The 288,358-nt window shown below is 41.3% G+C and overlaps 1 protein-coding gene across 1 annotated transcript; it reads left to right on the forward strand.

The window, feature by feature from the left end:
* The first annotated feature begins 38,622 nt into the window (after positions 1-38,622).
* Positions 38,623-157,519, forward strand: NYAP2 (neuronal tyrosine-phosphorylated phosphoinositide-3-kinase adaptor 2). The gene is made up of 6 exons (XM_054386240.1): positions 38,623-38,837; positions 86,758-87,056; positions 107,275-108,372; positions 125,073-125,282; positions 134,466-134,569; positions 157,292-157,519. The coding sequence occupies exons 1-6, from the start codon at positions 38,632-38,634 to the stop codon at positions 157,517-157,519; spliced, it is 2,145 nt and encodes a 714-aa protein (XP_054242215.1). The 5' UTR covers positions 38,623-38,631.
* The last annotated feature ends 130,839 nt before the right edge of the window (positions 157,520-288,358 follow it).

Here is a 288,358-nt window from a genome sequence, read left to right on the forward strand (position 1 = left end):
GAGATGTAGAAGCCCTGTCTTTGGAAACATTCCAGGAAACATCCTGGGAAACATTCCATTATTTGGGGCTCTGAGAAACCTGTTCTAGACTTGCTGAATTCAGGGGAGTCTAAGTACTTGACCTTTAAAGGTCCCTTCCAACCCCAACCAGTCTATAAATCTATGATCAAAAGACTCACTTAGACATGAGCAATTTCTTTATGTTGGAGGAGACTCTACCGTCTTTCATGACAAAACATTCTGTGCTTGTTGAGCTTTCAGAATTTAATGTATTGTCTTTAATCTGTCAACTTTATCAACTTTTTTGTGTGTGTGCTGCCTTTTCATTTTTCCCTGCAGCATGTTGTTATTCCCTCTCTTCCAGTATATTGTGTGAGTAGCAAGCAGCAGACCTAGGGTGTGGGCAGGAGGTGAGGACTGAGGCATGCTGCTAGGAGCTGGAGCTTGCTCTGAGCAAAGGTCTTTTCTCCATGACTGGCTGTGGCTTACAGCACAGCATCCTGGAATAAGGTGTTAGCAGCTTTTGTGAAAGAGCATCTTTGCCTTTACCTGTGGGTTTTGCAATTCGTTAGTTTTCCTTGTAAGACTGCAGAGTACCTGAGACATCTGGACAACTTACTGCTCTCCCTTCAATCTCAAGCAGCAGCAGGAAGTCTGTGATATTATTGTCCTTTCAATGTGTTCTTCACGTGTCTTTGATGCATGCGTCTCTGTTTTTGCCAGGAAAGACATGATACTTAAGAAGTTTTTGTTTTTCTTTTTTTTTTAATTAAGAAAAAAATTCTATTGTAAGGAGCAGTGGATTATCTGTATGTTTTTGTTTTTTTTTTTCCCTCCTCTGATTCTGATGGATAGGAAAATGGCTATCTATTGACTACAAAGGGAGTGTGCTTCATCTCGTGAATAAAGCTGGATAATCAAACTTTAAGGTGAGTTTGAATTAGAATTATAGCTTCATTTGGCCTTCTTTGAGAAAACATCAAGGAAGATCATAACACCTACATTTCCTGTATTGGAAGGAGTTCCCTTTATGTGAAGGTCTCTGTAAGGGAACAAGTCTCCCAAGCCTCTTACAAGTCCAGACTTCTGCATTGTGTCCACATCCCTGGCAGTGACCTGCCTGTGGAGGATCCTGGATGTCTATTCCTGTGCTCTGATTCAGCTAAGCACTTAAACTGTCTCTAATCCTGTGTTTATCATACTGACCTGAGGCCTTCATGGGGATGTTTAGTGAAAACACTGCCAGTTTTCTATACTCTGCTTCTTTTTCAATATTTCTGAGCACCATGCTGTGTGTCTCTTCCTTCAGATCTGCATTGTAAATGTCATTTTTCTGTCAAATTTTTCTCCCTTTGGTGCCCTGCCCTCCTGCTTTCCAGTCTTTTCTCAATGACTCTGCTGCTGTGTGTTACTGCAGTTTACAGAACCCAGCAGTAGCTGCTGCTGGCTGAAATGCCAGGTAAACCTTAGTGAAGAGGGACTAGAAATCCATACTGCAGTAAGACTCCAAATTTGCTGTTGGTCACAGAGGTTTTGATGAGTAAATTCTCCCTCCAATATGAAAAGAGCCTAGAAATGTACCATCTGGAGAGTGGCATGCTGGTGAGCAAGCATTTGCTCATGACATTTAAATTGGAACAACAGGGGCCAGTTCTCTTCCATCTCTTGATGCAGAGCTCCCTTGGGAAGCTGTTGAGGAAACATCTTGGAGAGCAAATTTTGACTGAGTTTCTTTCTCCTGTTTTCTCTGTGTCTTTGCTATTTGGAAATTTGTTATTGCTTTTCATGCTGTCTCTCATAGACTTAGTGGCTGATGTCTAGGCCAAACTCTGAGTCTTGGGAGGCAAGAGATGTGCAAAGAGGGTGAAAGGCTGGGTGGAGGTGAAGAAATCAGAGGTGCTTTCTGTGGTCAGCTGTGTTCTCTTTGTGTTTATGAATACACCCATACTGTCTCTTCAGATCTGTAGCAGGAGGTGGGCAGGTTTGATGTAGGACCAAGTGAGACTGACATTTTACAGTGAAAAAGAGGGAATCTGACTTTCCAGAGGAAGATCTTTCCAAACTTCTGCTATGTAAGCTTGATGTGTGCTTGATGTGTACAATATACTTTTTAGAGCTGAACACCAGGAGCCTTCTCAATTCTTGTGCTTTTGACAGTTGTAATTGTGTCTCAAAAAAAGAAATATAAAAAAAAAAAAAGAATAAGCTGGACACTTTTCATTACTGGAAAAAATCTCAGAGGAAAAAGAGCATAAGAGCCTGTTTTGCAGTGTTTTTCTGTGTCTTTCCGCAACTTTAAATTTCATTGAAGAGGATCTATGGATTAGTGCACTTGGGGTACAGCCCATCCCACTGGAGGAAAATTAAAATTCTCTAGAATAGTTTAGAGTGGTTTTCTTAAAATAACTTTTGGTTGGTTGGTTGGTTTGGTTTTTTTGTGGCTCAGGAGGAATGAGAATAAGAAACAGGGAAGGACAGGGTTAGCTGTGTGAGGTCTGAAAAGCTAAGCATGACCTGGCTGTATGATTCATAAACTGAAGAACTGTGTGTATTTAAAATGGACATTTAAAGATGGGGATGATGAGTGTGAGATAGGAAAAGAACTCAAAAATCAAGTCAGAGTTCTAAGGTAATTTTTGGTAGCTAAATTATTCAACTTTAATTTTTTTTTTTTTTTAGGAGCTGCAATAAAATGATAGAAAGCAAAGGCAAGGGGTTTTGGAACAAAGTTCTGGCTGTTGGGCTGCAGTCTGTTTCTGATATTTTCTGTGTGGTGCTGTTGCTGCTGGTGTAATTCCCTTGTTCAGCAGCCCAGGTCAAGATGCATTTTGGATAAACAAAGATGAAAAACTGCAGTTAATTGAAAAGACCTTTGTTTCCTAAGAGACCACCCTTTAGGGGTTGATGAGGTTGAAGGCAACGGCAGGACATAGACAGAAGCTGTGAAGGCCATACAGCTGTTGGTTGGTTAAGTAGCAGTAGGAGAATTAATTTTACCAGGTGAAACTGGCAGTTGCTCTCCACAGTGAATTTCAAGTCATTGAAATATTTTGGCAGTGCAACTAAATTTCTTTTTGGCGTATGTTGCATGTTTATTCTGCAGTTTGTATTTTCTTTTCATGTTTGTACTGAGTTTCAGATGTGAAAAACAGTATTCGCTCTGAAGAAATAAAATTATTCAATATATCTGCTAATTAATAAATCACTAGCAGTACTGTATGAACCTTAAATGATACATCATGTGGATGACATGTTAATGCAGCATGCTCTAATTGGTAATACATGGACTGATCAGGCTGCACTGACCCTTACCAGCTATCCAGCCATTTCTATCAGTAGAGAAGGCCAAGTAAATCATGCAAGAGGAACCTTTTTTTTTTTTTTCTTTTTGGAGTTCAAGTGTAGTATATACTGTAGCAATCCATATTTTTTTAATTAAAAAGCCTAGCATTGATTAATTGTTTTTTCTTTGTTTATATTAATACTTCCTCTTAAACAAGTTTTGGGAATATGATGTGACTAACTCATGCGAGGTAAATGTTTCCTGTTGGACTCTTGTTCCTCTCTGAGTATCTGAAATGTTTGACTTTTGAAGAGTGACATACTTATGCTTTTCTAACTGGCAGATAAATAGTGAAGTGAAACTCAAGAAACCCTTGGTCACTGGAGTTTCTTCCTGGCTTTTTAAAGCCTGGAGGAGTGGAATGAACCTCTACTCTGTGATGCTTTCAGCCTTTTACTCTGCTTGTGAGTTGGCACCCTTGGAGCTTCATCTCTTCATTTGAAGAGCCTGATGGTCTGGTGTTTTTCCTGCATATGCTGTGACCTAGCCTTCCTAAAGCAGGTTAGGAAATGCTTGCAGACACCAAGTAGCTCGCAGCAAGAAGACAGATATGAACCAAGATACTTACTTTCAGAACAGCCAAATACTCTTATTTCCCATTTCATTCCCTTTGAACCTTTACTGGATCAAGTTTCAAGTTTATTCAGTCTTCCCTGGACGTGTGCTATCCAATGAGCTTCTGTCACCAGCTGTAGTTCTAGGACTCTGCTTTGGGACTTCTGAGGAGACTTACAAGGTGTTTCCTCCAATGTGTATGAATTACCATAATCAGGGTGTGGTGTCAGAAGCTCTACAAGTATGATTTTTCCCTCCAGGGATGTTAGTGACCCCTGTGAAATAGGTGACCTCTATCAACACAGGAAATAACATCAAGTAAGGTCTTTTTGTGTTTCCAAGAGATAGTATTGAGAGTTGGAGGAGAGTTTTGCTTAGCAGGTGGAGTTTTCTTAAATCTGGCATTGGAAACATACAGTTGTTTCCCAATGGGACAAACAGAGCAAGAGGAGCATGAGGGTACATTTCTGTGTATCTGTTACTTTAAATTACATCTTGTTCTAAAACCCAGTTTAAAGAAATATCAAAGTGTAGTTTCCTTTTCTTTGTTAGATGTGCACTGTTGTGCATTACACAGCTGGTTATTTTAGGGGAGAACCATTCTTCTTGTCATCAGAGATTCCAGATAGGTGTGGGAAGACAGGAGTAATTTTGTGCAGATATATATCACTTTTGGGGTCACATATGCAGTCATCCTGCTTGCAATGTGAAGGAGATATACTCATCTCTAATTAACATGGCTCAAAGGCTGCAATTAAAACTGACTTGAGTTCATGTCTGTTAACTGCTTCAGCTGTGCTGCTGTTGTTGCTAATAAGCAATAATACTTAAAAGGACATTAAGAGATCTGAAGCATGCTGCATTTGTTTGCTTTAGAGTAAATTTTGCTTCATTTTAAATGTCCACTATGATTATTTGGGAGTCACTGTCGATAAGGGAATTTTTAGAGCTGCTATGAAATAGGAGGTAATCAGCTTTAAGGAAGAGATTCACGGTTAGATAGTTGAGTGTTTTCCTGTTCTGGCCAGCTAAAGAAGTTTCATTTAGTGATAAGGATCAAAAGAAGCCTTTTGAAAAGACTTTTAAATCAAATGAACTTGAGAAAAAGCAGCTGAGAAGAAGTTCCTATAAATTCTTTCATCTGTGAGGTTCAGAGCAACCTCTAGGTCAAACACTTTGCAGTAATTTGCAGAAATATAAATGCCTTAATTAAGCAAGTTTTAAATAAAAAGAGGAGCTAGAAATTGTTGACTTTAAAGTATTCATGCATCTCTGCTTTTCAGCAGTTGGAAAGGGGGGAGGGTAGTGTGTTAAGAGTCAATATGAGTTTGCCATTATATCCTCATATTCCTGCAGAGTCTTACAAATTCATCTGCTTTGCAACTGCTGCCACATGGTGTGAGAGTGACCAGCTAACCTGATGGAAATGGATAATCTTATCTGATGCAATTTAATCAATCCTTATGATTGTTATCAATTGTAATGTTTTCAGAGGGCCCTGTGTTAGTCCAGATAGTACACTGAAGGGGGAAGAGATCACCTAATGGAATACCTTGCATACATTTAGTCAGAGAAAGCATTGATCCCAGCTAAGACCAAGGTGTAAGTCTTTGGTGTTTCAGGTGAGTGCTTTAAATGGAGCTCCTAAGGAATAGCATCACAAAGTATACAGCTAGTTACTGTTAACAACTACTTTATACTTTAAAAGATAAACACTTAAGTTCTGCTCTGATGTTTTTTGATTGGTGGACTACTGAAATACCTTCCTCAGTTCTCATACCCCTCACACTTGCAAAGGTCCAGCAATAATTGTGGAGTATGTGTCTAAAGCATGAGTATAGAGCTAGATATAATAGTTCACAGGTACCAAGATAACCAGACTGCTGTTCTCATGGTGAAGTGAGTGAATGTGTTCTTATAAACGAAACAATCCTCCTCCCCACGCCCCTGCTGTTCAGAAGAAGCCTTTACTGCTGATACAGGGCTCTGTAACCAGCATTGGCTATTGGACACAAATGTTGTCTGCCAACTGTGCTACATACCTTCAGCTGATCATTGAAATGCCTTATTACAGGCAGCAAAGCAAATATTTGGACTGCTGCTGTGTCATCTCTGCAATGAGGAGCCAGATCATCCTGGTTTATGGTTCTATTTGACTTCATGTAAGCTAACAGCAACATCAGAAATGTAACAGACTAGGTAAACTCAACCTCTGTAAGGATGCTATGGGGATGTATAACCCAGCAGCTATGGCGAAGTGTAAAATAAATTCTCTCCTCTCCTGTTCATAGAGGTCAAAATCATATTCTCTCATTTGAATATGCTTAAGATCCCTCCTAGTACCTTTTTATTTTAAAGGACTTCACCAAACTTTCAGATTTCAACACCTGTGTCAACAGTCAGCATAGATTTAATTGAGATTTGGATGTAACTCCACAACAGTGATTTATTTGTCAGTAGTTGGGGGTGAAGGAAGGATGAGGAAACTGCTTTATGGCCTCAGTCAGAAGAGGCCAAGGCTGTTCCCTAGGTAGGTGCCTTTTCTTAGTCAGAGCTGGCCGAGGTCTCTAGTTGGCAGAAGCCACAGAAGTGCTGTAAGTAACATCATTTCCAGTCACCTCATTTTCTATTTTTAAAGGCCTCTTGTAACCAGGTTAGAAGGGGGAGGCTTGCAGGGCAAGGCTTGAGCTCACATCTCCTGCTGTGATACTTTCACTGCCTTGGGGTTCATGGTCTCCACTGCAGCACTGAGTGACTGAGCCAAGTTTGCTCTCTTGTAAATCTTGTACAACATTTCTGGTTCTTGCCCTGTGGAAAAATCAAAGCCTTTTACTTTTGAGGCTTCTTGCTGTCAGTTTGTTGGCTTAACTAGTCTGGTTATATGCACAAATATAGTTAATTTATTCCAGTGGATTCTTGTCTCAATTTGAACAGAGTAGGCCCAGAGTTAATCCCCTTTGAAGAAGAGAAGTCATAGACAAGAAATGCAGTGTTTCCTTTTTGTGATTATCTTACAATATGGTTTTTTATCTCTTAGAACATCAAGCTCTGGGCTTACCACTTGACGTGTCCTCACCTCAGGATTATGCTGGGGAAGAGATGAGGCTTACTGGTGCTCAATAACATTGCTAAAATTGTTTAGGCTGGAAAAGATCTTTAAGATCATTGAGCCCAACTGTCAGCCCAACACTGCCAGATTGACTGTTAAACCATGTCCCTCAGCAGCATATTTGTGTGTCTTTTAAGTACCTTCAGAGATGGTGACTCCAGCACTTCCATGGGTAATCTCTTCCAGGGTTTGACAACTCTTTTGGGGAAGAAATTATTCCTAATGCCCAACCTAAACCTCTTCTGCCAAAAACTGAGGCCATTTTCTCTCATCCTGTCACTTCTATCTTGGGAGACGAGGCTGACCTCTACCTCATTACAATCTCCTTTCACATAGTTGTAGAAAGCAAGATGCTGTCCTCTGAGCCTCCTTTTCTCCAGACTAAACAACCCAAGTTCCCTCAGCTACTCATCACAGGACTTGTGTTAAATCGAACAGTAATAATTAAGTCATTACTAAGACTGATGGGAATTAGTAGCAAAGTTATTGTGGTAACAGCATTATTGCTACTTACTTCTCTGCCTGGACCATTGTTTTCTGATGCAAAGTGTGTCCTGGCTTATTTACAAGAGTGGTAATCTCCCACACAACTGCAAATGGGAGCCAGTGAGCAATGGTGATACACCTGCTAGGTTAACCCAAGCTTGTCCATGTTACGCTGCATATAAAAAGAAAAAAGAGGTTAATGATCAAATATAGAACCATAGAATTATTTTGATCTGAAGGGACCTTAGAAATCATCTAGTTCCAAATCCTTACCATAGGCAGGAAAACCTCCTACTAAACAAGGTTGCTCAAGGCTGCATCCAATCTAACTTCAAATGCTTCCAGGGTTGGACCCTCCAACTTCTCTGGGCAACCTGTTCCAGTGCCCAGCCACCTTAATGGAAAATAATTTCTTCCTAATGCCTACTGTAAATCTAGCTCCTCCCAGTTTGAAGCCTTTGCACCTTGTTCTGTTACTACATGAACAGAACAAAAACTGGGTAGGCCATGGCACTGTCAAAAATACTCAATAGCAGACCATGAACTGAACATAAAACTCCAGTACAGTGCTGCTGCTTGAAGACAAACAAATTTCTCTTGGGTGAATAAGTAGGACTGTCATATGAAAGACACAATTACAGTCCTTGAAATTTTCTTTTGGAAGCTGTGTTTTGATAAAGATGGAAACACAGTTTCTTGTTCTCTGTGTTACCATTGTTTTCGCTTATATAACAACAGCTATGAAAAGCTGAGGTGATTAATTTACAGCATATGAAGGTTTGTTGTTACATAGAAAGATGACCTGTGATTCTCTGTCTCCTGCTGGGAGCAGAGTAAGGAGTTAGCTGAGTTTCCAGGCTGGAGCAGGTTACATAAGGAGATGGTCCTTTCTCCATATTGGGAAGCCTTCAATGATAAGTTAAAAAAAACCTCTGTGGGTTGGATCAGGCATCCCTCTCAACTTGGAGCAGGGCAGTGGAGGACAAGCTTTTTTAGACTTGTTTTCTATGAAACCTTTAGCGTGTGGAATCTCTTAAAGTGATGATCTTAATGTCTAGCTGAATTGTTTGAAGAGGTTTTCAAGTCTAAGCTATAACTTTATGAAAGTAAGCTTGAAGATTAAGAACCACCCTGGGTTTTATCTGAAGGACTAGATCTCTGATAAAAGCAGAAAGAATCAGGCCAAATTCTGTATTACCTCAACTTTGATTTCTGGCTTCATTGACTGAGCAGATGGGATCAGTTCCATCTCAGTATGCTGCAAGGAGAAAAATGATGATTGCAACTCTCTGTTGAGGTGCTTGGAATATTTCTCATTCAGAGCTTAAATTAGTTTCAAATTGTTTGTAAAATTAGTGTATGTCATGCTTCTGTGCAGCTGAAGGCATGTTGTTTGAATGATTGAGGAGATACTTATCATTATGGAGGGTTTTTTTCCTCAACTCAGCAAATACGAGCAGAATAAACCCTGTTCTGTTCAAGTCTGGAAAGTACGTATGCTGACTTCAGATGTACCAGAATTTTGGTACCTTCCTCCCCTAAAATCTTGAGAGCTAAATTTAGCCCAAGGCATGTTTTAAAGCTGAGACCTATAAACTCCTAAAATAGCAGCTCCTTTTGGTACTGAATGCCATGTCAGTTGCGCTAATTCTGTTGCCGTGAAGTCTAATATATTTTTAAGGGAGAAAGTTACAGAAAGTAAAAATATGACAATTCTACTATGTGTTCTAACAGAAAAAAAGAGTTTGTGGATTTTAGCACAACTGTCACCTTCCTAAACAGAACCCTGCCATAATATCCAGAAATACTTCCCATTAATCATCATTAAGGCTTTGCCAGCATGTAAATCTTGCCAAGTCTGGAAAAAATCAGCACCCTAAAAGTGGAAATAAGAAGCACTACAACATAATATGTGATGTGTTGAGCATTCAGAATGCTGAGCTGTTGTCTGAAAAACAGGTTGGCCAGTGAATGAGCTGGTGTGGCAGGCTGCTGCTATGAGCACTGACAACGGTAACTTGCCTGCTTGATCGAATTGTTACATCACAAAACAGGGTGGAAAAGAGAAAAAGCTGGTTTTGTGCCTGCCTGTGGAGCCCAGATACTTCCTTCCTTTGAACTAGGTGCTGATGGAGCTGGGGAAGACACCACAGTGAGAGGACAGGAAGTGACAGAGGAGTGTTGCAGCCCCTGCCGCTCTATGGAGTTGACAGTGTAATGGACCAAGCCCCTACAAAAATATGGCCTGAGTTGGGTGGTCGGTTTGTTTGTTTTGGGTTTGGTTGGTTGGTTCGTTGTTCATTTGGTTTTTTTTCTTGTGTGTTTTTCTGTTGGTTTCCACCTCCCCCCCCGCCCCCCCCTTCCCCCATACTGAGCACTGCACAACCCCCAGAACCACTTTTGGGATCAATGATGGGGTCTTTAGGGATCAGGGATCCAGCTGAACAAAACACTGGAGATTTTGTCTTGCCAACTCATCCCCATTAGAGACTTAAAATGTTTGCGGAGACTTGTAAAGCTGGACAAAAATACACCATTTTAAGTGCTCATCTCATTTTTTTCATGGAGTGAGCTTTGCTTTGCTGTTCTGTAGTTGATTTCAGCTCTTCCTAAATGGTGAGTGTAAGCTGTGACTGTTTCTTTGCTTTGGAGTTCTGCAGCACCAAGTGCAGTGCAGTACTGTACAATATCACAGCTTGGACAACACTACAAGGTAAATACTATTTGTGAGCAATGGTTTTCATTTCTTCTCACTATTTATGGAAATTCATACATGCTTTGATATTTTAGTCATAGAATCACTTTGCTCGAAAAGACCCTTAAGGCCATCAAGTCCAACCATTATTTAATTCTAGCAAGGCTGGTGCTAAACTATGTCCCTCAGCATCACATCTCTGCCTCTTTTAAACACCTCCAAGGATGGGATTCAACCATCTTCATGGGGAGCTTATTCCAATGTTTGACAACCCTTTCAGTGAAGGCTTTTTTTTCTACTATGTGATCTAAACCTCCCCTGGTGCAACTTGAGACCATTTCTTCTCATCCTGTCACTTATTACCTGAGAGAAAAGAATGACATCTACCTCACTCCTACCTCCTTTCAGGGAGTTGTAAAGTGAGAAGGTCTCCCCTCAGCTTCTTTTCTCTGCACTGAACCACCCCAATTCCCTCAGAAGAGCTCTTCTCCAGACCCCTTACTGATTTTGTTGACCTTCTCTGGACCCAGTTCAGCAACTCAATGTCTGTTCTATAGTGAGGGCCCCAAAGCTGAATCCTGTGCTCAAGGTGTGGCCTTACCAGTGTTGAGTATGGGGGACAATCACTTTCCAGGTCCTGCTGGACGCTATTGCTGATACTGGCCAGGCTGTTGTTGGCCTTCTTGGCCACCTGGATATACATGGTCTCACATTCAGCCAGCTGTCAACCAGCATCCCCAGGTCTTTCTTTTCTGGGCAGTTTTAAGCTGCTCTTCCCCAGTCCTGAAGTTTTGCAAGGGGTGGTTATGTACAAGACCCATAGTAATGTCTTTGCAAAGTTCTGTATGGAAATACTTTCTGAAAGAATATTTTTCTTTGTCCATTCAAGCACAAAAGTGTTTTCTTAAGCATTTAAAAAAAAAAAACCCAACCAACAAAGCCAACTCCTGTCTGTTTCCCTAGTATATGCAAAAACTGGCCAGAACTTCTGTTGCCCTTCACCAGGGCCAAAATTGGAAGTAACAGCTTGGTGATGAAAGCATTTATATCTCGTTCCTTAAGTTCTACAGTTCTTCTGCTGTCAGGGTTTCACAGAAGCAAGGCTTCCAAATAAATAAATAAAATCCAAGCTGGCAAGCTAATATAAATGGTATGAACCAGAAGGGTAAATGGGGACACACACAAAAAAAAATGACATAAACAAATTAGAGCTGTTGACAGTGTGGGTGATTTTTAAGAAGTGCAGTTCCATTAAATTCACAGATATGAATCCTGACAAATAACAAGCCATGGTAATTTATATAAACAAGGAAGGGAAATAAGGAGTGGATGTGGAAATCTAACAAGAATGTGGTTGTTAGTGCAGGACAAACTACAGAGGGCAATATGGATAGGGAAATCTGAGAGCCCCTGGAGCAATGAGGCGGTGCTAATGTGCAGTGCCCCCCCGGAAAGGGTCACAGCACTGTGAGAGTGTGGGAGGGCTGCAGAAAGGTCTGGGTTCTCTGCCTTTCACACCAAGCACAGATGCAGGCTGGGTGGAGAATAGATAGACCATATGGTCCTGAGTAGAAGGATTTTGGGCCTCTGATGAGAAGCTCAACTTCAGCCAGCAACATGCACTTACATCCCAGAAGCCAGGTGTATCCTGGGCTGCATCAACAGCGATGTGGCAAGCAAGTTGAGGGAGGTGATTCTCCTGCTCAGCTCTGCTGAAAGCCTGCCACAGGGCTGTGCCCAGCTCTGGAAAAGAAAAGTGTGAAACTTAGTGTGGGCCTAAAGGAGGGCCATGAAAGTGATCTGAGGGCTGAAGCACCTCTCCCACAAAGACAGATTGAGGGAGTTGAGGCTGATCAGCTTGGAGAAGAGTAGGGTGCAGGGAAACCTAAGAGCAGCCTTCCAGTATTTGAAGGGGACGAAGAGGATAGCTGGAGAGCAACTTGCTATGAAGGAATGCAGTGACAGGATAAGGGGTAATGGCTTCAAATTGGGAGAAGCTCCATTTAGGTTAGGCATCAGGAAGAAGTCCTTCAGTGTGAGGGTAGTGAGGCACTGGAACATGTTGCTCAGAAAAGCTTTGGAGGCTCCAAGCCTGGAAATGTTCAAAGCCACCTTGGAAGGGGCCTTCAGAAAGCTGGACTAACAGGAGGTGTCCATGGCCAAGTGTGTCAGTGTGAGCTGAAATTTCCCCCCCACACACTGACAATAACCAGGCTAGCTCAGTCTGGAAGCAAATGAAGGCTGTATTTACAAGCAAAATCTACAATCTATGATGAAATGCAATGAATATGTACAAATATACAAAATTCACAACATTTACAAATATATACAATCAGCAGAAAAACACAACCAAGCTCCCTTTGCTTCCCCCCAAAGGGGACCTTTCCCAAGGGGCCTCTCTCCCAGGGGCCTCCCCCCAGACCCCCCTGGCAGAAAGCAGAGTTAGCTAAAGCAGAGAAGTTGTTAACTTAGCTCACCAATGTCAGTGTGTTATCTTCTGCCAGAAGAGAAGAAACAGCAACCAGACACCCCAGCAAGCTGCCCCCACTGCAGATTGCAGAGTGCCCCACTTTGTTTTGGGTAATAGCTCTTAAATATTTCTATCTATCCAATAGAAGTGTTTAGAACAATCATTGTTTTGCTTTCTTACACCCAATAGTGACTTGTTTACACTCTTTCACTTTCTCTGCTTGAACTTTGCAAGGAAAAATTAAAAAGACAGTTTCAAACCATCACACCAAGGCAGGAAAGTTAGAACTTTAAGGTACCTTTCAATCCAAAATATTATATGATTGTCTTGAAATCAGGGAGAATGGTTGATTAGCATTGCTAGATTGTATAGTCACTTAAAACCTGAGGTCTTGGTGCTGTGTTTTTGGGTCCAGATGTCTATGATGCTGATTGAAGCTAGTAGATTTCCTACACTGCACAAGCAGTAGATCTGTGGTTTGCTCATCCACTGGACCTCCTGTTCATCCATTGAGTCATTTTATCTGCTTCACACTGAAGTCTCCATGCAGGCATGAAGTGCTTGTTCATTCTGAATGGTCAATATCGCATACAGCCTGCCTGCAGGCACCTCATGAAGTTCATGTCCCTGTGCTCTTCAGAAAGACCTCTTTTTTAACCTTTCATTGAGGGCTCTTAATAGACAAACCTATTAAAAATTCAAAGCTCTGTATTTATTTAGATAAAAGCTGTTAATTATAAATGTCCAGCCATATGGCCATTGAGAACAACATTTAGTAGGATGAAGAGGGAATAAATCTTTTAGACAGTAATGAAGTGTTTTAGAGAATAGAAACTGTTTTGATGTTATATTTCTGTAGGTTTAACAATGGAGTGGTGGTTGGTAGCCCACAGTGGTTCACACGAAGAACTGTCTTTTGTGTTTTTTAATGCCTTGCTACTGAAGAGTGTCTATTAAGAAAAAAACAAGCCACAAAAGAAATGCCTCAAGGAAAGCCAGATGGCTGAATATTGGCATCTGAAATGAAAATAAAATATTCAGCCATACATATGTGCTTTAAACTCTCTTAGCTGCAGTCCTTTGTTTATGAGCCAGAGTCTCTTTCTTTGCTTTTGCAATGGTATCTTTGAACTTGTTTTGCATATGTCTTAGCAGATCAAAGCTGAGTAAAAATGTGGCTAAGAAGATTTTTGTTTTGCTTATTGATTCTACTGCAAATCAAAGATACAGGGTCAGGTTTGGGCCAGTTATCATGCCATGAAGTAAAGGAGGTTGTTTTGGACAGAAGTGAGTTTATTCCTGTGCTGGTAACTCATCCTGGCAAGTCTTTTAAAGCTCTGAATGTGGACAAGGGATACCGTTAGCAACTTTCTGAATGTGTCATGGCACTTCCTGATAACACTGCTGCTGCATGTAGTTCTACTCACACTGAAAATCTTTCAGCTTCATCTGTAGTGATGATGTCCTTGTTGTCTGGAACCAGCTTGTGCAAAATGAGCAGCAGTTCAGGAAAGCATGTGTAACTAAGGAGACACCACTGACAACAGAAAGCATGGTGGAGACATTGAAAAATTCAGTTCTACAGAAGCCCAGCCAACTCCTGGAGCAACCTACAAAATTCCTCGCAGGTACACAACATTTTTAATCTGGTACAGTTCCTGTGTTACCAGCCTTCTGCTTTGGTTGAAAAATCTCCTTTTAGTATTTGCAATACTTTCCTGATTTCATAGTCCCAGCAAACATTTGAAGGCAATGATTGAAGTCTGGGGTGGCATCAATTATTGCCACCAAAATATGCATTTCTGGGAAGTATCCATCAGATATACAGTGCTGTGAACAGTATCTGAACAGAACCTGCCATTTACTTTGTATTGTCTTATCCAAAGGCCATTGATGGAAATGTGCATATTGTGTATTTCTCTTCACTGAGAAAGCTGAGGAGATGACAGTCCATTTCTATTCAGACCTGCTTACTTTTTTCCTCTCTCTGTTTGGAGGTAAAGCTGTGAGCTGGACTTGCTTGCAAAGTCACTTTGCTACTGTCAGAAACTCATCCTTCCTTCCTCTCTTGAGACTAATGAGTTTGAGGTACCCAACTGTTGGTGCTTGAGATTCAAAATGTGGGAAGAAAATTTTATGGTCTAAACTAAAACCAGCACAGATTTCTGTTGTATGTCTCTGTTCAGTCTCTTCCAGGCTTTCTTACCACTCTCATATTTTGGCCCATCTGCTCAGGAGTGCTATGAACTTTTGTAGCATGTGAGACAGTGTTAAGTACTACTTTGGCAAGTCACTGGGTATCAAAGGAAGGCTGTGAGTGGGTGCAGCTCTATATACCTTGCTCCTGTTGCTGTGGAGTGAAGAAATGTGATGTGGTGGGGGCTGGACTGGTGGCTTTCAATCAGGTCTTCACTGTCAGAGCTGCTGCCTACAGCAATATATTTTTAGAACAGTTATATATTATAGCAGTGCTAGATGCTGATTTGGGTCTGAAGGAAGATCGGGAGAGCGAGAAAAGGATTAAGGCTTGTTGTAAAATTACTAAATCTGTGTGAGAACATGCAAGATCTAATTCCTGTTCTTCAGCACAGGGATGATTCACAGCTCTGAGGAGGTATTAAGAAAGGAAGAGGCCCATCTAAGAGCTATTGCTTTATGTTTCAAATAGATAAAGGGTTATTAAAAATAGTTCAGTTTTGAAACTACTTTTAAATGAGTACAGTTTTCTCTAGCTCTTAGTTCTTCACCTGCTGCCAGTTGTCTCACCCAGCAGCAGTAGCCAGCAGAGATTTCCAAGAGAGTTCTGTAATTAAAAGTACCACTTGTCCATCAGATGAATGGGAAGTTCAGAGTCTAAGTTTGTATCTGATATTTGATCCAGGTCTTGGTCAGTTTTTTTGTGACAGGGTAGGAAGAACAGAAACCCTCAAAACAGAATCAGATATCTGACCTATAGAAAAATTGCATTGTTTGAAATACTAACTAACAGCAGAATCAGAGATGGATAGATGCAAAATATTTTAAGCTTTCAAATATTGGTAGTGTTTAATTTCTGACTTAATTTGGCTAGCAAACATTTTGATCTATTCTGGTTACTCAAAACCTCCAGCTGCAGAAGCCAGGTACAGCTCTCTCCTGTGAGGGTGCAGGAGCACTGAACCAGGCTGCCTGAGGATGTTGTGGATGCTCCTTCTCTGGAGAGATTCCAAACCCACCTGGACATTGTAAGCCTGGGCAACCTGCCCTGAATGACCATGCGTTAGCAGGGGGTTTGACTAGATGATTTCCAAAGGTCCCTTTCAACCTCCACCATGCTGGGATTCTGTGAATATGTAAAAATAAAATGAACAAGACTGGAGTCTGCTGCTAGAACAACAGAAATCGTTAGAGATGTTATCACAAGTTACAGACGTAGTGCTACACATCCTTAGAGATCCACAGATATTTAGATTGGGATCCCTCTGAGCAAAATGGCTTTATATAATAACAAGTCCTCTTTGTCCAAGGACTCTGAACCCCCTTGGATGAACGCAATGATTTTGTCCCCAGCTAAGGTCTTGTTTCTTGGATGGAAAGTTACACTTCTGAAGGGCCTTTCCTGAATCCAGCAAAGGCAACTGTCTGCTATGAGAATGCTAGAATCAGAGAATTGATTCAGTTGGAAAAGACCTTTAAGATCATTGAGTACAATCATTTTCTATCTCAACCAAGTCTAAACCATGTCCCTTAGCACCACATCTATGTGTCTATATGTATTTCAATCATACATTGTTGTTCAGGGGGAGCAAGCTGAGATAGAAATCCACAGCAGGAAGCAGATTTCCGTGCTCTTCGGGCGAGTCAATACCGTCATAATCCAAGGTGGTTTAGGTCAGTTACATGAGACTGCTTACTGCACTCGTGAGGCACAACCCCACATCAAACACTGCTGTCCATGTATCATCCCATGCATTGCTTGGGTAGTAATACTTGAGTACATCATACTAACCAGTGGCAGAATAAAAGAGGCTGTTAGTATCTATGTGAATCCCTTGTATAAGATGAAGTGAATTCCCATTGCTCAGTTTCAATCCAGATACAGAGTTGTTTTTTTTTTCCTGTGCTACTCCATTCGTTGAGTCCATTTTTGGGAAAAATCTCTTATATTACCATTTGTAGTTGTAAAGCCTTTTCACTGGAGTAGATGGAAATGAATTCAGTGACTACATCTTACTTGATGTGAAAGTCAGTCTGTTTCAAAGTCCCTTATTGTTTGCAATGTCATTTGTGTAACCATAAAACCTGGGAACTGAACATACAGTCTGCACTGGTTATATTAACCTTTGTCACGCTGATCTTCATCAGCTAGAGATCAGGAAACATCAAGTCTGTTTTCAATCCTTTGTGCCACTCTCCCAGCTAATTTGTTTCACATTTTACAGCAACAACATTTACCCTTTAAATAAAAATCCCTTAGCCATATATGTCTGCTGCCTTGTTTTTTTTTTTTTTTCTCCTCCCTTGAAGCTATTTGCAATTAAACCTCTGTAAAATATGAAGCATCAAAATGTTAAACTATCTTGGCAATGACGAGGCATGAAACAGATGAATAATGAGAAGCAGTAATGCCACTTTCATTCTGAAGTGCCTATTCTGGCAGAGCATTCACATGACCTTGTGCTATTTCATATCCTACTTTTGAGTTATAGTAATGATTAAGGAAAAAATTCCCACCAAAGTACAGTCCTGAGATTTGTTTAAATTATGGAAATGGGACTCTTCAAGCCCTCTTCTGCTAAAGATGAGATTACCAGGACACTTTAACTTGGAGAAGTGTGGGGATAAAGGAAGGAGGGAGAGGACTCTTATGTGTTTGAGGTGTTTTTGCATTTTTAGCAGTGCATGAGGATAACTCATAGGACATCATAATCTACTTCCTTTCTGTTTTTCCCCTGGATGCTGGACTATGACAATTCTGTGTTCCTGGATAACGTACACTTGTGATAAACCTAAAAGCAAAGCTCATTGAATAATGAGCTTGAGATCACAAGGATCTGGATACTTCCCATGCAGATTTCTTACCCTTGTAGAATTTACGTGAGGAAAAACATGTTGTAGCTATAAAACTCGGTGGGCCTGCTTCTGTTTTTTTTCCTTTTCCTTTTTTTTTCTTTTTCTTTTTTTTTTTTTTTTAACTGAAATTTTATAGAGATGTTTTCTGACGATTCTCACTACTGTCAGAAATGAGTCCTGTGGTGTTTGGTGACTTGAAAAGGCTCTTAAGATTACCTCTGTTTTGTCTGGATGATGAAGATCCTGGACAGTGTTTTGGGAGTGCTTCTCAACATGAATATGTGGAGCTATTAATTTTATGCTATTTACTAAGCCTTATTATTAACAGCCTGGAAAGCAGGAACTAAAACCCTATTTAATATTTCTGCACAATGTGCTGATGGGGCAAGTTTGTGGAAGTCACAATGGACAAAAAAGCAGTAAGAGACAAATGTAGAGGCATTAAATCTGGCTTCTCAACACTACAGATTATTAGGGTAGTGCAGAGAGATGCAGCAAAACATTCTGTGTGATAAATGGTCATAACAGTGTAAAGCAAAGCATCAAAAGAGACTTCTCAAGTGATTCTGTTCTTTATTTTATGCAGAGAAGATAAGAATTACTTATAGTTCCTCCAAGTGCTTGCACAATGCTGATCTGTCATTCAGGCTGCTATCATCCACTTGCCACTAGTTAAGTGTTAATGGCACCTGAGAATAAAAATCTTGGAAATACTGTACTATCTGCCTGCTGTACCATGACTACCATCATTAAGTGAAAGAGATGCCTTGGATGTGGTTTTATCCAGCTCAAGAGATTTTCCTGGCTTGTCATGCCTCACTTATGTTAGATCTGATCATGTTTTTTAATTAAATGCTTGGTCAGTTGGAAAATGTTGATTCATGAAAGCCAAAATGTTTTGGGGAAAGGTACTGATTTGTAGTTTCTTTGATTTCTTATTTCTTTCATCAGGGTGACTGTCTGGCTTTCAAAAAACAGGTTTTATTTTGGATCTCAGAAGCCAGAAATAAGTTCACAAGTCTACTTCACATTCTTTCTTTTGATCCTCTTTCCCAGGGATTACAGAAAGGATTAATTATTTAAGGTTAATATTTAGTCTTTGGAATGCCTCATTGCAGTCTTCAGGTGACAGGATCTGTTTGATCCTGCTGATCAGTTTAAGTGACAAGATTTATTTCATCTTATTGAAAGACTGAGGGACCTGGGGATCTTTAGCCTGGAGAAGAATGAGAGGAGATTTTGTCAAAGATTATCAATATCTAAAAGACAGGGGTAAAGAGGATGGGTCCCAGAAACAGGACAATAGGCAACAAGCAAAAACTCAAACCCTGAAGTTTCGCCTGAATAAGAGGGTGCCAGAACCTAGGACCAGGCTGCCCAGAGAGGTTGTGGAGTCTCCATCTCTGAAGAGATTCCAGACCAACCTGGACATTGTGATGCTGGATAACTTGTTGTGGAAGACCCTGCATTAGCATTAGGGTTGGATTAGATGATCTCCAGAGGTGATTTCCAAGCCTCACCATGCTGGTATTTGGTGATTTTGCAATGGAGTAATGTGTTCTGTTGCGTGTCACCCAATATTTCAAATTCTGCTTTCCCAGCTCTCTACTCTCCCTTTCCAGGACAGAAGTAAAATCTCTTCTTTCATTTTACAATTCACATATCAAGAAAGGCAGGAAATGGAGTCACTTGTGCAATAATATAAACTCTGCATTTCGCTCCCTGCATGTTAGCACACTCATGGAAGTGCTGGCAGCTCCTCTCTTACACATTGTCAAACTTAGGAGCAAGGCAAGGGCATTTCCCTCCTAACCAGGTTCCCATATGGAATCTCATTGATCAGACTGTCTTGTGCCCTCTGAACATTCTTTTATGGAAGGAGCAAATTGTCTTGGGGGCAATCAATGCACACCTGACGGATGGCCAAGGAATCAGGCCCAGCCAACATGGATTTAGGAAGGGCAGGTCCTGCTGGACTTCAGCAAGGCCTTTGACACTGTCCCCCACAGCAAACTCCTGGCCAAGCTGTCAGCCCGTGGCTTGGACAGCAGCACTCTGTGTTGGGTTAGGAACTGGCTGGAGGGCCGAGCCCAGAGAGTGGTGGTGAATGGTGCCACATCCAGCTGGCAGCCTGTCACTAGTGGTGTCCCCCAGGGATCAGTGCTGGGCCCCATCCTGTTCAATATCTTTATTGATGATCTGGATGAGGGGATTGAGTCCATCATCAGTAAATTTGCAGATGACACCAAGCTGGGAGCAGGTGTTGATCTGTTAGAAGGTAGAAGGGCTCTGCAGAGGGACCTTGACAGGCTGGATGGCTGCGCAGAGTCCAACAGGATGGCATTCAACAAATCCAAGTGCCAGGTGCTGCACTTTGGCCACAACAACCCCATGCAGAGCTACAGGCTGGGATCAGAGTGGCTGGATGTGTCGGTGTGAGCTGAAATTTCCCCCCCCCCCCCCCCCCCCCCCGCGCAACAATAACCAGGCTAGCCCAGTCTGGAAGCAAATGAAAAGTCTACAATGAAATGCAATGAATATGTACAAATATACAAAATTCACAACATTTACAAATATATACAATCAACAGAAAAGCACAATCGATCTCCATTTGCTTCCCCCCAAAGGGGACCCTCCCAAAGGGGACTCCCTCTCCCAGGTGCTTCCCCCCAGACCCCCCTGGACAGAGAAGCAGAGTTAGTTAAGCAGAAAGTTGTTAACTTAGCTGCCAAGGTCAGTGTGTTATCTTCAGCCAGAAGAGAAGAAGAAACAGCAGCCAGACAGCCCAGCAACTGCCCCCACTGCCAAACGCAGAATGTGCAGAGTGCCTACTTTGTTTTGGGTAATAGTTCTTAAACATTTCTATCTATCCAATGGAAGTGTTTAGAACAATCGTTATTTTGCTTTCTTACACCCAATAGTGACTTATTTACATTCTTTCACTTTCTCTGTTCTGAACTTTGCAAGGAAAAATTAAAAAGACAGTTTCAAACCACCACACTGGAGAGCAGCCAGACAGAAAGGGACCTGGGGGTACTGGTTGACAGCCGCCTGAACATGAGCCAGCACTGTGCCCAGGTGGCCAAGAGAGCCAATGGCATCCTGGCCTGCATCAGGAATAGTGTGGCCAGCAGGAGCAGGGAGGTCATTGTACCCCTGTACACAGCACTGGTTAGGCCACACCTTGAGTCCTGTGTCCAGTTCTGGGCCCCTCAGTTTAGGAAAGATGTTGAATTGCTGGAGCATGTCCAGAGAAGGGCAACGAGGCTGGGGAGAGGCCTTGAGCACAAGCCCTATGAGGAGAGGCTGAGGGAGCTGGGACTGTTTAGCCTGGAGAAAAGAAGGCTCAGGGCAGACCTCATTGCTGTCTACAACTACCTGAAGGGAGGTTGTAGCCAGGAGGGAGTTGGTCTCTTCTCCCAGGCAACCAGCACCAGAACAAGAGGACACAGTCTCAAGCTGCGCCAGGGGAGGTTTAGGCTGGAGGTGAGGAGAAAGTTCTTCACAGAGAGAGTGGTTGGCCATTGGAATGGGCTGCCCAGGGAGGTGGTGGAGTCACCATCCCTGGAGGTGTTCTAGAGGGGATTGGACGTGGCACTTGGTGCCATGGTTTAGATAGTCATGAGGTGTAGGGTGACAGGTTGGACTCGATGATCCTTGAGGTCTCTTCCAATCTTCTTGATTCTTAATTCTTTTGTTATTTGACTTGTTCTCACAGGTAAAGTTGTATTGCAGTTTCTTCATACCTGGATGGGTAACTGCAGTTGCTGGAAGTTTTTATTCTTAGAGCCCTCTGTGGATTGTTCATCCCACACTCACAACAATAAGACCAACACTGATAGCAGGAAAAAAAATCTGAGGCCCCTTCAGGGTACCTTGTTAACTCTCTGCATGATGGAACCAATATAAACATCACAGAATCATAGAATGATTTGGATTGGAAGGGACATCAAAGGCCATCTAGTTACAAATCTCTGCCAAAAGCAAGGAGACCTCCTACTAGATCTGGTTGCTCAAGGTCATATCCAATCTGTCCTTGAGCACTTCCAGTGCTGGAAGCCTCCACAATTTGTCTGGCCACCCTACTCTCATGGGGAAGAATTTCTTCCCAATGTCAAATATAAATTGAGTTTCTTCCATTTTCTTAGTTGTTTAGTAAATTTTTTGCTCTGAAATATTTTTAGAAAATAAGAGCTATTGTCTTTTAATATGTAAACTTTACACAGTCAAGGTTGTTTTTGTTTATTTCTCATGTTTATTCTGAAACACCATTATTGATATTATGTGTAATGTGGGTATTCATGAAAACCAAGAATTTTCCTTTCCTTATTTGCATTGCTGCACAAAAAGCTAGTAGGTGTTTTAAGCGTGTCCTAGAGACAGATGATTGTTTTACTGTGTCCTGGGTTAACACAGTCTGCTCTAACAAGCAAACCCTGCCCCTGATTCAGATTGGGAGGGGAAGTGTCCTGGTTTCACAGTTCACCCTCCCAGTGAAGTACATGCACCCCACCCTCCTCCCCTGTTCAAATGTGGGAGGGAAAGTAACACAAAAAACTCTGGGTTGAGATAAGGAGTTTGAGGAAATGTATAATTACCTTAGCCTCTTTCAAAGAATAGCACAGCTTAAAAAAGCAGAAGCAGCTGGCAGAAGCCAGCAATAAAAATGGTTCCCTCCAACCCAGTCACATAACAGCTAGCCCAGTGGAAAAGACCAGCACCCCAAACCTGGAAACCAGAAGAAGCAACCAAAAAGAGGAAGCCTCTCATGTTACGATCTGAATTTGAAGCCCCATAATACTGTGCTCCAGCCAACACTTTCATTTTGAAGCTGGCGTGACATCAGCATGGTGTTTAACACCACCAGCAGATTCAACTTAGCCCATGGCATACATAAAGATTTGTTTCTGAAGCTGGCTTTCAGTGGGGCCAGGCCCATTTTCCAGGAAAATGTTGGATTTTGCAGGAGCTTTGCATTGGAATATGTGAGCTGGAACTTCCATTGCTCTGCTGCTTATTATTTTCTGACTATGATGAGTTTAGTAAGTCCCTGGTGTAGTTTAGATAAAAAACAATTTAATGTTGAAGGTGTAAAGGACTTGGGGGCTGTTGGTTGACAACCTGGTAAAGATCAGCCAGCGTATGCCCAGGTCGCCAAGAAGGCCAACAGCATTCTGGTCTGTATCAACAATAGTGTCCATCAGGATGAAGGCAGAGATTGTGTCCTCTCATTTAAAAGCCATGTAGATGTGGTACTGAGGAACATGGTTTAGTAGTGACCTGGCAGAACTGGGTTAATGTTTGCACTCCAGCTTAGAATTGTTTAGACTGGAACAGACATTTATGATTCTGTATGCCACAAATAATGGAATACTTCAGTGTATATTGGGCAGAGTTGGTATTACAAATATACCAAAGGCCTAATCTTACAAGCTGTTCTGTCTGTTCCTAACTTTATGTTCTGGAGCAGCTGCTCCAGAGAACTGCAAATTGGATAAGTCCCTAAAACTAAGGACATCTTTACAGGGCTGCCAGAAAACAGCATTTCTAGGAGCTAGGTACATGATGTCGTTGGCTTGTATGCCTACAGAGTATGAAAACGTTAGTTTTCCAACCAGTGTTTTATCAGCTACAATATATAAAATGTGACTCACTTTCAGCTGGTCTAATTAGAGTTTGCAAATATCAATTCCAAACAAAGGCTAGTCATGCTGTATTAAACACTTAATGCTGGTGAGCAGAGTGCAGGTTTTGTTTCTGAAGGGTAGTCTGTATACAAGATGTTTAATTTATTTTTATCTCTCTATTTGAGGATTATAAACAAGCCAGGAGAACCTGGCATAGCTGAATTGCTATGTGCAAGCCCAGTGCTTCAAATGATGCCAAAGTGCATGTAGACACCAAATAATATCATTGTAAACATACTGAGAGATCTTGTGGGCAAAATAAAGGTTAAACTGTAGGATTCACATTGTGTAGTGTTCCCTTATTGCACCTAGGTGTCAGAGTTCTTACTCTTCTGAGTATGCCAGCACTTGAGGATGTTGATGATGAGCATATCATGAAATGCTGAAAAGTATTTAGAGAGTTGTGAGTACTAATGAATGCAATATACATGAATGCTGATACATTTGTAATGAATTTGACACAGACAAAAAATACATCACAGTAGTGTAGAGAATGTAGTTTGACTGTAAGGATGCCAAGGAATCTGAAGTTATTAAGGCTGAAACTTTGTCTCTAATTCACCCTATTATTTTTAGGTCTGAATGTAGTACAGAATGTAACCTACTGTTTCACATCTAGCATTAAAAAAAGGATGGTATAAGGTGAAGTGTGTTGGGCAAAAAGAATCTGCAAAAGGAATCTACTGCAACCTGAACTTCATTCCACAGTTTTCACAGTAAATATTTAGGAAAGGTCTTTGTGAGAGGTCAGTTTTAGACCTCTCACTAACCAAATGCTGAGATGCTGGAGTGGGTCCAGACAAGGGCAGTGAAGCTGGAGAAAGGAGTAAAGAATAAGTCCTGTGAGGAGTGGCTGAGGGAACTGGGGTTGTTTAGTCTAGAGAAAAGGAAGCTCTCTACAGCAACCTGAAAGGAGGTTACAGCAAGGTGGAAGTCAATATCTTCAAAGAAGCACTCCAAAAAAGACTCACTGAATAATTTTGTAGGATATTTGGAGTACAGAATATTTAGAATTACACATTAGAAAACAAGTACTTAGGAGGATGTAATGACTCAAGATAACCAAGAAATCTATATTTTGCCTGTGTGCATGTATTGTGTGAATCTATGGAGGTATATTCAAGGTGATTAACTAGAATTTAGTTCTGTGTGGGAGCAGGGGGAAAAGGTCTAATGGAAATGTTGACAGACCATTAACTAGAGTATCACTAATGGGTGCTATAAGAGATAGAGATATTTTTAATTGTAAAGGGGTTAATTGGTATTCCTCATTTGCATTCCTTTCTTCCTGAGTGGTGGCAATTTGAGCTCATCTATTGATAGTAATGGCTATTATACCAAGAGAATATAAAGGATCACAATATTTTCCTCCAAGAAAATAAGCAGGAGGAACCAGAACTAAGTTAGCTGACATGATGATTAGCCAGTTATAGCTGTAGAGAAAACTGATTTTCCTAAGAGTTTTAGGGAGAGCTTGCAGGAAATGGTTGTTTCCAAAGTAGTTAGAAGAATTTGATTATTTTTAATTGCTTTATATCTGAGCATGGGCAGAAAAGCTCATAATTGTCAAAGTGTTTGTCATGACTTACATGTTGCATACTTCAACCCTTTTCTCTGTAGAGATAAGGATTTTCTAAATGAAAGAGAGAAGCTACTGCTCTCTCCCTTTGCTCAGTCTGAGGTGGTGAGGGGAGTGCTTACACAGCCTGTATGCAGTCACACAGACACCTGAAAGGTCTTATCTCCCTAAAGTGATGGGAGCACCTTGAACTTCGGTTCCCTGTTGCCCTCACAGAAGCTTAACTGATCCATGGTGAGAGGAACTGGCCAGGTGATGCCAACTGAGGAGGCCATCAGCCTGTCTTCGTAGTAAACTCTTTCCCTTATGCATTTTAAACTTGGATCACTGCGCAGAGACCAGCTAATGAGGGCTGGGTGAACCTGGACACATGCTGCCAGGACAAGCTGCTGGCAATGACTTCTGACTGTGTGACAGACAGTCTCCATCATCTACCCGTAGTTCTCCATGCTTGAACCAGACTCCAGGGTCTGATGATCTCCCATTTCTGGCTGCCTATGAGCCAGAAGGAAGCTTAGAGCCTACTCATGGCCTGACATAGTTCCTGCCTTTCTGAGCGTGACTTGCTGTTGTGGATGTGAACAATACAAGACATCATGAAAATCATAGAATCAACCAGGTTGGAAGAGATCTCCAAGATCATCCAGTCCAACCTATCACCCAGCCCTAACCAATCAACTAGACCATGGCACTAAGTGCCTTGTCCAGTCTTCTCTTGAACATTTCCAGGGTCAGCAACTCCACCACCTCCCTGGACAGCCCATTCCAATGGGCAATCACCCTCTCTGTGAAGAATTTCCTCCTAATATCCAGCCTACACTTCCCCTGGCGCAGCTTGAGACTGTGTCCCCTCGTTCTGCTGCTGGTTGCTTGGGAGAAAAGACCAACCCCCACCTGGCTACAACCTCCCCTCAGGTAGTTGTAGACAGCAATGAGGTCACCCCTGAGCCTCCTCCAGGCTAAACAACTCCAGCTCCCTCAGCCTCTCCTCACAGGGTTTGTGTTCCCCTCACCAGCTTCATTGCCCTTCTCTGGACATGTTCCAGTACCTCAACATCTCTCTTGAATTGAGAAGCCCAGAACTGGACCTGATGTCTTCCTCATCACTTAAAATACCCCATTAGAAGCCTTCCTCTCCCACCAAAGAACATTGTTTCTTCAATTCTTAGCAAGACATTTCCTCATTAAGAAAAGCAAACAAACACACAGCCATCCAGTTTGTTGTCTATCGTGGCCTTCTCTTTGTCTTAATGTTGCCTTCTCCTCTCCCTCCTTCATTTTCCCCTCACCTTCACTGAGCTGTGCATGTTTTCTCTAGGGGTCTAACAGCTTTTTCAACCAAACTATGCTTGCCCTCCTGTCCTGCCTGAAGTTTGCAGAAACAAATATTTCATATGGATTTTTATTTAGTGATGAAAAGAAGCATATCTGGAAAATGCATGATGTAGTTGGATTGTTTGTAAAGGTTTGGTATGTTTTAGTGAACAAATAGCATCTTTGAGTTTCTTTATACATTTCATGCCTTAAAGAGCTTACCCTTAAATACCATCTTCATGTACATCACACAATGACATTATTTAATAGAGGAATCTGCCTATTTGTCAATCCTTAAGTATAAACTGCAGTTTCTTTGAGTCTTTCCAGTCTCATAATATTGACCATGTCTCTATTTAGTGATCCAGATTCTTTCTTTTTAGGTGAAATGAGCAGCTTGGATTTACCCCACCTTTGCCCGTTTCCTGATTAGATGGGTTGGACTTACCTGTAGTACTGGAAAACAATTGCAGATTATATTAGTGAGTACAGGTAGGAGACTCAAAGTTTCAGAAAACTTTCTCAGGTTCCCAGACCTCTTGCTCTAGACTCCATCGTGGCTCACTTAAAGATTTTTATGCTCTGTCAGCTTCCAGTCCCATTTTTTTTGCAGTGTTCAGAAATGCCATGGGTCTCACTGGAGCTCTTTGTTCACAACTAAGTCTCTGAGTAGCTGGAACGAAAGCAAGAAGCTGGCTGCTCCTGAATGAGGCCCAGCTGCCCTGCCTTCTATCTGTGGGGCTGCGCCAGGGCTCTGCTGTCTGCTGGCTACATAGGCAGGGTGGTCCTCTCAGAAATAACAATATCCATGCTGTGCCAAAATCCCAGGCTAGTTCTCAGCTTGATCTGATTCCCAATCTGCTTTGCCACACAGCCAAGGAGCCTTAGTGCCAGCACAAGGCCAGAGGAATAGCTGGCAGGGTGGGAAGGAACTCAAAGCTGCATCCTTCATTCTGTTTGGATTGTTGTGGGGTTTGTGTGTGTGTGTGTGTGTGTGTGTGTTGTGCTGTTGTTGAGTTTTTTGTTGTTTGTTTGTTTGTTTTTTTCCTATAGTGCTGGCTTACATGAATATGAAATGCCTACAGACGAGGTGCTCTGCTAACGCACTGTGCAACTTTTATATGATCACATTCATATACTATGTGTATACTCTTGTTTGCCTGCCTTCAAGTGGCTGAAGTGTTTGGCAGAGCTGCTGTGTAGAATCTCTATGGCAGGGTGAGCTGCCTGTCAGCTCCCCATCTGCCTGCAGGATTTTCCTTGCTCCTATAGGCTTCAGCAGGCCAAGGCTTAGCACAACAGCTTTGGCATGTGAGCTGCACCAGTCATTCATCTGGAAGCTTGAGCACACTGTTAGTGTCTGTAGCATGAGGACTTTTCACTTTAAAAGTCACCCAGCACTTTGGCAAGGGTACCATTCTCACGCTGTGAAGTGCCCTCTGCATTGTGCAGTGCAAAGGAAGTGATTTGGTTGAAAAACATAGCTTCCTCTGGGTTGTTTCTGGGTTTGTTTTTTTGATTCCTCTTCATTCCCATCCCAAAATTAGTTCTGTTCTGGATCACTTCCACAACCCAATTCCCTACAAGGGCACACAAATGTGAAGGAGCAGTAGGGTGGCAAACGGGTTCAAACCATTGAGCCTTTATACTTAGTAGGATAAAGTGTGTTTCCTGGGGGCCAGAACAGGCTACATCAGCAGAAACACAGTGCAGTGTGAGCACAGCCATACTGACGCTACTTGGTTTATGCTGGAATAAAAAATTTCCCCCCCTACATACTACACCCCTATCAGCTGAACAGTAAATGCACAGTTTTGCTAATACAACTGCATTTATGTTGGAGGATTTTGCCACCATCCACTGTGCTATAAAAACTGCTTGTCTGTGTTTGGGACCTGACCATAGAAACGTATCTTTACCAGCTTTAATTGATTTTAGCTAGGAGCTAACTGGCTCCAGAACTACTTATAGCTTAACATTTCTGTTGAAAATGTACCATTTAGTAATTAATGGGTTTGGAAAGCAGCCAGAATCTTTCCATCTAATCCAGTTTAAGAAAAAAGAATCAATTGATTTTTTTTCTTTTTTTTTTTTATTCTTGAATGGTAAATATCATGAAATATTTTACAACAAATCTTGGTTAAAAATAGCCCAGTTGCACCAGCTGTCATGTAGGATAAATCACTCTCATCAGGACATGATCCTTGTGATTTGTGGCCTATGCAAATAAGCACAGGGCTTTGCTCCACATTTTGTATTCAGGCAAAGTTCCCCGTGGACTTCAATGGGAATTTTGCCTGAGCAATAACAGCAAAATTGATCCCATGTGAGAAAAGGGATCACTGGGGAAAATTAAGAGATTTTTCTTAAAGGCACAGATGGCAGTTAAGCATTTAACATTAATTGGCTTTTTACATGAGTGGGGACCCCTTTACTGTTGTACCTTTAGAAGAGTCCTTCTCAGTTCACTGGGAAAAAAAAAAAAACCAAAAAAACCAACCTGTGACAGTTGTGGATAGTCAGTTCCTGGGAGGGATAGAGCCAGTGTGCTCCAGGGAAGTGAAAGGATGCTCCAAGGGGATGTGAAATCACTGGAACAAGATGAAGATGGAGCAATGTGAGCTTTCTTTGTGTAACTTAGTTTTGCTCTTTGTAACAGTACTGTGTACATGAGGAAAGAGAGGGGCAAAAGGAGCCAAACACAGCCAGGAGAAAGAGGAACTGTAGAACTTCCATGGTTTTAACAATGCTCAAGGGGAAAAGATACAAATGTTAGAGCTTATCTGGGGCATGGAATGAAATAATTTGGAAAGAGTGGTCTTGAAGCCTTAATTTAGTATTTCAGCATATCATGTTGAAAATCAGCTGCAAGTAGATCCTTAGGCTTTCACTGTGCTTGGATACTAAGAGCATGAACAAACCACATCTGAGAGAGGTGATTAAAGTCAAGCTTAGGATGAGCTCTGTGCTTGGCTTTGGATGGAGTTTGTTTTCTATGCATCTTCCTCAAATTGATCCATTGCCATGTTAAAATATTTATTAACTCAGGCTTCACTCCAGATTAAAATCCAGACAGCTCTTTTCATGCATGCATAATTCTGCCATGTACTGAAGCCTTGCACAAGCTTTTAAGGAATTCAAAGTGAGTGCAAATAATCAGTCTCTGCCAGAGTTACATGTGGGTATAACCTTCAGGAAAGGTGTGAAGCAAAGGAGATGGGGATTGGCAGCTGTTGTGAGGAAATAATGGTTCTCCAGTTCTAGTTGTCTGGAGACCAGGAAGTCATTCACAGCTTCATTAAGCTTGCCATAAAACTTGTTTAAAGATGATCATAATATTGCTCTATGAGAAACCTGGGGGGGGGGGGGAGGGGGAAACAACAACACACAACACAAAGTAGATTGCCTGAGTTTTGAACTGGCTCTTCTGCCATTGGCAGAGAGTCCCATGATTGATTCTGTAGCTGCTTTTTCTCAGGTTGATGCTATCTGACTGTGTAGGCAAATTACAGACTTTGCTGTGCTTTAAGAAGGAATAGAATGGCCACTCTTGCAGAGTTCAAGATATCCCCCAGCGCCCTTTCCACAGTGCTTCTGCAAGGGAAAATGGATATTTCGTTCCACAACTGATGGAGATTCCCTGCTCACTGTATAGGGAGGCTGGAGTAGGTAATCTTTCCAACCCAAACCACTCTATGCTTCTATGAGATATGGTCCCCAGGAACCTTGGTACAAGAGCACTAAGATGTTGAAACTGCCCAAAGTTGCAATAACATATGTATCCAAGTGAGTTCACTTGCTGGGATGAACCATGTGGTGAAGACATAGCCAAGAGTTTCAAGCTTGTGGATTAAAATCTGTAGTTTGTCAAATTGTTTACAAAGCTTTAACGACTTTCCAGCAAGATCTTTGTTAACGTGGAGAAAAATTATGACTGAGTAAGTTTCTCTGGCTTTCGTGCATAACTTGGAGCAGAGATAGGAAAGATCTTAAATTCTGGAGTATTGGAAACAAGAAGCTTTCATGTGACAGGAATTTCCAGCTGATGAAAATAAAAGAATCTTCTAATTACCACACAGCCATGGTTTTTCTTAAGGTATCCTTCAAGGAAGTTAAAAATCAGAAACAAAGCTGTGGGCTAGCCTCTGGGCTAGAGAAAGAGCTCTCCTTCCAGGGCTGCCTCCTGATCTACCCTGCAGATACTTCCCTTCCAAATCTTTTTCTCTGACAGAAAATCCCTCCACATCTTCAAATCGGGTTCTGTGTTTGTAACCTTTCTTAAAGCATCCTTTTGAAATGGTCTCTTGGAGGTGTTCTGCAGAAGCTCCACTGTCCTGCTTGACAGGGTTGCAAGAGGTGTGCTGGGAGGTGTGTTGTGACAGTGAGCCGCTGCTAGAGTTACTAGCCGAGTTACTAGCGAGTGTGAAGGAGGTTTTAGAACAGGCTTTTTTCAGGCTATAGTCCATTGTAATTTTATTAGCTGTATAAAGGAGGCCACCACCTTTTGCAGGGTGGCTAGGTGGCTATCTTGGGTGCTCTGGAACATGAGGTGATACTGATACTCTGGTTGGTGTTTGGGGATCACAGGGAGTTCTCATGTACTCTGTAGAGGAGGTCTTATTTTGTGTGCTAGACTTGCTGAATGTGCACTGCTTTGAAAGGACTCTGTTATTAATTTTAGAAATCAATTCAGCTGTTAACTTCAGAGTGATGATTTATTCAAGAGGAAAATATGCCTGTAACTTAAAGGAGAAAGAATGAAATTACATTTAATGATTGAGTAACATTCTGTGCCCACTCAGCCATCTCCGCTTTCTCTGGCTCCTGAGCAGAAAGGAATACCCTTGCTTTGTGTCCAGCCTGAACATAAGGAGGGAGAGGAAACAAAACTGTAAATATTCTGCAAGGAGGTGCTATACCACATATAGATCCAGTTCATGAGAAAGGAAATGTTTTCTTCCTTGTCATTACCTTTACAAATTCTGGATGACCATAGAACGGTGTAGTTCCACCCCAAACGGTTTTCAGACAGAAGCTGTAGGTAAAGCAGTATAAATGTCAGGCTGGTGCTATCCGAGCAGCAGAGTTTTGTTCTCGTGTGATGGGAGCAGGTGGTGGGAGGTTGTTTGGCTGAGGTTGAGAAGCTCCTCCCCTCGCTCCCCTCGCAGCAGTCTAATCTGCGTCAGCAGGAATTGTGTCCCTCGCACTGCTTTCCGTGAGGGTGGGTGCACAGGATTCGGCAACGTGAGGTATCAGGCTGAGGCTTAGGGGTTCCTTCTAAGTGGCTGCTCGTTTCCTTGAGCCATAAAATGGGCTAAAGGTTAACTGACACGTCCTCCGTGGAAGAACGATTTCTTCTTTTTTTTTTTTCTTTTTTCTTTTTTTTCTTTCTGGGGGGGGGGGCAGGGGGGGGGTGGGAAGGAAGAAGGAGGGGGGAAGGGCGTTGCTCACACTCCTTCCTACCTATAGACCAAATGTGATGTACAGTGCTGCTCATGCAGATATTTCCGCCCCCCCCCCCCCCCGTCGGATTATTTGCTAATCAGACTTCAGTGCAGTGGCGATAAGAGCAAGGCCGTTGCCTAGCTGGGAGGCTGTGCCAAGCTCCGGGCTCCCGGAGCAGAGGACCGAAGCGGCGGCGCTGCCCCCAGCCGCTGCCCGCTGCCCCAGACCAGTGCCGCCGGAGCTGTCCGCGGTCGGCGGGAGCTGTCCGCGGTGCTGGGATGCGGGCTGTGCGGGGCTCAGGGCAGCCCCACCGCAGCCCCAGAGGAGTCCCGCCGTCCTGCCGGCAGCCCAAGGTAGGCTCGCTCTTTGTTTGAGGATCCCGACTTCGGCGACAGACGGAGGCAGCTGGAGAGAGCAAGGCTGCCTGTAGGCACGAGAAGAGAGGCAATGCCACAGCTAGACTGCCTCAGACATTCTCGGTGGCAATGAGAGAGCCGGTATCTTTCCTGCTGCAAGAAGCCATTTGGATAGCATGTTTCCTACCCCTGGCATTCCACCCTTTTTGTCTCCATAGAACATATTCAAATGAGGCACCTTAGAAATCTCTGTGTTAATGCATATGATGGTGCTGTGATCTTCTGTGTTGTAAAGTGGGTAAAAATCATCCAGATTATTCTCTGCTGGACCTCAAAGCAGGGTGTTGTTTATACCCTCCCATTATCTGCACCCTCTCTTCTCTGAATGTGGATTTAAAGAAGCAAGCACCTGTCTTTCTGACCATTTCATTTTTCAAGAGCCAAACTTTCCATGCCGTTTTCATCGTGCGGTAAGAAGATCTGTAACCTAGCACACTGACTTAGAGTGATGTCGCATTCTACAATCTGGGCAGTTTTGCCAACGAGATTTAATGCACTTTAACTGAAGAAAAAACCTGAACCTAACTGCAAATCTGTTCGTGGTGCTGAAATTTCCCTTCCGACTGCACTGAGATAACCACAGGAAAGGGCTTTTACAGGCAGAAGTCACCTTTGATTATTGCACTTAGCAGTCCCCGTGGACTTAAATCTTGGTACGTACATATTTGATACATTATCTGAGCATGCTAAGAAAATCTGGTGCCCATTACAATGAAAAAATAATACTGCACAATTAAATAATGAATATCCAGAATGTGTAGTGATGAGGCCGCATGTATTTTTAGGAGGTGTTTAATAATCAAGCCACTGATGAACTAAAAGCCAGAGTCTACTTGACTGGTTTTGTGTACTTCACATGTTGATTGTGCCTGTAATAGAGGCATTTTGCAGCTGGATTGGTTTTGCTTGTAAAAAGCATTGATAAATAATTAAAATCAATCTTTACTCTTTCCTGATGAATTAATTGAAATAATTTCTAACATCTGTGTTAGTTACTTATCAGATCTGCTGCACCATTAATATTTTACAACGTCTTAACATGGTGCTGCTGCTAGTGAAATCTCCATTTCATTTTCTTAAGGAGAAGGGAAAACGAACACCTCCATCAGCAAGGAGCTCATTCTTCTGAGTCCAAACACACTCCTGTTTGCACACAGAACATGTGTGTTTATGTCTCTGTGTTTGTGGGTTTATTTCTTGTCATTCATAAGTTCTCTGCACAATATTGGGATGGGAAAAGGGCGTAATTGCACTTAAACCTGGAGTCAGAGTGACCTGCACTTGTAATTGTCTGATGTCCCTAGGGTTGGGAGGAAGAATTCCTTTCCTCAGGACATAAAAATGTTTCTGCATTGCAAAGTAAACATCAGTTCTGTATGTCCTGGATTCTTAGACAAGTCATTTTTATCAAAGACCTTTTATTTTGTTAAAGACGAGCCAAAACTCAAGACTCAGGGTATTTTTGTCAGTTCCTAAAAAATCAGGGAACCCAACTTGCCCTCTGAAAGATGGGATTTCTGTGGAAATGGTTGACTACTTTAAAGTCATACACTAGTATTTTCATTCTACTGAAGGAGCCACTTTTAACCTCTTTAAGTGAAGGGCTTACTACTCCTTAGCTTCAGTGATTTCACCAGGTGCTAGAGCTCATGCTGTGAGATGCAGTGAGGCTGAGGTATATAATCTGCAATTCCAATCAAAATACAAAGTGTATTTTGTACTTCCAATTGAGCATAGTGGTCCTGTATCTTCAAATATTTGACAACTTTTAATGCAGATGAGATATAGTAGGAAAGTTGCAGCCCATTTCAGACTATCTTTCCTCCTTGATAGTAGAATTTGATGTATCACTATGTGAGAACAGTAGTGCCAGCTTCTTAAAGATGAGCAGGGAATGCAACTCCAAAAAGTGTGACTTAGCCATTTTTCTCAACACAGCCAACTGTCTGGACATTTCAAAGCTCACTTGGTGTAAGGCTCGGGTCTAGTGAGAGACGGTCATCCGCAAAGTTGTCTCTAGTGTGCTTTATTCATCACTGATTTTTTTTTTTTCTTGGTTGCAGTGGTAGTGTCCTTTGAACACCCAATACCATTACTTCCTTATTAGTGCTGCTGTGGTCAGCAGTATGTGACAATTGGATATGGCTGATCTGTCTGCTTGACTGCTTAGCCTTGCAAGCAGCTAGAATGCAACAGCTCAAATTCAGGGGTTGGGTGGCTCGTTTGCATTTTTGATTTGTGCAGAATTGTTTTGATACACTGAATTTAGTGGAGGGAATTGACATGTAATGTGAAAGCAGAGGTGTTCTCAGAGAGACGAGGCAGTATTTGAAGGGGACAGAGGCAGGACTGGACAGGGGTGTAGACCTTTATGGAATTAGAAGTTGGACATGGGATTTTGGGCAACCCCACTCTTATTTCCAAGTTCTGCTATCCTGTGTTAAAATTAAAACCAAATCCCTCTGGTTTGGAAGAAAGAAATCAGTGCCTTTGTCAATACTTCAAAAAGGTCCTTCACTTTAATGTCAATGTTGCCAATTTTCAGTGCAGCACAGCTGCATGTTTTGGGCATCCTCATTTGAATAAAAGAGAATAGCACATCTCAGTATTAACATATGACCTTGCTTTAGTACTGTGACACTGGGTAGATTACCCTCATTCTGACTTCACTCTTCCATGTTAAGAGGAGGTGATTTAGGTTTGACCAAGAGCGCTGTGTGCTTGGCATCAAGGCCCAAAATTACATTAGCAGTAAGGTATGCAACAGCCTTGTGAAGCACAATGCATTATCTTTCCCTAGGAAAGTAAATCAAAACAAACATTTTAAACCCAGTTATGTGAATATTTCTAGGCAAACTAGTAAAGGGAGTGATTGCTTTTGTCACATGCTGTAGTAAGGAACAAAAACAAAACCCAGTCTTTCTTGCTTTTCTTCTCCTATGCTAGCAGCTGATGGCATGGGCCAGTGCAGCATGAGCTGCTCTGTGATTCTCTGCCAGTGTCACTCTGACCTACGCTGGTTGTTTTCAGGAAACAAAATGCAGTGAAAACCATTTGATTGTAAACAGAGAGGTGAGTCTCTATGGTCTTTGTCACCAGCTAGCACAATACCTGATCACAGTGTGCATGTCAGGGGTGCCAAAATGGTGGTGCCTCACCTACAGTTTGTTACTTATTTAAGAACTTGCATTTGCATATTTGTAATCAAATATAAATGTTCTCGGATGGAAGACTTGCTTGTATTCATATATACCCTGCCAGATGGCTAGGAATTGCTCACTGCCTGAATTCATCAGTCAGCAGAACCTTTGATCAGAAGATGATCAGTGCTGTCCATGCACCTTCCAAGGAGGGTGACAAGCAATGTATGGCACTCGATGGGCCATATGTGTTGGTTGCAGCCCACTGCAGCCATAAAACACATTTATTAAGATAATTTATATTTCTGAAGTGGCATTGATTCCTGTAAATAAAACTGGTCCTGGTGTGCTCTGCAAGGAATTTTAATGTTTACCGGAATTAGTTAAGCATTTTGCCTCTGCTACTTGTCATTTTACTCTCTGTTTCAGCATGGCATGCACAACTGTCCACTCATAGTAACTGAAGCTGTAAATGCACTGCACACAGGTGATACACAACGTTTAATCCACAGAATGCTTCTGCCTTTCAAAGTTAGTGCCTTAAGTGCTGATTTAAAGTTTTTAAATATTTGGAAACCCTTCAACCCTGTCCAGGAGTACCCCAAGCTGAATTTGGCATTATAACAGCCAAATCATCATCAGCCATCACAGGAAGAGTTCAGGAAAGGAGCTTCAGTTGCTCAGTACTGAACCCCTATTAGGACAAAGATTAGGTCTTGATTTGTTTGCTGAATATTGTGTAAATTTTTGTCATTTGGCAGGAGTTTACTAACAGAGAACATCAATAATAAACCATCAGAGAACGTATCTGGTCAGTGCATACAGCAGAATAAATGCTTTTTTAATTTCAGTCTTTTAGGAATTGGAATTATTTTATCCTCTTATGTGAAAAATAAATAATAAAAGAAGATTCAACAGATTCAAGTGTTTGCCTTCAGAAAAAAAAAAGGGAAACAATGAAGAATAAATGACAGTATTGTCGTAAAAGAGAGAACGAAGCAAATCATGTTCTTCATGTCTTTGGGGAAAAATGGATCAGAATTGCAATTTTTGAAAGCCTGCTGAAGTCATCTTCAGTATAAAATTGCATGTTATTTCAGGAGTAAAATGTGGTCACTAGACTCAATGGCAAAGATGCCATTAATGTTCTTAGGGTGGGGCTTCTGTTCTACATGTTCATCTAAATTTAATTCAACATGGGCAGAAACCAGGGTTTTCTAGAACTCAAAGTGGAGAATATAGTGAATTAGCTATCTGTCGGGGAAATGGCCCAAACTTTAACCACCAGAAAGCAGATCCAATTTGAGAAGTTGGGAGCCAGTGGAGGTAGAGCAGTCTATGCTGTTAGCCCAGGTAGGCCTCTTGCTATAGACAGATTCCAGGAAGTGGCTGTGGTATCTGGGCTTAATAGAAAAACTAGGAATTGGTCTAAACTGTTGTCTGGTGAAGCATCAGCAGCATTGATAACAGCCTGTCCAAATCACTCCTTTTGTGATACCGTGTCACTCTATGGAATAGCTCAGTGCATATCCCAGCCCAGAGGAGTTTCAGCCACGTCCAGTGTGAAAGGTGTGCAAGATTGCATGCATGCATGTTGGGCTGTACTAAGGCATCTTTCACTGCCTCTGTCCTGGAAGGGATTAGTAGGAGATACCTGTACTCATGCCTAACAATACTTAAATTAATTTAGTGACCCTGAGCATCAGACTTAAGTTCATGCTAGCCTTAGTTGATAGACATGGCTGACTTGGGAGGTGGAAAAGGTGATAGGAGCAGACCCTCTGCATCCTCTGAATCATCATGATTTTATCAGTCAGCTTACCATTGTACAGGAATAATTTTTATATAAATACATGGAGAAAAAGGGAAAAAATATTCATGTGCTTTTGAAGTGTCTGAAACCAGATGCTTCTTGCCATTGCAACAGTAAATAAAAGTGGAAAAAATGAAGAGTGGAAAAGTATTTCTTTCTGCTTTTAATTCCTTGTGGATTGCTTACCCTGTGGCTGTAAAAGCATATTTTTCTCATGTTCAGGGCAGTGCCTTGAAAGGCCAGTGTGGATTGCTAGAATCTACAAGAGCTTTAGATTTTTTTAATTTATTTTTTAATCAGTACTTATTCTGATAAGAATTTTGCTTGTCCAGCAGTGTAGGAAAGATCAGAAATACAGCACTATGTTAGGAAATAGAGGAAGGATCTTTGTCTCTGATTTCACAGGATCTCTGCCCTTGAAATCTGTGTGCAGACAGGATGCTCCTTGCTTGTTCACTAAGATCACTCCTAGTTGCAGTGTTGGCATGATTCTCAGGCTGATTCCCAGCAGTCACACCATCTTCCTTCGGGGAAGGGAGGGATGCTCTAGCAGTGGAGAAACAAACATGCCTTAGAGAGCTGAGTTCAGCTGCTAGCTCTGCAGCAGGTCACTCTGTCACTCTGCATTGACTCCTTGCTTGTATGATGAGAAACCCACTCACAAGGTGTGTGAGGATAATGCTACTCCAGATCCTAATGTCCCAGGATCTGAAAATAATTACTATTTAAAATAAGAAGGTGAGACAATTCAGTTTTATTAAAGTTGTGTTTTACTTGTTTAGTGCATCTGTTGTATAAAACTTATATAGCTAGGATGGTTTCTGAAATCACATCATGCTTTTAGTAGTAATCACTGATGGGTTCATACATCAGAGTTCTGGTGACTCTCTGATGCTGAGTGGAAAACCTTTAGAACCTTTCTGAGAGCACTTAGGTTGTGTGCTGTGGAGCTAGCCTGGGGATCTAAGGGTGCCTGTGCTCTAGGATGCTTAGCTCAAAGGGACTGTAAATACATGAAGTCTTGGAGAATTCAGGGGCTTTGGAGTTCTGAAGGTCCCAGCTCATCTGGAATTTCTTATCTGTTCTTGGAGCTTCAAGCTAACAAGATGTTGGGCAGCATGACCAGGACATGTGCACTCATAACTCTATTACTAAGAAATGTAAACAAGTATTTCTGAGTAGTTCTTTCTTCTGAGAAGTTATTTCTGGATTTTGGAGCTCAAGAAAATGTTGAACTTTTTAGTTCCAAAAAATGGAATGGTATTTCTCACCTGAATATGTTAACTAGATGGATCTGCATTGCTTGAAAGTGACTCTGGGTTTGCATCTTCTCTTTTCTTGAGTAATGTGTTCTTTGTATTGAACTTCTTTGTTTATTATTCTTTCAACAAGCAAACGTTGTTGTTAATTACAACTGACCCAATCTCCCTGTCATAAACCTTAAGCTGTTTTCCTACTGATTAAGGTGTTATGTGTTTTTTAACCTGCAGGAAACGTTGCTTTCCTTTGTTCATTATCTCCTGCAAGATGATGAGTTCTAATCAGGAGGAGGTCACTTTGGGCGCTTTTCTCCAGTATATTGAAGATATGGGGATGAAGGCCTATGATGGCTTGGTTATACAGAATGCATCAGACATTGCTCGAGAGAATGATCGCATGAGGAATGAAACAAACCTGGCTTACTTGAAAGAAAAGAGCGAAAAACGCCGAAAACAGGAAGAAGCAATAAAACGGTAAATATTTTGATGAAAAGATGAGTGGTCTGGCAGAGTGAATGAAGAGCGAGGGGCTTGGTCATGGATACAGTAAATGTGTTGAGCAGTTCATTTCTAAGCAGCTTACTGGTAAAAGGAGCATAGACCATTATCCCAGGCAGCTAACTGTACGTTTTGTTTTGTGTAGAAGTGATGCTGAATAGTCCTATCTTCCACAGTGGAAGAGTGTTGCACCCAAATGTACACAGTTTCAGCATATATGGCATCTTCAGTGGGTGTAATTCAAAACAAAAATTCTGTCTGTTTGGGACAGGAGATGGAGTAGAAAACAGGTCCTCATCCACTCGGTACTTTTTAGATGTATTTAGGTGGGCAGTGTACCATTTCTGTGTGACCCCTTGTGAGACAAAGACAGGTCAAAATGGATTCTTCTTGAGTTGCTGTTTTACATCTGGTCAGTTTTCAAAGCTTTCTAATTGCTGTCTGAGGTTTGACAGAAAAACGTCTGCTATTTACAATTTCCTCCAAATTCTGCTGCTCTGCACTCAGTAAAAAGGAAAATGAACCAGACCCCTGATGGGCAGAACTCATCGTGGCTTTTCTTGAGCAACCACACTAATTTTAATTGACTGTTAATGAGAGGAGCACTCTCATGACCTGGCCTCTTGTATTAGTGGAGAGCAATGAAACATCTGCAGTCTCATGGAGAGGAAAGGAAGGCTGAAAGGGATAGAAATATTTATCGTATATACATTTGAATATAAAAACCTGCCTTTTCTTGAAGACAAGGATAAATTGTGTATTACAGGGAAATCATCCATCCAAATGCTGAACTTCTATGTGCAGGTAGATAACTTGAGCATAAACCGATAGAAGCTCCTTTGATATTTCTCATTCCTCCCCCCCTCCCCCTCCCCCCCCAGCATGAATCTTCTGTATTTCAGTTTGTGATTAAATTTTATGGTCTGTCTTGGGTACTGTACATCCAGGTCTAACAGACATGCTGTGCTATGAATGTTCCAGCAACGCCTCGCTAGTCTGGTAGTGATAGAATGTTGAAAGGAAAAGAGCAGCACATACAGTTGTGCAGAGGAGGGAGAAGCAGTAACATAAAGCAAAATTATGGCTGCTTTATGTTCCACGCAGTAGAATGTTTTGGATTGTCACTAGTTTGGTTGAGGGAGTAAGAATAATGTGAATTAAGGTGATTAACAAGAGCCCATAAACTGTGTAATTTGGTACTGTTTAGATTGTTCTCAGTTCAGTTCTGGGTGATCTTTAGGGAGATTCAAGATTTTGGGTAGTCAAAGTCATAGGCAGCTTGTAGCAGAAGTTATGCTATGCACAGCTTAGGAGAGAAAATGTTTTTACTTGCAGCAGATTAATATGGGAAGGTTTTGTTTGATTTATGATGGATACATGTTTGGTTTATATTTTTTAGTGTTCATCTCTCTTTTGATTATGGAATAGCTATACAAACTGCACAGTTTCCAAGAAGAAAGGGTAGGGAGACCCATCTCAAAATATGTCTGACTCTGGCTGTCCTGTTTAGATGTGTGCCCATGAAGGTTACCAAGTGCCAGAAAAAGGTTTTGTTATGAATAGGTTTCTTGAGGCCTGACTATGTTGTGTACCTACCTGGTTCTTTCTGGTCCTCTAGCCAAGCTTCTCTAAATCATTTGAATGGCGGAAACAGTATTTCCGACCTTGTGGTTGGTTTGTGTGGGCTGTTTTATTGATCTTGGCAAAGTGATTTGACAAAGAGCTCTGGATAAGTGCAGATAATTTAAGGCTGAGCCAAACCATGGAATTCTTATTGATGCTCCATTGAGAGCATCTACTGAGACCTCTACAGAGGTCTGCTCCCTGGGTAAAGTAATAGAAGACACAAGGAAGATTATCAGCAATATCACAATGGGAAGGGTCTGACTGAGAGCTTTTAGGCTACCTGCCTGGTTTATCAGAGGAACAGCATGTGCATGTATGTGGATTGGAGGTACCAACACTTCTTGAACAAAGGATTCTTCTGCAGGAATCCATGTTCTCAACGGTCCCCTCTGCTCTCTTTGCACTTGGTTCATCTCAGTAACATTGAGGGGGTAAACAATATCCATCTGAGGAAACAAAGAAGGACAAACGTCTTAGGAAATCTCAGGAAATACTTTCTTTGATCTTTTTCATCTGTCATTTTCCTGTGTAAACATGAAGAGGGAACATAAGGTATTTGTGGTTAATTCTTGATTAGAAAAACTAAATGTAATGGCAGATCAAGGGGAGGACATCTGATCTGACTAAAGGATCTGTTATGTCTGAAGTCACTTAGCCTGATTGCAATTTTGCCTGCTCCCTATAGTAACCTCCAGAGATTCATCCAAGACCCTGTTGTCTATTGAAAAACAGCAGCCAGGGAAGTTAAAGTAGAATTATTGATTTCTCCTTTGTTCTGTGCTATATTACTTAGGTCTCTACCTTATCTTGGTGAGTATTTATATTATCCCTAATTCCTGATAGTGTGGCCTAGATAGCAAGTGATGCACATGTGCAGTGATAACAGTGCTACCAAGCTGGGGACTACCAACAGCCGAAAACAACCTCCTTAGCAACAAGGAGCCATCCCTTGGGATTAAGTGCAGGTAGATTTTGAGCAGGAGAGGGGGTTCCAGCTTTCCTTTTGCTTGTAGGAATCAAAATAAAGCAGCTGTAAGTCTTTGGCACCTACTGAAAATTACCTAATAGTCTGATTATTGAATTTTTCAAGAAGCTATTCAATTTTAGTGTTCATACAGAAGAGGGCTGATCATCTATTAACATAATAATGAGTAATTTATTATCTAATAAAGTGGTGGTATTCACACACAACACTATTTGGAAGCAGCTGTTATTTACCTAAATCATCTCATAACCATGTTGAATGACTTAAAAGTTCATTGAAATGCTTTAATCTGAGTAGTTTGGAAACAAGATGTGAAAAATGACCTAAAAATAAAAGCTGTTTGATGGTACATTTTGCCTTCTTGAGGATACATTGTGGTATGCTTCTTCAGTAGCCCTGATGTGCCTTCAATGTGATTGCTATCTCCTCCTGTGTGATTCCAATAGGTTAATTGTAGTGAAAAATATATAGATCTGTTGTACATTGCAGGGAATAAAACACCTCATGTTGGACTGGGGATAAAAAGCACCTAGTCTTTGTCTGATCTTTCTGGGCTGAGTCAGCTGATCTGATCTGAATTTCTGACCTAATTTTGGTATGGTACTTAGCGATCATGCAGAGAAAATAAGATTAACGTGCTGATCAGTAGCTGAGAGTCAGCCATGACAAATATATTAGTTTATATATTTGGGACCCAATTTTTAGACCTTTTTTCCTTCTACCTTTTATTTGCCTAATCTCACTACTTGATCATTGTCTGTTCAGCGGCTGTGTCCAGACCAAGGGAACATACTGGCATATTGCCCACAGGGCTTATAAATTGCAAATAAAGTTACAAAGCAGTATCATTGTCACTGGCAATGAAGTTGTGGCACTGCAACATGGACATTTACCATGATGCAATATCTGCTGTAGGCAGTGTTCCTGGGAACAGAAGGTAGCTTTACTTCAGTTGTTATGGGTGCCAGGGAAAAGGTGAGTATTTTCACCTTACATGGGGCATCTGTTAGGGTGAGCAGTTGCTTTCTTGACTCATCTGTAATTGAAATGCATACATTTTAAATACTATTCATCTATTATTCATAGTCTTGTGTGAATATATCACCAGTGTTTTTGTTTTTAAATTGTATAAATACCAAGTCTTGGTAAAAAACAAATAATGAACCCTCCTCCTCTGAAGGCTGAGATGTAGTGCATTGATCATAGGGAGTATACACACTTTCCTAGGAGGCACAGGCATTCAAAGTTCTGCCTTCTAGTTTTCAGGTGTCATTCAAGCTGCTCTTTTTGTTGGGGAAGTCATCATTTTGATTTTTAACATGAAGACTTGATTCTGCTCTGGTGTACAGTTGCTGGTATTAGTGGGCAGAAATTTCTAACTGGACACAGTCATCAAAATATTTGTTTTTTGCTTCTGATTTTGTAGCTTGTTCCCAGAACCTAAATGGCTCTGTGGAAAGCCTTGTTACTGCGTGTCGAGGTAAGTATCCAGACAGATGCTGTCAAGAGGAGGAGCTTTTAGGAGCACTGTTCTGTGTTAAAGCAAGCAGAAATGGGCCAGCCAAGCCAGGGGCAGAGCTAAGCTCTTGTAATAAAGCAGGAATTGTAATCAACAGCTGTCATCCTAACCTCTCCTGCCTTTGGCAAAGCAAATACGTTGAAGACTAGACCATTGGTAAAAGTAAGATCACATATTTCTCTTGCTCTGTTTGTTGTGGTGTTTTTTGTTGTGGGTGTGTTTTTGTGGGGGTGGTTTTTTTTTTTTGTTGTTGTTGTTGTTGTTTGTTTTTAATCTTCTTTTTAAGTTTGTGGAAGTAGTTGAATTCAGGTACTACCTGTCCATAGTTCTCTGTGGTTCCTGTCTTTAGCTTCCTTCATGAACAAGATGTAAATTGTATTCTGCAGAGAAAAGTCAAGGCTTATTGCGGCAAACAAATATAAAACATTTCTGTGCATGGCATTATTCACTACGAAAATCCCTGTCCATCTGAGAAAATTATTGTAATCTTAGAGATAATGAATGTGCTAGGGTGTTTCTACCAAAAGGTTTCTAGCAGAATCAAAAATAAGGTAAGCGAAATATTTTTGTTGTGAATTTGCTCGTTACAATAATTTCATGAAGTCAGAAAAATACTTCAAGTAAAAGAATTTTTGCAATATTGTTCCTTCTTTTTCTGATTATTTATTTGTCTGCAGTTGAAATTTTGTGTAGTGAACTAGATATTTCTGAATTTGCCGGAATGCTTGTGCCTGCTAGATGATTCGTTCTTACAACCAGTCTCAATAAAAAGGTGAAGGAAGTGCAGAAAAAGATGAAGGAAGTGCAATAAATATATTGGACCATAGTGAGGGGTTAGGCTGGAATACCTGAAAGCAGATTATTGAGATCTTCTAAATTACAGTCTTGTGAGCCTGTTGTTATTGGTGTGGGGATTTCGAGGGCTTGTTTGTTTTTAGGGTTTGTTTTGGGTTTGTTTGTGTGTTGTGGTGTTTTGGTTGTTTTTAATTCCAATCCAGGTTCACTGGATGAATGCGATTGTTGGGTATGAGGTCAGTGGTACATGCTTCTTTAATCAGAGTATGTGTTATGAGGAAGCTTAACTGTGGCACTGGTTGTTTTACTTATCTTCCTCCTGGTCATGCTGCTTACTCATTTCATCCTAGATTAAATGATTGCTGTGATACCACCTTTGTGGTGTGGAAGTGACTGCTGAGGTATGATATAAACTAATTCTTGTATGATTTCAAAATGTTTCTCTCATGAAGATTTCATAGGGTCTTTTCTGAAGTTGGTTTGATGTAGGAAGAGTAGCACTGACAGTGTTTTTTCATCAAGAGTAAGGATACCGGTTGTGCAGCCAGTGACCTCCAAATGTATTTTTGTTGCATTTATAAGTAAACAGATGTGATGATCTAGCAAACAAATCCTCCCTTCCAAATGCTCAGATCCATATGGTCATCTGTATTATTGCCACACAAAATAAACAACAGACACAATGCAAACTATATGATAGTGCTGGTCCTGTTATTCTGAGAAGTTTTATTTTAGGACAGTTAGGCAACAAATGTCATTTAAAATTTAGCACAGAGGCTGATAGTGTGCTTGGGAATTCCAAGGAAATAATGCAGAAATCATTATAAATTTAGCATCTAAATCTTGATGTTATTTTCAGTGAATCTTCCACAAATTTTGCCTAAAACTCTTACCACTTTTTGGGACAGTTATATGATTTCTTCCGCTTCGTCATTCCAGAATTTGCTCAGACATGTCCTGGTGTACTATGTAACCGGGTACGCTTTTGCTCAGGATTCATTTACTGTATTTAAAAGTAGTGTGGGGCCAGAGACCCCAGAGGACTTCTGAAGGTGTTACAGATTCCTTTTCTTCTTCTTAAAATCCAGTCTAAGAACTCCATGCTATGGGTATTTGCAGGCTGACAGCCCACCTCTGTAAATGGGTGAACTGGCTGCGCTCCAGTTCCATTTAGGCCTGTACCCACATGCAGCCCATGAGCTGGTGCCTCCTCTGCATGCTGAGTCGTTCAGAGGAGATCTGCTCTATACCGGCAGCCATCGCTGAAATGTGCTGGGAGGTCTGTGGGTCTTTGGGGCCAGTTTTAAGTAATTTCTTCCCATCTCATATCTGTTTCAAATTGGGGTTTGGGGTTTTTGTTTGTTTGTGTTTGGTTTTGGGTTTTTTTTGCTCTTTATAACTCTTTAACTATAGGATGCACGATTGTAATTTTAATGTAGTAGATAAAATGCTCTAGCATTGCCTCCAATCAAAAAGTTACTCTTATTAAGACAGAGATGCATGTTGAGCAGTGGGGAAGCACAACCAGTCAGAGTTGCAGTTGTTTGGAAAATGGCTTCAGGTAGATCATGAAATTGCATCAAGTAAAGAAAAATAAATAAAATGTGTTGTTGTGAAGACTGGCTTAAAAAACATGTCCAGATAATATAGAGTCTTCATAACTAATATAGGGTGGACTTCATTAACAGAGAAATATATATTCAGCAAAACAGGGCAATGAATAGGCCTGTAACATTAATAAAGTCTAGCTCATGACTTGCTGGCAAGATGAAAGCATTGATCTGTTACAAGACTTCCAGTAACCAAAACACACTCCACACTGAAATTCACTGGCACTTGACCAGTATTCTAATGTTGTGACCTGAATTAATGTACAGAAGACTTGCAGAAAGGAGTCTTCTGACCCATAAGTAGTGAAATTGAAGCTAGACACACTCCTGGACATGTCTGTTTAACTACATGTCCTTTGAAAATTCCACCATAACTGGGGAGTAAACACTGGGAACACACAGCACCGGTCTGGGAACCCAGCAGATATGAAGGTCTGTACTAGCGTGAGTGAATCTTTCTTTGCCTGCAGAAAAATCTGTTGTACCTGTTCATATAGCTGAAGGAAAGTATATTCTTTGAGTAAGTCAGCTCAGTTTATTGCTCTTTCTGGGCCATAAATCACAGCTTATTTAGCTGTTGTTATTAATAAAGATTACTTTGTGCCTCACACAGCTGGCAGATGTTTGCTCCTTTTGCTTGTCCTTCTCAGCCCCCTTCTCACTGTCTATGCATGCCTTTATCTATTTGTTTCCCTCCACAGGAAAGCATGAACGTTTTCTTAGCTTAAAGAAGGAAGTGTGTTCTTAGGCATGCCCCTGGAAGAAGGGAATGTCAGTACAGACATGCTGCTGCTGGGGGTGGGCATCTTGTTGCCAAGATCAGTGGCTAAAATGTGTATGAAAAGAGGAATGTGCATATGCACTGATTAGATTTTCATGCGATTGGATTAAAATGGGAGTAAGGAGAGATTAGAGAAGAAATGGGTTGCAGAGATTGTATTAGCTGTAGGTTTTATAGTTAATTTGAGACTCCTTTTATTTTTCCTTCTGGCTTTCTACTCTAATTTACTTGTAATCCTAAGTGAAGTCAGTTTAAGAGTATTAAAAAAAATAACCAAAGCCACAAAACCAACCAAACAAAAAAAACCCACTGTGGAGCATGTCCTCAGCACAGGCTCTTAATCAACAACACAGAGCCCCCACAGCCACATCCTGTGCTGGAAGGCTGTGATTTAGCTGGTGTGGGGTGTCCCTGGGAGACTTCAGCTTAGCTGGGACCTGTCAATTCCCTGCACTGCAGCATCCAGCACTACTAGGAGCCTGTGGATGAGCAAAGTCTGCTGGTTTGGTCCCACAGAAGGCAGACATAAGTGGAATTGGTTTTTTTGGGTTGTTTTTTTTTTTTATTGTACAGTACCCAAGGACCCCTCATGGAAATTAGATTCCTCTGAAACACTAACCCAGCGCAAAGGCAGCTCACAGCATGAGCTGAAATTGTACCCAACAGGTGACTAGAGGGACATGTGAGGAGTTAGGGGACTGCTCATTTCCTTCTCTCTATTACTACAGCAAAGAACAAACTGCAGTGTATCCCCAGTGGTTGTGATGAATTGCATCCAGCAGTACTCTCTGAAAGCTACAGAGAAACAAATGCTTCCAACAGATTCAGACAGATGCTGCTGAAATGTGTCACAACTGAGAAGACTACATCCAGCTAAACCCTTCAGAAATATTCCTGCCAGCAAGTGTGTCACTTGACAAAACTGTAACATTTTAAGAGATCAAAAATGAGAATAATGGTAGGGTTTACCATAAATTAATAAGAATTACCTGAGTTTAATCCATCTCTCCTTTTGGTGGATTATAGAGGGTGTATCTTGCCAGTAGATCCTCTGCTAGCTGAGGGCACTTTGGTTATTAACTTGAGATCACATGTTAGGAGCCATTAAGTGAATTGCTCTGTACAGTCTTTCCCTGAATGCCAGGGCAAATGCAGTATTTCATACCCTTAGCTAATTTCATGCTGTAATTTAATTTCTGAAACATACTTTTAATTGAATCTTTAAAGACAAAAGGAAACTGCTGAGTCCTTTGTATTGCCAAGGAGATTGTTTAAAAATGTAGCCCATCTAGAGAATAATCTTCTATAATTAAATGTAAAGTTTGTTTTGTTTCTCTGCATGCAGCTATGGAGAAGCAAATTTTTGCTGTCTGCAGAAAGCTCAAGGCTGGGAGAGAGGTAGTGGGCAATGTGAGAAGTTATTTATCTTATGCTCAGCTTTAACTCTGACTTGAGACAATCCTGCAGCCCTCCATGATAGGCAAGTCTGAGTAAATAAACAAAGAGATGCTAATTAAAAATGAGTCTGCTAACACCAAAATTACATTAGGAGATCTGAATAGTGATCTCATTTTTCTAATTTTTGGTAATAATCTGAACTGGAGAGATGTCAGCAATTTTGTCTTAAAGCCAAGTAGCACAACCAAATCAGTTCTTTGCATCTTGAAAGTGCATCCAGTGTTGCAGTGGTTAGGTTTTGATATTCATCTTCCATAAGCATAGAGGTCCATGTCATCTGTTATGCAATTTTATTATAGGAGAAACATCTTGGCTGGATCAGCAGTGATGCAGTTCTTCAATTATATGGAGATCCAATTCAAAATAATAATAATCAAGGGTGAATTCAGACCACTCTAAAGAGGAAATCCTGAGAGTTGCTTTATGGTTTAGTAGCCTGATTCCTTTGAATCAGCAAGCTATTTGCAATGGAGATTTTCCCTTTTATTGCTACTGATACACAGAGGAAATGAGGTGTATGTGGGAACATAAACCTGAGTAAGAAACATAAGGTTAAAGAGAAGCATCTAAAATTAAGCCATAAAGCCCCAACACAGAATCTTCTAACAGAGGGAAAGAACAAAAGCAACATCTTGTCTCTGTGCTGGAAGAGCTTGACACTTCCAGCTGCCCTGAGCCTGGTAGTGATTATAAACATGAATGGTTATGTAGCTTTTGAGACCAGCCCCAAGGAAGTGATGGGAAGAGTCTGGAAGCCAGTGTAGGGGTTGGGGAGACCCATTGGGCTTTAACTTGCATAAAATTTTTATTTGGTTTTCTGCTTGTAAGGAGGAAACACTATGAGAATTAGTTGTCTTTTTAATGTAAGTTATCCTATTCAAGCACTTTTACAAAGAAGTATAGAGGCAAAGGGCTAACTTTTATTAGCTATTCCCATGGCACTGAGCCCTAACTGATTTTATGTGATGGCTCAGAGACTCAGGTGCTCACTCTTCATGGTTAGGCTCATTGTCAGTTTTTGCCTGAAGGTTCTTTGTAGTTCTGCAGTTTCTGTAGTATCAGAAATTATGTATGGACTTGGATACCTTTTCTCTTGGAACAGCAACACTGATGAAAATTCCTCATGTGTGTATTAAATGCTGAAGTTAAAGGTGTGCCAAAGGTCCAACACTTCATGTTAAATTCTGGGTCCACAGTGCTACTCCTAGATGTACAGCAGCAATGTGCCTTGTTGGAGCTGCCCTTAGTCAGGGCAAACACTCCTAGGACTGTCCTGCAGGGACAGAATCTTTGATGAAATGTGACTTTGGGATGCAGGTAGCTCCATCCATATTCCAACACTGAATTAGGAATGGTAGCTCGTTTGTTTTGACACAGTTTTTGTTGTTCCAATGAAACAGTTGTCCCTCATTCCTCCCTCTACTAGTTATGTCTGCCTTTGAGGGCTGAAGCAGAAATACAATTTCCTGTGTTTAAATGCAGAAGTGTACTGATATTCATGTACTGGGATACACCAAATATACAGCTGCTTTTAGAGACAGAGCTGATAGTGCTTGCATTACATGGCTTTGTTTTGGGATTAAAAGTCTTTTAATCGGCACATCACAAATACCATTTAAGAGATAATTTAAATTATTTCAGCTTTATAGCTGAACTGTTAGTCTAAGTGCAGCTTTTATTCCTAAGAAATCCTGTTCCCGCATTGTTAATCTGAATTCTGCTCTGTCTGTGACGAAGCTGAAGAACTGCATATGTCCTCGCCATGGCAACCCTGCTATCACATGCTACACACGGCAGTTCAGCCAGAGCTTCATGGCTTATTAAACAGGCAGCACAGACCTCAACACACGCTGTCCTGCCATGTGACTGCTCCAGCTCTGCCAGCTGCTTAAAGGGAAACTGGACTGGTGCATCGTAGTGTTTCCATCAGCATCATCTGCGTTTCTTCCTCTCCTCTGAGATGCTGTGAGCTTCTAAAAAAATGGATAATGGCTGAGAAGACTGATTATACATGGTTTCTTCTGGCTGTCTTCCATTTGGAAAATACCTAGCAACTTAGTCTGGTAGGAGGTGTCCCTGCCCATATCAGGGGGTTAGAACTAGATGATCTTTAAAGTCCCTTTCACCCCAAACCATTCTATGATTCTATGTGCAAAGATAAAACAGTGATTTTCAAATTTATTATTATTAATTGGAAATTAAAGGGCTTTTTGGTATAATTGAGTGGGCATGTTCTGCTCCTATCTCTGTGGGCTTTTCCTAGATTTAATTTCACTTTTTTTCCTACTAGAATAAGTGAGGACAGATCAGAAAAGTCCTGGTCCATTCCACTTTCAACAAAGCATTCCTAAAACATTTGCCGGAGAAGACCTTTGCTCCTTGCTGATTAACATACATCCTCTTAGGTCTGATAATGACAATGATCTTCATCTAGTCACCCAGCAAAATGTAACCTGTTACAAACTTTTCCTGACTTCTTAAGGAAAAGTTTGGCATTTGATTAGCAGATCTGAGGGGCTGCAACCTCAGTAGAATACGTGGTGATGAGCAAAGAAGTTCAAAGATGGAGCTGCAGTGGAATCAGGCCCATGCCCCTGGAGAAAAGGGACCAGCAGAAATGCAGTCTTGCCCTGATTCCACCACTGAAGGGCAGACATAGCACAGTGTCATCTCTGCTGCCTGTTGGCACTGTTCTTGAATGGCGCACACCTGCATATTCAGGACCTGCTGGAAAACAGATTCTCTACTAAAGCAGCATGTGGTGGAAAGGAAACCCTTTTCCATTCTGTTTTCCTTTCCTCTCTCAGATCCCTGATTGAAGAGGCTCGGCTTCTCTTTCTCACCTAGTTGCAACCTGAGGTTTTTGTGGCAAGCACTTCATTTGAGCCCAGGTACATCAGCAGGTGCTTCACTGAAATGGAGAACAGCAAGAAAACATTGTGAAAAGACTGCATTACTCTTAATTATTAATTGCTCCCCAAACCCCTTAAGTTACTTAGTCCCTTATGTATGCTGTGCAGGTGCAATTTACCAAGAGCTGGAAAGATCAATTGTCAGATCCATGTGTGGAAATTAAGCATTTTTGTGATTTATGGTGTTGCTTTTAAACATTAGGGAAATCTGGTTCAGATTTTCATCTTCATTCCCTAAATAATCAGTCAAGGTGCAAATGCTTGCAATTAACACTATTCAGTGAAAGACTGCTGGCTCCTCGCATTCTGCTTCTGATGAGTTTGTTGTTTGGTTACCACTTTAGAGATGATAACCTGCTTTGGGAGTTAATGTAGAGAGGTGCTTGTATGTCAACTGGCCATTAAACTGAGAAGCAGTATTATTGGTGTTATTAGGGCCACAGATAAGGAAGGTGCAGAGCATATCCTTGCATCTCTGCCAACAATCCTACAAGGATTCTGATGTGCAATCAGTATTTGAGTCAGGAGACATTACGATGGTAATAAAAACTGTTTTGGCAGGCTAAGGTATTTTAAGTTACTGTTTTAATTGCATCTTATGACAGTGCTGATTTTGCAGCATATTTACTTTGTTGAAAATAATCAACTGTGATATTATTAAGAGGGTAGGAGAACTCTGAGATCAATTCTTTCCCAGGAAGGCACTGAACAAAGGCTCTGCCTACTCCACTGCAATGAAGTGAAGATTTTTGCAATCTAAAGATTTGTGTTTTAACCACAGATTCCTATATTGTGTTTGTTTGCTGTTATAGCAGTGGAAAAGGTTATTTAAGCTCATGACAAAATATTTTGACTAGCCTCTTCCTACTTAGTTATTTGTTTGTTCTCAATATATGTCCTCAATATGTTTTTTGTGAATTGTCTTCCCAAGAGATTATAAACAAGATGGCAGCTTTCACCAGCTGATCTTTGTTTTTTTGTTGGTTGGTTTTTTTTTTCCCCCACTTACTGATGAGCTGCTCCAGGAGAGTCTGCACAAAACGGGTTTGTCAGACTGGGTCTAAAATTTGTGGGGAAAATGTCATTACCAGAATACACCAGGAGGAAAAAAAAAAAAAAAAAAAGCCCAAGAACTTCATTGCAAGACAGTTAAGGTTGCTAAGAGACAGAATATAATTATCTGCAATTTGTTTACCATTCAAGACACTCGGAAGGGCAGAGCTGGGGACTGCACTGAATTCCAAGCTACGTCAAAAGTAAGCCAAACATATCTGGTTGTCAAATGCAGGTTTAAAAAGGGCATTTGGAAATTACACTAGAGCTCTAAGTCAGACCTGTGTATTTTTCTAAATGTATCTTTTCAGTTATTTTAATTTCCCTCTTAGTCCTGAAGTCTTCATACATCGCATGTATTTTGCCTGATAACATAGAAGCTGTTGAAAAAATTAAATTTACAGAAACACACATTTTCTAGTAAACTCTTACAGCTCCACTTGAAAATGAGAATTTATTCCTTTAGTTGTAGCAGTGTTCAGTGTCCCTGTGTTATGATTCCATTGCTGATGTGCATTGATGTTAATTTAAGGTTGGCCAGCATAAGTTGTTGGCTAATTTTGTATTTCTTTCTCTAAAATGTTTTGTGTTGTACTTGCACTTTGAGAGAAGTACTGCAATTTACTTGGGGTGTAAACTAAGTTGATGCCACAGTAAAGCTTATGTTTCTCTGTGTCACTGTGGCTATTATGTAGAGTATAAGAGTTATGCCACTTGAAACTATTCATTTCCTTGGTTTTAAGGGCATACATTTGGTAAATTAAGTGCAGGCAGTAAAAAGAGAGCGGCAGAGGATTCTCCCTCTGTTTTCAGAGTGGTAATATCTTCCATTTCTTTCTCTTTAATGGAAGTAAGTCATTTTTAGCTAATGTGAAACACAAGCTGCAATATTGAGGAACTCTCCACAATACTGAAGGAATAAGCACTTCTAACCAGTCTGAGAGTAAGCTCAGATCCAAACTGATATGCAGTCAGTATCTCTGAGGAGGAAATAAATTATTTCAAATTTCCCCTTCCTTCCTAATAACGTCAGATCAGCAATTAATAACTAAGTAGAGATCCAAAAAAATAAGCACTGTCATAAACTGAGATGCTGAAGTCTGTTCATAGAGGTGTAGTACTGCTTGGGAAATATTGCCCTAGGAAGGTTGGGCCAGAGGGTTGTCCTGCAGTGTGGTCTTTGGCTTCTGTTGTGCTCAAGAGGGCTGTGAATCTTTCCCTTCACTGAAGTTCACCATGACAGAAAAAACAGATGTTTGCACCAAGCTTCAGCATAATCAAATTCCACTTTCTCCATGCCCTGGTTTTGCTCCTCAGTTAGGTCCAAGATTTTTAATAGTACTGTTATTATTTGCATACTTGGCTGAGGGTTTTTCCCTTTTTATGGTCATGTAGATCAAAGCAGGAGAGCAGATGTATACATGGATCAAGGTACTTGTTTGCTACTAGTGGTATTCATGTCCTAGACATTTTGGGTTTGAGCAATCCCAGTACTTCGAAGAGGCCTGCAGCCTGGTCTGCATAATTTAGACTCCACCTGAAAAAGTCAAAATGTGGCAAATATTCCATGTTTAGTATCCCTGGAAACTGATTGTTGTGGTGAGAGTTTTATGATCATGTGGAGAGTTGTGGTTCTGGTGAGCACAAGGTTTACGGTACACAACAGTCACCTTTTGGATTGTGAAGCTGGCACCTCTTGGCTTTGCCAATGACAGCCGAATCCATAAGCAGATGGTGCTCAAGTTCAGCCATTCCAAGGCTCAGTTTTTCATGCATCCTGATGTAAATTACTCCACCTATATGACCCAGGTGCTTCAGTTCTAACAGAAGGTGCCTAGGTGAACAGGATTGCCTGAAAACTTACTATATGGGTCTAAGTCACTTAGTGTTAGAACTGGCAAGAGGATGCAAGTCTCAGCATGGTGCAGACTTGCCAGAGCTTTTGGGTTAAAAGGTTGCAGTAGCCTTAGGTTATTTAAGGTTAGTGGAACCTGTTCAGAAGGATGAGCATGAAATCATAGTGTGAGAAAGAAATACACAGCCTGCTATTCTTCTGTCCTCTGTGAAATCAAAACATTAATATTTTTTAGTTTGAAAATATCAGATTGTTTGCGTGAAATTGGATCTTTGCCTCTTCACTACCAGAATTTTCAGTTTCTTCACTGTGGTTATGAGACCATAGGGTATAAAGATATCTAATTCTGCTGATTTACCACTGTGTGTTGTTTTTAAAGCTTAGGATATTCATTAGAACCAAATACCAGCAGAAGTAAATGGATGAATAATTTGTTTGAAAAGCAACAGTAAAGTTCCTGAGATGATTCATACCCAGATTGCTTCACCCAAAGCATCAGAGCTACTTTTCTTTTACTGCTCTGTCCTTTTCTGTCTCTTCGCAATACTTGCTGCTGGAGATGATGCAAATCAGTTTTCCCAGCCCTTTTTATCTTGATCTATGTGTGCCTGGAAAGCAGTGATACACACCCTCCTCTGAGGTTTTTTTGAGCATGTAGTGGCTGAAGCTTGTACAGCTTCATTTGATTAATTTGAACACAGAAGAGGAAGGTGACATCCAGTTATGTGGGTTTTTTCCAACAAGTCTCCTACAAAGCTGCTGAAGCATTCAGGAGTGAATTGAGCTTCATATTAAAAGTGGCCAGTTTTCCCCCACTTCAATTTTAAAACCTCATTGTGTAGATGATTAAAAATTCAGGTTTCAGTCTAAAGCAAGTAGTTTTCTGGAGCAGAGTTCTCAGGTACCAGCATTTTCCTCTCTTTGTTTTTGTATTTATGAAGTGCCTCTAAGTAAGAGAAGCAGCGAGGTCACCTCAACAAGCCCCAGTCTGTGACCATTTATCATGTGGTGGCTTTTCCACTTAGAACAGCTGTGCTAATCTTCATTCAGGTCCTTTGTACCTGCTCATGGAGGAAACAATTAAGACAGTTTAGTCTTCATCCTCTTCCTGGCAGGCTGATGCTTTTGATATGCTCTTTGTTGCTTTCTACCATGAATGTGTGTTGAGTCTGTGGTTAGGCCATTCTGTACCCATGGGAAAAAAAACAAAAACAAAACAAAAAAACACCACACCAAAAAACCAAAACCAAACAGCAAACAAAACCACCAACAACAAAATCCAACTGGGTGGTCAAAAACCCTCACAATTTTGTAATAATAATGAAGGCTTGTATGTCTATCCTCCTCAAGTGAACCATTTCCTGACCATGCTAATAATACATCCTATTGGAATACCCATGTCTCAGTCATGTTAGAATACCTATTGATTCAGGATGATTGTTGTAAAAAAAGAGTATAAAGCACCTCTCAGAATATGTTAAATTTGCTTGCACTTCGGTTTCACTGTATCTGTCCAGATAAGAAGCCAGAAATAGATTCCAACCATTTCCAAAAATCTTTAATTAATGTTTCCTCTCACTTTTTCGCAAACCACAGTTTCTCCTGAAGCACTTAGAGCTACCATCAGCTCTAATGCAGCTTCCTTTATTCACTGGAATAACACTTGGGATGAACCCATTCTTGAACTTTGCAATAAATCATTGGGGAAATGCTAGTTTTTCATCTGTGTGGGGTTTTGTTTTCTGAGTAGCCTGTTGCATTTTGGCACTTTTAGAGTAAGCAGAGGCCCTTATTCAGCTCCAATTCATTAATTTGTGCTCCAAATAAATAGTTCAGTGCTTGCTGTTTGCTATGAGCCATCATGATGCTGGAACTGTCAGAGATTGCAGCAGGCAAAACAACAGGTCAGAAGCTCTCCTGGTCTTTTAGAAAATACTGCAGCAATCCTTCCTTACAGTTGCATAAGCAAGCAGCAAACACAGTACAACCAAGGCTACAAGAAAGGCTGAGCCTTTCTCGGCTCAGCACTGCATGATCATTAGTGACTTTCTACCATGTGGAGTTTTTCCAGCCCAAGGGAGATGAAATCCCACCTGAGAAGTTGTTCTTCCTTAAGCCAGTGCACACAGCAGCTGTTTCATGTCCTCGTCCTTTGAAGGTGTGACAGGCTGTGAAGGAACAGCTGAGGTGGCTGCTGACATCGCGTGCGATGACTCGCAGCCTCCCTGCATCCTGGTGTTCACTCAGCAAATCAGAAGCATTAAATGAAGGCAGTGGTCCCACATGCCATTTGACAGTAATGGGGTGTTAAACCTGCTGCTGTCTGGGCTTTGCAAGGCTGACTTGTAAAATCACAATGCTTTTTGAAAGGATGCTCCCTGGTTCACCTGCAGCCAAGTTTTTCCTCGTTCTCGGGGAGCACAAGGGCATTCTGCCTTGTGACTGCTGTGAAAGGGCAGAGAGGAGCAGTACCTGATGCCTGGAAGATGCAGCGACAGCACTTTCCATGTCCTTCTGGGACCAAGGAGGAATTAGGCCAAGAGGCAGAGCTTGCCCTTCTGATAATTTGTGTGTGACAGATCTACCTGCTTAATGCAGTTTTTTTACAGCTTTCTGTAAACTTCAGTGATATCAACTTGAAAGGAGGTTGTAGGGAGATGGGTATCAGTCTCTTTTCCCTAGTAACAAGTGATAGGATGAGAGGAAAAGGCCTCAGGTTGTGCCAGGGGAAGTTTAGGTTGGATATTATGAGGAACTCTTCATTGAGAGGGTTATCAAACGTTGGAATAGCAGTTGAATCACCATCCCTGGAGATATTTAAAAGATGCAGAAATGTGGTGTTGAGGGACATGCTTTAGCACCAGACTTGGTAGAGTTAGATAATGTTTGGACTCGTTAATGTTAAAGGTAGTCTCCAACCAAAGCAATTCTGTGATGAAAGAGAACAGGCTAGCCAGACTGTGTGCACTTTCTGTGTACCAGTGCTACCGATGATATGGAAGCCTTTTGTATATATCAACAGATTACTTTCAGACTCCTTGCTTAAACTGGCTGTAGAGGAAAAAACTTCCAGAAATGAGATTGTGTTATAGACTGTTAAGTTTGAGTTAATTTCCTAAAAATACTTCACAATAAAATACTCAAAATTTCTGCTCATGTTCCCTTGCTCTCAGTTGTTGTTTTAGTTATTTTCTCTCTCCCAGACAACTCACTCAAAAATAATGACTCCTTTTAAGGCACTGTGATTGGCAGGACTATTTCTATTTTATAAAGTACTATGTGATAGTTAATTTCCATCCATATTCTTTTTGCAGACTTAGGATTGATAGAGTAGGTACCAAATTGTCACATTATGGCCTTTGGTAATTAAAATACAGGATGGCATTAGTATAGATTCTGGATAATTGTTTGTTTTTCAAGAAGAGACATTGACAGACAATATTAGGGAAAGTCTCCAGAAATTTGGCTTATAAAACTCTTCTCAGACTATAGAAAGCAGGGATTATATTTTGCAGGTAGGGCTGTTTGGAATCTAGTTGGTACCATTTAATGTAGGAGATGGTTGAGTGATGTGTGGAAAATAAGGATATCTGACAAATTCAGCCCATAATTCAGCCCATAAATAATTCATAAGCTGCTCGTGACTTCCACAATGTATTCATTATTCATAAGTGCTCACTGAATAATTTGTGCAAACAAATTTCAGCTTATAGAGTTCCCGTGAGTTATTTTGTGTGTATTTTAGTGTGACAATGATTTTCTTACTGTATTCAACTTATGAGTCTAAAGGCTAGTTGATAACACTGAATAGCTCCTAAATTACAAGGAATACCTTTCCTGTGTGAGACAAAGAATATTTGTTGTGCTTTGTCATTTTCACTTTTAACACAAAAATATTAGTGGACCTGTAGCTGCTTAGGTCTTCAAGCAGAAGCCCACAAAGACATGGTGCATTTGGGTCTATTCTGGCAGGTTCATACAGTTCTGCACAGGTTTTTCCTTGAACATGATTTTTGTGTGTGCTGCTTTGATGCTTTCTGCTTCCTGACAACTGGTGCACCTAGGACAATTGGGAAGTAGGGTGTTGGGGAAAGGAGAATGGAAGACTAGGAGAACACAGTAACAGGTACAAAATACTAATAATAAAGGTCCCCTAGAAATTATTTACATATGTTTCTGACTGGAGGGCTGATGTAAGGAAATCCACAGCTCCTTTTAAGTAAGACAAGAGGTTAAAGCGTGGGGAATATCTTCTGGCCAGAAGAATAAGGTTGGAGAGACCTTGTTTATTCTCCCATGACATAAATAGCTCTACAGTGGGCAAAAAGTTACAAAAGTAGGACTTTGGAGAGAAGGTTGTTCTTCTGTCTCTGACACTGTTGAAAAATGCAATCTTAAAGTAATTAAACAGGTTTTTCTTGTCTTCTCTTTGCCCATTTCCTCTTCTCAGATGATGAGGAGAGTCCCTTTTATACTTGCAGAAGGGGGCAATGTCTAGTTGTCACTGTGCTGTGCATGTGATAGGGCTGGAGACAGCCTCTATGGCACCAGTGTATCCTTGGTACTTCCTGAGCAATTCTCCTTCAGTTCTTCATCATCTTAAGCTGAAACCTGCTGACTCAGACCACTGATTATTTTGGGAGTCTCAGACCACTTTCCTTCCTTCACATATTATCATGCTTGTTTTTAACAATGGACAACCACTGAATAAAATGGAGCTGCCATTCCTTGATTAAGAATTCTGAGACAAGCTGAAATTCAGCAGTTCTTTAATTATATTAGCCTGTAGGAAAACAAGTAGAAACAAGTATTCATTTTTCACACAGTCACAGAATGTTGGGGGCTGGAAGGGACCTTTTCCCTTCATTAGAGCAGTTAGTCATGACAAGGGGTTGGTAAGGTTCTCCTTAAGCAGCTTTTGAGATGTAATCTTGAGAGTTTTTGTCAGTAGTTGGGGTTAAACAGACTGTTAAGCCTAGTCTGTTTCAAAGTGATACTGAGCTGATTTATTGTGAGAGGAAATAGAATATAGGATAGAACTGCTTGTTACCTCTGTATGTTTACTGTCCCAGGGCTTTTTTTATTGTGGCCATCAGATATCTTTTATAGCAGACATCTGGAGTGATAAGCAAACCTCAATCTCTTGTGCATAGACACATAGGTACACGTGGTAGACTCCCAGAGTTACTAATATGTATTGTGTTGATAAGTCAGTCACATGCATCCTAATTATTTCTGTTTGAAAAGCAATAAATATTAAGGCTGTTTGATATTTGTACAACTGTACCATCCAGAAGCTCTAAGGAAGATTAAAAACAGCCTCATGCTTCATGCTCAAATGGTGTTTATGGGGACCTGGGCACTGAACACATCTCATGAGAAAATGTGCAGCACAGGCTGTTTGAGATTGTGTTTGGAAACTAGAATTAAATCAGAGAGAAAGATTACAGTCAGAATTTCCCTGAGATGTGTGATGAGATGTGCTCAAGTTACATTCCTCAGAGAAAGTCTCTCTTTCAATGTAGTGTTTGTAATGTTGGGAATCTGGATACCTTGTTCAGGAGATTTGAATGCATCTGACCTACTAGGATGAAAGTTGGGAGAGTTTCAGCTATCAGGTAAAGGTGCAATTTGTGATGACAATATCCACATGGTGCCAGGCACAATGCGGTGATCTGTTGTTACTGCATCAGACAGCAATTTTTGCAGGTCTGCATGGAATTTAGACACACTGACTCTTCTTTTGAGAAGAGTGGTGATAGACATCCTCATTGGTATCATTGGATGTTAGTTCATTTTCTAAAATAAATCATATCCCCCTATGTGAGTTTAGGCACTGAATCTTTGTGTTTGGCTTTCATAATACTCTGATTCCAGACAACTTTTGAAGATTTAGGGAAATCGTTCTTTCCTGTGTGACCTACTCTAGGTGATCCTGCTCTGGCAGGAGGGTGGGACTAGATGATCTTTCAAGATCCTTTCCAACCCCTAACATTCTGTGATTCTATGAAATTTTAACTGAATACCTAATTTTGCATTCAAATTTCACTGCCTATTAGATGATAAGTTTTGAAAGGCTTTGACCCTTGGAAACAAAGCTTTATTTTCCAAATAAGATGGAAGCACTTTGTCTGCTGTGGTGGGATTGGATAGTGATTAAAAATATTTAATCCTTCCAAGGTAGGAGCAAAGCATTCTTGGAACAGTATATTTGCTGAGGAGTAATTTCTGTTGTGCCTCCAAATAATAATAATTGGGGAGGGGAAAAGAAAAAAAGTCCAACTTGAAGGAATTCTGAGCTGTGAAAGGAGAAAAGAAGAGGTAGAACTCAAGTTTTGCTACCAAAGCTAGTGCTTCCTGAAGTTGCACTGCCACTGTGAGGTGATGAATAAGGTGCCATCTTTTGTAGTACTCAGATTATTTTAAGCAAAAAGGGAAATATATACATATTGAAGAGCTCACCTTTTACAAGCCCTCAGTTCACCTTCAGTACTTTAATATGTCCCACTAATAACAATTACAGTTGAAGAGAAGCCATTATGCCATATGCCCTTTTATTGGTCTCTGGGGAGTATTTGCAAATACACAGAGATAAATGTAAGTTATTGCTGTGATAAAACGTGTGTCATATGGCACACCAAAATTATATACTATTTAATAAAAGACCTTGTTTAATTAAGCAACATTTCATTGGAAAATGTGTATTGGCATTTATCTTGTATATAAGATTAAATATATGCAATGGAAGGGCCAAAATTCTGTAAGCAATAGCTGAGATTACTGGATCAGATCTGCAGACCTCAAGAACAGGGATCACCTTTTATGTCCTCTCACACATGATCATTTTTTCCCTTCTTCCTCTGCTTTACTGGATGCTAATCAGCTGTGTGATTTAATTGGAAATGCTTCTGTTCCTGAGGTTATCAGTCGTTATTTCTTATGAAATTCAGCCATCCTTAAGTCTAAAAAAAAAAAAAAAAAAGTGTATTTGAATGGAGAAAATCACAGGTGGAGAGTTTTGATCATTCAGTAAATAACAGACAGTGGAATAGATTTCATTTCTTCTTCATGTTCTGGCTCTAGAATTAGTCTAAAGATTAATTTTAAAGTTTGTGGCTTGACTTCAGGGCTTCAGTGGAAGGAAAAAAATGTCATCAGTGTACTCTGCCTTCCCTGTTCAAACAGTCATCATCTAAAATGTATCTTTTTCTGGCTTGCAGATTTGATCAGTTCAAGACACTTGGGGAATTTTCCTTCTCCCCAAGTACTCCTAAGTATTTCTGTAGTTGAAAATATAATCTTTCTGTAGCTAGCAGCGGGTAATACCTGCCTGCCACAGACCAGAATATTCTCATTAAAACAAGAAATCCATCATGACAAATCTTTGGGTATTAGTCCTGGAGAGGGAAAGAGGAGTCACTGTGTGGCTAAAAATTAGATTCTAATTTTGCGTAAGGTGAATGAAGTAGGAATTGTTTAATTGACATCAACATAAAGGACTGCAGCAAACAACCCTAACTTCTGCTGGATCCAGTTGATGCAGGGATTCTCACAGCTCAAACAGAAATAGCATCCAGCTGCAGGAAACTCTGAGCATTTTAGCTGCTGTTTAACTGGGGTTTGTGATCTTTCTTTCGTTTCTCTACTCCTGACAACCTGGCTGTCAGGAAACTAACCTGCTATTTAATCTAATGATGTGTTTACATTTATTAATCAGTTTGAATATATATATATCCCTCAATGTGACATTCTTCCCCCTTGTCTCCTCCCCCAGATCCAAGCTGGCAGCATTCAAAGTGATGAGGATCTTTCTTCCTTTTTTTCAGTTGAGAAAGTGGAACAGAAGTTAAAGCACTTCAAAGAGATTGTTATCTCTCTGTAGCTATTGTATAATTAAATAACCACCTCCCCACACCATGTATCTTCTCCTTGATCTCTGAGTAGGAAAACAAAAAGGAGAGGGATTTCCTCTGTTTGTCTCTCTACCAGATGAGCATTAGCTTTTCTCCTCTCCACTGTAAACTGGCTTGGCTGTTGGAAAGAAGATGAACTAGGACAAAAAGATTTGCATGCTGCCGCTAAGAAGCTACTAATACAATCTCTCTACCAACTGATTAAATTGTGAGGATGTGTGATTAATGATAGCATGGACAAACGTGACCTTTCAAATACAGTACAGGATGAGTGCAGTGACTTGCAAGATTTAATGTGGAGTTTTAAGCTATGGATGGACGGGGGATGTTTCGCTTTTGCTCAGCATGTCTCAAGTAGGTTTTAGCTGTAGCAAATTAGGTATAGCTAGATGAAATAAGAGCCACCTCCGGCTGAATTATCCAACTTAAAACAGCTTTAGCCTGCTATTTTTAGCTTTAAATATTCCTGCTTCATGGTGAGAGATGCCAAAGTTAATCTGCTTATGAAGATTCAGACTTCTGAAGTTTCCACATGGGGTCTGTTTGACAAGAAAATAGATTTTCTGTTTTGGTGTTCTAAACATTTAACTTTGGATTTTTAATTTAGCTGGAGAAAGCAAATTGCTATCCAGAACCATGCTTTAGTATGGTAGATAAATCCTCACCTGGCCAAATGTTCAAGCATGCAAATTCACACTATACCACTTGATTTCTGCCATCAGCCAAGGATTTCACTTCTCTGGAATCAATGTGAGTGGTAGGAATGGGGACAGGATGACACGGCACCGGACGCTTCTTGGTTTCAGCTGTTTCAAAAAACAAGCAAAACAAAACAAATCCCCAAAGACATAATAATAAAAAAAAAAATCCACCAAGAAACTAAAGAAAACCCCAAATCCAATCAGAAGTGTTTAAAAATATCTCTCCTATTTCTGTAAATGGCAGTAGGTTGACTGTAAAGAACTGTAGAAGTCAGCTCACACGAGACAGGTGACAGCACTTTAATTGCTTTCAGACTCTCTGCAGTCTGGTTTAATAAAAGCACTTTCTAAATGCTAGTTTATATTTGAGCTTTAACTCATTGTTATGTATAAACATAATGGTACCTATTAGTGTTGCCGATCTGTATTAGAGGGGTGAATGCACAAATGGTTTTTCCTCTAGTCTGGAAATAAATGTTACTGTCCTGGCTGTAATCCCAGCTGGATGGTTAAAGAAATGTGTCAGGGGATCACAGGAATATAGACATCAGTGGTGCATTCGGAATTAAAGCTTGCTCTGAGCTCTTGATTCCTCTGCTCTTCTTAAAGATTTCCAGCACAGTGCAATGTGTATAATCTTTTTAGAACAAAGAAGCTGTCCAAGCAAGTGTCTAGAGGATGGTTTCAGATGGGTTTTCTCAAAGGAAAATATTTGTCTTTAAATCTCTTCAGCTCTAATTAAGCCCACGTTCCTATATTTCATGTCTGTGCAAGCTGTAATTGCTAACGTTTGCACAGAGCAGCAAATGGGGAGCTGCCATGGCTGCCCTGTGGAATGCAAGCAGGCAGAATTACACGGTCAGGCCAAATCAGTTTTAATGACTGACTTGAGAAAGGATGGAGTTCTGCTGTGTTTGGAGCCTGCTTCCAATAAACATGTCTCCTCAGAGCTGGGGATTGCAAACTCTCCTCCTCATGGATGAGATTGTTTTGTGGCAGCACTGCTGGGGAAAAAGTGCCTGCAGACCAGGAGGAGCATGGAGAAGAGGTGTGCTTAGGAAGTATCTGCAGCCACAGGACCATCTACGTTGCCCTGGTGAGGCCACATCTGGAGTACTATGTCCAATTCTGATCTCCCCAGTTCAAGAGAAATAAGAAAGTACTGGAGAGAGCCCAGCAGAGGCTACAAAGGTGATGAAGGGATTGTAGCATCTCCCTGAGGAGGAAAGACTGAGACCTGGGATCTGGAGAAGTCTGAGAGGAAATTTTCTCAGTGTTCAACAAGCTGCCCAGAGAGCTTGTAGAGTCTCCCTCTCCAGAGAGATTCCAAACCCACCTGGATATTGTGAATCTGGGCAGCCTGCTTTGGGTGACTCTGCTTTAGCAGGGGAGGGAAACTAGATTTACAGAAGTCCCTTCCAACTCTTTGCCATGCTGGGATTACGCGTCTTTGCTTCCCTCTCAGTCCTTGCTGTAGTTACTGAAAGCAGAAGCTTAGGCTAGCAGTTTAGGATAACAGCCACAGAAATTAGGGAGGGAGGTGAAGATGTTAGAGGAGAACAAATTAATTTCTTGACTTCAGTCCTCCTGTGCTCATCTCCTGCTGCTGCAGTAGGTACGTGTGGGTGTGATGGAGTTGTCTTATCCCCCCTATTCTTCTTCCCTTGAGGCAGTAGGAGCTGCTCACTAATATGCCCATGGCAGAAAGGACGGATCTTAGCTCGTTATGCTGTGGATCCAAGCACAAAGAATGCTTCATTTCTTCTATTTGTGGGTTTGCTTGTTCTGGATGAATGGGCTGAAATGATTCTCTCTGTGGAGGATGGGTACGTGGGAGGTACATGTGTTTCTGTCTCCAGGCAATAGCTACCTTGCTTCTGGAATTGTTCTTTTGGCCTGATTTCTCACCTTGCCTGGCTATCAGTGTAAGGCAAGGCATGGCTTTAGAGATGAATTATACTACTGAAATGTTATTGATGTGTTAAACTGGTGTGAAATCGGTCTAGCTACTCACATCAGCTTCCTGGGAGTGAGGAAGCAGCTGAATGCTTCTATCCAATAGAATCAGCCACTGTATCCGAATCCAGTGTCTTCTCAGCAAGGACTTCACTGTCCTCAAGTGAGGTACTGGTTGAAGCACAAAAATCTCTGCTAGTGAAGCTAAACCACAAGTCTATTGCATCATCTTTTATTTACCACAGTTAAAATGGAGTTTATTCTCTGTGGATGTTACTGTCACTCATTATTAAAGGTCTAATTAATACTGTTGATTCTTTATTATTGGTTTAGAATTTATTTATTTCCCACTCCATGGATGTTAGCTATGTAAAAATAAAGGCTTTAATTGATTAAATTCAGTTAACTTTTCCAACATACATCATCCCTGCTCCTTCTCACACATGCATCCAGAAGGGCAGAATAAAAGTGACATATGGTAAAAGGAAGTAGAATGCCTAGACTCAGGTCATTAAAATGGTAATAATAAAGGCTTCACCAAATGGAAAATGCCACCAGTCTACTCCAGAATGTCTTCATCAACAGTCAATTCATTTTTATTGTTTATAATTTTAATTATTTTGGGGGAAAATAAAAAATCTGTATAAATCTAATTCATGGCATGGTTGTTAAACTGTAAATAACTGCGACTGCTGAAGCCTTTCCTCTAATAAAAATGTAATTGGCCTTTTAAAGTAACTACACTAATAAATTTCCCTTCTCTCTCCTCCTCATACTTAAGGCAGAGATCTTTAGTTGCCATAAGTCAGCATCCTTTCTTTAGTTCTGTGACACTGTGTTTAGCCTCCACCTACTGAGAACCTGGCCCAAACCTTGGCTGAGACAAGAGAAGAGAAGAATCCTATGCAGGAGGATACTTTGCCACTTACAGAGGAGTAAAATAGGGCATTAAAGTTATTTGTATTCACTGAGATGTTTTTTACACAGAGTAGAAATTTAGAGTAAACGTAGTTCTGCTTTGCAGTTGCTGCTGGTTTTGTGTTTTATTCACATACCAAACAAATGCTCCCTGTAGTGAGGTGCTTCTCCTCAGTATGCCTTAAATTCCTATATGCTGCTTCTTGCTGTGGTGCCTCAGCACCTTCTGATCCACGGCCTACCCGATCTCAACAATGTGAGCTGAGTTTCATCCCATCTTATTCCCATGGTTTGAATCACCAAAGCTCCATGTTTGAGCTGCCTGGACATCTGCTGTGGGAAGAACAAGAGTCTCCAGAAAGCAAATGCTTTTATAAGTGAAGACAGGAGTCATTGAGCTAGGCACCGTGTGGGGAAGCAGAGAGATGAGTGGAGGTCTTCCAGATTTTGAATGGTCTGTGACTTCAGGAGTGTCCTCTCCTTCACAGCAGCCTTAGACTGTTCTTGCTGTTACCATTTTTGATAACATCTATGCCTAGAGATCATTTCTTGCTTAAAGTCACCTTGGACAAAGTAATCGATTTTGTGCCAAAGAGTCACAAAGTGGTTCAGGTTTCTCTGCTTACTACTGTCAAGGTATTTTTGGGTTTTGGACACACACCCTCTCTCTTGGTGGTTAGTGTATTTCCAGGTTGCTTCATCTACAGGTTCTACATTAAATATTGAGGCTTATATGTGCAACCTTTACAGTTTTGCATGTGTATGAAGATTTTATACATGGCAATACACACTGCCAAATATAGTGATCCCATTTTGGGGGAGGTTGTTCCTGCAGATGTGTGGTGCTCCTTTGTGTTCCTACAGTAGGTATGTGATATTCTGGCAGAGCATGGCAGAAGCCCCAAGTATGTGGACTGTGGTTCTGGCACCGAACTGGTTTTGGGTGCTGTGTTGTGCACACATATAATGTGCTTCTCTGCAGGATGTAGGACAAGGTTTTCCCCCTTACTGCCAGCAACCCCTTGGTCTCTATAGTCTCTCTGAGGTCTGGAGGAAGCAAGTCATCCAAGATGTCACTTAATGATGCTGTTGTAGCTGCAATCTCCCAGTTGTACACAGAGAACCATTCTTCCAGTTACAGGCATGGGAGTTTGTAGACACACCACAGATTGGCCCTTATGCATCAGATTGCAAGAAGCCTGCTCTGGTAACTAATTACTCTGAGTCTGTAGGGTGGCTTGCTGGTTAGAACTCAATCTAGTCTCAACCTGTTAAAAGTGGATGACAATGATAACTTTTTTCACCAAGTATTTAATTTTGGTAGCGTTATAAACAAAAGCACTTCTGTGCATCTTTCTTTGCTGAATTATTTATTTAAATGTAGATATGAATCTTCTTTCATTGCAGAATACACTGCAGTCAGGTCATGGTACTAAAGCATCAGTGCTAATTAGCTGGAAATAAAATTGTCAAAAATACTTGATCCTCACTAGGGTCTTTTTAATGTTTATACTCTGTGGACTTGATCTTCCTCCCAGTGACTGTGTAAATCTGGAATGCTTTCATTGACTCTGCTTATGGTATTCATGCAAATAAGATGGTGACTTTATGGCTGGTTCTTATGGTTATTATATGCTGTTAACTCAACAGGAAGCAGTTCAATCTTTACATTGTTCACGTAAAATCAGTCTACCTCTTTCCTGCTGCGTATCAAAAGCACTGGCGTTTTAGATGCTGTGCTATTCAAGAAGTATAGATCTGTCTGACCATAATCCAAAAAATATCCTTTAACTATTTTACGTACAAATATCATGGAATCATAGAATGTTTTAGGTTGGAAGGAAACTTTAAAGGTTATCTAGTCCAATCACCTGACAGTCAGTAGGAAAATCTTTGACTAGAGCCGGTTGTTCAGACGCCATATTCCCTGACCTGGAATATTTCCAGGCATGGGGCATCTACCACCTCTCTGTACCACCCAAGCCAGTGTCTCACCACCCTTTTTGTATCTAGTCTGAATCTTCTCTCTTATAGTTTAAAACTATCACTCCTTGTCCTGTCATATCAAGACCTGCTTGAAGAATGTCCACAATCTCTAGTCTCTTTCCCTCTGACATCAGTTGTGTCTTTTTCTTAAATGAAGCTCACCATATTCGGGATGTAATTCCTTAGATGTTCCACATCCATTTTCCTAAATTTTGGTAGTTGGGCCCCAAACCTAAATTTAACCCAATGTAAATTTTTTTTGGATTTAGTATTTTACTCCTTGTCTCCACAACTGAGACAAAGTTTAAATTTGTATCTGAACCTCATAGAACTTTGAGCTAGGTCACATCCAGTGAACTTGAAGGATCTTATTCAGGATAATGAGAGACTTTTGAGTCCTGAATTATGTTTTTGAATCCTGATATATGCATAGAACTGCCAGAAGCACATTAGCAGTTCCTCCTGTCTAGACTTAATATGTTGTACGTTATTTTCTCTAAGGTCCATGCCCTCTGCTTTCTAAGCACACAGACCAAAACCAAAGTATATGGTCTTTGTTGTTCTGAAAGTGAACTTCAGATGCTGCTTTTGAAGAGTTAAATTGCAATGCAGTTATGCCAAAATGACGTAGTTGCAAACTGGTTATTTTTGTAGCTACACAAGAAGAAGCTCCATTTATCTACAGCAAATAATTGACATGTTATTTTTCTGCTTTATAAATTGCTTAAGGGGATTATTATTTTATTCCTATATTTATAAATTTGTTATAACTGTTTGGATAATTCTGTAGCTAATTCTTGAGCTGTTAAATAGTTTATAAGCAGTTTATTTTAAGGATTTTTAATTCAGAATTCAGGGTAGCTGGTTTCCTGGGCTCATGGCTAGCTCTGGGTTCTCGCTTTTTTGTGGTGTGTGGAATGAGTTTTGGGTCCCTGTGTGGGACCTTTAAGATGAACTGCAGGAGAGAAAAAAAAAATAGTGACTTTATCCAGGCTGATTTAGAAGTGCAGTGTTTTAGGCTTTGGTATGACCATCCCACTTGAAATCTTGCTGTCTGAGAGCTTTTGGTGATGTTTAACCCTAGACTGAGCCAGGTCTGAACTGATCCTAGTCTGAACTGATCCCAGATCAAGGGAAGTCACCTCAGATATTTATTTGGGGACTTGCTCATGCCAGAGTCTCTTAGGTCGGGTGAGAATGGAAACTATTGCTGTTTAGCTGAGAATAAAATTAGAGAGGTCTTCTGAAGAAATGGATCATTGCTTTTTCATGTAGGTCCTGAATGAGTACCTGGATGTAACTACTTCCCAGTGCCAGCATTCCCTGTAGTCCTGAGATCTGCTTTATGGGGGCTTGAGGCTGGTCCTGTCCTGCTACAGCCCCATTAGCACAGTCTGGAGAGGCCATCTAGGGAGTAAGCAAATGTGTAGTGACAGGTACATTTGTGTCTGATGAAATATGACCCAGTAAATGGAGAGACTGCATTTATCACCTGTCTGAGGAGGGTGAGTAGGAAGCAGGGGGGATGCCTAGGAGTGGGCTATTCAATATGCTTTAGGTTGTATCTCATTTTGCTCCAGAAACTTCAGCTTGGTCAATTCTGCTGCATTTGAGATGACTGTAATGAGGGATGTAATGTCTCAGTGAATTACCAAAAATCTTTTAAAAGCCCTGTCACTATCCTTTCCCTTGAGATTAAAGACTACTCTGGGGTGTTCGCCGTCTAGGAATCTACCTAATTACCTGAGGTTATGTGCTGGTCAGTAAGAGATACTTTATGAAGGCCAGGGGAATTGTTCTGGTGTTTGGGAATGCAGTAATTGGACACATCATTTCTTTGGAGAGCAGTTTGAGGGGAAGGAAATTTTAAAGTCCTGACTTTCCTAACAGGAAGCTCCTGTTTCGTGGGAAGAGCCATATCCTGAAGTGGGTCATCTCCCCAGCTAGAAAATATTTTTGCAACATGTCTCCATCCAGGCAGCAACATGAGGAAAAATTGAAGATAGGGATTACTTGACCTTGAAAAGAGAATGAAGATCATTCTTCTAACACATTTACAAGACTCTGAGCTGAAACTGATGAACAGAAAGTTATGACCATTGTAGATTTTGATAGTATTTGCACTATATCTTAGGACCGTGAGTTCTACCACTGTGTAGATAATACCAAGTGCTTCTTTTTATGTGTTGTGTGCAAAAGTGCTTTATAAAACTGGTATGGAAAATAATAACTGGTTTCAACTGAATAATATTATTCTATATCATGTTTCTAGAAAGCAATTTTATCCTTAGAAGGTGCTAAAACACAGCTTATCAAGCCTTGATTTTAGTTTTAAGCTGTAGAAAAATATTTTTCGAGGATAGTTGTTTAAAAGATGGTTGTTATCTAAAATCTTTCTGTCTCAGCATGGTGAGTATGTATAGCAAAAAGTGATTGGTTTTCGGACCATAGAATTCCTTCATAGTAATTAAATAAATTACCTGGGAAAAAAAATTAAATGTTAATTTTAACATTTCATTTAATACTTCCCTGACCCTTCTATATTTAAGTAAACTGGAACTGGGATTTTTTTTTTTTTGGGTCCTTGGAATACTCACAATTCTTGTTTATTCTCAGTGGTAATATCACACTCCTATCCCATATTCTTTGTGTGAAATATAACATCTATGTTAATGATCAGACTTTTACTCCTACCACAGGAAATAATGATTTATTTCACTTTGGCCATCTTGTAAATATCATAGTGCATAGAAATCGACCCAAGAAATGCATAGGACATCTTTATTGATTGGTATGTGCAATGACATTTACTGTGTATGGTTGCCCAGAGTAGCAACACACAACTTGATCCAACCATGGATATAAGTTCTCAGGCTCAACCTCAAGAATAAACAAAGTGAAAAACTGGAATCTAAAGAAATTATCATAAATTTAATATTCTGGAGTAGTTTCAACTCATTTTACTTGTTGTTCAACTTAGATCTAATAATCTATTTGTATCAGAATATCAGTTTTTGTTTTGGAAAGCTGCTTACTGTGGATGAGAGTTTTGTTGAGGGAATGGAAGTCACTATAAGGAAGACAGCAATTACATGATGCAATATCTAAACACTGGTATCATTTCCCAGTGATGTTGAAGATGATGCTAAAGTATTTAATTTCTGTGCCAGTACATTTGCTTCTGGTGTAGGCCAAACGTGTGGTGTGCTCCTGTTCCATCAACGAGCTTTACAAAATACAATGCGAATTCTTGTATCTGAGTTGAACCTGAGCATTACAACATCTACCCAAGCAGTGTCATTGGATTGTCATTATACTTGTGGTCACTTTGGCGATCCTGCAAACACACAAAAAGGCAAACATGATTTTACACCTTTACTCCACAGTGGAGTTGAGAGTAGAAGACAGTTTGTTCTCTTTAACCAATGGATTTTATGTCCAGTCCAGAGAGAGAACAAATGTCCTCCTGTATGGAATACTGCCAGTTTGAATCCTGATGAAGGGATTAATGTCTTTGGATCTAGGCCCTGGATATGGCTGATTTAATACTATGTCTTTTACTGTTCATCTTGGCAGCTGATGTTTGTTTGACCCATGGCACCATGTGTTTATATACAGGGTTATTCAAAGAACAGTAAATTAAATGAGGGGATGCCTGTGGCTTGTGTAGGTCATGTTGTTGTAGTATTGTATTTCTAGTGCCAAAATGGACAGCTCCTTCCCCAATAACCTCTGTTCTGTCATCAGCTTGTATTTCAGTTTCCCTGCAGTGTATTTGGACTGCGCTTTTGGTTACATATTTTTAAGTAACTGTTGGTAATTTCAAAACCTTTTACTTCTCCTTTTCACTGGACTTTGATTCCAAGGCTGGTGTTTCTGTAAGAGCTGGGTGCCACATACAGTAACAGTTCTGTGAACAGTGTCTTCTGCAAGGAGCATGGTGATCTTTAAAAGACCACATGGTTAACTTATTAATATATCTATTTATGAAAGAGAGAGGAGAACAGAATGTGACCATCACATCTTAAGATGTGACTTTTGACAGCTCTACTCATGATTTCTGAATAGGGAATTACTGTTGTTTATTCCGTTCTCAAAGAGATTCAAGTGGACTGGCAATAGGCTGAGGATGGGAACTGCAGAGTCTCTTCATGTATGGCTTCTCTTCACCTGCCATCATGAGGTTGAAGAAGCTGGTGCTGCCAGTCAAAATGAAATCTATAGCATGTTAGGCTACTGGAAAATTAATACAAACAAAGCACAGGCCCACAAGCTACCTCTGAATTTACCAGATAAGCTATGCTAGAATTTAATGGGCAACTGAAACTCTATTCATGGCTTTCAATGGAGCATATTTTCAGTTAATGGGACCTTGTTGCAGCATGGTTGTCCAACCAAAACACACATATTGCACTGCTTTATTAGAAAGTATTGGCGTGTCCTTACTTAAACATGCCATACCAGGGATGTTATAAACTCTGAATCGACACAGTGTGTTCTGTGAGTGATCCAAACTTTAATGGCTTTATACTCTCCATCAACATGATGTATCATAATTGCTTTTTTGGACCAGTTACAAGCTGAGCGTAAATATTTAGTATTAATGAATTCAGGTTTATTATGTGTAAGTGTATCTGCAGTGCAGCAAATATGCATCCATCCATGAAGCATCATAGCATGCTCAGGGCAGGACTTCCCCTTTTCTTTCTCATTTTCCTCCTCTTCCAGTTTATCTGCAAAAATGCCTCTTTTTCTCCAGCTGTTACCGGTCCCCTCGGCCTTGGCACTTCACCACGTTCATTGGACACACTTCTGTATTTCATGTGTTTTATTATGAGCAGATTGCCCAGGATAGTCAAAGCCATTCACAGGTTGCTGGCTGAGGGCTGCATCACATTGACAACACCACAGATTTTATTTTATTCTTGCTGTATATATCTTGTATTTTACATATAATCAGACATTTGCTTCTGCTGCCAGCATGCGGAGGGACTTTGAAAAGTAATGTGGAAAAGAATAATATGATAGCTGTAGAAAGGTTAAAACCACATTTTACTCTATGTCTGAGGCCTTACTGCAACCCCCACTTGGTGCTCTCAAGGCCAAAGGCCAACCTTCTTCTCAAAGAATGCCGTATCAATTACGTCAAGAGAGTGAGTTCGGGGAACTTTGTAACACCAAAAGCTTCTTCCTGAATTAAAGTGATCAATACTGGCTTGTGATGCACCCCTCTCTGAAGGTTCTGTCCTGGCATAATGCGCTACAGTCAGACCAGGTTTTGTGTGAATTTCAGAGGTGAAATTCTAACTACACAAAGTAGAAGTGTGACAGAGGGGGAGGGTTGTTCTGGGTTGAAGATCGCAGTCTGGGAATTACGAGATGTGGATTCAGCTTTTTTCTTCGCATGTGTTCTGCATCATCTGCCAACCTTTCAAATGGGGCAATAGCACTTATCCCGCAGAGATAAGGAAATCATTAGGGAGATGCTTGAGTGCTGTGGGTTTAACTCACTTTTTTTCTTAACAATATTAACTAAGAGCATGTGTACACCCACTCTTGGAAATGGTGAAGTTGCTTTGGAGAATACCAGAGTGAGTTTCCACTGTGGAGGAGTCATCAGAACAAACTTATAGTGATAGCTGGAATAAAATCCCCTTGTATGTCTAACAAGGCAGCTCCCTAAATTGGTTTGCCTATTGGTCTGCTAGTCAGTTTAAAGCCCAGTGCAGGCAAGCTGCTTTTGGGAGTCTAGATTTACTATTGTTCAGCCTTCCAAGTATGAAGTTAAAACTATGTAAATTTCCCTTTGCCCTAATACAACAAGATTCAGAGTCTATCAAACACATCACTGCAAGCTCGCCTTAATAATAATCTGAGTTTACAGACCCACTCAGCCTGAAAATAAATGGAAAGGTACTAGAATTAGTTTCTTGAGGGAACATTTTCTGCCACACAGGTTCTAATGAGCATGTAACAGACAGACTTGGCAAGGACCAGAATAATAAAAACAGACATTAACAATAGAAGCTAGCAAAAAATAGAAAATGCAGCAGAACAAGAAGGATCAACAGTGATCATTATTTCCAAAGAATACCAATGGAATTATTAAATTATGTGTTAGAGCATTCTTATTGGGAAAGAGCATTTGCTGTGACTGAAGCTGTATGTGTAAGATGTGTAAATTTTAAGTATGGGGGGAGCACATGTGCACATAACTCTGTCTCTAAAGGAAGGTTGGGGGAGCTTGAATTTCAAGAACTTTGCTTTGTGGGTGGTTTACTCCCCATTTTGTCTCTCAGTTACCTTGCACTTTGCAGTTAAGAGGCAGGGTGCAGGAACAGCCCTGAGGTGGCCAAGTGACTCAGTGGACCTGTCAGCCTCACTCTCCTCCATACTAAGCCCCAAGACAGTGCAAGGCAGAGAGTGCTCCTCTCCAGGGATAGTCTTAGTCACTTCTCCAGCAATTCACATGCATTAGGGTCACTTTTAGGAAAAAACAAACAAACAAACCAAACAAAAAAAAAAACGCCACATTTGTTTACTTCACAGAAAGCAGAACTGTGTTGACACCCAGCTCCAACCCTATAATACAGACAAAGCATATTAAGAAGTAGTAGGAAGGATCCAAGCCTGGCTTTGACAAAGGATGCCATGTGACTGTGGTAATGGGACAGAGGGGACTGTAGAATGCTCAGGTCCTCAGTCCTCCTCAGAATTCCAAGTTTTGTCTGTTTTGTCAAACTTGAGACGTTATGTTGAATTTGACCCTCTTCTCTCAAAACTGAGATGCTATTGATTTAGTCAGCTTGGATCTTGCCTCTTTGACAGCTTCATGACTATGCCATCAGACACCTCCCAGGTGAAACCAGTAGTCAGTTCATATTCTGCCAGCTGATGTAAACCTTCCATGGAGGTGATACTGTCTTTTATATGGAATCTTTATCTGCTCTCATTGTACATCACTGTTGATACAGGAATTCACTCTTTCATTTTCTGGCTGTATTGCTCTTTTGTTTAATATTTTTTTTTAATCCATATTTTTTTTTCTTTTTGGTTCATCAGACAAGTACATTATCTGTGTCATAAGAGTGAAAAATGTAGGGAAATAGTTGATTTCTAGGTGTCATTCCCATATTCCTTGTGGCGTGTGCAACTGGAAAGATCTAATAACAGACTTAGGGATGTGTCTGGCTGTCCTTTTCCTGCTATGCACTGCTTGTTTCTGCTGAGAGCGAGGAATAAAATCAGACCTCTTCATTCTCCTATAATTTGAAGCAATGCATTGCCAGCCTGAAATTCAGGTTATTTCCCAATCCTATTGTATTCAGAACATTCGGGAAACACTCTGTTCAGTCCTAAAAACAAAAATTCAAATATGGCTTTAACATCTCTCTCTGCTGATGTGGTTTTCTCTGGTTGCCTGTCATCCTCTGTAAATCAAAGTTAAATATCTACATGCCCCATACTACTGCTGCTAAAAAGGGATCTAATTGTTTCTCTATTCAGCCTGAAGGGCAATAAACACAGATTAATAACCATATGCATAAATAACTCATGTGTATTACAAAAGATTAGAGTTTGCATTTATTTTTATCTGCACTTCAAGTCTTACAGATGCTGGCTTCTTTCAGTCATCCCAATTTTCTCACTTTCACAGCAGGGATTCTCCCAGGGGAAGATTTTCTTTCCTTGACACTATTCTTTCATGAGCCCTCTTGAAGATGATCTGGTCCTTGGATCCAAGCTACAGTAAAGATTTTACTGGATACACCTGTGAAGTCTGAACTCCTTTTTAATATCTGAGGGTTGATGGAAACTTCACCTTGGATCACTCACAAACAACTGTAAAATTCTATGTTTGATTTCCTAAGGTTTTTCTCTAGTGTCTGGTAATCCTTAGATTTGGGTTAGTTTTCCCTTCCATAATCCAACAGCAAGATTGCAAAAGAACCTTGATGCTCGCTTTAAGAGCGTGATATAACCATGCAAGAGGTAATGTCTTTAAACTGTGAGAAGGCAGATTTAGATCAGACATTAGGAAAAAATTCTTCTCCATGGTGAGGCAGTGGAACAGGTTGCCCAGGGAAGCTGTGGAGGCTCTAGCCCTTGAAATGTCCAAACTCAGGTTGGATGGGGCCTTGAGCAAGATTTAAGGTCCCTTCCAATCTGAACCATTCTATGATTTTAAATTACTCATGGATATAAGGCAAAACTTGAAAGATGACCATAGGGAACCATGTAACTCAGAAGCCCTACTGGGAAATATGCTGAGTTTACCCTTTACCTCCCTACAGATTCTAGAAGGCACTTTTTAGAGCTGAAATAATGTAATTGTGCTCCTTCTGTCTTTTCTTACCTCTAATCATCTGCTTTTGTTATAAAATGCATCCACTGGCTAAATAAGTAGGTGCTGTTAGGCCTTATTTAACCACTATCATCTTCCACCTGTTACTGTGTGAAAAATAAATGACTGATTGATTCTAGAGACCAAATAATGAGTTGGTCATCACCAGAACCATCAGCATGTCTGCATGCCATTCTAGGTGTCCTAGAAAACCCTCTCAGGAAAATTCTTGGAAAGTTATGTGAAGTCCAGTGTGGTTCATCCTCCCAGAACTCAGTAACCCTTTTACTGCATTGAGTAAGTGGGTGAAAGTGCCTTCTAAAGATATGTTGCCATGAGCTGTCTGTGGGATGTGAAAGCCTGCTTGATCCAGTACTATACATAATGGCCCAAAATGTTTGAGTTGAGGCCACTCTGGTTTAAGGTTTTCAACAATCTTGAAGGGCTGTGGGTTTTTTTGACTGCTAGCTGATTTGGGCTGCAGTGCTTGGTGCAGACATACAAGGTGTCTCCAGGCCCCTTACCAGTTTATCTTGTTTTGAAGTAGACAGCACTGTAGCACTGGGAGGTGGAAAACCAGTTCATGTTCTGTCAGTGTTATAGTTTCTACATAGAGGACTTTGCAGTGGGGCTTATGTGACCTAGAAATGTACATACACTAACACTTGCTGCCAGCAGCTTGTGCAGATTTTCAGTCATTTTTAGTGCAACACGTTATTTTTGGTTTGTTATCTCTTTGTAATATGCTGTCCAAGTGTTGGGTAACCCACTTGCTACAGCTCACCACCTCTGTGCATGGAGAGCACTATTTCTTGCAAGCACAGCTACTTGAAATGCACCACTCAACTTATGACAGCTCCAAAAGTTACCTGAGGAATAAAGGGAGGTTGCATAATTTTGGCATTAGCAGCACTGAATTGATCACTTCTCGTGCAGGGAGCTAAACCAGCAAGTTCCTTACTCAATTTACCGTTATATCATTAAACACAGATTACAAGGGTGTTTGCTATTTGTTTTAATCTTTTAAATACCAAAAAAATGCTTAACAGATTTTCATAACTTGGAAAACAAGCATACTGTTGCTTTAGCAAAATTTAATTTGACTGCACCTTCACAGGCTGTAGTAATGATACTTTGGGCAATGTAAGCATGTTGCTAAAGCAACATTTAAGTACTACCTTCCCTCAGTGTCGGAGATTGTTTTGATCAAGTATTTGGCAAAAAGCTACTTCTGTAGGAAAAAAATACAAACACAACACAAAAGTGATCAAAAAATAATTAGCTGAATATCCCCAATTTGTGATGAATTTTGGCAGTTTATTGGCATCTTTTATTATAGCTGGTTGTCTCTGGTGTTAAATTGCCATCCATGTAGAGACCTTTCAGTAGTTTGCTAAAGTGACTAGATGCAGCCCATTAGCTCTGTTCATGGATAGAACAGGATTTCTGTGCTTTGCATCACCTTAATTTCTGATGGGAATGGGACTTGAAGTGAATGTACCGGATAGACCTGAGTGTAGAAATCTCTGCATTCATGTATGTGTATAGGACAAGGTTTATTTTGCTGGCTACCATCTGTCAGTGTCCTGACTGAAATGATTGAGTTTTATCTGCCTGTATGCTCATTATGCTGGTTTTTCACATGCTATGACATGCAATTTCAAATCAACTGTGTTTCTTCAAATAAAATGTCCTTTTTTAATGTATTTCTCTGAAAAAATAAGCAGCTTCTGACAACCCTAGCTAAGAAACTGACATCCATCAAGACAGGGAAAAATATGCTTCATATTATTACTTCTATATTTAGGTGTGAAACACATTACTATTCTGTTGTGGCAATAACAGTCACTTTGCTATGGATAAAAAAGTGAAATAAGCAGAGAGGTTTTCAAAGTGACTTTGAAAACAGTTCTTCAGGCTCTGAGCTGAGAGCTGATGTCCATGTAGTTTCATGTATGTGATGTCCACATGTTGTTTTCTTTAGCAGATTGAGACTGTCCATGGAAGAGGAGAGAGAGAGACCAGTGCATGTGTTTGTGCATGGTGTTTCCCTTCTCTGCCTGCTGGGTTTGTCACACCTATGAAAAACCTTTACCTTCATTTTTGGAGTCTTTGTGACATTTTGCAAGGCACAGACAGAAATTTGCACTGTCCAGTTAAATCATGAAATGATGATTGAGTAAATGAGGCAAAACCTTCTCTCTAGGAATGAGAATGACAAAGTAATGGTATTACTTATACCAAATAGCACAAGGATAGTAATGCTGGCTGTAGAAGCCAAAGCAGTGGACTCTCTCAGGGCTGTTCCAGGGGAAAAAAAAAGATCTTTTTAGTGATGGTTTCTATGGGTTCCATCACTTCAGGCAGTTAGGTGATATATCCAGAAAGGTGTTTATCTGGTCAGAGAGGGGTAAACTGCAGGCAGTTTGTTTGTTTGTTTCTGGTGTAAATATCAGTTCAGCACACAGAAACACTGTGAGTGGAGAAAATCCCCAAGTAAGCCTTGAGCTGTTTGGTAGGAATTTGTACTGAGCATTCAGTGCTGGGCCCCATCCTGTTCAATATCTTTATTGATGATCTGGATGAGGGGATTGAGTCCATCATCAGTAAATTTGCAGATGACACCAAGCTGGGAGCAGGTGTTGATCTGTTAGAAGGTAGAAGGGCTCTGCAGAGGGACCTTGATAGGCTGGACAGATGGGCAGAGTCCAACAGGATGGCATTCAACAAATCCAAGTGCTGGGTGCTGCACTTTGGTCACAACAACCCCATGCAGAGCTACAGGCTGGGGTCAGAGTGGCTGGAGAGCAGCCAGGCAGAAAGGGACCTGGGGGTACTGGTTGACAGCCACCTGAACATGAGCCAGCAGTGTGCCCAGGTGGCCAAGAGAGCCAATGGCATCCTGGCCTGCATCAGGCATAGTGTGGCCAGCAGGAGCAGGGAGGTCATTGTACCCCTGTACACAGCACTGGTTAGGCCACACCTTGAGTCCTGTGTCCAGTTCTGGGCCCCTCAGTTTAGGAAAGATGTTGAATTGCTGGAGCATGTCCAGAGAAGGGCAACGAGGCTGGGGAGAGGCCTTGAGCACAAGCCCTGTGAGGAGAGGCTGAGGGAGCTGGGACTGTTTAGCCTGGAGAAGAGGAGGCTCAGGGGAGACCTCATTGCTGTCTACAACTACCTGAAGGGAGGTTGTAGCCAGGAGGGGGTTGGTCTCTTCTCCCAGGCAACCAGCAGCAGAACAAGAGGACACAGTCTCAAGCTGCGCCAGGGGAGGTTTAGGCTGGAGGTGAGGAGAAAGTTCTTCACAGAGAGAGTGGTTGGCCATTGGAATGGGCTGCCCAGGGAGGTGGTGGAGTCACCATCCCTGGAGGTGTTCAAGAGGGGATTGGACGTGGTACTTGGTGCCATGGTTTAGATAGTCATGAGGTTTAGGGTGACAGGTTGGACTCGATGATCTTTGAGGTCTCTTCCAACCTTCTTGATTCTATTCTATTCTATTCTATTCTATTCTATTCTATTCTATTCTATTCTATTCTATTCTATTCTATTCTATTCTATTCTATTCTATTCCCCTTAAATAAAAATTTTGAAATTACGGTTTGAAGATTAAAGCAGTTTTGGTCCCTTTTAAACTACTAACATGAAGATGCCATTTTAACTACAATCTGACCTTGAATATTTAAGAAAGCAATACCTAAAACTGTACCTGGAATATTTGGATGCTTGTTCAAGAGAATGAAAATCCTTGAGTTCTGCTATGTGCCAAGATGTCTGGAAGCACAATTGCCCTATATGAATCTAACAGATCTGTTGTTGGGAGCTGCCAAAAGACAAGCATTTGCATAAAACCATCCCTGTATCCCTGTCACATTCCTGCTGTGACACTGCTACTGAGACCTCCCAGGCTCTGAACACCAGGCAGTGCCTCTCCTTTTCCTACCTATTCACAGGGAATTTATAAAAGAAAACAGATACAAGCCAGTCCAGGGAATGTATTTTGAAGTAAGAGTTATGAATGACAGTGTTGTCAGAAGAATTGTATGAATAAGTGGAACTTGAGGTCACTGATTGGAGAGGAAAATTTATATGTTTTGCTACAGGTCATGCCGAAGTGAAATTTGTGAGGGATTTTCCTCCAAAACAAAATATTCTTCATGTTCACTGCCAGGTCAAGATTGAACTCTGTGCTCTTTAGGGGCTGGAGGCCATAGGAAGCATTTATTTAAAACCTTCATTTCCTTGTGTTTGAGCTTAGATTTTAAAAGGAAACTAGGGTTGTGTTTGCTCAAGGGACTCAGAAAAGCATCTGTACAATCACTGTTTGAAATAATGCTGAGTTTGGAAAGGCTAGACACGGTGTAATGTCTCAGCTTGGTTTACAAATTCCCATTCTTGAAGTGTTGGCACATTTCATTCCTTTGTCTGGGTTTAAACTTTTCCCAGCATCTGACACAGAAAGCCTTTTTGAGTGTTGCAGGTTTTCCTTCCGTTACAACTCTTAGACTTAAAACCAAAGAGACATTTTACTGCAAAAACCCACACAAGTGATTTTAGATGTTAATTTATTCCCATATCTCATTGAAATATTTATTTAGCCACAGTTGCTGAGGCAGATTGGAGCCTGCACTATGTGGTTTTCTGGGGAAGGTGACAAACCCACAGCCTTGCTCCAGTTCCACCTATTTCTGATAGGAACCCCACTTCATTAATGTGAACACACATTTGCACTCAGCTGAACGTTGCCTACAGCTGATGTCTAATTCTAGGTGACTCTGAATACAGAAACTTTCATTTACTGCCTTTTAGCTGTGCATCTCCCATGCAAAATTAAAAATATCCATAGTGGAGTAAAAGCAGAGAACTTGTCACTCCTGCCTGTTAAATGTCCTCTGTGTTTGCAACTTAAACCTTTCCATATGCACCAGTTAGTCCCCAGTCATGGAGAGGTGAGCACTGGAGACCCTATGCCCTGGGTTCAGTAGCCAACGTTGGTCCTCCAAAGAAAGCAACATCAGGACATTGTGGATATTCAGCCCAATGTATTCATCCTTAGTCCTGGATTTGAGAGGCAGCCTTAAACTGATTAAGGAATTAATGGAATACCAGTGAAAATCAGCACTTCTGCTTAAACTCATGAATTACAGTGCTGTTAAGCTCTCTGTGGATCAGAAGGTCCTTACTCCTTAGTTTCTCCTTTCCAAGTTGTCTAGCTATTGATTTGTTGGATAAATACATATATAGCCTTGTGTTTGTTTTGTTTTCCCTCAATACTTCTTATAAAGCATTTTGGGACAGTTATTTTGGGTTTCTTTGTTTGATTGGGTTTTTTGGTATTATTTTTTTCTCTCAAACTCCCAACAGTTGCTGGTATTTTCAGCCTTTTGCATTATAAAATAGTTGGCTGTGGACTGTGGAGCATAGCAGATCATCATTTGAAATTAGGTTATCTGGCTACCTGCTGTGGACAGTCTTGGTTAGTTTTGCTTTTATCATCCCTTGTGCACTGCACAGGAATTAGAGCTGTCTTTGGATGCTCACCAGGGACTTGGTTAATCTTACAGTGCAGCCACAACACGTAGGAGTTTAGTTTGATCTGGGGAATTTTTGACATGCAAAATCAAGTCCTGCTGTAGATGGCAGGAGCCAAACTCTCAGCAGCAGCACAGAGGAGTCTGTTAGAATTCTGTTACACATATAGGTTGGCTTCAACAGATGATGTCCTGGAGATAATCTAGTGTCAAACTCTGTGGGCATACTTCTGCACGTGATGTTGCTTGGAGCAGTTTCACAAGCCAGAAGCAATTTCTGCCAGGCTTCCTACTGATTCCAGTGCCATCATGCAGGTACACAAAGATAGCAGGTCAGTTCATTGTGCGTTTGCAGGATCAAAACCTGGGCCTGTGGGTTTCAGTGGCACAATAAAAGAATAAAGTGGGGGTTTTTTAGAGCATTAATGAATCCTTTGTCTTGAGAGGTCTGACTCTTTGAGCAGCACCTGCTTTTCTCCCTCCCAAGCAGAGGCATATGGCTGAGGTAAGACGTTTTATGTGCACAGACATCACAGTTGCTCAATTGAGATAGTTCTCCAGACAAAAGGGCTCCAAACCTGACCTTTGTCATGGCTTATTTACACTTTAGCCTGTATCTAAAAGGACCTTAGTGTTATCCTCTGGATTGTTGTGTAAGATCATCCTGAGTCACTTGGTGTCTTTCAGAAAAGTAATGCAGGGGGGAAAAAGTCATGTACATATACTCCTTGGGAATGAGCAAGACTTCTGGAGTATGCTTAAAAAAAAAAAAAAAGTGTGTAATTTCTTTCAATGTTTGATTTTTGTAATAAAAAGATTCGTGTAAACCCATCCTTACAGTGCAGTGCCTGAATCTGTGATTGTGATCCTGCCCTTCCTTCTTCAGTATTACATTTCATGGTCTGCTGAAATCATGTTTAGGGGGATAAAAATAGTGTATCTTCTGGTTTTTGGCATCCAACCTCTAATTTACAAATATAATTTATGCTAATCTTGAAAGTGCTTCTCAGATACAAAGTAAAATGTGTCATCCTTAGTATATGTGTGTATAATTTATTCTGATGGGGAATAGACATTTCAAAGCCATTTCAGCCCTTTATACTCAGAACATTTGCTGTGAGCAGAGGAGCTGGGTGTAAGGAAGTGGTTAAAATGACTGCAGCTATTCTCTTAACCCTGAAAAGGTGGATACAGTGAGGGATGAGATGCTGTTTCATCAGTCAAGCCGGCTCATATGCTATGCTTTAGTTAAGTATTTTTATCCCTTTTCTATTTTTGCTGATGGTTAGTCATTTTTATGATGGACTTATAAAACCCTTCCTACGTCATTGCAGTTACTTTTTTGTGGCTTCTCTTTTCTTCAGTCTCTGACTCACATGGCTTTCCTGATGGATTAGATGTGTTGGGGGTGGGGAGGTAGCACTGCGTGGGCTTGGAGCTTTCCCAGGGAGGGGCCTGGCCATCTCCATGTGTTTGGCCTGGACTTCGTAGTTCTCTCTGCTTTCTGCATAGAAGCCTGCAGAAATTCCCTGATCAGCTTCTGCCAGGTAAAAAATCAGTGTCTGGGACTGAGTCTTCCTCAGGCACAAGAGGAGTGAGCAGCTTCTATTGAAATGGCTTCTCCTGGTTGTCTGGAGTTTCAACACTTGGAGAAGGACAGTGACCTGCTGTGGTTCCAGACTGGGGTGGATGTATCTCCTACACAGCAATGCCTTCAAAGGTGCCATGTCAGTATATTTCCCTTCCTCCTGCTCAGGAGGTCAAGTCTCATAATCAGCTGTGGTTGTCCTTTTGAATTTGTGGATAAAAAGTGAGTAAATCTCATGTAAAGGAGCATAGAAATAAAAACAGAAACCATACAAAGATTAGGAGAACCACCAAGTGGTTCTCAGTGCCTGAGGCATGAAGCTAATCTGTTGTACCTCTGAACTGAAAAGAGAATTTCTGGATGAATACCAAGAACAAGGGTAGATAGATGGCTGGGAAGAAAATGTAGCTTTAGGGTATTCTGACTGTATGGGTCTCAGATATTTCCAAGAATTCTATACTCCTTACAGAATCACTGAGGGATTTCATCTTCCACATGGCTTATAGTTAAAGCAGTAACACCAAATAAAGCAAAAGTTTTCACACAATTATAAATTTGTTTTCCAGAAATTAGTTCCATTCCTGCCTGGACCAGGTAGTGAAACTTCACAGCAAATTAAAACTGTTATTTGCAGTGCTAAGTAGGAACAGTACAAATGAAAAGTACCACACCAATGTAAGCAGTCTCTGGACAGTTCTTTGCTGTGTATATTTCAGCAATGTGATCAGAAACCTTTTTCTTAGTTTTTTAACTCAATAAATGAAAATTTCTTCCTAGTTAATAGGAATGTTATGACTTTTGGCAAAACAAAGTGGAAATAACCTTGCCTATGTTCTGTCCATTTAGAATATTTTCTGTGTTGATTTTAAATGTTCTTCCATAACTTGCCCTCTTGTGATGTGTGATGAAATGGATAATATACAAGACTTTTTCATCTGTAGCTGTTCAAACTCATCAATGTTTTAGTTATTCTGTGCCATAGTTTGGTCAGTGTTCCAGTATCTACTTGCTAATAAGCTGAGCTGTGATGTGTCCAGAACTGTGATCATTGCAGCTTGTATCCAGTCTGTCTGATGTTGCAAGTAGGAACAGCTAGATTAGTACGGTTTTATGCTAACCCACTTCTTACCTAAAAAATCCCAGCCAAGAGATAAACCCTGGAGGTTTATCTCCAGCAAGACAAGGTTTTACCTGAAGTAAAACAAGACTTATCAGACCCATCAGCTGGAGCTTTCGTCCACAATTTGGATATGAAAGCTGAAATCCACTGTTGTTGATTTAAGGCAGATCCAGCTGCTCTGGTATTTGTTATAATGATCCAGTTCCAGAACTGTGTGGAAGAGGGAGAGGGATGGGAAACTCATTAACTTTCTAATGCGCCTAAGGAGGGAGCATGTAACCTGGCAGCGTTTCATGGTCTACACTGGACTTGTAAGGTTGGCTTTGGAGAAGCCTGTACCATGTGTTTGAAAGGGGAGCTCCTTCAGAACACTCTTCTAAAGTGTGTCTGGAGCCAATGTCCCTGCACTGGCCTTTTGTCCATTCACTGCAGCATCCATCACCAGACCTAGCAAATGCCAAAGTGCTTTTTCAGCACAGAGTCAGCTTTGCTGTGAGCATGTAACCCAAGTGATCATATGATTAATTGTGTTACTATATAATTCATGTCTGTCTTTGTAGACAAATGTCTCATGTTTTTAACGGTTACTTGAACACTGTACATAATTCTTTGTCAGAGAAGCAGTTGAACCTGGCCAAGTTCAAATTGAAACCTCCCAGAGGAATAATCCAAATCCGTATTTCCATATATATTAATAAACTGGGTAATACTTGCAGCAACTCACATAATACAGTTTGGAAATGAGATAGAATTCATTATCAGTACAATGAAGAGCACAGGCTCTTTCCTGTCAGAAATAATGGAGTGAGAGCTGCACAATTATTCTCCCCATTCTGTCTCTAGTCATTTATGCATCAAGGTGCATATAAACCTTTCCCAGCCTGTTGTGCTAGGGTGAGACAATCCCAGTCCCTGACTGGTTGCAAGCAGGAGGATATATAAATAAATCCCTTAATTCTGGCTGATTTCATGATGTAACTTGAGCAACATGAGGTATACACTGTCTGAACATCAGCTGAGGGTTGGCTTCTAAGCTCAGAGATAAAGAGGCTCTCTTTTAAATGTTGCTGAAAAGAGGGAAATAGTGTCCTGCTGGTTTTGTGTAGTAGCTGAGCAGAGAACGTAGAAAAGCAAGACCAGATTTCCATGAAGCAGCACAGCAAGGTCTGTTCCCATCTGTACTTGCAACCTCTCTCTGCCCTGGATGTGGGCTATTTCTTCTGGAGTCAATACAATGCGGGTAAGACAGGTTTCCGCATGTGACGTTGAAAGGAATTCAGAATGAAAAAATTAGGGGGAGGAAAAAGAGAGGACATAGGTGTAATAGTTCAATGAGATGGTGCATTTGGACACTAGACTTATAGTTGGAAGTTTTTGTTTCTGGAATACAAGATGTAACAGTTGGGGGAAAATAAGTATGTTTCGTATAAATAGTTTTGTGGATTCTTAAGAAAAGGTTAAAACCCATCAGCTCAGGGGAACTTGTGCAGGTCCATCCAGAGCAGATCTGTGCTATAGTGTGTGGTTTAAACACCTCCACACAGCAGTGAAGTAAATGCATTAGTTAAATAACATAACCTTGATAAGAATTTTAATGGCAGGAACATGGCAAACTGGAATTTTGTTTGCCAAAAGTGATTTATCCAATGGAATTGAGAAAAGAAGCAGACTCCTCAGCTGTTTGGATGTTCTGCTGCATATTTGGATAATAAAGAAGGTGACAGGCCCTTCACGTAGTCTGACATTGGAGGATTATATTATTTTCAGAACAATTTATGATATATTAGTAGAGGAATTGTTAATCATTTAAATTAGCTACATGTTTTTTATTAATCTTCAAATTAATGACTTCTACCTTTTGATCTTTCTGGCTGCAAATCCTTCTGGAATTGGTGCCAATTAGAAGATGGTAATAACTCAGGTATGGACATGAACCACCATGTGCATACCTAGAGCACATGTGTATACCCCTGTGATGGCAAGCGTCAATGACACATGTTCAGCTAGATCTGCCCAGTCATTACCAATTTGAAAAGTGGACCTCTCCACTAGCAGAAATTAATTCAAAATGCAAGGATAACAGTAAGCAAACAAAGGTTCTGCTTTGTCATGCACAGTGCCAAATTGATACTTTTAGGACAGCTTTTTAGATTACATGCAGCTTGTGTATTACCTGTGATGGAGGTGATGGCAGCATTAAAGAACAAAGTGACCTTACTCACCCTTCACATGAACCACTGAGAAGTGTTCATGCCTTTTAATGAACAAAATGTGTTCCAGCACCAGCCCATGGCAACACAGAATAACATACTTGGGAGCAGATTGACCCTGTATAGAACTTCATTCCATGTGAAGGGGAAAGAGGAACTGGGACTTCACAGTTCTCATATTGACATATTGATGTGCCCACAGTGATACCATTTCAAAACTGCTTGCAAACAGGCCCACATTTACCTGTGTGTGTTGCTGAGCTTCTTTGAATAGTTGCTGAATTACTTTAACTGAAATGTGCTCTAGGTTTATGGCATAAACACCAGTAAGAGCAGCTTTTCAGAACTGATAAGCATCTGTGAATGTAGCAGCAATAACATCAGGTTCTCAGTCCTGGCATCCATGGCACAATGTAGTACTTGATATGGCACCACTTGTGTCAGCTAAGCTTTCCTTCTTCTATGTTTCAGAATGGTTGAAGAATTTTTTTCTTCCTGGTGTCGCATTGCCTTTTCATCTCTTACGTTTGTATCTTACTAGTCTGGTACTGCTCATGTCGCAGTTTCAGGTGGATTTGATGAGATGTTAGAGTTCAGTTTCCTATACCCAACTTCTTTAACCTGGAGGGAAATGATTGGCTGAACCCCAAAAGCCTTATGTCCCTAGGTACATGAGTGTTTTCAGGCAAAAGTTACTGTGAATCAATACACGACACCATCTTTCTAGACCAGTGATCTTTGCCCTATTCACAGTCCCTTGTCTTCTTCAAAGTTCAGTTCTAAATTCTTGTTCTTTAGACAAAAGCTTTTCTCATTTTCTTCTGGTTAAATTTGGAGTAAGTGTGTAGTGGTATATCTGCCTTTCACTTACGTTCAACTTCAGTTGAGCAGTAGACTGTTTTAGCAGTCATCTTGCTTTAAGAAAAGAGCATTGCTTCTTCCCAAATTTAGAAGTTCAGTTTGCTCGTCACAGCCAAGACCAAGGTACAATTCATCCAAAAGTGGATTATTTACTTGCATGCATATTTTCTCTTACAGCATAGGTGGAGAAGTAGTGAGAGGAAACGAAGGAAGCTATGTGGGGAAACATTTCCGCATGGGATTTATGACGATGCCGGCTCCTCAGGACAGATTGCCACATCCTTGCTCCAGTGGCTTTACCGTGAGATCCCAGTCTCTTCATTCTGTTGGAGGAACCGATGATGAAAGCAGCAGCTCTCGAAAGCAACCACCTCCAAAACCTAAGCGAGACCCCAACACCAAACTGAGCACCTCATCTGAAACAGTCAACACTGGAACAACAAGTAAAAGTGGGAAACTACCAGACAGGACTGAAGGTAAACACTATAGATCTTTGGACAAAAAGGTTGTGGTGAACCAGTGTTAAGATTATGTGCTGATAATCTTGCATTTAAGAATTACCTGTGTGCTTCCTTACCTGTCTGGCAGCCAGCACAGGTATCCCAGATGAGCGCTCTCTGCATTTCGAACCAGTGGGTAGTTGCCAACTGACATTTCTTACAGAACCGTACCACTTACATGGAGTAGTTATATACTGGGGAATGAGTTGAATTTACTCAGAGTGAAGGGAAGAAGAGATTGTTAACAGATGTCATGTAGGACAATGCTATCTGCATGCTAGCCAAAGACTGCTAGAACTGGGCAAATCACAGGTTGAGAAAGGAACTTCCTCAGTAAAAAGGTGAAGAACACAAGACATTAAAAAGATTACTATATGAGATCTTGAAAGTCTACAGCAAAGAAATATCATCCAGTGATAAAAATTTCCCCGAGATGCTAGAATCACAGAATGATTTAGGTTAGAAGGGACCTTAAAGGTCATCTAGTTCCAGCCCCCTCCCCCCCCCCCTCCCCCCCCCGATGGGCAGGGACACCAGTTAGACCAGGTTGCTCAAGGCCCCATGCAACCCAGCTTTGAACACTTCCAGGATTGGAATCCCCATAACATCTCTGGGCAGCCTGTTCCAGTGCCTTACTACCTTCATGGGAAGCATTTCTTCCCAACATCTAGTCTAAATCCTTTTTTTTCCAGTTTGAAGTCATTACCCCTTGTCCTGTCACTACATACATACCTTTGTAACACATCCTTCTCAAGCTATCCTGTTGGTCTGTTTCAAATGCTTGAAGGCCTGCTCTAAGGTCTCCCTGAAGCCTTCTCTTCTTCAGACTGAACAATCCCAGCTCTCTCAGCTTGTCTTCACAGGAGAGGTGCTCCAGTCCCCAAGTAATCTTACAGGTTTACATTTTCTCTGCCCATTACTCCCAGTTATGTTTCAGCTAATGCAGTATTCAGAAGAAAATAAACAAATGTGTGGAATAATTATATTAATTTTTTATTCTGAACTATTACTAAAGATAAGCTATGGGGATCTTATCTGTCCTTTCTGCCATGCATTTTGTGGAGTGGTAGGACCAGCTGTACTCCCTGCTAGAAGAGATCAGGATGACTCTGCTTCACAGTGTGAGCTGCAAGAAGGAGCCCTTAGGGACAAATTGTTTTGATCAGTGCTTGTCTCTCTCACTGCTCTGTTGCTGATCAGTGTTGATATCCCATGTGGAATGTTGTGCTCTTCGTGCATGTCCTTTTTGCTTGCTCTTGTGGCCAGAAATCCTTGTTAGTTACACTCATGCTACAACCCCTCCTAAGCAAGCCTGCTTGTAAGAAGTCAACAGTGATAATAAAAATGGAAAGGAATCTGTATTTTAGCTGGTGGCATGCATGACTATGATTGTGAGGCTAAACACAAACACTGAACAAAGCCATAGATTCATTTATGGTTTTGTTAGTCATTATTTTGCATAGGACATTCACCACTGCTCTCATGGCTTGCTCTCTACAGTGCCCATTGCATCAACGCCACTGAACCAACTAAAGTGAGAGATCTGAGGATTAACTAGCTGTCCCTAATAAAACCAGTTTGCCATGGTTTTACTAGATCAAATCCTGCAAAGAAACCATTCAGATGTGTGCTAAAGACAGATTTAAAATCTCATATCAGAGAATTTTTCAAGTCTTTAATTTAGTATAAGAGCAGAATGCATGGCACAGACCTCTCTGCCTGATGTGCTCTGAAGTGGAAGGCAGAAGCTCTTAATTTACTCCCAAGTTCCTTTTAAAAAATAGTTTAAATTCTTTAATACATATCATCACTGTTTCTTCCTGAGTCTGCATGGCCAGAATTACCAAGGCTAAATGAAGTTTACTTTGCAGCCAGGGCAGTAAGATAGGCTCTGATGTTTTCTGATTTCCTCAGTGAATATTCATACAAGGGTTCATTGAGTCACACAGTATGTTGTGCTCTCCAGTGTAGCTGGCATTGTCTCTAAGATGATTAGGAATGGAGTCTGGTTTAGATCCCTTTTATGCAAAGGGATGATATGTGAGGTCTGTTTTACATACCCAGCCCTTTTCCTCATTTACTGAGAAGTGAAAGACTTTTGACATTATCATTATTGCTCTAAAGTAGCAATAATGATAATGATAGTGAGAACTGAAATACATCCAAGCCTTTAACCATTCTAGGAGCTAGGACAGACTCCTCAAGCAGTGTGTCCTCATGAACTAGATCTTCTTCAACATTATTATTCTGAAAATTTTGCTTCCCTTTCTCTGTCACCTCTTGCCATCCAACATTGACACCAAGGACATAATCCATCATCATGTCTCTTCTGACAGATTTCAGAGTTTGAAATGGATTGACATTTCTGTTTCCACTTGGCCTCCTCCTACTCTCCAAAGGCTGAGCTTCATCTGTTCCATCACATGATGGTTGTGAGTGGTATTGTAACAGTGTTCACCTTGGTTAATCTGTATGACAGTAGTACTCCTACACCTAGTACTAAGGTGCAGGGCTCTCTGGCATCATTGCTCTAATCATGAGCTGAATATTCATAACAAGATCTCTGGAAAGAACTGATGAATGAGCAATGCTCCATCACTAGCATAAAAGGTAATACTTAAGTGTTACCTTTTAGTGTGACTAAGTGCCTTCAGGGAATATTGAGGGACTCTATTATACTTAATATATGACCTGTATTAGATTCATTCTATTGGTTTATATGTAGTGCAACAACAGTAGAGGATCAGTAGGTTGTGCAGCAACTACATGTAGAGGATCATGAAGCTGTTTCTGGAGATTTCAAATTGACAGAGCCCTTTAACCACACCATTGTTTTTCTGTGTCTGGTTTTATATAGAATCATGGAATCACAGAATTGTTTAGGCTGGAAGAGACCTTTAAGATCATTAAATCCAACCATTAACCAAAACACTGCCAGATCACCACTAAACCACATCCCTCAGCACCACATCTACACATCTTTTAAACCCCTCCAGGGATGGTGACTCTACCACTTCCCAGGGCAGCATGTTCCAGGGCTTGACAACCCTTTTGTGGAAGAAATTTTCCTAATAGCCAATCAAAACCTCCCCTGGCTGTTCAACACTTGCACCAGACTTACAGGGATTTCACCAAAGACTTTGATATGTAGGAAGAAAGATCAGATTGCAGGGGTCTTTTGAAGTGAGCTGTCAGCTTTTAAAGCCTGAGATATACTTAGTGGTGGTAGAATTTGGTATTTGGCCAGACAGGCTGGATTTCTAAAATGCTTTGTTAGTACCTGTGCACTCCAAGGTAGTATATTTCTTTCAATGAAGGAATTTTCACAGTTGGCATCTGCCTATCATAGGAATGTTTATATATAAATTGTGGTCATCTAAGGATGAGCAGAACCAGATGAAAGTTAGAGTTCATTATCTATAATATCAATTTAGTACAAATATTAAACCAACTTTGTCCCAGAATACGAAATTATTACTGTTGAACTGCAGTTAATTCCCAACAAATTTAGTACCTGGAATTCTGCCTAGCCCAAAGAAACCTGTGAAGCTCTTAGCTCTTTGTGCATATGTCTCACACAACTGCATGTGTTTGTGGCATTGGCAGGCTGAAAGGCTGCAGCTTTTCTTAGGAACTCAGGGAAAAAATGATGAAAACTCCAGTTTTTCTCCAAGGATTGTGTGATCTCCACAAAGGAGTTGTCACAAAACTGTTTCTCTCTCCCTCTCTTTTTTTTTTTTTTTTTTTTTTTTTTTTTTTTTTTTTTGTGGCATTGCAGAATAATTTAGAGTGTAATGTCTATTGTCTGATGCTAAGGTCACCTGGAAAAGGAATTTGTGTCATTTTCTAAGCAACCACAGAGAACATGTTTATTTTTTGTGTTCTGATAATGATTGAGTTTATACAAACAGAAGGAGTTTCTGATGGTAACTTTTATTCTGATCATGGTACAGTCAAACTATTGAACCCATTCTCTCATAATAACTACCACAACATGACATTGTTTGGAATAAAAGTCTGACTTTGCTGAAGTAAGTGCCAGCAGAAATTTGGTTGTGAGCTTCAAAGATCTTTTCCTCCTGGAGCAGAAACAACATCAGTACCAGCGACACTGGCTCTATACACTTCTAGAGTGCTCTTGCTTTGGAGTTTGTAGGAAGGTGAGAATCTTCTCTGAAGTTGTGCTGACATGCATTAGCCCTGTCTCATCGTACAATAGTGTGATAACACTTCTGTTTGGGTGTTTCATCCCAGTCTGCCTGGGCTTTGCCTGCAAGAGCACTCCCCAGCCTCAGTCTCCTTGACCAATTTTGTTGCTGCATGTCCACACTTTTGTGTCCCTTCTTATGCTTCAGTATTCCCTTTTTTACTGTTCCAGCTCCCTCTCTATCCACCCATCAAGTATCTTCCACCCCATGCTTTTCTCCTTCATGACAGATTTCTACAAGGTTGTTTTAAAAACTGTGAGTTGTCTTTATTGCAGAGTTTTCAGACTCTGGTAGGAACAACAAAAAAAAAACATCAACAACAAAAAAACCCTGTGTCCCATTCATCACACCCTGGAAGTGAGAAGTGACCCTGGGAAATGGTAATTTTAAATAACATTTCAGTATGGAAGGCATATCTAATCAATCCTGCAAGGTTCTACATTGAGAAAATTCAGGAGTTTGTCTAATTATTGTTCATTCAGTGCCCAAACTTACAGAAAAAGAAAATAATAAATCAGGGTGTGTAAAGTGAATGTAACCAGCCTCAAGTGGTGCTTTTTAATATGGTCACTGGATGTCCACAGGAAAGGTTCAGAGATCAGCTGCAGTGCAAAATACAGGAGGAGGTGTAAGTGAATTGCATGTAGAAGTTAACTTTTCATAAAATTCTATATAGTAATATGGATGGTGACTACTTTATGTAAATATATGGATTAGAAATGCATAATACATTTATGTTTAATGATCTAGTCATTTATCTATAACGAAAATGCAAGTTGTGTGTGATGCATGAATGTACTAATGTGCGCACAAATTCAAACTAAAACTCAGAGTAGCGTGTTCAGTATGCTGTTCAGGGTTATAATCCCACTGCTGCCAGAGCCCACAAGTTTAGGTCTGATACATGAAAATACTTGCAGCGATCTCCACCTCCCAAATCCATTCTGTTTGTTTAGTGGTTTCCTTCTGAGTGTGGAAGAAGAAAACCCTTCTTGTTGCTCTCTAAGCCTATTCAGTGGGAGCCTCTCTCTGTTGTTCTGAAATCTCTAAAGGTGGGCAACTTGTGAGGAAAATTTTCCCCTGGAGAAAAGCTGTTACAGTAGCTGTAACTAGGGTTGAAGTCCAGCTGGTCCTTCTTGTAAATCTAGTTTTCTGTCAGCTGGAGTGGTGACTCTGCACTGTAAACTTGAAATTGTGCTGCTCTCATTAAACAGAATGTGGATTAGAGTGATTTAGTACTTTGCTGGTTTTGCATGGTGCTAGCTTCATTTTATTTCCTACTTTAGCAAATAATGTGTTTAACCTGAACTTTGAGTGTCTTCTGCAGTAACCCTGTCATGTCCTTCCTTATAGCCAGATCTTCCTGCATCTTTTCATCTCTGCCCACTAAAGAAGTATCACTAATGAGCCCTGTTCAGATCTAATGAGTCTAAAGGGACTGACAGATGAGTTCTGGTGGGTAGAGCTATGGGCAGTTGAAGATGCTGCTGTTTCTGGGCTGTCTTCTTGGCCTCATGCCGTATGTGACAGCCCAGTGCTGAGACAGCAGAATGCAATATTTCAGGGATATGTCTTTGGGACATGGGTGCTGTTGGGCAGGACCTGTGGCAGGGCAGTGAGTTGGGCAGGTCAGGGCAGAAGCATCTTACAGCAAGGTCTCTCAGAACCCTGCATAGTGAGCACAAGATTCATGTGGATGCTCTTGCTAACACACACCCTCTCACCAAGAGTTGCAATGCTTCGCCCATGCTGGGATGGAAGTCTGAAAAGAAGTGAAGGGCTTTTTTGTGGTGCCAGGACAGACTGTACTTCTCCTGAGGTTCAGCCACCAAGGCATTCTCCCAGGGCAAGGGCTCCTCAGGTGGGTGCTCAGCTGGGCCTACTGTGTGTCATGTTACCTGCGAGGCCTGGGCTCTTGCCTGTTGTGCAGTGTATGGGTTTTAGACCATTTTCTATTTTCCTACAGCATAACATTTGACTCACAAAAAGACAGCATGTTCACATGGCCTAGAAAGGTATAATCCAAGCCTGGGTACAGCAATGTCTGTTTTCCATCATGTAATCACAGAACGGTTTGGGTTGGAAGGCAGCTTTAAAGGTCATCTAGTCCAACCCCCCCTGCATATAGTACCCTTCTGGGAAACCTGTGCTAGTGTCTCAGCATCCTTAGTGTACAAAATTTCCTTCTATTTAGTTTAAATTTCACTTATTTTGGTTTAAAACCACCACCCTTTGCCTTATTGCAACAGGCTCTGCTAAAAAGTCTGTCCCAGTCTCTTTTATAGGCTGCTTTAAGTAGCAAAAGGCTGCAAAAAGGTTTCTGCAGAGCCTTCTCTTCTTTGGGCTAAATAACAGTGTCTCAGTCTTTCTTCACAGGAGAGGCATTCCAGCCCTCTGATCATTTTTCTGGCCTTCTCTGGCCCTATTCCAACAGGTCTATGTCATTTTTGTGCTGAGGAATCCAGAGCCAGACACAACACTGCAGGTGGGGTCTCACCAGAGCAGAGCAAAAGAACAGAATCTCTTCCTTTGACCTGTTGGCCACATTCCTCCATATACCTTAATCTGATTTTTTTATCTCAGTGCTGTGTTATCCATTATATTTTGTACACTGTAAGGTGTCACTTGCAGACTGTGAGGCTCAAGAAAGTACAGCTTGAAACTGTTCACACTGGGAGAAGGCAGCTGGAAATGATGCAGGGGAAAGTCAAAGCCAGCATCAGAATAAGCATGCCCTGTTGCCAGCAGAGTGAGTTGGAGTTGGCTAAAAGCCAACTATATGTAGTTAAACTGCCCTGTGGTTCCAGGTGGCACGGAGACAGATTTGGTGCCTTCAGCAGAGCTAGAGGAATGTATTTTTCACTTGAACCAAGTGCTTCTTTCCCATGGTTCTGCCCTGCATCTTGGAAGCCTCATCACTGCCTGGAGGCTGGAGTGTGGCAGTAGTGCCTGCCTTTGCTGGGGAGCTCTACTAATCAGTGCCTCAGCTCATTGCAGAACAGCTGTATTTGATCCCTCTGGTTGCTGAAGCAACTTTTTCCCCCAGACCTGCACTCTAGCAGGAATGATAGAATTCTAGCATGGTGTGGGTTGGAAGGGATCTTTGGAGATCACCTAGTCCAGTGGCCCTGCTAAATCAGGGTCACCTAGAGCAGGTTGTCCAGGATCAGATCAAGGCAGGGTTTGAATCTCTGCAGGAGGGATATGTGTAAGATTTTGGTCTAATCTCTAGCATTTAGTAGCTTAGAGGTTTTCAAGGGCTTCGCTTTTGGTGGTGGTGGTAATTTTTCAGTGTTTGGGGGTTTGGTTTTGCTGAGATTTCCATTTTCACCTGACAGCTCTCAGAACTGGGTTACTTTCCTGTGCATGCTATCTCCTCCAGTTCTTCATCTTTTGAGGTCTCTCAGCTAAGGAGGCATGAGGGTGAAGGAGGAAATGAAAGCAGCAGTTCTTATATCTGTTGTAATGGCTTTCTGAGCAGAACCGTGAACACAATGTAATTTTTTGAGGGATTTATAAACAAGTTTTGAAGACACAGTGGGAATATGTTCTTACCCTCCAGGCATGTATGCATACTCATTAACACTAATGGAAGTTGCAAGCATTGAGCAGAAAATAGACCATGCCATGGTGAAAAACATGAAGCTCTAGTTACCCTCTTGGGAACTGCATTGTGCCCAAGACTTAGCAGTTGGTGCTTTAGCTGTGTTGTGCTAGTCTATCCTGTGTGTTTTGGGTTGTGTTTTTTCTTCTTTTTTCATTTCACAAAGTTGCTTTTTGTATTCTTCATTTCTTTTTTTTCCACACTGGGATGTTGCTCATACACTAAGAGATGCTGCACCCCAGAAAACAGCACAACATTGAACATGCAGACCCCTGCAGCACAAACATCCCCCTGCTCTCAGGGGTGATGTGAGCTGGGATGTGCTTGATAATGGAAAAGTCTCAATAATGTGAGTTCAGGGAGTGTGGTGCTGATTTACCAGATGACTGAAGATGCATTCAGTCCAGGAGGAGGCTGCCTGCCCTGAGCTGAGCTCTGCTAAGCATGTGAGCTTTTCTGCACTGTGTACCCAGGGCACCAGGGCTCCTTGAAGTTCCTAAGCCTGGCTGCAACCCCAGACCCAAACTGCACTTGTGAATTTACACCATTCTGCCCCAGAATTGGCAAACCTTTAATGACTTCAAAATAGTGTTGGGTATACTGCAGACATGCCAAGTAGGAAACTTCCCAGGCTGCTGCCACCATGGACAGTAGTGTCACTGCAGTCCCATGACATACCAACAAGGTGAGGAAATGTAAGCTACTTATCCATGCAGTCAGTTGAGGCCTAGGGAAGAGTCTTAGCACAGATTTCACATCATAGAAAAGTCACTGGGCTGCTTTTAGAGCCAGTTCAGCCCTGGAAGTGCTTCAGCTGTGCTCTTGAGGGGTCTGAATCAATAATCTTTACCAGAAAGAGCATGATCAAGAGAGTCTCTGATCATGTGGGTCTTCTTGTCCACTCCATGATTAGTTTGCACCCTCAACAGACAGCCTCTGTAACTGTAAGGTTATAGTGTCAATAATCCATTTGTTATCATCAGGTCACTGTAAGTCAAGCCTGGAATACTCCTAGAAAGTAAGGCATCATATTCATGACTCTATTTCGATTTTTGTTTTGTTTATACCTCAGGGAACCACATTCTCAGCATTTCCACCTGTGAGCTGAAACACTATGGAACACTAGATTTTTGCATTATTTTGCATCACTGAATGTCTCAGAAATCAGGGCCAGGAGAGGAAGAGAAATCCAGGTAATTCTCTCGCCTCATTTTGACAGCCTTTCAGAATTTGTTAAGTGAAATGCCCGTGAAACTACAAACATAACAACTTTGGAATACTCACAGTACACTTTCACTTTCATGCTGTCTTTGGTATTGTCTGTAAAAGACATCATGGACAAATGAGTAAAGGGTGTGAGGGATCAGACTGAAATCTTAAAGTCCCTCTTTGCTCTTAGAGCTGGTCTGCGATAATAGGCATCTGGCAAAACTCATTTGGAATTAAAGAAAGAAGCAGAAAACAGCTGTGGTTTCATTCCACAGCAAATACATTGGATTTCCACTTCTTCATATTACCTTATTTTTAACTGCTGCCCTAATTCTGTTCTCACTTAAACAATCAAATGAGACAAATCCTTATGGAGTGGACCGTGACTGAGCTCTCAAAGCATTTCCTGCCAAGAGGCTGATACTGGGCAGGCAAGCACCCCACACTGACACTGGCTTTACTGAGAGTCCACAGTGCTTAGCAGAATCAGATTCCCAGGAGGCTGAAGTCTGGCTCCAGGTGAGATCCTGTCATGGCTATCCTGTTTCATTGCTAATTTCTTTCTAATGACTGAATATAGTAGTCTTGGTTGGTACACTGGTTTGCTGCTTTCATCTCTTCCGCTTGGCTTAATGTTGGATGACATCAAGCAACATATGGCTGACATGCCACAACTGTGCTTGGCACTTCATGCCTCTTGACTCATACGTGTGCAAACAGCGCTGCATTGGGATAATGTGCACAGCAAAAACAGTTCCATCGAGCTCAGCTTCTTTTCTGCGGTGCTGTCAGCTGCCCTGGAGGTCACAGTGTACCAGCCTGGGCTTTTCCTAGATGCACAAGGGGGAAGAAAAAAAAAGAAAGAGGAAAGGGAAAAAAAAAAAAGAGGAAAGGGAAAAAAAAAAAAAAAGGGCCAAATTTGGTGCTAATTTTAATGGCCATAACTTTGAACTAATGGCAAACAAGCACATTCCCCAAAATCCACTGTCATTTGCTGCTGGTTTGGGATAAGGAGGCTTAGATGTGTGAAGTAAAAAGCAGAAGCTTGGTGTACTTGATATCATCAAAAGGTATCACTTAATATCCATTTCCACTGTGGTGTTACAATATTTACTGTAGCTTCCATCATTTCTCTGAGATAATCATGAATAATACTCCACTTTCAAATTCACAGCCATGTTCCATGTAATGACTGAATAATTCTAGCTCCATTTGCCCTTAGCAGCAAAACCAAAACAGTATTGCAAATACAGGGCTCTCAGCAAAAACATGCCTGGAACATCTCACCTCTGTGTTGTAACTTTTGAGCCGTTTGCCCTAACGGTGCTTTCTGGGATGGAGATTCCTGGTGTTTTATTCTCCATGCATGACTGCAGAGGCTGTCTCAAATTTCCTCATGTTAGAATACCAAAGGATGCTTGGCTATAAATCTGTCCTTTGGACCTATATGATGATGTCACAGGTCTCCTCAACTGAGAAGGTTTTAACAGGTTTTCCTATGACAATGGAATTTTCTTAATACTTAGATTTTGGTGAATGAGATGGTAAGTAACCCTAAAACACACAGCCACGAAAAGCAAGCATCCAGATGTGGACCAAGCACAAACCTGAAGCTATACCACTCAACGATATTTCTAGCCTGTTTATTGTCTTAAATATGAGCTTTGGCAAACAAAAGCCCAGAAGCTGAAGGTCTTCTGTGGTTCTGAAGAGACAAGAGCAAATAACAGTTCATTGATGTAAAGAGCTTTAGGGAACAAATAGTGGTCTTGGCTCACACTCCAGTCACACTCTGGGAGTTGGTGTCTGCTTTTTCCATTAGATTTTGGCTAAGATCTTTTAGGCTGTGATGCTATTCTCACTTTAATTGCCTTTCATTTACCTCAGATTCCCATTTTTGGTAGTGAGCTCCATTTCCCCTCATTGTTCCATCTTCTGCCTTCTGCTTCTTGGTCTTTTTTCCCCTTTCTTGGTCTTTTTTCCCCTTTCTTGCAGAGTGCTAGTTTTTAATCAAGTCTCTTTCTTGTTCCCACTAGTTCTGCCTGTGAGTTGAACTCAACAGGTTCTGCAGGTATGGGGGAGGCAAGAACAGCTTCTGGCATCAATTCCTCTGTTCCTTTTTTTATGCTCTATCTTTGTCTTTTTGTCCTCTGTATCACTTCTTAGGTGGCACAATGAGGTTAAGGCTGGCATTTGAAACAGAAAAGGGCTTCCCTGAAGCTTGTCTGGAACTGCATGCAACACTGTCAAAATAGTACTGCAACCATAGCAGGTGAATTTGTGGTGATCAGGCCTGGCTCTACTAGTTTCACTAGACCAGTCTGCAAATAAAAGCAAGATGAAGCTGTAGATGCCAGGCATGCAGAAAGCTCTGAGTGGGAGGCAGCTGATAACTTGTGCTTCATCTGTAATTTTGTCACCACTTTATTTAGAGTTGAGGAGGAGACAGGAGTCACCCCTATGGGGTTGGACTTGATGATTTTAAACACCTCTTCCAATCAAAATTATTGATATTCCAGAGGCCTTCAGAATCCTATGAGCAGCAGATGACAGACGAATAAGCAGTTCAGGCCTCAAAGGCTTACTGGTATTGTAGTGATGCCAACCACATACCAAGCTCATATGACATACGTATCTGAGGCATGAGTTGTTGGGACTTAGCTCTTCAGACATACCCAGAAGCATCCCTTTCTGAGCAGGCTAGAGACCTTTTCTTCCTGCAGCTCAGCAGGAACACTGCTGCCCTTGCAGTAATGGTATGGCACAGAGTGCAGAAACTCAGACAAAATTCAGAGCCTCACCATGCTTCGGAGCATGATGTTTGGGGAGTGTGAAATAGGCAGCGACAGAGTGGAAGAGGGGGCAGCTAGCACAGAGTGACAGCTCTGTGAGAATGGGGCTCTAATGGGTGCTGGGCAGCAGGTGGCGGGGGCTGCCTCACCCGTCGTTGTCAGCGGTCAGGTTGTGGGAGTGGCACGAATAGAGAGAGAACTGTTCATTTACACTGAACCAGCGAAAGCTGCTCGGATTTCAGCTGTAAGATAACAGTGAGGATGCCACAGATGTTGCTTTGAAACGGAAAGGCTTTACCTTGATGCTCTGTGACTGGTTTTCCACGCTGTTGTGGCCATGTTTAACTCTTCAGTGCCTGACTCTGAAGGTTCCACAACAGAGCAGCAGAGGCACTGAAAATTGAGAACATATGCTCTGTCAATTAATGTCTCTGCAAGCGTGATTCAGTAGTTCTGTTTGCGCAGTCTGCGCGTAATCCATCTAATAGTGCTTGATAATTCCCATGCCAAGTGGCTTTCCATAGCTACAATTCCTTCAGATTATGCAGCTACAGGGTTTTTTTAGTGCTAGTGCTGCACTTGGTGCAAAATCTTCTTGGCATATTCAGACTGGAGGCTCCGAACCAGAACAGACCAGCACTGCATTAATAGTGGCTGCTTGTGTGGGCAGTGTGAGGATCCTTTACTGAGATTCCCAATTTCCCAGTAATCCTCAGAGCCAGCTTCCACTGGGACTGCTGTAACTCTTACCCATGCTGTGCCATAGGTCCTTTGCCTCTGGTCATACTAGTTCATGGATACTTTTCCCATTGGATGCTCAGAAATCATTGCAACCTGAAAGATGCTGCTGTGAGGTTTTTTGTTTGCCTCCATTTGCACTCAGTTCACTGGCAGGCAGACAGTGGAGAAAATCTGGAGGCTGGTCTGTTCTGGAGCATGGCAGTTTGGGAAGGGACTCTCTCCAACATGCTGATACTCCAAAGGTTTGGAAATGTCCTGACACCTTTGGGTCTGTCCTTATCTTGGTAACACAAAAGACCTGCAGCCTTGCCATACTGGGAGGAGGTTCTGGTGGCAGGGCTTTGGTTAACCCCAGGCAGGTATGGCAACCTTAGCATGCACAGGGTGTATGAGATGTGGTGCTGGGGATGAGGATTCAGGGTTGTAGCCCCAGTACAGAGCCCTAAGTGGAACCTGGCAGCAGCACATCTTTGACCACGGTGCCTGGGGTTTTTTTGCAGTGGTTGCATTGTTTGATAAACACAGACCTGAATGTAATTGCAGGGCTCCATTTTGCTCTCTGTTATACTGGTGTTCAGTTCTGGAATATCACTACTGAAGCCACTAGGTTTCTACCACCTTGAATCAGGCCAGAAATAAATCATTTCCAAAGCCTGAAGAAGCTGTAGCTAAAATAAAGGGGCCTGAAATCTCCTTAATCATAGCCATGAGACTCTCAAGTAGCAAGCACATCAGCATTGTTTTATGACAGTGTCCTTCAGTCATTTTCAGTGTAGTTTTGTCCTCTCAAAATGCCCAAATAATTTCCAGTAAGAGCTAATAAATTAAGGAGAGGGAAGAAATATGTAGTGCATGAAATTGCTGTGCTGCAACCACCTATTGCTTGCAGAGCTGTTTGAATGAATGTTCTTTCACTTCTTCAGAGTTCTTTCCCTCTGCTTTTTCCTACTAGCATCTTTCAGAAGAGGAGAAGAGAACCCGCAGGAAAAAGGATTTGTGTCCATGAGGACAATGCTATTTTGAAAGCCAAAGGTTTTTGTGACCAAGATACGTTCTCTGATGTTACTTCAACCTACTGACAGTGTTTCTACAGTCATTTGCTCAGATGCTTCTCTTTTGGTTTATGGCTGTGTAAAAACTTTTGCCTTCAGAAATTCCTTGAAGAAAGGATGCACACTCAGCACTGCATGTTTCTGGCAGATACGCTTAAATTTAGCCTGGAGGACAGAAAGCTCCAAAGAGACCTTAGAACACCCTTCCAATATTTGAAGGGGCTGACAAGATAGTTGGAGAGCTACTTGTTACAAAGGCATGTAGTTGACAAGACGAAGGGTAATAGCTTCAAACTGGAAGAGATGAATTTACAGTAGACATTAGGAAGCAATTCCTCCCCATGAGGGTACAGGGAACAGGCTGCCCTGGAAGTGCTCCAAGTCAGGCTGGGTGAGGCCTTGAGCAACCTGGTTTAGTAGGAGGTGTCTAGATTATTTTTAGGGTCCCTTCCTACCCAAGCCATTCTTTGATTCTGTGAAATTTGCTTTTGTTTTCTACAGTTGCTTTTCAGTGATGCAATGAGCCACAGTGCAAGGGTTGATCTAAACAAATAAAATAAAAACCTTATGAAAAATATCTTAGAGCTTAAACTGGCAAAAGATAGGTGATAAAAAGTGGCATTAGGGGGTAAGATGACAGCCCTGCGGCATCTGACAAAGTGATGAACTAAACTTGGGTCTCCTGAGTGCTGATCTCTTGCACAGTTCAGAGGACTGTGCAGCTTTATATTCAGCTTCACTAAGAATATTCAAACTTCATCTACAGAGATAATGAAATCCGACCTAATATAAGCATTGGTGCAGAAATGCACTTAAGATCATGTGCAGCTTTGAACAAGCAGTTCATTTCAGCAAAGCCAGTGGGGTTACTCAGAGTCTTGACCTTACTCACACATATATAGGTTTAGTGCTGCCCTAGAGCTGGATTCTCTCCCCTGAATTACGTGATGTAAATCAGGATCTGTGCATCTTTGATTCAGTATCCAGCACATTCAGGCTTTAATTAAAGAAATTCTATTTCCTTTCACTCCTGGAGGCTCTTTTTGATAGAGGTACCCCTCAAAATACAGCAAGATTAATCCCATCTGCATTTAAAGTAACATTTTTTAAGAACATTAAAAAATTTTTAGACCCTAAACCATTCCTTCATTTAGAAAGAGATTGAACGCTGGAGCTCCTCATAGAGATGGGGAGTGTGTGTGTGGAATTTTCCTGTTATATATATTTTTATTCTGTTCGTTACAGTGAACAGCACAATAAATAGGCTTGGTCTGTGGACTGCAGAAGCTGGTAAACACCCAAAGGACAACAGAAAGCGACAGCATTTGTTGTAGTTTTTAGACATTTTAGCTCATTCCTTACCCAACGAGCAAATAAAAAACCCAATCCAATAAAGCATTTTCATATTTCACTCCCCTCAAAGAGTAAACAAAAAAGGCTGAGATGACCAGAAGCATTCAGGATTTCCAAAATTAACTGTGGAAGGCAGATTATCCAGGCATGTCTGAAAGCTGTGTGTAACCTTTGTGCTACAAATATCTCATTTCAGAAATGTCAGATTCTGCTTATTCAGTAGGGCTCCAGTAAGGCTATTTTAAGCCCTGTGCTTCTCCTTTCTGGGTGAGAGCTGAAGCTATTGCAGCCTCTGTGTTTCGTTGCACTTTCAGTTTATTAGAGCCAGATAATTGCTTGGTAGTAAGATGCTGTTAACGATAGAGAGTTCCTAGCCAAGCAGTGTAAACACTGTGGAGTTGAGTTTTGTTAACAGTGATTATCATGCCTCTGATTTATCAGCTGTGGTAGTTTGTGTGGTTTAGATGCCAAGGGGTGGCTGGCAGAGGATGTGGAGCTCCCATAGCCAGGGCAGCTCCAGGGAGGGCAAATGAGCATGGAGCCATTGTTGATCTGTCTTTATCCCATCACCTCCAGGCTACTCAAACTCCTTCCTCAAAGAGCTGGAGGTCTCTTGTGTTTGTGTGTGTCTGTGATAGAGGCATTCCACAAAAGCTTTGTGAGTGTGTGCACTTTGAGATGACTTTTTTGAGGGAACTTGCACCTGGCAGGAAAAAAAACCATCCTTGCTTTCATTTCTCCCATTTAGCTTTGGATCAGGCCCTGTATGAGTGGCAGAGTCTTCAGGAAACTTACTGGTGACAGTTGCACCAAGGACATGGTAATCCATGTTGAGAAGCTCTTAATTACTTCATGTTTAGAGCAGACAACACAGCTCTATGTGTATCACCAATATGTCAGTATGGTATGCTTTTCACAGGAGTGTATGTTCCCAGCAGGCACTGAATGCTTTTTCTGCCTGATAAATGTCAAGTACTTAAAGCAATCTTGCCTGCTCTTCTCTAGAGATTGCCAGATGATCTCTTTTCATTGGCTAGGGGATCTTGCCAGGGCTCCTCTCCTGCATTCATGCATATTTATCCCTGCCAAATGTTGGTGCCACAAGAGTGGTACAAACACTCCCTGCTCCTTTCAAGAGCTTTTTACGGTTCTCTTCAGTTGCAGGATTCATGGTGGGTTTCCTGTGTTTTTCTGGACCGGAGCAGTGGTGCATGATCCATAGTCCACTACTGTAGATTTCAGCCCTTGCTATGGAGATGCAGAAACCTTTGTTAAATGAGACTAGGTCTGTTCTCTCTGGTAGCAAGAGGAAATGAGCTCAGGTTGCACCAGAGTAGGTTTAGGTTGGACATTAAAAGAAACTTCCTCACTGAAAAGGTTATCAAAGACTGAAACAGACTCCCCAGGGAGGCAGTTGAGTCACCATCCCTGAAGGTGTTTAAAAGACACAGAGATGTGGTGCTGAGGCATGTGGTTTAGCACCAGCCTTTGTGGAGTTAGGTAATGGTTGGACTCAATGATCTTGAAGGTCTTTTTCAACTGAAGTTGTTCTATCATTCTATACTCTGAGATTCTAAACAAACATGGTAAGCATCTAGTGTTGTGGCCTTAAATCTAATTCAGTTTGCCTCCCAGATACCTCACTGCATCTGAGGAGTTTCCTGATGGTGTTGAGCATTTCCTCTGTTCCCAGTCACAGTAAAAGCAGTTTTTCTATTCACCCCATCCATTTACCTGTGTATTTTTTTAGGAAGTCTTACAGCACCAAATCTTCCGGGTCCATGTAGCATATAGGAGGTACCTCTGTGCCTTTATAAGGTTTATAAAATATTTTTAAATATTTCAGTTTCAATTTTTGCAGACTCACAGATTGCATCAGGTTGGAATGGACCCTCAATGGTCATCTTGTCCAACCCCCTTGTAGTGAGCAGGGACACCTCCAACAAGATCAGGCTGCCCAGGGCCACATGAAGTCTGATCTTGAATGTCTTCAGGGGTGGGACCTCAACCACATCCCTGGGCAGCCTGTTCCAATATTTTCATTGTATTTTTATTTTCATTACCATTCTCATTGTAAACAACTTCCTCCTTGTGTCCAACCTAAATCTACCCTGCCCCAATTTCAAACCACTGCCCCTCATCAAATTGCTGTAAGCCCTTCTAAACAGTCTTTTCCCAGAGCCCCATCTGTCAAGGAAGGAAAAAGGTCTCAGTACCACACCACCTCATGGAAACAGGTGCATTAATGAAATAAACTCTGGCAGAGGAAAAAAAATACTTTTAATAGAGGACAGAAAATAATTCTTTCACCTTGTTGTGTGTTAGGCTGTGTCAAACGTCCAGCCTGGGTCATTTGACCTTGTTGATCATGCCAGCAGGATATTTCAGGCTAGTGCTGCATATCATGCAAAGGCAGAGGTGAACACTGTGTGTATCACTACAGTACTTAATTTTCACCCATGCAAAAATGCTTCACAAGACTAGGTGGCAGTGTCAATCATTTTCCACGACATTTCTTATTTCCTCCTCTGCAATGTAATAACCCATGAATGTTGTATGTGCAAAACAGCACCTGAGGACAGGTCTAGATTACACAGCAGAACCTCATCAGTCAGAGAAAAACTGTGGAAATGGAAGGCGGGAAAAGGAAATACATGCTGTTTCTGGCAATCTGTTTGAAAACACAGTACTCTTAACCCCCTTTAGCTGCTTTAAGGTAAAAATATCAGTAAACACTAGCCCTGAATGACCAAGAGCATCTTTAAATTTTCTTTGTCCTGAACATGTCATGAACGTCCTCAGATACAGAGATGGAAAAGTGGGGATATGGCAGTGAGACACAGGTGGCACAAGAGATGTGGAGGACAGCACAGGGAGCAGAGCTGAGGTGGGTGTAGGGGTGGGAAACATCTCGGGTATCCTTTAAGGGTGGTAGCATGGAGAACAAAGGACTTCTGACTGCAAGAAGCCTATATCTATGATATATGTGATTTTCAAATGCAGTAAAATCTGCAATCCTTTAGCCAGTCCAAAGCTGAGTTCAGGTCCTGGGCAACATGCTCAGAAACGATCAGGCTGTTTGTGCCAGGCTCAATGACCATCTCTTTAATGACACCAATCTAAGAAGATTGCTTTTGCCAGAGTTGTAGAGTGGCTTAGCAGAGGTGTGGAGAGAGGACTGAGATCACATTTATGGAAGTAGAATGTATATGAAGACAATATAAAAATAACAGACTAAATAGAAACAGTGATTCTGCTTGGAAGCACAGCAAGAAAACCCTGCTAGTACTGTCAGATACATTGGGAGTGGTATTTTCTATAAAGCCCAAATGATTCTGGTAGCCTACATATCATTCCCAAAAGTCTTCCTAGTGCATTCAAGAAAATTAATTTGGGTTAATTAAAAAGACAAATTTTAAGTGCATTAGGATATATCCACATAGTGAAAAATGATCAGCCTACCAAATAGTCTTATCTGTGGTGGCTTTTGCATGTCCCTAGCCTGCTGCTAAGTGGAACACACTAATTGGAACCATTGTGAAATCATAATATCCTTTTTTTCTTTTTGAGGTTGGTTATTGTGTCTTTAATTCTCTGTCCAGATTTCTTTTTCTTTCCGTATGACTGTACCTTAGTTATACATTAAGCTTAAAAGAAATGTTGTTGACGGAGTGGTCTCATTGCTTCATATACATGCACAGTCAGATGTTCCTGGCTCCTTACTCCTAAACCACACTGAAGTCTATTTAACACCTGCCTATAAGAACGGGAGAGAGGTTGTGGAGAAACTCAAAGCAATAGTGTGACAAAGTGATGACACTGTATTGGAATCATCCTCTGACACTGACCACAGCACATTAGTAAGATGCCCTAATGCAGATGTCTTCCAGCCCTGAGTTGCCCAACCCCCCCAAGCTGGTTCAAATACTGTCAGGAGGCAAAGCAGTGTCCTGCCACTGCTTTTAGTAATATTTTGAGGCTGCTCCTAAAGAGGGCTTTGAAATTGCTGAGCATTGCCTGCTTGTTTTAACAGTAGAAACCTGCTGACTGTGGTCTATGGAAATGTCCCTGAGCCCTGAATTTGCAGTTTGTTGGATCCACTTAGAATAAGAACTGACCTCACCCAGACACTGAATGAGACATTTTATTAACCCCAAGATTTAATGTGATGTTTTATTAACTGTTTATGCAAAGTGAACAAAATTGAATTTCCATGAGTTTCTTTGTTTAAATCATAAGGGATAATTTCTAAGAAACTTTTGACCTCTCAAGTGAATTTCATCACACTGTTTTGATTTATAATTTCAAAGACAAAATGGTCTCTTGCTTCCAGAAGTAACCTGTTTGGGAAGGATCTGAACCTGTGAGATGCTTTGTTCCTGCTTAACTTCAGTGAGGTTTCATTAATTCATGGGATACAGCCTGGATGAATGGTTAGGATTATCCCAACAGCAAATTGTACAGTGTTTGTATGTGAGTGTCTGCTTTCTCAGTTAATGATGACAGAATTGTGCTTCATGCAAGCAGTTACTATAAATGAAAAAGTCTTGATTCATCACCATGTCACTGCAGAGTTATGTCACTGTCATTCCAGCAAGAAGGTCCAGCACCACAAATGTTCTCTCAGAGCCATAAGGTGTTCATTTGGATAACTAGTTTTACATCTTGGACAACTCTTGGGGACTTTAAAATCCTACAGTGATGTTTGAAAATCATAGTATTTAAAAGCAGAAAGTCCCCCGTCCCAAGGGTTTGTCTCAGAGGACACAGTCTCAAGCTGCGCCAGGGGAGGTTTAGGCTGGAGGTGAGGAGAAAGTTCTTCACAGAGAGAGTGGTTGGCCATTGGAATGTGCTGCCCAGGGAGGTGGTGGAGTCACCATCCCTGGAGGTGTTCAAGAGGGGATTGGACGTGGCACTTGGTGCCATGGTTTAGATAGTCATGAGGTGTAGGGTGACAGGTTGGACTCGATGATCTTTGAGGTCTCTTCCAGCCTTCTTGATTCTATGATTCTATGATTCTATTCTATAAGAGAAGTGCTCACTAAGTACTTAACACTGGAGTTCTGGGGAAGATTAGGAGGGATTTAAAGAAAGTGTTATTTTTATAGGGTTCTGCTGATGTAATACCAGAGAAAGCCAGCACTGGGATCCAATCTTATGACCCCATAACAAGGATCCTGTAGTTGACAAAGTGTTACATACCCCTGATGAATTTATATTCTGCTCCTTTTTCAGTGTCAGCCAAACCAAGACCTCACAGTGATGAGTATACAAAGAAGATTCCACCGCCTAAGCCGAAACGAAATCCAAACACTCAGCTAAGCACATCTTTTGATGAGACATATATCAAAAAACATGGCCCCATGAAGACAACGCTCACAAGGGATGCCTCTTTGTCACAGGTCAGCAGTCCTGCCCCAGATACAGAGGAAGAAGAGCCTGTTTATATTGAAATGGTTGGGAATATTCTCAGAGACTTCAAAAAAGATGAGGATGACCAAAGTGAAGCAGTCTATGAGGAGATGAAATACCCCATATTTGATGATGTAGGCCAAGATTCAAAATGTCAATGTGAATATGACCATCACACTTGTTCTTCTCAGTGTGCTACTCCCACAGTGCCTGACCTAGACTTCACCAAGACTTCAGTGCCATCTACTCCCAAGGGCTTGCTTTGTGACATACCCCCACCATTTCCAAATCTGCTTTCTCACAGACCTCCACTACTGGTGTTTCCACCAGCACCAGTACAGTGTTCCCCAAATTCTGATGAGTCTCCTCTCACTCCACTGGAGGTCACAAAGCTTCCAGTGTTAGAAAACGTGTCTTACATCAAACAACAAGCTGGAGCTTCTCCATCTTCACTGCCACCTCATACACCAGGTCATCAAAAACTGGAGAAAGACCAGACAGTTTCTCATGGAACTAGCACTCCTGGGCACACCTCCTCACCTCCTCATCCCTCTACCCTATATAGAACACAGTCTCCACACGGTTATCCTAAAAGTCACTCTGCCTCACCTTCTCCTGTCAGTATGGGTAGGTCTCTTACCCCTTTAAGCCTCAAAAGACCTCCACCTTATGACTCTGTACATTCAGGAAGTCTCTCAAGAAGCTCTCCATCAGTGCCTCATTCTACAGCCAGAAACACATTGCAAGAAGGAGGAAAGATGGTAAATGTCTCAGTCAGTACCTATGGATCATCCTCTCAGAGTGGTTCCCGTTCTCGGACACCCACCAGCCCTCTGGAGGAACTAACCAGCCTCTTCACCTCAGGACGAAGTCTCCTGAGGAAATCGTCCAGTGGCAGAAGATCTAAGGAACCTGCAGAAAGTAAGTTCTTGATGTATTTTTTTCTCATTCTTCCTTGTACAATAAGATCTTTCACTATGCTTTGCTAAATCAAGTGCTGGCAAATATCAAATGCTTCAGAATTCTGAGTTCCTTGTAATTTTTTTGTAACAAGAAGAAAAGGTTTTATTGTTAAATTGCTTTGGCTATCATATTATTAGATTTTAAAGATTTTTATATCTGCACACCACACAACAGAAGTAAAATTCATGGCTTGGTCTTGCAAAAGTATTCAGTTTTCTTTAACTTTTCCGTAGCTGTAAGAGTCTCAGGTGAGTTGGGATTTTTCCACCATACCACATCTACTCTTGGTGGATTCTGAGACACAGTAATTGTCCAAGCAGCTTGTATCAAAATAACCAGTAGTTGCTTTTGGCAAGACCCATTGATTTTCCTTAAGTTGGTCAGTGATCACAGCATGTATGATGGCAAGCAGAGGTACCATCCTTCCCACTGCCTCTTTCCGCACTATGCCACAGAGCATCCCTCTCAGCTGTGCTGCTCTGACTGGTTGAGAGGCCATACTGTGAATCGATCTGAAAGCCAACATCCCAGACACACAGAGACAAGCACAGCAGGAAGCTGTGCAGGAAAACCTTAAGCCAATATTGACTTTTCACATGATGTGTCATGAAATCCTTGTTCCATACAGGTTCAGGCTTACTCTGCATACACCTGTTTCTGAGTTAGGGAAATATGGGAGCTCTGAAGGAAATCAGCAGGAGTCAGAGGTGTGAGGGAAAATAGAAGCCAGCAACAGCATTTCTGTTGCAAAAACCCCTCTCGTTTGGTGTTGCCAAGGATGAGGGTTTGCCATGGAATGTGGCCATAATACTGCCTGTCCGAGTGCAAAGCGGGCTCCGTACACCTTTTCCTTCAGGAAAATCAGTATATAACATTAGATTCTTGACACCTGCCTAGTGGAGAAACTCTCTTCATGGAAGAGCTGATCTTTTGTTTAAGTGCTGTATTAGCCCTGCTTGGCAGTTGTAACATGTTAAAGACAATGTGATAAACTGCACTGGTCTATACCTGATACAGAAAGGGTCTTCTGGTTTCCAGACTGCCATATTACTGCAGAAGAGAATTCTGCACCACCTTTCTGGTTGTGTTTGTGTTGTTCTCTTATATCGCTCATGGCAGTGTGGTCCCATCACTCTGGGGCATGATCAGGTGGCTCACTGGAACCCTGGGTTTTCACAGGCAGAGGCTGCCTGCCTTGCAACCTCTGCAGCTGAGTGAGAATGTGTGAATGTCTAAGTATGGAGAAGTGGCAGTGGCTTGGGCTGGCATGCAAAGCGTCCCTTCTGATTCATGGACTTTGCTAGCAACGTCAACACTTTTATTTATCTCTGTGCAGATCAGGAATACTGACTGAAATCAGAAGCTGGAGGTGAAATACTTCCTTCTCTGGAGAGATTCCAAACCCTTTTGGATGCCGTCCTGGGCAACCTGCTCTGGGTGACCTTTCTTTAACAGGGGAGTTGAAATGAATGATTTTCAAAGGTCCCCTTCCATCCCCACCACACAGGGATTCTGTGAAAATGGAGTTAGCAGGATACTTAATTTGGGAATAAACAGTTTGATTAATTTAGCTTTGATACTTTTGTGGCCTGCAATCAGAAATACTGTTTTAGGGAAGTCTTAGCTCTATGATTCAGGAGGGTTTCACTAAGTGATTACAAGAACAAAAACACTGTAACACCAGATTCATGTGCTGGATTGAAGCAAGTTTTTACCTAAAAGGCAAGATGATTCTTGTAATTTGGAACAATTATGAAGGATGTGGTGTGACATTTGTAAATAATTGAAATGAAGTGGCAGGGAGATTTTGGCAAAGTGCAAGCAATATTGAACAGTATTAAACATGTTTTTTATCAATGAGTGAGCAGAAATCCCCTGGAAACCCCACGCTGCACAAGATCTACCTGGTGAGCTTCCTAAGATGCATGTGTTTATGTTCACCACTGTCGGCAGAAGTACGTGGTTTGGAGCCTATAGAATTCCTGCAGCAAATGTGGCAGGTCCTGGGAAAATTCTGTGCTACTGCCTCATGCCTGCCTCTGGAAAGATACTCTCTATATTCCATTTGACTGCAGCTGAATGCAACCCTTTCAAGGGGCTTTTCACTGAGCAACATAAAATAAATCTTGCCCTGCAGAACTTTACCAGCTTTCTTAGCCCTGAGGAGAGGGACTTGGGGGTGCTGGTGGATGAGAAGCTCAACGTGAGCTATCAATGTTCACTTGCAGCCCAGAAAGCCAACCAGATCCTAGGCTGCATCAAGAGAAGTGTGGCCAGCAGGTCAAGGGAGGTGATTCTCCCCCTCTACTCAGCTCTGGTGAGACCCCACCTGGAGTACTGTGTCCAGTTCTGGAGCCCCTATTACAAGAGGGATATGGACATGCTGGAAGGTGTCCAGAGAAGGGCCACCAGGATGATCAGAGGGCTGGAGCACCTCTCCTATGAGGACAGACTGAAAGAGTTGGGGCTGTTCAATCTGGAGAAGAGAAGGCTCCGAGATGACCTTCTTGTGGCCTTCCAGTATCTGAAGGGGGCCTACAAGAAAGCTGGGGAGGGACTTTTTAGGCTATCAGGTAGTGATAGGACTAGGGGGAATGGAATAAAGCTGGAATTGGGGAGATTCAGGCTGGACGTGAGGAAGAAGTTCTTCCCCATGAGAGTGGTGAGAGCCTGGAATGGGTTGTCCAGAGAGGTGGTTGAGGCCCCATCCCTGGAGGTGTTTGCAGCCAGGCTGGATGAGGCTCTGGCCAGCCTGATGTAGTGTGAGGTGTCCCTGCCCATGGCAGGGGGGTTGGAACTAGATGATCCTTGTGGTCCCTCCCAACCCTGACTGATTCTATGATTCTATGATTCTTCTTGGCCTCCCCAGAAACATTCTGCTTGCTCTTTAAGAAGTAGAAATGTGTTCTTTATTGGTCACAAATGGTAAAACAAGAGAGAGATGAAAAAGAAACTGTGCTCATTTACTTCAGTGGCAAAACATTTGTGTGGCAAAGAGACAACTGTGATGAGAAGACTCTGGAGTGCAGAGTAAATGAACAGACTGCCCATCTAATCCGATTGTAATTTGTCTGGTGTTTACAGTATGGCTTAATCCTGTGGGATTTACTGCACCAAGCAGGAACTGGGTTTGTGCTCATACATCACAGACGTAGAAGACACTCAGAGATTTATAGAGAACACACACAGGTCGAGCATTTTATGTTTTGCTATGCTACATTAAATTGATCCACTATAAGGAATCTAAACTGTGGAATTTGGACGCAGAATCTGTCCAGACAATCACATTTGCCTGCCATGGTTATACATTGTGATAGGTAGTGTAGACTAGATTAATTGTCTGATCTGTTAAAGCAATCTTGCTCCTCTAGATCACACTGGAAGCCTAAGGAACTCATACAACTCTGGATCTTACTTTTTTTTTTTTTTTTTTAGCAAATGCAGAGCACAGAACTGACTGAAAGTGGCATGGTTTTATAGTTGTCAATTCATGGTAATTTGCTCTCAGCACACAGAAAGATTTCCAGAATTTAGAGGATAATAAACACTAAAAAGAAGCTATATGACTCTTATGAAATCATGCTAGGAAACTGAGAATATTTGTTTCTAAACTATGGAATTATTCTGAGCACATCTCAAGCAACTTTCTCACTGAATTCTCCAAGGCTTGGCCCTCTGTGGCTTCTCTGAAGCTCTCACAGCCATATGCTAGTCACTAAAAAATAGCACAATAGGAAGTTTTATATTCACTGAGTGTATTTGGAAAATATTGCAGCAGTTACAGAGGAAATTCTCTCTCATCTTTATTGTTATTGCTGCAACTGATATGGTGGAAATTCAGCATCTGATTCCAAACTCTGAACCTGTTCACTGGCTTTTAATTTTTTGCACTTTTGAGTGAGGTTGTTTTTGAGGACAGGGACTGCCCCAACCTTATTTCCCATCAGCAGCTTTCATACATGAGCAAAGCTGCCCTTGTAGCTGTTCTGTTTCTTTTCTTTACTCCTCTGCCATTTTACTTTTTTTATGCCTCTCCATTTTATGGCTATGGAGTTCACTAGAATTGCATCAGTGGAAAATTGGGATAAATCAGTAATTCTAAGGAGTCTGTCACCTCAGGGGCACGTTTTCTAAGGATGAGAGCATCCACTGAAGCACCCAGACGTTGCTGAATGCGCTTGGCAACCACTGGCTGCAGCCATGATGTGCACAGCTGGGTTTTATAAGCAGCTCACTTATTGTACTGGGTTCTTCTAGAAATCCTCTTGTGTGCTGTTAGCATCTTAAATATGCATTGCAGCACAATTATCAAGGTGGGGAGAAAAGAACAAAGGAAAATAAATGTTAAGGCTAAATTGCAAATTAAATAATTTCACAAAAGGAAAAAGATAGAGAAGAACCCCTATGGAAAACTGAAGATATAAACCATGGAAAATGTGAAAGAGTGGAAATTACTGACTGTCATTGACTGTTCTAACTTTTTCTGCTTTTATCCAGAATAACATGATTGTGTGCTCTAACAGTTGGCAGACCCCTGTGAAAGATAATGTCAGTTCTCAGAGATTAGAGGTGGTCTTGAGTGCTGCTTCAGCCATACCTGTTATTGCCCTTCACCAGCAATCTTTGGCTCCTGTGGTTTAAAGGAAGTGGGAACTGGACTAAATTTTTTCATCCATATCAGCCACCCTGGTCACCTGGAGCCTCTTCCTTATCGAAGCTGCTTTGTGCTCCCCAAACAACAATCACAGGCAATAACTGGAGAGAAATCATAATATGACAGTAAGGTCCTGTAGCTAAGCAGCAAAAGGCAGGAAAGCAACATGACACCTGGGTTCACATGGGAAGGAGTGAGTTGAGAAGCAGAGGTACACAAAAGAGATCTGTGGAAGGATGCATGGCAGCTTGTGCATCCCCAGGTGCCAATCCCCTGCCATAGCCATGCCATCACTGCCCTGCTTGGCATCATGAGCCAGTAACTCAGATCTTTCCTGGCACCAAGGGCAACTCCAGGCTCGAGGACTTGTTTCAAGTGGGTAAGTCAGTAGGTAGCTCCTCCTTGATTGAAATCCATGCTCTGCTCTTTGTTGTCTTGCTGCTTTCACACAGGAGGGTGGGTATATTTTAAAGGCATTTCAAGTCACTGCCGGGTGGGATGTCCCTTCCACTCTTAAGCTGAAGGAATGTCATTAAACCAGAAAACACGTCTTTTGAGAGGATCCACAATGCTTTTGCTAATTGGTACCACCGCGTTGTCTCCTCTTCTAATTCAGCAATTTAGGCTCATCAGCAAACCAGGTCCTCCCGGGACTGTGGCGGTGTGCAGAGGCATTGAAGAAGACATAATTTCATAAATAATTGCTCAGGTTTTTCTGGAAACAGCTGCTGTCTCTGATTATCTATACGGATTTTTTTATTCCTTCTGTTTATATTGCTTGACTGCTTGATAGAATTTCTGGTTAGCAATTTAATCAGCCTTTCTTTTTATGAAGAAGAGATAAACTTGTAAGAGGTGAGAAAGAAAAATCAGTAGAGATAAAGCTATTTCCTTTTTGTTAAGATTCAAAGTAAAAGTTGTTTTCAGGTAAAGGACTGAAAAAGATGTTTTCTCATGATATTTAATGTACAGAAGGATGTGAGGTGTCTGTTGTTAAAAATAAAAGGAAAAAATGTCTTAAATTCACTTTCCTACTTCACTGCTGTGAATAAGCAAAGTAGCATGTGCTGCACTTAAGGACATGGGTAATGATAATAGGTTTGGAGTTTTAAGTGCCATTGATTTTTTTAATTTTTTTTTTCCCTGAACAGAGCTTTCTAAGCTAGAGAAATGTCTTGACCTTTAGGCCAAATCCTCAGCACTTGTAAATCACCACTGCTGCTGTGAAATCAGGAGAGCTACTCCAGTTTACACCATCTGTGTCTCTGGCTTTAAAGAAATGAATGTGTCCTCGGTGACTACAGCAGATTGTGTTCAGAGTGGTGTAGGCATGCAGCAGGACAGTGAATTGAGATTTTTTGTCATCTTGTTTCCAACAGGACCACATAATTTATGACCAGTTTATGGGTCTTCAGTGATAATGGTAAGAAGTGCTTCATCTGGTGATGTTTCCCATAAGCATATATTACCTTCAGCAAAAAGGCTGAGTACAATTTCATAATTCTTGTCTTTTGGGGAAGGTGGGATCAGTGTAGGCTGTCTGCATACTCCTCTTGTGAGAACCAAGGAACCAAAAAAAGAGGATAGGAATGGAACAACACTGATTTGAAATAATGGTGCAGTTTTGTTGATGAAAACTCTCCTCAGGAAGCTGGTGCAGCCATGTGGAATGGAACCAGCCAGGATGGCAGTGCCAAAATTAGAGGGAACATGCCTAGTGGGTGTCAGCTTGACTATGAACCTACACTCATCCATGTGTGACTATCAACCCACACTCATCCATGTCTCCTTGGGGCTGCTGGGTTTGATAGGGTTTGTGCTTTGGTTCTGTCTGCTACAACAGTGTATGGTGGGACTGAAGAGAGAGATGTGTACACCCATTAGAGCTGTTAGGGACTTGTATGATTAGATCTGACTGGTGTCATTCAGAGATAATTTGCTTGAAAATTATATGGAGCATCTCGCTGGTGTCAACTTTCTTTGTAGGACTTTTGGAGTGAATCTTACTACCATGTGTTGCAGCCATTGGAGAGTTACAAGTTTTACACAGGAATTGTAGTTCAGATGTGGGAAGATACTTGTGCATCTTGGCTTTGTGAAAGGGAGAAAGCAAGTTCATGAGAATGTGGATGAAAGCAGTGACTGGAGACTGTAGTGGACACACCACCATCTATTGGTGTGTTGCCTTTCTTGGCTGCCTGGAGCAATGGCTTTCAGATGGAACCAGCTGGTGCTTCTGACACCTTTGGCTTTGGCAGTAGAGGCTCCTGTTTAAAGGCTAGATCTTTCAGAACTTTTCCTTATAACCAGACACTGGACCCTGAATTGTGTCTTTTCTAAGAATCAGATGGGTTTTTGTGTTAGGATCCCAATGCATTTTTGCTCCTTCAATCCTAAAACCAGAGACTGACAGTAGGAAGGCTCAGATTTGTGGTGTTTGATTTTAAGAAGCATGATGTTCATAAAGCACTTGGACATGTTCCACAAGTGGGTACATAGAGATAAGTCTGTTTAAGATAAATCACAGTTTTGTATAGCAGAAATAACCAAAATCCCCCAGCCAACTCCACCACTTCTGCACCAAGAATTGTGAGCTTTAGGAGGGGGAAATACTGTGCAAGTTTCCAAGAGATTAGAATTTAACAGTTTTCCCAGGAGCAAAAAAAAAAAATCAACCTTTTTTCCCCCAGAAACTGGAATATCTGCATCATAGCCAGAGGAGCTGCTCAAAATCATTATTAAATGAAAGTCTTTTACATGCTGGCTTATGATCTGAAGTCCAGTTTCCTGATCTCTTGAGCTGCTGTCTCTGCATCTTTACAAGAGATGGAGTTTAATTAAATGCCTTATCTGTGCTTACAGTGACACAGCTCTGGCTTGAGAAGCTCTGTGATTTTAAGAGAAGATGGTAGGAACTTTGAGGGGAATAAAGGAAAGGACAAGGTTTCCTCCCTCCATTCTAAAATCCTGTAGTACTTCTGACTGCTCTTTCTCCTCTTGGTGTTTTGTTTTTTTTTTTTTTTTTAAATCCCTTTACCTCCCTGAGCTGGGGAACACAGACTGAGAAGTGGTTTATATATCAGTTATTAAAAAACTTATATTTCCTGGTCTGTCTGATTTGATTCCTGGCAGACTGAGGTCAGTTCTTAAACCTCATCATCTAAGGCACAATCCAAAGCTCCTTAAAGTATGCAATAAGATGTATTTCAGGGGGTGCCATGATAAATGATGGCAGGAGGGGTCCTCTCTTTTGTCTTTGACTGCTTTTCCTTGCAAAACCAATTTGCAAACCAAGGTGCCTGGGAATCCAGAATGTCATACTGAATTATACACAGCAGAAAATAAAAAAGTATAAAAATAGTATACACAGTATAAAAATAGGGGATAACCTCATGTTATACTACATATTTTCATCAGTGTATGTTCTAATATTCCTGTAATGCTCTGATAAAAATTTTTAGGCTCTTAACTGAGAGAAGGTGGATGTGCTTCTCCTTAAGTTACCTCTGGACCTCCCAAAGGCCCATCAGTAACAAGAGAAATCAACCAGATCGAAAGCTTTATTTGGGTTATGTGTGTAACATTGATTCAAATATTGAGCCATGAGGCTGTCAGGGTGTACAAACATGCTGGGTGTAGGTAACGGGAGAGGTACAGGAACACTGGGGAGAAATTGTCAGGATAATAATGCATATTAAAAAATTAGGTTCATTTACATGTGATGTGAAGATGAAGATTACTTTTACTCCTCACAACAGAATTATCCATCCCTAATAATTACTTTTTTGTTAAAATAGTAACATGTAATTAGCACTTAATCTGGCATTTAGGAATGAGTAAGGAGAACTATTGTTCTTCCAGCTATTCATGTGAAGAAGAGAAACTGTGTGTTTAATTTTGTAACTCAAAAAGTACCTTCTTTCAGGCAATCTATAGCTATTTTACTACTTGGGCAATGTCAGCATGATTTTTATTTAGTTTATGCATGCTAAAACACAGAGACGCTTGTGCCAGCCACACTAAATGCTCTGCATGCTTGTGAGAGCAGTAATAGCCACATCTTGCAAACACAGACATCATTTGGGGCTGTGTAAGGCCATCTGCAGCTCCACTTAGTTCCTCAGGATCTGAGCTGATGCTACCATAGCTTAACAGTAACCCTGGCTTGGCTAGGAAGAGTAGAACCAGTTCACAAAACGAAACCTCTGACTGCAAAGTGGCAAGGGCGTGAAAATGTTGACTCTGTTAAAAAGTATAAGAAGGCAGAAGGACACACAGTGTTCATTCTGTAATGAGGACAAACCCTGAGCGTTAGTTTGCAGAGGAAACAGTGCTGAGGACCCTCACTCAGCTAGGCTTGGCATGGCCTGTGCACTCGTGCCTGGCTTTGTGAAACTGAAAGCAGAGGCCAGATTGGGCCAGTGTTAAGTCTACATCAGGATTCCTTTCACTGATAAAAGGGGAGCTGTATACATGGGACACCTATTCTGATAATGAAAGGCAAATTTTCTCATTCCCTAGTGGAGTCAAAGAGAAAAGCATTTACAAAAATGCTTTTCCTAAAGGTAGTCAAAACATAGAGAAAATAGTCAGGTAAGGACTGATTTTGACTTCAACTTTCTAATTGTTTGGGTTTGTTTTTTTTTTAACGTGTGAAAGTACAAGAGTGAGTTTCTGTCCCCAGCTTTCACAACCAGTTTCCATCACTGTCTCTGCATTTTCCTGACTAACAACAGATTCTTGTTTGCTGCCAAATCCAGGTGAAGTCATGCACTTGAGAAGAAATGTAAGTGGTCAGAGAATAGAAAAACCCTGCATTCAAACTGCTGATACAGTTCAAAGGATGGTTTTCAGCAGAGAACTTGACCAAAAAGATGTTGACAAGTTTAATGCAGTCAGCACTTCTATGAAAGGTTGATACTTTTTAAATGAAGCTTTGAAACTCAGGGTCATGAACTTCCTACAGAAACAGTTTTCATAGTGTCTGTATATTTCAGCTGATCTGGTTCACCCGTGCTTTCTGGTTTCTTGTGGCATGGTGCTAGGACATGTGCAGTGCCCATCCAACCAACATTTCCTCATCCAAACGTGAAGGCTGCGTGGTAAAGTAGCTCAAACAACAGAGTGAGTGTGCAGAAAAATGAAGAGGTTTGGGAAGGAAAGCAGTCAAGTCGTCTTAATTGAGTCTCCTCTCTTCTTCTCCTCTCTTCTTCTCCTCTCTTCTCCTCTCTTCTTCTCCTCTCTGCTTCTCCTCTCTGCTTCTCCTCTCTTCTTCTCCTCTCTGCTTCTCCTCTCTGCTTCTCCTCTCTGCTTCTCCTCTCTGCTTCTCCTCTCTGCTTCTCCTCTCTGCTTCTCCTCTCTGCTTCTCCTCTCTGCTTCTCCTCCTCTCTTCTCCCTCCAGATTATAACACTTGTAGTTTTGGTCTTATATTCTTTTATTCTAAAGCTTCAGACGATCTCTTAGTATAAATTTATCCCTTCTTTTTATAGTCTTCGATAAACTGCAGTGTGGAATTTTCCTATCTTGTTTTCTTAGCCAGGGTTGCCCTCTTAGCACCCTTGCAACAGTCATGGCAAACCAACCAAGCACATTTCCTCAGAGGCCCTTGTTCGTTCCCCTCCCTTTGCTGCCTGCAGCAGGCAGAGCTGGTTTTTGCAGGTCTGCAGCAGGCTGCTGTGATCACTGGATTTCACCCTATAAACCAAACTGAACCCCAGGCTGCTCAGAGAACCATGTGCTCAGTGAACACTGAGAAGCATTTCAGCCATGTCTCCTTAACTGTTAGATGGTTTATGAGACTCTTTCTGGCTCTTTATTGATTTTGCATGGAACTAGGTCAGAGCTGCTTTTAATTCAACAAGCTGGCTGCTGCAACTCACACTTAACTGTAGAAAAGGGGTATTAAAAATTGATATGCAAAGCAAACTTCTGCTTAATTAGCAGGCAGATGAAGTCAGAGCAGACAAACCACCGTAGTTAATAAAGATGAGGAAATGGCTTTCACTGCCAGTATAATGCACTCCTATTTTGGGGGGAAATGGCTCAAGTACTGAGCATTACCCATATTTCTTGCATGTGGCATGAATAGCCTATTAGTTTTCTTTGGGAGACGTTGGGGTAAATTTACAGCTGTGCAGATCAGAGTCACACATCCAGAAAGCTGTGGAAGGGCAGATCTGAGTTTTAAACGTGTAATAAAGGTGAATAAAATCCCCTGGTGTGCAGAAAGCAGAAGCTGGGGTTCCCTCTAGGGTGCACTATTGCTGCACATCTAATGCTCGTGGAAGTGGTCAGTCTGAGGTGAGCATGCAGTTGTGATGCTGACAGTTTGCAGGGGACCCTGGTGGAGCTCTGCCTGTTCTCTGGTCATCACTCTGGCTCATAGAGCAGGGATGCTGCAGCTCAGCACCTTTGCTCTGGGTATGAGGGCCTGAGCTAGAGCCTGTGATGTGTCCCTGGTAACTCCCATCATAACACATGCATGTTAGCTGCAGTTGAATCCCACATCACACCCTTCCAGCTGTGCCATGGGGATGCTCTGCTCCTTCTCCATCCGACAGGTCCATACCCACCTTGCAGCCCTACAAGGTGAGGTCTGATACATGGGGCTGGAGATCAGGAGCTCTGAATCACACCTAAACCCATTTCAAGTGACTTGTCTTGTTTCACACCCCTCCGTGTACACTAAAGTTTAGATCCTGGGAGTGAGACCATTGGCTTCCTGCAGTAAACCAGTGCTACCCAAAGTGATGGATTATTTATTTAGGTTTATAACAAACACAGAAGGAAGAGTAAATGAATAATGCATGGATAATTAGCTTACACATTTCAGCTCACAGCTAGGAGAGATGGCAGACAGCAGCCCTGCTTTTAAGTTCCTCAAAACAATTGCTCTTCTTTCATCCCCCAAACCCTGAGCTGTAATAAAGGTTTTGCTGTTTATTGCTTGAGGTTGCACTAAGGATACACCAGGATCTGCGATTAACTTGTGCTTAAGAGCACAGTGGTGGACTGGCCACAGCCTACAGATTCATGTCAGTGATAGCTGCTCAGGTAAGATGTTTTCTGTGGCTGTACTTTGCAGTTTGCTGCAGTCCATGTCATAGCTGACCAGCATGGCTTGTTTCTCACTTTCTTCAGCATTCACAAGCTTTCTGGTGCCACAGCTCAGTGCCAGCCTTTCCCAGCATGCATCTATTGGGGAAACTTTCATAAGGGGAAATGGTAAAATATGTTCTCTCTAAGAGATTTTAGACCCCATCTTGCTCTTGAAGTGGAAAAGCCTGAGATTCTGGAGAAAGCAGGAAAACGCACATCTTTGAATATTGAAATACGATGACACCTGCAAGTGCTTGAAACACTTGAATGCCTTTATGGCAGTTCAACCAACTGTATCCATAAATATTTAAAGCAGTGAATTATTTCTTGGAATTTACATTTTTATGTCCTATTTTGGCTTACGAATTATTGAACAATAAAGATACTTTCCATAATAATTTCAGCTTTCGAAATACAGTGCTTGACTGTGAAAAGATTTGCCTGTGGCCATCAAATGATTGAGTTCCCAATGTTAATGCTGAGCTTCAGTATCTCCTAACTCCAAATTGAGGTTTTCAACAGCATGAGGTAACTTAGATCACATCTGTTTCTGCACTTCTCAACTAAAATATAAGGAAAAAAGCTGTGCAGCAGCCACTGCTACCTTTCAGTAGAATATAGATGTGGCTGGCTCATGTTTTCAGTGTGGGATCAATGTGGACAAAGCAGCTATTTAAATCCTGCTGTAGCTTTTACAAATGGTTGCCCTCTTTAAGACAACCTGGTCTGATTTTCTGTCAATGATAAGGTCACTGATTCTCAAGTAACCATAGCTGGAAGCCACCTGTGTGTTCTGCTTTCTTCCAACTCCTTGTGCCAGACTGTGGGGGCAAAAACATGGAGCTTTTATGAGAGACATGAGAGACAGTTATTTGTACCACTAAGCTTCCTCCATGGAGCCGCATTTGCAGCAGAGAGGAGCTGCCAGTATGGAAGTGTGATCCAAGAGACTGGGACATCAACAGAAGGTCCCAGTGATGTGCTGTGCCCTGGGAGGCAAGTATTCTGCATTTCTAGGGCTGTTATAGGCATGTTAGGACTGAGGACAGGCTGGAGAGAAACAGTGAGGGCAAGTGTAGAGTCCTGTACCTGGAGAGGAATAACCCCCTGCACCTAGAGGCTAGGGGTTGACCTTCTCCACAGAGAAGGAGCTGGGAGTGCTGATGGATAAGTTCATCACCAGGCAGCAATGTGCTCTTGTGGCAAAGAAGGCCAATGGTCTCCTGGGGTGCACTAAGTATGGCCAAGAGATCAAGGGAGGTTCTCCTCCCACTCTGCTCTACCCTGGCAAGGCCACAACTGGAGTGTTGTGTCCAGTTCTGGACTCCCCAGTTCAAGAAAGGCAGAGAACTACTGAAGAGAGTCTAGAGGAGGCTCCAAAGATGCTGAGGCGGCTGGAGTATCTCTCTGACAAGAAAAGCAGAGAGACCTAGGGCAGTTTAGCCTGGAAAAGACTGATGGGACTCTTCCCAGTGTTAATCAGTATCTCAAGGGTGGGGGCACAAGAATGGGACCAGACTCTTCTCAGTGTTGATCAGTGACAGAACAAAGGGCAATGGGCACAAACTGAAACCCAGAAGGTTCAACCTGAACATGAGGGAAAAATTCTTTGCTGTGAGGATGCTGGAGCCCTGGACCAGACTACTCACAGAGGTTGTCGAGTCTCCTTCTCTAGAGAGATTCCAAACATGCCTGGACATTGTGATCCTGGGCAACCTGCTGTGGGTGACCTGCTCTAGCAGGTGGGTCGGACTAGATGATCTCCAGAGTTCCCTTCCAAACCCCACCATGATGAGATTCTGTGAGATTCTCTTTCAGCTGAGCGAAAACCAGCACAGTAATTTGGTACTCATTGATATTTATTAAGGAAGCTGAGATTATTCTAAAATTCTCCCAAAATATTTGAGCCAAAATGAGGCACTAAATTACTTTTTTCACTTTTTTGTGTAGTCACAAGGGAGCAGCAAACTCCTATTACAGCAAATGATCCAAACCACTGACACATTGTTTTCCTGACTGTGTACTAATGTTAGTGATAGTGATCACCAAATAATAATGATTCAGGCTCTGTGATGTGTTGCATGACATTGTAATCTGATCCAATCTGCTTTTCATTTTTAGAATATATTACTTTTCAGATAAACTGACTGAAAATCCCCAAGAAGGGATAGTGGAATGTAAATTTACAAAGTCTAGACAGCCAGCTGAAAACTGATTTTCTACACCTTATAAAGAAGCAGATTATAAGCCAAATCTTTATTTAGTCTGAATATTTCCTTAGTTCCCAGCTGGTTGCAGAGATCTGCTGTGCTTTGATTCAGCTGATAATAGAACTAAGAACACACAAATCATTTTTATCAAGCAACAAGTACAAATGCTTCTCTGTTAAGTAAACTGAAGTGGATAAATCCTCAGCTCCGCTCTCAACCAGAGTGTTTCCACTGAAATACAGGCTGGCTGCAGCAGCGTGTGAAATTTCAAGGGGTGGTAGTGAAGTGGTGTCAATGAGGCATGTGCAGAGAAGGTTCTCACCAAGGTAATCATGCATTTCTAGTGGCAGCCCAATGGCAGCAAATTAAACCTATCAAATGATGCATTTAAGATTTCTTGAAATGTGCTGATTTCTTTAAAGCGTATTCTGTTCTTTTGGCTTTTGTCTCGCTTGGAAAGGAAGAGCTGCAATACAGACAGCATCCTGTAGAGATAGGAGGGAGATTTGGGTGCATTTCCAAAGAATTTTCTAACTCTATTGGTATCTTTCTTTCCCCAGATAAGTAATGTCTTAAAGAAGTGAATGTTACTGGTGTAAATCAAAAAATCAGATACGATTGTGTGTATCTGTTCTGTGAAAAAGCACATCATTATTTTGGATAGGAAAAAAAAAATATATATAAGGGCATCTTTGCTGACAACTGAAATGGTTGTCTAGTTGCTATGTGGGTTCTGCATCTCTCTACGTGACTGTCTCTGTGCCATCACAGACAGAGCTGTGTCACACACACTGTGTAGCAGAGGTCCCCAAAAGGAAGATGTCGTACTGACTGCTCCTGAACTTAGTACTCTGCTGGGGTTACCAACCGGGGAAACAGTTTGGATTTTCATTACAGGGTCATTTTTGCATACATTAAAGTGGGTAAGTGACCTAAAAGTTCAAGGAAGAGGTTTGAATTTTGCAGGATTTTTTCACATGAAGTGTCACAGATTCCTCTTTACATGACTTGCTAAACTGATGTAGTTTTACTGTTCTCCCATGGGGTGTTACTACTGTGAGCAATTAAAAAAAAAAAAAAAAAAGGTCATGAAGGTTGTGGTATGATGTCCTTAATGGTAGTTTTATTATTGACTGGTAACAATGAAATACACTGCTGATTACATGTTACACTGCACATCTGGTAAGATATACATTTCCCACATGACATTTCTTTGAGGAACCTTCAAGCTGACTGTAGTGCTGCTCCTCAAGTTCACCTGCAGGCTGGAATGTTGAAGAACTCAAAACACCATCAGATTTCATTGCTGTTGTGCAGGGGTAGGGTCTCTACCATGGCACATAAATACCTAATATTAAATCTTCTACTGTTTGCTTTAGCAAGGGTAGATGGGGTGTGGGGTTTGGGGCCACAGACAAATCAAAGTAGTTTGAATGTGGCTCTTTTTCTGGAATTGTATTGCCTGGTTTCTGTTGGGTAGCCTCAGTTCCTGACCATGGGCATAACTGGGAGAGGAAATGGCTGCTGAAAGAAATATTGTCATTGTCTCTGGCCATTCCACACAGGTGCCCTGGGGAGCTGCTGTTACCTGTTGCCTCTGAATGTCTTCTGGTGTTTTTCTGAGCTTGGCTCTCCCAAATCCTATAGTAGTCCTTGTAGCCACAAAAAGATTTTGAGATAGGGCTCAGGTAAAGATTGCCCATCCCTCTCAAACATGAACTCCAAAGCTGTAGATACATACAGAAATTAAGGTACATCAGGGGGTTGATTTATAAGCCTGAATTACTAGAAATGAGAATATAATGTAAGGATGTCTTTGGGCTTAAATATGATGTGTAAAATTCTAAACTCAAAGGAATATGGGTAGGTTTTTTTGCTAAAAGGAGGCAAAGAACTTCAGCAAAGTTTTGAGTCACTGGCTAGTACAGTAATTGTCTTCTACAACTTAAAGCAATGTAGTGTTTCTTCTGCATCTGGCTTTTCATGTGAATTTTACACAACTGCAGATGGAAAACAAGAATGAACTGTTCCTCCTTGCATTGGTCAACCTGCACAAAAAGAAACAGACTCGAGAAAAGAGCCAAAACCCACCAGCCACGAAGAAAGCAGACATCACTGCTTCACTTGAGAAAGCATTCAATAGTTCTCTGACTTTCTCCTCCTTATATTGATTAACTCATGGTGTTCTAGCAGAAAACCATTTTGTGACACCAAGGATTTTCCAACCAAGTGATATTTTATTCCCCACGTTATGATGCTGGGCACACCCATAATATTTACACTGGCAAGTTTTGTGCATTGTGTGCTCATTATCAGAACTTCTGAGGAGTAGGGATGTGTTGATTGCACAACATTGCCTTGGGAAAGAACTTCTTTAGCAAGTGGCTGAAGAAGAACTTACTTGCAGTGAAAAGACAGCTGAAAAGGATTCAAGTGTTTCCAAAAATTGTTAATAACAAAGTAATTTGTTAGGCTACTGTGTTCAGAAATATTTTCCTGGCATATAAAAAAAAAGGTATTGAAATCCACATAAATGGTAGGGTTGTAGGGTTTAGCCCTACATAGAAAAATCATTATATAGATTTTCCTTAAAAGATTAGCTATTGGTATATATGGAATATCGAGCTAAAGATTGTTATATGATGTTGGTAATTGGCAGACACTCTGTAACAAAACATACTTTTGTGTTTTGTAGAACCACTAGATGAGCTGAAGGTCAGAAGTCACAGCACCGAACCACTACCAAAGCTGGAAAACAAAGAGAGAGGCCATCACGGGACAGCTTCTTCCAGGGAGCCAGGGAAAGCTCAGGAATGGGATGGAACACCAGGCCCACCAGTGGTGTCCAGCAGGCTGGGGAGATCTTCTGTCAGTCCAACCATGCTGGCTGGAAGCAACAGCTCAGGTATGTCAAGTAGGAGAGCATGGAAGATCTCATGAACATCCTTGTGAGCTCAAGGATCTCCAAAGGTACACAGATTTAGGCAAGAGATCTGCTGGGCATTCAGTGCCCACCTAGAAGTGATGCTTGCCCCTCACCCAGAGCATCACTTCCCTCTGTGGAGCAAACAGTTTCCTTCCCTCAGGATTCACATTTTCTCTGCATTGCTGGAAATGCCACCTGACACTTGGTCCTTAACTTGAACAGGCTCTGCTGCTGGCATGTCTCTTTTGCAGCAGTCATGTATTCCAGCTTTTCTTGCCACAGATCCCCCAAGTAGCCCTTCTTGGGGCAGTAGAAGTGAACTTTTTTGCAGATCTCATTACTCCAGTGCAAGTTGTTTGGGAGTTAAAGCCTTTTTCTTGCTTGTCTGTTCTCACAAAGCATCCTGAAAGGCAGGAATTTTCCAGGTAAGCTTGAAGCTCAAAAAGCCTGCTCCCAGTGTATTAGAGCATAATCTGTGTTAATACAGGTAAAAGGCTTAGTTTCAAGGTACCACATCAAAGTATTGGGACATCTGATCATTAGACCAGAAATGAGAACCAACTTTTTTAGTTCTGCAAGATGACAGTACAGAGCAGAATGAAAGAGAAATGAAAATAAGAGTAAATTCATAGCACAATATAGTGCTTCTGTCCAACCTTCCTGCATCAGTTTTATTTCAGAGTTGGTTGATCACCAAGAGCAGACAAAACATGTTGGCCCAATCTTCATCTGGCATCAGCAAACTGTAATAGTTGTTGAATCATGCCTTGATTTGGTTAACTGTGTTTTTGTCTTGCATAGCTGGGGCTGTCAATGAGAAATTATGGAAATATTTTGTTGGCTGAAATTTTACTCTTTTTTTTTTCTTTTATGATTAAAATCTGAGAGCTGATTATGATTGTTCTTTCCCCACTGTTTTTATGGTATTCCATTTGATGAATATTGCCTCTCATCTGCTGTGACTGTGTTTTCCCCTGTGTCTCTAGCTGTTGCCTGAGCAATATGTTTTACCTTTGGCTGGGGGCACTGCCTTCAAAGTGCTGTACACAGTTCTTCTTGGTGAACTTGAACATGAACTTCAACAGTTTACTTCTGCAATTAAATCAGAACTGTAACAGAATGCACCTGTGTGGATACAAATGCTTTTAGGAGTCAAGAAGATAGAGGAATTCTGTGCTAGGAATTTAGAATTTGGATTTACCCCAGGACCAAATAAAATCAGGGCAGCCCCCAGTGTGGTAGTTGTTGCTGCTGCTCCTGCTCTATTTCCAACATCATAGATAAGAGGAGAAAAGAAGCTACTTTGTGTATGTATGTGTATGCAGACACGTCCTTGAAACCCCACAGCTTGCTGTCTGCCTCCTGGTTCACACTGCTACAGGCATTTATTAGGGCAGTTTAAGAATAGTTGAAAGAAAATGGAGCTAAAGTACTGTTCTGTAAAAAAAGAAGTGGTGTGAGAGCACTTCTCATGTCTGCTGGACAGGCAGCTCTGCTGAGGCATGGATTCATTAGGAATGGGAGTGGTAAGAGTGAGAGTGCTGTTTTTTTCTGGATTCTCCCCATCTCTGCACCAACTAGTAAGGTCAGGGAGCAATGAATCATAGAATCATTTCAGTTGGAAAAGACTATTAAGATTATCAAGTCCAACCATTATCTAACTCTACCAAGTCTGGTGCCAAACCATGGCACTCAGCACCACGTCCCTGTGTCTTTTAAACAACTCCAGGGATGGTGATTCAACCATCTTCCTGGGGAATGTATTCCAGTGTTTCATAGCCCTTTCAATGAAAAAAAAAGTTTCTTTAATATCCAGTCTAAATATTTCCTAGTGCAACTTCAGGCCATTTCCTCTCCTCATATCACTTGCTACTAGGGAGAAGAAACATGCACCTCACTACAACCTTCCTCCAGGTGGTTTGTAGAAAGCAAAAAGTTCTCCCCTCAGCCTCCTCTTCTCCAGACTAAACAACCTCAGTTCCCTCAGCTGCTCCTCAGAAGACCTCTTCTCCAGACTCTTCAGCTTCATTGCCCTTCTCTGGACCAGCTCCAGCACCTCAATGTCTTTCTTGTAGTGACAGTCTCAAAACTGAACACAGTACTCGCAGTGTGGCCTCGCCAGTGCTGAGCCATCTCTGAACCGAATCTGGAGCTTTCTGGTTGTTCTGTTCAAAGGAGGTTGACCTGTCAGGAGCACATTGGTACTGCTGTCTCTGATGTCTGACTTTTCTTTGCAATTGCAGTGCTGTAGATGGTTTGAGCCCACACTGGTAGTTAGGAAAGTCAGTGCAATTGTAGTGAAGAGCCAGAGGACACCTGTGAAACTGAAAGCTGTGAGAACCACTCCAATCTTCACTTCCTTTGCCAGAGTGTTTTCTGGAATGTTGCTGCTTTCTTCCTAACTGCAACCATGCAGCATTTTTCATTGCCACCTGCTGCTAGAGACAGGCACTTTTATGTCTCAGGTCCTTTGCTCTCCTCTGTCTTGGGTTTGAAACACCACCAGCTTGCCCCTCAGCCAGCCTGTCAGTATCTAGCTGGAAGCAGATAATCAGGAAGGCAGTAAATGCTCACCCTTCTTAGGGATTACTAGCTAGCACTAGTGGGTTTGCAGGAGTAAGAAACAGTGAGGTTCAAGCTCCTTGGAAGTGGAGCAATGCCTGTGAAGCCTGAAGTGGAGTAGTGGTGGAGTAGTGGCAAAGTATTACTTCATGCTGGGTGGGGTTGCTGCACTCAGAGACTGCTTAGTACTCCACCAACCCCTAAATTTTCTCCTCACAGGCAATATTGGAGTATTGCTACGCTACTAAATCCTCAAGGATTCTCTAAGGGAAGGCAACTTAATGATGGAGGTATTTGTCACTAGACAGCCTGCCCTAAAGGGTCCAGCCCAGGCCACAATGCTTCCAGATCTGGCTTTCACTTGTCTCCCATGTTCTCCACACACAAGCTCTCCCATAGTAGTGCCTGTCACCTAAAGTCAAATTAGTACTGCTGTGAGCTGTGGGTGCAGTGTACCATGAGCCAGAATCGTGATCTCCAGGGTGCAGGTGTAGCCTGGCTGTGGAAGTCCATGCTGTGCTCTGCAGCAGCATTACAGCTCTTTGAAACAATGCACAGCTGACCTTTTGATTCAGAGCCCCAGGATTGACAGTAGTCCATGCCAGAATCTTCAGAGAAGTACTTTAAGGATGAAACACTGTCAGCAGGAAATGATTATTTCTTACTTTATTGCATCAGTCATTGACATAGACTTGAAACATGACAGTTCAGAATAAATCTTAATTAAAACATACTCCATCTAATAGGGCACAAGCAAATGGCCTCAAGTTGTACCAGAAGAGGCTTATATTGGATATTAGAAGAAATTTCTGCACTGAAAGGGTTATTGAACACTGGAACAAGCTCCCCAGGCAGGTGGTTGAACCACCATCCCAGGAGGTATTTAAAAGACTCAGAGATGTGGTGCTGAGGGATATGGTTTATCTCTAGCCTTGGTAGAGCTAGATAATGGTTGAACTTGATGATCTTCAAGGTCTTTTCCACCTGGAACAATTCTGTGATTCTAATACAAACATGTTTTTTCTCAGGACCTGACTTTGTGAACCTGATAAGCCTTTGACCTGCAAATATCTTGTAACATTGAGTTCCACAGCTTCAGGGCTGCCTTTGTGAACAAGGTCCAGTTTTCCATGCTGCTGTGCTGTTGCAGTACTAAGTGGCTTCTGTAGGTGAGGTCCTAAATACTTTAAGTAAGAGAATGCTATATAGCTTATTCCAATTTAAGGTTTCATAATTTCAAGTTATATTTTAGCTTCAGCTTCCTCATCTCTTCTTAGGAGACCAAGACAGCCAGGCCAGTATGATGATAATAGGTGTGCTTCATTTTTCCAGTATGCATATTTTCTTTTTTTTTCTTCTTTTATTTTTCTTTATTCGCATGTGATTACTCCCAGCCTGTCACACCACCTTGTCTAATTCAAACCGTGCTTCTTGGCAGCTGTAGCAAATAAGCAATATTTCTCTTTTCATGTGCGAAGAAGAGACTGTGACAGGGTAAGAAGCTTCTCCGATGTAAGTGACAGCCAGAGTACATTTTGAATTAAGATTAGGATAGGCAGAGTGAAGCATTCCTTGGATGAATAAAAGAAGTCTTCCTGTTAAGACCCAAAAATAACAATTGTGCAGAGCTGTTGTATTTCTGGAGAATACAGAAACCCACAGCGTATTGGTATAGAACTGATGGAAATATTTCCGTAAAGCCTTGTCGTGTTTCAGCATTCCTCTTTATTGAAGAAAATCCACCACCAGCCAAACCTCTACATCTTCAGCTGTGATGACAGCACTTTTGCTCTTGGAAAGCAAGCCCTTTCTGTGAGTGATTACATACATAATTAAGTACACAGTTTTGAAGCAGTCCTATCTATGGTTGGAAAGCCTGTGTTTCTGTGTGGGATAGTCTCTCCTAAAATTCAGTACTGGGGCCAGTTCTCTCTAACATTTTCATCAATGATCTGGAACCACGTGGATCCCATTGTAAAGACCCCCTACCCTCTAGCCAATTAATACAGCCACCCAGCTTGGTGCCATCTGCAAACTGACTGAGAGTGCGCTCAATCCCCTCATCCAGATCATTGATAAAAATATTAAAGAGGACAAGCCCCAGTCCTGAACCCTGGGGGATGCCACTAGTAACTGGGAACCATCCAGACTTAACTCAATTCACCACCACTCTTTGGGCCCAGCTGTCAGCCATTTTTTTATCCAGTGCAGATTGCACTTATCCAAGCCTTGTGCTATGAAGTTCTGAAGGAGAATGCGGTGGGAGACTGTGTCAAAGGCTTTACTAAAGTCCAGGCAGACAATGACCATGGCAATTCCCTCATCCACTAGGTGGATCACCTTATTGTAGAAGGAGATCAGATTAGTCAGACAGGACCTGCCTTCCATAAACCCATGCTGACTGGGCTTTATTGCCTGGTTGTCTTGTAAGTATTGTGTGATGGCACTCAGGATGACCTGCTCCATGACCTTTCCTGGCACCAAGGTCAGACTGACAGGCCTGCAGTTCTCTGGATCATCCTTCCAGCCCTTCTTGTAGAGGGGCATCACATTTGCTAACCTCCAGTCAACTGGGACAGCCCTCGTTAGCCAGAACTGTTGAAAATAATGGTGAGTGGCTTGGTGAACACACCTGCCAGCTCCAGAAGTAACCTTGGGTGGATCCACCTGGTCCTATAGACCTGTGCACATCTAAGTGGCACAATAAGTCATTGATCATTTCCTCCTGGATTGTGGGGGCTGCTTTCTGCTCCCCATTCCTGTCTTAAAGTTCCAGGCTGCTTTCTACTCCACATCCCTGTCTTCCAGTTCCAGGGGCTGAAGCCTCATGGAGCAACCGGCAAATACTGAGGCAAAATAGCCATCCAGCAGCTCAGTGTTTTCCTTGTCTTTGGTCACCAGGTTCCCTCCTACATCTAGTAGCAGGTGGAGGTTCTCCCTAGGTCTTCTTTTATTGGTAACATACTTCTAAAAGCTCTTTTTATTATCTTTGATGACACTGGCCAGATTGAGTTCTAGATGAACTTTGGCCTTGCTAATTTTCTCCCTGCATATCCTTGCCTTGTACTCTTCCTGGGTTGCCTGCCCCTCCTTCCATAGCCAGTAGACTTTCCTTTTCTTCCTGAGTTCTACCCAAAGCTCTCTGCTTAAGCCAGGCCAGTCTTCCACCCTGCTGTCTCATCTTCCAATGCACAGGGACAGCTTGTTCCTGTGCCTTGAAGATTTCCCTCTTGAGGAATGTCCAACCTTCCTGGACTCTCTTGTCCTTCAGGACTGCCTCACAGGGGATGCCATCAACCAGTCTCCTAAATAAAGTCCACTCTCTAGGAGTCCAAGGATGTTCTACTGACTCCGCTCCTAACTTCACTAAGAACTGAAAACTCTACCATCTTGTGGTCGCTTTGTCTGGTCTTACCTCTGTGCTTATCAGGCTGGCTGATGAAACTCTTCTCTACATCATATGTTACTGACACAAAGGGAACTTCTGAAAAAGTGTCCAGACAACTAATTTCAGATGTTAATACTGAGCTGTCTCAGTATCACCCACATGAGTTAAACAGGAATTAAAGACTAGAAACAATACCTGAGATTTGCTGGTAGAAGTTGTTCTTCCTTCAGGATTCTCAGCAGTTAATAAGAAAATCCATTTTTCACACCAGAACCAGTGTCAGAATCAGTATCAATATGCAGACCTTGTAGATGAGCTGAAATGACCATTTAAAACAAAAATGAAGAGGTAAAGGGACTGGAAGTGGCTGGAGGTAGATATAATTATGAAAGAACATCTCTTAGTAGTAGTTTGATGGCCTAAAGCAGAAGTTATTATTTGAAGGGCTCATTGTTATTTTGAAGTGATCAAAGTCCAGTTAGCCTCAGTAGAGCAAATAAGCTGTCCACAGTGGAACCTAAACACACTGCAGGGTATTGAGCAGGATCCAACAGACCACTATGAATGAGTTTTTTCCCCACAGTGTGAAGATGTTCCATCCTAATTACAGTAGGATGGAGTAAAAATATTCCCACTGAGACAATCAGAATGGCTACTAAAAAACCAAAGAACATTCCCCATCACTGCATAACCCTGAATGTAAAGAAAAGCTAAATGGAGCCATCCCTGAAACCTCTTTTGGTGGGGATCACCATGAAAATCTGAATAGTTTCCTTAATACTGTAACATATATTACAGGGAGATAAGGGAGGTATACTTCACCTGTCTGTGATAGATTTTATTTCTTTGATGCCAGTTGAAAGGAGTCTCTTTGGCAAGAAAATGGTAATCTTGTTGCACAGATACCTAAACTGGAAATGATGACATTCTCTCTGCTTTCCCAAAGCAAAAAAAAAAAAAAAAAAAAAAAAAAAAAAAAAAAAAAAAAAAAAAAAATTCAGAAAGAAGAGCAGACAGTACCTTGGAGATTTTTTTAATGTGCTGTGTGTCTGATTCTGCTTGTCACAGCAAAAACAGAGTCTCTATTTAGCAGTAGGGAGAAAAACAACCAAAATTCCCCAATTCTTGTCCTCTCTGAATCCCCAGCAAAATTCCAGAAGGGAACAGACAGATCCATCATTGTATCTGTATTACTGAAAGAAACAGTCAGAAATCTGGCACAGACAGTACAAAACCAAATCTAATCAAACGTGCAGAATAACTGCCCAAGTCCAAAGGAAGCAGACAGACTCTGCACAAAACGCAAGGTTACAGGGGAGAGCAGCCTGCTCTTTTTGCCTGCTCGCTGCTGTGCTGACTCGCGGGGTGTTTACAGACTGACTCAGAATGAGCGACTTGAATAATGCATTCCTCGAGCAGCAGAATTTTTTTGCTGCTTTGCCAGCTGGATGTTAACCAACCCATTAATATTTAGTTGATGAATAGTCATCCATACAGATGCTGTCATTGGTCTGAGTGCTTCAGCTTAAGTGGAAAGCTCTTCTCCATACCCACTGAATTCTGAAACAGCCCAGAAAAATAAGCATTTAAGGTGACAATGAAAAAGCATCAGGGAGATTGGGCAGACACATTTCAGTATGTTGCTGGTGGGTGGTGGAATGTGCCAGCTGCCCTTAGCTTTCCAAGATGTGCCAAGTGACCTTATGGACATGCTAGTGGTGGATGTCCCACTCCTTTCAAATGATCTCCCAGTCGGTGGCTAGTGATGGTAGTAGAGACCCATACTGGAAATGGAGTTATTAGTATAAAACAATGACAGACAAAGCAGCAGTGTAAATGAGGCATTAGAAAAGACATTTCAGAGAGAGAAAAGACATTTCAGAGAGACACAAGCACGAGATATGTGAGAAAACACGTGCTTCAAAGGCTAAACCAGGATGCATGACACAGAGGTCCTTCCTTTTTTCTTGAAAGCATGAGAGTTAATAGGAGGAATTCTTTAAACACATTTGTAAGGGACATGGTATTAACATACTCATGGTTACTCGTGCTACTCATAGTAAAGTAGCACTATCAATGCTAACATTGAGAGTCTGTAGTTGTACAAAATGTGTCTGCTGAGTGCAAGTGTCCTTAGCCTCAGTGTTTGTCCACTAAATAGAAAGACAAGTGAAGGAAGGCTTATAAAACATGAGGAGAACCAACACATTCATCTGAGCCAAAAGCCATGGGGGTGGAGCTGTTTCCTCAGCCATAAACAGGAAAGGTAAGGACAAATATTTCTCCTGGTCAGAAACAGGCAGACTCTTTTCTTATGGTGTTGAACACTGGGGTAGCACACTCAAACACAAGAATCTGTGAGCTGCATGGTCACTTTTGTGTTGGTGTAGTAACTCTCACTGAAAATTGGTGGGAAGCCTTCTGAGAAATGCCTCCACATACACCAACAGAAGGGAAATTAAATAACTGTGTCATTTCTGTGCAGCTCTTCTCTGGAGTAGGGCTTTCTCTCAGGGCAACCTCTGCTTCTTCAATCACCTTGATTCTGGGGAACTGGCTTCAGAATTTGCCACTTCTGATGTTCTGATTTCTCTCCTCTCTACCTTCTGTCTCTCAATTCACTGCTGTGAACAGTGAATTTCCAAGTATTTTTGGTGTCATTCCAAATCCCCAAGTGTAACAGTATCCTCATCACTTCCTCCATCATTTGCTGCTATTTCACGCATTTCCCCAGCAGTCCATCTTTGGGCTACCATCTCCCTCATCTCTGGAATGGAAAGATGAAACCAGAAGCTGCTATAACTCCCTTAATCATTGATGTATTTGATGAGTAGAAAATGGCACTGAGGTGGCAACAAGGTTTCCTTGCAGCCTACTCTGGGTGATCCTGCTGTAGCAGAGGTGTTGGACTAGAAGAGGTCCCTTCCAACCCCTACTGTGCTGGGATTCTGTAAAATGTGTCCTGTCTGTTTGCTGGTTTATGCTCTATGCTTCAGAGATGCCAGAGGAGAGGAAAAAGGCCAGGACTTGGGTTCTCTCTTGGTTTTCTGCTTCTTCTGATCTCAGCTTCTGTTCATGATTCAGAATTTTAACTAGAAACCAAGCCTGGAACCTCCATTTCAGGGGAATCCCAGCTCCACCATGTCATAGTTTACCACAGCAGTAATCCACCTCCTCTTATCTGGGGTCTTTTCCTCTCTCCTCTTTTGCAGAGCCTAAAGCTAGCTGCAGATTAGGCCGGTCTGCCTCCACATCCGGTGTGCCTCCTCCATCCGTCGCTCCACTCAGGCAAGGCAGTGATCTCCAGCCCAGCCAGGTACCATCGTTAGCCAATCGTGAATGACTTCATGTGCTGCAATATGCCAAATCTCTCTCACCTCTGTGTCTGTCATTTATTACAGAAAATTATTTCTTTGGGTTTTGCCTTTTTTTTCTGTGTGTGCATCTGTATGTGCACATCCCTCATCAGCAATGGAATTCCCCTGGCCACAGCCAGCTGAATTTTCTTTGCTCTTAACTCTTTGTATCCTCTTCTGTCTTCATTCTGTAATATCAATGTAGTAAAACTGTACTGTATGACTTGGCCTGGTTCTTTAGTTTTTCACCTTTTCTGTACTTTTTTACTGTCTTTAAAATTTATCAAACTTTGATAAATTTAATCTGTGTTTTTATGTAAATTTCTTTTGGATGTCTTGTCTGAAGCACTTGTTTGTCAATGACTTGTACATACCTGACTTCTGCCCAGTTGTACTTTAATGTTTGTGCCCGTCTCACCATGCATGATTGTATGACACTGTGATTTATCACTGTCCTGAGAACTGCTCCCACAGTACGTTGTTTTGTTCAGTTAAGGCAGCTGGACTCTCTTCAGCTCCAGGCCATGCAATGCTCACAGGACTATGACATAGTCCACTGTGGTTATATTTGTTGTATACTGTTAGAAATCAGAAAACCACATCAAAGGGGTAACACTGCCTTCAATCTTAAACAGAGACACTTTTTTTATCCTCCTGAAAACCAAAAATACCACATACAGCCTGGAGAAGGATATGAAAGTGTCTGGGGTTGGCAAATTTCTCCCAACAGTGAGAAAATGAAAAAGAAATAAAGACATAGGAAACCTGTACTTACCTTTATTTTATATGCTAATACAGATATTGTATCATTTTGCTGTGCAGACTTGTATTATTAGTTTGACAGAACTAACTGCTGAGAGCAGCAATTGAGAGAAGAGGCTTCATTTAAACATGATGTGAATGCCTTCTGTCAAGCTGAGAGCACTCCGGCATGGCATCACTCGCGTGTACGGGCCTACACGTCACTCTGGGAGGGGGTGTATGTAGGCACAGAGACACAGACACACATGTATAGATGTGCACATACATATATGTATGCACACACAAACTAGATGGGGAATTTTTGACTGGCTTTCAGGAAATGATTCTCCATAATTCTATTGAATCTCAGTGAGATTTGAGTGGAAAACTCCCCAAGGACTGCTTTGTAATAGCCACATATGCAAATTGTTTGTAGCTTGGTGAGCTGTTTCTGGAGGGTCTTGACCAAAGTAGAGACCAGAGGGTAAGGCTGGTTTACTCAAGTACTTTTTAGCAAGGTTGTATTTGGGTAGCTGAGTCCATACAGGTTAAAATCCTTTAACTTTCAAAACTGCTGCTGGTATATTACTTCTGGACACAGAGCCTGGCACATTTCTAAAGCATATTTTGCACAAGAAAATCAGATCCATAATGGAGATTCAAAATGACAGCCCGTTTAAATACCATGTCAAGTGTTCCTTCATCTAGGGAAGAAATTAGGGTAATTGTTCTTCCAAAGGTTCTGAGTGTCCCAGTGTTCATGTAGTGTATGATTTGTGATTAAATGAGTCTTACAGCAGACATGATGCCTTGCTGGTTACTCAGTGGCAAAGGCACCTTGGGTGTTTTGAAGGGATTTGAGTCTCTCAGTTTGTCTTAAGAACTAAACAATAAGCCTTGAAAGCAGAAGCCGATGTGATAGAAGAGATAATGAGCCTCTTAGAAGCTGCAACTAGGGTTCACTGAAACTGTGCAGGAAAAATACTCCTCACTTCATACAGAAGAAAAGAACAAAGATGATAAGAGGAATTTTCAAGTGACTGTAGAGGGTGATCTTGTTAATTGAATTATGTATGGAATGGGCATGGCTTGATGAGAAGCAAGAAAAGCTAGTAAAAGCTTTCTCTCTTCGTAAGTCTTCGCTTCAAGCTGTCAGCCTCTTACTGTCCATCTATTAGGTGTCATTTATTATGATGACATCATTTTGTAAAGGTGCAGATTTGGCCCTGATTCCAGCAGAATGACAGAAGTCCTATTATCTCCATGGCAGACATAAACCTTACTTTATACACCTAATCTATCATAATGTACAAATAACCTGTGGCATGAAATGTGTTTGGAAATGGCTGGATTGTTGGCCCATTCTGAACCTGTCGCAGACAGGGTATTTATTTTCTGTCCTGAGGCTACTGATTGTATTGATACTGGTTTTCTTAACCAGACCCCAATCAGCAGTTAGACTTTCCGGAAGATTTATCCTGCCATCCACTTCTTTGTTGGTGGGATGGGCACAGTTAACATTCACACAGGGATACAGAGTTTGGGAAAGGGCAAGTTGCTGTTAATCAGTTTTCTCAAATCTCCATGGATCTCAAACTGATGTTTTTTGAAATGGTGAATTTGGGAAAAAAAAAAAAGTCAGATTTGCAGCTGAGCTTTCAAGGCCCGTCATTTTGAACACAGAAATGTACAAAGAATTGATGAGGATGCTTAGTAAATAGAAATAGCTCTGATCTAAGGAAACCTAAATTATAATTCTAATCAAATATTGCCTAAGTGTGTAACTGTTGACATTTAACTCCCCTATGCCTTATTTTCCTGTTTGTTTATTGGTGCAGGAATTGTGAGGATTAACCAGTTAATATTCACAGAACATATTTATGGTGTGCTGATGGTAAGCACTATAGCAATCACTTGTAAATACAAAGGAGCTTACAAGCAGAGATTAACCACATGGCTGGGCTCTGATGGAGAACACTCTGCAGTTCTGTAGTGTAGCGGCAGCCAGCACTTGCCAAGAGGCAGAGCCGGACAGAGAGCATGCAGTTCTGTACTTAGGCCTGGTACGTGGTGAGGGCATTTTGAAAGAGCTGGCTGCAGGAAGTAACCTTGGATGAAGCTGTGAATTGACTCAATAAATACAATTTTATCTTGGAACTGAGGTATTGATTGTGTGAGGACAAAGTTTAAGAAATTAAGGAAGTAGCAAAGGAAGTCAAGTGGAGAGCTCGTAACTGTGATATGTCAGAAGCATAGCGTATATTCGTTCTACAGAAGTAGCATATAGCTATTTTACCTAAATATAGGTCTCAATAGAAATATCCCAAAGAGAGGATAACAGTAGAGAAGAGTTCTAGAAGTCACAGAATGCAATGTTGTGTGGTGTTCTCTGGTGTTAGCAGAGAGCTTACAGGGAATGGAAAAACTTTCTCAAGGTACAGCACATTACATCTTAGAGATAAGAAATGTGTGAATAAAATTAGAAATAGTGAAAGTCCATCTGAGTTTGGCCTTTATGTGGAAATCAAAACAAGTACCAGTAGTTTGTAGCTGTCCAAGTGGACAAGTAGAAGTTAGCCACCCCGTGAGGTTTATACAGTGGAATAAACATGGTCTAAGATGCCCAAATAAATAACTCCTTACCCATATTGCTGGAGCCTCTGTGCTGGTGTTTAAGTCTCCTGCAGCAGGCATGGTCAGGTGTTTCACACTCCAGTGGTAAATGCTCTGTCATATCAGAGGGTCCTCACAGTGAACAAAACTGTTCACTTATGTATAAGCAGCAGGATTTGGAGTCACGAGTATCACTGCAACACAGCAATGCTTTCCTGCATCCTGTCATTTACTACATCTTCACCTCAGGGTAACAAAGGATTGCACTCTATTGATGGATTCAAAAATGCCTGTCACATCCAGGATACATGTGCACTGAGCATGGCAAAAGAAAACATTTTAAGCAGCCTGCACTGTAGAAGTCCCTCTGCAGGAGAGCAGAGCATCCCACATTCCTATTTTTAGTATACATAAAATCATTTTGAGGTCACTGCCAGGTTTTTCTGAAACAATCTTCAGCACACCAAAACCTCACCAGTTTCCAGTTTTTGCTGCAAATGAAATCTGCAAAGTGAAGCTTGTTTTCATTAAGATGTAACAGCTGTTACAGGTATTAAGCTGCATAGTAGCACAGCACTGCATGTTTATAATGAAGATCCAGGACCTGAAGGAAAACACACCTTCTGAAAACAAAACTCCTGATGATTGCAAAGTGGTATTTCAGCTCTTCTGCAATGCAGAGACTATTTTCAGACAGATTGCCACCAAACTCTGTACCTTATCTGCACATGTGCAGCCTCTCTTTATGCTGCCTGGTAGTCACTTGCTTTTCAGTAGGATGACAGCAGTGTCTTTTACTGCTGCCTCCTTGAGGTTTGCTATCTTAATTCTGAAGGTTTGCATGCCTCAAGGTCTTCTGCCTTCTTGTGGGAAGGACTAGGCAGCAATATTTAGCTCCAATTTAAGCAAGGAAAGAAGATTTCAACTTTACAATGGTGATTAAAGTGAAATTCAGAAGCCATGCTGAGATTAAAAGAAATGACTCAGAAGATGGAATGAAGATACATGGACAGCTATGAATTAAGGAGTTTCAACTTACATTGAAGGAATGAAGAAAAAGCTAGAAAATGTATCATAATCAACACTCTTTTTGCGTCTGTTTTCCCAAAAAGAATGCAACTCACATCATTACTTTTCTGGTATCTGCTTAAGCCCTCTGCAAGGTGAAATGCAATCCCACCCCACACCCCCCCCCCAGACAATCCCATCAGAACATGACATGGAAGGCCCATGCAATGGACATATTAACCATTACCTTCCAGAAATGAGAAGACATTTCACTTACTTTATGATTTATCAGAATACAATACAGCCAAAGAATAAGGGCTCCCATTCAAAGAATGGACTTGACTGTGCAATTATTGCCTTGCTCCAAACGATGTGAATACATCAATAGTTTATGTATATTTGATAGGCAGGAATTTAAGGTACAAAGTTGGCTCCTTAAGTTATTTTTTAGGTAGATAAATAATAGACTTGTAGAGAGACCAAGTGTACTGGTTAGCTGAGATCTAGCCTACCAAGGCCTGAGATGTCTGAATTGGGGTTAAAGTGCAGGTTACCTGTGGGTTTTATGATGAGAGGTGCCTGAAGAGGGCAGTGACACCCTCAGTGACCGGGTAAAGCTGCATGCGTCCTTCTGCCGGGCTTCATGGTGCGACTCGGTGGCGGTGCTCAGAGGAAAGAGAGCAGCAACCTGTGGTGGTGCTGCGGTGGGTGGGCTGACTCTTGTTTCTGGTGTTTGACCTCACTAAGGGAACTGGTTTAAGGAAATGGAACCCAAGCTTAGCAGAGTCCTGACAGGAACAGACCGGGACTTTTCCGGCATCGTTGTCTAATCGGCCTTGTCAAACCTGGCTGGATTCTGGGGTCCATCAAAGCCGCTCTCTCACTGCCCTCCTCAGCCGGACTCAGCTGGACAAGAGAGAGGAAATACAATTAAAGGGTCGGCATCTGGCAGGGACCGAGTTGAAGTGGGGAACCGGGTGGGATGCCTTGGGCAGCCGTGTTCTGCTTGAAAAGTGGCTGTTTGTATCCCATTCCTTCTGGCCTCCTCCAGCCGGTCCCACAGTCCGTGCGCTGCGGCTGCCGCCTCCAGGCGCGGCTCGGCGATCTTTTGGCGCCGCCTGGTGGACGCGGCGGAGGCGCGCAGAGCCCTACCCAGGGAGGGATGCAAAGCCTGATCAGGTGGTACAGGGACTTCACCCGGCGCTCGGGGAAGTCAGTGGTTTATTTAAAGCACGGTTGGGTTTTTTTTTCCCCCTTCATCACAAGTGTTGCATTCAGTAAGCACAGGAGCCCTGCGCAGAAGCCGTTAAAAGCTGTGCCCACAGAAGGATGACTGCCGTATTGCTGCTGCCATTCCAGCACCACACACAGCCCTGCACCACATGAGCTGACACTGGAGAGGGAGGAGGCTTGCACGAGCCTCCGCTGCTGAAACACGCATTCTTCCATACAGGGGCTTAGATAATGTTTTAAGACTCAATATTTAGGTGCTGACAAAAACGTGGTTAAAACGTGCGCTTTGGGAGACCTTATCTCTCTCTGCAACTACCTGAAAGGAGGCTGGAGCAAGAAGGGGGAGGGGTGGGGGGGTGGGGTGTGACGACGACACGGTGTCGATCAACTCTCCCAAGGAACAAGCAATAGGGCTAGAGGAAATGGCCTCAAGTTGTACCAGAGAAGGTTTAGGTTGGACGTGAGAAACAATTTATTTCCCAAAAGGGTTGTCAAGCCCTGAAATAGGCTGTTCAGGGCAGTGGTGGAGTCCTCATCCATGGAGGAGTTTAAAAGATGTATAGATGCAGTGCTGAGGGACATGGTTTAGTGGTGACCTGGCAATGCTGGGTTAACAGTTTGACTCAGAGAACTTAAAGATCTCTTCCAACCAAAACAATTGCATGATTCTATGTTATTATGGTGGAAAAATACCCAAAATGATAGCATCGAAACTGGTGTGAGACCTGATCTTCAGAGCAGTTCTTATTTAATTTTGTACTCTGGCTACAAAATCCCAAACACATGTTCTGACTGTTCCATTTTAAACCAAAAGAATGATGGAAGTGAAATATGACAAAGAAAAAGCTGAGATACATATTCAGCTGCTCCCCCCATGCATTCTTATGAGTGATGCCCTGAAGTTTAAGTGCAGTAAAAGCATATTGTAAGAAATTCAAAAGCTTTAGAGATATAATTGAGTTGGGTTCTGACTAGTACTGGCTGCTTTTCAGCAATGCAGTTGAGTGTTTGTCTCATGCCTAAGCTCACGAATGACTCTGTAGTGGGTCTTCTAAATATCATAAACCCAGCTCTTAATGTTTCTAGCTTTACTTGGGTATACAAAGCATATTCGAGTCCTTCTATGCCTTGTAATGTTTGTGTTCAGTCTGTAATTAATGAGTGCAAGAAGGGTTAATTATTACTATTATGGCCATAATTATTTTTTAAGGCACCTAGACAAAGTGCCTCTCTGGTGAATTGACATTATCGTGCTTTAGTTGGCACATGTGCATCTGAAAGCATATGGGGCCTGTGCTAGTCTGTGAGCATAAACAAAGCATCTGTGCTCTTCTGTTATTGTCAGCTTAAAGTTGCCATTTTCCCCTGCAGTCACATACAGAGGTTCAAAGCAGGCAGTAAATATCCTACAGTTGTTGGGTGTCAAGAGTGGGGCCGGGCAACTCGCTGCTGCATTGAACGGATTCTGCTGCTGAAAAATGAGCACCTATAAATCAAGAGCCTCTGTTTCATGTCTGGTCACAGCAGTCTGTTTTTAACTTCCATTACGTGAAAGAAATATAGTCATTGCAGATAGGTGTAGAACTCTGTGGGCTGAATACTTTATCACCCAGTTTGCATACTAGGGAAATGGTAGCAAAAAAAAAAAAAAAAAGAAGGTGTGCTAGTAAGAGAATTCAGGTCTGCTATGCAGCATTAACCCATATCAGTGCTCAGATTTGCCTTCCTTGTACTCCTTGATGAATCGCAATATGAAAACAACATCAAAATCTACTGATTCTGCTCCTGTGGTTCTAGGAACGCAGAAGGATTTTCAGTGAAAGAAACAAATTCTGTTGTAGTTCCTCTCTGGGCCAAAAGGAAAAAAGATCCCCCTTCAGCTCTGGCTAAAGGTCTCAGGGTAGATGCAATCATGGAATCCTGTTCAAAAGGAGTATCTAACAACTGTGCTAATTGCCACTCTAGTGTGACTTTCTCTATCCCTCTTTCTTCCTCTAATTTTAAAAAGTTTTTAAAGTCTATTGTGTATTTTGGACACAGAATAGCAGAACACATGAAACAGTTTATGGGCTGGTGGCAACCATTTTCTTCTTCTCCTTGTGTGTAACTGCCAAGTGTTCCCCTTCAGCCAGCGCAATGCCTCTGAGATCTCTGTCTCTCTGCTCCTGAAGCCAAGAGTCTAATTGTTCTTTTTTGATACCAAATCTTTCTCTTCATTCAAAATCTATCTCCACAGTGTGGGAACAGTCCCATGCCACTCGCTCTGTAATCAGAGTCCCACGGGGTTTTGGTCTGGACTTTCTACACGCTATTTATTGCTCTGGATGGTAGCTTCTATTTCTGCCTGTGAAGCTGTTCCCTTAAAGGAACTTAATTGCTCCTTATGTTTAACCATCACCTTTAATAAGGCCTGGGGTAGTCACCCGATCCAAAACCTACTCAGTGTTGGCCACGAAGATCTACCACAGTAATGTTTGCAGTCATAGTCTAAGGGTCATAGTCATAAATGAGGTCTACATGTTGGTAGACAATGTGTGTAGAAGGACTGTTCTTACCCCAGGGATTTGTAAGCTCAGTGTAACAGATGAGAAAATAAGCAGTTGCAGCAGGGAGTGGGTTGCTGACTATATGACTGCCAGGAATTGATTAAGCTTTGGTTTATATGAAGTGAGAAAGCGCAAAAAGTATTTGAGGTGCAATCTACTGTATCTTTTACAGTGATTTTAATTAGTCTTATATGCCACTAGTATAATGAAATGAACTTGAATGTCTAAAACCAGAAAACAAGGTAAATTTTACTAGGACAGAGGTCTGTCCTGCCTGCCTGCAATGGGAAGCTAAAAGTTTGGAAGTTCATCATTGTACAAATTATGTCCTGCTTCTCCAGTGGAGAAGGAAACTCCTTTGGGTGCCTGGGAGAATTGACAGACACAAAAAACCCCACAGTGAGGTACAGAGTGAAAGCCCTGGCACAAGCCCTTCACTGGTGGGACATGGGCCAATTTTTCCCTTGAGATAATGTCTGAATTTGACCAGTGTGTGGCCTGTGTTTCAAAACCTGAATCACCCAGAGACGTAGGATTCTGCCTTCTTGTTCAGGCAGAATGGTCACAAGAATCAGAGATACGCCGTCACAATGACTGCCACCACCTAGAAAGGAGTGCCGGGGCATGAGAGGTGTCCTGAAGTGTCACACCGCCTAGGATCTGCTAAAGATCAGGGAGTTTGGATTTCCGAATGTTCTTCTTGTGCCTTTACGAAGTGCAGCAGAGCCCCTCTTGCCCACCAGAGGGAGCCATTGGATTACTTTATACCATTCTGGTTTTTCCCTGTAAGGACTAATCTTGCACACAGGAAGGCAAAATTCTGCTCTCAATAGTCAAGCTAAATATACTGTCAACATTTTGGATGAGAGCAACAAGAAGAATGTTAATGCTTTAGGGAAGGCTCCACAGTGCATTGTGTTGAGTTTCAACTGAATCTGGTCTTACATAATCAGTGTGTGGGTCCAGAGCGGCCCAAATAGTTTCTAAATATGCAAACTGCAAACGGAGAACACTGATTTAAAAAGAAGTAAAGAAAGGAAAGGAAACACAAACCTTGAAGTGGATGGAATTGCCCCATCCATTATCACTCAGCTCCATGGCACAGCTGACTGATTGGAAAGAGAAACAAACGTATGGAAGCCATCTTCTGTTGGCCGACAGCCCTGCTATGCTGTCCCAACAGCTCTTCTTCAGTGTTCAGCCAGGCTGGTCATGCAGGAGAAGCAGGTTACAGCATTGCTAGGTACTCCTTTGCCAGGACTCTTACTTCAGTTTGTGAGTACTTGCTTGGCAGTCCTCACACCACCGAGGTAGCCTCTTCCTCAGCACATGGGGTAAGCTTGGTGGAGCTTGATCTGCTGTCACAGTAGGTCCAGGGGCCCTATCACGGCTTTGGTGGTTCTTCTCCACACTGCTCAATAGCATGGGTTTCATTCACAGACAAGATGTGTTGGGGAGAAGCAGTGACATGTGAAAGCAGGTCAGTGGCAGCAAAAGTAAAATCACAGAAGAGGGGTGTCAGACACGAGAACAAAGTGACCAGCACCAGACCTAAAGTCTGTCTTCACACCTTTCATTGCTCTCAAGTGCTGGCTTGGCTGCTGCAATTTCAGCTGTGATGGAAGAGTGGGAGGAAAAGTATTCAATTCTCATCTCTTCTTGTTCTTGCACAGGCTTTGTGAACTTGCCAGCAGAGAACAGAAAGAGGGTAGCTCCTCAAAGCACTGGTTGAAACTTCTCAAATATAACATGACAAATAATAAAACATACCATTTATGAGGGTTTTCACTTCCCGCTCAGCATATTTTTACTGTCTTTACCTACTTGTTTCTCAGATTGGGAGTTACAAGTTATTTAAAAGGAGTAGGACAGGCATGAGAAGATCTCATCTACGTGGTCTGTGGGGTCAGGGGTTTGTACCTGATTTTGATAGAGTTGGGATGGACATTCTTAATCTCGTTTAGCTGCCCTTACAACATTGTACATAGTTCTACTAAAACTAGGTGGCAACTCACAGTAGCACTAAACAAATATGTAATGTAATTTATGTGAAATAATTTCAGTCCAAACATAGTAAGTTGCCTCTAAAGGAATTTAATTTGGTAACATTCCTCCCTCTCGAAGAAATCTCTCTTCAAGGCATTTCTCATAAATTTACTTATTCTCTTCTAAAAATTGTAAATTCACTTCAAAACTTGTTCTGAGGCTCTTGTGTGCAAACAATTAGTTAAGTCACATTTAGAAGGATGCAGCAGCAGAACAATAGCAATTGCTGAGGTTATTTCAGATGGTCTTGCAACCACTATTGAAGACATTGTGCCTTGGTTAAAAAAAGTACTTTAAAAAAACCCCAGATGCATGTGATTTCCTTTATTTCTCCCCCCCTTCTCCAACCCCTCCCCTTTCTGTGTGTATTTATGTTTAACTCAGGGCAAGAATTTTATAATATTCTTTAAGGAAAAAAAAATAGAAATAAAAATGGCATGAATTCCTGAAAGCATGGGTTTATATATAGGCTTTCTCTGTAAATGAAGCAAACATTCTGTGTCCTAGGTAGAACTTGTCTGCTCATATGCATTTCTGTTACCTCCATGCGCTCCTGCCTGTCTTTTGCCTTCTTTTGTCTAGGAACTGAATGTCTTGTACCATGTTTCCGTTCGAGCCATGTGTGCCTGACGCATAAAACACGGCACAGAACGGCGAGGTTTCCCCCTCTGCCTGCCTTCAGTCCTGAGCCATCCAAGCTTTGTTCTCATGGTTGTCACCATTTCACCAGAGCCTTTTGGTGTTTGTAGAGCCTTACGCAGTATATTGCACTTACTGTACCTGTATAGTATCTTGTCTGTATACTGTATGTATATTCACCCATGTATGTATGTATAGGTTGTTTATATAGCTCTGTGTATGTATGTGTGTTCCTTCATAGTCTTTCACTGGAAACCTGTGGCTATTCATATACATTCTCTGTATGCAAAGTATAAAGAGGTACGAATGCCAGCACTCACTTTTGATAACCTTGATAACTTTTCTTCTCATTTTGTCTTGTTAAACAATGAAAATAAAGACATCATGTATTTTAAATGAGAACTTTAAAAGATTATTCTTTTTCCAATGATAAGATTTCTTCTTCTTCAGAAAAAAAAAAAAAAATTCAAACAGGTCCCAAATGGCCAAGATATTTGTGTTTCTCCTGAGAGGTTTCTGTGGCAGAACAACCAGCACTGTGTGGTTTTGGGTCTCTGTGTATCTTATATTGGTTAAGAGCTCCCAGGTTCAGAAATGTCCTTAACCAGCTGGACTTTGGTGCTACATATTCCAATTTTATTCACACTAGGGACTTGCAGTAAATCAGAGAGGTGTCTATAACACTTTACACATATAAATGCTGAATATAGAAAGACCTTAGCCTGGACAGAAAAGCTTGTGCTGTACAGCTGAGCCTTAGGAATGGGTGAAAATATCATATGGTATGAGTCAACTTTATGGGAACTTTACAAACACTATTTGTCAGACCTCATACGCTTTGCAGTCCACCGTAACATGCAACTGTCTGCTAATTAGGCATTTGTTAATACAGCTAACAATAATTTATTAGCCCTTTTGTAAATTAATCTTATTCACCACCCAGCTGTAGGAAGGCTCAGTTATGTGGCCTTGAGGCAGCAAAGCACTGACTTATCTTAAACAGTAAAAAATCCCTGTAAATCAAGAGAGCGACGGATACAGATTTTCCAGCTGAGCATGTGTTTGATATTCACTGAATTGGAGCTTCAAAGATAATCATAGGTGTTTCTCTATGAGACCCAGCAGTGATAAATGTGTTTCCTTTCCAGTTAATTTTATCTTTGTATTAGCTTGTCCAGACAAACCAGTCTCGGTGCTCAGTGAATTCCTGCAGCAGAGTGGCAGCAGCTACTCAGAAAACTCTCAGAAGACAGATCTTTGTGCAGGAAATACTGAGGAACTCCTAGGATGGCAAAGCCACTGCTAAAGGAACCTTCACTCCAACTAAAATCACATAGCAGAAAATCCTTTTCCTTTTTTAATTTAAACTTCCATGATTAAACTCTGACCTCACTCACATCAACGGCAAATCCCTGTTTCACTTATAAGCTATAAGTAGAATGTAAAAGGAATGCTTTTCTTCACCAAAGAATAGGATGGGGAAAGGACATGTTCTACTAATGCATCTTGGTGTTTATGGGCCAGAGGCGTGATCTTAAACCTTTGCAAGTCAATGGCAATTACTGGACTTGTGGATTGACCCATCTTTTTTAGTCTGAAAAAATTTACTATCTGGGGTTTATAGTTCTGACTGTATAATTCACAGTAGGGGAAAATAAAGTCTGATAGCAATATGCATTTTTAAATTAATATTGGTCACATTCTAGGTTTTGCTTGTTTCCTGTGCCTAACTTTAAACCACAAACATATCAGAATAAACCAGCATTTTGATACTACTTTACAGTTTGTAACACGAAACTGAATTGCCCTTCCTCTAAAGGTGGATATTTACTTTTCAACCCTGCTTTGGATGTCTGACCTTGAATTCAACCCTAAGCTCAGTCAAGTTTACCTGGTCACTCCATGCATGACAGCCTGCGAGCAAAGCCCTGGTTCAGCAGTCAGTGCTGGTGCGCTCAGTCTTCTCACCGAGCTCATGCTGGTTCCCTGTCACAGGCTTTATCAGCCAGTGCTGTCCTTTCAGAGATCACCTTGTAAATAGATAAACGGAAACAAGGTTCAGGAACAGCTGCTCCCAGTGAATCCCATTTTCTAAGGCATGTGAGTGCCAGTCTCAGTTCCTTGCTGGTATCTCAGCTATTCCTCCTATCAGGAAACCATGCTTGGATTAGATTTGGGTACTACGTTGTTTAGCAGTTCCTGACACAAGTGAAATGTGGTGGTGGTGCTGTAGGGATGCAGCAGACATGATACCTCATGTGAAGGCAGGCTTTTATGTGTTTGGATTCTTTGAAGCTCTCAAGACAGTTTATAACTCTAGTACCTGTTCATTAACTGTATTTCAAAGTGGAGTAAGAAAGTAATCATAAATTTAGATGTCTGTCTTTAATCATGTTTTTATGCATCTTTAAAAGATGTGATCACCCACAAGAATACGATCATCTCCTTACAGTGTTGTTTTCAGTCATGCTTTCCTATGTTTTCCCTCTATACAACCAACACAATACTTGAGAAATTGCATTTAGTCTAAGAAAATATTGTTGAATCAATTTCACCATTGAGAAAGGAGAAACCTAGGAGCATATTTCAGAATTTCTCATCTGTAAAGCAACCTCACAGTCTGTAACTAAGATATTTATGTGCTTAGATCACCTAACATAAAACAAGAGGAGCCAAAGGCACTAGGCCTTTCAGTACTGAGGTATGCTCTCCCTTCATATATTCTTTTGATAATTTTACACTTTATTTTAAAATTACCCTTGTGTGCATTTGCTTGAAAATGCCAGAGAAATAGAAAGATTTGGGGACTTTGCTGGCAGCCTAGTGTGCTGAGGTCCTTCATCTGTCACAGCAACAACAGTTACTTAAATCCTGAGTCCCAGCACTGACTTGAGTAGTAAGAGCTCACGTATGTGTTTTTGGCTTGGAAAAAAATGAGGTCAAAAGAAATGATGAAATTAAAGAAGTTTGTGGGGTCCCCACATGTCACATTTTGTAACTTTAGGATGGGACTCAATGTCCACTTTCTCTTAGTTCTTGATTCTTCCAAAGTCTTGATCTCATTTCTGCTCAATTTCTGGGTTCTTCCTAGTCTCTGGTGGGTGTTCCAAAGCAGTATCTGAAGCCTGCACCCTGCTGTCTTCAGCTCCTTTGTACACGAGAGCTTTTGCAGCCTGTAGGCGTTGGATCTCAAGGAGAAAAGAATCCTGTCCACCGGGAACTCTCACTGCACCATGACACCTCTTAAGGCAAAAGGGGATAGGGTTGTTCATCTCAGTCAGAGATTTAGGATCTGTCAGCTTTTCAAAACTGCCATGATTTAGAGTGAGAAATCCTAATTACAGCTGTGTTGTACTGTAGACATGGTCACAGGCAGGGCCGCCTGTAATGGTCATTGAGGTCACTGTCTCAAACTGTCCCCCTGTTTTAAGGCTGATTCATAAGCAGTTAAGGCATAGATGCAGAAGAGCTGCAACCTCCAGCAAGAAAGAGAGTTGTGGAGACAGGGTGAGAAAACTCTGAAGGAATCTAGAACATCAGAGTACTACCCTGCAGAAGCTGTACTGTAAAATGCAGTTAGCAGTAGATGTCTATGTCACTGGCCTGTAGCCAAGTGCTCTGTCCTGTGACTGACCTAATACAATATTGAATTATCCTTTCCGTTTTGCAGTGAATAACTGGATGTAGTGTAGTGTGTTGCTTGAGTTCTGTATTCTCTGCTTAAAAAAGGATGTAGATTAAGCTTTGATTCTTCATGAGCGATCTCAATAAGAGATCCATTGCATAAATGAGATGTATGAGAATACTTTGCATGCAGGCTACCTTTACAGGCTCTTACTTTAAATGTACTAGCGTTTACAGGGTGTGTTAATTAATGATAAATCAAGCAGGTATTTCAGAGGGTTGTTTGGTGTTTAAAAGCAAGCTTAGGTGAGAAGAAAACATTTCCAAATAAGAGGTCAGGAAGATATACATCTAGACTTATTACCAGTATAAATATAGAAAGCAGGAGGGTGAATTTATCATTTAAATTTGCTTTATCAATATCCTCAGCAATAATCCAAGGGTTACTGGAAAATTGGAGGCATAGCAGTGTGTGCAGGGCTGGCTCTGTGTAAAATGACTGTGACATTTAAGTAATTGGAAGCAACGAATCATAAAACTTGAGGTCTGGAATCAAGGGTGATGAAGGTTTATTCACCATTTGCTAATTTAATTTTAAGGTAAGTATTAACTGCTTGTAATCCTGAATCTTTTGGAATCCCTGGAGTTCCAAAGGTTCTTGTCAGTTGTTTTTAAGTGGTGGATCAGTCAGGCCATACAGCATAAGACTTTAACAAGACTTTTAATGAGTCCTGGGTTTGAAAAAGGGTGTCCAGAGTTTTATTCCAATACTGCACTGTATGATTACATTAAGTGGTAGAACAGTTCTTGCAGGGACCCTAATTTTGCTTTATTTCTGTAGTAGTATCATTTGTAAGAAAACGAATTTCCAGAAGTTTAGACATTTAGAGCAGTGTGAATCAAACCTTTAAGCACAGCAATGCAAGCATTCCGATAGTCCTAGAATGAGATGCATGTACAGTTTCAAAAGTGGAAATAGCAGATGTCAGTGAACTCTTTTAATGTCAGATAAAGGGTAAGATTACAAAGTGCTCCTTCCTGCCCAACTGTTTTGTCCAAATTAAGATGCATGAGCAGGGGGAATTCTTTCCCAAGGGCTTAGAGGGAAAATAGAGGTGTTACTTGTGTCCCTTAAAAAGAAGGATTTGTGGAAGGCCAGAAATAGTAGTTTGTGTAGTGCTCAACACCTTGAGTGGGCTTGTGAATGCACAGGTTCATTCATGCTGATGTCACAGAACACCTTCTGCACTACAAATCACATGAGGAGTGTCTGCTTTCACAGCTCACCTTGCACATCCTGTGTGCTCCTGAATGTGCTGTTATTTTAAATCACCTCTGTGTTAATAATCAATTGTTGTTTTGAATTTAACAGTAACAGGAGAACAGGTTAAGAGTACAGAGCTGTATGAACAACTATCCTGGGCCAAATTCCACTGTCTTTCTTGTCAGTATTATTCCAAACAGGAAATGCCTACAGATTTAGCCTGTAGCTCTACCCACGCTTACTGACTCTGCAGCCATCGGAAGCAGAACCATTCAACTGCAGTGCAATGGTTAGTGAAAGAAATCTTGCCCAACATAATTTCCCAAGGGACCTTCCAAAGACTTTTTAAACCATTTTAGATTTTTTTTCAATAGTGTTTTGAACAAACCACAGTCAAAATCTTAGATCCATGAAGTTAGCCAGTATATTCCTGTGGGCTTCACATGGGTGAGAATCTCACTGCTCAGAATTTCTGAAATCCGATTCTGGCTGAACTTCTGCCTTGGATAACTCCCCTTTCACGAACATGTGCTAAAAGGACTTCTACATCAAGCTAAGAGTATCAGATAGCAGATCACGAAGTAACTGCTGCTACTTAACATAGCCCTCCACCACTTGCACCCATGGCACACAACTACCTTCGAGGAGTGGGATTTCACACCCTCCTGAGTGGAAATGCTGTACCCTGCCCCATGGTACCCATCTGTACGTGAGAAAGTGTCGTCAATGGGAAAGAGTTTGGAAACTCCTGTCTGAGAGCAGGCGAGGGAGAGGGAGGACCTTTTCCTCCCCAAGGATGGTAAGTGGCTTTCAGAAAGCCTTTTTTCTTCACTTACTGTAGCCTGCCCAGACAAAGCAGCATGCTTGGCTCTGCTGAATGATATGTAGCACTGCACACAGCCTGCACTGCAAGAGATTGCTTTGGTTACAGATGTTGGAGACATTTCTGATAATCTCCTCCAAATGCTGATGATATTTTTTATTTCATTATACTTTGCATTTGGTTTCACTTCGTTACAGCCTGACATGAGCTGTTGGGCTTTCATTTTATCTGTGATACACAGCTGTCACAAAGGAAAGGGAGTTTGCACCAATATCCATGATTACATATGTGTGATGTGATCCCTCTTTTCTATAAATTAAGTTAGCCTCTCTGCCCTTTCAGCAGGAGAGGGAGGCACTCACATGGGCACATCTTCCTCAGCCCCTAACCTCTGCAATTTCAGCACAGCTGTCCCTCAGCACCAAGAATTAGCATTACTTTTTATCCTACCTACACTCCATCCCTGTAGCTTGACTTTGGTGGAGCAGAATCGTTCCTGACCCTTGCTCTTCTCTGGTCCCAGCATAAGCCATTACATGGGGCTCAGTTCAAGACAAGAGGGTATGAGTTGAACTTCTGTAGTACCTGTGTCTTTTTACCATTTATGAAGCTATTTGTGTCATAAAGAAGCAAGTAAAATGTATCATACCTGAGAGCGAGTCCCAGGCCTGGTACTGAGGATTTTTCTCTATATATTTTCAGTCCAGGTTTTGCTTTTCACACCCATCCCTCATGTTTTCATTTGGAAAGACTAAGCTACATGGGATCATTTGCTCTGTGTATAACTTACAGGTTGCATATTTTTTCAGCAGCATACACATAAATTCAGTAGCAGAGATCTACTGAAGCACTTCACCTGCTGCCCATTATGGTGAAAGTCCAGTTCCTGAAGGGCCAGAAAACCTTATCTCACATTGTGAATAGTCACCAAACAAAAGAGACAAGTGCTTTGCTCTGCTTGGTGACCACAGCTAGCAGGTATACAAAGTTATGTCCATCAGTAGCTGCTTAATTGCATTAGTGGAAAATATTTTCTTCTTTCTTTTTCCATCTGTGACTATACTCTTTTTGCCAAACCAAACTATCCTGATTAGTTAAGAACTTTGTTCATTTACGTTTATTTTTCTTGTTTTATAGTCCCGTATCTTGAGCACTTTCATGGATTTGCTGGTGCAGGCTGCCATGGCCCAACACTGGCAGGAGCTGCTATGGCATCATTCTTTGGGCAGTGGTAGGGGTGCCCATGGCCAGGGTCAAGCCTATGCCAGGGCCGAGCCTATGCCATGGCCATAGAAAACAGAAATAGTCCACTGTGATACCAGGGAGTTCCTGGCAGCATGAGTCAAAGTCTGTTCCCCAAAGCCTGTTTTGAGTTATCCCTGGATAATCCCAGGGACAGAGAGCTATGGCAGATACTCACCTCTGGCTCCAGGGCCTGTCCTCTAGGAGCAATGGAACTGTAGATGTTCTGCCCATCAAACTTCTGCTCCAAGACAAATCTGGGATCTAGCTAAGGGAAATCTAATTTAAGCAATACTTATATTTGCAAGCCACCAGGACTGCTGCTTATCTTTCTGAATTCAAACTTTCAGTCCTGTGAGGTAAGAAAAAATGAAGATAGGCTCACCTCTATTGAAGGCACCCATCCAAAAAAATACCTCAGTTGCACTTTGCAGAGCAGGGAACTAGTTGGTCTAGTTTTTTGTCTTAGATCTTCACAAAGCATTAAAACACTCACCAAAAGTGATTGTTTTTTTGCTTAGAAAGGTTTTCTTAGACAAAACATTCTGCTTTATTCTGAGGATGTGTAGCAACTTGTTCTTTTTTGTTAGTTGAAAGATAGTTTTACAATATTGCCTCTTGTCTGTAGCACTGCCAACATTGAATCTGAAAGTGTGTTATAGGTCTTAATAAAATTCACTTCCAGTGTTTTGGTAATAAAAATAGCAGAAAAATAAGGGCAAGTAGTAAAGGGATAATGGCAACATAGACTGGTTTCTCCTAAGGCCTTCAGAAAGCTGGTATTAAAAGCATACTGAAGAATTCAGTTTTGTGGAGTGGAAGAACTTTCTTACTTTTTCTTGTTCAAGCTTGCAACTTTAAAGATTTTTGAAAAATAAAAGAGAGAATAATGAATAATGAAAGGGTTACAGTGTTTACCAGGAAGTCGTGAGACATCCTTATCTATACTTGCACTCAGACACGTTGAAGTGGGAGAATTTATCTAACCACTCTGTGTTTCTCTATGGTTCCAACACACCAGGTCTTTCCACAGTTTTTACTGCCTGCTTAAGAGCAAGAATTTGAGCCTACCCCCAACCTAGGTGAATGTCTGAGCTTCTGGGCCTTTGGATGGTGTTTTCCTTCAATTTCTTACTCTGACATGTGGGGAAAAAAAAAAGAGAGAGAGAGAGAGTGTCTTAAACTCTGGATAACTGAATCAGTAAAAATTCCATCCAAATAAAAATTGATGTACAACCCAGAAATATCATCAAAAGGTGATTCTGTGACATAGTACCTCATATGCATCCTGAGTCTCCAGAGATCTCTTCTTACCATCCTACCATTAGCTGCTGGCTCTTCTTCTGTTTTCAATAAGAACAGGCTGTGGGCCAAGACTTTCAGTCAAAACCAACTTTGCTTGTCCTGTCCTGTGTCCCATTGGCTGTTACATCCAGCAATGATGCATTCTGTGCCTGCCTGCTACACCTCCATCTTCAGCTGAGCTCTGACACAGTGTAGTATGAGTACTGCTTCTAATGTGCTGTGGAATCTTCCACGAACAGGAGAGCTTTATAGCTGTATAATGTGATGAATGCTCTAGGGTTTTTTTTCCCCATAAATTAAGTTGTAATATCATTATTTTTTGTGCCTCTTGCACTGAACAAATCCCCTGTTATGATATATCAAGGTTATTAACAACCTGGTCATGGCCAGCGGAGCAGGTTGAAGCCAGAAAGGAGGGAGGATATGAAAAATATTAGCACTGGAACTAAGCGTGAGCACCATTAATTCAGTCACAGGAAGGATTCGTCCTAAGTCTGCAGCGTTAAAACAACTAATGTTAAAAACCTCAGTGGCCCTACTGAAGTCATTGAGGGCTACTGATGTGATTAAATATCTGTGTGAGGACTGGCTTATGAGCCTTAGTGCCTGTCATTTGTCTAGGATACACTGAAAAGTTAGTTAACAGTCTTTGAGCAACACAATTATTGTCATATCTGTAGTTCATTGAGCTGCAAATGGGTGTTTCCCTCTCAGGTCTGTCTTGCAGCTTTGAGGCATGCACCCTTGTTCAGTACATTTTTGTTTTGTTGCATGTCAACATCAGAACCAGGCAAAACTATCAAATAAACCCCTTTAACATTTGTTCTCACTTTTAAGCATTTTCCCCCAAGCCTTTCAACATCATATACGTTCACTTAGTCTATCTTAGCAAAGGGCTTTGCACATACCAGCTCTGTATGTTTGTGCTTCAGAGGCCATCACCTGGATGCAGTTACAGAAGAGCAATGTACCATGCAGACAGTACATCTAAGAAGATGCTGGTGTGAAGGACTTATCCATCAAACAAAAACAACATTAAGAAAATCACAAGTAGTCTTGGAAATCTGTGTCTAGGAAAGTGGAAAAACCTCAAATTATTCATAATAACTGATTCACCAACTGCAACACAATATGGTGGCTAGAATAAAAAAGGATTTTGGAGCTGCCTACACCCAGTTTTATTTTAGGGGCTGTTTCGTGGCGGGTGGCAGAGCATTTGTCTAACTGATACATTCAGCAACACCATTTCTATCTTAGGGAAGTTGCAACTGGTATGTTAGAGCTTAGTGTGTCAAAATTGTGCTCCTCTCCCCTGATCCCATGAAGGACACCATGCTGTCAACAGCACTGCCTGTGTACAGTGATGAGCATGGGGGTGATGTTGATGTAACACCCTCACAGTGACTGTGGTACATGCTGTGGGTGGTGCTTGTGGTGCATGGTGGCTGTAAGGACCTGGTGTTGCCACATGCTTTGTTTGCTCACATGATGGGCTATAAAAGAGAAGGCATTCCCTGATGCCTGGAAGAGGAAACCTGCATTCAAGCACCGTTGTCACCAAATCCAGCCCAGAAACTAGCATGCAGCTGTATGTGGTGAATATGTTGTGTCATTAATTGCGTGCAGACTGTGCCCTTGTCCCACTCCACTTAGGAGGACCCAGCCAAAATGAAGACACTGCCGTGTAAGTACTACCCCATCAATTATAAGTAGAGTAGCAGGAACTCAGCCTTGGGTGGAGCTGAGGTGGAACCAGTGGATGGGAAGAGTATCTCTGGTCCAGTAAGCAAGGTTTGGGCTAGACTTGGGCACCCAAGGAGAGGAAGCGTCCCTTTGGTGAATAAGATGCCTCATACCTTCCTGTACTAAACATTAGATCACTCCTGAAATTAAAAATAAGTATTTGCCTAGGAAGAGCAGGCAGGGCAGACTTGCAGAAGACTTCTAGCTCAGCCATTCAGGAGGACATGTTGCAGATAGATTCTCTGTGTAATTCTAAATCCATAAGAACACTCAAGAACAAAATTCATGTTGTGGTTTAAACTCATTTTACTCAAAGTACTATCTGATATATAAGGTAAAGGTGGGTTTGTTTCAGGATAAAAGCAATTCTTTCTGAAATTCTTTTATCCCATGTCACTCTTTAAAAGCTTTTTTTTCCCACAAAGGTATTTAAAAAGATTGACACATTTCTGTATTCTGTTTACTTTTCTGTATGAATACAGAACAAGTCTTCTCATTCCTTCTCTGTACTTGCTAATCAAGTACATATTTTATTATTAATTTTTTTTTTTTGTAGTCTTGCTCAGGTTTATATCTTTTGCTTTGTTTCCAGCTATTCATCTCTATTCATCAATAATTGCTAAGTATGCTCCCAGCTGACCACAAAACCTACTGAGATCAATGGAAATTTCTATTCTGGCTTCTAAGATGAGTCCCCAGTTCTAGGAACATGCCCGCACTTGGCATTCTAAGATTTGCAAACAGAAGGCATATGCGTTATTAAATGTACTGAAATAGTCTTAATAATAACCAGTCATTTCTCCCAGGAATCATAAAACACTGCCAAAGTATTGCTGTGAGCTTGCATTTTCATGACAACACCAGAGATGCGGTTGGACAACCCCATGAATGCGTGGCGTGCATTTGCTTACACATGAGTCCTTAATTTATGACTAATGTGGAAAAAAAATGCTGGGAGACTCAAGACATTAGTTCAAATTTGAAAAGTAAGTTTGGAGAGGAAGCTTTCTGATTTGCAGGTGGACAAGGTGTCATCCAAGCACTATGAGGCCTTCACAAGAGTTTAGGGTCAGTGGTTAGAGTTCTGATCAACAACCTTTGAAGGCACACGCATTTCCAATCATAGGAGCACCCTGCTGAACTCAAAGCCACATTCTCAAGCTTCAGAGGGGCTGTGGCAAGTCTTTGCAACTCAGCATATGCTAACCTCATTTTTTTGGATCAGGATCATGTTTTCAAATATTGTGCATGCATGAAAACATGAAATTTCTAAGCTCTTGGTGCCTTTCAGTTAATGAAGCATCACCACAGAATAGGATAGGTTAATACACATAATTCACATGGAGTTCGTTAAATCATTTTAACAAAATTAAACATGGAGTTATATTTAGCTTGATACTCAGAAGTGTTAATACCACACTTTTAATGTGACAGATTGGATTTAGAGAGCAATATAAAACATGGGTTTCACTTTATAGAATTTCTCATTTCCACAACTTCAGGACTCTGTTAGGAGTTTTCTGTTAGGACTTTTCAATATCTATTCCATCATTTAAAATCCAAGCTGTGCTAGTCTGCTGAAAACATTTGTCTTAGCTTTCAATGCTCTGAAAACAATAAAAATGGGACCTTTTATTATCTTTTTCTTTTCAAAGTAGTGGTTAGAAATAAATACTGATTTTATTCCTGTTGTTGGCATAGAGTTTTTTTTGTTCATCAGACAAATCAGTGTTTCAAAAAGGAGTTATGTTAACTTTGCAAAGAAACAACATATTCACCCTATCACCAAACAGTTATTTGTATACTTTTTCCCTCTTTTCTTTTTCCTTCTTTTTTATCTCTCTCTCCCCAATAGGTGACGTGTATGCAGTGGTTGCAAGGGGACCACACCATGCTGGATATGATTGAGAAGAAGCGCTGCCTCTGCAAAGAAATAAAAGCTCGGCAGAAATCAGAGAAGGGACTCTGCAAACAGGACAGCATGCCTATTTTGCCCAGTTGGAAGAAGAATACTGGGACCAAGAAATACAGCCCTCCTCCTTATTCCAAACAACAGACTGTTTTCTGGGACACTGCCATTTGACAGGTGTGTGGAGGATGTCCTCTCCACTGTGGTGCACCATGCACAGGTAGCCTGCTCTCTTAATAAGGCAAAGGCTCTAACCTAAGACTTACCCACAGGTGTTGAAATTCCTAGGAGAACACCACACCAATACAGTGCTCACCTGTCCAGAGAGAGAGAGAGAAAGTTAAGTTTCCAACTGGATTAAGACATACATATTTATCCAGGATTTTTTTGGATCCAGAAGATATCAAAATGTAAATATTTCACCAATATATTGAAAGCACCCAAACTAATACACTGTTTAAATATATATATATATAAATTCAAAAATTTATGAAGAATTTTACTATATAAAGTTACTGTTATACTGTTTTATTACCTATTTTCTATGTGGTATTCTAATGTTCCCCCTCCCGAATACCCTGCTGCCACTATTTTATTTCTTGCCTGCCTAGATCTGGCCTCTGTACAAAAGCATACAGTTGTACTTTTGGTTGAGTGAGACAATGTGCAAAGCAACTTGGTGCTAGGGCTGCAGAAGTTACTTGGAGTTGTACTCGTCAGATGTCCTTAGCTTTTCGGGGAGGAGACCTGGACAAAAGAGAGAGTTTTGGTGGGAAACAGCAAAACTGTAAGCAATGCAAATAAAAGTGCTTCATGTGGATGCCCAAGTTGCATGTAAAAATATGAATTCCTCCGCATCAAATTTCCCATAAAATTAATCAGATTAATTGCCCTGGTTGTTAAAAATTATTTGGCCAAGAAGGTAAATTTTCTGCAGCAAAGCCTGCAGCACAAACTCTTTCCTTCGTTAGATTCCGCTGACGAGCAGAGACCATGGTTCACTGTGACTAGGCATCGTGCAGCCCGTGACGGGGAGACCCAGTCGCTTGGCAGGTTGAGGCAGTGGCACTGCCGCCACGGTTCCTGTCCACGTCTGTCTTTGGCCCAGAACATAAAGGCGACAGAATCTGTTTACATGTTTATTATTTTTAAATCCAGCAACACATACTTGCTTTGCGCTGTGTCAGAGTTCCTTGTGTTATTTACAAATTCAGACCCCTTGAAAGCCGGTGGGGAAATCCCTCTCCATTTCATGCAGTCTGAAGCAGAGGCCCACCTAACACCTTCTCCTGGGTGTACTGTGTTGTCTTCCCAGCTGCTTCTGTAATTGGCTTGCATTCCTGTGTGATATCACACCCATTTTAACAGAATATTATGTCGTGACCAAAGAATTATGACCTCCTGGTTTTAACAGGAGGAAGAGATGGCTTATCCTGATTATGAGGGTGAAATTCATGCGTTGAAATATCTTCCAAATGTATCTGTTGAAGACGAGGGAAACTTGTACTGCTGTGGAGTAGGGGTAAAAACAAACAAACAAACAAACAAATATCTATGACATATATTTTGTATATTTAAATTTCTATGTGTCTGAAGTTTGGCAGCACAAAAGCCCCTCTTTAAAACAATAATTTTAATACTATTTTCACCAAGAAGAAAAGGTGTGTTGTTTGAAACTTCTTGTTATATTGGCTTTTCTTTGCAATTAATATCTACAGTATTGCCACAGCTGTAATTGCTGATCAAAACAAAACCAAAAATGACAAATTTTAGAAGGTTTTTCTAATCTATATTGCTAAAGTTTGAGTTTGAGTAATGCTTTATCAGTCATAGTTTCTTTTCAGCCTCTGAAATAAAGTTTTGAAATATTTTATAACTAATTAATGTATATTTTGATGTCCAAACTGAGATTTCTGTAAAAGATAAAGTGTGTGTTTATATGTGTGTATGTATATTAGCATTATATGTATATATGCATATGTGTACACACATATATATGTATATATGCATGTATCTCTCTATATATACTCATAGGTGTGTGAATACGTATATATCCACGTGCATTGAGTACTGGTGTGTGTTATGAATATACAGTGACTGGAATGGGTACAGTTGAAATGCAGATTTAAAGAGCCCCTCACAGTCACAGTGACAGAAGATGTGACAAAACTCAGAGGCTGTGAAGGAATCTTTGAACACATGTTACGTCCAAAAGACACCAACTGTATATTCTGCTTATTCTCTTTTCTTTTTTAAAGAAAGAAAATGGCAGAAGAAAAACTCCAGACATCTTGCAAAATTTCAGAATCTGCTGGAAAGAAGACGACTTGTTGGTTGTGAGAAATCTGTTGAGATAACAGGTTCATTCATAGTTCAGAAAGTGTTTGTGCTTTGTCTTCCTTGTTATGTGACAAGAGAAGAGGTTTTCATAACCACATGCAAAATACTTAGCTCAGCCATTTCCCCCAGCTGAATCAAGTCTCTGGTGACATAACGAGAGCCAGTTCAGTCAGTCTTGATGCTCCTTCCCTGCACTGGTCTCTTTCTGGACCAATTCCATTAACAACCTGCTACTGAAGCATCGATCTTGTGGTCCAGACCTGGGGGTACACACAGGCTCTGCCGTGCCAGGCCCTTTGGGGGAAGACACCGCATTAATGTAAACAGTGATGTGTTTAGTCGTGTTTCTTCATCTTGTGTCCTCTTCATATCGATACGTAATAGGAATAACGATCAGGGAACTGAAGCATTCTTGTCCTGAGCAGACTTGCGCGTACACTTAGCCCACCCTAACACTGCTCTTTTAATTTTATTGCTCAGTACTGTTTATGTTGTCCTTCCTAAAGAGCTACCCATGTGCTTCCAGACCTCCATTGTATCCTGTGGAAACAATGGCTTTTTGTTTTAAATTGTGACAGTACACTAAGAAGTAAAATACAACTTAGCACTTACCTTCAAAGCACTTTAGAAACGTGAACTAAACCTCACGCGCACGAGAACTGTTTTACAGAGGAGGGAAGTGAGGCTCATGTGGAATTGTTTCCAAGGTCACGGACAGAGCCAGAGCAGGACATAGGCCACTGCCCCCTTCCGTGACTGCCGACCCACCCCATCGTGCTGCCGAGAGCATGCCAGTGTCAAACATTCCCTACATCACCTCATGTCTCAACAGTCTCTGTGTCACAGGGTCAATGACAGTGCTTAGTTACACACAGTCATTAAAGCTGTAGTCTGTATAAATATGCAATCTGTATATACATACAGATCACATATATACACACACTTGCGAAGACTGTATATATGAAATTGTTTGGTATGCACTTATTTTGCTTTAAACTCCTGAAGTTGAACATTATAGTGTAGCAATTTGTGTAAAGTGCACTGTGATTTCAAGAAAGCACAGTAAAGTCACAGGTCTTGTTATTCTTGCACTAAAAATGTGTTTACGTATATTAGCCAATGTATGTCTACTTTATTGCTCCTTTTGACAAAGCAAATGGTATCAAATGGTATGGGATTTTTCTGTTTGTTTGTTTGGGTTGTCTCTTTTGAAGTGGACAATGGCACTATGTTTTTAAATGACAGGGTTTTTAAATAAAATGAAATCATTCTGTGTTCATTACAATGTAATACATTTACCAATATCTTGAAATTGAATGTCATGTTGCTTTTTTTTCATATTTCATTAGAATTTGTCAGGCATGTGCCTGAGATTGTGTAGGAGTAAGGAGTAGCTAGAGGCTAACTGTAATCATATATTCTTAGCCGTTTCTATATACACAGTATAAATACATATTAATTTTCTTTTCATTTTTGTACTTGATTTTTTTAGGTAAGATGTAATTAAATGTACTTTGATACTTCTGAAGTAATAAGATGTTGTTTGAAGATCAATTCTGCTTTCTTTAGTGCATCGACAATATTTTACAATAATTTAGTGCTTATTTATTTGTGCTCCGGTGTAATTATAATAAAAAGCAATAGTTTAAAATATTTCGATTGTTCTTTTTCATCTGACAGTTTCAGTTCGGAGCCAGATTACTTACTCAGGATTAGCTAGAGCTTCCTGGGAAGAGAAGTCAAGACATAGATGTGTATTTATAACACTCCTTAGGTACATTTTTAATTGCACAGTTCATTGGAGGAAATGAGTGAATTGCTTTAAGGTAATATTTGCAAGTCATGTCTGGTTGCATCTAATGTCACGAGTGCCAACCTCTCTGAAGAATATACAGAAATTTCTCTGTAAGTACCTTTCACAGTTTGGGGTGGAAATGCTCACTTCAAAGACCCCTTCCTCAGAGACCTCCATTTGTAGAATATCCAAGAGTGGGGTAAGGACACATCACACTCTCCATAAATCTCTGAAAAATCTGCCCAGAAGTCAGTATAATCTTCCTATTTTCAGAAATTTACTCCCATCAGGATGTAAAACCCAGTCCTTACCAAGGAATTCCAAAGTGGGAGGAGAGAGGTAATGGTTGGATATGGATGTTCCGATGACTTGTCCTCCAAAGGAAACTCCAGCCTTTTGTCCCAGGCTCCATTTTTCATAGGGAAATCCTATAGGGATGAATATAAATGAACAAAAGAATGTTTTAGAGGGTTTTCTCCAGACCTAAAAAACATTCTGTCATATTAAGGGTCAGATTGTTATCAGTGGGACAGTTCATAGTCTTGAGTCCTAGCTGTTTTGTAGACTTTCCGGGATGATGTCCAATATCCACCTCAGTTCCTATCCTATGCCTGATCCAGAGAAGGAACAAAATGGCAAAATTGCCAAGTGCAGTAGGGAGCATGTCACTGCAGAGACACTTTCTCTGCACCATTGTTTCTTAAACAGAAGAGTTTCAAGTTTAAAGGAGACAAGACCATAAAAAGCAATGGCTGAGTTTTAGGCTCATATTTGCTCTAAGTTTAGTTAAGTGGAGAGGTGTCTGTAATGCTCTGTCTTGAGTCTCTGCTCCTTTTGCATTTTAAAACCCGATGCAGTAATGCTGGCTGGAGTTACGCTGTTTCCCCAATGCAGTCACTCAGAGCGACCTTAGCTGGTGCCAGAGTGGCTGCAAAGCAATTAAAGCACACAGGGGCCTGTCTTGCTTGGGAACAAGTAACCTGCCCTGAGCAAAGCAAAGAACTCAGGCAGTCGTTAGAAAAGAGACAGGCCAGCATCTCTCAGATCTGTGGCCAGCTCTGACAGAACTGGCAAGGAAAGCACAGGAAACTAAATAAAATTTACAGAAGCAAAAGACAACTGAAAAGAAACACTGCTCAAAGACAAGACTGAACACATTTGGCATTTATTTTCTAAACCTGCCAGCATCTCTTTTGTGATGTGGTTGTGCCTTTAAAACAAAATTACACACCTGTCACCTTTAAATTGAGATTTTTGGCACTGGAGTGGGTGGTGTTTTTAGTGTTCTCCCCACCTGTGGCACATTTTCATCTTCCTTTGTCCCTTTCTCTCTTTTTGTCTCAATCCTTTCTTTTGTGACATGCTTTGGCAAATATATTTGTAGGTACAATGAAAGTTCCCCTATTATCTTTTGTTCCTGTTAATGTTCTCCCTCCCCTGTTCCCAGCTGGCTCTGTGCTCTCTAACACTCAGTAAAACAAACAAAGAGAGCAGGAACCACCACTGATTTTATTTTAGGGGATAGCATTTATCAATGCTGTTCTCAGAATATACATAACAAGTTATGTGGAGGAATTCAGAACCTGCCAAAAGGATTTAATAAAACACAGAGGTACTGAGAAGCTGCAGACTGAATTATTGCTGCAGTTGGTGGGCAGCAAAGCCATGACTGATGTCCATGTTCCTCTTGGACCCAAACATCCTCATCCAAAAAACAACTTTGAGTAGAGGAACAGGAGGAGTGGTGCTAGGGGATAGGGTCTTTGACTGCAGCTGGCAGGCCAAGAGGCAATTAAATTATGTGTATTAAAACTAAAGACAAATCTTCCCACATATTTTCTCCCTCAGCTTTCACTTCATGTTGTGCACCTCCTACACCATGAGCAACCCACAGCAATGGCTCTGGAGGAGCTCCGTCTTCCTCCTAAACCCTCAAGGAAACTGGTGGAGACTAGGAGCTTCAGCTTACTCCAGCAAGGTACTGGTGCAGACCTGCTCCCTTCCTGCAATCTGCCTTGTCCCCTGGGCTGGGGACCATGGAACGGACAGAAGGAATGAGGGTGGCATGGCTACTTGGAGCTCACAGCAGCTGACAAGGAGCTGGGGCACATGGGCTCTGGGGCACAAGGAAGGAGTGGAAGGCAAAACATCCAGAAAAATAACCATACTGCTGAGGGAGAAAGCAGCTTTTGAGGAGGTAATAGGCTCATGTAAGGAGCAGAAAACTCCTGTCACACCCAGGGGCCAAGCCAGCCCTTCTGAACACCCATGGAAAAGCAGGTGATGGCCCTGTTCCATCTGGGTGCAGAGGGGCTGGGGTGAAGGACTCTGGAGACAAGCTGAAACTACAGTATCATCAGTCAAGTTTTGCTGAAAGGACAAGCTCCCAGGTTTGATGGCTGATGGAGCTGGATTGCTTTTGATCTCTGGAGACCAGCAGCCACCTGCTTATAGCATGACCAGGTCTCTAATCAGAAACTTCACTTGGTCAAAATCGAACGATAATAGCTGACTAGACCCTTATACCGAGAGATAAAATATTAATTTTAAAGGAAAAAAAAATAAAAGAGAGAGAGAGAAATCCTTGATAAACAACTTCTTGGTAGCTATGGTCAAATCCAGAAGGCTTCAAGACTGCAGAGCCCTGGAGTGAGGGCCTCTGGCCACCTCACCTTCATGCGTGCTTCAGGCATGTGGAAGGACACAGCTGCAGTCCTAGCATCACTTTCCTGACCATTCCTGTCATTTGGAGGAGGCTGAGAGTAGCAGCTCACAGTCCCTGATCTGATGACAAGAAGGCTGGGTCCTGTGCCACCTTGTGTGCCAAGGGCTCACACCCAGGAGTGAGAGAGAATGACAGTTGAGTTGAGGAAAGAGAAGTGACTGGGAATTTGGAGGGAAATGCTGAACTTCAGTCTCTGGGAGCCCCTGCGGCAGCAAGGCCAGGCTGCACTGCCCCTGCAGCGAGCTTTGTCATTTCCCACCTGCGGGCCATTTCCCACCTGCAGGCCATTTGCCCAGAGAGGCGCAATTGGGCCCTGCTCACTCTGGGGTTTTCCCACCATTTCCTCAGCTGCTGCCCTGCACCCCTCAGTGCTCGGCTCTCCCCTGAGGGAGCAGTGTCCAGCATGGCTGTGCTGCCCAGCCAGCGCTCTCAGGGCTTGGCCTGTCAGGGGCCATCCTATTCTTTTGGAGAACATCCTGAAACTGCCAGAGCTCACTAAGGTAAGTCAGCATCCATATCTCTGGCCTCCAAATGATGAGACCAGTGCTTGGCCAGTCCAGCACTTGTCATGGGCTACTCCCATGCCGCCTCACGCTCTGGTGCTCTTGGCAGGTTTTGGGCAATGAATTGGTTTCATGTTGTGTCAGTAATGCCTGCCATAATCTGAGAACAAGGGAACTCCCAATCCTGCTATTAATGGCTGCTCTGTAAAACGTCTCACATGAGCAGCTAGCTCAAGGGCTATGTGGTGAAGGCATATACAGCCATGACTGCTGTTTTTTCTTAACTATTCCTTTTTATTTCCACTGAAATTCTCTTATTTATTTGTCAGCATGGGCTGACTCATGACTGTGACCACAGTCCTCATGCAATGGTGCACATTGTCCAGTTCATGTGCCCCAATTTTGGGACATCCTTGGGGATAAAAAAACTTCCAAGGCTGTTTGGGGAAGACTTGGACAATGTCTCCCAGTTTGTGAGCTGTGCAAAAGTTCAGGCAAGACCAACTGTAAGGAAAGTGAAGTATGCGCACTGCAAAAGCAGAGTTTTTCATGCAAAAACTGTCACTTGTAGAAATTTTTCCCTTAAACTTAGTTAGGTAAACAGTACTAACTTAAACAGTATCTTTGGAAAATGTATTAGCAGTTAAAAGAAGGGCTTTTTATCAGAGGGAGCAGTCGTTACAACTAGCTGTAGATAACTGCAATTATGTTTGAACTGAATAATTAATAAATATTTTGCAGCATCCTATGCTCAGCCTGGAGAGGTTTGTTATGCTCAGAGTTCTGATTTTGGAAAAACTTTGCACTTTTGGCAATGGGGAAGGTCGATGATTCTGCAAGAACTGTGCTGACTTGACAGGTAATGCCTTGCTTAATGTACAGGTTGCCCAGAGAGGTTGTGCATGTTTCATCCCTAGAAGCATGGAAGGCCAGGTTAGATGGGGTTTTGACCAATCTGATCTAGTGAAAGATGTGTAAGATGTCCCTGCCCGAGGCATAGGGATTGAAACTAGATGATCTTTAGAGGTCCCTTTCAACTCAAAACATTATATGATTCTAATATTCCTCCCATGATTTATTTCAGAGGACTACAGAAGCATGACAGTGCTCTATGGGAATAGAGCCCACAGCTAGTTGGGGCAGAAGCAGGGAGAGAACTGTAGGTTGTCTCAGACTGAGGGGGGGCCATGGACACATAGCTCCCCTGCACACATGCCACCCACCAAAAAGATAATCTCCAAAAAGTGTATTGGTAACCATCACAGCATGCCCCACATAACATCTCCTGTTTGGCAAAGCCGTGGGGAGTGCCCTGGCTGTCAGTGTTCTGGAGTAGAGGAGCCTGCACATCCTCAGCCAACGCTCTTAATTGGATATCTCTGGGCCTACTCTCTATGACCTTATACTTTGTTTAGACATTAACACCTCTGCAAAGTGGGTGTTAAATGGTGCTGTTAGTATCTGTAACATTTTTACATGCACTTGAGGAGTGTAAACGATTCTACAAGGTGCAGGGCAGTGGAAAATCAGCCTTTCCCTGACTCCAGCTGGCTGGAGAAATTCAAAATAACTCCTGTGGAATCCAGCTCCCACCAAAGAGCTCTTTTCTTTCCCAGGTTCTTCAGGATTTTTTTTTACTGTTCTTGTAAACACAACAACTGAATCTATGGTGTATTTATTTTTCCAGTATAAAGAGGCTGAGATGCCCTTGGCTGAGCATGTGGAGACATTTGCATTCTGCCTGGCTTTTAGGCCCGTCCACGTTTGAGAATTTTGTCACAATTTGCTGAACTATGTGGCCCATCCAAGTAGTCTGAAACCAGCAGTTTCTTTTTCTGGCTCTTACACTATGTGTGTGATGTTGTGACACAAGTTGTGTATGGAATAAGCTGATGGGATGAGTTATTTCCTGTGGCACATGTTTGACTGACCACTGCCTGGCTTGTTGAGTCCACTGATGGTGGCTGTGGCTACCGGAGTGTGTCGGTACACACTGTGTCATTGGGAAGAGCAGCACTGGGGAGTGGAGCCATGATCACCTCTCCACGCAAAACCTTTGCTACAGTTAATTCCTGGCAGACTACAAGGTTGCGTCTGCCCAGGTCTGCACTTCATCACTTACGTCTATTTTTGTAGACAGAGAGTAAAGTACAAATCTCCAGTAAGGTGTCTGAATGAACATGCTGAATATCTGTTTGAGAAATGCTGAAAACCCTTCATAATAACATTTTTTTAATGAACTAAATATCGTTTCAGTTTGGTTGTTGTGGGTGTTGGTTGGTCGGTTGTTTTTTTGTGTGTGTGCGTGTGTGAAAAGTTTCAGATTCCTTTACTTTCGATCTGGTCTGGGAATTCAAACACACATGATGTTTTGAGACTTGGTACCAAAGAACAATTTCAAATTTTGACAAGTTTTATTCCAAGTGAGCATAATCCAAGCATAATCTTCCCTTTAGGAACAAAGAAAAGCAAATTTGAGCTCAAGTTTTCTGTACTTCCCTAAGAATGCTTTCTTACTGTCTATTCTATTTCCACAGAGATACTATTTTAGTATAACAGACTGCTACCCCACATAAATCACCTCTCTGTCCTCTCACTGAGAAAGGATGAATATATAGTGCTTTTTGCTCAGTTTTTACTTTGTCTGTATGTCCACAAGATAAATGAGTGCTCTGTCAAGTGAGGTTAGTGGGTTTAGGGGAGGGAAGGATTGTTTAGTGTCTCAGTATGGTGAAATATAGCACTTAATGTACGTATTCTGCTAGTTCAAGGCGTGTCTTAGGAAAGTTTTACATTGTTTCCATGACAAACTAAAAGGAAATCAGACAAAATGCTGACTTGGGATTTCTGCTTGTGACAAAGTTTCCTCTGTCCTTCAAACTGTATTTCCACTGAAGAGCACTAGATTATACAACTGAGAGGGATAATTAATGGTGCATTTACTGCTGTGCTAGCATAGAGAAATACTCTTTTAGGTTTACCCTGGAGTGAGAATATTTTACACACCTTTGATTTATCTTTGGGTAGACTGTTACTGGCTGTCTGCTACTGTCAAAGGTAAATCAAAGCCTTAAAGAGGTCCCACTCTGTTTCTGAGAACACTCTAACTTTGGCGATCTTAGCCTCAAGTACTCCCTTACCTCTACTTCTCCTTTTTAAACCTAGTCCCACTTTCCTCCATGCATAGCTTATAGATGCTTTCTAGATTCCTGTTATTAGCTAGTTTGCTCTGATTTTGTGGATTTAAGTCTTTCGGTTTGTTTCTTTTCTCCTGACAGTCCCCTGTAAACCTTTGAAAGAAGGAATAAATTGGTTTGCCATGACAAGAAACAGATATACCACATATATATTAATATATGTATAGCTTAAAAACAAGATGGATACCCTATTTCAAGTGCTTCTGAAGAAGAAAATGAGTTTCTTTGCTGTTTTTTTGCTGTTCAGGTCTTTCATATTAGGAAGGTCTCATGCTATGTTATGACAGCTCCAGCCTGGAATCCTAGTCTGAAGATGTCATTTACTTTACCATAGATTTAGGCACTTATTTACTTAGGCCTGTGAGTAACGTTCCTCTGGAGAATAAAACACTGCCTTCAGAGAGGGAAAGAAATGTCCTTACATGCTTTTGCAGAATCCAGCAGTATATACTTTAATGGAACAGATTATCATTTTTAGTGTCACATTTGTCATGTGCTATTTTGATTGATGTAATTCTCCAATGGAATGTGAAACTTGAAGTTAGAAACTTTGTTTAAAGGGACATTAAGTTCTAGTGTATCCAATTAAAGCTTTAAATATTCTTTCCTATAAGTTTAAGCTTTGTCTCTATGCTGCCTTGTTACTGCTTATTGAAAAGGATTGTTCCTCTTCTTTTCAGCTGTTGATTGTCTTTTCATGCCGAACATTTTAAAACAACAGTATTGATTTTTCTACATTATAGACCTTCTCAAAACTCATAACTAGAGTGTTACTGTGGCCTAAGACCACTTGAGCACACTTACCAGTGATGGATCCACAGTGAAAAATGTATTTTTAGGACAATGTTCATCCAAGCACCAGAGACTTAATACAGTCAGTTCTATGATTCTATCTTAAAATAGTGTTTTGACTTATTTCCTTTAATAAATACTGACAATATTTCCTCACAAATATGAAATAACGTGACACAGATCCTAGAATGTGCTAACTGGAGTATCCTGAGTCTCCACAAGCCTCTTATTTACTGAATTTCCAGAGTTCCATGGCAGGGCTAAAGGATACCTTCTGTCCTGCAAAAAGCCTTCATGCTCACAGGTCTTACATGTGTTGGGACCATGTGCCTTCTTCATGCTCTCTAACATTTTCTCTGGCTTTTCATTGTCATCACAATCACCAGAGCTCCCTGTCCTAAAAAAATTACTTGGGAGCATAAAAAAAAAAAAAAATGTCTCCATAACTTTAGTGGTTCATAAAAAACAAAGTATTCCGTATCTTCCTAACCTTGCCGTTTACATAGTCAAAAGAAGACAGAGAACATCTGCATAGCTAATTAATATCAGATGTTCATTCCTGCCATGCCTAATGTAGCCAAGAAAATCTTCTTTGCATACTATAAATGTTAAGACATATCTAGAAGATAAATGCAAAGAGCAGGAAGTACAGTCAATCAGAAAATTCTTGTCAAAAAAATTTGTCTAGATATCCTTTTTCTGTTTATATCCAAAGATGATAAAATTCCAGTTCTGTTTAACAACATGAAGCAGTTCTCAGATGTTGGTGTCCCCTGTGATTTATTCTGCAAGTGAATGTTGTGAGGTTTTTTCTATTTTGACATGCATTTTTAACTTTAAGAAGGTTTTATATATTAATATGAAACTTAAGTAAAAGCATCCACATTTGATGATGTTCCTGAAATTTAGGAGCAGGGAAGACTACAAACTTTGTTCCTTCTGGACACAAGTTTCAAAATTATTGTATGTTCCTCAAAGAAAAAGGAAAAAAAATCCAACAGAAATTCAGAGCAGCAGAGCATGTGACATACTGACAGATAAACACTAGGTCAGTGGCCACAGTGTGGCCTTCCAGAGGAGCTGGCTGTGGGTATAGAGTCAATGGACAACATGAATGTTAAGAAAAGCCTAAACCAAACCCTTAGAATGACAAAGAGAGATTGTCTCTGCAAGCACACAAACCGAGGAGACTCTAAAAACCAACACAGAAGCAAACACAGAAGCCATCATGGCCCATTCCATAAGACAGAAAGTCTTTTTACAACAGAGAGAAAGGACATTTTTGTCAGAGAACCCCTTCTGCTATATTATTTCTACCTTTCAACTACAGATGCACTTCTGACTCTGATATAATGATCTTTAGAAGGCAGACAATTAATATAGTCCAGAGATCATGCTGTGATGGTTATGAGAAGAGTTTGACTAAAGTCTTTGAGATCTCTGCAGATTAGATAGTGCACCCAAAAGAAATCTACACATAATTATCTCCATGTGTTAGGAAGTTTGAGAATATTTGCATGAAGAAAAGATCTTTCCTTTTATGTCATAGATATTGGGAGTGTTTTGTTGGTTTTGTTCCGGATTCTCACAACTGCATGAAGAGGAATCACCCAGGTGAGCATATGAATTGAAAAGCCTGCAGAGCACATAGCTGTACTTTCCTGAAGAGCTGTCACTGCATCCCTGCTGGCAGTGGCTCTCCTCTAACACTCCTGGCCTACTGCAATGTCCATGGTCATGTTTGTATATATGTGTGGGGTGTCAGAGCCCTATGGACACCATAGGCAAGTTTTCCTTAAAGGCTCAGAGCAATCCCACCTGTAGCCTCTACCAACACACACACACACCTGCCCATGGGCCAGGAGCTGCATTTAAGTCCAGCCAAAGGGCATTGCTCCCTTCCAGAGCAATATAGTAGCAGTAGACTTCAGGTTTGTCACAGCTTCTGTCCTTCTGATCTGAACCTCAACCCTGAGCCTGATGTCCTACTTGCCTCTCCTTGGACCTGCCTTAACCTACTATGGACTTACCTGGTGATGCGAGTTGTTGACTGCACCCCCAGCCTGCATTGATTTAATCCATCTCATCATTGGGAACTTAATACTTCAAGAGATTAACAGGGATATGTAGAAAAAGACAAAATCAGGTAGAAGAAAAGTTAATTTTGAACAGCTATTTGAAGAACCATAGAAGAGTGAAGTTAGGGCACTGAAAAACTTGTAGCCTGACCCAAAAGTCATAAAATATTTAAGAATGCGCTCTAGTGGAGGAAGTAAAACTAAAAGGGAGAAAACAAACACTTACCACTGTCATCGTTAATGTGGTTAAATACCACCAGGAAAACAGCCAAAGATAATATTAGACTTAAGGCTGGCACAAAGGAACTTGGCATAATCACTGAAGAAAAATAACCCTGCAGCCATTAACTAAGCAAACAGAGATGAATTTTCAGGCGTTTGGAGCACCTGCATCACCTATCTTGATGCCTGGCCCTTGTGAAACAGCTCTCAAGATTATGACATCCTGGACTTATCAAGGTATCTCGTGGATAAAAATATTTTTACTCTGAAAACAATATACAGTTTGGGATTTTTTTTAATTTTTTTTTTCTGGTTTTGAAAATTTGGTCCATTAATGTTGCTGTGGATTTGGTGCAGCAGATGATTGCAGCAGGTCAGTGATATTACCACCCAGCATGAGACATGATCCATCTATGGATCTTTGACCCTTAAGATGTTCCTCACTAGCTTCAGAAAGTTAGAAATAGTCATGGGAGCTGATGGCATTTGTATCAGAAGTGAAAACCAAAGTGTTGGTGTATGGCTGTCCTGTGGTATGTGAGCTGCTCTGGTTTACTGGGTATTTGTAAGGCACCATCAAACACTTCCCTGTGTGCACATGTGGGAGAGAAACTGAATGCGAAGTAGTGACCGTCACATCAGGTGATGTATGGCTCATCAGTCTATGGACCAAGTAAGGCTGAGCAGCAAAGATCACTGAGAAAATGTTGTCATGAAGTCTTTCCTCTGTGAAAGAAGTTCTTTGTAGTCTAGTGAAAACTGCACAGCATCACCTTTGCAAGTTTCCCAACCATTTTCCATATGGTTATCCAAATTAACAAAGTATCATGGAAGGCAAACATCAGTGACACAAAAAGCCTCCTGAGCCTGGCCTGTGGTCTCTCCTTGTGTTTTCTTGCTGGCTGTGACTCTCTAGCCCATCTTTGCAAAGGGGTGAACTTCTAGAGTTTGGTTTGGTTTTGGTTTTTTTCATTCCAACAGCATGCAGTGCAGCAAGACCTTGGATCATGAGCAGGGATCTTCATTAGGTTGAATTTGGGCACGGTACAGAGGCCTAGGAACAACTGTTGTCCCTGGCCTACTAACATTGAATCAAACTCCCTGCACCCTTGTGAAAGCCCAAGCAGAAGAGGAACCTCACTCAATATGGAGCTGCAGGCAGGGGTCAATGTAGACATTGAGCCAGAGGATGCATGCGTACAGTGAGACTAGGTCACAGCACCAACACAACTGTGGGGTGCTTTGCTGCTGGTGGGTGGGTGCTCATGAAGCTTTTTGTAGTACTCTTTGAAATACCCTGGACTTAGTTTCGGTGTCAGGTTGGTTGTTTCTGCTGAGAACAGTTTTCAGCAGAGGTGGGCATTTGCAGAGAGCTGTTAGGCTCCTTAAACACTTTAAAGTGTTTAAATAATATCATACCAACACAGTGCAGACAACTTAGCTTAGCAACTGTGTCAAGTTCACCATGGGCTAAAAATCCAAACAGCAATCCAACAATTTGGAGCCTTAGAACTTAGAAAACAGAATAAGGAGAAAATTACGAGGTTATCCTGGATCCGAGTGGTGCTCACCTTCAGCTTCACACTGTGCTAATTGTAGGTTTACAAGTACCTTGAAACTATAATTAAAATGAAGGATACACACAATATGCCCCAAAATTAACACCATAAAAATAGCATTTCAAGGTAAAAAGAAAACTGAAATAACAGAAGTGCAACTGAAATTTGAAATGAAGCAAAATGCACTTGCTTAGTTTTACTTATACTTCAGTCACCAGTTCGTTCTTAAATCTGTGCAATTCTGTATTTGAATGCAAGGCTGAATTCTCTAAGTCCACCCCAAGTGCTATGTGAGCAAGGAAGGTACAGTTCCCTCCACAAACACAAGTAAATACATATCACCTACTCTGCATTACAAACAGATCCACTCCTCTGAGCTGTGCAGGACTTAGCACCACAGAGAGTTTGCAGGCCTCTTGTTCTCAGACAGGTTAAGTGGGTCATGAATCGCCTCGGTGCTGGCAGCAGTCACTTGGCATCACACTTCAATGATCTACATTCATGGTCACCATGTTTATCCTGTGAATGTTTGGAATCACTCCTGAGCACTGCGTGAGCACTTCTTTGTGACTTCAGGAGGCTGAGTTGGTGCTGTCTGCAGAATCTGATATGGCTCTGCCTTTTGCATTAGGGAATGAAGTTTCCTCCATAAAGCACATTTCAGCTTTCAAAATGTGTCACGCAACAGTTTTTCAAATTTCCCAGGTGCTGACTTACACAAAGATCTATGGCTCAACTAATGGCTTATAAAGAGCCAATATTTAAAGGCTTTATTAATTAAGCCTGTAAAGTACATTGAGGATGATTATAGGTCTGAGAGTTTCTAGCTGTCAGTGCTTCATCAGGACTTTAACTCATCAGATGTCTCTGCCAGAATACTTACAAGGCAGCATTGTGCTTCCTTTGTTCATCTTTTTCCTGTCTAAGAACAGATTTCTGTTGTTCTCATTGATTCCTACAGGAATTTTCTGCAAGGAACAGTGTACAATGCTCTTAGAAGATAACAAATCCACAAAGTATTTTATCAACCAAGTGATGCCACGTCTTAGTGTCAGGCTAATTCATAAGCTCATCTGCACTCTTACAAGTTTAGGGGTCTTCCCAGAGGTGTTTCTGAGACAAGATAACCACAGCTTCCAAAAAAATCACAAAGCAAACTTGATACAGGGTGACACATTTATGGGGTTTGATCTGTTTCAGGCTTTTCTTGTTATTCAGCCAAACTAAATCAACATTTTGGTGGTGGTGTTGTCATTTATTCTGCATTGACTACTTGGTAAATCCAGGAAAGGTGAGTGTTCAAATGATGCAGTCGACAAGGATAGTCTTACATAGTAGCTGCACTGTGGAACAAAGGAAATGAAGACATTTTGCATTTTTGTGACCGGCACCTAGAAGAAGGTGACCCACGATGCAGTGCTTGCAACTAGTCACAAGTATTGTCCTGACTGAATCATTAACAGCTCACTTGTCTAGGGAAGTGAAGCTGATTTCTTTGCGTTTTATGGATTTTAGGGAAGATTTTCAATACTGTTCTTAAAAACATACACTGCAATAAATGACAGGTCTAAGAGAGAATGAAGGAATAATAATGGCCCAAGCTGAAACCAACACAGAATTTGGTTTAGGTGTTAGTGGTTGTGATCTTACAGTCCTTGACCACCAGGTAGATCACCACAGTCAATGAATCTCAATAAAATGTGGGCCTCTGAGGTTCCAAGCTGACTTTTTGGAAGAAGTGTGCTATAGGAACTAGTTCTGCATATGGATATTAAAGGATCAGTTTGATAAAATGGTGCAGGAATAGAGAGTTTTTAGAGTTAAAAGAATCTTGAACTTGATTCATATGTGATGCAGAGAGGGCACATGGGGGTTATGCGTTTCTGCTGTTCATTGTGTGGTGTGAAACTCTGAAGAGTGGAGGACCCATGTGACCTTGACTTACTTTGTCCTTCCCAGTTCTTGTGTCATGTCTGAGTTGTGAGATTTTACTGCCTCTGCACGCTCCATGACCAAAACTCCCAGATGATGTCTTGAACTTCTCCCTGCAAACACAACAGGCAGCCTAAGTATCTGTGGTTTAAAACACTGAGAGCGTTTCACCATGTGAGATTGAGGACTTCTAGAAGATTCCAATAGCTTCAGATGAGTAATTGCAATAGCAGAAAGAGCAGCAGAGGTGGGAAAGAACAGTAACTGCAACAGTCAAAAAGGAAGATAATTTTTTACAGTTATTCATTTGGAAGCAGTTCATTTTTATTAAAAATGTAAAATATGAAGATCTAAAGAGAGCTAATAAACTGCTTGTAACAATTATAAAAACTCAAACTTAGTGCAAAATTGATTTTGTGGGATGACAAAATCATGTGGGTCCCTTCCATAATACAGATTCTTTGAAATCAATTGTCCTTTTTGATGAAATAACTTTTTTTTTTTTGTGGGCTTTTTCCCATGGAAAAAAAAAATTTGCAGGACCAAAACTATTTTCCCCTCAGGAAAACTTTGCCTGATAAGATAAAATGAAACTGAGGAGCTTTTTACCTCTGAATATATACTGGGAGATGAAGATGCTGATTACCCTGCAGCCTCACTGTGCCTTCAGCAGTCAGCCAAGGGAGAGAATATTATCTGGGAAATAGATATATTTTGGCTTTTCTCTGTCAGGCTGGGTTAATTTTTATTCCCAGGAAATTACTGAAATCCTTTCCATCAGACAACAGGAAAATACAGTTAATTATGGTTGTTCCAAAACAACCAATTTTTTTCTTTCTGTAGAGGAAAACCCCATATCTCTAATGTTTTTGCCCCATCCTAGGGGAGGGGAAAGCCTTCGAAATTCTGTTACCTTTTCACAGAATGGTTGTGACTTTCTCAACTATTCCTGAGACATTCACTGGCCGTTTGTCCAACACAGGCACCACGTGGGGAGCACTGCATGGTGAGAAGGAACATAGTCTGCTGTAGGTGTAACACTGACATTTCAGTGACCCTGGCCACAGGATGGAAGATGTTTGAGGGTGAAGGAGGCTGCCTACAAAGGTTGGAGTCTCCAGTGGAGATTTATAAACAGGATTGCATTACATTTTGAGAGATCCAGTGAAATTCCTTTTGTTAGCCAATTCCTGGTGTTTTTTTCAATCTGTTCTCTGTTGCTCATCTTTACGTCTGGTTTATCTTTCTTTTGGTCACTGTTCTCATTAGGTATCATCTCCTAGTTTTCTTATTTTCTTTCCACAGAAATTTCCTTCTTGAAGGTGGGGGACAAAGAATCTGTTGTATTCAATCCTCTTTCCTCCTGATAACAGTATCTTTAACCTTCATGATATTTAAAGGTACTGTCAATAAAATAAAAGAACTAGGCAGTGACAACAATATTCCTTCTGGCACAGTAAAAATAAGGAAATTAAATGACACAGCCTGAATGCTTATGCCAAGGATAGCTACAAAGACAGCAAGCACCATCTTAATAATAATATTCTCTTCCTTAAAGGCAATAAAATAATAAGAAAACAGTTCTATTAAATGTGCAGTTTATTTAAAACACTGTGATTCGAGGGCATTGGTGATTTTTGGTTTTGACTTGCTCCCTGTTCTGGAATTAGTGGTGTTGATTCCTTTGAACTGATATTTACCCAAATACCTGCCAAATGACTAACTAGTCCTTGGGCCTCAGATGAGAGCTGATCAGATTTGCTTTAGAAATGTCTAAGCCTGCTTGCACTCCTGTTCATCAGGCAGATGTTTGCTTTAAGTCTGCCTGGAATTTTAAATGACAATTTTTTTGGTGACATCCTGTAAAACAATGATTTTTCTAAGCAGTAGCTGTGATTCTTCAGAATTTCCTAGTATTTTGTAATAGCAGCTTTTTCCATTAAAAAAAAAAGTAACCACATCTATTTCCAGATGGACTGTGTGAGAGAAAAAAACATAATGCATGTAGCTGGCAACCCTTTCTTTTGCTTTTAGATACTTCTAGTGAGAGAAGTTGTGGTTTTCTGTAGCCCATGATGCACTGAATTACTTCAAGGGCTTCAAAGAAATATTATTTCTCACGTCAACACTTATGTTTGAGTGTAGATCACAGTTCTGAAAGAGCTTTTGTGTGTTGCCCCTCAGTTACACTATCTTACACTTCAGGTGCTGTGTAGAGCTCAGTTATTCCATTACAGGAGAATGTGTTTATCTTTTCTAACTCATCTCCTTAAGCAAAATTGCCTTTTGTGTCCATTTACAATTATTTTTTAGAATAATGGCCCTTTCTATGACTGTTTCTCTCCCAGATGCTTTTTAACGTTCAGCTTCCATCTTTTGGTTTGAATTGTGTTGCAATGTTCTCATTTGTTTTGAGATTAGCTATGGTTACAACATTTGGCTTCGGCTTTTTGAACCCTTTGGAGTTAAATAGTTTTTAAATCCAAGATTAATCATGTTGGGTTTTGCCATTAGAGAAAGAGTTCCATCTGCTAAATGTGAAATGACTTTGGGTTGAGCGATTTCAAATATTAACAGCAAGAAATTTAAGCTTAGGCTTGCTTAAATTCTCTCTGTTGTTTGGAATTAAAGCTTTTATATTTGCTGTCACATTGCAATCCAATATTTAGAAGAATGTATTGTCCCATTCCATTAGTCACAGAGATATTACAAGATGGCATTTTACTTTTTCATTCAGCACCTGGGAAACTTCCATTTAAACAGGTCAAAATAGATAATTTGCTGTTCTTCCTGAAGTGGCTCAGATACAGATCAATGTGAAACTACAGTTCAACTGTCCTCTTGGTTACCACCTTGTCCATGCCTGGTTACTGGACAGCCTGTACTTGACTAAGGGGAATTATGTGCTGATAAACCACTTCTGAACCTCTCTCACTGCAGCACTTAGGCTGACACTTCAAAACATAAGTTATAATAGGAACTGATTTCATAGAGACTAAAATGTGACTAGGTACTGCTCTCATTTCCCCTATATCTAGGTTCCCAGCAAAACCACAATCTCTTCACTCTGGTGAGCACTGCAAACACGTAAGAAGCCATGCTGAAGCTGGAGAGACTCTTGGTAGAGGCAAGGAGTAGCTGTCGTGATTAATGATATCAAGAGGTAGCTTTTATTCATTTACTTTATAGGGTCTTATGGGAAAATAACCCTTTTGATTTTGTTTGAGATTCTTTTGGGTATTTTGAGTGGAAGTCAGATTGGAGGTTCCTGCAAGCAGGTATTTTGTATCAGTTTTCTCTGAAATAGTAAAATATGCCTGGAGTAAATTTCTATAAATCATGGTTATATATTTATTGGGAAAGATCTTCGAATGTTCTTGCAGAAACTGTAAAACTTCAGCTTGAATTATACTTGTGAACAATCAATGTCTTCTCTGAAAATATCTGTTGAAGGCAGCATTTCAGGAAGGAGAAAATACGCACTGCCATACTACTACTTTTTCCTCCTCAGTGTTAACTTCCCTTCACGTTCTTTTCTCATTCCGTTAGGGAATTTTAAGCCCCTGCAGTGAGAAATATCCATGACTGGAAGTGTTCTTTTTTGTTTGTTTTTTAACAATTTTAACATGGGGGCATTTTTAATTTTCTACCCTAATTTCAGATTTGTTATTTTACCATCCTTCTCTTTCCCGCATATGAAGAGATTAAAAAGGAGAGTTAGCAGCTGAAATCCTGAGAGAAAGGATTTCAAGAGTGTATTTGATTCCTATAATGTGGAGTACTTTCATCTCCAGTTAAAAGGAATAATGAATGAATCTGTTTTAAGCACAAGTTCAGTCACCAAGTGATTTAATTTTACCTGCACTGCCGTGGTTTAGAATTTGCATATGGCTTTGGAGCAATGGAACCTTTCTTCTGAATGACTAGTAACTGAGCCTTGAGATGCTGAAGTTTAAAATAATAAAAAATAATATTAAAAAATAATTGCAGAATAGAGCACAGCTCTAAAATTTTCTGCTTTTTTTTTTAAAGCTGCAAGTTCTTTAGGGAAAAGGTGAGGAAACTTCCTTTAACTATTAAACAATAACTTTTCTTCTATGCTTCACAATGGAATTTTTCAGCATCTAATATACAGAGGTAATGCAGTATTATATTACTCTGACCAAGTTCAACAATCAGTCAGAATTAATGTGTCCTCTTTGCTCTTTAAGCAACACATGTACATCTGTGTGTATATATACATATATATATATATATAATTTTTTTCTGTTAAAGAGAGCAAATGACAGGATGTGTGCATACAAGATATGGCAAGCTGGGTGAATTATGTTTATCCTCAGGAAAAGGAAAAAAATTAACAGCTTAATTAAAAAAAAAAGTGGGGGGAAATAATCTATTAATCCCTTTCTTTAAGGTCATTGAGCTTTACAGAAACCACATAAGGCCATAATTAAAACAATGTTTTTATATAAAGTGTGCTATATATTAGCACCAAAAAAAATGTAAGGGAACAAAATGAATATTACCACTTGGTGAGGTGGTGTTTTAGGAAAAATGTATAGCCACGTCATGATTTTAAAGCTAGAATCAGGTTTTTTTACCTTCTCAAAGTGGATAATCTTTGAGCACTTATTTGTCTGTTAAAGAGCAACATAGTGCTTAAAGAAGAAATTCACTGTGAGTGTGGATGTTGTAAAATATCCTTCAGAGGAAAGCAGAGCAAGCAGGAATCTAAACTGTCCCAGTGTGGTGCAGTGTGATTTGTTGGACTGACTGGTCCTGGTTGAGAAACAATAGTTTAAAGAAAAAAAATGCAAAGCATTTTAGCACCTTCTTGACTACTGTCTGTAAATCACATCAGCAAACTGAGACCCCAATGAGAGGCACTTGGCCAGGTGCAGAGGCAAAGCAGCTCAAGCAGAAAGAAGGCAGAGAGGGTTTGAGATGAAAAGCAGCTGCTGAACAAAGGCGGAAAGGCCTCCAGTGAAGATCTCTCAGCTGTCACAGAGCTTTTCCCACCTGTTTGTGATTGTGCAGTTACCCTATATTGGGGCTGGTCTTGAGCACAGGCAACAGAACATCTTAGAGGGGCGCAGGATCCTTTGATAATTAGCAAGAAATAATCTCTGCATTGATCAGGCTGTGACAGTATCAGGAGGCAACCTTAATGGGCAAATACTCATCAGCTCACTACAGCACGCTCTCTGCATGGTTTTGTGGTTGTGTCACTCCATGCTATCCCAGGTTTATTTCATGGCTGAAGCTGTTAATGTGTTAAGCACATCAGTAAGCACGCACAGATTGCAACAAGTTTTGGCCGATTTGCTGTCATTCATGCACATACCTTGTTTGGGTATCGCTGTTGTGTATTGATTTTCATTTTAATGAGGAGGCAGGGAGCATGCTGGATCTGTGCACACCTGCTGCACATCACAGGCATGTGCGGGCCAGCTACACAGAGAAATGCCTTCCTGTCTTTGGGAGTAACAAGCAGAATTTCCAGCCTTAGGCTGACTATTAGCAAACCTGAGTTAGGTCTGATTAAAGAGCCTCTCATCCCAGGGAGCAGAAGCTCAAAGAAGGGAATAGTAAGAGGAAATAAGCCTCACCTCAAAGATTTAATCATCATGATTCATGAGATCTCAACTTGCTTGTCAGAGGCAAATGTGGGATTTGGGATGTTTCAGAGGAAAGGAGATTTTCTCAGCAGTTGATTTGACTTGTTTTCTGTCCAGTTGCTACTTATTCCAGTCTTTTGTAGGCTATTGAGCTTATAATCAACCACTCAATTTTGACATAGATTTACTTCTTGATTTAAAAAAAAAGAACTTGAGAAAAATGTGTTTTCTAAATTCTTTTCTGAAGCCTCAGTATCAAAATCAATCTACAAATACACATAAAAATTATTGCTTGTTTGCTAGTTCAAAAGTCCTCAAAATTTCTTCTTGCAAGTATCTAACTGCTGCTAGTTCATGAGACCATGTTTTGCCAAAGCATTTTCCAGTAGTTAATTTAGTGCCAGCCCCAGTTTCTGGAATGGAAATACAGAATGTTCATAAATAAATTACCCTTAGCTTCCATTAAGCACTGGTTCACAAGACTATTTAAAGACATAACTCAGACTTGCCTAATTATCTGCAGAAAACTGAAACAAATGGGAGTTAAGTGCCCCTTGAAGTTCTGGGTCTGGGCCTAAGTGGAAAAGGCTTAGCTTAATTTGCCCTAGAGCTCTGCTTTTCTCTGTCCCACCCCAGTAACAAGAATATACTTCTTGTGTTCAGATGTGGAAATTTGGCACCCTGCTGTTGTTTACTACTGAAGCTTAGTGCTGACCAGTGAAAGGAAATGCAGGTCACATTGTCACTGGGACTGTGTTTATAGAGTGTAAAAGTGAATTTTAAATCCTACTTTTGTTTTACTCAAGTCTGATAGTGCAAGGTCCTTTGTGGGTCATTACAGAAGCTGTTTCTGCAGTCTTCAGACTACTAGAAGCCTAACATACATTAAAACAGGATATAACCAGGAATATGAAAATACAGATGGAATTGATGAAGGTCACATAGGTGTCAAGTTAATTTCTTTTTTGATAACTATGTTAATGACATTTTGTTGTGGTTAACAAAAACTAGGAGACGTTTTCTTATTTTAATTTCACAGTCCTCAGTAATAGGTAGCCTGACCAATAGAATCTGACTTAGTTGGTGAAGCAGAACATGTCTTTTGCCCCCAGCTATCCAAGAATGACCAAAAACCACCTTAGGAAGGCTAGGAAAGCTTCCTTTTTCTGGAACCTATTCCAAGCAGGCTAAAATCAAGGTGACCAACTCCATGCTACTGCTTTTCACTGCTGTTTGTGGATGGCCAGGGTGCAACTATCACCACTACCAGCAAATTCACTTTCTTTGGAGACTGAAGCACTCTTCACTGATCCCACACACAGTTGCAAAGTTGTGTGTGTATATATATACACGATTGTGATGGTGTATTTGTCTAAAGATGGTGAAGAACTGCCTTTGTCTACCCTTCCTCTTACCAGTTTTGCTAAACATGCTCTATAAAGCTAGAGCTCCAAAACTAATATCTCAGAGAAATCATGGCATTGTACCTGTTTGCTTCAGTCTTGTGGGTGAATTCCTTTCCCATAGATTAAATATTAGGATAAATTCGATCTCCCAGTCAGATTTTCATGGAAGCTAGGTAAAGACAATGGATATACTTTGAAATGTAGTCAAAGCAAACTCTTTAGCTAGTGAGGTCTTCCTTGGATTGCTTCCACAGTTTGTTTTTCATTGTACTAGAACTGTTTGATCCCAGAGTCCAGATGGATTCCTGATTTCTGGGGGTTAGTTACACACCAGTATTACCCTGGCATCACATCAGGAAAATAATCACTGCATTAGCTCTTTTTCTTAGTAGTTTTTTTCCCTGTGTTTGAGATAATCCATCTGCCATAGCCTTAATTTCTACTGCTTTGCAGCTTATCTGAAAACTCTAACTGTTTTGCATCTTTATGTACCACCTGGCTCACAGGAATGAAATTCAATATGAACCACAACATAGAAAATATAGTTAGATGTTTTCTTTTATGAGATGTTGAATGCTTCAGGTTCTTGGGGACCAAGAAAACATTTGCTATCATACTGTACTTATCTTTTATCAAGCTTGGCATTTTTTCTGGTACAAACCACTCTTCTTATATGTACTTTTACTTGTTTTGAGAGGTACTGAAGGAAGATTAAAAAGGTAGAGAATTAGTACTTATTTATTTATTTTTATTCACTACACAGGTCTAAATATCTCTAAATTAATAGAATCTAAATTACTGACAATTTGGTGTTTGAATGATTTTACATTCACAAAGTATTCAGGATTAAAAAGACACTAACTAAAAATCCTGCATTAAGAGAAATTCACTGCAGTTCTATGTGCCCAAAAGTCAGGAAATGACAGTACTGAGATTTGGTGTCTGACTTTAAACGTCCTGCCTCTTTATTCCCATGATGATACAATCTTTAGATTGTAACAGCAGGCTGCATTTAGTGCTGCTATTATATCTTAGGAGCTCATGTCTGACAGCATAAAACACGCATCTAAACTAGGAAACAGAGCTTCTGTTTTGTTTTGCTTTGTTGTTTTTTTAAACCGTAAGTTGGCATCTTCATGTTTCATCTTTAATAGTCTGAGAATTTTCATCATCCTGGGAGAAGACCTGAGTGTGACCAAGGTCTTACCTGACAAAGTGGGTTACCTGGCTGAGATTTTTTAGGCCTATGATGATAACCTCCAAAGTACTGTTACTATCACCTGTTCACTTCAGCATGGAAAAAGGTGTTGTTAGAAAAACATTCAGGAAGGCTTTTTCTGAACTGTCAGTGTTGTGTATCGTACCTGCCATGGGTACTGCAGCATTTTCCAAGGCTAGCCACAAAATGTCCAACACAACCATGCTTCCTACCTGCACTTAGAAATTAAGATACCTGTGATAAATCATACAGTCATAGAAAAGTTTGGGTTGGAAGGAACCTCCAAAGGTCATCTAGTCCAACCCCCCTAAATGGGTGACAACCATTCACATAAGATAAAATCTACCTTATTTTATGTTTCTTACACTACCAATGGATCTGTAGAGTTATGTCGTGATAAATCTTGGCCCTTCAATGTTCAGAGATGACAGATATTTAAGACATAGAGCCCGCAATGGTTGGACTTTATTTTAAAAGTCTTTTCTAACCAAAACTATCCTATCATTCCATGATTATCAGTATTCTAGGAAGGATATTTATGGTTATATTTTCTGTCTCTTATATAGTTCAAGGGGCAATCATGGCATGGACTGAAAAGTCTCTTCATCGTTTCTGCAACATTTTAGTCCAGGGAAAGTTGTTGTGTTTAAATTTCATTAACACTGCTACCTTGCTATTACAGCACAGCTATGTGGCTACCTGCATGCTAGCTGCCAGGAGGCTCTTGGAAAGCACCTACATCTACCTACTTAAAGCAGCTTTGCTCAACCACCAAAGTTTGCCTATATTCACTGTGAGATCAGCAAGAACAAGCTACTAAATAGATAATCCTGGCTGTATCCAATTCCCCCTTACTGAGCACAAATCAGAAGGAAGGAACTTAAAATCAGTGAAAACAAGACTCTCAGATGAAATGAAACAGGCTTGGAACAGGACTTGCACAGTAAGAAATACACCTTTTTACTATGCACCCTTGGGAGCTGCAGTGGATGTGTTAAATTTAATTTAGTGGGGCATTTTTGAGCTGAGAACAGTCTGCTGTTTATTTTGTTCTCTGATCATTAATGACTGTGTCATATCTAAACTTCTACTTTCAATAAGGTCTACTAATATTACTCCAGGAATGTGAGAGCCAAAGAAAAGTTTTGATCATAGGGTTGTTTTAAATAAATGTGGCTGTTTTCTTTTGCCTGACTAATCTCACCAACTGTTTAACATTTCCTCCCATGATAAACAGATTAGTGCCAAATAGTAAGTGAGGAGGATGCTGAGTTTTGGGAGAAGGCACAGTGACTGCTAAAAATTTTATTGCTGAGGAAGGAGAAATTGTTATTCATGGAGAAAATCAGGTTCTCAATTCATAGGTGGTTCATGCAATGAAAACTTGGCAAGACTCCAGGGGCATACTTGCCACATCCCTGATGTTCAGTGCTGGCATAGTTATAGCATGTGATGAAAGAAGTAAAGGGACTAACAGGCTTTGCAAGCCAGCACAGAATGTCCATGCAGTATTGGTGAACAGAAAGGGAAGACAGTGAAAAATGATCTTGTTGTAAGTTTTTCCTTTCTACCTTTCTCCAACCCATTTCACCCTCCCTTGACCTTGTCTTAATCTCACATTTCTTGGGTCTCTTGCACCTATTCTCTCTTCCCAGTCACATAGATAATCTGCTGTAGACAGAGATAATCTGCTGAGAGCCTACCAATGGGAAGGAGGGATGTGTAAGAAGCAACCTGTTGTCCAGAATAGCTTCTGGTCAAGGTGTGACAAAGGCTAACAAGGCTTGCTTTCATGTGCTGTGTTTAGACATTCCTTCTTGTGTCCATTTTCTTGGCTAGCCCCTAACTTCTAAAGAATTTGCTGTATGGTTTGAAGCTCTGGGAATAACACATTTTCGCTCTCCATGAGATGGTTCTGCAAAAGCCACATCTTGTCCAATCACTCTTCAAACAGCCTGGTGGGAGGAGGGTTGCAGAAGGATAAGTCAACTGTGGCAAAGTAGAATGACTCAGCCACACTTTTAACCACTAAGGATTGAGCAGAAACTTTTTTTTTCAGACAAGAAAAATGCTAGCAAGTAAATGAGCTTGAAACCACATAGTACAATGAAAGTGGTGGTTATGATACAAGCTGTTTTATCACGCTAGTAATTTTCCAGTGGTCTCAGCTGCAATTTTAGTAAATCCAGCTGTGGTGTTTAGTAAAAAAAGAGGTTTGGGGTTTTGGGTTTGGCTTTTTTAGTTTTTGTTTTCTTTAATTGAATGAGTTTTCACACACTGTGAAAGGTCAGGAATGAATGGGAAAGGTGGATTCATTTCTCTCCAAGCTCTACCTGCCTCTTTAAAAGCTATATTTTGGTGTTAACCTTGGCCTGAAGTTAGCAATTTATCTGTAACAATCTGTATCTTGTGGTCTAAATCAGCTTTATTCCAACACACAGAGGCAGGATGGGCATGTTTGAACTGGAGACATAAAAAGTAGCAAGGTTGTTCTTTTACAATCCCAGAGCATACTTTTTACAAGGCTTCCCTCTAATTGTGGGGAAGATGATGGCCATCCTCCCTTCAAAGCACTGTTACAAGGAGCTCATCTCTTTATTTCTAGCTGGGAAATGAGAGGGATGGTCTGGCAGGGAGAAGCATTGATCCCATCCCCTCCAGTGGTAGCTCCCAGATGTTCATAAGATCATTTCTGAAGCCATGGGAGTTTATAAGGGAGGCAAGTTCTGCAGGCAGAATTAGTAGTTTTTATTAGACTGATATTCTTGGAAAAATACAGGCTTTTAGGCACCAGCCCTTTGTGTCTGAAACTGCTCTGCACAGTCTGCCACGGGCTGATGGGGCTGAGTGTCTACAGCTGCTCTGCTTTATTCTAGCTTTTTCCTCTGTCCTGCTCAAGTCCTCTTCCTGAAGATGTTGACGTGACTATCAGATGATGTTGAGCCTTGAGCAGGTAGCAGAAGCTAAGGCAGGCTAGATTATTTCATCACAAACCTGAGGTGAAACAAATCAGAGGTGGCCTGTACTGGAATGGGTGTGAATGCATGTTTCATCTACCTGAGTAAGGACAGGATTTATACTAACTCTATGTTCTGCCTACAGCAATGATCCTGCAGGACAACAAATCTGAAATTCAGACGATGAGGCCATTAGGCAATATGAACCTAAAGACTTTGCTAATAGAATCTTTAGATGCCTGTGGACTTTCCATATTTCTTCTCTCCCTCCCTTGACACTGGGCATTGTTCTATTGCAGGCCCCTTAGTCAATTACTTCCTCAATCATACCATAGCTGATCGAAGATGAAGGGTGTTATAGGAATAAATCTTCTTTTAAAGATCCTAAGACTTTAATAAATACCTACTAGAAACAACAATATACATACTGCCTTGATTTCTTAACTTCTTCATATGAATACATAAATATCAAAACCAAATTATACTTGACAAGTGTAGATAGTACAATTTTTATTGCACGTTCTTATTCCGAATTTTTTCTTGTATGATTTTCTTTTTTCTGGACAATGAAGTCCAATGAAATTTACTAATGCCTCCAATTTGGCTCTTCATAAGTCTACAGTAAGAGTTGCCAGGTGAAGCAACTCTGATGGTCAACCTGGTCAGCGACTCCTCACTCATATACAACACTTAGGAGGTGAAGTTTCCTGAAAGGCATTAGTTCCCTGAGTTCTTGTCTGTGTCTGTGAAAAGGCCTCCAATTTTCAAATGAGTCATGCAGTCCTGCTGAATTACAGAATATACACCTGAAAAATTTCTGCCAGATAATATATATCTATGTAATTGAATGCATTAATATTAAAGTTAGCTTTGTCTGTAACAGGACGAGAAGCTCTATGGCATGTGCAACACTTAAGTACATGCACACTTGTCCCTAAATTAACCACAGGTGTGATAAGTGCCAGCACCTGTGTCTCCCTTGGAAACTGGAGCTAGTCTTGTTGAGGGTGATGAGGCTTAGGGAGTGGCACATTTGTCTGTGCACCTGTGCAGAGGGAACTGTGGGAGAGCAGGAGGTTGCTTTTGGCTTGGAGCACCCAACATGGATACTTGGAGGTGTCTGGGAAAAGACTGCAGCATAATCTAGAAGATTCATGTTACAGGGGTAGTGAGCTAAAAATCTCCTATTCTGTTGCCGAGGCTTCCTTCCTTTCTCTTTTATGGAGGGCACCAGAAGAGGTTTGAGAACCAAGGCATTTTTTCCAGTGGAGGGAAGCTTCCCATGGAGTACCTGTGAAACTGCAAGTGAAGGTAAGTCAGAGATCCTTTAAAGGGGCTCGCTTCAGGTGCTCAGGATTCCGGTCTAAAAAGTTAGTGTTATATATAAATATAGTTTGGATTTAGTGTTTGTTTGGGTAATACATGATCATCTTCTCAGAGAATCCCTGAACAGTTTGAATTAACCTTTTGTATGCTTCTACAGATTCTTAAAACCTATTTACTTAAAATTAATAACATTTTTTTTGTTGTGATTTATTAATATTACCATTTGGTGTAGTTTTTAGGGGTCTTGTTTTTATGTTCTGAGTTAATTAAACTTTACAGAAGTCCTCACTGCAAAAGTAGAGCATCTAGCAATCTATAAGTGTCAGTGTTACCTGCACTGAAAGACATCTAGAAAAATAAGATTCAATCTGTTTTGCTTATGTTCCTGGGCTGTCTAATTGGCAGGAAGAATGAACCCATCTCCTGTCTGCCTCTGTTTCTCACCTTTCCATATGTAATAAAACAGCAAGGATGACACTAGTGTTTTGTATGTATGTGCCTAAAACCAAGGCATTAGTAGTGAAAATGGCTGACTTCTGTAGGACATAGCATGTGTAAACTCCAGTCACGCACTTGTGTTTTATTGTCACCTGGTAAACTTCCACACAGGCCTGAAGTGATTACTGAATTATCTGCTACTTCAAAACTCCTCAGTGATTCTGGGAAAGACACAAATTCACTGATATCTCCACAGTGAAAGAAAAAGAGACCTGGAATCACAGAAGTGAAAAACATATAAACAATGTCAGCATAAAAAATAACTGGCTTGGCAGGATTAATGGAACAGACAGGTGGGATTGATAATGCTAACATCGGGTCATTAGTTCTTGCTAACAAGTGCAGGCCACTTTCAGTCACCAGAACAAGATTGTACTGATGTGTTTTGGCCTTTTATTTTACAACATGCATGAAGAGTATCAAATACTGTGCTTGACATGACCACATTCTTTTTTTTTTTTTCCGATGCATGAGTGAAAAATAGAATAGGAAATGTGAATATTAACCAAAGCTCAAAACTACGGCAGATAAGTAAACCATGGAACAGAAAGATAATCCAAATGAGATTGTTTAGCAGCCATTGATTTATCTGTTAGCAATGTTCCAAGTTCTGTATTGACCTCATGCTTATGTTTCTTCACCTGGAGTAGAGAGGGACAGAACATGGGAGGAAGACTAAGTGTTTCTCGTACTGATCCTTTACTGTTTGACCTAGAGGTCTAATAGGCTGCCAGTAGCACTGCTGAAGCTGAATTTGAGAAAGGCAGAGGCACCTGCAGAGCAAGTCTTTGCCCATACACAGGTACTTTAACAGAAAGATCAGATCTGGGATAGCTGTGAAATGCATGAAATGTGAAGAGATGCCTTGCCAGCTCTGAGGCCTGAGGCATGGGTCTCATTAAACATATCTGCGCAATGTGCTTGACTTCTAATTGTTAGTGCTAATAATTAAGTCACCCATATTTTTAACCAGAGCCTTGAACTGAGTTGCCCTGGCTCTTCATCTAGCATCGTTTCAGTCTTAGAACAGAAATCACATAACCCCATCTGCTCTTATATTCACCTCACTGATAAAAGATGACACCACCTTGGGTTGCCACAAATCAGGAATGTGATGTTCTGTGCAGTCTGTAAAGTAGGCAATAAGACAGCACATCTTAGTGCATATTAGGAGTTCAGGTAGCCAAAGCAACCAGAGAAGGTATCTCACATCTGTGAAGTTGCTTTGGTTTGTCCTCAGTGATTCTCTAGTGCAATGCAATACCTTGGATCATGAGGTCTAAGATAGAAGGTGCAAAGAGCTCCATGTCAAACAGTTGTTAATCAGACAAAATGAATGTTTTGTAACTTTTGAATTGAATTCTGCTCCCTGCTTGTAGGAGACTAAAGCCTTCTGTGTCTACGAGGTACGTGGACAACTAATTTTCCAGAAGTAGTTCTTGAGCCTCACACTATAGCTGGGTATAGTGATTACTTTGGTCTAGGTAGGGCACTGGTGCTAAGGCCAAAGGAAGCCTTTGTGCACATGCAGTCCTCCTAATTTAAAAGGAGAAAAAAAATAGGAAAAAAGCCAGTTCAGATACACACATCTATGCATGTGCATAAATTTATATACATACACACACCATGTGTAATCAATTCAAGAGAAATCAGTGAGATCCCCAATTAAAAGCAGACAGACGAAAAAGTGGAAAGTAAAGCACACAGATCTGTGGGGAGTGGAGAAGTGACTTCTTGCTTCAGTTTCCTGGGAGACATCTTGACATGGAAACAGAAGAGATCCTGGCTCAAGCTAAGGAATGGGTCAGTGGGTGCTCTTTGGACTGCTTGTTCCCACGAATAAACTTTCAGAAGTTTTGGGGCTTATTTCACTCTCTCTCTGCCACTTCTAAACAGCACCAAGTAGAACTAATTACATGTTTATATTTATTTATTTTCCAACAATACAGACCTCACTGGCAAACAACTTCTTTCCTCTTGAAACTGACTTTGTAAATGTGAGTGAAAAAACGCCTGAAGTTTGTGGTTTTGTAGTTACGGCAATATTTTTTTTTTTAGGGTTCTGGGAACTGAAGTGCAGCCTAAAGCTAAAAATGACACACCCAAATATGAAGTTTAGATAAAATCAGACATTCTAAAAATACTTGAAGTTGGTTTAGCTCCTGTTAAGTAAAGGGTAGTTACAAGAAATTCTTGTGTTTAGTAACAAACAGAATCATTAATTCAGCTGCATCCAGTATGATAATTGGGGCTTAAATCTGATAAATTAAAAATGCAACAAGCTCTTCCATACAGAGTTGTGAAAAAAAGAAAATCATATTAATAGTGGGGAAAAAAATCAGACTTAGCGATAGATGAAGGCAGCAGGTTAAGCAGTGACTATTAATGTTGCATTATTTTAAACCCAGGATCAGGTATTTTTTGTCCTGTCAGTGGAGTTACATGCCAAGATATCTGTACACATCTCTAATTGCTTCTACATATTAAATAGAATAGCTCCCTAATATTAATTTAATTTATCCTAGTTTCACAAAGACACAAGATTATGAGGGCTTGTTCTCTATCACAAGCACTCAGGTGGTAAGAAAAACATAGTCTTAATGGAGATGTAGAACTGATGTGGTCCCTTTTGGTAAGAAATTTCAGACAAGATGTATTAAAAATAAGAACAAGGGTAGAGAACTGCAAAATTAGAGTATGAAGACATGCTGTGTGTTGAAAGATGTCTACTTTGTCTGTCAACTTCTCCAAGTGAAGGACTTGCAGTAATCAAGTGTCTTGTAGGGAAAAATAATAGATACCTCTTCCATTCATCTGGAAAAAAGCATTGAAAAATCCAGTGAAAAAAAGTGAAGCTATGGAAGGCAGTCTCTTGTCAGTCAGGGTTATTCATCACTAAAACACCTTACCTAGGGAAGTAGAAGTTTCGCCTCCATTTAGGGTATTTAAGGTATGACTGGAGACCTCCTTACTAAAACACAAATTTTGGTCTCAAATCAAAAATTCTTGGGTGAGGTTCATTGGTAGGAGGTCAGTCTGTACTATCAGAACAGTCTTTTGGCCTTACTATCTATGACCGAGTGGCTGCCAGGAGGTATAAATCTGTCTTACATGAACATCTTTACTGAGTTTGATGAATTTCATATGTACAAAATAGTGTCCATGAACATTTGACTGACCCTTCACACAGAAAAAACTTTTTTGTGGGTTTTCTCAGCCTCTTCTGTAGTCAGTTCCTTAGAATAGTAATGGTAGGAAAAGATTTCTGTTATTATCAGCCTTGTTTGTTTAATTCTATTGAACTATGTAGTGAGATTGTGGTGCTGGCATACTTACTGCTATCTGCTGGACTATTGCAGGATGAAGGAAGCTGAAGGACAGCTCAGGATATCAGTAAACACCCCATATGTTACATACAGGCAAATGTAATGAATTAGCTGGCATCAGTTATAACTGACTTTCAGTGCAGTAGCCCAAATTTGCAGTATTTACTAATGCATAAATATCCTTGCTCAAATCAACTGGGCTATTCACAAGCCTATTAAATTCCAGGAGCCCTGTTTTGTATCTTAAATAGTTAGAAGATCAGACCCTTTATAAGCTTGTACAGATCTGCACCCCCTTGCTGTGTGCCTGGCTCATCAGACTCTCAACACTGATGCAAGTAATCCCAGTACTAGTGATGATGCTTCTGGAAGCTCCGTTATAGCTGTTTTGTGTTGTAAACAAGGAGTACAAGGAACATTACCTCTTAATGCATGATAGAGCAAGAGATTTCACCAGCTAAAGAGTCAGAAGTCTCTTCAGTGAAAGAATTGTTGGCCTTGCATGCGACTCTCTTTAAAAAGGCTCTCAAAGGACATCATGTTCTCTTCAAGGTCAAACTGACATGAGGGCAAAAAAAGTCTAGATGAGTTACAGAAAATAAAATGGTTGTGCTCTCTGTACAGACTCCTTAAAGAAGCATGCCAGGTTTGACATCATGGAATTCAAAACAAAATCTGACTCTTATTAACTGTAATTAAAATATGTTATTTGTGTCAGCTTAGTACATAATGCCCTTAAAAAAATCATTATCTTGGGATCTATCGAGGTTGAACTGTCTCCATAGCAAAATCTGTGAGCATATTTTAAAACTTACCAGATCCCAGTGAAAATCTGTTAAATCCTGGTAATCCAACGCATCCAGATTGTCAAATTCCACTTAAAAGGGGTATTTATTTCTCCAAAATTACTATAGTCTATGTAGTAGGAACAGTATGCTCTGGTTTAATCTGTGACTAATTCAAGTATGTGTTTGATAGCTATGTATAGGATGGTCATATAGGTTACAGAATAGTTTTCAGTACCTTCTACTTCTAAGGGTGGATTTAAACAAGCTTCCAGAGAGCTTATGTGGCCTTAGCTGTTCTGCCTTGACAGGGTGACCTTAATGAATGCTGTGGACTGTGGCACAGTTTGCTTCTTTTGCTCTGTGGTACCTGAAAGACAGAACCTGGCAAATGCAGACAGCAACAGTTGCCGTTTCCGAGGGTGTGCTGTGATCCCCTCTACAGCATCATGCAGGTAGAGTCCTTGGCACCTCAAGGAATGGGTGGGGGAAATGAAGGTTCAGTGGTGGGCAGAGCTTGCTTTGTGGCTAGAGGATGCCTTGGCTGTTGGACAGCAGCCTGGACAAGTCCCTGCCCATGCTTGTATTGTTTCTTAACAGAAGAGAGAAACCTGGATAAACTGAAATGGGCAGCACCAGTAACACCATAGGTGGGACGTGATGTGATAGCACCTGAGCGTTGCATCATGCTTGTCAGTAGTCAAGGGTACGTTTGAGCTGTTCTTGTCTGGACTGTTGCAGGTGTGGGTAGGCTCTAACATGGCTCCTGTTGTTACCTGGCTTGGCTTTACAAAAAGAGTAAAATTATTTAGTCCTAAATACCTTCTGCTTCTTCAAGATGAGCTGCAATCTGGAGCTTATCTCAATCAAAGCTGAGACCAATTTTTGTCTATTTATGGCCAATTCTGATATGTTTCCTCACACACTTTTTTGCTTCAAGAACTGTTGTGAAATGTTCTGTAGCTAATTTAAGAAAGACAACTGCGTTGCTAGATGATGCTTAAACGTTCTTGAAAAACTTAGCAACAGAGACCAATCTCTGCAGAAGTGTTAGAACATTGGCCAGGGCTGTTAACTGGAAAGCAAAGTGTATTCCTGAACTAGCCTGTGGCATGCTCATTTATTTCATGATGGAACATGATGTTTGGGAGTGGAAACCAGTGCTGTAAAAGGCAAGTTTCTTAATGTATCTCTAAACTCTAGAGTAGGATCCTAGTCATGGCTTGTAGTGGAGTTTTGCCATGATAAAGTTGTCCATCGGAATAGTTGAAAAATTGTATTTGCTTTTGATGAGCCTTTTTGCTGTAGGAAGGAAGTGGTGAGTGAGCCTCAAGTCAGTAAGAAGAACATAGGACTGGCTGTGTGTTCTTAAAGTTCTTAAAGCACTCTCTAGGCTTTCAATGAAAAGTTTTTTAATAACTGTCTCTCTTTTATTTTTCTTTAAAATCTGGTAAAGATTTGCAAGAATTGTAAAAACTTGAAGTATTGAAACTGCATTTGAAAAGCTGCCTAACATGCATTCAGTGTCTTTCCATGTAACTAACCCAGTAACCTGCAGATAGGGACAGGTATTCAGAAATTCAAACCAGATGGAGGAAAGCAGAGCATTTTTGTGGCATTTGAGGTAAATAGAATGACATTTGACATAAACAGGCTATTTCTAGAAAAAACAATTATTCATCCTCTCTTTTTCTAATAACTTTTTGTTAAACTCATTATTATATATGGAAAAAAAAATCTTTGCAGTGTGGACTCATTCTCTGAAGAGACAAGATCACAAGTGTTTATAATAATGCTTATTGTTACACTACAGAGGTAGAGGACGAATGGACTTTTGTAGTAAGATTCCACCACATCTAGTGCAACAAGACAGGGCAGGTTTGCCATGGTGAAGTGAGTGAAGGTGAAAAAACATTGTTAAAGAAAAAATTTCTTGGTCACTGAGTAGATGACCCTTGGTGAGACACTTACTTATGTTTATGATCACTTCTTTACCTGTTCTATGCAGAGATGTGGGTGAGGAAGAGTTACCTTTTCTCTTCCAAAATGGTTGTGGAGCAGATAATCACATCTTCCCCCTGTAGCTGTTACATTTCTGCTGTAATGGGGCTCAGTGTCCAGTTCAGAGAAACAAACCAAATACATGGGTTTGTTCAGCATCCTGAATTATAAAGTCCCTGAAAAATAAGGACTAGAATGAAACTTAATGCAATCTAGCTAAAGAAACAACCTGCAGAAACACAGTTTTGCAGCCCCTGGTGCCAAGGGCAGCTTATTGGGTGAGAAGGGATCTCTCTGTGGCTCCTCACCAGAGCATGAGGCTCTCACAGCTCCAATGTGCCTTGGAGGAAGGACTTGTTCATTGACGTGTTGGCACTACTGAGGCACTTGGCGACATGGTTTAGTGGTCCTGAGGTCTTGGGTGACAGGTTGGATTTTGATGATCCTTCAGGTCTTTTCCAACCTTATCGATTCTGTGATTCTGTAATATAGGGATCAGTTTTGGGCCCCTCACTACAGAAAAGGAACGGCCTCAAGTTGTGACAGATAAGATTGTACACTAGGAACAATTTCTTCCCTGAAATTGTCGAAGCTAAAAGAGGCTGCCCAGAGTAGTGGTGGAGTCCCCATCCCTGGAAGGATTTAAAAGTCATGTAGATGTGGTGCTGAGGGACATGGTTAAGTGGTGACCTAGCAGTGCCGAGTCAATGACTGGACTTGAGGATCTTAAAGATGTTTTCCAACCCAAAGGATTCCAGGATTCCTTTACTATCTCTGAAAAATGCAAATCACGCAGCCAGTCATCCGATGCAGAATGTTAATTTTGCATTACTTGTGGATGTGTAGAAATTTTGTGAGTGTAAGGTAAAGGCTTGAGCTTTCAATGCAAACAGCACAGATATCCAATATATGCCATTGTTACTTTAAGTTATCTACTACTAGAATAGTTCCATGCTGTTTAATTGTTGACTAAGAAGGAATGTTCCCATTTAGCATCCATACCTGTGTGCAGTTTATCTTGAGATTAATGATTGGAGGAATAAATCTTCTCATTTGAAAAACCCAGTGTAAATTAAGCTAAAACTCATTATTTTAAAAAACTTTCTTATTTAGCAGATGTTTTGATGTTGAGTTACGCTGTTGCATAACTGGGCAGTAGGAAGGAAAAAAAAAAGAATTCCCTACATCTACTTTTATTTCACCTCAAATGTTTTCTATCATGAGTGAACTTCATGGCATTCCTATACAGCCTGACTAACTGGGCTGCATTGTGCAATCAAAATGCTCTGTGGCTGTAACTGGCACAGGAGGTAATTGCTTCTATAGTTTTTAGAGAAGTGATAAGGACAAAGAAAGTCTGATTTTAAAGGATTTCACCCAGCTGCAGGTTAGAGCTTTCAGAAAGAAGTGATAAGAGCAGGGAAATATAAAGACCTACGTTTCCTTGTTGGAAAACTTTGCAGTGAAGGACAGTCAGTTCCTGCTGCTGCCTACTCCTCCACATCTGAACTCAGCAGCTTTTCCTCATCTCCTTTGGTGTCGTTTCCATCAGCTGAAGTCTTATAAGTAGTGCCATCTACTATGGGGATTCTTACCATGGTTCACTTATGTCTGTCCTTCAGCATCTTAAGACTAAGCAACTTCATTTCACTCATTCTTTCTATGCTGTATTTTCTAAGCCTTGATTACTTCTCATTGTTTTCTTCTACTCTAACTGGCCTAGATAATTCCTACAGTCTGGTGACCACAGTGGAGCCAGTCCTTTCCTGCAGCACCTGCGTGATCAATAAAATGAAGGGACTATTTTACCTAATTTATACTTGCAACCTGCTTTAACTCCCTTGTTCTTTTCTTGTGCTACTTGTGCAATCCCATACTGTTAATTCTTTTCCATTAAGGAAGAATACTCAGTCTGTTCACCTATTGACTAGTACCTGTGGGGTTTGGTTTTGTTTGTTTGTTTGTTTTAGAATTCAGATTAACTTTGACCATCCAACTTTCAATACAGGAAGTAGTATCAGAGGCTCTGGGGAGTCTTGAAGCTTTCCTGTTTAATATCTTTATTGATGATCTGGATGAGGGGATTGAGTCCATCATCAGTAAATTTGCAGATGACACCAAGCTGGGAGCAGGTGTTGATCTGTTAGAAGGTAGAAGGGCTCTGCAGAGGGACCTTGACAGGCTGGACAGATGGGCAGAGTCCAACAGGATGGCATTCAACAAATCCAAGTGCCAGGTGCTGCACTTTGGCCACAACAACCCCATGCAGAGCTACAGGCTGGGGTCAGAGTGGCTGGAGAGCAGCCAGGTGGAAAGGGACCTGGGGGTGCTGGTTGACAGCCGCCTGAACATGAGCCAGCAGTGTGCCCAGGTGGCCAAGAGAGCCAATGGCATCCTGGCCTGCATCAGGCATAGTGTGGCCAGCAGGAGCAGGGAGGTCATTGTACCCCTGTACACAGCACTGGTTAGGCCACACCTTGAGTACTGTGTCCAGTTCTGGGCCCCTCAGTTTAGGAAAGATGTTGAATTGCTGGAGCATGTCCAGAGAAGGGCAACGAGGCTGGGGAGAGGCCTTGAGCACAAGCCCTATGAGGAGAGGCTGAGGGAGCTGGGACTGTTTAGCCTGGAGAAGAGGAGGCTCAGGGGTGACCTCATTGCTGTCTACAACTACCTGAAGGGAGGTTGTAGCCAGGAGGGGGTTGGTCTCTTCTCCCAGGCAACCAGCACCAGAACAAGAGGACACAGTCTCAAGCTGTGCCAGGGGAGGTTTAGGCTGGAGGTGAGGAGAAAGTTCTTCACAGAGAGAGTGGTTGGCCATTGGAATGTGCTGCCCAGGGAGGTGGTGGAGTCACCATCCCTGGAGGTGTTCAAGAGGGGATTGGACATGGCACTTGGTGCCATGGTTTAGATAGTCATGAGGTTTAGGGTGACAGGTTGGACTCGATGATCTTTGAGGTCTCTTCCAGCCTTCTTGATTCTATGATTCTATGATATGCCTGCCCTTCCTGCCAGTGAGAAACTGACAGTTCTCTGGATATCCTTTCCCAAACACCTTTAAAATCCTTTAAAATCCTTACTAAATTAATTGTATGACATCTACTGCTTCTCCTCTGTCCACAGCACATCAAATCAATCCAGTTCCATTACAGGATGATGTCCAATGTGGATGTGTCAAATGCCACCTAAGTAGGTCTAAAGGCTCCAAGTATTTTGCTGTATGTTAAAGTTAAGCAAGCTGGTGTATTTCTTGTATCCTGTCTCTGTTAAAACGTCTGTAGGTAGAGTATAAAAATCTCCCATGTTAAAGTAATAATATTTTGTTACTGGATTCAAAATATTGAATTCCACAAACTAGCAGCTGTGTCTTATGTTGAAGACACATTGGCTGACTGTGTGCTTGGCTAAAAGATTTCCACATGTTTAGGTAGAGGGAGGTGATAAAGTGCCTGGAAATACATTACAGAGCTGTAAAGGAGAGGAATCTAATAACCATCAAAATGCTCCTACAATTAGCAAATAGGTATTATATTATAGATTAAATTTGCTGGAACTTGATATAACTCGTGTCATTTGGTTTCGTAATTGAAGTGAGTTTTAAAATGACACTGATGTGTGAGAAGAACAAAATTCTGCTTGCCTATCACGAATATTCTATCAAAGAATGTGTTCCACATGAAGTTTAAAACCACAAAATCTGAGTAATATTAAATTCAGTAAAGATGCTGCTGTTTATACACGTGTGTCTCTTAAAAGCTGTCTCAATAAAACCTCTGAGATCATGTAAGAAAAATGAAGCGGATGTAGTCCAAAATAACCAAAAATAGGCTTGGGTGAACAGCTAGAGCCAATTCCAGTTCTTGGATATGCTTGTGACTTCTGATTAGGCACATTAGGGAGCAGAATTTAGGCCAAATAGTAAGTGTTTAACGAGAAAATTGGATATAGAGAGGTATGAAAGTAACAGATGAACAGCTGGCAAACACATTCTGTAAAACATATTGAGAATGAGGTTGCAGACAATGAACTTGACCACAAAACCTGCATTCTTGCAGTTATTTCATGAGTCTGTTTTTTTTTTAAGGATATTTGAGCACAGAGGGGGAAATAGCAAACCTTTAAACTGTTTCAGGAGGAGGATGATGTCATTGATGCCAATATAGCTGATTTGAGTATCAAACTTCCAGGATGTAAAGTGTATGGTAAGAGCAGGCCTCCAGGACAGGAAGAAGTCAAGAAGAAATTGAAAATGGAAAACAAAACTCTGATATGTAAATGACTTGCACAGACTGTTTATTATAATAGCAGACATTCACAGCAATAAAATACAGTAGGGGAGTTACAAATGGTGATTATCTGGAGAGAGGGATAAAAAAAAAGATCAGTCAGCAGACACATGACATATAAATTGGTTTGAACAGTGATTACAGGAGAAGTTAGTTATCCTAACAATACTAAAAAGGGAAGAGCCCAGGAGTGAAAAAAGGATTAGTGTTAAAATGCCTTTTTCCAACACCCTTTTAAACAGGCACACACATGCTTTTTTTTTTTTCTTTTCCCCCAACCAATGAGGATAAATAAATTTATTTATGGTCACTTACTTCAGCAGTAAGTGCTTTAGGGCAAAATGGAAGATTGTTACTCTTGATTGGCTTCCTTCTGGAAGTCGGAGCAGATCTATGTTTTGATTGTTCTTTCTATGTTTTTAAACCAAGGCAAAAAAGCCCCAAGGAAATATGAAGAGACTGACTGTCACTGATTCAATACAAAGCAAGGTTTGTACAGAGCAGAAACATCTCTTATTAGACCACCTTATTCAGTATACAGGGGTATCCTGTTCAGAGCAATGTACAAAGTGAAGTTATTTTGTTGCTTTGCTGCACATGCATCCAGTGGACTTGGACATATCACAACTGAATATGCCCTACAGCCTAGCAACACTTTGTAAGTGAAAGGAAATTCCACTTGCCTGACTTGTTACGTTTTCCTACTTTATTTTCCTGCTTTGATACGGCAAATGCTAGAAATACACCCTTGTGGAAACTTGTGCTGGTGTCCATGTGGCTCATGCAAGGGACAAAGTGTGTCCCAAGAAAGTCTAGACAACATCAGATCATGTATTGGTCTCCTGGTTTGTGCTGAAAGTCACTGACTATTCATGAATAAAGCCTATTATCATGTACAGAACAGGTCCTGTAGTTGTAATTTGTCCATCAGGACGCTAGTATCTGATGCTTGTTAAAGCCATTTCTTGTCCTGGTACCATTCATCCCTTAAAGTCCATTCCTTGGGAAAGTGAACTGTGTTAGTGTTTCTTGCTCAGGCATTCCACTGCTTTGCTTCTTATCCAGGATATCGGTGGATCATCAAGGATGTGTGTGTCATTCTTTCAGCTCCTTGCAGCTGGTAGGCAAAGGGAATGGATGCTGCAAGTACATTTATGCTTAGAAGTTGAAAGCCTGAACTTGCGTTCTTCTTGCCATGTGGAGGCACCTAACAACTTTTGAGCTTTCTGTGCTTCCCCCAAGAACCCAGCTCTTGTGCGCTCTTGGGAGAAACTTGATAACATTCATAAAGCCTCTCTTTTGCAAACTATTTTCTTACAATTTTCTAAAAGCTATTATTTATATTTTTTCTAAAAATTACTATTCAGAGTTGAAATTATGCTAGTTTTTCTTTTTACTATGCAACAGTTTAGCTGGACAACTTCATGGAGGAAAGGTGCACAACCATTAAAATAACTGGATCAAAGAGACAAGGAGGAATTAATATGCAGCAGGGATGTGTTTGTGGTGATGTGATTTGTTTGGTTTAAATACTGTATGATAATCTTTTCATTGTGGGACACAGACTCTTGAACCCTTTAAAGGTTCAAGTTTCACCCATAAAGCAAAGGTGTAACTGAACAGGCTAAGGGATCTGCCTGAAGGCAAAGGAAATTGAAATCACTAAAGATATAAATAGAGATAGATAGATATATTCAAATGTCAATAAAACAGATTCCTGGAATAATCAATATAAAGTGTGGATGTTCAAAACTTTTATAGCATCTAATTCATATACCCTTTTGACCTGGCTGAATCCAGAACAGCCCTGCTGGATTAGGTTAATGGTCCCTCTGAACTAATATCTTACTTTGACAACAGCCAACCAGCAACACATGCTGAGGCAAGGAGTATAAAAATATGGCAAATATATAATGATCCTTGGTGGAGAATACTAGGTTTTGGCAATCTGTAGTCTTTTTAAGACTAAGACTTCATTTGCACTGGTGATTTTAATATCCCTTTGAGACTTCTTCCTGTAGACTTGTATAAATGATGCAAAGGTAATGCTCCTTGATTGGCGTTCAGTGCTTCCAGTAGCGGTGTGTTTTGCAACTTTAGATTCATTGTATGGAAAACAGGTCTCCTTTGGCTTTATTTCTGGGCTCAGCACTCAGTATTTTCAGTGAACTCCTGGTAGTCAGGTGCTAACCTTCTCAGCTCCTCTGATATTTGAAAGTCCCATCACATCTGTGGCACTCTCTTCCAGCTGTTCTACCAGTCCCATGTTGTTCAGTCTCTCATTACATGGAAGCTGTTATGGATTTCTCAGATTATTGCCCTTGCTCTTTTCTATTCTTCTTTCCTCTTCTGAGGTGAGGTGACCATAACTACACGAAGTATCATGGAGTGGTTGTACCATTCATTAGCACAGCACTGCAATGACATTTTCTGCTAGGTTCGTTGTGCTAATCATGCTTTCACATCCTTTTGCCTTCTTGAGTGGTCCTGAGCACCAAGCTGCATTTTCCAGACAGCTATCTACATAGAATCCAATGTAATTTTCATGTTACAGCTAATTAAGCAATGATGAATTCTAATGTATTTAGGGTTATTTTCCTTGCATATGTAATTTCAATGTGAATTTCTCTTGCCACTTTATTACTTGTTTGATATAATAAAATCATCCTGCAATTTTTCATTTTGATACCTGCTCAATTATTTTGTAGAGTAACTTTCTTACTCTTGAACAATTGCTTCCCTGAGAGGGTTTTGTGTAGATCCTCTGGTAGTTCAGTTTCCTTTAGAGCCTTTAATTCTTCTCGCAGTTTCAAGAGTACTGTGAAATGATGCCTTGATATGTCATTTGCTCAATACCATCTTCAGGGTACCTCTTAGATTTGGGCAAAACACCATCCCTTTGTAAAAAGCATTCTAGGGTCTTATCCATTACATTGATGTGCTAACTAATTTTATTGTTGTTGTTTAAACTGCTTGCACACATGCCAAAAATTAGATTAGCAGTTCTGGATATTTCTGAATCCTGCCTGGAGCCTCCCTGAATGCTGGAGTCCCACAGCTGTTTCTGGATGTAGTGTGAATTTAGGTGACAGGGGAGGAGCAACAGGGTGTTGACACTGTACCATTGACATTAAGTCTTGCCTTGGTAAGTCAGCATAAAGGAAGTAGCATTTAAGCTTGTTTTGTAGGATAAAATCTGATGAGGGGAAACTAACAGTCTATGGGATTTCCGGCCTTCTCACCTTATTTCTGCCACCCCTCTTCATTCACTGGTGGGCTCTCATACAGCTTTTGCGTGCCAGTAGTTGGTGCAGCCAAAGTGCAGCACTTCAAAGACTCCCCAAAGCCATGCAGGAGAACATTGACTGTCTGAGAACCAGTATAACAGTTCATCAGTAGTGCATCAGTAGGCCTTGATGTTCAGAGAAGGAACAAACTGGAAGGATGGAGATATGGAGTCTAGAAATGACTTTTTTTTCAATTAAATGGTCATTTCTCTAAGCCACCTGAATATGGGTTACCATGCTCTCAGCAAAATTGTTTTACAATTTATTGCTTACAGACCTTACAGCGTAGTTTACAAGCAATTTTTGTTAATCTAATGAATGAGATTTGTGTTGTCCTTGGATTTTTTTTTTTTAGCGTTTTCACATTCAAAGTTGCGCATGCTCACTCTTTGAGTAACCTTTCCTCTAGTTCACTAAGAAATACTGCTGCTTTATTTCTTTCTTGATGCAAATTCTCAAATGTTGGGTCTTACAAAGTCAGCTATCACTTCAAAGGATTGTTAAAAGGATCTCCAAAATTATCACTGCATTTCACCATTCTGTCCAGTAGCATCATAATGCTTTACCTGTGAAGCTTGAGTTGTTGCCCTTAGGGAGAAAGTGAATTTTTAGCAGATGAAACTCCATTTATAACAATTTGCTACCTTCTAGAAAATGGAAATTAGAAAGTTATAACTTTTCTAAAGGTATCATTTCTTTAATTTGTCTGTTAGTATATTTACCTGCATTGTATTAACCAATGTCATTTTTCCATGGGTTCTGCATACAGCTTAACAAATTAAACTGGCAAGTAATAAAATTCTTACCCATGTTAGTATTTCTTTGCAACTATTGTATCTCATTTGGTAGTGCAAAAAAAAAAAAATGCTACTGACTAATGACTTGTGAAGGTGGAAACTTAGCAATATCTGGTTTTAATCCTAGATTTTGCAATGGGAGAAGTTTACTTCGAGCTATGGCTTTTGGCAGAGGAGGATGCCTCCCTAATACAGATGTAACTAAGGCTAATTAAAATCAGGAGGAAAGCTGTTAGTCCTCCAAATTCATGTTAGGCAACAGTTCTTTGCTGCCAGGCTGGCATGGGAGTGCTGCAGGATTGCTTGCAGACGGTGACTCATGATGTGCATGCTCCAAAAAGACTCTCCCTCCGCTACTACTTTCTGTTTTCTCAGCCACCAGTGCTTGGCAGAAGGTGGAAGGCTGGTGGCATGCAGTCCCCTTGGTCACAGCAAGGAGCAATGCAGCAGCCAGTCTCTCCAAGAACTGAGCCATGGCAGCACCATGGGCACATGCTGACCTCCTCTTGAGGAAGCTTTTGTGCACAGCATGAAATACTCTTTGTGGAAGAACCCAGCTCCAGCTGCCCTTGGGCTGTCCTCACCACCTAGCTGAATTCTCACCTCTCAGGTTAAGATCTGTGAACTGTAAAAATCAAAAGGCCATGACACTGAAAGCCAAGTCAGAGTCTGCAGTACAAAGTGGAAATTTGATTATTGCGTTCCTGTGGAAATTGCTCAGAGGTGTGAAAAAGGGGAAAGAAGTAATTCCTTTAGGAGGAAAAAAATAAAGTAAGAAAGTTTATTTTATCAGTCTTGAATTATCTCTTGAGTTATTACATCTGATTCTGTAATTAAAAACATACCTAGTTGAGCAATGAAGGTGGAGATACCTTCCCTGCTTTGTTTTTTCTTACTAATGTAGCCCTGCTGGGAGGAAAGCCTACATGTCAGGAGACTTTTTCATATTGCTTTAAGGGAGTAAGTTGATCTACTTGAATTTGGCTACCAAAATGGCTGCAAAGTGACTTCAGATTAAGCAGAATTCTGATCCTGAAGTAGCTCTTCCAGAGAAGTAATTCTGACTTTCCTAAGAAACACATAGACATGGTGGATCCAACCTTCAAGAAAAGCTGAAAACCACCATTTTTCTTCTGTTGCCCTTTAACTTCCTGATGGCCCAGTTGCTGAGGAAAGGTGCTGAGACTGGCACTGTCTGTATCTTAGTTACCTGCTAAGTCCATTTAGCTGCAGCCTCTATGTATGTTCATGGTATTGTACCAAGTCCCTAACCTAGTAGCCGTAATGAGATTTACTACTCAGTCTGCACAGCTCTGCCAGCACCAGAGCACAGTGTCTGCAGGAATTTTTGCTGGCTGGGACTAGTGATGGTGCTCATTTCAGAAGTTTCAGTAATCCAAAGCATGAGCAGCAATGATGTCATAGCTTAGCCAAATAAATAGAGGTGGACCTAACAGATGGGGTTTGTTTACAAACTGCTTAAGGACCTGTAAATACCAAACATACAGCAAATGAGCCTCTCTCTTTAGAAGAGGCTAAAATAATGGGGAAATTGCTTGAAAGGCAGTGTGATCAGCTTAATAATTAATACTAAAATGTTGTATGATATTTCCAATATATAAGGTACCAATGGAAACCTGTCTTGCAATGTTGATATGTTGATATTTGGAAACTAAATTATTCTCAATATATATGAAAATAAAAAAGGAAAGGAAAGGAAAAAAGTTGAGGCCAGCTTGGTCTCAATTGTCTATAGCTGAGCATTCATCTGGAGAGGTAAGGTATGATAAGCCTTTCTCCTCCCCTTCCATCTTCAAATTCTAAAGGATTAAACTGATCCCTCCTATGGTAGTCACTCTAGAGAACATGAAGCCATTGGCATTTTCCTAACCCCCCCTTCTTGAGGTGCCAGGAGAAAGTATGCTCTTTACAGAAACAAGAGAGTTCTCCTCCTGCCTCTCTCCTCACCCACTTAAGCTCTTGTGAGCCATACTTGGTCCCATAATGAATTTAAAGGTAAAATCAAAGCTGATCAGGAATAATGGACTCGGAATGTACTTTAATGTACTTGGAAACACCTACCTTATGTAACCAGCATCCCTAATCTTGCTTTATACTTCTGCAAATGAGAGAATTGTGCAATTTTATTTATTATGTTTATTTTTTACATTGTTTTACATAAGCTGCAAAAGTTAGGCAGATGTTACTTGAAAACTCCTGCTTGCCCTGCTGAGAAATCCAAAGTGATGCTTACTATGTAAATTGTTAAATAACTACATTATAAACAAAACACTTTTCCCCCCATTTTTGTTTTATCAGGTATGTTTTATAGATAACTGCTATGAACAGTATTTCAGAAAACAAACGTCCATTAATTGAGAATTATACTGTGGTCAAATATTAACCTTCTTTAGAGTGTCTGTACTAGGATGGTTTAGTTTTCTCCCCTTCTGATAACAAGTGAAACGTTTGACTTTTGTGTGAATCACAGAACTACATAAAATATTGTATGCTACTTGGGTGATACCTAGGTCTTTTTCACTGATAAATAGTTCATAGAATCAGAGAATGGCTTGTGTTGGTAGGAATCTTAAAGATCATCCAGTTCCAACCCCATTGCCATAGGCAGAGACACCTTTTATGAAACCAGGTTGCTCAAAGCCCCATCCAAGCTGGCTTTGAATGCTTCCAGGCTTGGAGCCTCCACAGCTTCTCTGGGCAACCTGTTCCAGTGCCCCAGCACTCTCATGGGAAAGAATTTCTTCCTAATGTCTAGTCTTAATCCAGCTTCTTCCAGTTTGAAGCCATTAGCCCTTGTCCTTTCATTGCATGCCTTTGTAACATGTCCCTCTCCAGCTCTCCTGTAGGTCCCCTTCAAATACTGGAATGCTGCTCATGAGGTGTCCCCAGAGCCTTCTCTTCTTCAGGCTGAACAACCCCAACTTTCTCAGCTTATTTTCATAGGTGCTCCAGCCCTCTGATTCATCTTCATGGCCCTCTTCTGAACCCTCTCTAACAGTTCTATGTCCCTCTTATGTTAGTTTCACGATTGTAGGCTTATTTTGTACTAAAATATCCCAACTTTTCCAGGAACCCTCCCCCAAACATCACAACTGGAAGTGTAACTTTGTAAATAAACTGATATTTTATCTTACCTATAGCACAATGTTTCAAGAAAATTCTGAATTAGAATATAGTCTGGTGTGATATAAAAGATCTTGTTCAAAGCAAGTCCCCACATAAACAATGTTTTACCTGTACGAGTACAAATCTCCTGTGTTTCAACAGGAAAAGCACAAGTTGATTTTGTGTTCTTCAGTGAAGACAGAGAGTCCAAACCTACTGCGAGTGAAGCCCAGAAGGAAATGTTTGGTTGGGTGTTTTTTGTTGTTTGTTTGTTTGTTTTTATTTGGAGTCATGAAAATCCAAAGCCCCAGAAGTGTGGTCCATCTGTTCCTGTGTTAAATGCTTTCACCACGCAATAATGCCAAAGGTCTGAAAGCTATTGAAAAATGATGAGACTAAAGTAAAAAAAAGCATCTCACAACTAAGGTTTGTATGCTGCTGAATTGTGCATGGGCACATGATGCAAAAATATTATGTGAATCTCCTGGGGGAGCTTGGAGATTTATGTATTCCTAAGCAGTTAACTGTGTGCAGTACAGTTCCATGGCAAACGTTATATTTGAATTTTTAACATATTAGCATTTATCTGTGAGACCATAGCTCTTGTTCCCACCAAGGATAGAGAGCTCCAGTTGTTCCAAGCAAGGAGATGTGTTTACAGCAGACAAAACCTATGGTTAATGCGTGTGGCAGGGCTAGAGATCCATTAGCTACCTGGGATGTGGGGGTGGGAAATGGGGAGGTAGCTGAGGCAGGTTCAAAAGCGTACTGCCAAATCCTTCCTGAAAAATATTCTGTTTCATAGCTGGCTGATAAAAAATTGTTGTTGGCCAATGAATACTGACAGTTAAAACCTCATCTTGAGCCAATTTCTTTTAGCATTCTCTTTTTCCTATACAAACATCTCCACCATCAGAGTTAGTCCAGAACTGTGCTCCCACAGAGGCCCTTTGCCATGGGTGTGCGAGCAGAATTCAAGTCCCTTTGCTACTGCAACTCTTCTCAGCTTGTCACATTCTCCTGGGACAGAGCCTGGGTCTATGTGACATAAGTCAGGCAAAAGAATAAAGAAAACCAAGAGTGAGCTATTGACAGAAGAGACCCTCTTGCCAATCTGCAACCCTGGGATGTGCTACTACTATGTCCTTCTGAAAGGAGTTCAATAAGACTTGGATAGTGCTTCTAATTGGCCCAGTGAGCTCTTCAAGTAACATGCCCAATTGCTAGCTGTCCTGTACTTCTGTAGTAAAACAACCAACCACAATTACTAAGCATTCCAGCCAAAAAAACTCTGATTTTAAAATAACAAGGCAAAAAAGTTGGCTTTGGCAGAGCCTTTAGGTATGTGCATGGATCCAAAAGGTTTGATTTTGCAAAAGTTTTGTGTTCTTCAAATTATAATATTTTTGGTGTGGGAGGTTGGATTGTTTCATGAGGCCACAAGGGTCCACTTGGACTATCAGGGCCAGCCTTCTTACTTAAGGCATGACACAACTTCACAGAAATCTTTGCAGCTCCTCTTGCCTGCATCTGAAACTGAGTATCTGTGTTAGAGTAACAGCCAGTGTGGAACCCTGACCTCACTGAAAGCTTTAGAAACAGCATTACAGTCACAACCTTCATAGAGGAAGATCTTCGTCAGAGGGGCCTGGGGAACTCAATAAAACTTAGACACTGCAGACTTCTGGCTCTTTGAAATTTTAATCTTCCAGCCTCACATGTGGAATACACATGATTATGACATCTATGTAATGCTTGCTATAATTTCCCTATAGAAAACTTACCTTATTTTCCAATTCTTTCCAAGCTCAAGCTGAGGCCCTCAGCTATCAGATGCTTCCTCTGAGCATAAGGTTTTGGAAGCTCTGGCCAAACAGCCTGACTATGCTTGGGTTGTCCTCTCAGAAATCACAGTGCCGAGGCATTATGCAGGACATCTGTAACTTCTCTCATGCTTTCCGAAGAAAATGTCTCTGTTGTTTGTGTTCTCTATGACACAAAGGCCTAGCTACAACACAAATCAAGCCATAATTACGTTATTCATAAAGCAAGTGGGAGTGAAGAACTATCAGGGTATAAGGCAAAAAAAAAATGTTAAGTGATGTAAGAAACTTGGTTAACTCTGAGCTACTGGAATTCACTTAAACTAACATAAACTTACTATAGGGTACTCATGGGTCCCCATTAGTGTATTATGACAGACATAAGGACCCTAAATATCCTCTTTCTGTACCCATGAGTGCTGTGTGTCTCCTTGATCAACTATTGTGGTTCCATTAAAATATGTTAACCTCACTGCCGGGCAATCTTGATCACATATTGTCTTGCTACAGCTGTCAAATCACTCAGATCTTTTCTATTTCAAGGTTATCACTCCTCACAGTAAAGGTGTTTAAAGACCGGCAGTTGCAAGTGGTATAAATTGTCACTGGAAATCTGAGAAACAGTGATAAAGATCTTTCCCAGCCTAAATGATTCTATGATTCTCTGGTGCCAGCAACATCTCACTTGAAGGCAGGCAATAACATTACTAAATAACATGGTGTGCAGTTACAGTATCATTACCGTAATCATGATTGTTCTTTTCAAAGTAAGATAAACTCTAATTTTAAATACATTCTTTTAATATACTTTTTCTCTTGGAATTATCTCTTCCACTTTATAAAGCAGTATTACTTCAGAGTACCAGATTACTGTTTATAATTCACTGAGAACCCAATGGCTTCATGCTAACAGCTAGCCTTTTAGAACATAGGGAAGACATCTTTGGAGTTAGTAAATCTCTTGTCAAGACTGGTAACTGCTTTGTGTCTGTCAGAAGGAGAGCGCTAAATAAATATGGAGAATATGCCTTTAGGTTTGAATGTAAGTCCTTTGAAAAAAAAAAAAAAACAGAAGAGGTGTGATGCTATGTCTTGATGCAGCTGAAGATACAGTGGCAATGTCTGAAGACTGCAATGCAGTGAAGACTTCAAGGCTGTGTGGGTGCGTGTGCTAGGTGGGGCAGTGGTTGAATCATCATTCCTGGAGGAGTTTAAATGATGTGTAGATCTGCTGTGGGACATGGTTTAGCAGTGGACTTGGTAGTGTTGGGTTAATGGTTGGATTAAATGATCTTAAAGGTCTTTTCCAGATTAAATAATTCTATGATTTGATGAGTGCACATACATGTTTGCTTATATGTTAATTTAGGCATAAATTAATCTAAAGTCAGTTTCAGTTATCAACACTTTGTAGTGTTCTCAAGTAACCGTGTGTCCGAGCCAACACAAAAAACCAAATCCTTAAAACTCTTTAGCATCACTAATGATTTTCATTCTTTAATTGTTACTGATCTGTCTCTCATTCAGGAATATCTTATTTATTGGATCATGCACATTAAGGATGGTTGTGAGAATGCAAGTGTCCTAGAACTATGGTATACACTAAAAAACAAGCAACATTTTTGACACAGAACAGACTGTGAAAGCACTGCTACCAAGGGTATAATTCAGCATAAATTATTAATTTTTCTGTAAAATACTATCTACTTTATTCAGTGAAATGTGCACCATGTAATTTTCCAGTGTCAAACAGGCCTTTTAGTGACCTGTTAGTATCTCTGAATTTAAATGGGCACTTCCATAATTGTGTTTTCCTAATAAAATTACAAGTATACCATAAAAGAGGCCATTTGCCTGAGCACAGTTTGTTTGCTCTTCAAGTATGAGGGATGCATACCATAAAATAAACGTGACAGACTTTTTTGCTGTGGGGTAGCAGTACATCATGTGGGTCTTACACATTTCTACACTGCCTAAAAACTAATAGGCTGAAATTTTCCTGGGCACCAAATTCACAAATCATGTGGGATTTCTAGCACAGTGAGCTGGTCCCAACGAGATCAGGACAAGCCTCACGCTTATCTCAGTGTTAGCCCAATACAAAAGGTACAGAAAATATATTATGGCTAGAAACTGCAGATCTTTCCCTGGGAATGTGCTGTTCTCTGTCACTGAATCCAACTGTAACTGGCTACAGTGTTTATATAATGAAACATTTTAAAATAAATATTTAGGAACTAAATTGTTCTTGAGTCCCCAGAGAAAGTCACTGAGATGCAAATATGAGAATAATTTAATATAGTGCACCAGTGACTGTCCAAGGATCAGAGTCAAGGAAGAGGGGATTGTTCAGCTTTTGTAGTAGTAGTCATGGTGTTCTTTCAAATCACTTACCAGTTATTTCTGCAGGTAGGATATTTGAAAGCCTGATAGTGCCACAGGAACACTGGTCTTTGACTGCTGATCGTATTTGTTAAAGCAATGTCTCTGCTCACTAGTGCAGCTATTGGCATGATTTGCCTTCTATTTAGAAGAAGCCTTCACCAGGCACTGATAGGGCCTCCCTCTTTTACCCATCTCCTTATTTTTATCAAATTCCTAGAAACAAAGTTTCTTTGAACTCTCTTTTGAAATTGCCTAGTGTGTACTAAGCTGCTGAGTTAGACTGACATGCTTACACACACAGCAGGATTGCAGAAATTGGTGGTTATGTTCAGGACAAGTTTTTCAGCTTTGCAATGATAAATCACAGAATCACAGACAGTTAGGCATTGGAAGGGAGTTCTAGAGGTCATCAAGTCCAATCCCTCTGCAAAAACAAGATCACCTGGGGCAGGCTGCACAGGAACACATTCAGGCAGGTTTTGAAGGTCTCCAGAGAAGGAAAAGGTAGTGTCTGTGTGAGTGGGCTTAAAAAATAAGTGGAAGGAGGCTGTCTGCTGCAGTGTAGCTTGCAATAACCCAACTCTTCGAAATCCCTATGGGTACTTGTGGAACAATACAGCACACCATACTTGTTGGCAAGTCCCAGCAGTGGTTTCCAGCTGGCTGTTGAGTTCGTGTTTCAGTGTTGCTGTCCTTCTGGGGCTCTGTGTGATTCTACCACATCTGCTGAGTCTCAGTCACCCTGTAATTCTTCTTCAGGTCATACCTCATATGTGCATGGGGTGCTGGGCGCTCTCAGCAGTGTCCCAGGGCTTGCCAGTTTGCTTGTGGGTGCTTATCACAGTGCTGCTGCAGACAATATGCACTATGTTAGTTTTGGCTTCATCTCTGCCTTGGGTGTAAAAATAGTCACCATTTCATGTCTAGGAGCTTTGCTTGTGTTTCCATCATGGTCTTTTGTATTATGGCACTTCTGCCAGTGTCCTTTTCTTTGCCTGAACCCAGAGTCAAGCTTTGGTCACCCTGTTGCCTTTCTGCTCTAGCAATTGCCTGGAAGCATCTATATTGTGGGATATCTTAACTGTGGTGAGGCTGAGTATGTGTCTTTGGTAAGTGCAGTCAGGCCTAAGAACTATGCATGGATCCCTGAGGAAACCCAGAGAGATACATGTGTCCTAGAGCAGATATCTAAATTTCGTATGTTGATATCTGTAGGGCTACTGATAATTAAAGAGAAAGCCTATCTAGGCAAGGCAGCCTCCACACACTGGAGACATAGAAACAAGGCAGCTGAGCACAAAGCAAGTTACTGAGTAATGGGATTTGTGGCATTGGAGTAGTCAGGACCACATGAACTCCCCAGGGAACAGGATCCCTGCAAAATGGATTCATGTCTGCTCTAAGGAGGGGTGCTTAGTGTAGCCTGAGGTACTAAATCACTTTGAAAACCAGTCTGATGTATGCACCAGCTACTTTAATGCAAGCTAACCACAGTTAAAGCGGTTCAACAACCCAATGTAGACATAGCCTAAAGCAATGCAATAAAATTTCCTTTTTTTCCAGGCCATTTGTGGTTGTGTTGGCAGGTAATATAATCCCAGAGATAGAAAAATTATTGTATTACCAACAGAAATCAGGAGGGGAAGTCAGTTAACAATATTGCTTGCATTTTTATTGCAGAATCAGCAATTACAATACAATTCTCTGGTTCTGGAATAGACAAACTGTGGACAATCTCAGAAATATGACATCTCTGAAAGCAAAGAATTTCTAGTTATTATCATGTGAGATATTTTTGCATAATCTGTTTGGCAAAGAGTTATTCAGATGTCTGGAGTGAAGTTTGTGCCCCTTGTTTCTCGTTGCATACCTTATTTCTCAACATATTTCAGCATTTGGGAATCTATCTACATTTGGGAGAAATAACTTCATTTTCCTGCACTATATATTTATTGGTTCATAATGCTTCCACACAGCACTTTAATATCTTATTTAATTTTATATTACAAGTTTCATGATGCCTTCTGCAGGATTGTATTTTTAATTGCTTGTGCAGTTTCTTGAAGTGTTTGATGCCAGGACTGCTTGTTATTGCAATAAATCAATTAAATTATTGCTCTTAATGATTATATAATGTAAGGGGAAAAGTAATTTCTTGCTTGGGGACACAGAGGACTTAGGGACGCAAAGGGTTCTGGTGTGGTAGCCAAAGACTCCCTGTTTTACCAAGATCCAGCCAACACTTTCTCCTCTGTCTTCAAATAGTGAGGGATTTTGATGATCTTACAGAGCTCTCCTCACTGATAACCTCCAGATATTTGTGACTGTCACAAAAAATACAGAATTTGGCCTAAGAAAAAGAATACCTGTGATTTTTCATTGTGAAGCGAACACCTTCATGTGAGTGTTAAAGCTATGCTCTGGCTGTATAATCTTCCATGATATCCTAGCAGACTCCAACACTGATTTATAATATTGTGATTTCCTCTAGTTCGGTTATCTTTGAACGCCTACACACCAGCGAGTCAAGCAGAGCATCTGCTCTGAAGTAGTCCCTGAAGCATGAATCTATCTCGGTGCATTGAGCTATCCATGCCAAAAAGGCCCGATGTTTGTTGGAAGCTTTGTGGAAATGGAACCGGAGAACAGTTTCTCATCATTACAGATACGAAAAATGTTGTCACTGGGCTTCTAGCATCTAAACCCAGCAGCCTTTGGAGACTTGAAAGTCTAGTCCAGCAGAATGGTTCACTAACCATTCAGCAAAGTAAAGCAGTTCGGGTAAAAACACTGGTTACTTAACTTTGCTTTCTTAAAAGTGAGACTTGAAGTGGATCAAGGAAAAGGAGGAAAGAAGCAGAGGAGAACAAGTCATCTAAACTAAGTGGTGTGTCCAAACTGTCTGTCTTTCCTACCAAGTTAGAGTGTGTGCTAGAGTGAGAAATGAGGCCATGTTTTGCTTCAGCAGTGCAGTGGGAAATTATGAGCCTTTCTGTATTAGTGACCAAGACCAACGGTTACTTCAGTCAGGAAATACTGCACTGGGTAAACCTAAGGAAAACATACCTCTGTTTTTCCATTTAATTTTATATGAAAAGTGAAATTTAAAACTGCCAGATTCTGCAAGAAATAGCTCTAAAGTAGAGAAAAACCCTGAGTTGATGGCTGCCTGCCAGTTACACCACTTCCATTGATCCATCACAAGAAGACCTTCTTTGATCACCTAAACTCGTCTGCTATTAACATTTCTAACCTGAGGAGTTTCATATTAAGTGGTTTCCATAATAACAAAACAGTCATTGAAGTGATTTCTTAAGAGTTTGGGGAAAAGGAAACAAACAAACAAAATTAAACAAACAAATAAACCCACCCCTGATAATCACAGTATTTGAGGTTAATTACTTGCGGCTTGCTTCCTTGCAAATAGTTTACATACTCCAGTCTAAGTATGTGCATTAGTGGTGCAGCTTGTGAACTTAACAAAGCCAAACTCCTTTCCTCTGACTTATCTTTCTCAGACTTACACAAAAAATCTTGAGTCTGCTAGGCTAGTGAACAGTCAGAAGAGAATGGCTGAAACAAATTAAAAAGAAGCAAAAAGCAAGTAGACAAAAATCCTGCTGGGCTCACAGAGTTGATGAAGAGAAAAGAAGGATGTGCCTTAATTCCTCATATGCCATCCTTTAGCTGCTGCACTGAGTCTGATGTGGTAATATGTTCTGACATACTAAACACAGTAATAGCTATTATATGGGGAAATATGCCAGTTGTCTGTATTAGTTAAAGGAAGAGGGTGGCTCAAGCTACCTTATTATCTCTTCAAGTAGTCTTTTGGGATACTGAACTTTGTTGAGTTTGGATATTATTTCAAGCACGCAAGCTCCCAGTATGAATCCTGAGATAGGAGCAGTCTGGTAGAAGCTCGAGGCAGCTGGTTGTGCTTCAGTGTAACATTAATTACAGGTGTGGGAGAAAAAAAAAAATGTTGAACGAAAAATAGAAGCCAAGTCATAGATATGTTTCACTTTATACCCTGCAAGTTTTATGCAGCTTGTACTACAGAATTAAGTGGGTGTGCATGGGTTCACTCATGATTGCGTCCTGGTATCTATTCTAAGGCTTAGCTGTGGTACAGTTTTCTTGTACGTTTAGGTGTATGCTACAATAAATTGAATGAGCAACCTCGTCAGGCAGTGTTAATAGATTCTTCTCTTGTAGTCCATCATCAGCATGTCGTTGAGCCTGACCCCTCAGGGCTCTCTCGCCTGCTTTTAAATTCCCTCTGTATTTTCATATTCAGATCATCTAGCCTTCATGATTCACTGGCTTATAATTCTGCAGGTTGCTTTAGAGTCATATTTTTAAAGACTAAGACTATCCAGAGATAAGAATCATGCAGATCAGCTGCACTCCCCTGGCAGACTGCAGCTTTCTGTTCACATTAGATGTTCTCTATGATATTCATAAAGTCATAGAACGATTTGTGTTGGAAGGGGCCTTGAAGATCCACCTTAAGTGCTGGGTTCAGTTTTGGGGCCCTCACTACAAGAAAGATGTTGAGGTTCTGGAGCAGGTCCAGAAAATGTCAGTGAAGCTGGTGAAGGGTCTGTAGAACAGGTCTTCTGAGGAGCCGCTGAAGGAACTGATGTTGTATAGCATTGTATAAAAGTGGCCATTGGTCTATTCTTCTTAGTCATAAGTGATAGGACAAGAAAAAATGTCCTTAAGTTGCACTAGGGGATGTTTACATTCAATATTAGAAGAAACTTTTTCACTGAAAGTGTTGTATAACGCTGGAACAGACTCCAGAGGGAGGTCATCGAATCCCTGTCCCTGGAGGAGTTTAAAAGGTAAAGAGATGTGGTGCCAAGGGACAAGGTTTAACACTAGCATTGGTAGAGTTAGATAATGGTTGGACTCCATGATTTTCAAGGTCTTTTCCTAGCAAAACTATTCTGTGATTCTATAAAGCACATTGTCTTTGGGACAGACACATCCGTGGCTTTTTAACAAGTCAGAAGAACTTAGGCACCCTTGCATCTGAAATGCCAGAGCCACAGATGCCAGCTGGCTATGTTCAGGTGGTCACCATCTGTGTCAACCGAGAAAGGCATGCTCTTCAGTAGTTAGGGTGCCCAGTCTGGCCTTGAGCACTTCCTTGTTATCCAGGAGAAACCTGAACTGGCTGGGCTGTAGAATCTTATCCCTGCCCTGCTTACTAAAGATCTTCACCCCAGGAGACTGTCTGTTGTTCCAAGCTAGGTAATATATGAATAACAGCTAGGTTTTACTGCCTGCTATATTCACAGGACCTGAAGGTAATGCACAGTTTTAAAGGGAGGTTATGACTTGTAGCCAATGCAATGATGTGATTCTGGTCTTACTTTTACATAGGTGATCAAATTTTAAAATAGATGCATTCAGACAAGCGACCGCTGCAGCTAAATGCTTTCTTGCTTGATAAGTGTGTGTGACTTTGAAATGAGATTTTTTTTGAAATGAATTTCTGTGACAAAGGGTGCTTGACCTTTGGGTTTAATTGTTGCTTCTGGCCATCCAAGTAAGGTTTTTTCCAGTCATCTAAAGATGTTTTGGCTGAAGTCCAAGTGAAGACTTGTTTTCCTTGATTTACTGGAAGCTGTACATGAACAGTTACTACTGAATGTTTGGACCGTTTGCTGAGTAACTGTAAGAGGGTAGAATAAGCTATTTTCAGTCATGGAGTTGAACCAGGAAGCAGACATGATGAGAGCTTGTTTCCTTGCAGACTCAGCATTTGCATAAGGAAGTGGCATGGCCCAGAAGCACTGACCCCACATGATCAAAATTTGACAGTTTCACAGCAAGGCTGGATGTAGCTGTGGGTGATCTGACTCTAGCTGCATTTACACAGGCATACATTCATGGTTCATCCACTGGAATCAATAGACTTTAACATAATTTAAATTCTAATCACAGCCAAAGAGATCAACCCCAGCCCCTATGGTTTCTATGTACCTCTGGAGAGTCTGGCTGAGCCCAGCTCTGCACAGACTTTCCCCTCACATAACCCCATTACCTTCGTTAGGACCACACAAATTTAGTTCAGTGAAAAGCTGGCACCACTTTTCCTGAGACTCAGTCTGTGAACTGGAGTTTCTGGGTGGATAGGCACAGATTCTAATGCCTTTTCTAAAAACTGCATGTAATTCATCATGAAAACAGAAGACCTTTCTTTTCCCCACTGGTATTCATGATACTCTGACCATTTTGCACAGGAAAATGAGTTTCCCGTGGTGTCACTGCTTACAAACTTTCCTTCCCCACACTGGTATCCACATTTTGCATCCTTTGAGAAACAGATGGATGTGTTAGCATGACTGAAGAAGGCAGGCTTATTTATTTTAACTAAAAATGATGTTTCTTGATTCTTCAGATGAAAACTAGATCCCTCAGCTCTAACTATGATGAAGTATATTCACCCTCCCATAGTCCTACAGCTAACAAAACAGTTTAGTTACATATTTATTTAGATCAGGGTTTTGTCACTAAAGCAACATGTTTATAGTGATTCTAAACCACAAGAAGGTGCTAATTCACAAGGCAGAGATACTGTTCCATAGCTCTGAACAGCAAAACATTTCTTTCAACCAGCACAATATATATTTGGAAGCAATTATTGCAGTGTTACAAACAAGCAGCTGATTACTTGCGTATTACTTATTTCATAGATTAAATCATAGAATAGAATTGTAGAACGCTTTGGGTTGGAAGGGACCTTTAAAGGTCAGCTAGTGTGTACCAAACATAATCTGTTTTATTTTCTCTAATTTTCCTTGCTGAATGCAAGAAAGTACTTCAAGTTCTGCACTGTGGGAAGCCAAATAATCTAACCTTTGACTGGCTACATAGATGTTTCACAACTGATCTCCCTTTGTTGTTGCAGATTCAAAGTCACACCTACCTATTTCATGCCAGCGTCCAAGGGTTTGGGTTTTTTCCTCTAAGTCACCAGTGTGACAACAGAGCCCTTTGCACTAACTGTTCCCCTTCTCAGAGGGCACAGGAGGGCAGTGCTCAGCTGGAGCATCTCCTTCTTGGTGAGCACAGTTGAAAGATCTCCCACTACACTTGAGAAAGTCAGGTGCTGCTGCTGGTTCTCCAGTCTGTCAGTCAGCATAGAGACCCAGAAACCATCCCAGGCTGCTTTTGGTAGCCAAAAGAAACAACCCATTAGAAAATCAATTGCCAGTAAGTGTATTTATTCCAGTGAAGATGCAAATATCTAAGAAGATGTTACATCCCACAGAAACAGACTCTTGAGTTTGCTGAAAGCATGGATACACATGCCCACTGATAACAAGTATATGATTGAAAAGAATAAATAAGCAAATGTGACAGTCTGTCATGGACAAAATAAGGCAGAACTGGGCTTCAGAGGATCCAGCTGCATTTTCCTACAGCACATCTGCATTGAGGCTACAGACAGTTCTACCAAGAAAAAATGTTGCCAACAGCTTGCTGATGCAAGGTGGTACCAATGCTGGGACATTCCAGCTTGTAATGATAGGGAGCCTTTGCGAAGCTGTAAGAGCCCAGAAATCTGCTCAGTCCCATGTACAGGGTTGACCTCTCATCTTAGACACGAAGCTTGTCTGCCTGAGGTGGCTAGATTTACATCTGAGAAACACCTACAGCCACACCATTTTTGGTGACTGCTCTTTCTGGCATTCCAGGGGTTTCCAGGGCACTGGCAGAAATTCAAATATATGTAAGGTTGTTCCAGGTGGCTTATACAAGTGATCTGTCACAGTACTCTTGGGATCACATGTTTTGGCTACATGAGAATAGCTCCATATTTTCCAGTTGCTTATTTAATTCTTGATACATTTTTATCATATTTGTAGTCCCACAAAATCAAAAGTTTTGAGACAGAAAGGAATACTGCAGTTTTGCTGTTTTGACTCTTGAAGCTGCACAGCCTCCTTCTGTGGCCCTGGTTCAGTTACCTAGGAAACAGCTGTAGGATGGAATTTATTTATTCTGTCTGAATAAGTGTCTGTGATGCATACATGAAGCTTGTCCTGTCTGTGTCTGTGGAAAATTGGTGAATGCTTTTATTACTGCCAGGTATCTCCAACTACACGAGGGCAATCACTGGAACTATTTAAACAGTTAACAAAAATCCTCTGTGTTCCCAAAAGAGAAGGGTGAAAAAAGAACTTTTAAAAATATATTATCAAGCCTTTATGATGCTAGGTCAGAGAGGGAAGCCACAGGAGACCATAGCTCTCAGAAGCAAACAGGGACCAGCCTCTCCTGTCCAAGGCAGACAGCAGTGAGCATCTGGAGCATGCTACAAGCCAGGCTGCCCACAGCTCACCAAAGCCAGAGGTACTGAGAGAAAAAGCTGTGGGGTCAAATATCCTCATCCAAATCACATCCCAGGAGTGAAGGCTGTGAATTTGTGAACTTGGTCAGCCCCGTCCCTAGGAGCCCCAGTAAAATGCCATGTCTTGCAGGAGATGATTGGGCAGAACTCCTTGTGCTCTTGTACCCTGACTTTGTTAGCTGTCACTGTACAACATAGGGTAGTGACCCACTCATGGGCTCATGTACAGGCAGCCTCAATCTTTCACCCTTGTCCATGCTTCCTCACCACTCTTTCCCTTCACAGAATCATGCCATGTGAAATGCCTCTTTTCAGAAGAGAAGACAGTTTTTGATTCGTTCTGATTCCCAGGGGGAGCCACTGCTCTGTTGGCTCCTTTCCCTCATTTATTATATTTTTGGACAAGAACACAATGTTTTCCCAGAGTGGCTATTCCAACGTGCCTTGTGAACTTGGAACTTGGGGAATCAGCCTATTCCTTATCCCCATTCTTCCTTGCTTTCCGGAAGCTCCCAACCCTGATGACCTCCATATGGACAGCCTCTGCTCTCAGAGGACCAGCATTGCATACTGGTACTCACAGGCAGTGCATGTCCAGCCTGATACATGTTGGCATAGGTTTCATGTTTTATACTGATGGGAAAAGTTAAATGGCAGACCGATTACAGTCCAGGCTTCATAAAGTGTTTTTTAACAATCATTCAGGCCTTGTTGGTAGTCCAGGAAGGGCTCTTCCAGCCCCTAAGGATGTTGTGTATCAGAGATATCCATGTTTTGGCTTGGAACAACACTACCAGCTGAGGTTTTTCACATCTGTTTCCCACTGCAGTTGCTGTAAGTGGTACAAAGAGATCTGTGGCTGCACTGGACACCAGCAGTTTCCAAATCAGAGCATTCACAGCTGGGTTTGGAACCCTGGTTCCCTGATGCTCTCCCTCAGCCCAGGCAGTCCTGGTGACATCTCTCCCTGTGATCAGCTCCAGGCACGAGGTATGCAGCAGAGCTCTGGCTTTTGACTCCGTGGTGAGAAGAAAATCTCCCTTGTCAGTAGGGTTTAGTGAGATGGCACAGGAAAACTATGTGTGAATAGAAATGTTTCAAAGGAATTTAGAAATTTTAGTAGTAAATGAGTCTTTGATAACTACTCACTCTAAAGTCTCCCACAGACTGCATTCAGTACACCCCTACTCTAAGATCACCCGCTGTGCTTCAAACTGGTGACTTTCATTCTCCTTCCATAAGGTGTGCTGTGATGCTGCTACTCCAAAGGGCAAAGGTGGCATCTTGTCCTGCTCTGGTTTATGCATCATGTAGCTTTGACTTTAATAGGACTAAGCAGGAGGGAAGTGAAGGCAAAATGCAGTCAGTCATCATATTTACTGCATGTGTATCTTTACTGCAGTGTTTTGGTATTTCATCCAAAGATCATATAACGCTTTACAAAGAAGGTAAAATCATGAGCAGTGCTTTATGAGTGGTAAAACTGACTGTGTTCAAAAGTTTCCCAGTTGTGACACAGAGTCAAGAGCAGGAAAGAATTCCAAGTTTCTATAACTCTACATTCCCTTCTTTAACTGCTATATTATTTATTATAATGAAAATAGGCTTTTCTTGATACTACATCCTTAAGTAACAAGTGGTACAACAAGAGAAAATAACCTCACTTTGCACCAGGGCATGTTTAGATTGAGTATTAGAAGAAACTTCTTCACTGAAAGGGTTATTAAACTCTGAAGTAGGCTTCCCAGGGACATGGTTGAATCCCCATTCCTGGAGGTGTTTAAAAGACACAAACATGTGGTACCGAAGGACATGGTTTAGCACCAGCCTTGGTAGAGTTCAATAATGGTTGGACTTGATGATCTTCAACGTCTTTTCCAACCAAAATGATTCTATGATTAGTATAAAACAATCAATGCTGCTCAGAAATCAAGTTTAAATGCAGAGGAAACAGTTAAACGCATAGCATGAGCATACAGGAAATTAAAGTGTGTACGATGTTTATGAACTTAACAGATGGCAATGTCTCAGCTCTTGGTACCGATGATGTGATGCAGTTTTTAGGATATTCACTTGAGAGGAATTCATCACACTACTACTAGTGATGAGTATTCTTAAGAAAATCCTGCTTTTGCCTCTAGATGGCTCACCTGGAACTGCCATTGCAAAAAATGTTATCCATAAAGGAATTCCTGCAGGATATTCTCATGTCTTGCCTTTCCAGCAGCAATGGGTAGTCAATCATTTAAATGTATTATATCTGCGTAAAAACATTCTGCCAATTTGTTTTGCCTTTTGCAAGAACAAGAATAACAGATGGATTAGAGACAGAGTAGATTTATGAGCAAAGAAACCTTCTATTAGGCATTAACATGAGTCACATCCAACACTATCTTGGGGAGAGCTGTCTTCCTGGCTATAATAAACATTTTCCAGGTGCAGTCCTTGCTGTGGGGTAGGTGATATGTTAGGCACTGATCACATTGTTGTCTGTCTCTTGTATTTCTACTGTGTAAATAAGAAATGACATTTTTCCCAGGGGAGTAGGATGCAGACTGCCGAATGTAGTTCTAAAACTTCAAATCATAGAATGAATAGTATGTATGTAACCTCACAGCAATTAAAAAATACCTGGGGAAAGAGCTAACAAGTTCTAGTTCTCTTCCTAAGCAATACAGTTCATATAGATTTGTAAAAGTCCAGCTTAGAGCATGTACTTATTATTATGTCCCTAATAGTTTCCCTAAAAATGAAAAAGGACAGCTGGTGGCTGAAGACACAGAAAAGCCACCCACCTTCCATGAGCAGAATTCTGAAGGGGCTGTCTGTGTGCTGAAGCTCCCAGGTTTTGTGTTGTGAGAGCTGCAGTGTTCAGAAGAGTTCTGCCACAGCCTGCAGACACTGTGGATTCAATCTAGAGTGCTCAGGGGACAGAAAACCATACAAGTGCAAAGAAACGAGTGCACTCTTCTTGGGACTCCTGTGTGCCTTGAAAGCAACTCTCTTGATATTTTTTCTTTTATATGCTCTGCGTTTTGGGGGGGTTGTTCAATGGTTTCTTTAAGGTGAGATAAAAATCAACAGGAAAACTTCCTATGTCATGCCACTCTGCCTGCAATGGAGACTGTATTTATTCTCCATGCACTCACCAGGAGCAGTGCCTTTTTTCAGCAGCCCCACACCGTCCCTGCTTGTGCATTCCACCTTTGTTCTGCAGGAGGAACTCCCCTTGACGTCGATAAGTATTCCACACACCAGGCGAGTGCAGAGCCTGCAATCGACAGCCTCTGTGCTGCAGCCTGGGGAGAGGAGTCTTTCTCCAGATCCTTCCTTGCATTTTAATAGTCCTGAGAAAGCAGAAATCTCCATTTTCTGAAATGGAGAGAGTAAATATAAGAATGAAAGGTCAGGTAATGAAGTAAGGATATCATTTTAAAAATTGAGTCTTAAAAAGAAGTTGTGCTTAAATAACTGATACAAATTTTGATAGATGTGCATCCTTAGAAGCAGCATGGATTTCTCAGATTCACAGATTGCATTGGCTTGGAAGGGACTCTCAAAGGTCATCTTGTCCAAACCCCTTGCAGTGAGCAGGGACACCACCAACTCGATCAGGCTGCCCAGGGCCATATCAAGTCTGATCTTGAATGTCTCCAGGGATGTGGCCCCAAACACATTCCTGGGCAACCTGTTCCAGTATTTTACCACTCTCATTGTAAAGAACTTCTTCCTTATGTCTAACCTGCATATACCCTGTTCCAGTTTCAAACCATTGCCACTCATCCTATCACTACAAGCCTTTCTAAACAGTCCTTCCCCAGCCTTCCTGTAGGACCACTTAAGATATTGAAATGTAGCTATAAGGTCTCACTGGAGCATTCTCCGCTTCGGGCTGAACAGCCCCAGTTCCTTCAGCCTGTCTTCATAGAAGAAAGGCTCCAGGTGAGGTCCATGACATATATCTGCGTGCTTGTGCTGAACTCCTGATCACAAGTGCAAAAATCTCATCTTCTTTCCTCAGATGCTGGACTGTCAAGATCCTCTACTCACTGATGCTCACCTCAAAAAACTTACCTGTCACCTCTACTCAGCATCACCTGCAATTCCCCCCAACACATAGTTCAATCCACAATATCAAAGTTGCTAGACTTTTGTCTGTCTTCAATGAGATGCTGAGAAATATTATCCAGGAGTGGCTCTTCTGGTTTTTGTTTGTTTGTTTTTTTTCTGGTGCAAAAGCCACTGAGATGTGACCTGCAGTACCCACTTAATCTTTGTGATCCTTTCTACTTGCTTCAGTGTGTAAATCACAGTAAGATTGATGTAGGCTTCAACTGGAGGAGCAACATGTTTAGAAAAGCCACTATCAGAAGAAATTCTCCCTCTTCCCCAATTCTCCCAGTACACATCAAACCTGAAACCAGCTAAACTATTACTCCTTAAAGAATTCATCACATTTGGGCCCAAGGAGTAAACCCAGCCCAAGAAAAGCCCAGAGGTACATTAACACAGAACCCAAATATGCACTGCCAGGTTGTTGTGTGGTGGGGAGAATCCCTTTAGGGCAAGGGCAACAGCTGAACAGAGCTGTGGCTGCCTGCACTGTCACTACTGTGCCTTTTGTATGTACATAAAACTTCAGTTTCCAGGGGTTTGCAGGCACAAACATCGCCCTGACACCCAAACAAATAATCAGAAATAAATAACTTATGAAGCTGTTGATAATAAAGCCAGAGAATGGCCATTCATAGAAATATGCACTACATCACTGCTCCTGGCTGCAGGGTGATTCATCCCTGTTTCCCTTCCCTCGCCTTTTATTCTTTCAATTATCTTTGCTCAGGGATCCCTTAAACACTTTCCACCTAATTTTAGATCTGTTTTTGTTTGAAATGCTAGATCTTGGAAAAAGCCCTTTTCGATAGGAGTATTTCCTATAAGTAGGTCACTGCAGTAAAGGGGTTAGACATGCAGCCTTTGCTGACAAGATACTTTGCTTTCTAAAGCACTTAATGCTGCTTCACCAGAGGGGGGGGAAAAAAAAGTTGCCCATTTGTTGACCTTTGTCAGGCACTAGGTAAAGTGTCTCTCTGACCAGCTCAACAGAGAGATAGTAAAGCAATGATGTATAGAACTATATTTATACTCTGAATAAATAGACTAAAAATATCCCTCCAAGCAGGGTAAGCTATAATTTTAAATTGTAGCACTTCTAAAAGCTCTCACTGATATCAGACACTCCCAGGCTCCAAGCAGTGTGGCGCTAGGTTTTAATCAAATAACTGTGAAACCACTGCCACAAAATTGCAACCAAAATGTTTGTGCAATGTTATGTAGCTAGGGAAACAAGCTGGGACTTCTAGAATTACCTTGTTAACTGGTTGATAGCAGCAGGCTCATCACCACTGGGGTTTGGCTTAGCTTCACGTTGGGCTGTACAATTTCTCCCGTCTCCCCAAAGGCACATCAGCCTATGCAGATTCAAGACTGGGCTGCCATGAAGTGATAGTGAGGCCTCACTAATTTTCAGTTGATTAAGGAGAGAGCAAATTGAGGGCATGCCACGTGGTGTTTGTAACAGTATTCCTCAATTATTTTCTTATAGAATCTTTCAGACCCACTTCAGTTCTGGCTGCTTAGGGTAGTGATAGGACTAGAGGGAAATGATCCAAGCTAGAGGAGGGTGGATTTAGATTTGATGTTTGGAAGAAGTTCTTCACCATAAGGGTGGTGAGACATTAGAACAGGTTGCTCAAGGAGGTGGTGGAAGCCCCCATCCCTGGATGTTTTTAAGGCCAGGCTGATCTAGTGGAAAGTGTCCCTGCCCATGGCAGCGTGGTTGGAACTAGATGATCCTTGAGATCCCTTCCAACCCTGATAATTCTGTGATTCTGTAAGCAATGATATAACCTTTTGGTGATCATATATAATGCACTTCAGAAAACATTAGACTGTCAAGATAATAGATTAAAATAACAATAATTTAAAAGTCTATGCTTCATTTAGACTCTGTCAGGAGCTACTGATATCTATGAGGGATCAGGGACCAGGAGATCCCTCCACCTTTTTCCTTTACTCCCTCTGATTTTTTATTGACAAAACACCAAAAATATTTGTGTGGACTGAACACTCTTGCCTTAGTCTCTCTAAAACAGGGCAGTTGAGTACTCTGTGTTAATTTGCTCTGTGGAAAAATAAAATAAAAAAAAATATTAAATCAGTTATTAATTTTCTGCTGGGGATAACACAGGTTATATATAAGAGAAGTTATGTATAGCCTATATTTTAGGTGAAAACCACTCTTTATGTACCAAAAAGCAGTTATCAAAACCTAAATATTCTGTAATTCAGTCATTCTCAGAGATTAATTTCAATATTCTTCTGTCAATTTTTTCTCCTTTTCAATGTGATATAAAATGTCATCAGTATCCTTTGAAATCTTCCCTCATGGAGGTAGAACGCAGAAGAAAATTTCGTGTTGGTGTCAGGATAGTTTTAGTGATGTTTATTTAATAAATCTGTACTTGGGATAAAGAATATTCAGGCTCTCGGTAGTGTCTCTTTTGCCCAAAAAGGGCAAGAAGACAGAAACTGCAGGCCAGTCAGCCTCACCTCTATCCCACCCCACAAGGTGATGGAACTTCTCATTCTGAAAGTCATCTCAAAGCATGTGGAGGAAAAGATTATCAGGATAGATTCACAAAAGGGAAGTCATGCTTGACCAATCAGCCTTCTATCATGGTGTGGCCAGCTGGGTAGTTGAGGGAAGAGATGTGGATGTTGTCTACCTTGACTTTACCAAGGCTTTTTGGCCCATAACACCCTCATAGGCAAGCGTGGGTTAGATGAGTAAACAGTGAGGTGGATTGAGAACTGGCTGAATGACAGAGTACAGCGGGTTGTAATCAATGGTGCAGGGTCTAGTTCAAAGCCTGTGGCTAGTGGTGTTCCACAGGGATCAGTACTGGGTCCAGTCTTGCTCAATATATTCATCAATAACCTGGATGAAGGAACAGAGTGTACTCTCGAGTTTACCAATGACACAAAACTGGGAGGAGCAGCTGACACACTGTCAGGCTGTGCTGCCATTCAGAGAGACATGGAGAGCTGGGCAGAAGTGAACCTCTCAAAGTTCAACAGCAAGTGTAGAGTCCAGCACGTGGGGTGGAATAACTTCTTACACCAGTACTGATTAGGGGCTGATTTGTGAGAAAGCAGCTCTGTGCAGAAGGACTTGGGAGTGCTGGTGGATAAGTTCACCATGAGCTCACAATGTGCTCTCATGCCCAAGGCAGCCAACAGTATTCTAGAGTGCATTAAGAAGAGTGTGGACAGCAGGCTGAGGGAGGTTCTCCTACCCCTCTACTCTGCCCTGGTGAGGCCACATCTCCAGCATTGTGTTCAATTCTGGGACCCCCAGTTCAAGAGACACAGGGAACTGCTCAAGAGAGTCCAATGGAGAGCTGCAGAGATGATGAGGGGACTGAAGCATCTCTCTTAAAAGGAGAGGCTGAGAGACCTGTGGCTCTTTAGCCCATAAAAGAGAAGACTGAAAGGGGATCTTCTCAATGTATGCAAATATTTAAAGGGCGGAGGTCATGAGGATGGGGCTGGGTTCTTTTTTTGTGGTGGACAGTGATAGGATAAGGGGCAATGGGTACGAAATAGAATGCAGGAGGTTTCACTTGACCTTAAGGAGAAACTTCTTTACTTTAAGGGTGATGGAGCACAGGAACAGGCTGACCAGAGAGGTTGTGGAGTCTCCTTCTCTGGAGACCTTAAAAATCTACCTGGATACATTTCTGTGCAAACTGATCTAGGCATACCTGTGTTAGCAGGACTAGATGATCTCTAGAGGTCCCTTTCAATCCCACAGAATAGTAGCTATTCTGTGGTTCTGTGGTGCTCCCACAGGCAAACACGGAAGGGCAGCAAGGTTTCATCTCTGCCTGGCTGGTTCCCAGAGGGGGTTGTCTGGCCTCAGAGCTGAAGAGGACTATCAGCTTTCTATAATCAGGATCTGCCTTTTGTCCCTAATCTTCCAAAATGAGCACCAGGCATAGATAACCCTTTCTGGTCACAGAGCAAGCCATGAAACAAAAAATAATCCTCAGGCTTATTTTCAGTCCTTGGTTTTTATTGGCCTTTGGAGGCTGTCTTTCATACAACCTTGCTAAGTCATCTGTTTTCAGCAGACAGAGGTAGTAACATACAGAGTCTTTACCAGAGACAATTTTTCAGGTAAATGGGGTACCTGAGAGTCACCACCTCAGTCCCCAGAGGACCTTGTTTGTGCCATCCCTTCTGCTGTAGCCTTAAGCAAATGTCAGAGAAAAGTGCTTGGTTACACTTATTTCCCATCTCTGAGAGTAGGGAGCAGCACAGAAACTTTCTCTTTTTCTCTGCCAGCAATTTGAGTATCAAACATCACAGAAAGCCTCTGGAAAGCAGGGCATACCTGGGGAGCTCCAAGAAAAGTAAGCTTCTGCAGAAGCTCTGCAGATGGGGAGGCAGGAGAAACTCTTTGCAGAGTCTCACAAAGGGATCCAACAAACTCTCTGTTAGCTGCAGCCCTAACAATTGCACTCTGAACTCACATTGTGGGTATCTGACACATACTGTAGTACTTGTTGTCTCTACACTTGCCAAACCTGCCAAACCATCAAGGTTTGAATCTCTGTACCTTCCTTTCTAAATCTTCCCATTTTTGCCAGCAGCAAGAATCAACCACAGGTTATGTTTAAATGTGGAAGAAACTATGTATTTGCTCTTGGAGGGGAGTCAGAGAAGCTTGAAGATGCACAACGCTCTGAACCCAACATAAGAGCTCTCAGCACAGTGCTAACAACAAAGCCCAGCAGTGCTGACAAAGGCCCTTCGACTTCAATGTGCTTTGAATATGAATGTGCTCTACATACAAATATTTCTCTCCACCTTAGACATGGAAATCCAAGGCAGTCGTGATCGAGAAATCATGTGATGGTTCATGATGGTTCATGATAGTTAGATGACACCAAGTCAATCTGCTAGAGGGTAAGGAGGTTTTGCAGCAGGACCTGAGCAGGTTAGACCTCTGGGCCAAGGCAAATTGTATGAGGTTGAACACGGCCAAATGCCAGGTCCTCCACCTGGGTCACAAAAGCCCCATAGTAAGGTACAGACTTGGGGATGTGTGGTTGGAAAGCTGTGACTCAGAGAGGGACCTGGGGTTCTGGCTGACAGTTGATTAAATATGAGTCAGCAGTGTGCCCAAGAAAGCCAATGGCATCCTGGCTTGTATTAGAAACGCTGTGGCCAGCACAAACAGGGAGGTGATCATCCTCCTGTAATCAGCACTGGTGAGGCCACTCCTCAAGTATTGTGTTCAGCTCTGGACTCCTCACTACAGGAGGGACATTGAGGTCCAGAGAAGGGCAAGGAGACTCCTGAAGGGCCTGAAGCACATAGCCTACAAGGAGTGTCTGAGGGAGCTGGGGTTGTTCAGTCTGGAAAAGAGGAGCCCGAGTGGAGACCTCACCACTCTCTACAACTACCTGAAGAGAGCTTGGAGTGAGGGGGGGGCAGCCTCTTCTGCTTAGTGTCAAGCAACAGGACTAAAGGAAATGATGGCAAGCTGTGCCAGGGGAGGTTAAGGCTGGATGCTAGGAAATACTTCTTTACTGAAAGGGTTCTAAAACATTGGAACGGTCTGCACAGGGCAGTAGTGGAGTCACCATTCCCAGGGGTGTTTAAGCAGCATGGGGAACAGGTCCTTAGGGACATGGTTTAGTGTCAGCTCTTCAGTGCGGGGTTGAAAGTCGGACTGGATGATCTGTGCAGTCTATTCCAACCAGATGTTTTCTGGGATTCTGTGTTTTCTGTGACTTGTGTTTATGGTTTTCACAAACTTGTATTGATCAGTCATAGAACTACAGCCCCTAAAAACGTGTAAGCCTGCCAATTTCATATGGAAAATTTGAAGAGTTAGATATTAATAGGAAGACTGTCTTGCAAAGCCAAAGTTAAGCGTTACGGCCAAATCAAAGCATTCAAAGTCTGAGTCAGGTTCCCAAAAGATACAAGACTGGCTTAAAGGTTTTTTTTTTTCTTTTTATTTTTCTTTTTTCTAACATAAAGATTGTAGAGGTTGTTCTCTTCTGATCAGGGAGCCTAGAACTCAATTTTTCAAGCTTCCTCTGCAGCCAGGAGAACCAGAACCTTACCTTTGCAAATGAGTATCTGTGATTCTCATAATGAATCCAGGGATTTATACCATAAAGAAAACATGAAATATTGTCAGGTTTATGATAAACTCACATGAGCTGGTAGTGCTGCTTCAGCCTTCCTTCTCTCAGCTTTCCTTGGAACACAAATTACAGGGTGTTCCTAAGGTTTTCCTGGAACAACTATGCCATTTACAGGGGTAATATTCAGACTGGTGGTTAATTCCAAAAACGGTTGTTAGTCTCAATAAATAAAATATTTAGTCTGATTTTTTTGGAGGAACTGAGCATTCACAATTGCCACAGACTTCAGACAGGGGTTTCATGGTTGGTGCCTCTGAAAATCACTCTTTGACCAACTTCATTTTTTGAAAAGGACAACAGAATAACTGCACTGCACTGGACCAAAAGTCTCTCCAGCCCATTTTCTATTTCTGACAGTGGTTGATAACCTCACAGAGAGACAACAGGGAAGGCACACTCCAGCAATGCACTTTTACAGCATCATGAAATGAACAGATCAGGAACTTTCCAAGCCACAAGCATCAACCAATGCATTTTACCATCTCTGGTGGATTGTTCTTGTACCAGAATCCTTGTAAACTTCAAGTATCTTGTATTACACACTACATAAAGAACTTGGTGTCTACAACAATCTGAAGGGAGGTTGCAGCCAGGTGGGGGTTGGTCTTTTTTCCCAGGCAATCAGCAACAGAACAAGAAGACACAGTCTCAAGTTGCACAGGAGGAAGTTTAGGCTTGATCTTAGAAAGAAGTTCTTCACAGAAAGAGTGATTACCCAATGGAATGGGCTGCCCAGGGAGGTAGTGGGTGGTGTCAATGTCCCTGGAGGTGTTTAAGACGAGATGAGGCACTAGTGCCATGATCTAGTTGATTAGATAGGGTTGGGTGATCAGTTGGACTTGATGATATGGGAGGTCTTCTTCCATCCTGGTTGATTCCGGGCTTTGGTGTTCTGAGTGGAAAAAAGATGGCTTGTCTCTATCACAGAAGGCATGCCAGGATTCACAGTTCCTTTGTTAACTTTCCTGGAGCTATATGCTTAAGCAGATGCTAGTTCCTTACACACGGGTTGGATCCCCTTTGGACTAGAGGATTATTGGAGTTGTGATATCTTCCACATAGTTTTTAAAACCGCATTGGTGTCTTCAGCAGCTACAGTCATCATACTCCCAACGTCTGCTCTCCATTATACCTGGAAACGTCTCTATAAATGCTTACCAGATGCAAGCACACTATGTACCAAGAAAGAAAACATTTACCTAACAAATTCTGTAAGAGAGAACCACACAAAATGCTTTCTTGGACTTTTTGTTCTGGGCTTGAAGAAACATCTTGCATCTCCTCTCCAAGACTGATATATTTTTAATATCACATACTGCTTTCAGCAGCCACCACACTGTGCACCTAGCACAGTGCAATTACCTGGTCTATGAATCCTGCACAGGACAGGAGTCAGGCACTGCGAAGGCACCGACTTTTCTTGTACTGCAGAGAACCTCAATTCTAAGTGTGAACAGAAAACAACAGAGATGCTGTGTGTGTAGTGTCTGAGCTGTCTGAATAGGTTAGATGAGATTCTTTTGGATTCTTTCTTGAACTTATATACCCAGGCTGTCTCTATGGAGCAAAGTGTTGATCTTGGTTATGATCCTTACCCTCAGAACTTCTGTACTTAAAATCTGGAAAACTCATTGAACATATAGTCAGAGGCAAGCTGCTGGTTGTTGATTCCACCCTAAACCTACACTAGAGAGCACCTCTGTGGGTCAGTACCAAGGATTCATACCCACAAGCTCTCATCTGTACTGCTGAACAACTGTAATTTGAAAGCTGTTTATTTAAACTGCTTCTCTCTCATCTGTGGTAAAATGTTCATCCCAAGAGATGAGAGATGGGGAAAACTCCTTATTCTCTTGTGGATGAGCTACAGCACTATGGAGTATTGTATATCAGCTAGGAGGACTTGTAGTGATCCTGGAGTTCATGGTTTATTAAAGATTGCCAAAGAAAATGCCTGAAGTGCTGTTTACCAGCCATAAATTATTTCAAGCACTTTTACTAGTGCTGTAGTATTAATGTCTGTGTAATATTTTTTATATAAATATATTTATTGCTAGTTGCTTGAACAGAAGCAATGCATTCAAATTTTCTGGGAGTCTTGAAAAAATAGCCTTTCTTTTAGAAACCTAATTGATATATTTCAAGTTTGTTGTATATATATTTAAGCATTATTTTGATGTCTGTAAGTGGATAATATAGAGGTAAATTCTGATAATGAAATTAATTTTTTTTAATGCAGTTATCAGCAACATTTTTTTCCCAGTATTTATTCCTCCTTCTCATACCTTTGTGAAAAGAGACACAAAACTCACTGGGAGAGACTCCCAGTTCTACTGATTTTACACAAAAAGTATAAAACATCAGAAGAGCAATGAATTATTTATTAAAAACAAAACAGAATTTTCAGTTCCTGTAATTTCCAGCTAAAGATAAGATAGAAAATGGTATCATTCTGAAAAACAAAAAAGAAACTGATGTGTATTAACCAGCTATTTTCTTTCAATATTGACGCTTGCCTTAGGCACAGATCCTCTAAACACTTACTGTGATTTGAACTTCAAGCATATAACCAGTCTCAAAAATTTCTGTAATGGGATTATTCACATGCTGACAATTAGGAACACAAACATGTTTCCAGGCCTGTGCCTTTTCTGAAAAAGAGAATTCTAGGCCTTAACTCAAGACTCCTTTTCCTCTTGTGCAGCTGAGGCAATTAGTGCTAGACTGCTGCTCTGGAGAAACAGTCTATAGAGTTAGTTCCAACATCATTCAAACTGTAGGTCTTATTTTGCTTGTTCTGTGGTTCTTCACAAGTATTACAGTCTGATAAGTGTTGCAGATGAACATCAGTAAGCTCATGACATGGACATAAAAATTAGCCCTCCTTGTCTGTAGCTCTGTGCTGCACAAGGAGCACATCCATCTCACTAGGGCATAAGAAATGGTAACTTAGATGTTGTCCAAAAGCAGTTTTCAATTTGTGCCAATTGGGTAGTCAGTTGAGTGAGATCTGCAAATCAGCACAAAATGTTATGTCCAGTAAGAAATTCTTTGGACACCCCTTGGCTATGACACTGTTTTGGGGCTGCTCACCAGTGAGTATGAACACAGGCAAATTAGAGACTGAGTGAAAAGGGAGGGTTTACTTCTAGCTTGAGAGCCAGCACTCCAGCACTCCATTTGGGAGTCTCTTTCTATTGGGGTTCCAATCAAGAGACCCCAAAGCTTAGGTTTAAGACCCACATGGTCTCATGATGAAGTTCTTAACAGAGCATTTCCACAGTTGCTGAGCTTCTACATAGCAGCACAAATTCTGCTATTGAAGGGCAAAAATTAAAGATACTAGAAGTTAACGATGTCAAAGGCCAGTGGTAATCTTTCCTCCTGAGCGTCATCTGTTGGCAACATTTTGTACTAAGTGTCAAAAGTTGGAAGCATCCAGGGGGACAGCTATACTAGAAGAAGTCCCCAGTGTGATCTAAGGAATACTTTTATTTGTCTGCTACAGTTTGCTTCAAGAAGTCAGCATCGAAGGGAAAGACAAAATTGCCACTGTTTTTTAGTGAAGAGCATTGGCCTGTAAACTTCAACATGAAAGGCAGTCACAGAAGACATTTCCCCAGGCTTTTTGTCTCTGTTGCTTCCTCCTGGCTGTGCAAGGCTGTTACTGGTCCAGGGTCCTGTGTCCCACCAGTGATGCAGCACTCCAACCTTGCAGTAAGGATCATCAACTGGGCATGGCCTCTGGTCTTTGTGGGGAGGGCCATCTGAAGGTCTCTGTGCTGGTGGTGGCCACACATCTTGCTGAGACTCTTATATACTCCTTTCATTACTTTTTCTTTACATGACTACCCTAAGGACATATGAAATTTTTTTCTCTGGGAAAAAAATCTGCAGGACTGAGCATCTTCTTTGTAATGAAGCCAGAATGAAGAAATTTCTTAACTCTTGCCCATTTCATGTATTCAGAATTCTCCTTGAATATTCTCCTTTCAGTCATAGCAGTGCAAACAATAGGTCCTATTTTTCAGAGCATTAATACATATGCATAACAACTTGATTGAATCACTTTTTGCCACTTATCACATAACATTTGATTATGAATTACTAATAACTTACTTTCTCTGAAAATAAATAAATCTAATTGATATTTGTTAATAACTACAATTGGGACAAAACCATTATTTAGGAGTTTAGATAAGTGTGATGTATACTACACCTATTCACTGGGACTCAACATAGTGCATATAGAACAATATTTCATAGTCTATGATGAGACTGGACAGTGTGTTGAGGAAAGGACAGGGAGCAACAGACTGAGTGGGTATTTCTCTATCCTCTCCATGAAGGTTTCTATTAAAGCACTACATTTCTTTCTTTTCTTGTATTTGTTCTAAATGATTCTCTCTACCAAAGGTTTCATTACTCTGATAAATGTTTTTATCCACCTGAGGAAGGTTTTTCCTCTTCCAGTCTGTGTTTTATGTCGTTGTTTGTTACTGAGACCTACACAATGACTTAATCAATACAAAGTACTCTCTAGGCAATGAGAGACCACATGAAAGTGCAGCATCATTAAACTGAATTACAGACAAGCACTTAAGGAGACAAATAAGTATTTTGTTACTATAAAGCCTTACTTTTTTATAGCTATGATGATTGAAAATGTTTACAAAATGTGCACGGTACAGTGGTGGCAGAGGAAGAAGGTTGAGGAAAGCACTCTAGTTGAATGGCAGCAAATTTCTGCTGCATGTTGGAATATAGGTTAGGAGCAGAGATCCAGAGCTATCCTCCTGGGATGTCCAGAGAGCCTCTGAGACCAGCTGGCTTGCAGAGCTCTGCTGACAGGCAGCCCCATCATGGGGCTGAGGAGGAGGCACCTGCTCAAACAATGAGCAAGAAATGGCAGCTCCTCTCTGGTGTGAAAATGGTAGGGTAAGCTCACAGACCAGAAACTGCATTTTGGTCATAATGAGAAGTGCACAGGTCCCCAGGGACACCCTGAAGACAGTTAAGGAATTTCTGCTTTACAGAAATTGCTTGCCTCCTTCTCTTTTCTCTATTTATTTCTGAAGAGCTCTTACTGAGCTACTGAATATTAATAGCTGTGATGATCTCTATTGAAGTAATTTGAAAAAGTCATCAACCCTTCTGTAAAAAGTTGCTTGTCTGATTTCCAGCATCCTCCTAATCAAGTTTTCCTTTCCTGGTGGTTTAAAAAAAAAACAGATAAATCATGCAGTTCATCCAAAACTCCCATGTATCATCCTTCTTCATTTGCTTGTCCTGCTGCCAGGCTTGTGTGTGAATACCTTCTTCATAAAACTGAGGAGAAACACTGAAATCCCTGCTTTAGTTGATGTGGTCTTTGACTCCTCTCCCTTTGTGGGAGATCAGCCTCCTGCTCAGCCTGGGATCATACTTTTAATGTTTATGGTTTGCAGTTGGCATAGTTATTTAGAGCAACAAAATCTTGAGTAACTTACAAGATAATCTTAAACTAAGGATATAGCCTTTCTGTGAACTACAGCCTTTCATTTTTAAGGCTGCAAAGCTGAAGAAAGAGAGATTTATAAACAAGCAGTCAACAAACAACAAAAAAATGTTTTATTCTAGTCCTTTCCCCCCTGCAAAAACAGGTAGACAATGGATTATATATGCACTGAGCACACACTTGAATTCCTCCTGCAAAGGAATGAACTGCCTATTTGCAAAAGGATCAAGGATGTGTCCAGTTTGCTATCTGCACATAAACCACTCTGTCCTGTTCATGCAGAGAACAACTCCATGTTGAAACTACGTATCTGCACTACTTGTGGATTTTACAGGCACATCTTTAATGGAATTGAATGGCTGGATAAGAGTTTTGGGTGAGTTTTTCCAAACTGTTTAGGACTGGCTTAACTCTGCTTCTGTTGACAGAAATCCAAGAATTCATTATTGACTTGCAGAACACCAAATTAGGCTTGTGATGAATGCTTTGGAAAACACTTTTCTTCTTGATCATCACACACATTCAAATTATGATCCAAAATCAACTAGGAGCGTAAAGTGTGTTGAAAGATGTGGCTATGTACATGGGGCTGGAACCTTCTATTCCCTATTGCAAATTAAACGGTACTATGATTAGCTACAAAACTTTTCTTCTCATCAGTTAATGACCCTACACCACATTCCCAGTTCTTTTCAAGCCCCCTTCCTGGTGAAGGAGAAATCACTGGCATAAAGTCTGGGCAGCCTACAAAAGCATAGATTCATTAGGGAAGGAGTGGAGCTAAATTGGTTTTATCCCTTCATTAGTACTGTTGTAATACCTACTCCTGGGAAAACCACTCTACACTTTTATTTACTCCAGCCTAGAACCAGAGCAAGTCAGGGAGTGTGCAAGAGATTTCCCAGGTGCAGAAATCTTAGTTTGTAAAGAGCCATGGAAACCAAATCCTTCTCCTGCCTGCATAGCTGTCTGTGCCCTGGAATTTGCAGCTCCAGTCTGAATTATTACAAAGCTGTGGCCATAACGGAGTGCTTGCTTGCCCACAACACCTTGGGCTTTAGAAGGTGTACATCTAAGTGCTTTTTTTCTATTATAAGAAATGTGATATAAACAGCTGTAGCTGCTATACTACAGTAGTTAACTGGCAGGGAGGAGAAGTAATCTGTGTTGGTCTTTCATGACACAAGAGGTGAGTCATAAACAAACTGCTTAAGACACAGTTCTTGCTGTGAAAACTTTTGGGTGTTCTCTGAATAGAGAATGGAGCACCAGAAGAAGTGAAATGCACTTTGTGTTTAAATGGAACACTACTGTCATTACCTATCAAACTCACAAGTTATGGCACCTGTCCTGTTTCAGCTTACTTTTGTAAAACTAAGCTGCTTTAACAGTATGATCTGAAGGATCTACAATGTTTTACAGCTGTCAGCATTGCTAAATATCAGAATTAGAATTAAATAACTTCGTTTCCTTAAATTATGAAGGCAGGGAGGCCCCAGGAGGGTTTTGTTATTAAAAAAATCCTCCTTTTTATCTGAACTTTGGTTTTCTGTTTTGTTTCTGCTACTTTGAAATGGGTGAGGCATGCTGAGAAAGATGACAAGACAGGTCCCATTCAAGTAGGCAAACTGCTGGTCAATGCAAACTGGAATTTGTGTCAAGGGCATGGGAAAGGTCAATGACCTAATTTGTTTTCCTGCTCTCAACAGAGCACTTCATGTGCTCCAGAAAGAGGGGAGAAAAAGGCTCAGCTCTTATGGGCAATGTCCTAGCACTATGAATGAAGTGCTCGGTGTCATCCCCCAAACCATTGCGCAGTCTCTCCTTTACCACAGCTGCGAATATGACTACCCCTCAGATCTCACTGCAGCCAGCACCATTAAACTCTCACAAGCAGTATGAAGCACAGAAAGGCTATGGTTCCATAAGGAAGCTTGGGACAGCAAAATGCCTGTTTAGCAACTTTATTTATACGTTATTTATATCTGCATATGACCTGATCTAGGTAAAGTGGGTGCTGTTAAACAGGGCAACATTATGAAAACACCTCGCAGTTCTACAGGAATTCACTGGCATTTGGACTGAGAAAAAGAGAGGTCAATGATCTCCTAAAATTTTCCAGAATTTGTGCATGTGCCTCCTGTGAATCTAGCTTGATGGAAAGCACAGTGGCTCAGTCCATAACTTGACAGTTCTTCAGGTTTAAGATCGGTTGCACAGAGCAGCTAAAAAGAAGGCTTAGCTCTGCCAGCCCATCTGACACTCAGACACCAGGACTAGCACTCACTGCACTGACTTACCACACTCCAATGCCTGAATAACATTAAAGTGGAGTAAAAAGTAAGAAAATGATGAAATCCCCTAGTATTCTGGTTATAGGCAACATTTCTGCCTGCCTCTGAGATGGGGTTATTGCTTCCGCAGCATGTTCACCCCAGAAGGAATCTTGATTTAGCATCATCTTGCATCCTTACAGCCCCTGAATTGCACAAAGATGGGAGAATAGTAAATCACATAAAGCATAAAAGCCCCTTTCTGTGCTTTAGAGCAGATTCTGGCAGCTCTTCAATGCTGGTAGGCCAGATTGTGATTTTCCTTCCCAGTACAGGGACTGAATTTACCAGTAGGAAGCCAGTGGGAGCTAGGATACGCTGCTCCTCAGTGGGTCTGTGAGCACTCACAAGGCAGGAGCTGCCCACCCCAAACCAGTTTGGTCAGAGTGCCCATCTGGGGATGTCAGCTCCCAGCCTTGCCACATGCCACCTGCAACAGGCGTTGCTGAGCCCCATGCCAGAGCCCTGCCCTGCTCCCAGAGCTCCTGCCTCTCTTCCTTGCCCTTGCACAGCAGTAACACCTGATCTCGTTCCCAGGGAGATGGCTGGGGAAACAGGAGTTGCCTCAGTAGGCACAAAAGGTTTATTTTAAATATACAGTGAAAAAAAAAAATAGAACCATTTTTTTCTAGGGTGAGAAGAGACATCTTTAGAGAAAAGGTTTTGTTTGCTAAAGTACCAGCCTGTCTCCTAAAATGAGCTGGCATCAGACTGAGGCACCATGGGTAAGGAATTAATTGAAGTGGTTTATCTCAACCCCAATAGAAAGTAGATCACATCACTTTTTTTTTAATCTACATGAAATTTGTCCAGCTTATCCTGTTTTTGAAACCAGACTTAGCAAAGAGACTTAGCAAGGGCTTGGCTGTAAAAAAGTGTCACTTTCAGTTCAGTGAAGTCTAGAGTACACTGGTGCAGCAAGCCTGCTTGTACATTTCTTTACGCTCAGACATTTCAAGATCTTTCTTTTTGCCTTTTGGCTGGAGTTTCTTCCTCTAGTTAGATATATCTCTGCAGAAGTTTTGTCTTAGGATCCTGACTCGTAGTTTTAACTTGGACAGAAGTGTTCTTTTTAGTTAATCATTTCCATAGATACCAGAAAGCTGACTGAGAAACCATTAGCATCAGGCACTTGAACATTTCTTTAGTGCACTCATGAAGCCTTCAGTTCCTTTAATTGTATATATGATGTTAACCTGTGAATGTGTGGCTGTGCCTTTCATTTCATATGAACTTTTTGGTAACTGTAAATGTTTTTATTTCCTGGATCCTCTTGGAAGGAAAATAATAAGCTGCAAATAAGTGGATCACAGACCTAGGAAAAGCAGCCAGCAGTTGAATGCAGGTCTTCAGCTACTCAGAAACGTGCTATATTGACTTGGCTGTTAGATGCCCCAGCTTTTGCCATCTCAGGGACATGCTTCTCTCTAGTATCAGTGTCGCTCCCAGCCTGCTGCTCAGATCACAGATTTCCATCTGTGAGTCTGTGTATTGATGGAGAGAGATGAAACTGCTCACTCTGACACACTGCTTCCATTTTTATTGTGCTGGTTTATAAATTTACATGGTTGCAACATTCTCCAATTCAGTGTCAAGAATAACATCTCTAGACACAGGCATTGGTAGTGTTAACTCCTGCCTCCCCAAGCAACTATTAGTAGCATTAATATTCTATTAGTAGACCTTTTGCAGAGAATGAAATTCACTTAAATTAGAGCTGACTGAAAAAAGGTAATACATGCATTAAATTTTAATAGGATTTCTCATTAAACTATTCAGAGGACACATCAGAATTGTCATTTAGGTTTTCCTTCTGTTTGTGGAATATCTGTGATCACAATTTTCTTCCATTCATTCCTTATTAAATGAATTGATTATGAATATTTGAAAGTCAAGCTGTGCTGCTCAGTTGTTACTCATCAGAGAAGTCACACAGCACTTCTTACATATTCAAGCATTTATGAGGCACATCCTCACATGTAGCCATTTAATATTTTGTTTTCCGCTGTGATACAGCTTTGAAACTTCTGTTTTAAGGACAGTTGAATACAAATTACTTCTAAAAGAGAATTCAGTAACACTGATTCTACCAGATGCAAACGTCCATGTGCAGGGCTGACCTAACAAACCAGGGAGACAGTAACGGAAATGAGTATCTTCCAAAGTAGCTGCTCATGTTTAAAAGTTAAATTAGACTCTCATTTATAGCAAATCTCAAATAACTGTAGACCCTCCAAAGGACTCTTCACCCTCTTAGATACCTCTGCATGTATCAGCCTCTTGGCAGTGAGCAATGAGGCAGCACAGACAATCAGCTTGGACACGCCAGCTCTGGATGGCTAATGCTGGGGTCGATGGATGTGACTGAACAGGGCAAGTCTCAGGTGTTGCACTGGGTGGCTGTTGCATTCCTCTCAACACAAAAGTGAAGCCAATTATGAAAAATACACCTTGACATAGATAATATCATCAGCACTTGCTTCTCTGGGTTTTGTATTAAACTGGAGCTCTTAGAGAGCTGATATTTTACTTACTAACTGAGGTTTTCTAGTTCAAATGAAGCCATTTCTGTGTACTCTTTAATTCTGGGTGATGTTGAACACTGCCTATTGCACTTGCTCAGACTATTCCCGGCTCGTTATCTCAAAGTATTGGAATGACTCACAAAACTTGAACATGTGGGGGAAAAAAATAGTGTGCTTCATTTTTTGCCTTTGAAAAACACTCTGAGCTTGCTATGTATTTAACCTGAGCAACAGGGCTTCTGAATTGACTAGGCAACTCCAAATTCAAGATATCTTAAAGTCTTGTAGAGTCTCTCATGATGTCTGGAAGGAGTAGCAAATAATATTTAATCAATACTGAAGGAGATATAATGGGGAGTAAGCTCTACAACATCTCATGACACTTTCAAGCACTATTATCTTCAGGAGCACTTGAAATATTCATGTATTTAGGCAATTGATAATTCTGGAATGCCTCCCAAAATAATATTGGATTTTTCATTTAAAGCTCTTCAAAGCAGCATGGAGTATTTCCAGAACATCCAACATCTGTAAAGCAATTTAGGCTAACAACCCAAAGCTGATATTAAAAATGTAGATCTTCGCTACATTGTGAGGAATCTGATGTATAGTAGTGCAGCACACACCAAGATGCCAAGCACTGATCTTGTTTTTAAAACAGATGTAGCCTCATACTGTTGAATCTTCATATTCAAATAGACACAGGAGAAATGCACAGCATTTAGCACATTCCTTCAGAGCAGGAGCTCCAAGGGCGAGTTAAAATAACTGGCGTTATTCCTCTGACTGCTAGCAAAAATAAATTCATGTTGCATGTCTTTGTCTCTCAGTACAGTGTCACACATGCAAAAGGCCTCCCTGCTTGTTTCCTTCAAAGAATATGCAGTAAATTGCTTTCCTGTGCAGTGTGGGCAATAGCAGGGACTGTGCACCTGCAGATCAGGGATTCTCCACTGCACAAACAAGCACAAGGACACATTAGAATCATAGAATCAAGAAGGCTGGAAGAGACCTCAAAGATCATCGAGTCCAACCTGTCACCCTAAACCTCATGACTATCTAAACCATGGCACCAAGTGCCACGTCCAATCCCCTCTTGAACACCTCCAGGGATGGTGACTCCACCACCTCCCTGGGCAGCACATTCCAATGGCCAACCACTCTCTCTGTGAAGAACTTTCTCCTCACCTCCAGCCTAAACCTCCCCTGGCACAGCTTGAGACTGTGTCCTCTTGTTCTGGTGCTGGTTGCCTGGGAGAAGAGACCAACCCCCTCCTGGCTACAACCTCCCTTCAGGTAGTTGTAGACAGCAATGAGGTCTCCCCTGAGCCTCCTCTTCTCCAGGCTAAACAGTCCCAGCTCCCTCAGCCTCTCCTCATAGGGCTTGTGCTCAAGGCCTCTCCCCAGCCTCGTTGCCCTTCTCTGGACATGCTCCAGCAATTCAACATCTTTCCTAAACTGAGGGGCCCAGAACTGGACACAGGACTCAAGGTGTGGCCTAACCAGTGCTGTGTACAGGGGTACAATGACCTCCCTGCTCCTGCTGGCCAAACTATGCCTGATGCAGGCCAGGATGCCATTGGCTCTCTTGGCCACCTGGGCACACTGCTGGCTCATGTTCAGCTGCTGTCAACCAGCACCCCCAGGTCCCTTTCTGCCTGGCTGCTCTCCAGCCACTCTGACCCCAGCCTGTAGCTCTGCATGGGGTTGTTGTGGCCGAAGTGCAGCACCCGGCTCTTGGACTTGTTGAATGCCATCCTGTTGGACTCTGCCCATCTGTCCAGCCTGTCAAGGTCCCTCTGCAGAGCCCTTCTACCCTCTAACAGATCAACACCTGCTCCCAGCTTGGTGTCATCTTCAAATTTACTGATGATGGATTCAATCCCCTCATCCAGATCATCAATAAAGATATTGAACAGGATGGGGGCCAGCACTGATCCCTTGGGGGACACCACTAGTGACAGGCTGCCAGCTGGATGTGGCACTAGAGTTAACATTAACTGGAGTGGAGCAGATAGCACTGTGTTTGAGCTTCACACTGCTGTTCCTTCTAATAAGTGTTTAATTTTCTGGAATCTGCAGCTTGGTTTTAATAGTAACACAGAGCTGAAAATGTGACAAGGACTTTACAGACATTATCAAGAAACATCCTGGGTCCCAAAGCTTCACTACCAATAGAGCATCTTCAGGATAAGCATCACAGGAGAGGCAGCCAGCCTGTCATCTACCCTGATCAACACTGTGGTGTTGAACTCTGTGTTCTGATCCAATCCCTGTATTTAAATTGGGAAGTTCCACTAACAATCGTGGCCACTTTCTTCACTGATTTTGATGCCTTCTTATAAAGGCCAGCCAAAGCTGAGGGGTTGGCCAGCTGGTGAACTAGGTGATGACAACTCCTTCAGAAACAATGATTTCATGAGGTGCAGAAACAGTGTGAAATAGGAAGTGTTTAAAGAGACCATGTTACAATTTTTTTCCATTAAAAAAAATGGCTTTCAGTATTAGGCAGCCAAACTGTAACTATTAATCTAATAAATTCCACTCTCTGTTTATTGCAGAGAGAGAAGAGACATTGGCTTTTGCAGAATTTATCAACTATTCACAAGTGTTGATGTTTGCGAAGTTGCTAGGTTGGGCTATGCATTTGCACAGCTATTTGGAGAGAGATAAAGGCAACTTAAAAAAAAGAAAAAAACCCGCCCTATCTCTCTGCTATGATATTATTAGATGCTTGCTGGGTGGGTGCTCACTTGTATAAGGTTATTCCATTCCAAAGATCTCACATGTTGTCCTTAAGATACTACTGTCCTTGGAATCAGAAAGATGATGGCACAGGATTGTTTTCCTGAATTAAACACCCAGCAGTGTTTCTCTTTTTCTTTACATCTCTCATTTCTTAGGGCACTTCTTATAACTTCAAGCCCACTTAATGTAACTCTCCTGAGAACAACAGTTCCATTCTATGATAACTTTAATTCTCTTTGTTCCACCCTGGAACATATAAAATATGGTCTTTGGAAAGTATCACAAACCAGAATGATTGCATTTTTCTATTTTAAATTGGGAAAAAAAAACAACTAACCAAAAAAAAATATATTTTGAATCACTGATTTTTCCTTTCACTCTCTCTGATTGAAGGTGATCTAGACCACAACTATATTCACATTTCAAACTTCCTTTATGCTTTGACAGTGCAGACTCACCCATGGAAATATATTCAGTCAGAATTTTCTGATGATTTTTATTTCAGCATTGGGGAAGGCCTGGTTATGGGGAAGGACTTCCGAGGTTTGCTGATGTGTTTGCCAAGAGTGATTGCTCTTCCAATTTTTTTACTGCAAAGTCAATGTGCCAGGGATGATTATATCATTCCATCATTTAAGGCAACCCAGGACTCTTCAGGAAGCACCTTTCTCTAGAATTTAACTGGAAAGTGTTAGCCCATGCATCCGCCCTGGTGTATGCCAGTGGATATATAGCAGATTAGCAAAGAGATTAGAACTTTCTCAGAGCTCACAATATTCTGTGATTTCTCTCCTGGTTGCTGTCTGAATATGGTCTCTCTAGGCCATGTACTTGTCTGTCTGACTTGTGCATGTGGCTCTGTGTGTGGTCTGTGTACTCCTGTAGAGCATCTAAATGCTGCTGGCTTTGTGATACCACTAGAGCTGTTGGAGCAGCTGTCCTCCTCCAACTCTTTCTACCCTGTGTTTTCTGCTCCAAAAGCTGGGCACACCTCATTCCTTCCACTTCACCAGACACCCGCTAACCCCCCCCCCACCCCCAGCAGCACAAATGGCTCATCAGGCCCTCAGACACAAAGGACCTGTACTGCTGCTGTCTGCCATCCCAAACCCAAGCAGCAGTCCCAGGACTCAGACTGATAGGGGAGCCAAAGGGTCAGTGTTTTAGCACAGCTGTGCTCTGTGCTAAGACCTGACCCTGCCTTTGCCTTTGCCAGCATCTTCATTCTGACCTTTCCATTGCTGACACATCTCACAGGCCCAGAGTAGCTCCCTGGACAGGTGGTTTTAATGGTGCTCACAACTAGTTTCTCCACGTGTCATTGTAAGGTTTTTGTTTGCATGTTTGCTTCTAGCTAACATTTGAAGAGGCTGGTAAAGCAACTTCTAAAATAAATCTGGGTGTATTTAGTATGCATGGCAAATGTATGTATATCTTTATAATGAGGTGTGGGAGCTTTGCAGCTCTTCCCTCAGACACATAAGCTCTGCTGACATGTATAAATCAATGTATACTCATAAAACTGCTCATTGATCCTGTTAACACCAAAGATTTACATGGCAGCCTACTGTGTTCCTGTCCCAGTGACTGTAATTCTTGCATCATTTCCGTTAGTCACCCAACCTCACTGTTTCAGTCTAGCTTGGAAAGGGAGTGGGAACTTGGCCTCACTAATGTCAATGGTAGAACACCCATTAAGTAGAAGAAGATTTTCTCTGCCCTTATATGTAACTCTAAATGAAGGGTTTGTATATACGTGTCTCCAGCAAAGCAGGCTTTTGCATCTCTAAAGACAGCACAATGAGAGACATTGCCAACTGTAAATTATATAAGGGACTGAAAGGCAATGGCATAGAGGCTTCTAAAGAAAGGCAAAGTGTGGGGCCTGTTAAGCTGAGTTTTGTTCAGCCCAGGGCCTGACCACACAGCTTTCTGCTTGTGTGAACAGTTGTCACCAACAGCAGGAGCATCTCATCAAGGTGGTGGTAAGGTCACTGATTTTGGAGAATGCAGTTAATGACAGTCTTCTGACAGATTCTAGATGGAAGATTTTTTAATTGATATTAATTGTGCACATTCACAAACCCTTTAAACAAGTGCACACCTCCTCTCTGCTGCACAGAGAATAAGGCAGCCAGAAGCCACTTCTCCAGTGCAGGGTCTTCAGATACAACAAATGCGTCTTTTGTTTTAGCTGTAAACCAGGGTCAGCATAGATGGTTTGGAGCAAAACAGTTAATTGATCCTTTCTTTTAAGCAAATATTCTCTACTGTTTGCACCAAACAGATCTCGTTCTCCCACAGCTCTTTGTAAGAAAACCTTGTCCTGATGCTGCTATGTCAGGCACAAGATGATGCTTTTAAAGTAGGATGAGTATCTGCATAAACTATCCACCAGGCTGTGTTGATGTCCTGCACACAAGGCAAGGTATTAGGCACTATACCAGTGCTGAACAAGTCTCACTGCAGATCCTACCCTGCAGACTTGAGAAGAAGCAAACAAATGAAAGCTGCAGGAAGCCTCTCACATGATTAGTATCAACATAAATATCTGACCTCTTTCTTATCTAGCATTGGGCTAGTTCTGTATGGTATCAGTAAGAAGTTTGTCTAAACCACCTAAAAAGTGCAGCAGATGAACTTATTCTGCATTCACTGGGGGGGGGGGTGGGGAATAAAAAAGAAAAGATAACACTGAACTACCTGATAAGAGAGAGAGAAAGGAAGACAACATCTATGGCTTCTCCTTACAAGAAACGGCTTTGCACTGTGGTATATTTCAGGATGATATTTAAAGTTTGTCCTGTGTTCCACTTTGGACTACAAAGAGACAAAAATAAGCAAGCATTCAAGCATAGGTGATATCTTTGTTCTATAGCAATACTGAGAACATGCAACCAAGTTAGAAATGGTTATTCCTGCTCTTCATGCAAGTAGGTGACAAAGATGGGTTCATGTGTAGAATATGTTATTGCTGCAGAGATATATTTTGCTTAGATACATTATTTAACTAAATGGGCAAGCAATTGCATTCTGGAAGTGCTGTGAGTGAATAGCTATACTGCATTCACTGCTTCATCTTCAGGTATTGCACATAGTGCAACTTAACTGCAAGACCTTTCAAGCTTGAGAGAACAAAAGCCATTATTTGGAGGCACTGCCAAAGAGAACTGTACAGTCCTAAAATTTTGTAATCATACTTTGAGATCCTCAAGCTTTAGGTGTAAATCTTGGAATTCAGCTCAGAGGCAAATGTCTGTGGCCCTCACACCATGCCTCATCTGAAGTTATTTAGTGCAAGAGACAACACAATGGTGTCAGCAAGATGGCAAGGTTCTCCCTCACAGATAAGAGCAAATGACCATGAATTCTCCTTTTATGCTTTTAATGCTAGGTAATAACAAGCAGTCATGAAATAATCTGAAATAGATCCCACTGAGGGATTTTCCTAGCTCAAAGTCCATGCCCCATGCACACACTTTGTCAGTGCAGCCAATATTTTTAAAGGTCCTGATCTGACTCCAAATGAGTGACCTTTTCAGGGAAGAGCTAGAATGGCAGCAGGGGCCCAGGGCCTGTCTACATGGCCACAGCCAGCAGTAGCTGAAGATTCACTGCTTGGTCTGAGAACTTCAGATCTAAAGGTGTCATTCATTTGATCTTACACTGATCCATGTGTCTTGTAAGGTCTGTAAGGGTTTCCTTAAGAGAACTGAGCTGAAGGGCCAAAATGCTTTTTTTCACATAGGGATTTTTATCCCAGTCGACAGAAAAATACTTCATATTTAAGGGCTTACTAGCTGCCTGCTTTAAAAGGACTTCTGCAACTTTTAAGAGATGTGATTGTTCCCCAGAACTGTTAAAAACAGCCCTGTAGACTACAAAACAAAGTTGTGCATTGCCTAAGGCTAGAGGTAGCCACCACATGTACTTCAGCTGGCTGGAAGATGAAAGACACAGCTCACAGCACCAGTCAGTGCTGTAAAGGGTTGCCCCAAGCTTAACAGAATAGAAAATATAAGAAGAATATAAAGAGAACTAAAATTAGCTGTCAGTAGTATGTGAGGATGATTGCTCAACTGATTATGAAATACCATAACTTCTTAACCTCGTGAGTTGCTTCATAAAGTCTTAATGGGGGGAAAAATTTGTTTTCAGAAAGTTTTGCTGAAGATTTTTGTACAATGTGTGTTAAAAGCCAAAAAAAAACCCCAAAATTACAGGCATCACTGGAGTGAGGCAGTGTATCAAAAAAAACTGCAGGAAATAAGCACTTGGAAGATGATGGGAAATATATTTGAGCCAATTTGGGTTTTATTTACAGCAGTAAATTTAGGGGTTAACTTCAGTCAATACTGGCATTATATAGACTAATTGATTGAAGTTTTCATGTCTGGTTTTCCTGATGCAGGAAGGTAGAAAGAAAATGAATTTTCGTAAATAAAAATAGAAATATGAAATTATTATATAAATTAAAATCCAGGAAAGATTGGCCAGGAAATGCTAGACTTAAATGAGCATTAAAACAGCACCAGCTTGTTCCTGGGGCTCTCATGCTATTTATTGCATAGTTTGCTAATGAAAGGTGCCAGACTCACTCTTCTTACTGTATAACAAGACACCAAGGGGTTCTGGATAGAGTACAGGATGCTACTAGGGTGTCTCCACAGCACAAGCAAAGCCAGATAATGCCATCTGGTAGCCAGGTTTTAGTGAGCAAAGGCAAAAGCTTGGGAAAGGTTATGACAGGCACACCAAAGCTTAATAAAGCAGGGACATTAATCCTTTTTCCTCTGCCTGGTTACCCCAGCAGAAAGTCTGCACCAGCCTGTTCTCTGTAACTGAGTCAATTTACCTTTTTTTTTCTTTCCTGAACATACTTGAATGGCATTTAGGATGCTTTTAGCATCGCCCAAGTAATAAAATAGTAAACAAATTAAAACAAAACAAAACCCTTCTAATATCTCAAACTCTCTTCCCAAGGTACAGTATCTGCTTATAATTAATTTTGTGTAGGCACACTGTACTTTTAAGTAAGAAAAAAATCACAAATAAGTGTGGTCTTCCTCGTGGTCATCTGCTGCAGTTCACTCCTCATGTCTACAGGATTAACAGGAAGTTTTGCCTAAGTCTTTGCACTCTAGCAGGCAAGAAGGTTGGTGGAAGCATGGTAGTACTCGAGATCCCTGCTTCCAGGAGATGTGAATCAAATAGTTTTAATCCTCAGACCTCTTATCGCATCCTTTTCTGAGCCACTTTCATCACCAGAGTGTCTTCATATCATCAAGATCAGGGTGAAGATAGTTTGTGCAATGCTCATCCTACTTTAAGGGCATCATCTTGTGCCTGACATTGGAGGATCAGGACAAGGTTTTCTACCAAAGGAGCTGCAAGAGAGCAAGATCTATTTGATGAAAACAGTACAGAATATTGGCTGCAATAAAGGATCCATTAGCTGTCTTGCTCCAAACTATCCATGCTGACTCTGAGCATATGGTACCAGTACAGCTGTAGAAAGCCCACAGTCCTTTCCTCCTCTGCATTGAAGTCCATCTTGCTTCCCATGCATTGGCCATGTGCCACTTACTAAGCTGCCCCTGTGCTCTCAGCAGCTGCTCGGCACACCCAGGGCAGAGACTAACATGAGCTGAAAGGCATCAACACTCCCCAAAACAGCTCAGCCTCTGGGGATGGAGGGTCATGGTGAGCCAATCTATGTTTTGGGAACAATAAAAACATGTTTTAACTTGCACTGGGAATGAAGGAGAAAAACAACCATGCCATGGGATGAAGAGCTGTTCTGGCCTCTGAACAGGTAAGACACAGCAGTTTTAGATGGAAACCTAAATCCATAGTGGTTGGCTTTTGAAACTGGCTGTGGCCTGAGGCAGGGAGAACTCTGCAAGGAGGAGATACTTGCCTGTTGTTGCCTGCTGCTAGACTACGTCCATCAATGGCTTCTGAAGGAGAACTCAAGGAAACTACATTCTTAAGATCCACCCTTCTGAAGCAGGAACACAGTATACTCAAGAAACACAAACCCTAAACAGAGGCAGCAAGGATCAAACTGTCCTTGCCCTGATGAACTCTTTGGTAGATGTGAGGCATCAAAGCTGTGAGAACATGTAATGGAAAATTTGAGACAGGTCATGAAATGTTCAGTGTAAAGAGGTGGTACCTACCTATGGTAAGCTTATTACCCTCACCCCTGCAACCTGTAGAAGCCTGAACAAATGAATATAAATTATGCACCATATCCACAGAGTAATGGAAAGAGGCAACGGACAAGTGATATACATACTAGGATAGCAATAAATCTTTTAAATATCCCCTCTGACTTGCTGGATAATGTCCTTAGGGAGACTTGTAATTAATGGTAAGACCTGGGCTGAACCCTTCCTAGTTGCATAAAATCATTTTGAACCAGGGCCTGCTTTTTAAAAAAGGAAATGCTGATGCACCTGCCAGAAGTATGTGTCTATGACCTGGGAGTGTGCAGTGGGCAAGGTAAGCCCATCCCAGGGGCTTGGGGTCCAACTGTGGCACAAGCCCAGCGCTGCAAGCTGGCCCTTGCCATGGCCACTCACCCAGAGGGCTCAGAGCACTTGTCAGGGTCCAGAACCTATGCTGTTTTGTGTTCATACATAGCATGTTGGAAATTTCATCAGCCATGCCTGAAATGCTATGTACAGAGGGAAGACAGCAGGAAAAGGTAACTCTGGGATACAAAACACCAATGATTCTGTACAAAGTGTCCCCTTTCAGTCAGTAGCAAGCTAAGGAAATGTCCATGGCCCAGTGCTTAGTCATGCAATCCTCTGGCTATGTGAGCTCAAAGTACTTTTATCTGCATCATTCTGCCAAGCTCACTTGAAGCAAGCAGTAACTTCTTGCAGGTCATGGTTACTGTTGGTTGAGAAGTTACTTGATATAAGAACATCCTCAGTCTTCCTCGTTGTATGTAAAGTTTTACAGACAAATGTGCAAGCAAGGCCAGTTTTGGACTTTGCAACCAGCTTCTCTAGAATGTCATTCATCTTTAGGTTTGCTACCCCAGTTGCCATTGGGGAAGTAAGGCTGAAAACTCAGTTTCAGCTGATCACACACAGCAGTCAGCTGAAGGCTCAGTTGAAGCTCAGTTGTTGAAGGCTGAGAAGTGTGAAGCAGGCTTTTGTTTGAAAAAGCCTAGGCCAGGTTTTAAGAGATGATACCATAGTGTTCTACCTGGAAATAATACAACATTGAACAGAAACAGAGCAGAAACCTCTCTCAGAAAACATACATCATTCAAATACTTCTGACACTTTTATTGATAAACCATAAATATAAATAGGCTTTTCTGGAGCGTCTTAAGGTATTTAACAGGTGCTGACTCAATTGTGTTCCAGGGGAATCGCTCCAAAGCTCAAAGATGTTGAACATAAGAATCATTCTTATCCTGGAAATAACGTGTTGTTTCGGACCAACCTAGCTACCTCCGTAACGGGGAAGAGCTGCTGGACATGCCATGTCAATCTACCAAAAGTCTCTTATTTTCTGCTGGAATAGTGGAGACACTCCTTCAAGGGTAAGTTTCCTTGACAGGTATTTTTTATCCATCTAACATGACATATGCACATCTGCTCAGCTAGGATACTCTTCCTCCACACCATATTTGCATACTCTCTGTGCTAGCTAAGGTTCAAACCCAGAGTGCTTCTGGAGTGGCCTGTTCATCAGTAAGCTCACTTTTGCAGTGCAAACCTCTGCAGATTCAGTTTTTCACAGCTTTCACCTCTCTGTTCTTCTTCTGGGCCTCCCTCCAGCTTGCCTTGTCCTTCTCTGATTGTTTCATCTTAAACAAGCCTGATAGAGCCTTCTGACAATATTGTCCAGTGCCCTGGTCCTGTGCTTCTCTGAAAACACTGAACAGGTATCAGATGGTTGAGGTGCCTTTAGCTCAGCAGAAACTCTGGAGCCCTCTGGGAAATATCTTAGTGAAGCTGAGGTGATGGGTGGAAAAAGGCAACAAGGCTGGGGAGACAAGACATACTTTGGTTATTTTAAAGATATGTACTTGTCTTCATTTACAATGGGACTTTGGGTGGGAAACAAAGCTGGGAGGACAGAGAGAGAGGCTCATTTTTATTATGAAAAAATGCGTTCATTGTGGCTCAAAGCAGGGAGTGATGGTGGGACAGTGTATGATGGAGAAGCCACCTGCAATAGAGGTTGGAAAGGAATAGAAAAAGGGCAACAGGATACTGCATTGTTCATATCTATCAAGTGAAAGCAGACCTGTTTCTTCTCTAATGACTGAACACCAGCTAGCCAGGCAGCCCCGGAGCACCAAGTAACTCAGCTCTCGTCCTGGCAATAGCTCTTACAGCTTGGTTCTAGCACCTTTTATTTAGACTTGTGTGAATAATTTGATTTGGGTAGAATTAAACTTTTCAGTTAACACAAGACAGACATTTGTTTCCACTCAGTCTCCTAAAAAGCAATTTTTTTGCCCTTTCAGACATCAGCTTGCATTGTTTGTTTTTGTTTGAAAGCAAATAGTGGAAATGTTGAAAGGCATGATATACACAAGCAAGAAATTGGAAAAAGTTCTCTTCGTTCTCAGCAAAGAAAAATTCAGGAATGTCCTCATCACTCTCCTGTGTGGAAAGAGAACTCTCTCTGAGCCTTTTCTTTTGGGAGACACTTTTCACCCCCGGGCTATGCGTGATTCTGAGCAGCAGGATACCTAGCCAGGGCTCTCTATTAAAGGACTGACCATGTACTACTGGTGTTAACGCTGATCAGGAGTCAGGTACCCAGTTGCTCCACACATTGCATGAATGTTCAAATGATCTTTTTCTCAATAAAAAGCATTGAGCATCCAAAACAGAACAGCTTCATCAGGCAAGATCTGTTACTGTTAATTAATCCCAAAATATTTGGCAGAGAGAGTTCAGGTAGCAACTCAAAAAGCATTCTTTTAATTAGTAGACTAATTGCTGCTGCTCTGAGGTTTTTGGAGCCTTACTTTACTTTTATTAATGCCCAGAACATAAATGTGGGTCACAAGCACCATGTTACCTGGGTGCTTAGATGCAATCTTGTTGAGATGTGCTGGAAGGGTTCTACCACAAACACCAGGTGATACATTATATAAACTCCAACAGGCCCACTACCCCTTCTGAAATAAAAGAAGCTCCACTGCATCCAATTACTATTCTGGTTTCTTCTTAACCTAAATGATTCAGCCCTGCTCCTCTGGAAGTGCCTCTTGGGCCAGTGACCCTCAAGAGGAAATACAGCAGGATTTGGTTTTGGTTTAAGTCTTGTGGGCAGCTAAAAATGAAAAAGGGCTCATAATTCCCACTGAAGACTTTCTGCTTTCACCTTTGAAGAACCCTGATGTTATCCTAACTGTGTTGTTTAGGTATCTAATACCTTCGAAACAGAAAGGCACATTAAGAAGCAGATGAAAAGTAAAATTTGAGTTGCTGCTCTCTAAATTCCAAGAAACCAAAGAGAGTTTTGGTGAGGGAGGAAAGAGGGAAAGGAAAATGTTAGGGATATACTGATATACTCTACAGAGTTTTTGCTACTCTCCCACTCAAATAAGTTCTCATTGTCTCATGCTTTATGTGAGTTATCATTAACCACAATTTGGCTGCTCTCTTCAGCTTACACTGTGCACACACTGAACAGCCTCTGACAGCCCTCGTAACTTGCCTATGTCTACTGGGATTATTTCAGTGTGAGAAACACTACATAAAAGTCAAACTCTTCTAACACTGTCATGAAAACACAGTAAGCAGATAGATAAAGCCACAATTAATGCACAAAGTCTCACAGACAAAACAGTTTTCTTAGGCACCATGAAATAATGTATTGCTAAATTTTTTTGCTCTTCACACCCAGAGATTGGCCAGGAGGGGCTCCTGAGAAGAGCTTTACAGCAAGCTTCATGAGCTCTGCAGTGAAAAGAGGCTCCTAAGGGACCATGTGTGGAGCAATATAGAGGGTGAGTCAATTAGAAAATCATCCAAGTCATGTGGTGGAGGAAGCTCTGCGGCTGGTGTAGATACTACAGCTTTCCCATAAATAGAAGTGAGGAAATTGTTGCTCTAAAACTTGAATGTGCAGCTAATTTGAGCATGATCTCACAGAGGGCTGTTGCGGAGTTCCCCTTTGTTATTATTTGGTGATTAAGCATAGCTTGTACATCTGAAACTCTTTGTCTATTCAGTCTGCTTTTAGCCTTGCAGCAGCAGCAGCAGATGCCATATCAATTCACAACAGAGGGATTCAAGCAGAGATTTCTCTCTATTTTGGGATTTGCAAAGACTTCCTCAGTCCTCAGAATTCTGCTCATCAATTTCTTGACTGCTATCATAGATCTTGTATTTTGATAAGTCGCTCATTAGCCCAGACAAGCAACACGCAACCTTTGGCAGAGCTCAGGACTCATCTTCTGTATAGCAGAGAGAAAGCAACAAAACATCCGCCCGCTGAAAATTCAGGTCTAATGCATCTACATTTTGCTTTTCACTGCCCAGAAAAAAAGAGCTGATGCTTGAATTTTTAGGCTCTGGGTGACTTTTTTTTTTCAGTTAGGCTTCATTTTACTTAATGAGAGTCACTCTCTTCCAGTGAATAGATAATCATTAATCATACATTGTATCTTCAAACAAAATCCATGGACACTTCTCTTATTCCAAGGCAGGGCCTCCCTCCTCCTCTGAAGTCCCATATTTCACAAAAGATTTTCCACTACGCACACACTAGGCAGTGGCTGGAAATGTGTGTCTCCAAAGACCAGGGACTTAAGAAAACAAATAATAGGGCTGCCACCAGCTGTTTAAGTTAAGAGTGAAGAAACTCGTGAGATTGGTGCTTCCATACACACAAACAAGATAAGCAATAGGCAGGAAAGAATTTTTCCTAGTTATCAAATTATTTGACTTATTTTAAATAAAAAATATAAAAAATTAGTCAAGAAAACACACAGGCAAAAAATATTTTCTAGCATGAATAAATTTGATCTCTGGTGCATAATCTGCAGTAGACGTACAGAAACTGGTAGGAATTTATGAAGTTACTTCAATTTCAATTGTAAGACACGTTTGATGAAGATATGGTTAACTGGGAAAACTAACAGCATCAGTAAAGGCCAGCACTAGAAAGTGATCCCTAACTTATTTCACTGCTGAAAACAACAGCAAAACTGTACAATGCTTTTCTGGAATCTTGACATTACAGCAAACTTATTTTTCTCACATCTATTCGGAGGGAAAACAAAAATAGTATTCTGTAAATGCAAACGAAGTTGCAGGAGACCAATTATTTGCCGTTGCCAGTATTCCCGTTCAGGGTGACAAGTAACATTGATTTAGACACTTTTGGTCTGGGCCACAGCCACATTACCTGTGCCACTTGTAGAATCATGGAATCCTTTTGGTTGGAAAAGACCCTTAAGATTATCACATCCATCAATATCTAACTCTACTGAGTCCAGTGTTAAATCTTGGTATTAATTTATGTAGCTAAATGATCACTGTAGCACCATGATGAGGCTCAGAATGAAATTATATAATGAGTTATCCCCGCAAAAGTGCCAAGAGTGGCTTCTGAAAGTTTCCAAACCAGGTATCAAGTGCTATTTATGTACACACATCACATGCTCCACTTGGAAATTCAAGCCTTGCTAATAAAAATCCTCTTTTACTCTTTTTTTTTTTTTTTTAATCAAACAAAAGTCCTTCTTAGAGTATTGGGGAATTGTTTTCTCACTAGTAAGTACATGACTCCCCCCTTGCCTTCCCAGGACTTTTTCTATGTCTTGGATTTTATGACTGACAAAATGGTGACAGCTGCATCCCTTCTAATTTCTTAAAGGAGTCAGCTAACATTACCTAGAAAGACAAACAGGCAGGGCCAAGGGGAGCTGCGATAGTGCTTGCATGGGTCAGAAAAACACAGTGTAAAGGCTTCCTGAAAACACTCCACTAAAATATAATTACTAAAACAGCTTTGAAAGGAGGGAGTTAAATTACTGTGTATGACTGTGATCACACTCCTAGTTTAAATTAGTCCAGTATAAATTAAATAGGATCTGGGCTCTGCTAATTAACTACCCTACCCATAGGTGATCACACAATGTGCCATGTAAGATCCTTGCAAAAGCAAAACTTACACACCTCAAAAGGACACGTGTGCATATTAAAACCATCTCTGCAGTTTACAAGAACAGCAAAGTCCTTTGGTAGCTAACCAGGAAAATTATCAGGGGGAATGGGGGATGGGGGTGAGGGGAAAGTCTGCATACATTTAGAAGTAATCATTTAGACATTTTCCTTGAATTAATTCATTTTAAAAGAGAACAAAGGGTTTGTCCTGCTGGGTAGCTTTTCAGCAGGGATGCCCTGCCTGCCTTATTTCAGATCTACAACATTATGTGGTTTCAATTAGTGGTAGCACTTGCAAAACTAGTAACACAGACATTTTGGCATGCAACCCGACTCCAAGGCGATGAAGGGTACTTCAGATCTGCTTGGGAATGGGTGGAGGAATACAGTAGATTTGATCATTTGTCATAATGGTGTCACTGCTAAAAATCTCACTGTATTTTTAAAGGCTTGGCTTTTCATTTCTTCTTTGCCTCCACTGTTTGGAATTTGCTTTCCACTTATCTCACATGCCTATTTCCTGTCTCTTTTGCCACCTGGCTACTTACTAGGCCCTTAGGTTTTTTTTCAGGCTTTTAGGGCAGCCAAGTGTCCTAGCTAAACATGCTCAATATACTATAGTACTGAAAATGCTTAATATTTACAGAGTCCTCCTCATCTTCAGAGTCCTCTGCAAACACCAGTTACAATGAGAACAGTCCTGCATTGTCAGGGACTGACTGGTTTTAAAGTTTGGCCATCCCCCTAACATTGTGAAGCAATTACTAAAATATCCTTTTAAGGCAAATGTTAATTCCTTTAACTTTGCAGTCAGCAAAGCTGACTTCTGCTGCTATTCCACATCACTGTAAGTGCCTCTTGTAATACATCCACTGGCAGAAGAAAGATTGAATGTGATTCATGGAAGTTTCCCAGTCCTACTTATCCTAGATGTCTTGATAGGCAGGTGACATTTTGATGAGCAAAATAACAAATGTCACTGCTGTGGTGATAGACACAGACAATGTTCCCAATATCCACTGCAAGAGAAGAGTTTAATACAGGAATGAAAGAGGCAAGCACTTGACAGGATTTGAACATATATAACAATAATATTTTTAGCAATAAAGTCAATATTTTGTCTCACTATCACATCTATCATGGTGCTAAAGTGGTTTTTACCAAGACTTTCCTATATGCTGCTCTAGTGTGGTGATTGTTAACAGACAGAGCATAGTTGAAAGGGGACTGCAGCACAGATACGAAGATTTTTCTCAAGAACTTCCACTCCTGCTCTCCACTAAAGTACTTCAGTCTCTTTCAGTGGTGCTGAAGGTTGGAGATGAACAAGGACCCTCAAGACTGTTACCAAGTATTAGTTTTGCTAACCTAGTGTTGGTAACAGACCTTATACAAAATCTTGCTTTAAAATCACAAATTGGGCATTGTTCATTTTTATATGTGTGATTGTTCTGAAGCTGGAACAGAATTTAGGGGCTGCAAATGGAAACGGAAAGTGTGGAAACTGCTGCTGGTGTCAAACCCCACAGTGCCCATTTGCTGAGTTATTCATGTGCCTAGCTCAACCTTGCTCACACAAGCATTTATTTTTACTCATTCTAGGAAGCTGCAACTTGAAGTAAGGGGCAGACAAGGGAGCACAAAAGTGGGACAAGGTGAGAATATCTGATCCATGTAACAGAAATGGGAACATAAATGAGCAGCTAGGGCACTGTGATCAAACTCACATGCAGTGTAGTTCAGCTGATTTAGAGCTAGAATAACAGATTTGCCCTACACTTCTCCTAAGAAGCACCTTATTTTGTGACAGTCTTTCTTTGGACACGACAGGTAATCCACAGTGATCCACCATCACACAAGAAAGCTTTTCTCAGTTTCATTCAGACTGCCTAACAGCTTTATTGCAATTCCAGGAGTAAAGATGATCACATTCCACTGACTTCAGAGAGCAGGTTTAATGCACTGTGCCATTTGCCACCATCCTGACAGGCCTTTTTTGTGCCTGTGATTAATACATGTATTAATGCTAATAAAACACTTACAGAGTTCCCCAGATGTAGACATAGGTCCTTAATCCTTCCCTGTTCTGCTGGGAATAATCATTTTTATAACATGAGATCACTTGCACCAGTGAAGTGCATTTTAACATCTTTTGTTGTTATCTATAGGAACTCATGATCCTAATAGAATCCCAGCAGAGTGTTTAAACTTTATTTCCTAGGTTAATCAGGTTAAAAGATAGTTAAGTAAGTTTCCCAAAGGAGGACTTCTTTACACTGAAAAAAACCAACCAAACAAACAAGAAAAAAACAAAACACCCCAAACAAACCAGGAAAAAATACACAAAAACCCCACAAACAAACAAAAAACATCCACCCAAATAAATCAACAAAAAAAACTACAAAAGATGCTACCAGAATTGTTTGTCACTAGAAATTTTGCTCATTGAGACAAGAAAGGCAGCAAAGCTAGAAAAGAAAGGGGAGTTTTGTCTTAGAGTGGACAGCATGGCACACACAGGGAAAAAAAGAGAGAAATATTTTCTGAACAAAGAAGTCAAGCCAATCCCCCTCTTTTTTTTTTTTTTTTTTGATCTTTAATCCCATCTCTCCCAAGTAGAATGGCAAAGGAGCCCTTCTCTCTTTCTAATAAATAGCTACCAAAGGCAAGCATTCAAGGCTCCATCCCTTTGATCAGCACAAAGCTGTCAGCTCCTGCCGCTTTTTTTTCTCTCAGCCCTTGTTCCTGGTTAAAAGTGGAAGTAATACCCCCTGAAAGAAATACCCTAGGTGTCCTGCAAATCATCAATCCTGTTTTTCCCCTTGTTTTTCAGTGGCCCACCCTCCTGGCCTGAGCAACCTCTTTACTAAGATCCCTCTTCCTCTTTCCACCCTTTTTTCAGAATACCAGTTTCATTTGATACGCAATTCAGTGTGCCAGTCTGACCTACTGGGACCTTGCTGTCTGAGACTCTACCACTGCACAGACAGGGGAAACCTTCCTTCCAGCAATAAACAGTGTTTACTTCCATACCTTTATCTTTATGTACAGGAATAAAAAAAACACTTCATGGGCACAGCAAAGGGATTATTGAAAATCAGGTTTAGTAATGTATAATTTGAAATAACTTAAAGGAAGCCCAACTCAAATAACACATAAACAAAATCCACATTGTGCTTGTCCAAGTGTCTGAGATCCCATTTTGCTCCAATCTTCAGGCTGCTGCATTTCAGGCGACACCATCGCATCGTGGCAGCAGTTTGCAAATATTGCTGCTTTCAGACAGGTCACTCTGTGCATTTTAAAGCAGGTTCCTTGTTTACTGCTCAGATCATCTGCAATCTGCATTTCTGCTCCTCACAGTGTCAGGACCTGATAGACAGTTTGCAAATATTATGCAAAGGAAATAATACACAAAGGCAAACAATTACAATAGAGCATAGAACATGGGACTGGCTGGTAACGGGGGAGCAGGGCAGAGGCTTTGGTGTTGGAGTGTGTGTACAAAGGGCTGGAGGGGGAGGAAGAGGGTGGAAGGAAAAGTGTCTGGATAAAATGATTATTATTGCTAGACAATGTCATCTCCTCAGTGCCATGTACTGATGTTTAAATACCTTTGCCATTCCCCACCCCAGTGATGGCCACACTGGGTAGAGAGAGATGTTTTTCAGACCTCGGGATGGAGTGAATGCCGCACGTTGTTCTGGCTGCAAAATGTCAAACTGCAGTGGAAAGAAATACAGCATTGCAGTGGTGGTGCGCTGAGGCCCCCGGTAGGAAAGCAGGAGCGATTAAGTGGAAAATTCCTGCAGAGGACGTGTTTCCATTTCTAATGTGAAGAAAGAGGGTGTTGTTTGGGGCTGGCAGGTCTGTGGAAAACACAGAAAACACAGGGAAGATGAGAAAATGACCTCATTGAACTCAGAGAACTTAAGCAAGCAAACAGCTTTAGCCAACACACCACATTCTTGCAGACCTTTTTGCCTAAACAGCAAATTGACCTGTAAGTTATGTAATCACCCACAAGCCCCCATACCTGTGTAAATGTGGGGAGGGAGGTAGGTTTACTTCACTATAGGACAGGGAGATAAGTAGCAAAACCTGCTGCATGCAGGGGACTCCATAGGGGTAAGCTGCCTATCTCACACTTACCCTGCCACCTTCCCACCCCAAATGGAGACCTCACATGAGGCTCAGGTTTAATTGTGCTCTGAATACCAGCAGAATGATGGCACTGGTTGTTTATTATAGCAGGAACTATTTCAGTACGGCATAAATTTTCCATTTCAAAGGATCCTGCATGCCTGCAAGGAAGGGACTAGGTTTTTGTGAGCAAAGGGTGGCCTCTGTAAAACTTGGTGGGGGTTTCATCTTGGGGATGGTTAAAACTGCATTCTTTGAACCTGGCTGGGGGACTCTGGGGAGCATGTTCGGGGGCTGTGCTTCCCCCTGTAGTGGCCCCTGTAGTGTTGACTTGAACTGCTGGAGTTACCGTTTTATAGCAACTGAACAAATGCAGGGGCCAAGCAAAGGTCACGGGGGGTGTTGTAGTTGTTTTTCTACCGCCTGGCAGAGGAGGAAGACGTATGCCAGCAGCCCCAGCATCTGCCTGTGTTGCAAAGTTTGACTCACCATACAAATGCCTGCCTCTGCATATTTCCAATAACTAATTAACAAAACATTGGAGGGAGTTATTAATTGACAGATAAACCATAATTCATTGCTTACAATAATATTACAAGTCAGAAAAGGGCTGTTAACTCATAGTACATCTGCTCTGAAACCTGTTGGATAGGGCTCTCTTTTTCCCTCATTTATACTCTTGTAATCCTGTTGTCTCCCAGTTTCAGATCCTTTTATGCACAACCAAAACCTACTCTGCCATCCAGCATTTTGTATGGACTTTGTCTGTGATAGGCATGTTAGTTTTGAAAGGCATGAAAGTTTGTGCAACCTTAAAGACTGAGGAATGCTTTCAGGAGAAGCATCACTACATGCAGATAAAGTGTTTGATCTTAAAGGTTCGTCTTTAAAGCATGTGCATAGAATAGGCAAGGTTCAAATATTACCAGCAAAGACAGATGATACAAGGAACAAAGTACAGATATAAATTAAAATTTACTGTGAGCTGCTGTTTAGATGGTTTGATCCATTCTGTCATTCACTAGCCATGAAGGCACTGAGGTACAATCCAGAAACGCCCAGCAGCTGTAAGGAGCTGATACATTCAGTGCTTAGCTTCCCTCACCAAAACATTCTAGAGCAAGATAAAGTTAATTAAAGTTGGGTGCTCAGGAAACATCACCTCTTGCAAGGGTTTGAAATGTGATCTGCAGCACCTCTCATACAAGGAGAGGCTGAGAAACCTGGGGGTCTTTAGCCAGGAAAAGAGAAGACTGAGAGGTGATCTTCTCATTGCATACAAATATCTGAAGGGTGGAGGTCATGAGGATGGGGCTGGGCTCTTTTCAGTGGTGGATAGTGATAGGACAAGGGCAGCATATAAAAACTAGAACACTGGAGGTCTCACTTGAACTTAAGGGAAAACTTTGTGACTTTGAGGGTGCTAGAGCACTGGAATGGGCTGCCCAGAGAGGTTGTGGAGTCTTCTTCTCTGAGACTTTCAAAACCAACCTGAGCACATTCCTGAGCAACCGGATCTAGGTGCACCTGCATTAGCAGAGGGGGTGGACTAGATGATCTCTAGAAGTCCCTTCGATCCATACCATTCTGTGATTCTACGATCAAATTGCCTCTTTTTTTTTTTTTTTTCCACCAATTTGGTATCTCCCTGAATAGAAGACAAGGCAAAAAAAATTACAGAAATGTACATTACACAAAATCTATACACATGAGACTTCCACCATTATTTTGCAGGCATACTTTAGGTTTTTTGGACAAAGAATAGGAAAGGTGAGTGCAGATTGGGGCACAGGGGTAAAATGTGCCCAGATTCCCCCACAGCTGTTACGTATTGCTTTGGAAGGCTCCAAATGCCTCTTGACATAGGTATGGAAAAGGTGGTGCTGTAGTAACACAAACAGGAAATAATTCTAATCTGTGCAGCTCTGATCTGGAAACCAATTTGCCAAGAATCCAGCAGTATTTCAGTTTAACCCTAAATCACAGAACGTCTGCATCCTCCGCACAACAGCAGCAAAAGACATTTCAGGAGCTCCACAGAGTTGTGCTACTCCCTTTCTGGGAATGTTTAACGAGGGCAAACGATATAGTGTAGCATTTCTGCACCATGCCATGGATTCTGTTTCTCCTTTCCTTGTGCAGTGTAACTAAGGGGCACTGTAAGGGGCGCATAACTTACACACGAGAGCAGCTTTCTCCTCCATACTCGGACAGGAAATAAAAAGCTCCCCCCCCAAAAAAAAAAAAAAAATCAAGAGAAACCCGAACTTTGTGAATAACAAAAAGAAGTACTGCCAGAACAAAAGAGTTTCCTGCATCTAATAGAAGAGGGAGGCAGGTTTTTTGCTCATCCTTACCTTGTGCTGCAAATGGCAAGAAAAAGAAGGAAGTAAGGAGGAACCCATGTATTGTTAGGGCTCTGGAGTTTCGCACCCATTGCAGGATTAACTCCCCTGAGGAATGCAAGGCTTTGGGTACGCTTTCCCCGTGCTTTTATAAGTTGTCTTTTACACAGTGGACTCAACTGATACCAGTTTCTGTTTTGCATTCAGTTTAAAATATTTTAGATATCTAAAGAGACTTGTAAGAGAGTATTTTAAATAAAAACGTACATATATCTGGTTGATGAAGCACAAAGCTGAGCCAAGCAGACTGCAGACAAGCCATGTTCAGCTCCTGCCAATGCACCTTGGCACAGCCCTACACTTTCAGAAGCGTGCAGAAATGCCTGGTCAAAAACATCTATGCAGGGTGAGTGCTGCTCAGCTACTTTTGACCCAGCTGAATGCTTCCAGCAACACAGGAAAAAAGCATGGTGGTAGACCTGGTCCAGTGTTTGGAAGTGATGGCATGATGGAAGGCCTTGGGAAGGTTTGGATCTTGTCCCTCCCAGCTTCTTGAAAGATCTATGTTGCAGTTGACCTCTACGGATATATATAGTACATATTTTTCTTATAGCAATTGATCTGGTGTTGATGAGCACTTGATTATACTTTGTACAAGCACAATCTGCTCACAAGACCCTAACCACTAAAATGGAAACAAGCCTAAAATTTCCCTGCTCTGCTGAAACAGTCAGTTTCAACAAAACTTCCCTCAGTTTTACACCAGTGAAGATAAATTAAATCACATATGAGGCAAAACAATACAGACACTTGTGTCAACCCACCACAATGCTAAAGATCAACCTCATGATTTCTCTTACCTAAGCCTTAAGGAGAGCTCCTTGGTGATCATTAATTTCTATAATGTATATAACTACAAGGAGTCCGTGACACCAGGGAAAAGCAATATGGAAGGCTTTTAATGTACTTCCATCTCTGAATCTGGTTGTGATTCACATAGTAATGAGTATGATGCTAAACTCACTCCATCCAGCATGGTGGGAATGTTACCTAGTGTCACTAACAAGTATTTAGTCTGATTCAGCCCCGTAAGTCCCCCACCACATAGAAACTAATTGCAAGGATTAAGGCACACGGAGACACTCAAGCTCCACTCCTGTGGGTTTGGGGAGAAACAACACATTTAAACATTCCAGCTACAGTTCCCTTGGCAACATACATAACAACAAGTCAGTAAAACTATGGGTTTCTGTTTTCTTAACCCTTCAGAACATTGACTGAATGAATACTTCCTTGAGGAAACCATTCAGTCAACCAGATATAGTTAAACACTCTTAAATTCAGCAGGCCTTTTCTCCTTACAAAAACAACAGCAGCTGAATTCAATGTCAAACTGATCTCCTCCCCTAGCATTAAAGGGTTTTATCCAAACACTCACATATACCATCAGCAAACCCCCCATGGAAGTCTGTGTGAAAAAAGGCAGTAAAAACTAATCCCAAAACATTAATGCTTCATATCATTGTAAAGTTCCTGCAGATCAGTGGACACAAAGAAAAATACACCAGAAATTCTATAAAGCACCAAAGTGCTCTTAAGAAAGAAAACAATATTAGCATTGGTGTAGGTTATAGACCACAATATTGTTCCTGTCAGTTATAGCAATGATAATATCTATAGCAACATTACAGTGATTTCTCTGGGAATTTGAAATACTTCATAAATATTAACTAATACAACAAAGTAATAAGATCTACACCACCTTTGTGAAATGCATGAGATCTGCCCCCGAGCTCATTCCACTGCCCAAAGAGCTGGAGTTTCTCATTAGGTTAAGCACATCTGCTCTTCAGCAGTGGCTGTTCCTATTGCACAGAAGCTTGGAAGAGGAGTTGCATGTGCAGGGTGGTGGAAATCACATGCACCTCACAAAGACCTGGTGTAGATTTTAATAGACAGAATTAATGAACATGATCCCAAGGCATCAGTTAACACCTAACAGTATTCTGCAGGTTTATTTAAGACAGTTGTCTGTTCCCCCAGAAGTTTAGTTTCATGGAAGCATTAACCATACAAGATCATCAAATGGTGTGTAGTGATTGTCTGATGAGAACTTACCTTGTTCCTCAGCATACAAGAAGTGACCTGATCTAGCTTGTTAGGAGAGCAAGAGCAACCTTCAGTACCTATAATAACCCTGTAACTATCCCTTAACTACCAGTGCACTGAGGCACTTAAAGGAAGAGATTGAAGCTAGAAAACTAAATCAGGGATCAAAAAGTTGTTGTTGCAGTCTAAAGCAACTACAGTTCATAACTCAGCCTTTCCCCCTTTTCTCTTTGTAGACTTAATTATTTTCAATAGGTGCCTGCATGACCTTCCCTTAAATCTTCCACCCTGTGACAGTGAGGCACATGGTCTCATTTTGCAGCTCCAAGGAGATATAAGTACACCTTCAATATTGTTGAAGCCTCTTTAACCTTAAACATCTAAGGCTCCATCACCCCAGCATTGTTCTCCTTTAACAGAGAGTCCTCCTATGTAAAGCTCTGGGAAGAAGCAAAGCCCCTCCACCTCTATCCTCAGCCTCAGCCCCCAACAGTTTTTGAAAGACCATGCAGCATCCTTGCTAATGCATGGTTGCCAGGGCATCTTTGTTCCCTAGCCAACTACTACACTGAGGCTTTACTGGCAGCCATCCAGCCGTGCTTCTTTTAGCAACCTCTGCAGCAGGAAAGAATGTGTTTTCCCAATTTGCCTGAGAAATAAACCAGTTTGTTGCTTGTCTCCTAAAGAACCTAAGTCTGTGAGGAAGCAGTAACTTTTCACAGAGGACAGTAAGACAGGGAGCCTCTCTTCTGCCCATTCTTTAAGCACCAGAATTTAAGTCTTACTGCAGAGACTGGATTTGTACTAACCCAGCTCGTGTGGATCCTAGACACATCGTCATGGCGTTGTGCCCAGCCAGCACAGGCACAGAGTCACACATGGTGACACCTTCCACAATCGGGCCGACAGCTCTCAGTTTTCTCCTGTGCAATGTGCCTGTACTGTCTTGGTTGGTAGGAGAGAGGATGCTTTAGCATGTGCTGCTGTTTCTACACATCCCATTTCACTAAGGATTTTACAGCATCACAGATCCCAGCTAACATTGCTTCTTACGTCAGGTTTTCTTGGGGCAGCTGCATTTAAGATGGCAGGAGTATGATGGCACAAGAGAGTTACAACAGGGCCTTGCTTACCTTTTCAATTAGTGCTGGTAACACCCAGAGATGTAGCAACACTATGGCTGACTCCATGCTGGACTTCTGTCCAACAACTTGAATGGGCTATGGTTACAGAAGCTGACTGCAGGGTACATGGTGCCAGCAGAAGCACAAATCATTGCCATCACAGTAGTACATGGCCAGAGAGAGACCAGGCCAGCATCCAGGCTGAATGAAAAGCCAGAGGGAGGGTCAGAACAAGAGAACAGCTTCACAGGTTGTTATTGTCACGACTTTTCTCAACATTAAAGCCTTCAGAGAGTCACTGCTCTTCAATTTCTCATTGCTAGAAAAATCCATGAGTTGCATTTGCACCCTTAGCTCTGTCTTGTGGCAACTTTATAGTAGCATTCATGCCACAAGTGCTAGATAAAGAAAGGAGGAGGTATCCAGATGGCAATAGGATTTGCTGGGTTAAATATTCCTGCTGTTCCCAAAGAGAACAGGGTTCCACCCCCCCAAGGAAAAGATAATTTGACTGGGAAAAAAATCCATAAGAGGCAGATGCTGACATCACTTCAGCTGTCACTCATACACCTAACGGCTGCTTGTATGTCAGTCCTTTATCTGAGAACTCATCCAACTTAAACTACATGTACCGTGAAACAGGCAAGTGAGGTGAGCAAGGAAAGGTTCCTTTTCAAGCTTCTTAGCTTGAAAAGGCAAGAAATGGAGCACTGTGTTTACGACCAGGAGGGCTGCAAAAATTCCAGCTTCAGAGGCCTTTCAGGTAATTTGTTACAATAGCAGATACACAATTTTGTTAATTTGGCTAGCAGTTTACAGTCAAATCTTGGCACTCCTTTTATCCTTATGTGGTATATTTTATGCTTATGTGGTAGTTTATGCTCTGGCTTTACCTTGGGAGAAGCCAACCAGGCTCTCTGGACAGGGGAATTCAAGACAAATTAAACACCAGCTCACATTTAATGTCTTTCCCTGCAGGATGGGATCACTGTTCTGAGAGTGCAAGCACAGCTACTGAGGAGAGGACAGAAACCAGCCAGGTCTAACTACCAAAGCGCAGAGTGGATTAAAAGGTACGACTGCAAATTTAGTTGGGGAAGCTTTAACATAGCTTGTAACAGATGAGCTAAGCATGATGTGCATTATTAGCACAAAAGCAGAGGTTTTTGCACTCAAGGCTGCCTTAGCTCTCACTTCAACATGCTATGTAACAGACTTGGCTGATCCAAAGGCTATCAGACTAGTGAATGGACTAAGGCACATTGTCAGTGGACTATATTTATAGACAGATATATAAACGCACATGTAAAAACACCTAAGAATTATATATATAAATACATATGTAGTGCTTCTGCTTGATAGTACCCAAACTATTTATGCTCTAGTCTTGCTAGGGGAAAGGACATTGTATTTGTGTTTCGTTAGACCTCCAAAGAAATAGTAAGCACTTCATCTGTGCTATTAAGAAAACACATAAGAGGCCAGAAAAACAATGCAATAGTAAAAGAAAAGATGGCAGATGATTTACAGAGCTACAGCAAACCTTAGCCTGATACCACCCAAGAAGGCCTGATCATCAGTATGCAGACCTCAGTACTTCACTTATAGTTTCAGCATTTCAGACCTAAAAAAATAAAAAGCAAGAATTTGGCTTTTGTTCAGTGTGTGAAAGGGGAGTGTGCAGCTCCTCACAGGGTCCCACAGGACATGCAGAATGCAGCAACTTGCTCTATACAACCTTTCACTGCAGGAATGGGCAGGCAGCAAAAGTATTTGTGATACTAATTAAAGATTAGAAAATCCTCATTTAGGAAAATTCCCCTTGGCAGGGTATTTTGAAATAAATTAAACATATTTCTGTCCAAGGTGATGCAAAGGGCTGTATTTCTCAAATCAGTTAGAGAAAAGAGGATTAAAAGTGCATCCTAGTTGAGTTGAAATGGGTTATGAGACATAAAGCATTATATTTCAATGTTGACAAGGGTTCAGATTTAAGACTGGTGTGTTAGTCTAAGGACTGAAAAATAATACATCTGAATAGAATAAAGTCTTGTTTAATAAAAGAAGCTATTAGAATGTTGGTAGCCCTCTTCCTATAGTCAAGCAATTTTTTTAAAGTCACTTTTTATCACCATTTTAAAAAGTGAAAATATTATAACCAACATTATAGAACAATGGAACATGCCATGTAGCTCCAGTACCAAATTTTTACTAAACATAAGACTTTTAAAACTGTAGCAGTATTTTGAGATGATATTGCACCTAAATTTAAAACGTTGGACATTTTGACCAACTTAATTTTGTACAGATCCTGTCCTAGTAGCAGAAAGCCATCAAAAGGAAAATAATAGGGTATCTGGAAAGCCCAGCATAAGTTTTGCTGATGAAAAGTAACACACACAGCATGACATATGATTAATGTGTACAAAATAATGTGTTATCCCTCACAATATATAAATGTTGGCTATACTTATGTTTTTTGGAAGCCATGTTGTCATGGTTACCATTCAGCTGTCTTTATGTTTTACTATGCCCTGTTTTGTAAGGTTGAGGTTCAATCCAAGTTCATAGGAAGCGAGTCAACTGTGTTTTCAGATGTGGCCTCTAATTTAATGTGCATCATTTTCTGAGGGGCCAATTGGAAATACTTTTTGGTGTGATTTTAAGAGATGTCAGGCACCTTCTGAGGGAGCAGAAGTCAGTACCATGAGTCATGAACAATCTCCTGAACAGCAGAGTCCATAACAGTCTTATTTTAAAGAGCTGTAACCCTGTTTCACTTGGTAGAGGAAACACTTCTGTACTGCAGGCTGAACATGCCACTGTCAGACACTCAATGAACTATGGGTCAGTCTCTCAGCAGCATTTATTTGGCTGAAGATATAGGAATGCTTAACTGTAATGTTGTAAAACATAACTTTAATTCCATGTGTAACATCAATAACCCAATACTTTTGGTCCACTAAAATGGAAAAGTCCATTTCCCTTTTCCTTTTGCAAATTTCCTCATGTTCAGATGTTGGGGAGGGGTGTGTGTGCATGTCAGGACAGGGGTTGAAAGGCACTTTGCCTTTTGCAGTTCATCAAAAAGCTTGAGGTTCAAACCAAAATAACCATGACTCAGCAGTAATCTCAAAAACTTCTGGACAGGGTAACTGAGAGTTAGCTCAGGTCATACTGTGTGGGGTTTGCATTGTCTCTGCAGGGATATACCCAAACTGACATGGCAGTGTCCTACGAAAACAGATGGACCTGCTTTTCAAAGTCAACTCCTTACTTTATTAGCCTTAAGAAAATCCTTTTCACCACTTCCAACAAGCCATTTGGAACTGCAGCAGATTCCAGGAATGGTTCATTCCTTGCCTTCCCTTTTCTCAGTTTATCCTTAGCTGAGCAATGTGGCACAGAGGTGTTGGGGCTTTTTAGTAGTGCAGTGCATAGAGATGGGAGCCTGCTCATAGGGCAAGGAAGCTTTGAGGTAAAGTTTCAGCATTAGCAAATTTCCCTATGAGTATATTGCATCAAATCAGAATTAATTTTACTATCTCCTACTTTCCTCTTTGGTATAAAAATGGGAAAGGAAAGGATAGGGGAGAAGGAACATTCTAGATCAATGTCTCTTTGTCCAGGCTCATCTCTTGTATAGTATTTCAGTTTTTGGGATTTCTAGTTTTTACTCCTGTTCTCTCAAGGGTGGACACAGGCAAGCTAGCTTCACCCAGTGATGCCCATGGCAGGTCTATTCTCCTAAAAGTTTTCAAAGAATTTAGTCTCTTTCCTTCTTGGTAGCTGGGCCATTAGTTGTTTTACTCCACCCAGTTTCCTCAATTAAATTGTCCTTGGGGACGTCCCTTTGCAGTGGGGTGATATGGATACATCTTTTTTTCAGAGGGTGTCTACTCCGGTGAGCAGGATATGATTGTAAAAAATCTTTCCCTTTCAAACAGCTCCAGAAGTAGGTTGAGACTGGATGTTAGGAAATATTTCTTCACAGAGAGGGTTATCAAATGTCAGAATGGTCTGCCCAGGGCAGCGGTGAAGTCCCCATTCCTGGAGGTCTTTAAGCAGCATGGGAACCTGGCTCTTAGGTTTAGTTGAGGGTCAAGGGCTGTACTGGGTGATCTTTGAGCTCTCTTCCAACCGGATAGATTCTGTGTGATTCTGTGATAGGATATAAAAAAGGAGGATAAACCAGGTGTGGTATGAGTATATGTATGAGGGCAAACATAGCTCTGTGTATGTCTCAGGTGTGTTGGTAACGTCACAGAGACACTTAATAAATGTTTATCACAGGCTTTAGGAAACACATACCTATCCCCCACCTACACATTATTTATTCATTTATTCATTCATCCATCCCTCTGTCTTTTGGGGACCCATTTAGATATAAGTAAAGGTGATATGTCTTTGTGTGGGTGTGTATTTGTAATCAGAGGTACTCAATCATATTCTCTTTTTGTCAGACATCTCCACATTATTTCATTATTTGATTTCACAGTGTGCATTCTTTATGGCTCTTCACCTATTCTGATACTAAATGAACCAGTAAATTATAAGCTTTACCTCCTAAAACCTAGAGTTAAGCATCATCAGAGAGCTAAAGATGAGTTGTAAGCAAATTGGATTGAAGGAGGCCTCTTTAGCCCCTGTTCCCAACTCTAGCGTCCATTCAGATGAGTGGAAAATGTTTGCTGATAACCTCAGCACAGAACTTCCAGTTCATTGCACAAGTGATACACTTCCATATTCTTGATGATGTGGTCAGTGGTCTGTGATCTATGGAAAGAGGAAAGAGGGCTGTGAGATGAACTCCAGATGCACCTCTTTGTTAGGCTGTGGGCTTTGGAGGCCTGCAACCACACACAACAGCATTTCAGAAGTCACTTTCGTGGTGATAGCATGAGACGGGAGTGATAACATCTCTGTTCAGGCTGCGTGTGCAAAGAAGGGTCACCTACCTTTGCACCATGTTAAACACTGAGCTGATCAAGGGGCTGCCTGGCGCTGCAGGATCAGCCTTCTCCTCCTGTAAGGACATTTGCAGTAGAGGAGTATGAGACCATTTTTAACATAAGACCATGCATTTAAACATGTTATTAGCAGCAGGGGGGGCAGAAAAAATTAAGACTACTTTTTGATTTGTTCATTAAAATCCAATAATTATTTAGAACATAACTGATCAAACTCAACTGAAAAAAAAAATCAATAAAAGTCCTCAATCTGACTGCTTGATGTTAAATAGTAAAACAGCACAGGAGTGAAAATATCCTGGAGCCCTGCATCATCATTATCTTCACTGGTGAAGTGAGTGAGTGAGTGGAGAGGTGTGAAATTCCAGCAGAGAGGAACATGCTGTTTTAAGAGGAAGTGCTGACATGTGAGCTACAATTAGACAAAAAATGACTGCTGACATTTAAAAATCATTACAGAGAGGAAATTGTGAGTGTAATTATGTCATCATTGACACTGTTCAAGTGTGCTGATGCATTTTTGCTGATCAAAATCAAGTGTTTATATTTGTAAATAGAATGCACTTAGCAACTCTATCAATGGAAGCGTTCTAGCCAAAAGTGAAGGAAAATGGAGCCAAGTCACTTTGACAAAAACTTTCATTTTTGTTGATTTTTCAGTATTTTGACTTCAGGATTGCTTCTTGTTAACAACATTGTTTTCTTGTTAATGAGCATTTTGGATGAGTGTGTGATTGAGGTTTGTTTCTAGGGTTGGTGGGTTTTGCCTAGAGCAATAGGAATGGCCATTCTGGAGCAAGCCAAAGGTCCATCTTGCCAGAATGTATCCAGTATGAGATATGTGGTGGAGGCCCCATCCCTACAAGGGTTTAAAAGCCACAAAGATGTAGTGCTGAGGGACATGGTTTAGTGATAACCTGGCAGTGCTGGGTTAACAGTTGGATCTTAGAGGTCTCTTCCAACCAAAACAATTCTATGATTCTATCCTATGCCCAACAGTGGCCAACAGTTGATACCTACAGAAGAACAGAACAGAACAGTAATACTATTAACTATGCCAGTCTCCCAGCTTCCAAAATCTGCTGCTTGGGGACCTCACTCTCTGTTCCAAAGCATCAGAATAATGAAGACTTTCTGACTGGCTTTAGAGATAGTCTGATACTGGAGTCGGTGCAAAGGGAGACATGATGTCAGCAGGTGGCAAAATACATAACTGGTATCATTGACTTGAAGAAGAGGAGTTTGTGGACTGTGCTAATACTGAATTCCTGGCACTGCTTTATTTAATACAGTTCTGCACTAAGGCCTGTCATGAGTCCTTTACCTATGACATCTTACCACTCAGTGACAGGGCAGTGACCGACATACGACACATGCAAAAGCTCATTTTGGATGGATAAAATATATAAAAGGGCATATTTCTGCTTGCTTCCAAACTCAGACTTTTTTATCCTGGTGATTTGGCAGATTATATATAAATACATTTTATAAATGTGAAAACAGATGTGTTTACAAAGGCTCTTCAGTGACGTAAGAAAAGGTCTTGGCTTCTGCAATGAAATGTCCACAACAAAAAATGCCTACAAATGCTAGTCCTCCTGAGGATGGGGTTTCATTCACGGTATTCTGAAACATGTTTACAGGGAAAATTATGAAAATACTGAAAGTGTGAACAAGATAAGGGCTGCTTAATCATGAGATACTCTGCATTATCAGCACAGCTATTCTTGAAGGCTGTGGCAGAAACAGAAACATGAATATTGAAAGACAACTATTCAGGTTAAAACTAACTACTTGTCACCCTGCACCTACTGAGCTCTAAAATTCCCCTCAGTATCTGTTATTTTATAAGAAAGAAATGTAAAAATTGGCTCATCTTTACTTTTTCTTTCTATTTTTTCACCCCTCTGTTTATTGACTTTGCCCTTTGGGAAAGGGTTGGGTTCTTTTAAATCCACCTATTAAATTTCTGGGTGTCCTCCTGCAGCCAGTTTTTCTTTTTTTGACATTGGGTCCATCAGTTTCCATCAGTGTCCCTGTTTCCTGGATGTCAAAACGTATATCCAGTCAAATTGTGTTACCAGAACAATGTCAAGCTACTCTAAAGTCACTGCATCAGCGAAAAAGAAGCTGCTTTCATAATGTCATCTTATGATTGGATGAATACTGTAATTCATTTTTAGAGTGATAAGGGTTTCCATGTCAAAACACAGAATTCTTTGTGCCATTAAAATAGCAGAGATCTGTAGTTAGGGAAGAATCCACAATGGGTGTCTTGGGAGAGACCCATCCCCCAGGTATTTGGGATGGCTGCTCATTGGAGAACCCATGAAAGTGTGAGCCACAGAAGTAGGTAATAAGGCTTTACTGATGTATGGAAAACATGACAGAAATCATAGTATTATGTTACTGTGGTTTATATCACAACACTTACTTATAAGGCTACTTTCATCCTTATCTCACTTTTTCACTAATTCATACCTTGCTAGATTTATTTTCTCTTGGGAATCAGGGTTTTTCGTATGCTATCTTAGTGAAAAGCTTATTTAATTACTGCTTCTAAAAAGCTAAAGGAAAAACATTTTTCCTGTTCTCTGCTTGGTTTTGAGAAACAGATGTTGAAAAAAATCATCTTTCTCTGCACAGTAAACTGGTGTTGCCACACACTGCTCTTTTTAAACACATCAGTTCAGGATAGTTGAGCTTTGAAACTGGGCAACAACTAATAATTCATTTTAGTCATCTATCTCTCACTGTATCTGAAAGACATTGCTTTGTCTGAAATGTTGATAAACACAAGACTGATAGGGCATTGCTAAGAATCAGGACTGTCGAGGAATTAAAGATCCATTTCTACTGAAACCAGAGCGGTACCACTGGACAGCCCAGTACAGTCCACCCAGCTGTGAGGACCACTTTAACACCTGACCCTGAAAGCAGAATTGGAAGGGGCATCCTCAGCACAGAGTCAAATCTACATGTTGTCTTCACCTTTAGCTTAATGATGATTATGTTTTGTGGGAGATTTTGGGTCTGGTCTCTTTTTTTTTTTTTTTTTTTTTTCTTTTTTTTCTTTTTTTTTCCCTAAGACCATGATGGGCATTCCACATCTTCCCTGATAAATTGTATCCATATTTACTTCTGGACATCTTTACCTAAGGTGTAAGGTGAATCTTCCTTGTCATTACCTCACTGAATACCTACAATGCAGTTCTTTTTGAGGTATCATTCTTTGTCTTTGGGGTTAGCCCCTAAGAAATCTTCCATCTCCTGTAACATAGCAGTCTGCATTTTCTTTACTTCACATGACAAGCACAAGTGGTGGCAGGTCTCAGAGTATTGCTGGGTGCTTTTCATGAGGCAGAAGGACAAAATCTCTTTCCCAAATGATAACCGCATCAGCACTGAAATTAGAAAAAAATAGTGTAACCAATAAAAAACCCCTCCATCCTTGAAGACTGGAGGGTGTCTCCTTGCATTGTCTGAACTCGATAATATTCTGTATTGTTTATGCTTTTACTGAAAAATAATTTGACATTCTCCATTTGAGGATAAAGGCCCCTTTCAACAATTATAATGAAGAAAAAAAGTCTGTTTTGTCAGTCTTTCCTTCGACCACTCACCACAGGGAGGTGCAAGCGTCAGAATTCACAGGAAGATGAGTAAATACTAGCATTGAAGGACACCTGCAGTATTGTTTTCTTGCACTGTGTATCTAGTAACAAAGCCAGACCAAATGGCTTGTGTAGCATCAGTGTTCAGAAAAGAGATTGTGCTGAAGGACTTTGGGTTGTATCACTAGGAGAGATTGTGTCATAGTCACAGTAATCAATGCAACTTCATGTCAGTTTGTTGTAATGACATGGAACGATCCATCCTGTCAGCTTTCAGACAGGGACCAAATGTTAAGCCCTTTAATCTCCATGGTGAACAGTTATCTATTCAGGTTGTCTTTCTTCATCAGCGCATAAAAGCAGGGGGGTTGCCAATACACCTAAATAAGACACTATAATCATTAAAACCATGGAGCTTTGCATCCTGACACTACTGCTATATAAATGTTAAATTGTAGTAACAGCAAAGGGTGGAGCCTGATTTTAGTAAAACATACTGTAATAACTATTCCAGTTTGAAACGCTGTAGCTGAGCTTGCAGCTAAGTTACACTGTTGTAAATGAGACTGTAGCAGCCTCAAAAACTGTTAAATCTTTCAGTTCCATGAATATAACATGCTATTTCTGAAGTAAATTAATATATGGCCAAGCTATAGATAAAAACATGTAGCAGCAAGTCTGAGGGCCACAGTGGATAAAATAAGAACAATTTAAAACTGAATAATATGATTCAGCAACTGAAGATATTTAGCTATAAAACAAAAAAAAACCCTCTTTCCCCTCCCCCACAGTCAAGTAGAACCAAAAAGAAGATCAGGAAATATGAATGCTTGAGCACAGAATAACAATCCAGCAGAGAAGGAGAAGAAAAGGGAAGATTCTATCCAAATTTGATTGTTTTAACATTTTTACTTCTGAAGATACTGTTAATTAATCATAGAATCACAGAATTGATTTGGTTGCAGAAGAACTCCAAGATCATTGAGTCTAACCATTGACAAAACACCAGCATGGCCATTAAACCATGTCCCCATGTGTCATGTCCACATGCTTCTTGAATGCCTCCAGGGACAGTGTCTCCAGCACCTCCCTGAGTAACCTATTCCAATGCCGATGACTCTTGCAGTAAAGAAATTTTTCCTGATATCCAATCTAACCCTCCTCTTGCACAATTTCAGGCCATTTCCTTTCATCCTATCACCTGATACCAGAGAGAAGAGACTGGCCCCCACTTCCCCTACAACCTTCTCTCAGGTAGTTGTAGAGAGCAATGAGGTCACTCCTTTTCTCCAGACTAAACAATTCCAGTTCCCTCAGCAGCTCTTCATAAGACCTGTTCTCTAAACCCTTCACCAGGTCTATTGCCCTTTTCTGGACACACACCACCAACTCAATCCTTCTTGTAGTGAGGGGTCCAAAACTGAACCCATTACTTGAGGTGTGGCCTCACCTGTGCGGAGTACAGGGGCATGATCACTTTCCTACTCCTGCCGGTCACACTATTGCTGATACAGGTCAGGATGCTGATGGCCGCCTTGGCCATCTGAGTACATTGCTGGCTCAACTTCATGTTATTAATTAGAATTATTTCCTAAGATTTTATTAGTTAAATTTCAATTGCTATGTGTGGAATAGATTATGCAACCTGTAAACCCTGCATAGCTAATTGAAGGGCAGCGTCAGGAGCACAGAGCCTGGCTTTTCTCAGTGCTGTCCAGTGACAGGACAAAGGGTAATGGGTGCAAGCTGCAGCACAAGAGGTTCCACATGAACATAGGGAAAAACCGTTTCACTGTGAGGCTGACAGAACACTGGAGCAGCCTGCCCAGAGAGGTTGTAAAGTCTCCTCTGGAGACATTCAAAACCCACCTGGATGCTTTCCTGTGTGACCTGCTCTGGTAGGGGGTTGGACTAGATGGTCTTTCGAGGGTCCTTTCCAACCCCTAACTTTCTGTGGTTCTGTGAACTTCATGATCATTTTGCGATACCTCAAATCAGTGATGCGTTTTCCTATATTGGAGCTGATCAGAGATGGTGACAGTTTGAATATAACCCACAGCTGGTGTGATAGAACTGAAATTATTAATTATCACCTTCTGATTACTGAGTTTTAAACACTAGTATCCATCAACCAAAAAAAGAAAAATCAGTATTTGGATGTAATACGATTTTAATACTTCATGCAACAATTGTTTCTGGTTAAACAGTTGGTATTAGTTATGCAATTAGGAGTCATTCATGCATCAGGGTTTATGTCCATCCCAGCAGTGGAACAGGTTTCAAGTTCAACACAGAAGCACTTGCAGTGAAGCAGGTCAGGAGTGTGGGGATGTTTGAACACCAGGGTATTTGTAAACTTGGAGGATTCACCGTGCTCAGATAACATAACTTGGTATTATTACAGACATTAAGACACTGCATCAGTTCATGCCAGCTGTATCTCTGGCTTCTCTTAGCATCAGTTCATCCTCCTGGCTTTTAATTAAATGTGGAAAGCAGATACTGGAATCCCTGCTGAAAGCAGTCCTACCAGTGGGACTGAAAGAACCATAAATCAGTCACATGACAAGGTGCTGGGCACTGGAGAGTCTTCACTTGCAGTATCAAGTCCAGTGATTAGCACATGACTTCAGAAAGTTTTTAAGCGACAGGAGAGAGTGCTGTTAGATTATAGAGCTCTGAGAAGAGCCAAAAATGTAGAAAATACAACTTCAAAGGCAAGACTGAATAACTGGGGATAATTAGTGTGCAGATGACTGGCATAACAACCTGCACACACAGAAAAGGCTGGTATAAAAACAAAGGCATGTGCTTAGCAGATAAGAAAAGTTAGAACAACATAGTTGGCAGCAATAAAGACTCACGCTGGACATCAGAAAAAGTTTTCTAACTGTAAGAACCAGCTCGGACACAGCTTTTGGGGAAGCTATGGATGTGCCCCATCACAGAGGTTTAAGAGCAGGCTGGGCCTGTGCTGGGGCAGTCCTTAAATGATATCCTACATCATTTTAAGCTTTCTAGGCTGCAGAAAGCGTGCCTAGATCTTGCTATTCTAGAAGTTCTTGTGAGAATTTGCATTCAGGAATTCCCTGCTGCTCCTGCACCCCAGGAAGAGGTGGCCACAGCTCCTATTAAGTATGCTGAACTGAGAGAATTCCCCTGGTCAGTGTGCTGCTATCATTCCTCAGATACCTGTGCTCAGCATACAGCTCTGGACTGTAGTATTAAGCAAGACTCTAATACTGACCTTTCAAATGCCTACATTCTAAGTACACTTCACTCTTTCCCATGATGGATGGCGTGCAAGCCAAAACTTACAAATATCAGAAGTTATTTTGCTCTTCTCTTTTTCCCTGAAAGATAAGTCACAAGGATCCCACACAAAGGTGTCCAGTCTTAGACCAAGGCAAAGCTGGTGTAGGTGCACAATCTTCACTAGAACCTATTTGTAGCTGTAGAAAGGTGGGAGGCTGCAGATCTTTTGCAACCCTGATTCTGGTTGTCATGAAAGTTTTTGTGGTGCTCTTCAAGTATGCTGTTCCACAAAGCAACATTCACCTTTTGCTGCCGTGTGATACTAAAAACTGATTCATGTACTGTGCCTTGTGTTTATTCAGACCAGGCTCTCCACAAGTCTGCCTTACGACCCCAAGCCAAATTCCCTTCAGAGCTACATTAAAACGGTACTACCTCTTGGGCTACTGTGGCTAGCAAGTGAAATTATATAGCACACCACCACCACCTCCCCCGAGCAAAAAAAAAAAAAAAAAAAAAAAAAGACAAAATCAAACTAATCAGAAAGCCTCAAAATCGAGTATGTCTTTGTTTTTTCCACCTGTACTTCATTCAGTTTCAAGAGAGAAAATAAAATTTGGGGGAACAAAGTTCGCAGATGGTGTAAGCAATTCCCTGGCATCTCTCTTTTTACTCCATTAAGAGAAGGCTCAGGAGACCTCCACCAACCTGCTCCACTGTGTTGGGTGACACAGTGCTTTATTACACTGCATCTGAACGTCTCTGTCTTTGACAGCCTGTTTTAAGCAGTCACTTTGTACAAGAGATTTTAGAAAAACATTTCAGATCATTATAGAATTAAGTAGGAATATACCATGAATGCACCTGTAGGTAAAACTGGGAAATATTCTGATTTGATTCTGGAAAGTTGGCTACAAGTCCCACAGCTGAAGCTTTTAAAATAAAAAAAAATCCTCACTGAATAAATGTCCCCTGGAAGAGCGAAGAGCCAAAGCACTGCTGAGCTTCGCTGTGTGCTTCCCTTGCAGCAGTTAACTGAGCAGCCCCCTTTCCCTGTAGGAGGTCACCACAGCACAGCATTGCATGCAACAACCGTGCTCTGCCACTCGTGCCTGAGGTGGTCACAGCTTGACTTTTTATGGCATGTGGGACTCCTGGGCAGGCTTCATTGCCAGCAGGGAAAAAGGTCAGCCTGACAAGCTGAGCATTTCCAGTGCAAGAGAAGGCAGACTGAGTTGCTTTTCACTCTGTATATTTATATACACACACAGATATAGGCGTGCATAGTGTGTGTGTGTGTGTGTGTGTGTGCGTATATATAGTATCTTGCTAGCTGAAGGGTTCTTTATGTTGTGTTTAGGACTTCCAGTGTCCTGAGAGAAAAGCAGCCATTCCCCTTGTCAGAGGCTGCAGCTCACCCAGTCAGCTCAGTGTGAGAACATCAAGTGAGCCATTTGAGATGTACGATCATTCAGCTGCACAGCATCCCAGCATCCCATGGGACAACATTTCATTCATCCCATGACCCCATGGGGCAGCATCCCATTCAGCACATACTTCAGAAACATCATATGTAAAGTGGGGAAAAAAAGGAGCTTCGGAGGCAAGAAAAATCAGTTAGCAGGGAAGCCCATACATGAAAAAAAGGCCTGCACAGAATCACCATGTTGCACTTCCTAAAGTTACCTCCTCCCTCCCTCTGGGTGATCTTGGAACACGTCCACTATACTAGGATGAGAGGATAGCACACTCCTAGTTCCCTAATTCGGCTCTGATAATTTAACAGAACACTGCAGGACTCAGAAAGTACAAGGTAGCACTAAGCACAAAGTTGGCTTTATACCCTTTACTCCACACCCCTGCCCCACCAAAAATCTCAGCTATGGCAAGCCTCAGTGTTCAGAAAGAGGCCGTTATAGCCTGCAAATAGTTTCCATCCTGGAAGAAGGCGCACCCAACAGAATTCAAACAATGCAAGCCTCAATCTCAGTTACAGTGGCATAAATCAGGATCAATTCCACTGAGGTCAGAGCAGTTATATCAGTGTGAGACACATGAGGACTGAGCCCAAGTAACCACGATAGAGTTAACTCTCATCTACTCTCCTGCAGAGCAGAATCTGGCTCTAACTTTCAGTTGGACTCTGTCCACATAGTGGGCCAAGCCTGGCTTTGAATTTCAAGAGAATAAATGTGGAGATAGTGATTTTATTGGAGCTATTCCCAATTACAGGGGTGCAGATTTTGTCCCAGAGACTATGCAGGGTCCAGGCATGGAGCACTGGCCGCAGGTTGAAGTCCCACCATACTTTGGTGGAATGGAGCATTCAGAATGCAGTGTGATTTGGGGGTCCCATGTTTCAGACCTATGTTTGATCACAGTTTTTTCTCACATGGATGAAGGCAACAATTCCAGAAATAGAGTGGACATGTGGAACACACTTATCTACCTAGTTCCTCTCCCAGCCCCAGGGGTATTTTTTGACTTGTTAACTCCTGGAACTTGATCCTCCTGTAATACAGGAAATGTGTAAGGGTGATACCAGCAACCTCAGTAAAGTGTGAGCTGTGAATAGCCCTGGAGAAGCTGAGCAGCCAGAAAAGACAGCAATGTTGGTATGGCAGCTGTTTACTGCTGATGCAGGTGAATGGCTTTTAGAAATATGCAAAACAGTTGGAATACACTCAACCCAATCTCTGTTAATGGGGAAAAGGAAGGAAAGAAGAAAGGCAATAAAACATAAGAAGGGCAATGACCATATAGACTAACGTGAACAAAATTTCTTCCTTCAGTTGCAGGATCAGTGACATGGGCAGTGGCAGAAGGACAGAATTTAGCAAACAGATACAGAAGCTCTGGTGCAAGCCATAAGACTGTGATTCTCCCCATCTACTTTGCTCTCATGAGACCCCACATAATATATTGTGTCCCAATATGGAGCCCCCAATACAAAGAAGGACATGAAAATGTTAGAGAGAGTCCAAAGGAAGGGCTACAAAGATCATCAAAGGGCTGGAGCATCTCTCCTATGAAAACAGGCTGGGAGAGCTGGATGTGTTCAGCCTGGAGAACAACCAGGCTGTTGGGTTGTTGTCCCTCCAGGGAAACCATAGAGCAGCCTTCTGGCATTTGCAGGGGGCCTACAGGATAGCTGGAGAGGGACTTGTTACAAAGGCATGTAGTGACACGACTAAGGATAATGGGTTCAGACTGGAAGAAGCTAGCTTTACATTAGACATTAGGAAGAAATTCTTTTCCATGCAGGTGGTTGAAGCACTGAAACAGGTTGTCCAGAGAAGTTGGGGAGACTCCAAGCTTGGAAGTGTTCAAAGCCAGGCTGGGTGGGACCTTGAGCAATCAGGAGGTGGAGGCATCCCTGCCCATGGCAGGAGGTTGGAACAAGATGATCGTTAAGGTTGCTTTCAACCAAAACTATTCTATATTTCTATTCCAGTGTGCACTCAAGGAGGAGACAGACTATCCTGCTTGATGGAGAGGAGGAAGCAACACCAGCTCTGGGCACTTGGTCCTGCCTACCACCTCTTCTCCTCAATGGGTGAAGGCTCCTGCAGTAGCTCCACGCAGCTGGGTGCCCTCAGTTAGCATGATGATTACAAGGTGGGTGAGAAACGTAGCTGTGTATGCTCAGTTCCGTGTGAAGCATTCTCTGCCAGTATTTAAGGTTGAACTGAGGCAGAGCCTAATGAAGCACTGCTTCTGACAAATTACTAACACACCACACAAATACATCTGAGGCAGTGAGACTATGCCTGAATTTGAATGGAATTTAGTGAATAGTCCCAGATGAAACAATGCAATAAAAAAAAAAAAAAAAAGTCAAAACACTTCATTTTAATATTTTCAAAATGGAGTGTTTCATTCTAGAGCTGCCAAAACACTTTAACAAACTTTCAAAACAAAGCTTTTTTTGCTGTCCATTTCAAAACTGGCCAAAATTTTAGAAGAGAGGGGAAAAAACACTTTAAAATGCATGAAACAGCACAAGCTTCAGTTCTAGGTAATCTTCTGTCCAGCTAATGCTCTGACAGCAGAGTCAGGCCCATTACTTTTCAAAAATTACTTGGTCTTATTGATCTCATTTTAGAGCTGAAGAGATTTCTTTTTATAATGGTGGAATAACAAAGCCCCACTCTGAAACACTTCTGTAGCCATGCAGAGGGTAGGTTTTAGTGCTCACAGATCATCACTGGTCTCTAAGGTCCTGCTCAGCTCAATCCTGGGGCTCCTTTTCAGCCCAAGCTCCCTGAGCACCCCTGTGATGCCAGCTTCATTGCTCCCAGGCCTGAGCCTTGCAGGAGGAGTGGAGGGAGAAACCCACTCACATCCACATTCTGCTTTGCAGGCAGCATTGCCCACACAGCCAATTGGCTGCATGAGCTCTTGTCCCTCTGAGCTGGGCCACGTACGCCAGCAAAGATGGGGTGGTTTGAGCCCCTCACAAAGAGTGTGGAAGTGAAGTACCACCCTCCTGAGAGGTGTGGCAGCAGCTCTCCAAATCAGTACTTTCAACCAGAAATATTTGGCTTGCAGATGTTTGGCTTCCTGATGAATAGCTCTAATTTTCTACTTTGGAAAAAAGTATTTTCACAAAATCCAATTTTCCCTTTAAGGAACTGATGGCCACGGAAAAATTTTAACCTATAAGATGAAGTAACATGAGTGACTCTTTTTTTCCCAACCAGTATTTTCTGCATATCCATTGACTTGCCTTGCTACAGAAAATTGCACTAAACGTCACTGGCTCTGAGCCCAAAATATTGCCCAGTCTCCTAAGCTCTATCAATGGAGTTACTAAAGATGTTTCCATGTGTGGAGCTTGCTTTTTTTCATATGCTGATCCCAGTAGAGGCAGAACAACGTACAACTGTATTCCATGTCACTGGATATTATGATCATGTTCCCATGTTGGTCAGTGGAAGAAAAAGGTGTTTGCAAGGATCTATGGACACAATGAACACAGAGCAGGTCACCAGGAAAGGGGAAGCAGGTTTTGCAGCTGTCTTAGAGGTATAAAATATTTTGTTATCCGTACGTGTGTGCAGACAGTCTAGAATTTGTTTGCTTCCAAAATAAGAAGTAAAGACATTTTATCATCATAGCAAAACAAATTCATCTAATGATGTTTGGCATTTGTTATGATTCAATCAGCAAAAGGAAGGAAACCCAGGGTCAGAGATGTCCCCCACCTCACAGCTGATTCCAATGGGTTACCAGCCCTCATTTTACCCAGCTGTGTAATACTGTAACCAAATATTGGAGGCTTGATCCTTAACTTTGAAGTTTTTCTCTTTTGTGGAGTTCAGCCAGAACCACAAGATTTTTGGAAAGGCAAAGCTTGACTGAACCGAGCGGAGCTGTTCTCTGCCAGAATAAAACCAAGCAGATAGCTTCTGCCCTTCTAAGGGATGGTTTATCAATTGTCTTTGACACTTTTTCTTCCTATTTATATTGGCTCTGGTTATTTGATTAAAACTGGAGGAAATCTGATTCAAAAGATTGCTTTCAGAAGACAAATAAGGAAGCTTTGATAATTATTTTTTTTTTATTTCTCCTGCCTTTTTAATAAATGCTTTCCAGACTTGGCTCAACATTCTTACACATTTACTTTACTTTGGCCCTGCTTTTTCATGTTTTGATGTGTCAATATGCATTGATTTTAAGTGTTCTCTTTATGAATATTTGATACAAATTAGAGGGTTTGGAGATCAAAATCAAATATACATTTTTTATACATAGGTAGGACCAGGAATATGTGGAGGCACAGAGTCAACAGAACTGGAGGGGAGAAAGAGATAAAAGGCAGGCAAGGAAATAGTTACAGAGAAATTACGTGAACTTGGGACAGGTTAATTTTTAGTGAAATAAATAGAGCCAAGGTATTGTCCAGTGATGCTGAGATGGGGCTGTTCAAAAATTATGGCAATATGTCAGGAAGGAGAATGGTTCTTGTGGAGCTGTGGTAAAGAAAATGGGAAAGATTAATTGTCTTTACATCTGGAGTTACACAGATAATGACAACATCATGGGAGGGAGATCTGGTGAGAAAGGAAGAGTCAGGCAAGTGTGAGCACCAGAGGATGTATTGCTCCATGTCAGAGCAGAACTGCTTCCATTGCTGTGCCACTGTGAGGTGTGGTAAGGGAATAGAATGAAAGTGAACAACCTGGCTTTTAAGTCTACATGTCAGGCTTCAACCCAGCTCTCCTTGAGCTCTTTCTTAGCTCTAAATTAGCAAATAAGTCTGATCCAGCTGGCCACGGTGCAGATAACCTTGCAATCTCATCAGAGAACAGCAGGTATAAGGAGGGGAGCTCTGGTAGCTGCTTTCTGAGGCTTTCATTCTCTCTTGTATCTTCTCCATGTCCTCCTCCCAAGTTCTGAACTTGTCTTGCTTTTCCTTCACATGGGCTAGACCTCCTACACCTCACCCTGTCCTCAGTGTTTCTCTAATGTGGGCTAACTGCAGTCCATGGTGATGGTTTATTACAAACTGGGGGCAACACAAGTTCCTTTTCTTCTAGGAAATATTTGCACATAGAGACTGTTGTGCAGCATCTGTAGTTTCCAAGCATCCATATGCAGGAGGAATTAGTCAAAAATTATTCCCTGACTGTGTGTTTACACTGTAGTCTTGGCAGAAAAGAGTGTTTACTTGTTTGTAGCAGTATAGCCAGACTTTTATCCTATTGTTTGCAAGCTCTAGCCAACAGATGAAAAATAAAAATTACTTCAGATTAATACTTGTACTCAGCTCATTTATGACTGAATTAAATTAGAGCTCCAGAAATAAATGTCAGCATTAGCTTGTGCTGTGCTTCTCTGTCATGGTTGTATTACAGTGTATGATGCAAGGCCTGACTGGACATACATACCCCGGTGCCAGCACAGGTACTGAGCTATACCAGCATGTGCTTGGAGTCAGATGGAACTCCAGAAAACTGGCTCCAAATAGTTTCTGTGGGTTGGGTTCTGTTCTTTAGATACAGGGCAGTGATGAATGCTGTGCTATACCAAAGGCAAAGATGTTTGTGTGAAAGCAGGATAAACCCAAATGGATAGTCTTCTTTCTACACAGATAGATGTATGAAGTCTCCTTATGTTGTTCACCAAGAGAAGCTCTGGGCTGATCTGTTATTTGTGTAAATGGTTCCACCTTTTCCTCTCACAAATGTTGTATTTGAGAATCCAGGACTAATGCTGATATTCTTTTCATCCTTTAATGAAGAAATATGTTCCTTCCAGAAGAGAATGTTGGAGTAAATAGCATCAAAGTAAGAAAAGGATTGGCAGACCCTCCCATTGGTTCTGTTTTTAAAGACAATATGGACCAGGAACATTGAAGACATATTCACTGCAATCCGTCTCTCATACAAAAGTGACAAAATGCTCACAGTTACTCAATTCAAAATGCCAGAATTCAAACTAAACATTATTCCTAACAAAGGGTTTAGCTAGCTGAATCCATGGTATGACAGTAACAGCTATAATAAAAATCAGCAATGCTATGATTTTTTTTTTTTTACTTTCAGAGAATTCATAATGTTTCTTTAATGAGAGGAATCCAATTTTCAAGAATTATAGAATATTTGTGTGCAATATTTAGCCACTGCCTGGTCCACTGGTGCCAGCAAGAGTTCAGCACTGAAGGTGGCCTATGTCCAAGGGTCTTAAACCTCCAAGCAGAGGAGAGCTTTAGCTCCAATACTGCAAGTTCTCATAGGGAAAGGCATCTTCAAAATGAAAATTGTTCAGCAGATTGTAAATGAGAAGGTCTAAATAGTGGTTCCAAACTCTGCAAATGCAAATCTGAGGGCAGTTCAGGTGCAGAGATGAACTGCATGGCTTATATGCAAAGAACTCTAAGAACTGGATGTTTTTCCTCAAAACTGAAGTAGGACAGGGATTCAAGACTTACTCTTAATTCTTGTGTTGAAAAAAATGGACTCCTAAGAATTTGGCTTCAGTTCCAGAGTAGCAGTGAAACAGACAAGAACATACTGAAGTCATATCACAGTCTGTATCTCTTTGTTTAGAAAGTGAAGAGATAATATTTCCAGGTGAGAATTTACATCCTACAGTTCTAAACAATGATGGGGATGCCAGTAACCCTTAGGCTGTGGCAGAGCCAAGAGAGCTCCCAAACAATGCTATTTTGTTGAAGATGCTTAGATGATACACACACAGAGCAACAAAGCTGCACTTAACAGATCACCTCGACAATAAAAGAATGTAACAGATCTTTTTCCTAGGAATGGTCCCACTTACGTCAATGGAATAATTTGCTACGGTAAGGGTTTAGAGGATCAAGTCTGTATAACAACCATCTGTGCTCCCTTGGTTTTATCCTCAGATAACATTATTCTCTAGCAACAGAAAGAAAATGCCACACTGACAGGTAACCCAAGCTATTTCCAAACAGCATGTCCAGTCCCCGGCTGCCTGGCTGAGTTGCTTCACACTTATTCTGCTACCCTCACCAGTGCCCTGTGCAACTTCCTGAAGACACATTAGCATGGAGACTCTCAGGGTCTTTGTCCACTTGTCACAGCTGAGCTCTAAGCTATTCAACCAACACCCTAAGACTGACCCCAGCCAAGGTGGTGGCTCTACATGTTACCTCCTGCACTGGAGAACACATCAAGACTATCCATTACTGCTGTAGTAGTTAGCACAGCAGACACCATGAAACTGCTGATTGAGAGGGAGGATAGATCCTTATTAAGACACCAACTGTCGAGCCTTCTGTAGTATTTTACAGTTATGAAAAATAACCTTCCCTATAGTATAATTACACTGCTATTATTATAATTAATAAATTAATTTGATTTATATTTTTTTCCCTAAGAAATGTTCCAAGGAATATCAAGAGCAGGCTACAGGATTTGGCATTTCCCAGTGGCAAAAGCAAGTCTCCTTTTAGGCAATATTCTGTCCATATAGTAATCATTTCACTTACAAATAACCTGTATCTGATCAAAGTATTGCAAAATAACAATGTAGTTAAGGACTTTTGTCAGGAAAAATGTGTCAAGCTTTACTTTAGTTTTATTTTTAGTTTATTTTAGTTTATTTATTTAGTTTATTTTAGTTTTATTTTTTAATAGATTAACTTGCAAATCAAAGAGGCATTTTCTTGAAACCAAATAGAAAGCCCCTCCCTTTTGCAATGAAGAGAGGGAAGGGGAAGGGGAATGGAAAGGGGAAGAGGAAAGGGAAAGAGAAGGGAAGGGGAAGGGAAAGGGCTGATCAGCAACATTTGCAAAATCATATTTAGGGTCAGCATCATGGAATTTGGATTCTTAGCTATCTCTCCTAAAGACAGGTATCCTCGAGAACCTGGGCAGAAAACTGGATTTCTAGAAAAGGGTAGTGAGGGGAACAGCTGAGAAATGAGATGCTAATCTATGGAGCAGGCCTTCGGCATCTTTGTATTTCTTCCCCCAGAGGCTTCTGAGATGTGAAGGTCTCACGGAGCCGCATGCTGGACACAGTGGAAGAGGATTTCAGAAAAATCAGCAAATCCATCTCACGCAGAGCCAGGTAGCTGATGGTCAGCTTTAAAGCATGGCCCAAAGGAACCTCCGGAAACAATGGAAGGGCAGTTATCCCTCTAGATGTATTGTGAAGCCTCAGCAGTGCCATGCTGACATGACACTTATCTTGCAAGAAGATTCCTATTGGTTCCCAGTACTGCTACTTCCCAAAGAAGGAAAGGACTTAAAGGAAATTGTTCATCAAGGAGGGAAACCAACCAGGGTAAGTCTAGATGAAAAAAACTTCATCACCCAGCAAAAATCTGTTCAGCCAGCATGCCTATCAAGTTGTAAGATGACTGTGGGGATAAATACAGTGAATAGTGGCTATATGACATCTAGTGATACTAGAATACCAGCATGATCGTTCAAGTAGCTTCTGATTAGAATAAATGTGTTATCACAAAGAGCTGTTGCTGTAAAGCTTCACAGTTCAGCACTGTAACATTCCTTTTGCCTCCCATTGAAGCAATGATGCAGCACAGGGCCTGCCATGGGTAAGAGACAAGTGAGATGCTGTGCATGTGCACTGAAACTGGGCTTCTGCTGTCACCTCTTTGTGGTACACCAGAAGGAAATAAACCACCAGGAAATAGTGATGTTGATCTTCAGATGATGAAATGCATCAGGAAGCCATGGAGTCTTGCTAGAACTTGATAAGCTGGACCTAGAGCTTTACTTGTGCTTCAGCAAATTTTGCCAACAAGCTGCTTTACTTTGCTTGATTTCCCAGCAGTGAATTTTGATTTCGTGCTGTGGAGAATCAGAGCTAGTGCTAAATCTAGGCAAATTTTGCAAAATCATCTTTTCATTTGCATGTTACCAGCACAGTTAATTTGTTGCTGTCTCTGGGAGTATAGGTAAACAGCAGTATCATATATGCTGAAGATCATCACACAAAATGTCTCAAAAGCAAATAAGGACTTAGCGCTGACTTAGCTGCTGACCTACTGCTACCGTGCTTTCAAAGACATTTACTTGTGCCTAGAAAGAGAAAACAAGGTTTTGTCTGGATGAAGGACTTCTGTGGCTGGTGGGATCTTACATGCTGCATATCCATGCCTGCCAGTCATGAGCTTTGTTTTGTAAATACATTCCTCCTCTTTACTAAACAGCAGGTAGGGTCCTTAGTTCAGGCTGGGTGGGGCAGAGTCACCTGTGCAATGAGCTGTGCCAGGGTAACAGAAGATATTTTGTGTGTAAACCAGGGTGACATTACTCCCATGGCAGTGTTGTAACAGAGCTCTTTCAGATTAACTCCTTGCATCTTATATGTGTAGAGAATCTTTCCTCAAGCCCTGCAGGCTAGAAGCATGGCTGAATATTGTCACAAGTGAGACATAGTGGCTGGTGCAATGCAGTGATCTGATGTGAGCTTCAGGTATGTTCAGCACAGCTCCTGGAATAATTTAGCACTCCATGTGCAGTGATTAGCACAGCTACAGCCTAAAGTGAAGGCTTCTGTTTTGCCAACAAAAGCTTTTGTTCCACCTGCTCTTCACCATGCTCCAAACTCACAGCCCCATATGTCCAAGAAGGTGCTTTGAAGCATGTTCTGTCTCCCTGTAGTTGCCTGTGAACAAGCAATGAGGTTTCCAGCTTTACAGCAGCTTCAGTACCTAAAGGCATCTCATCTCAGATCATAAAATCATAGAACACTTTGGGTTGAAGGGGTTCTTAAGGACCATCTAGTTCCAACCCCCCTGCCATTGGCAGGGACACCTCCACCTCCAGGTTGCTCAAGGCTCCATCCAGCCTGGCTTTTAATACTTCCAGGGCTGAAGCCTCCACAGCTTCTCTGGGCAACCTGTTCCTGTGACTCACCACCCTCCTGGAGAAGAATTTCTTCCTAATGTCTAATCTAAATCTGGCTTCTTCCAGTTTAAAGCCCTTAATCCTTGTCCCGTCACTGCATGCCTTCGTAACAAGTTCCTCTCCAACTATCCTGTAGGTTCCCTTCAAATACCAGAAGGCAGCTTTAAGGTCTACTCATAGTCTTCTCTTCTCTAGGCTGAACAACCCCAGCTCCCTCAGCCTGTCTTCACAGGAGAGATGTCCAGCACTCTGATCACCTCTGTGGCCCTCTTTTGGACTCTTTCTAACAGTTCCATGTCCTGAGGGTTCCAGAACTGGACACAGTACCTCCAGGTGGGGGTCTCACAAAAGCAAAGTAGTGAGGGAGAACATCATCATCGTACTTTTTGTCAGATGACTATTTCATGCATTTGGCTTGTACCAACAGTGCCATTCAAAAAGAGATGAAAAAAATATTTTTAAGATAATGTTTATATTTCCTAAGAATTAAAGTGAGTCTGTACCATTTTCCTTTACCTATGAACAACACAAAGTCAAAGTAGGTATCGTGCCAATAACAATATCGAAATCTTGTTGAAAAGTGAACACAAAAGCTCAGCATGAAAGCTTAACTTCATCATTCCACATTTTCTGTGGGATCCAGAAGGCTAAAATCACTGAAGGCTAAAAATCATGTTGGAAAATGTGGCCTGCTCCAGAACTGGTGGTGGAAGTCATTGCACCTGAGTGACTGTCCCGGTTACTGCACCCAGAGGTTCTAGGGTAAGTGTACTGAAGCATCAACAACTTTTATTTGCAGGGACTAGGATTAATAGATGCAGAAAAATTCACAAAGTGCTGGGTCTCCTTGGTGCTTTCCCCAGCACCTTGACATACACCAGCCAGGAAAGCTACAATCTGGATATAGGGTGGTACTTAACACTGCAACAAATTGCTATCAATAATAATTTTTAAATGGGTTAATTAAATACCTAGTATGAATAGGAAATAGCATTAGAGGTGACACTTAGACCAGGAGGCCTTTTTCAGGCTGTGGAAAAAAACAGAGCACACTTATTTCTCCCACAGACTGGAGAAGGTCTCACATCCTAAATGTCATCTCTAATCTGAAGTTCTATTTCTAGTGTGTGTTACACTGCCCTGCCAGTGCCACTGCAGTGAAATGGTGTCAGGGTTCCCATTATAAACCCTGCTTTCCAGGGGTCTCAAATCCAACCAGAAACATTTTGCTCTGGGCTGAACTTGGCAAACGAGTTCCAGAATCGAAACAGATTTAATTCTTTTCTTCCTATAAATCAAGAAAATATTTATGTATTAAAAGCAAAATTCTGGGGAAACACACAGTATGCAGAGTTTGAAATGACCCCAAAATTACTGTTAACAGCTTATTGGGATGATTCTAAGCTTTTATTTTAACTCCAAATAAAGATGCACTGCAGTGACAATTTCTTTTTTAAGAAGGAAGAGTTGCACAATCAGGTCAAATAATTTGAGTTTTAAAACTGTGAGTAAATACTTATAGGACTGGGTCAATAGCCTGCATTTCATAAAGGTTCCTAAACACATAGTTACGTGATGAAATGCAACAACACTGCATCACAGGCAAAAAAATCAATAATGTGCTTTTGGAAAACTTCATTAATGTACTTACACAGGCCAATGATCTGAAAGGTTTTTTCAGATGAAAAGGGCCTCTGTTCAGATAAGAAAACTTTATGCAGAAATAATCAGATCTGGTTCAACCATCTTTGCTTTTCCATGTGCCGAGGTAATGAAGGAGTTGTAAGTATGGTTTGGCTAAGACAGGAAAGATCTGATAGATGGCTGCTGAGGTTTGAAGAGCATGCCATGACCCTGTAGAGGAACTATTTAAAGTGAGACAAAGGGGTTCTGGCAAGGGTTGTAGTAACAGCATAATATTATGACTACTGGAAAATAACAACCAGGAAACTGTGCCAGGTAACTGGGGAGCGAACAAACATGGGAAAAGCCCTAAGACTGGGAAAAGAACAGATAATACTGAAGCAAAGAATAGAAAAACGTATGTGACTGGGAAGCACTCCCATCAGTATGGACTGAGTACTGACATGCACTCTGCACTTCTTGTCTGTGCTCACAGACACCATCTTTTCAGCAGACTAAGGCTTTGGTTTTGCAGTTGGATCTTCACCAATGAATCCTTT

The sequence above is a fragment of the Indicator indicator genome, chromosome 13 (assembly GCF_027791375.1).
Source record: "Indicator indicator isolate 239-I01 chromosome 13, UM_Iind_1.1, whole genome shotgun sequence".
In the NCBI taxonomy this organism is placed as follows: domain Eukaryota; kingdom Metazoa; phylum Chordata; class Aves; order Piciformes; family Indicatoridae; genus Indicator; species Indicator indicator.

Excerpts from the sequence above, each read along its gene's own strand:
- NYAP2 (XM_054386240.1), top strand. The coding sequence starts at position 38,632 with ATGATGAGTTCTAATCAGGAGGAGGTCACTTTGGGCGCTTTTCTCCAG. Across the intron at positions 38,838-86,757 it reads CAGGAAGAAGCAATAAAACG|CATAGGTGGAGAAGTAGTGA; the intron begins GTAAATATTTTG and ends TTTCTCTTACAG. Across the intron at positions 125,283-134,465 it reads GGCTGGAAGCAACAGCTCAG|AGCCTAAAGCTAGCTGCAGA; the intron begins GTATGTCAAGTA and ends CCTCTTTTGCAG.